At 43.8% G+C, this 264300-nt stretch overlaps 6 protein-coding genes across 9 annotated transcripts; 4 read left to right on the forward strand and 2 right to left on the reverse strand.

The window, feature by feature from the left end:
* Positions 1–12072: 12072 nt before the first annotated feature.
* LEMD2 (LEM domain nuclear envelope protein 2) lies at positions 12073–29592 on the forward strand. Its single transcript, XM_083444665.1, has 9 exons — positions 12073–13272; positions 14750–14790; positions 15890–15965; positions 18319–18395; positions 19031–19110; positions 25493–25638; positions 26844–26945; positions 27040–27142; positions 27698–29592. The coding sequence occupies exons 1-9, from the start codon at positions 12144–12146 to the stop codon at positions 27846–27848; spliced, it is 1905 nt and encodes a 634-aa protein (XP_083300791.1). The 5' UTR covers positions 12073–12143; the 3' UTR covers positions 27849–29592.
* Positions 29593–54437: 24845 nt separating this feature from the next.
* On the forward strand, positions 54438–77159 carry IP6K3 (inositol hexakisphosphate kinase 3). Of its 2 annotated transcripts, XM_083445839.1 has the most exons (6): positions 54438–54628; positions 60667–61075; positions 72144–72354; positions 73262–73440; positions 74500–74675; positions 75170–77159. In XM_083445839.1, the coding sequence occupies exons 2-6, from the start codon at positions 60877–60879 to the stop codon at positions 75635–75637; spliced, it is 1233 nt and encodes a 410-aa protein (XP_083301965.1). In that variant the 5' UTR covers positions 54438–54628; positions 60667–60876; the 3' UTR covers positions 75638–77159. The 2 variants fall into 2 exon arrangements, with proteins under 2 accessions (XP_083301965.1, XP_083301966.1); XM_083445840.1 differs by lacking the exons at positions 54438–54628; positions 60667–61075 and adding an exon at positions 70730–70839.
* Positions 77160–79464: 2305 nt separating this feature from the next.
* On the forward strand, positions 79465–88967 carry UQCC2 (ubiquinol-cytochrome c reductase complex assembly factor 2). The gene is made up of 4 exons (XM_083445983.1): positions 79465–79657; positions 86409–86483; positions 87140–87209; positions 88472–88967. Exons 1-4 carry the CDS (start codon positions 79520–79522, stop codon positions 88564–88566), a joined length of 378 nt encoding a protein of 125 aa, XP_083302109.1. The 5' UTR covers positions 79465–79519; the 3' UTR covers positions 88567–88967.
* Positions 88968–89717: 750 nt separating this feature from the next.
* Positions 89718–188458, reverse strand: ITPR3 (inositol 1,4,5-trisphosphate receptor type 3). 2 transcript variants are annotated; one of them, XR_014512555.1, is made up of 58 exons: positions 187195–188458; positions 160727–160797; positions 148719–148840; positions 143844–143930; positions 142793–142951; positions 141416–141514; positions 140776–140859; positions 140145–140291; positions 138618–138713; positions 136806–136850; positions 135642–135784; positions 134305–134404; positions 132663–132823; positions 132085–132226; positions 131022–131183; positions 130679–130851; positions 129579–129698; positions 128079–128261; positions 127015–127266; positions 126185–126329; positions 124510–124657; positions 123565–123761; positions 123264–123393; positions 122362–122419; positions 121967–122132; positions 121362–121526; positions 120805–120873; positions 120394–120519; positions 119943–120065; positions 119154–119354; positions 117732–117983; positions 116880–117005; positions 115498–115623; positions 114214–114334; positions 113692–113876; positions 112904–113052; positions 112470–112578; positions 111641–111731; positions 110759–110928; positions 109322–109496; positions 108343–108527; positions 108022–108222; positions 107714–107824; positions 107231–107326; positions 105932–106033; positions 105046–105132; positions 102989–103099; positions 101752–101960; positions 100254–100379; positions 98844–99016; positions 98098–98262; positions 97487–97679; positions 95442–95546; positions 94621–94745; positions 93963–94128; positions 92954–93114; positions 92294–92455; positions 89718–91215 (listed from the first exon to the last, which is right to left on the reverse strand). XR_014512555.1 is itself a non-coding variant. In XM_083445609.1 (58 exons), the coding sequence occupies exons 1-58, from the start codon at positions 187281–187283 to the stop codon at positions 91147–91149; spliced, it is 7998 nt and encodes a 2665-aa protein (XP_083301735.1). In that variant the 5' UTR covers positions 187284–188458; the 3' UTR covers positions 89718–91146. The 2 variants fall into 2 exon arrangements, 1 of the variants encoding a protein (XP_083301735.1); XM_083445609.1 differs by having other exon boundaries at positions 101768–101960.
* A 22080-nt stretch (positions 188459–210538) lies between these two features.
* LOC310679932 (uncharacterized protein) lies at positions 210539–220882 on the reverse strand. Its single transcript, XM_083445913.1, has 6 exons — positions 220309–220882; positions 218758–218870; positions 217505–217605; positions 213659–213768; positions 211393–211489; positions 210539–210862 (listed from the first exon to the last, which is right to left on the reverse strand). The coding sequence occupies exons 1-6, from the start codon at positions 220782–220784 to the stop codon at positions 210851–210853; spliced, it is 909 nt and encodes a 302-aa protein (XP_083302039.1). The 5' UTR covers positions 220785–220882; the 3' UTR covers positions 210539–210850.
* A 2456-nt stretch (positions 220883–223338) lies between these two features.
* Positions 223339–259674, forward strand: BAK1 (BCL2 antagonist/killer 1). Of its 2 annotated transcripts, XM_083445937.1 has the most exons (7): positions 223339–223593; positions 238897–239011; positions 251675–251810; positions 251908–252051; positions 255387–255567; positions 256350–259004; positions 259333–259674. In XM_083445937.1, exons 2-6 carry the CDS (start codon positions 238930–238932, stop codon positions 256455–256457), a joined length of 651 nt encoding a protein of 216 aa, XP_083302063.1. In that variant the 5' UTR covers positions 223339–223593; positions 238897–238929; the 3' UTR covers positions 256458–259004; positions 259333–259674. The 2 variants fall into 2 exon arrangements, with proteins under 2 accessions (XP_083302063.1, XP_083302064.1); XM_083445938.1 differs by lacking the exons at positions 255387–255567; positions 256350–259004; positions 259333–259674 and adding an exon at positions 253123–253367 and having other exon boundaries at positions 223409–223593.
* The last annotated feature ends 4626 nt before the right edge of the window (positions 259675–264300 follow it).

Consider the following 264300-nt stretch of genomic DNA (forward strand, 5'->3'; position numbering starts at 1 on the left):
AAGAATTGAGGTGTTATGTTAACCACGTGTGACTTTCCATGAACATGCAAATCACCAGATTATCAACTCTATATCTTTATTACAAGCTCTCAGCTTTCTAGTCTTCCCCCATGTCTTCCCCTGGTGTTATAGGATCCAGGAATGTACTCGGTGCTTCCCCCATGGTTTGCCTGGTGTTATAGGATCCAGGAATGTACTCAGTGCTTATGCACACTGGTGCTTATTTCAACCCTGTAAACAAATCTGCTGGGGGAAAACTTAGATATGCTTCAATTTTACATTAATTGCTAGCCACTTAAAGGCCTGACATTTGATGAAGAGCTGTCACTCTCTAGGTGGCACATGCTCTTAACAGCAGCAAGGTTTGAAAGGTGGGGGGAGGGAGAGAAGCACCGTGACAAATGATATGTGTGACACAGATTCAATTCCAATCCAATTTTGTACTTCCAAGTTAATGTGAATTCTTCTGTCACTCTGAATCATTGAGCGAGCTCAAGTATTGCTGCCAAAATGGCATACATGCCATTCGATCAGCTCTGCACTTTGCTATGGATGCCAGTCTCAATGAGAACCCTCCGAGGGTCTAATTGATTCCTATGGTCACCAATGGTGGACACCATTTCCATATTAACTGAACAGCATTCACATATATTTTCACTCTTCATTGTTAAGGTAATATGCATACAAGGATTGCTTTGGCAAGGGGGGAACCAATGCAGAGAGAATTTGAGCAGATAGAACATTTCTGGATTCTTTCCTATTGATATGGCATCACCCAGAATCTGCTTTTCTAGAGCACTTTTTCCTGGAAGTGAGTTGTTTTGAAGGATGCAACATGCATTGCAATAATGTATGCACACAATTACAATGGGTCAGTGTCTCTGGCTGTTAACCAGAAGGTTGGTGGTTTGAGCCCCTGCAGGGATGGCTGTAGGCAGGATTCCAGCATTGGACTACATGACTCTTGGGATCCCTTCCAAATCTACAGTTCTATGGTTGTTGTTTAGTCGTTCAGTCGTGTCCGACTGTTCGTGACCCCATGGACCAGAGCACGCCAGGCACTCCTGTCTTCCACTGCCACCCGCAGTTTGGTCAGATTCATGTTTGTAGCTTCGAGAACACTGTCTAACCATCTCGTCCTCTGTCGTCCCCTTCTCCTTGTGCCCTCCATCTTTCCCAACATCAAGGTCTTTTCCAGTGAGTCTTCTCTTCTCATGAGGTGGCCAAAGTACAGTTCTATGGTACCTGCAAATAAGTCCCACTGAGCTTCAAGAGCCTTGTTTCAGACCAGACATGTGTGGGATTCTGCTGTTATAAATGCAGCCTAATTTGAAAAACAAAACAATATAATTTTCACAGTGTCCTTACCAGTCAACATAAATCTGAAATTATGGCATAGAAGAGCCTAATTTTTGCAAACATTTGGCTACAGTCAGTTCCTGCCACCTATTTTCCATTTCTGTATATAAACACAAATTTTGTCTTCCATTCCCTGCCATTGCTTGTCTCTGATGCCTTCCTCTCTAATGAGCCAGAGCAGGAATCAGGTTGTATTCTCCATCTGTATGCAGAGCAGCCCATCTCACTGCTTAGAAGCCTTTCTTCCCACAGTCACCCCAATCATCAGCATTCAATTGTTCTCCATCGGCTCTAATCATTTATTTTTACCAGCAGCAGCTCATCCAGTTTCTGGGACGGCAAACTCCATTTGCTGTTCCAAGAATGCATGGCTAGCTGCAAACAGGCCTCCAAAGAGATTTATCACAATCCTGCCCCCTCCTTAGATGAGACTGGGACAAAAAGAGAGGGAAATGCCACTAAAATAAACTTTGGGCGGACCACAAGACTAGTAATGAGGCGGAAATAAAAACAGAATCCCAGTTAATGCCAGCCTTTAAAATGTCATCAGCTGGAGCAAAAAAAATCTAAATTATGACCCCATTATTTCTTAAAGAAAAAAAGTTACTTAGAACAGATTAATAATAATGCACCAACTCAATAGTTTTGTTGATCAAATGCTAGTGCCTTAAAGGATGCTTCGTAACTGGCACCCAAGCATCTCTAAAATCCTGATTCCACACACACCCCATGACATATGATTCTTATTATTCAAAAAGTGAACTCCTAGGCACATGGAGGAAGGCCAATAACTGTTAATAACTCATTCTCAAATTGCCCCCCTTAAAAATCAAATTGCCCCACGTTGGGAACCACAGTTCTAGCCATCAAAACCTTTGAATAAGCCTCTTTCGGTAACTCTGGAAACATCAACGTACCATCAATGCCTATTATGTCAATGATGGCATTGTTTCACTTCAAACTACATAATAGCATTTGTATTATTATTATTATGCGAGAAGTAAGGTTACAGGGAACCAGACAGAGGGCCTTCTCGGTAGTGGCGCCCACCCTGTGGAACACCCTCCCTTCAGATGTGAAGGAAATAAGTAGCTATCCTATCTTCAAAAGACATCTGAAGGCAGCCCTGTTCAGGGAAGCTTTTAACATTTAACACTGTATTGTTTTTAATACTTGATTGGGAGCCGCCCAGAGTGGCTGGGGAAACTCAGCCAGATGGGCGGGGTATAAATAATAAATTGTTGTTGTTGTTATTGTTATTGTTATTGTTATTGTTATGGCATTGAAATGGTAAATGTATGAAGAGTAATCCCAGGCCAATGAGGGGCAAAAGTGAAATGATACTCAAAATGGCAATCAGTAAAGGTCCTGTCTAGAAGAAAACACTTTTAACAGAGAAGGGAGAGTTTATTTGGGGCCCTTCCAGATTAACTTTTAAATATATATATATACTGATTTGTCCGCAGGGAGATTAGATGATGTTGGCTATTTAATGAGCATTCATTCTGCTACATCTGCAGGGAGGTTAGATGACAATGAACCCAAGCAAGTGATGTCTGGCACTTTTCATTGCAGTTTCCTATCATTTCCCTAAACACAAAAATTCTAGTCGTTTGGGAACACGGATAAGTTGTGCAAGAGTTTGAATACTTTGTATTCATTTTAATGTGTTTTTTCTTGGTTTTAATGTTTGTTTGTTGTTTTGTTTTTGCTAAAAGTCGCCTTGAGTTGCCTGTGGCAAGAAAAAGCATTTAATAAAATTAATTAAATAGTAATAATAAAATATAGTTGTACAAGCAAAATTGGCTGAATCCTGCCAGAAAATAGCATCCGTCTGGAAGCCTGCCTGGTTACATTGATCAGATTTGTCTGCTTAACCCACACAATTTGAAGGCCCGGAGACTAAATACTGAGTTAAGAATCTCTGTGAAAGAAGGAGGTAGCACTTTAATTCCATATTTATATTAGTTCCTGCTCCATCCTATTAGCTACTATTTGTGCTTTCCAGTTAAGACAAGACACAACTTTACCCTCACGCTCCCGGGCTTTTCCCCTCAGACCAGACGCTATCCTTTGTTAAACATACACTTGCAGCTGCTAAATGGATTAAGAAATTGCGCTATAATTTGCAGGCGCCTCCTTTGATAAAGAAAGAAAGTTGAGCATGGCTTGATCCTGATGCCCCAAATTAGAGTAAGTGATGAGAGCAGAGTGGCTTTGAAAGGAAGGCACCAGGAGGCAGAAGCATCACAACCAACTCCCCCCCCCCCCATACTTTAATGCATTCATTAAAATCAAAGGCACAATTGCTCACTGAAATAGCACCAAAATGCATCTTCTAATCAGCTGACACAACTCTATAAAAGGCTGCATGTTCTCCCCTTACGACTGCACCCAGTAGAATCCAGATGAAATTTCTCAACTTCAAAGGTCTTCATACATCTTAAAAGGGAATATAAACTGCATAAATGAGAGGAGGAGGATTTCTCCGCTGATGGGACCAACCACACGAGGCTTTTTTATGTATGAGCAGTCTAGCAACACCCTGTCAGCTTATACTCTGCGTTGCTCTAATGACTCAAAGGGGTGCTACAGAAAGCTAAATAATACATACACCACATACAATTCCATTTTCCCCCTCAAGCAGCGCTAGTAATTATTACAATTTACATAACTTGGAAGAACTTGGGACGAAGGGTGTTTAAAATGAATAACCAGAGAGGGACATGTGAAATGAGGCAATATGTCCCACTGGCATGCCTCTGAAAAAGAAAAGTTGACTCTCCAAAATGCAAGGTTTTCATTTCTTACAGAGCTTGAGGGCTAAATGCTAAACTTCTGTAGTTGCATAGATCAGGTCTGGGGAGCTTTTTTCAGCCCAAGGACCACATTTCCTTCTGGAATCCTCCAAGGACTGCACACCACATATTTTGTACAGTAGGCTAGCTCCTACACATCCCTCACATGCACTCTCTCTTTCATCTGTTCAGACAAGCAATGTGTATTGTTATTTATTGATAAAAGTGTTTGTATACTGCTGCTCACTTAAAAAAAATCCAAGAGGTTTACAACCACAATAAAAACCATATAAAAACTGAAAGCCAGAATTCAAGGGCGCATTCCAGCCAAGCAAAAGAAGCTGGGCTGCAAAGCGAGACTAGTGAGGGTATGGTCTGAAAAGCGTTTTGAGGGCAAAATAGAGATCTGGAGCGCTACATTTGGTTCCCAGGCCTGAGGTTTCACACTGCTGGCATAAATAATCTCAGTAATATATATTCCAACACGGACGAAGGTGGCGCTGTGGGTTAAACCACAGAGCCTAGGACTTGCCGATCAGAAGGTCGGCAGTTCAAATCCCCATGGCGGGGTGAGCTCCTGTTGCTCGGTCCTTGCTCCTGCCAACCTAGCAGTTCGAATGCATGTCAAAGTGCAAGTAGATAAATAGGTACCACTCCGGCGGGAAGGTAAACGGTGTTTCCGTGTGCTGCTCTGGTTCGCCAGAAGCAGCTTAGTCATGCTGGCCGCATGACCCGGAAGCTGTATGCCGGCTCCCTCAGCCAATAAAGCGAAATGAGCGCCGCAACCCCAGAGTCGGCCATGACTGGACCTAATGGTCAGGGGTCCCTTTACCTTTAATATATATTCCAACTACCTCAGAAGGTGGTGGACTCACCTTTGTTGGAGATTTTTAAACAGAGGTTGGATGCCCATCTTTTCCTGTTGTGATTCTAGCATTGCAGAGCGTTAGGCTAGAAGAACCTTGTGGCCCCTTTCAACTCTACATGGTTCTTATCTTTACAATATGTGAACCATTAGCTCCCCTCTTTCAGTGACACACACAGGCCCCCAAGCACTTATCTCCCCTCACAGGCCCTCGTGTGTACATGAAGGTAGAGAGAACTTTCAGTCAGAGCAGGCTGCACACACACAAGGATTGATTGCACAAGCAGGGATACTCATAAAATGCACAAATATTATCCTCGTTGTGCAAGCGGAACCTGATAAACTGTTTTATTTGGGGTCAATTATTATTTCAAATACATCCATACACAAACCAATATATACTTCTCCAGGAGTTCCCTTGCTTACCAGAAGTTATAGTCAGGCAAAGTAATGAATAGTACCTATTAACATATCTGCCTAATACAAAATAGGTAAGAAAAGAAAATGCAATTTGATGGTTTAAGGTTATGTATTTTGTACGTTTTGTCATGCAGGGTTGACAATTTGTGTTTTACAGCTCAGACCACAAAAAAAAATGACTCATGGTTCAGAGCTTTAACGGTTTTTATGAAGACTAAGGCTCTACCAATCTCAGCATCTCCTATAATCAAATAATTATTATCCAAGTCCATAATTTTCAGCAACTGTAAACATCTAAATTTATAGAAATAAAACAAAGTACAAAAAACTCTCATAAATAAATGCAAATAAAAACCTGGCAGTTAAAACTCTCTTTCCCAATTTTATAAATAAATAAATAAAGGGAAGGGAGAGAGCTCCAACCATAATTTCTCCATTTAGGCACTCGTGATGCATACAAATGAAAAAGATGCTTAAAGCTGATCATTTATCAGAGCTCCGAAGAAGTAAATCTATAAAAACAAAAAGCTTAAAAATAAAAATTGATTTATATTATTGGCTGAAATTACATAAAACAAGCATTATGTTGATTGTTACTGCCACTGTTGAACATTTATTTAGAACAGAGGTAGGGAACTACCAGCCCAAAGGCCAAATGTGGCCCTTGAGGCTTACCCTGTTTGGCCCTTAGCATCTCCTCCTCCACTACAATTGGGCTTGGTAAAAGCCATCTGCTAGAGCCAATAGAATACTTTTTCAGCTCTAGTTGCTGAGGGGGTTGTTTCAGGGGTTCACAGCTAGGGAGAGGGGTTAGAAGCACAGGGCACAACACTGATCATAGAAGTGCCAACGACGCTGATTGCTCGGGTGGCAACTTAATGGCCCACTCCTATGAAAGGCAGCAGAAAGTCCTGGACATCATTCTCTGGAATGATGGGTGGTATTCAACTAACTGTAACACATCTCATCAATGCAAGGATTGTGCAACAAGACCTTCCCCACCATCTCCTCCCTCCTTGTGCACACCCTGAAAAATGCTACAATTCCCAGAGTTCCCTGTAAAGAAGGGTTGATTGTTAAACCACTCTGGGAATCATAGCTCTGGGAGAGGAATCAGAGATCCCTAACAACTCTCAGCACCCTTAACAAACTGCAGGTCCCAGAATTCTTTGAGGGAAACCATGACTGTTTAAAGAGTCATCGTTTAAATATATGGCCTGAATGTGTCCTTCATCTGAACAGAACAGAGGACAAGAGACCCTGGGCAATCTCTGAAAGTAGCATAAAGGGGAAGGGGTGGAGCTATGCCGCCATTTTCACTGAGTCCAACAGGACTGGTGCTCCGCTACTAACCATGTTAAGTACTACTGTCAGGAGCCACTCTTAGTGCTGCCACCACTGAAACACTGTGGAGTCTGAAGACTGGACAATCGGTTTCTTTACTGTGTGATATGTGAGCTTGGCCACAATTCACTTGTCCCATGCCTAGAAAATACGAGTCCAAGCGGTTTTCCGTTTGCCCTGCCAGTTTTCCTGGCAAAACCTGCTCATTACCTCTGAATCAGAGCAAACATCAATCTACAGAAAACCCAATTGATGTTTGCTCCAGTTCAGCGGTCAGGTTCTCCTGAAGAAAAGCAAGAGGCCCTAATAGAGGACCACATCATAATGAAGCAACCTGGGCTTCCTTTTTCACCAGACACCAACTAGGGTAAACCATATAAATATTAGACAGGGAGCCATGATGTCTGCCTCACTGCAATGAAGGGAGCTGTGCTTTGGTCACAATCCAACCTAGGCTGTTGCCCATGCACAGCATCAGCAGCCACCACTGTCTGCTGAAGCGCAGTGGAAGTCCCCAAAACTGTTATGTAGCACAGAAAGGACTGGAAGAAAAGCTATGCCAGGGGCAGGAATGGAGACAGTTCAGTTAAACACTATCCGACCTAAAGGGCATTTGATACCTCACACAGCTTGCCATTTGACCTGATTCATAAGCCTGACTAGTAGTAAGCGCCTATAATAGGATTACAGTCAAAAGACCACACAGAAGACAAGGCATGTGCCCCTTGTCTCACGTGGGCCTGCACACACTGAAGTGCTCCAGGCAGGTGGACTTACCACCAACACTGGCTCCTTCTCCATTGGCTCCTTCTTCCCCCAGTTTTTGCTCCCACATTAATAGCAGCAGCACAGGTGTTCGGAGACCATCTCATCACACAATATCTCCATGGGGAAGAGTCGTTCTTCAGAGGTACCATGGGTGAGGTCGCCCCAGGCAGTGCCAGCTCTGCCACCATTTTGCAGCAGCGGCAAATGCTGCTGTGAAATCTTAAACAATATTTGTTGCAGCAAAAGCAAGTAAGTGTATGCACACACCAGGGTATTCGAGCATATATGGGCTGCTATTTCCATGTGTCCATTTAAGCACCTTTGTCCAGTTTTACGCCTCTGAAATCCATCTCAATGTTTCCCATAGATGATAGATAGATAGATGATAGATAGCTAGATAGATGATAGATGATAGATAGATAGATAGATAGATGATAGATGATAGATGATAGATGATAGATAGATAGATGATATAGAGATATATTGATATATTTGCACTGTGTGTTGTTGAACCCTTCCTCCATTAGTACTCAACACCATCACCATATGTTCTGCAAAGCTTTTTTTGAAATTCAGGTTTTCCAAAATACCAGATTTGCACACAGGAGCAATACTTCTTTAAAAAATAAAGAAAAATATTATTTCAAAACAGGGTACCTGAGGTCCATTGTGGCATGTGTTTAGGTATGTGTTTTCCAATATACCAGATTTGCACAAATGAGCAATCAATTTGTTATTTGTTTTTTTTAAGGATGTGTGTTGCTCCAAGGCAGGCAAGGATTTGGAGTTGCTCGCATTAAAGGCTACTGCTTCCTTTCCTTCTTTTTCTTTTCCAGCCTCCTATACCTGCAAGGGAAATTTTTATTTGTAATACAGCTGTTTTGTGCAATAGATGTTCTGCACCAAAGAGATGTTTTAAAAATAAAAACACCACAAATGTGCCTTCAGCAACCACCAGTGGAAAAGGGCAGGCTCCATCCTTTCTTTTGGGTTGGTGGAAAGGAAACGCCTGGGGGTGCTATAGAAAGCACCCAATTAAACATTATTACATATGTTGAAAGGCCTACCCATACAATGCACTACAGCTCATTCACAGTCAGGTAGCATTCAATTTTATATTGAATTTTCTTCCTTTATCAGGTTATTCACAGATCAGGAAAATCTGAAATTAGTGGAAGGGAAGTAGGAACTACTACTTGGATAAGAACATTTTGTGGATGCCACAAAATGGAAGAGACACAACCTACTTCAGGTGGTTGTTGCGAGGGTAATATGTGGAGGAGAAATATAGACCACCTTGGGCTCTTTGGGGGAAATATGGGATATGAATGTAATAATAAATAAAAACAAGCAAGCAATTAGCTTCAAATCCATATTCAACTCCAGGGTGAACAAGCTCTATGTTTCACAGTAGTCAACATTAAACTTTAAAGAGGTCCTGCCTGGGCCACCTTGCCCACATGCCTCACTCTGAGGAACAACCCTTCCTCAGATCAAGGCGTAGGTGTCAGGCTTCGGGGAATCGGATCCCTTCCCTGGTGGCAGTAAATAAGCAGATCAAATGAAAGGAGCAGTCTTACCAGATAAGTTCTTTAATAATCACAGCAAGAGACAAAGGAATGCATCTCTCTCTAAAAAATGGCGTTGCTCCCAGTAAAGGTTTGCCCCCTCCGTCCCCATTAATCTACGTCACGCCTATGCCGGGTAATCTGAGCTTGTTACTGCTGTGCTTTCTGTTCTATCACTTTCCAAGCCCATCTAGTTTTAGCCAAGGGGGACGGGGTCAGGAATGCTGTCCAAGGACACTGAATCTGCCAGCTGTCTCTCTCATGACATTTCCTCTTCTAGCTCTTCCTCACCCAGTATTTCCCAGCTTTCCCCCTCTGGACTATGCCCTTCTGCAAACCACTGTTCTAAATCAATACTGTCCTCCTGCCCTTGGGAAGGTTTGGGAAAAGCAGGTAGGGGCTCCCACCATTCCTGCTCAGTCCAGTCCCTGACAGTAGTTACCATTCCAGAAAGCACTTTAGGGATGCCACCACCACAGCAATGCTCCTAGAGGTCATGCCACAATGGACCAGGTTGAGTGGGGACAGCAGTAGCAAGCAAGAAGCAGTGGCTGGCAGCCCAGCAGGTGTAGAGGCAGAGGCAGCTGCAGAAGGGCAAATAGGCAGAGGGCCCTCGATACTCTCCCTAAGTCAAATCCTGTGTAGAAACCTCTGGGTTTCGTGTGGCAGGATGTAGTCTATTGTACACAAACAGGTCCCTTCCATTGTTCTATCGACGTTTGCGCCTGGCCCGGCTCTTCGCTGGCACGTACCTCCCAGAATGAGGCTTTTTGTCTTGGGAAGGTTGTTCAACATCCTAGCCCAATCAAATCACAAAATGAAAAGTTTGGCATGGTGAAAGAGTAAAGAGTAGTTCAATCTTTCCCTCACATTACTTCTGTCAGAAAGTCTGCCTCTTATTTTCAGAACTCTGAAAGTGGGTATCACTACTCAAAGACACCCCCCCCCATAGGACATGAAGAGCTCAATGAGTGCCCAAGGTACGTTTAAAGATCCTTATATTGTTGCTGTTATGAGGAACATTAGTCACTATTTCTGCATTATCTTTAATTAAATTCAAATATTAAGCAGCAATATTTCAGCTGTTTTCATTTATTTTTTATATAGAGCAGCGGGGAAAGCAATTACTCCACATCTCTGATGTGCTAAATTTAATTTTCAAATCACGCCTTTTTTTCTTATTTAATTATGAGCACCAAGTCTCTTTCCCCCCCTTAATTCAGTCCTATTCCTGCTCCTGTAAACTTCTGTGTTAGATGATCAAGTGCAGTAAATTGTAAAGGGGAGCAAGGTGACATTGCTTAAGAATTCTACACGGAGGGGGTCCAGAGATTTGTAAACTGACAATAGAAGTGGCATATCTGTGTTCCCCTTGACAAATGCCCCTTACATTAGTGCTGAAATGAATCCTGCTCCCTAAATCCTTATCAAAAAATTTCTACTGCAGCTTCGGAGACTGAGGGTTGGATCCTAACTAATAGCACAGTCCTAGACATGCCTACTCAGAAGTAAGTCCTACTGAATGCAATGGAGCTTACTCACAGATAAGTGTGGTTAGGGTTCCAGCCTTGATCATACCTTTAATGAATCTACTCTAATACAGCCCTGGATGTCGGCTGAATACTTAGTACTATATCATACCAGTATTTGACATCAAGTACATAATAGCCAATGTTAAATTTGTTATAGCCCATCATGCAAATAGGAAAAATGTGCCCAGAAAGTAATTTTCTCCTTTGGAACCAAAGGGGATCCAGTAATGTTTTGCCTAACTAGAAATGCATTCGATGGTTACACTATATTTGATGCAAGTTAAAAAGGGAATTTTTCTAAGGTATAATAATACTAGTACATAGCAGCCTGGGAAAAATGTTAAGCTCATTAACTGAGGAGCAAGGTTTTCTCCATACACAGGATATACACACTTTGAATTGTCTATTCTGAATTTATTTCCTCAGTTTATTTCATTACATTCTTGACCTTTTCCAGGCCAGTTTAAACCCTCTTGGCCCCAGATCAGGTAAAAAACAGAAAGTTATAGCCGCAAATTCTTGAGCTGGCAGGATACAAAATTCTGTTTTACAATTACAGTATTTCTTTAGATAAAGTTTTAGATGAAGGTGAACAGTTCTATTGGCTACCCAATTTCCAGCTGGTGGAATGAAACGCAACAATAAAGGGTCGTTTTAGTTTTATTTGTATCCAAGTTTGCTGCAACTCCTCTAAAACACGTCCTCCTAACGAACGAAGGCTGAGATCGCCAAGGCACGGGAATGAACAAAGAAAAGGGATCGTTCTCATCGGCTCTTCATTAATATCGTTATTCCTTGCCCCAGTGGCCCACTGGGTGCATTGCGCCGCCTGCGAGCCTTTTCCCACGAAGCTGAAAACCAATAAAAGCAATCTTGCGCCACAATCCGATATGAGCTTACATGGAAGTAAGCCCCGCTGCGTTCAGTTACCCTTACAGGCAGAAACACATGCACCGGAATGCATCCCTAAGGCATATTTAAGGAAGGAAGGAAGGCAAGAGGCCAGACAGAAGTCAGGCTGTACTAAAATAAAGAAATAATCATCTTTCCACATTTCAGAATTAAAGATGGGAGGACTTTAAACAATAACAATATTTAAGGTGCAACAGAGATTGGGGGGTGGGGGGCAAGTCCGCGGTGTACTCTGCCACTGATATGTGTAGGTGCTTTTTGCTTTCTTGATTATTTATCTCGCTACAAGGGCCTGGCCGGTTTGCAGTACAATCCTAGTATAGACGTCTACTCGGAAGCAAGCCCTCCTGAGCTCAAAGGCACTTTCTCCCAGGCAAGCGTATAAAAAGGAAAGCAGCCTCTCGGAGCGCCATAAGCGACCCTCTCAAGATGGCGGCCGCGTCGGAGGCGGCCCTGACCTCCACATGATGGCAGCTGGAAGAGAGACGCCTGCTTGCCCCTACCAAGATGGCGGTAAGCCCTTCCTCGCCGGAGAAGGTATCACTTCCGGCTGGCGCTCCTCCGCTCCTCTCTGGCTATGGCCGCAGCGGGTCTGTCAGACGCAGAGCTGCGGGCGGAGCTGCTGGCCCTCGGCTACCAGCCGGGGCCCATTACCGATTCCACCCGCAAGCTCTACGCCAAGAAACTCACTCGGCTGAGGGCCGAGGTGGCCGCTGGGCTGAGGAGCCGCGGCAGCACCGCCCGGACACACCCTCAGGGCCCGAGCGGCCCCGCGAGGCCCAAGGCCGCGGCCGGGCCCAAGGCGGCTCCCCGAGGGCCCCGCGTCCCGGTTAGGAGGGAGGAGAGCGAGGAGGAGGAAGAGGAGGATGAGGAGGAGGAAGAAGAAGAGAACGACTACGAGCTGCCTCGTCGGGAGGCGACGAGCGGGAGTCGAGGGCTGCTGCCTCAGAGCAATGACTGGCGGGCAGACAGCGGGCTCGCCGCCGCCCGGAGGCCCCAGTTGACAGCTCGGGAGGGAGCGACGCCGAGCAGCCGCTGGGAGGAGGGCAGGAGCGGGTTGGCTTCGAGGAGAGTCCGGCTGGAGGCGGGAGAAGGCTTCGAGGCCCCTTACCAAAGGGAGGCGGCGGCGCCCAGGTTCACCTCCAGCCCTTCGTGGGGAGCAGCATCCCCAGGAGGTGGAATAGGGTTAAGTCCCAGCAAGTGGTGGGAAAACGAGCAGCGCGTGAGCCCCAGCCTTTCCTGGAAGCCCCCCGTGGTGGGGGGCAGTGCTGCAGGCTTCAGTAACAGGGCCCAGCTAGAGGCAGAAAGGGGGGTCACCCCAAGCTCCTTCAGTAACAGGGCCCACCTAGAGGCCGAAAGGAGGGTCACCCCAAGCTCCTATTTGGGGTCGCTGACCCAAAGGAGCGAAGAGGGGCTGACCTACAGGTCCCCGTGGAGAGCGCAGAAGGAGGTTGGGCTCGCGCCCAGGAGTTTGAAAACACCGTCATGGGGGGCAAGAGAGTTGAGTAGGGAGACACGCTGGGATGGGACGCGCCAGCATGTAGGCTTGAAACCCCAAGCTCAGGGCATAAGGAGGAAAGGCAGAGGCCTAGAATTTTATCTCTCCTGGTTCCTGTGGCTGGCAACCATAGGGCTGCTGGTCATTTTCCTGGGCATCCTTTGGGTGAAGATGATGGGACCTCCCCGACTGGAAGGGCCTGAGAATTGTACGTGTGCAGGGTGTAACGCTGCTTTTCCTATTCAACCCCGCTTCCATCTCTTCTTCCTCTTACAGATAGCCTCATTTAGAGTTTTGTTGTTCCAGTCCCTTTTCTTTTCAGCTTGTTGCTTACAGAAACACAACTTGTAGAACTTTTTGTGGTGAAAGTTAGCATCCGTTCCTTCAAAAGCTCATAATCAACGTACAAAAATGACTGAGGCTGCATGTGCACTATGTCTTCAAAGCACATTTCCACCTTCAATGAATTCTAGGCACTGTAGTTTGTTAAGGGTTGCTAGGAATTGTAACTCAATGATGGGTTAACTGCAGTACCCAGAATTCTTTGAGGGAAAGAATGTAGTTGCAATGTGCTTTAAAGTTATAGTGTGTGCATAGCCTAAGGATGAATACCTTTTCAAATAACCATTACAGGAAGTTTGTCCTGGCCCAGGTTCTAAGGATATGTTGTCAAAAGAAAGCTTTATGATATCTTTCAGATTGGCTGCCTAGCAACTACTGATCTTGAAATGTTAAATAGTTGCACACACCAAAGAGATTAAGCAGATGAAAGGGTTCTTTCTATCTTTTTGAAAAGGATAGACTGAATTCTCCTGATGTATCAAATAATAATTCTCTTGAATGACTTTAGAATGACAAGTGGGAGGTGGACATGGTTGTTACTAATAGGATGTTTCCTTCACTGTCTTAGACTACCACTCCAAAAGTCATAACGGTTACTTCAGTAACTACAAATTCATGATCAATTGGACAGTTTTTCTGGTCACTTTGTTTTTGCAAAGCATTGTGGGAAAATGTGTAAAAAGATTCTTCCCACCCACTTGTATTTTAAAATCTGGTGAACTTTTATGTGACAATATATATTGGCTGTTACCCTTATGTTACAGATTTATGATGAGGTAGTGGGATGTTCTTACTCATTCCAGAAATCAGTCTCGCATCCTTTCACCAGCATTACAAAGTAACTTTTCCTACAGTATGATAGCAAAATACTGTCTCAGTCAAGATTTGTCTGCACTATGTTTTAATCCATAAGTGTTCAAGAAGCTAAATCACATTTTCTGTCTATAGTTATATTCAGAATCAAAACCCCAGATACTCTGCAAAGTAAACAAATGTGCTTATTTTGACATGAATGCAGAATAGTTATTTCTCTTGTCTTGTTACTATGTTATGTAAATCATTTCCTTTTGATGGGAAATCTATGGGTGCTTAACTTTGCAGTAAGTCCCATTGAACAAAATGGGGCACTTCCAAGGAACATTATTAGCTTCGTATTTCAGGTTTAACAAAATAAAATGCTTAGAGAATAAATTCCAGAAGGGTAGCCATGTCCATCTTCTGTTACAAAACGAAGTGGGATTTAATCCGCAAAAGTTTATGCCACAATGAATCTGTTAGTTTTGAAGATGCTACAAGACTCATGGTTTTTTTAAAAAAATAAATCCTTATTTCTTCTCGTTCAGTTAACCTATTGCCCATGGATTGTGAAAGAACTAAAGAAGGTGTAAGTGTGAATCTTCTTACTATCTCCAATGTTAAATTTTGTTAATAAGTACAATGTACAGCTTACCTGTGACTGCTATCAGCCCCAGTCAGTTTGGCCAAAGGCTAGAGATGATGAGGAGTTTGGTCCAACAATATCTGGAGGGCCACAGGCAGTGCTTTTTTTTCTGGGGGGGATGCAGAACCCTAAACACTTTGTGAGTCTAAGTTTGGCCTCATTGAGGGACAGTATTTCATTAAGAGTAGGAAAATGAGAGTATTCCTAAACATTTTTTTTAGAAAAAAGCACTGGCCACAGATCACTTAGTATCTGTGTTGCTACAGAACTAAGCTTCTGCTATTTTCCAAGAGAAATCTAATGATTTATTGATGTGCAATTAACAGACAGCTTCTTATAGATTAGTAATTCAGACCATGTAAATCTAAGCTCCTGCAAATCTAAATCCTTCTTATCTTACAGAAATATTCGTTAGTCAGTTGTAACAAAAGTGAGACTGATTTGTGACAAGGATTTCATCTGTAAAGCTACTTTTCAATAACAAGCTTAATAGAGCTAACAGCCTTTAATCTCTCCTGATGTGCGCATGTAGTTGTAACTTTTCCTATAACATGTAGCTGTATAAGACAAACCTTGTTATACAATATAGTTCATATAATTAAAATGAAAGCCCTTGATTTGTTTTTTGTAAATACGTAGATTTAAGATTATTTATCATCAAACTTACTTAGAATATAAGAATTTGAGATCTGAGGGCTGTATAGTTTTTGTACCCCCAACCCCAGAATCCAATGTTTTACAGTGCACATAATCCACAGGATGTGATGGGTTTTATTCTGATAGCGACTGCAGTGAAGGGAACTGATATATATTGAGTCCTCTCATTCTCCCCATCATCATACAAAATGATATACCTTAGCAATGACATTTGCAGAAAGAGAGAATTAAACTTCTGGCAAGAAATGAGGTCTTATGAGTCCATCCTTATTTTTCAGTAGCTAAATTAGAGCGCATGAGAAATGTTCTATTAATAGTTAGTTGTAATTTTTGTAGTTGGTTGAATTAAAGATCTGTTGAATAATTTTCTCTCTTAATTTTTCAGTACTGTCAGGAAAAACATGAAGAAATGGTAATGACCATTCTGTATGAACTATACAATTATCTTGCAGTTCAAGCTGGTGAGTTCTTATTTATCTTTTTACCAATCACTTTGTTCAAAGAAAATAGGTGTATACTAGCTAGGTATTTTCAACCTTAATTTGAATTTAAAAGAGCAAGGACTGTTTTGTTTCCCTTCAAAGGCTGCAGAGGAATGTAGGAAAAACAGCCTTTCTAAATATGAGCTGCATTATTATTAAAACAATGACCCCCTAGTATGGCACTGATGTTTTCACATAGATAAAATGAGATTTAGGGTCATATTCAACTAATCCATTGTGCTAGTGTGAGACCATGCAAGGATTCCCACTAGCGCAATGGGAATTCTCTCCTTTCCTCCCCCTGCACATATGCTGTGCCATTCCCTAATCAGCTCTGGGAGGATGGGGGAAAGCACAGTACAGATTTGATGAGAAGAGAGGGGGACAAGGTTCCATTAAGTAAGGAAAATCCTTATGCTAACATAACCTTAGCCTTTGCGCTATGTCGAGCATTTCAGTTTTCAGGTGTGCTTTCCTGATGTGACCCCCACTCCATGTCCAAAATAAAGATGCAGTTCACAAGTTAAGTTCAAGACCACCTTCTAGCTTTCACAGATACAAAGCGAAATTTTAAAGGGCTGGCCAGCACGATCCAACAATTTCCAGAACACTGTTACATTTAGCAGCTGACTAATCAAAATATCCCAAAGGATATTGATACGCTTTTCCCTGTGAAAGCCATGGTTGTGTGCTGATGGTGAGCTCATCCTTCACCTATCTCATCCTGGATATATGGAATGTTTCCAGGAATGAGTTCCCTGATCACAGCAATGTATATGCCCCCTTTCCACCAGGCTGGCCCATTTTATATCATTAACCGTTACGTTTCTCTGTATGTATCCCCGTCTGCATTGCAGAACTGAACTGTGTCTGGAAAAACCTTTGGAGGTCACTACTAGGCAGCATTTATTTAACGCCAACAGGGTCCTAGATGCAGTAGGCTGTAATCCTCTGCACACATTGGACACAGTGGGACTTTCAAATCGGAATGCAAATGATTGCAGTGTTAAATAACTTCTTGCGTAGTTTTCAAGGTAGTTTGTATCTTGAACGTTTATTTTTTTTGCAGCTGTCAGCACAACAGACATTTTAATAGCTGGCCAAAACTACTATGTGGGCAGTGGATGGTAGGGGTTTTATGCCACTGTTTCATATAGTAGGCTTGTTTCCTGAATTTCAGTGGTTCTTAAGCTTTGTTGAAATTAATTTGTTTGTTCTTTGTACATCACATTTTCTTACCTTGTGGCCACCCTGCAGGGAAGGATACTTAAAAGTCTTTTGAACTAAAAATCAATGGCTGGTTATGTTCTTTATAACCACAGTGCTGTACATTCACAGTGGGGGGCAGTGCATAAACTGCTTGCACTCCTGAAGAATTCGGCTGCTTTTCAGTTCAGATTTTGAAGTTTAAGTTTAAAATTGGGTTGTGTCATCAGCATGTGGCGGAAATATCAAAGCGTTCTTGATGGCTTCATGGCCTTGCAGATGAGAAACCAGTTTTCAAAAGAAAACTGGCACTGGACAACTGCTTAAGTGTCAGGCTGTATCTTAGAGTGTCCATTACAATAGACAGCAATCCCGTCTCGCTCCCCTCTTGTGTTTATTGTGAAAGTTGTAGTAGTAGTATGCCACCCTTCTTTCAAAGATCACAGGGCAGTCACAACAAAATGGCAACAACAAAATGAGAAAACAAAATGCATAATAAAAACAAGAACAAAGCATTTTAAGGGTCATAGAATGTTAATCAGCCAAAGGCCTGGTTATAGAGAAATGTTTTCACCTGGCACCTAAAGATTTGTAATGAAGGCATCAGGTGAACCACAGAACATAACCTAACCAGAAGCTAAGTGGCAGGCCCACCCTAAAACTTTTTCAGCATTGGAAGCCGGTCAGCGTGTAACATCTCTGATCCCATCCCGAATGTGAATCATAATGAAAGCATTTTTTAAAGGGGCATGTGGGGGTGTCCTCAGACATGTTATAAATCTTTGTATAATTCAGTAAATTTTTCAGGCACTGTTTAATAGTATCCTATTAGCCCAAAGCATTAGGCCAGGTACAGTTACACAAAGGAGGGACACATACATGCATTTCTTCAAAGGTATGAGTTGCTCTCATGGAATAAATGTGAGGTTTGATTGCCTTATGCTAGCGTGTATACAGCACTGCAAATTTTATTAAGTCATAAAACTAAACCAGGTCCAGATTCTGTAAAAACATTTTGGCTAGCATTAAAATTGCTTTAAAAAGGAACTTAGCTCAGTGCTTCTGTTCTATTTGGCAAGTTTCATGATTTCCATGTCAATAATTTTTTCTGTCCCACCACCACCAGGCAACTTTGAGTGTGGAAACCCTGATAACCTAGAAAGTAAATGCATTCCAGTTAGTGTGGCAAAGGAATATATAGAGGTAAGGAAGGTCCTGACATTTTTCTATTATGGTATATATTTGTATCTGCTATTTAGTGCATTAAAACTACCTTCTATTTTATTTTTTCCCTTCAGTAATTCTGTTATTATTATTTTGGCTGTTACTTGGTTGGCATTTTTTTATTTTGGGTTGTTGTGTTGGAAAACCTAAATAATATGACTGCTGAAACTTGCAGTTTCTTTTTCCATTTGAGAAACCAAAATCTTCCAGCATTTTAAAGTTGTTGCTTACAAAGCAGTAGTAAACACATTGCTTTCCTCTTTTCTTTTTTGTACCTCTCTATAGAAAAGGATTGTTAGTATACTATAGTTATGCACACCTATGGAGTGTGTTCCTGCATCAAATATGATCATAAAATTATAGTCTTAGCTACTTGGAAAACTGAATAGAATCCTAACACTCATTTTAATGTATTTAAAGCGTTGCTAAACTAATTGTGCTATAAATAGGAGACTGCCTGGGTGGGTGCCCTATGTATATTTTCTCAAATTCCATGGAAAAGCAGGTGGAATATAAATATAATAAATTAAATAATATGGAAAGAATGTATTTACAGAAAAGTCTCACTGCTAGCTGAATGCAGAATTTAAATCTTGGGGCCCACTTCCTTACAGAATGTGACTGCCTACAGTGCACAGAGGTTTGAGGATGCTTTGCAGCGGTTACTGGACAATCACAGAGACTCGGGCATATGGTAAGTTCATTGGAATGACCTGTGTTAAATTTATCTCCATATCTGTTCACTATCCCATGAGATTCAGTGGAGATGTGACTCAGGGAACCATAAGCGACTGTTTAAAAAACAAGCAGTGTAAGACTTTCCCTAGGAAGACCCCCAGGCTTCTAGAACCAGCTAACTACAAGTGTTCTTCTAAGCCTGGCACTGTAAGATGTTTTTATTTAGATTTGCATTTGATCTGCAGAATTTGATACCCACCAAGTTGCCCACCTGTGGTTTGGTAATTCACCTCCTTATGCTTTCTGCCTGAGATTGCCAAAACATGGGTTGACGGGCATCTGGAAGGTCATAGTTGCTAGCTGTGCAGCTCCATAACGCTCAAAGAAATGAAAGGCTGGATTTATAAAGGTGCAGTTGTACCAGGGCCCAATGCCTGCAAGGGAGCTTGGACTGAGCTTCCTTTCTCTCCTCCTCCTCTTCAGTGTCCCCCTACATCTTATAAAGCAAAATGTGCAAACACCCTTTTAAGCAATTTCTGAGAGATAAGCCAGCCTGGCTACTCCCAATTTTCAGTGTTTGTAGTCTGTGAATGAAGCAGAACTGTGATGGGTGAGTTATTTGGACAACATAGTACAGGAATCCCTGCAGTTCTAAAGAGCTGCTTTTCTCCTCTCCCCGTTAGAGTGTGCTTTCCTTTCCTGCTTCTGTCCTTGGGATTTCTATAGTTTCTTTCCATTCCATTCTGTTCCTTTTTAAAATGAAAGAAAACCGATCTGCTCTCCACAATCCCCCACCCCCAGTGGCTATAAGTAGTGTTCGAAACTCCCATTGTTCTAGGCGCATTTTGCGACAAGCAGTTTCATTGGTGCAAGCAGTTTCTGAGCTCTGGGCGCAGTACTGCACCTAAAATTTCTGATTAAAACTGCAGAGTGGAAGGAGGACTTTTTCTGCCTCCCCACTTTGAGCTACTCTGAAGGCTGGAGATGAGACCCTCTTAAAAATATTGGGATGGGCAGGGAAAGGACTAGACCATCTTAAAAATGAACATAATATTTTAGCAGCAGTTAATTCATTTTCAGCTTTGTATTCTTGTTCTAAAAGAAGTGTGCCTAGACATAACCTAGGTTTAAGATGCCATTTAGCTCCTAGCTTTCATCTCTCAGTTTCTAACACTGGCTATAGGTCTAAAATAACTCCTTAGGAATAAATCTATTGTGCACTCTAACCTGGGAGCAATAACAGCTGAACACGAGTGGAATAGTGCATCTAAAGCTTCCAACCATCTGCCCAGGTTACCATTGGTTGAAGCCTTGGAGGTACCAGTATATTTAAGTGGGAGTGGGCAGAAAAATCTGGCCCTTTGTAGTACAAAGGTGCATCGCTCTGGTTAAAGGAACCAAAAGTTGATACCCATGATAAAAGCACCACGTCCCCTTTTGTAGCCATTTAATGCCTCCTCCACAACAGGCATGCGAAACAGGTTTCACTGACTGACCCAGGTTAGGAAGTGAGCAAAACCTATGAGATTTGAGTATAAAATATGAAAACGTGTGTGTATTCATTTTGTTGGTTATCAAAATTTTCGAGTTTTGCTGAGAGCTGTAAAACTGCACATGCTCAGAGTATTTATTTGATAGTCCATGAAAGTAATAATAAATTTGCGAGTCTTTAAGAAATATCTTGACATATTTTCTGGTGCTCTATTTCATGCATTCCTTTTGGGAGGAGTGGGGGGGGGGGGCTCTTTGGTGAACTTCACCAGCCCTCCAACTGCCTTAATGTGGCCTTGATGATGTGTGCAGGCCTGACTTGTAATGCTTGGCTGTTACACTTTATTTCTTTTTTATTTGTGGAAACTAGTGTTGTGTAATGAAGGGGACTTCCTGGTTCAAATCTCACATCTCCTTAGGACAGTTGCTCTCACATTCATACCTGTAATATGGAGATGATAACAGCCTACCCTACAGGGGGAAGGTAGGCGAAGTCCCACTGCACACTCAGAAATCCTTGTGCTGACAGGACGCTTATTTAGCGCTGCTCTGGATATAACCCAGTACATAGACTGGCTGTCATTTCTCAATCTGAAACCTCATATGAGGTAAGCAATATTTTGGCACATCATAACTGAGAAACCTGAGACTCTCTCCCTGCTAATACCAGGGTGTTGCTTGAAATACCAACAGTTCAGAATGCAGTGATCTCTCAGTTATGGAACAAGGGTACACCGTGCCTTTTCTGGTCTTTCAGGCGGACTGTAAAACTGATTCCAGTCCTCTGAAATTTATTAATTTTATTTTGTTTTAAGAGATTGATACTGAATACCATGTACTTTATGCAGGTGGTTGAAATATGAGCTTGGTTGTGCTGGCCTAGCTTTCATGTGGTTTAAACTCAGGAGATTCACGGAGCATTTGTTCTCGTTCTCTTGTGCTCAAAGTAAATGTAGTTATATTAAAGGGAAGTTTTATGCTCTTTAAGGCACCTATAACACACAAAATTTGGATGATCTTGGTCACATCTTCAGAGTAGCTAACTTGCTCACTGGCATAAAGGGCAATATCCTTGCTGTCTTCAGTTGGTTCTGGAAGAACAGAATAAGCTTTTTTCCAGCAGATGAGTTTGTTTATTTGTAAATGGTGGCTGCAGACTGTGTCTGGAGAGCAAACATCACCCTGTGCAAATCATTTCAGCTCTTTGAAAAATCATGCCATCTCTCTGAGTGCCTATTATATATTTATAAGGACTTCCTTGCCTGTCTCGTCCCGATATTATAGATTACTCTCTTGAACTGTGAGGGAGATATCAAGAGCCACTTGCTGCCGGCAGGGAGCCCATATAAATATATTTTCAAACTCTCTAATACAGATGTGCTATTTGAAAACACAATTATTTTGGTGAGCAGGAAAGGATGGATAATAGCAATTTGAAATGCATTCCTTTGCAGTTACCAGGGATTCACGCCAGCTAGTGTGCTAAGATTATTCCGTCTCCACTCATCTTAGTTATTTCTGTGTGGTGTAGAATTCTTTATTTGAGATTCTCCATTTGAAATCCTGCCTACAAAAGTTACTGTTGAAATTCCCATAGGCCTCAAATGCCTTACTGTTTCTCATGAAGCTTTTAGTCATGTCTCAGTTCAGTTTTTTTGGTAGGGTTAGCCTGTTAGGACCCTGTTTTCACAACAGATTTTAAATCTGTTCAGCCACTGTGGCTTCAGTCTAACCAAAGATATTGGGAAAGATTGTTTTAAATTAGCCCTTTCAGCCTTTCACAGAAGTCCCAACACACTTATAAGCATGATGTAGTGGTTAGAGTGTTGGGCTCAGACTTGGGGTATCAGGGTTCAAATCACCAATAGGCCGTGAAACTTGCTGGGTGACCTTGGGCTGGTCACTGCTTCTCAACCTCACAGAGTTGTTGTGAGGATGAAATGGGTAGGGGGAGAATCAAGTATTCTATTTTGAGTTCCTTGGAGGAAAGGTAGGATATAAAAATAATAAGAAAATAAATAAATAACTATAATTCCTCAAGTTCATTGGGGGGTGCCATTGTTAAAATTGTATCAGATTCAATCTTTTATCAAGGCAGAATGATAGAAGAGTAAAACAATTTGCCTGTATATGTGTCCCTTTTGAAGCCAGTGATATTAGTGCACAAATTTGCATAGAATGCCAGGTACCAAATTTTAATCATTTTAGTATGGAATACAGTTCTGAGTAATGCTTTGAAGGTGATCCCAAAAGTACAGTCTTGCTGTGTTTTCATGTAAGTTGGTAGATGCCAATGCCTCAGTTCAGTAGTGTTTATTAGATTTCAGACATAATTTTGAGGCCTTCTTAACTCTCTCACTGCTGTAGAATAATTCAACAAGCCCGAGGCTGTGAGCAACAACAAAATACTCTCCTCCCCTAATCTCATTATCTAAAACTCTGCTGTAACCTAATGTTCGAAAACGTGTTCCATTTTTCCATTCTTTGTATAGGAAGACTCCACACTGCTAAACACTGTTCCCTTAGGGACATGCTTAGAATTGCTGGTGGGATGGAATTCAGTGCTTTCTAATTAAGATTTTCTTCACTGTTACAAGTCATAGCCTGGAAGCGTAAAATACACTCCCCAGTTTTGTATTCACCATAATTAAGAGTTTCATCAACACTTGAGCAAATGGATCCTGTTCTGGCAGCTCAATATGAAACTCAATAAGAATGTACAGCATACTAAAGACCTGCTGCAGGCTTTCCAACAAATGTTGTGCGAACTTATTTGACACTGTTCTGTTAAGAGCAGAACCAAATAAGACAGCTGTGCTTGGAAACCCTGCTGCATATTTTAAGATCTTTCAGAAACTTGGGATCCAAATAATCCATGGGGATGGGTAAAAAGTTGAGTGTGATGCAGCATGTCAGGAGCTTATGTGCACTGCTCAGCAGTGTTTCTTGGCCAACTGATTTGGACTATCTGTATGATGAGCTATTAATTGCAACCCTGGTGTGACATCAGTTAGCTGCCAAAAATGTGATCACCTGGATTTTTTTTATATACACTGACTGAAAAGGCCTGGAGACTGGGAATTCTACAGCAGGGCTCTTCCAGATTTCCTTTAGTGAGCCTGCAGAGACTAGAGTCAGAGTGCGGTAATTGCTGTACTTCTTCCATCTTTCTGTTTTGCGGTAATTCCTTTATCTGCCTTCAACTGCTGAAAGAGGTTTTCACAGGCATTTTACCAGCATGTACTAGGGCTGGGCAATATCAGCTTTTCAACATTGTAGTGTATCACCAGCCAAACACTGTGGTTTGGTGATATACCATAGTGTTGAAAAAACAAGATGCATTGGTCTCTGCGTGCAAGACACCAGGTGAAACTGCTCCAGCTCTCACCTCGAGTTGCACCCAGGCTCACAGGGTGGGACAATTTAGCTTGTTTGCGCCACTCAGCTGGGAGGATGAAAGGTTCCCCTCCCAGCTGAGACAGACCCAGTGCTCTTGCCACTCGCACACAAGCAACAGAAGCATCGGGGCTGCTTTGCGCAGCTCAGCTGGGGGGAGGGAACGTCACCTCCCCCAGCTGAGATTGCCCTGTGCTCTTGCACAGGCAGAGCATTGGGGCTCCTTTAACTGCAGCAAGCACACTCCCCTCAGCTGAACATTCACAGAACCCCCACCCTGTTGCAGGCTTTTGTGAGCCATGGCTGGGCTAGGGGCTTCTTTAACTGTGGCAAGGGCAGCTGCACACTCCTCAGTCAAACAGTTTAAAGATGCAGAGGGAGGAGTAAGCTGTATCGGGACCCGTCGGCAGAGTAGAATGGCAATTTCACTCAGTGATATATCATTGAGGAAACCACCACCGCTCCTGAGTTCCTCTGCTAGTGGATGCTGCTAGCAGTGGGACTCAGGAGCGGTGGCGGTTTCACCCGTGATATATCGCTGAGTGAAACTGATGTCACGGTCTGCTCCACATACCGGTCCTGGATGATAAATTGGTATATCACCCAGGCCTAGCATGTACAGACTCTTAAATTCTATATTCACACATTCTGCTGTCATGCAAGTCCATTTACTCAACTGCATGGTTTGAATGCACTCCATGCCCAGTTACCAAATATCCTGAGTCAATCATCTCTTGCATTGAGACTCTCTTATCACTGTTTACTCTGCTGGGTCCATGGGAAGCCAAGTTCCTGTAAAGCCCCTCTGGTATCTGAATGGTGTGCATTCACACGAAACCTCATACCAATAACTAAGTTGGTCTCTAAGGTGCTACTGGAAAGAATTTTTTTTGTTTGTTTCGTTTTGTTTCTCCTCTGGCACAGTTAGCCAAACTATCTTTTTGTGGGGATTAGGAGCTGGAATTATCCTAGTGGCCATTTCCAGGGTTTTCTCATTTTGCAGGATGAGCTTTTTCCTTATTGCAGATTTTGCACAGAATAAATTTGGTGTGCATATAATTGTAGGCTTTCCCCTCATCCTTTTCCAAAGATGCACCAACATTTAATGCAGGTGAACTTAACATTTTTCCCAACAAAATTAACTGCTGGAATTTGTTTCAAGGAAAATAGACTCAACATTCATGCACACTTTCACTTGATCTCTGTGCAGTCACTGGAGGAGGGAATCCAGTTTAAAAGTTTAATCTCCTGTATACTGTACTAAGAGCTGCTGTCAGAAGAAACAAAAATACTATAGAAGAGGACTACTTTGCTAGTGTGCTATCTTTGTTTGCTCTCCTCTCATATCCTCATCAATCTGCTGTTAATGAGCCACTGCTAGAATAGTCTGAGAAGGTTGGGAGCAAGAAACTAAGGAGTGTGATGGAGAGGATAGCATGTTTATAATAAATATGGACCATCAACTTCTTTGCATTGTTCAGTCAAGGAATCTTTCTGCTTCATCCTTTCAGGTTACAAGGCGATGAGAGTTCCGAAACAGTTACCGCAGTGAGCCAAGTGGTTTGTCTCGAATCCACCCGTCCCCGAATGGGCTTAGGCTGCCGTTTCCGCCGGGCACTGAATACAGCAATTACTAACCTATTTATATTCTTTTGGAGTAAGTTTTCCCCTACTTTATCTGTGACAGCCAAGATCTCCCAACAGTCTTATACAGTGTGAGATTCTGGAAGGTTGAGGGAATAATGAATGAAATTGCTGAATATTTAATCTTGGGCCTAACAGCAAGAAGCAGTCTTGAGACTGGCTCATGCACTGTGGGTGTTTGCCATTTCATGAAAATCATCCCGTAGAGGTCTCTCTGTGTGCACCACAACTTCATGCATTTGTGCTCTGGCATTTACCCCAGTGAATTCTGCCCTCCTCCTCACAAGGCACTATTAATACCCTGCTTCCTTAACAGTCGCAGTATTATTCTTAGTCATGCATTGCTGACTAAACACAGATCATGCACACACATTAGGTGAGATCCAAAGTAGTGTGGTTAGGCGTACATTCGAGCAGCAGGGTTTCTGCTTCCTCTTTTTCTCCTGCAGCCATCTGTTCTCCCCCTCAAACCTCCAGAAGGTTCCCCCTCCCCCCGGAAATTTTGGAAGCTGCATGAAGAAGAAGCAAAACCTGGGACCCCACTGTGCAAGAGGATTTTCGTTGCACAAATGGGCAGACCTCATTGGGTGTCTCCTGTTGTGTGGGGAATACCCTGCAAAGAATGTGCATGTGAATAATATAAATGGGAACAGGATTTAAGAGGAAAATACCAGTAGTCAGCCTTTACGCAGCTAGTGTGTTATAGTGGATGTTGTTTGGATTTAGACTTGGGAAGGGGAGACACGGTTTCAAATTCCCACTCAGTCATAAAGTTTGCTTGGGCCAGTCACTATGAATTGTCAGGATAAAATGGGATAGCTCTGAATTTCTTTGCTGAAAAAGTGAAATACTGTGATGATCTGCCACGCTGGTGAAAACAACGTGTTATTTTGCCATATTTGTAGCTCAATCCTTCACTGAAGTCTTAATAGTCATTTAACTTTGTTTGCCTAAGCATAGAGATACCTCGGGAACTAGCAAAGCTAGTCTGATTTTATTTTGTTTTTAATCTACAAAGATTGCAAATGGTGTTCAGGCTTTATTGGGTCTCCAAGTGAAGAAAGTCTCATAGCTGTGTAGCACCTTCCAAACAAACACGTCTCTACATAATGGCTATATGCTGGGTGCATGGATGGGATCTTAAGGATTGCAATGAAATATTTCAGGCTAGCTCGTGTGTATTCGGAAGATTTCATCTCTGTGCTTCCTTCCTCACAGGTTTAGCTTTCCTTTGGGGGATTCTGATTCTTCTAAAGTATTACTGGCGGAAAAGGGAAGAGGAGGAACGGGACATGTATAAAATGGTGCAGAAAATCATAGGTAGCATTCACCTGCTAGTCAAATTATAGGTAAAATTCTCTCAATTTCATCAGTTTGCTTATTTGCCTGACTGCATGCATTGTTCTCTCAACAGCTGCCGTCCAAGGTCACTACAAAGAATGGGAGCAGAATCTGGAACGGTACCCATATGTAGGTATCCTTCACATCAGAGACACACTCATTCCACCGCAAGACAGGTGAGTTTTTCTTTGACTTTATTAATGGTCCTGATTAAGTTACTGTGTAGATGTGGGATCATTCTTCCAAAAAGGTGGCTAACCAGTTGTCCCTGAGAAGCAGGCTGAGGAAGCAAGTATCCCCTCATATTTGTCACCAATATTTGGAATGCCTAAGAACTATTTTCCTTCAAATATACATAATAGCCACTGCTAGGACCAGTCTTTCAGGGATGTTCCTGATCATTTCAAGCCATCTACGCTCGGGAACACGATAACCTGCAGCAATGAGTTCTATAAGTTGATTGTTCATGGGTCAAATGAATATTTCCTTCTGCTTGGCCTGATGCTTTTGCAGATGATGTCTTTTGAGTTTCAGTATTTAGAGAGAGAGACAGATGGACAATGACGTGGAAAGTTGGAAAGGGGCCTTTCCCCCCCTTTTGTACCTTCAAATGTTGGCTGCTACAGAAATGATCCTTGGTTGATCGTGCTCTAAGCATTAGATTAGACCACCATTTTCCTGCATTGCACAAATGCTCAGCTTTGGTTACAGTGCTCTTTTTTTATCCCCAGGAAAAAAATGAAGCGGGTTTGGGACCGAGCAGTGGACTTCCTCGCTTCAAATGAGTCACGTATTCAGACCGAGTCGCACAGGGTGGCAGGAGAGGATATGCTGGTGTGGCGTTGGACGCAGCCTTCTTACCTCTCTGATTCAGATCATTAGCTCTGACCAGAGGCCAAGCCATTGGTTTAACACTGTGCAGGGCAATGTGCCCTCTTCTAGCTAGGGAATGTCCTGTTGCCCATACTCAGGTGAACCCCTGATACTACTGTACATGTGTGTGAGAGCTGTAGAATGACTCCTTGGGGGTGATCATTTTCTGTACGGAATATAAATGTTGAAATGCAGGTGCACACCAAAGTTACTCTCATGGCATATATTTGGCTTCCGTAACATAACAATTAGAAAACAAGAAAAAGGATTCCTTCCCTAATTGAAAGATGCCATTGATAGTTTTGCTTTGGTATTAGAGAAGCCTGTATCTGACCATCTACTCAGAATGTCGGTGCTAAGACCACTAAAAGATGCTTTGTAAAGGTGTTCATTACAGAAGCACTGTGGATAAGAGTGGACAACAAATATGCGAGGTATATTTGTTCTTAGAAACTGATCAGGAATAATCTGCTGGCATTGTTTATTGGGTGATGGGTGGGACTGAGAGGGCCAGGTCTTGAACCTTTGGAGGCAAGGTGGGAGGGGCTTAAAGCTTTTTTCCTTAGGCAGTGGTAGGTGAGCACATTTTCTTACGAGAGTGGTAGAAAGCATTCAGTCTTAAAATGGCTTGGTGGGGAGCACCGGAAAGCAACAGCTGTGCTTTTGGGTCGTGTGCCATACTAGAGAGCAGATGGGGCACCAACAGTCTTTGGTACAGAATCAACTCCTCACAAATCAAATGTTTACAGGATTGCCCAAGGAGTGGAAATCTTTTATTCAGCCAATATAGTAACATGTTTTGTGCATATAGCACCTTAGTTGGTCCAAGTTCATGCTGGTTTGTTTGCGAGGGGGAGAAACGCACCAAAATTGCCATGCACCTCTTCAGTGACGTCATAAAGTCCGAGGCTCTGGCATGATGGCACGTCATTCCATTATTGGTTCAGGGCATCCACTTAACTCATTATGAACTTCACCTCTGTCTGGTGGATATAGCAAGTTGCATATGAATTTGAAATAAAGTGTGCACATTTGAGCCTCCCTAAGTAAAATGAGCTGAGCCTTTATGGTACCTTTTATGACATGTTTTGTTTCAACTGGCATATTTATTTGCAAGTGAGTGGTAGCCTGAACTTGGAAGTTTGCCCTTTTACTCCCCCTGCTGGCAGAGCTGAAAAACTGACGGATTGGAATTTTCACCTAGGTGCCCTTCGAGGCTGTTTTAGCAGCATGCAGCAATTCATTATGTGCCTCCTGCTGATTCATCAGTGCTGAAATCAGTGCAAAGAAAAGCAGCCTCCAAAAACAAAGCACCAGGAGGTCTTATTGGTTAAGTAGAAGAAAATCTTGCATTCATTTGAATTTTATCCCCACATGTTGCCATCTGTAGCGTAGGCGGTGTCTTAGAGCAAAAGAAGAGATGTAACAGATGTCTCCGTGACATTAGCCATCCTTTTTTTTTTACACACAAACACTCCCCTTATACTGTTAAAGCAGATAATCAAATTATTGCTTTTAATGTATTCTTAATTTCTGCTGATGTTTGCAAAAAATTCCACAGTGCCTGCATTCTTAGGGCTTTAAAAGAAACATTTGTGGGTATTTTTTACCATCAGACTATCAAGAGGAAATGCCAAACAATATTATGTACAGTTGACCAAGCTGTTCATTTATTTTTATGTAGGTGCTATTTATTATACATTTTGTCTCTGTCCATTTTATCTTGCAAAATAAAAATTTGCTACAAATGGGACTGACTGGTATTGGTAACTAGTACCATCTCCTGACAAGGCAGATGTAGGCAGTTTGATTCCCTGGATATTTAATGCTGAAAGCACTCCTGAACTGAACTTCAACTGATTATATTGGGTTGCAAAGAGTTATAGACAGCACTGGACAAGCACAGTGGTACTTGTAAAAACTAAGGCCTTAGGGTGAGGTCCCGTCATCCCTGACCATTGGCCATGCTGGCTAGGGCCAATGAGAGCCTGATTTCAACCACATCTGGAGGGTACTACACTGGCCTGCAAATAACCAAAGCTGAACTCCAGCCTTCAGAAACAATGTACAAACATCCACAATGTCTGAGGATTTTAAAAGTTGAAGGGAAATGATAGGTTTCCATAATGGATTTGGAAGAGAGATCATCCTACTTTTGCCCCTGGTAAACACTTGTTAAGCCTGTTTGACCAAGAAGTGATAGTGGAATAAAAATCTCTCAAACTGCTTTAAACTCTTAAGACGTTTCCCGCAACACCCTAACTCACTAAGCTGGGCTTTAGCTTGGTGAGAGAGCATGTGAACATGCTGGCTCCTGGGGAAGAACTTGCAGCCACTTTGCTCTTTTTTGGTCCTCCTAGCTAAGGTTTGGCTTAGCATGCCAACCAGACAAGTTTGTTGTTAAGCACTCTCTTCACTAGCCACAAGCTGTAACAGATTCTCATCTACAGTTCACGGTTAGTCAAGAGAGAGCTTTAACCACAAGTGTCAGGTTGGATGGCACACTATCATCAATGTTACGAATTTTTTGTATGCCAGGTTTCCATGGTAGAACCATGCTCAAAGTAGCTCACGACAACATACAGAATAAAATATAACCACAATTAAATATAATTCATTAACAGTTACAAAATAACACAATTTAAGCAAAACATCACACTAATAATCACTAGGGCAAACAAACATCTCATGTTAATAAATGCTGAAACAATGCCTAACAATAAAATACAAAACATCCAAATAGCACCAAGCCCTGGCCTTGCTTAGTGCAGCTGCAAAAAATGACGAGAAGCAAAACAGATGCAAGCTTCTACCCAGGGGCCCTTACATCACACAGTCATGTTTGGCTTAGGGGTCTTATGCAAACAAGGCCATGGTTCGTTTCCAGCTTAAAAGACCTGGTTTTCAGAATGTACTGAAATAACTTGTAAGACAAAATGGATCCCTTGCAAAATGAAAATACAAGCAATGAGCTATGCCCTGAGAAATGGTAACTTCTAAACAAAGCTGGGGATCTGAACCCAAGGCCAAGTCTAATCCTTCACTGTACAGAAAATGTCACCCAAGCCACTAGTGAGGGGCTCAAAGAGAAAACAAACTGAATGCAGCCAGCACTGAATTTTTCTTTTTGTCCTCCTTCGCCATTAATGAAATATTGGGGTAGCCCCTGCTTCTACATTGCCCCATCCTGATCTGTGATGTAGCAGACAAAGTTTTACAGATCGTAGTTTAAAATGGTTTGTGCTTCAAAGGTACTGTCTGCAGCTGCTCTGTTGAAAGTTATTTCAGGGTATCGGATGCATGCCCTGTTTTTATGCCTTTTTAAAAGTACTGAGATGCTGATGTGCTTTGTCTATTTTTCCCCTGTGGCAGAGGCAGGCCCATGTATTGGTTAGCCTGTTCATCCAAATGCACCTTTTCAGCAAGAGTTGCCTTGTGTTGGGGCAGTTTCCACTTTCCATTGACTGTTTTCTTCTGTCATTGTGACACACGTTAGGGAGACTATTTATAAATCTCAGAAATCTGGGTTGATAATGCCATTGCGTCCTCTTACTGTCAAAAAGAAAGAAAAAATATGCACCAACTAAGCATCTAAAATAAAATTTGCCCTTTATCTTTTTTATTTTCCATTTCCATTAAAGGCTTTTCATATTAAATGTTTTGTCTCCCACTGACATGACAGCTGATGCTGTTTTCTATTTATGGGAGCCTAGTTTGGGAACAGTGCCAGTTCTACTGGGAAAATCAGCATGAAGTAAATAATAAAAAGGAACAGGCGGTGAAATGTGCCCAAAGCATCTCATTTCCCAAAGGCCTGGACTGTAACCTTCAAACACTTAGGCCAAATTAGATGGTATGCAAAATGCATAAATGGACTTTACATTTTTACACTTTTGCTTTATATAATGGGGCAGGGGGAGTCAGAACCATGACATCCAAAGGGGAATGTTCACTTGCTTGCTGTCAGCAGCGGTATCTTCCATGACATTGTCTAATCTTTTAAAGCCTTCCAGGGTGGAAACCAGCACCACATCTTGTTTGGAGTGAAGTGCAGAAGGTAAAGGTAAAGAGTCGCGGACGACTCTGGGGTTGCGGCGCTCATCTCGCTTTATTGGCCGAGGGAGCCGGCATACAGCTTCCGGGTCATGTGGCCAGCATGACTAAGCCGTTTCTGGCAAACCAGAGCAGCACACGGAAATGCCGCTTACCTTCCCTCCAGAGTGGTACCTATTTATCTACTGGCACTTCGGCATGCTTTTGAACTGCAAGGTGTGCAGAAGGTACCTTCCAGCAAAATGTCAAATAAGCAGAGTGAGCTTAAGGTTTGTCCCCTGAATGACAATGGTAGGTCCATTGTTCCCTTTCAGATAATCAGTCTTCAGTGTGATGGCTGTGAATTTATTGCATGGGATGCAGCTCTTTCCCAGTGGTAGTCCTTTTAATCTGGGGATAGCTCACATTCTCCCACTGGCATTTTATTGTTGGGAAAATGCTGTTCTTTCCTCAGGAATGTCTCCATTGTTGCAAGTGCACATGTTTTCTGCTGTTATAGACATGTATTGGGTAGTGCCTACTTTATACCCATCTCTCTAGAAAGACTATTGGGGTAGCCAATGTGGTACCTTCCCACAAACCCCAGCCAGCATAAATTGTAGCCAAAACATCTGGAAAGTGCCGTATTGGCTACACTTGCTATACCTCTCCTGTTCTTTTATAGGGGATAGAATAGCTAGTGCCCCAGGTAGCAGCCATCACAAGTATAACATTGTGTATATAATCTAATCATACACATAAAAGGTAAAGGACCCCTGACAGTTAAGTCCAGTCACGAACGACTGGGGTTGTGGTGCTCATCTCGCTTTACTGATGGACAGTTTTTCCAGGTCATGTTTACCTTCTCGCTGGAGCAGTACCTATTTATCTGCTTGCACTTTGATGTGCTTTCGAACTGCTAGGTTGGCAGGAGCTGAGACTAAGCAACAGGAGCTCACCCCATCACGGGGACTCGAACCACTAACCTTCCGATTAGCAAGCCCTAGGCTCAGTGGTTTAGACCACAGCGCCACCCACATCCCTATCATACACATACACAAATATAAATAATCTGGAAATGCTATCATTCAGGGCATTGACCATTGGAGTTTTTGGGTAGATATGATAACTCAGATGATTTTTAAAACTAGTGTTAGATCATAAAGACAACCCTTGTTCTCTACAGCTGTAGATAAGTCCATTTTAAAATGGCAACGTCCCCCCCTTCCCCCACCAGCCTTTTGTCCTGAGTTTTCTTCCTGAACTCCAGCAGTTTGGGTTTTTTTCTGCTCCTTTATAGATTTCTTAAAAGCTGTTTTAAGAGAACTGTGGAGAATTTGCACAGCAGAATATACAGTTGTACAAAGAACCTCAAAGACGTACATTTATATTACAAACCTAGCTAGCTGATCCTTTTAATTGGCAGCAGGCTTAGCAGTTCTACAAGGTTTATTTCCCCCCAATAACAATCAAACTGGTAGGGAGGCAATGCAAACCTACTGCAATAAAAGAACACAAACCCATTAACACAAATTCTAAAACCCCGTCCACAACCCCAATGCAAGCAAAATATAGCTATAGGCAAGCACGGAAGGACTTGCTTGCCGTTCAGTGTTTGATCAGACAAGAGGCGGCAGATGCCCCACGTTTCCGTCACTGAAGAGGAGCTTCTTCATGCGCTTCTTACTGGAGCTACTGTAGAGTATGAGCCGTCCTTCCACTTGCTTCTGCCAAGGCTGGTGACAATTATTCTTCCTGATCAAAAATTGAGGCTCTTCCTCAAACCTCTTGAGTGATGCTGGAAACCAAGCTTCAGACTCTGCACAGGAGAGATAAAAAGACTCAGCATCAACGCCAAGGATTTCCACATAATGAATCACCGCCCACCTTGTCCCTACTGCTCTGTGTGTACAATCAAAACTCATTCATTCTGGTGGGCAGAGAGAGAGAGCTGAAGGTGGCTTGTTAGATATTAGAAGCAACGTTGCCCATGGTGAACATTCATCCCACACTTTTCTCTGTTTGCAGGGAAGGTTTTTCTAGGTGGTATATATATCACAAGACAGGATGCCCCTATGGTAGCACTTTCCATCCTCCTTAAAAAGATTGTCTCTGCTCTCTAGGCAAAAAAAAAAAGCACTGTCATCCTTGGACCTGTGGCATTTTTTTCATATGGTTGCATATAGTTAACCCTAACAGAACTGTCTTACTGTGTGAGCAATGCTCATCCTATAAATGCTCAAGCTGTAACAGGGTTAGAAGCCCAAGCCAAGCCTCAGTAAGTTTTCTACAAGCTTCTAGTAAATTTGCAGGCTAATAATTTTTGCTCCTTGCACATACAGGAGCATAGGTCTCTGCTGTGGTGTCTGAGAATAGTACATGGGTCAATCATAGAATATTTGCAGCTGCTCTGAAGAAAATGAGTGGATCTTTGGGTATGGAAGGAAAATTCTCTACACAAAAGAGAAAAACTGGCCAGGACTCCAAGCAGTAGGTCAGCATGTTGGGTGCAAAAATAATATATTAGTTCCATTAGCTGGCAGATCTTCATGGAGAGGCTACTACATATGTGCATAGATGCATTAAGCAGCACTGGACATGGCAGCATACAGTAGCAACATACAAAACAGGTGTTAGGTAAGTCATGCTAGGAGTCTACACATGAATTTGAGCCTTAAGTCACTTTCCCTAGTAAATTATTGCCATTGCACAAGGCCACGTGTCAGTCTCATTTCACTTGCCCAGCCATGAGGAGGACCTGACTATACAATTACACAGGCTTGGCAGCTCACTGGCAGCCAACACCATCTGCAAAAGGCATCCCTGCTGCAAAAGGAAGGAGACTGATCTGGCTCTGATTTCCTCTGTCTAGAAAGCTCTGTAAAAAGGTAGTGATATTGGTTGTGTGCTCTGCTCAGATGAGGGATTAATGAATCGGTCAAGGTAGTAAAATATGATTCTTGGTGTTCTACATAAGTTGCAGAAGGAATGGCAAAGTATGGCTCTGGCTTGTCACCTGTTATCTCCAGAGCGTGCTTTCATTCCTGATTGTATCACATTCTTCCCCACCAAAGCTGACACTTTCTTGCACCTTAACATTCCTTAACATACAGTACCAGATCCAACAGCTGTTCTGCTAAGCAATAGTTCATCATATGCCTCAAGTTTCTTGCTTCTTTTAATGCATATCTAATGCATATCTCGTGGACATCTGAAAGGCATGAGGTTGGCGAATGATGCACTAAATCGTGTCCTTTTGAAAAGCAAAGCAAATAAAATCTGTCTGAAGGGCTGTGAAACTCAGAAAACACTTTTTTAAAACATGGCCATTCTTCTTGCTTATTTCAATGTCTGTCTGGATTATCTCTCAGCTCAGAACAAACGAGAGGAAAACCGTTAGAGACAAATGCTTGGGCAAATCAAGAAATGCTCATTCCCTTTAGCGATGAGTCAGTACACAGCCCAGAACGAATGTGTTTTGATTCTGTGGTAAATCACAGCAGTCGTCCTGATTCAGAGATGCTCAAATGCTCAGGAAGTTGTTCGCAGCTAGCTGAGTGGGAAAGCTGTGTCCACATAGACATCAGACGCAGAGCTGGCAGCTCTACATCCACGTTGACAGACAGATGCATAAGCATGTTCCCAGCCATCCTGTATGCAAGGGAGGACAGAACTGCACTGCCTAAATTGCATTGGCCTTCACATCCGTATGTCCACACCAGCAGTAACCAACAACAGCCTGTATGTGTGGAGTGCAACTACCGATACTTGGAACTGCCTCCTTCATCATGTGAAGGAGGGTTTTGCATTGTGCATTTCCAGGCATCAAAAAGCCTCACCTGCACACACACACGATGATCATCACTGGGCAAACAGGCATAACTAACCTGATGGTTTTTTTAAAAAGGGCTAATTAAAGTGCCAAATAACAGCCATTTATTATAAGTAGTTCAGATTATGATGATGATTTTATCATTTTTACAGCTGGTCAGGTGTGTTTAAGGTCCAAGGTTGGTCTGTAAAACAACACATACACACCGTAACACAACACAGTCGTACCTTGGATCCCGAACACCTTGTGAGTTGAACGTTTTGGCTCCTGAATGCCGCAAACCCAGAAGTGAGTGTTCTGGTTTGTGAACCTTCTTTGGAACCCGAACATCCAATGGGGCTTCCGCAGCTTACGATTGGCTGCAGGAGCTTCCTGCAGCCAATCAGAAGCCACACTTTGGTTTCCAAACGTTTTGGAAGTCGAACGGAACGGAACAGATTGAGTTTGACTTCCAAGGTACGACTGTACTTGCTTTCAGGTAATATCTGTCCAAGTGTGTTTTAAGTTTCCAGAAGGTACTCATCCTTTGTTTTGGAAAGTATTGGAGCCAAGTTGCACCATCTAAACATATTTCTACAAATGCCAGACTCCTGGCCATGATGGCACCCAGCATAAGATATGGTGGCTGACAAACCTTAGAAGTTAAGCAAATGGATGCAAGCATCGTTCCACTAAACTAGCCTTACCCAACTTTGAGTTTTGGAGTACAGCTTCTATCAGGCCCAACCAGGTGGATCAAGGATGAACTAAATCATGTCCTTTTGAAAAGCAGAGCAAATAAAACTGAGAAGGGCTGTGACACTCAATTAACTTGCCTAAAAAAACCCAAAAAGTCAGTAGACATGTCCACCGTCCCCTTTACACTAACTAAATTCTCCTTGCAGAACAGAAGTTTGAACATGGTTCTTGCAACGTGCTTTGTCAGAGATAGCACATGGCAAATAGGTCTGTATAAACAATTCCTAGAAGGCATTAATCCATGACATTCTCATCACCCAAGGGAACGAGAGCTTACAAGGCAGATGGATAGCATTGCTGCAGATAATGGTTTCATTCCCATGTGGAAGTGACTCATGTGTAAGACTTCAATGCTAAGGGCTCCTTCACACATTAGATACTGTATACATCTGGGATTTTGTTTTAAAATGTTCAGCTAAATAAGGAAAGTGTGCTTGCATCAAACAGGTGTTTGGAAATGCATTGGCTCAGGCATGTCTCTGCAGAATGTCTGAACTAATACTTAGCAGTCCAATATACTTAGGAAAAGTTTAGTCCCATTCTGAACGTTTAGAATATACAGCTGAAATTTGCAGGGGATGTTTATTTTACAGCTGTAGCAAGCATATGAAAGATCCAAAATATCCAGGGTAAGGGAAAGCTGCCATATTGGGAAACAGTCAATTTCTCACCCTTCAGCTAAAAGCACCCATATATCTGAAAATAACAAGATATGCCTGAATTGAACAAACTTCACTGAAGGCTCTTACAGTCCAAATGATAAGGATTGCTGAGAGAATGATTTTGCAGAGGATTTTAAAACTGAGGGTTTGAGGAGATTTATCAGGGCTATCCAAGCAACGTGCCTTGCAGATTTCAGCTTTTCATTCCAAATGTCCAGGTCAAATGCTAATGTCACTGGAGCTTCAGTTACATGTGTTTGTCTATATATGAGTTTTATAGCACATATAACATTGCAAAGGCAGCCAAACATAGATTGCACCCATTTTTGTCATACAAATATAACCCTTCTTCAGACATTAGCTATGGCAGCCACATGCCTAGCTACATACCTGGGCCACAGTCCAACACAATGTTAAGCACGCTGAAGCACACTGAAATCAATGGGCTTCAATACACTGAACAATGTGTTAGCCTGGGTCTCTAAATTTGCCCTTTCAGATGGTGCCTTGGTTTGGGCTGCTATTATTACAATCACTTTAAAAATAAAAGTTTTATAGTCCAAATTGTGGGACATATTTTCAGCCACTCTTCTGCCACACAACTAAAATTAGCATTCCAGCAAAACAGGATAGCCACATGGGTCAGATAAGGACGAGCAGACCTGCTTATGAAGCCTAGAAACAGGATTACACAACCCACGCACAGCTCCAAACAGACATCCTGGGTAAGGTTTCCGGGGCGACACTTGATTGTTATTAATAAATGTCCTGAGATCATGCAGACTGAAACCTGGGAAATTAATTTCCCCATCAATGTGGGATGGAATAAAATTTCTGATGGGTATGTAAACAGATTCCTATTCTAATGGCTAGCTTATACTTGTCTACTCAGAAGTAAGCCTCACTGCATTTAATAAGACTTGCTCCCAGGTAGTTGTGTCTGCAAATATCTGTTTAAAGGGCTGAAGTCAACCCAGGTCTTCTCCACACTTGTTCTTTCCAGGAAGAGGTCTGCACTTCAATGCTCCATACCCAAGCATTTATTTTTATTTATTTATTGCCCAGAGTTTCCCCCATGAAAACCAGCTCTTTAAAGCGGAATCAGAGCAAACGTCAATTCAGGTTTCCCATGGATTGAAATTTGCTCCAATATAGCTTTAAAGAATGGGTTTTCACAGAGAATGCTCAGGGCAAAAAAGAAAAGGGCTCTCAAACATGGAGATTTAAGTAGTGGGCCATGCCTGGGGAAAGTGAGGGAAAGGTTAAGTGTGTCTAAGCGGCCAGTTGGAAGAAGGGTATGCTTTAGTGTGGCTTAACAGGGATGTGAGAAAGGTTCACATTTTAAGGCAAACTTACCTAATTTGCATTTTCCAAAATGATACACAAACTGAAACACAGCAACCCTGTGAAATTTGCACTTCTCTGAATTTTGCAGTGTAGTTCTTCAGCAAAGCGATGTGAACAAGCATGCAGATACTAAGGTAAAGTTCCCATAAAATGCATATATTTCCAAAAATAGCTTACAGAAATGCATTACATTATGGGAAATTGCTTTTCAGAAGTGTGTGCATCAGGTAAAGTTGCATATAAAGATGTGCACATTAGGAGAAATTCACACTAAAATGCTGCTGAATTTTCTTGAGGACTTATTTTCTTTTTTAAAAAAATTCACAAGCTGATGTGGAAATGGGGAGAAAAGAACTTTAGAGAGTAAAAATGAGAAACTGAAACTGACAGATTCACCTGTCCCTAGTTTTCAGCGTACAATAGTTTAGTCTGCATGATTTCACAATGACAGTGATGCTTCGATAGTCAAAGTTCCAGTTGACAGCACAAGGGTAGTTTGGATATAATTGGTCATTACTCTGAGCACCAGTTCAAACTGCCATAACAAGCCAGTGCATATTTTGCTTGCCAGCTTTTGGTTTTGTTTTTTAATTGTGGCACATGGGCAAGGCCTGGGGTCCGAGGCCAGATTTCACTGAGTCCAGAATCATTAGGTGTTTGTACAAGTAGAGGCCAAGTTTCTTACATAACTTGTCTTCAGATGAAATCTGGTAACTAAAAACTCTGACTGAAAGTCTCAGCCCCAAATAAGACATTGTTGCTGCAAACACAGCTAGGATGCTCTAGCCAAATAGGCTGCACAGCAACAGAGCACAAGCTACAGATCTAGAGCCTCCTACCTTAGCAGCTCCAAGTGCCAAGAACATAATGCAGACTACTCTGGGCTGCCAATGGCCAAGAGTAATAATATCTTTGTGCCTATAATTAGTGCTTATTAGCATACTTTGAATCAAAAGCAGGCCTGGTCTCCCCTTAGAGTGCTGTGCTTTTGACAAGTGGCTGAGTAATTGGCTCTGGTGCTTTGCGACTCCTTCAGCTGTGGTACTCTGCATGGCCAGCTGCCCCAGGGACCTTGCAAAGGCCACAACCTCCCCATATTTCATAGACTTCTTGTTCAGCAATCCTCAGCTCTGCATGTCTTAATGATATAATAACTTGCAAAGGACACGTCTCTTGGCACCACAATGTACTCGACATGAAAATTTAATCTCTTCAAATAATCATACATTATAAAATGCACACAATGTTACATTCATTTGGCTTGGCACAGGAGCTGCCCCACAAGTGTCTGACCAAGTTCTAACAAAAGGAATCGGAGTTCCATGCTCTTAGGATTGCTGCTAAATGGAAATAAGGGGAAAGTCTCCACTAGCGCCAATCTATGGGTGGTTTTTTTTGTAACAGATCCATGCAGAATACCCGAGTAGCCAGTGCCACAGATGAGTGTGGTTGCTAGTGTAATGTCTATATTATGTGATGTGATTATCTAACACCACATCTCACTGATGTAAGAGATACACTATGTACCGTAATCTTAGGATCATTGGAAGCTAGACACTATTGGAGACACAGCAATATAATTCCTTACCAAGTATAGCAGGAATGCCTCTTCAGACATTGTGTGTAGGGAATTGTGTGAAATCACATTTAGATTATCATGTTATGATTGCACACATGTCTCTTTTGCGGCAGCGAGAGATTCCTTCTGAGAAAAGATGATTAGTCAGCGCTTTCCAGTGCAAACTGTAGCTTGTGCCACACAAACTAGGACTTTTCTGCATACACACTGAACCACCAGTGCTGCCACTCTGTAGCCTCCATGTGAGATGGAGTCTGCACCAAAGCCTTTAGGCAGTGGCACATACTGATGTCATTGGTGCTTAAAGGCCTTTGTCTGTGTGTAGTCAGGCCTCAGCCAATGGAAATCTAACAAAACCTGGTGTGGCTTCTGACAAGTCCTTTGAAAACTCTAGCAGGTTCTGGCTGGACAAAAGAATGCCCAGATCCAGTTGGAATTCTGTCTTGACTCATAAATGGGCTGTTGTGGTTTGAGAGAAGAACCTGCTCCATCTTGGGTGGGTGTTGCTTTTGAAACTCAGCACCATCCATCCTGCTGTGAGTTCAGCCCTGCACTTGCTGAGGGGCCTTTTTAAAGGGCAAGGGCCAGCGCAGGATTAATTTCAAACCTGAATAAATCCCAGGCTGGGATGCTGTGTTGGAGTAGAAAGGTTGGATGGGGAACAGAAAATATTCTGGACTCCTGCCCTGGCTGGTTACAGAGCCAGAGAGGGGACTCCATGGGGCTCAGTAGCATTGCATGAAATTGCACAAGCACAAGGCGGGGTTGTGCCCTCAGATATGAATGGGGCCAATGGAAAGCTCTCAATTTTGAGGGGGTTTTTAAGCCTAACTTGATAAGAGAAGTGAAATCTCAATGGGGGGGGGTGTCTAGTTGTCCCTGTGATGTCTGCCACCTGTCTGTCTGCCTGTTTAAGGGTATGGACTAGGATTTTCACAAGGAATAAAAAGCATTGTGAAAAAATGGGACCTGGACTAACTGAAAACTCCTGTGATAGGTGCTGCTAAGGAATGGGAAGTGGACTCTTGCAGGGGAGAGAGGGCTCACGAAGTCTACATGTCCTCTCTCACACACCACAGCGTTTGAGCTAGACAAGTCGACAGACCACATATCTGCACATTGGCAGTTCGTGCCACTGAAACCACAGAGGTTCTGCTGATTTCAATTGGCTGAAGAGAGCCAGCTCATGGCACACGGAGAAAGAGATGCAGAGTTTGGCAAAGAGGGACTAACAATTACAAGGAAGAAACAGGAGGAGCTGTCCAGCTCCGCTGCACTACAGTAGCTCACCTCAGCTTGCATCTTGTAGCTCTTTAAGAAGAGCTAATTTCAAGGTGTGTTTTTTCCACTCCTCAAATGTAGGAGTCTGCAAATAATACTGGCTGAACGGGGCTCTCATGCAGGTGCATGTTTGGTCTATAAAAAAGCCAGCTTATCACTCATAAAAGCAGAGGGTTTCTGAGGCAACCATTCTGGAACAGCACTAGGTGTGCTTAACAAGCTAGACTCAGATCTAATGAGGTGTGCTTGAGCCGTACTTGGCACAACTGTGCCAAAGACACTATATTTTATCTGGGGTTCATTTACAGCCTCTGGGGGTGATGTTCCCTTTTCCTTTGTATTTCTTTTGAAACTTTGTACAGGGGATTGTAGGCATGGACAAGCTCACATAAGAGTGTTGTTTCATTGCATGGATTCAGAGCATGGAACCCCTGAGGTGCCACAACATTCCCTGTGCAATACCTCTTAGTGCATAATTAAGCCAACATTTCTTTATACAGTGTGCTTATTCATTATTTCCAACTATACACCACATTTCAAGTCTTTGGTCTCCAAAGTAGCAAATAATGGGCTCAAACAATAAAGCATCTCTATGATCCTTTTAAAAAGGAAAAAAAAAACAGTAATACACACACACACACACACACACAATGTACCTGCTAAAAACAACAAAGACTCTTGTGACAGCTAACGAGAAAAGGAGAGGCAGGGCAGGATGCATAGGTGCCAACTCCCTGGGGCCCTGGGTGCCAGAGCACCCAAAAAAATTCCTATGAAGGGGCTGGGTACCCACAAATTTTGGTGCCAGGGCCATGCATGCTCAAAATCACCAGTGTGGCAAGTATTCTACTGTGTGACTTAATGCATTGGATACAGCCCAGTGAAAACAAGAAGTCTGGACTCTCCCCATTCAAAGCAACCGAATCAAGTTGGCATGGGCACTTTTGCTGTAAAGCATTGCTTCCACATTATCTGTTTCTCAAAGGGAAATGTTAGAACCGCCTGTCACCGCTATAGCAGGCAGAAGGAATATTTAAAAAATAATAATCTCATCCACTCACATGGTGATGCGTCTATGCTTGTTCTTCCATGGTGTGGAGGGAGTAGGAGAACAATCAGTGAAAAAATGTGTGCTTATATCAGTGCAAACATGAGATGATGGCAATGCCACAAGCTCATCTCAGACTCCTTTCCAGGGTGCTTATTTGATGTAACAAAGAGCTAATGACACTCTGGCAGCCAGAGCACAGAAGCTCATCATCATCTCTCTTTACCAGTTTATGTGAGATTGACTGAAGCAAGTTAGAGTTTTACAGCTATTAATTTATCACTTGCAGAGCCAGGGACTATGGTTATTCTGAAGCCCACAGCACGCAGCAGAATCTGAAGTGGCGGCAGAATGAAAGTTATCTCGTGACCTTTTCCCCCCCTAGATGTGCAGCTGTTTTACCCAGGAGGCTATGGTAGGGAGTGTTAGTCTGTCAAGTTAATCTATAATTACATTCAGGCAGCTTGCTGGGCTGAGGGAGGCTCTGATGAGGTGACAGTTACATGTGGGGTGAAAATGAACCTCTGGCGTTCATAATTCTGAGCCCAGGGCACCTGCAGCCACCATAATGAGCCTTGTTAAGGAACTTTTTCAGATTCCAACTGCAGCAAAATTCCTTCCATGGCACGTTGGCATGAATCAAGTGGTTCTGAATCCAGAGCCACTGTTTTATTTTATTTTGAGGCCGTAAGTAAAGCTCATTATTACAGGTTTTGCCACTGAGGTGGCTGTTCTGGCAATGTGAAACTTCTCAGCAGCAAAGCCACATCAATGACGTGAACAGGAAGATACTGGAAAATTATGGTTGTTTCCCCACCACATGTTCACATTGTAGAGTGCCATGGTCAAATTAAGGACATGACAAAACTCAAGGGACAACAGCGGGCTGGCTGAAGCCTGTGTTTTACCATAAAGCTCTGGATATTGGAATATGTGCAGTTGGCTCAGGACATGATAAGGCGTGTGGAGGACGGGTCCTACACTCCCCTGCCATTTAGCTGTTCAAGCACCATGGGAAAATGGAGGTAAATGGCTGGCAAGGGTATCTGCCTTTTCCCTTGATGCATGGCAAGGGCAGACCTTGGTAATATGCCACCCTGTGCAAGGCCATTAGACAACTTCCTCCAGCCTTGTGGCACCAGTTTAAGCTGTGCTTTGGGAAGGAGGCGTGAGGCTCTGTCAGGGTCCTGTAAGTGCTTGGCTGGCTTTGGAAAGGAGGAGTCTAGGACCTTGGCAGAACCCTCACACCTCCTCCTTGAAGCTGGGCAAGCGTTAACTGGGCTTTGAGAAGGCCTCCTCCTCTACTGTGTACCCAGTACAATCGCAGTGCTCGCATTTCCCCAAATTCACATCTGTGCATGCTCATTTGGCTTGCCGTCCCTCCTGCCTCCTCCTGCATCTGTGGGAATCTCTAATGGCTGGGTGACATGAAAGTGCTGGCAGGTTTCTTCCAGATGAGCAACTCTGCCGCAATAGTCTTTAAAGTGAAGCTGGTCCCATTGTCTTATTTTCCGAGACTAGACTTGCTGCAAGAGCTCTTTTTGCTGTAATGCAACAAGGTGCTGTTCTATTTCTTTCCATGTCCAACAGGTGGCACAGGTATTACACAGGTCATTCATTTTAGTCTGCAAGAAGCATCCCTCATATTAGGAAGAGAAAGAGAGATCGTAGATTAGAGCTTTTGACTGGACTGGCTAGTCCATAAAGTAATGGAGGCAAGCTTTTGTTTAGAAAGTCATCTTCAGAACTGTTGTTGTTGTTGTATAGTTGTTGTTGCTATTAATAAAAATTAAAATTTTAAAATAATAATAGTTTAAAATGTTTTTATTGCATAACACCATTACAATATGTAAACATTAACATTAAGCTATGAAAGCAGAATAAGGAATCATCTCCATCTAAACCTTAGCATTACTGGTGTGGAAAGGGGACCAGTCTTCAAGTTAGCAATAGCAGTGCATGCACCAGTTATGACGTTTCATGGAGGTACCAGGGTGTTAGGCTGGAGGCAGGAAGGTGGGAAAGCAAATATTTCATTCTGTGGCTGCCTTCTAACTGAACTGCCTTCTAACCGAAGGACCTTCAATTCCATCTGGCAAGACTGCTTTAAAAGCCCAGTGGCTGATATGGGCAAGTCAGGGATTATCACCAGTATTTGGCCTAGTTATGTAGTTGCTTTTTCTTGGCCTGGATAAAGACCAGCTAAAATATCGCTGTAAGCAACACCTCAGCACCGTCTGGTGTGTCACAGTAGCTGCACAAATAAATGGCCCAGAAGCTGTCACTAGGGGACGGTAAGCAAGCTGTTTGGTGCCTGTGATTCTAGTTGCTGTGAGAGAAAATGTCAAATTATAAATTTATAGCCCAGCTAGAATCAAGGAAGCAGTCCTTAAATAGAGTGAGGCAGCCACCTCAGGCAGTTGTTTTTGGATGTCTTGAAAGGGTATCAAGGTGTTAGTTTTTTAATTTGTGAAGTTGTTGTTGTTGTTGTTGTTAAAGTTATTATTGTTTTTTTCTCACTGCCAAGGAAGAAGTGAAGAATTGGTGTGGTTAGCTGCCTCAAAGTAACTTGACCAGCCTTAGGTACATCCTACATCCTGACTTGAGGGGGCAGGGAGAATGATGGGGGGGCATTTGCTGTTCCACAAAAAAAAATGTCTTCAGCCGACTCTGGTAAGATCATGTAACATTGTTATAGCACTGATATACCACCGGTTCTACTGCATTTGGGTGCTGCCCTGAATTCCAGTCGCTGTGAAACAACAGGAAGTTTTCCAGACAGGCATCTGTTTGGCTACTGTGAGAAATAGGACCAGACTGGCCTTTGGTTGGATCCAGAAGGGCTGTTTTTATGTTCCTAAGTTGTCACTATCATCTATCAAAGGCACTCAGGGAGCGCACATATACAGAAACACTTATACCATATCAGAAATGTGAAATAAGATGAAGCCCATGCCCGTTGCTCTTGTGCTAAACCTGTTATTTATATTATCAGTTTCTCCTTGGCTGACAAAATGGCCACCCTCTCTGTCTATAACATCTACCATGCTTCCATTTGTGGGGAATTTCAAAGGCATCCAGCCACATGGTAGGATAGGTAAATCATAAGAATTAATCCAGTCTTAAATAAAGCATGATAGGTAAAATGTGGACTCAAAAGTAGAAGGATGACAGCCATTTTAAGGACACATAGGGTCACAGATTATAGCTTTAGGGGAGCCACAGCACTGTTATTAATAGAAGCATAGAAGCAAGAGGGTACTAAGCATGCTGTAATTTTCACACTTGGTTGAAATAACCATCTAAACACTTCAGATAACTTGGAGCTAACTATTAAAATGAGCCCGTTCTTTGTTGTTGGCATAGAATGTCCCTGTGCAGCATTTATAATTAGATCATAATATCACGACAATTTCATTCCAATTTGCTATTTACTCCCTGGCCAATGACGGATTTATCAAATATTTCCCTGGTATGTTCAGACCAGAATAGGGCAAAACTTCTTTCACCTGAGGAAATGATTATCTTTCTCAAGCGTAAATCTCTTCGCCCATGAACAACTTCTTCCCCATTGCACTTAATTGCGGCACTCTTTTTGTGTACACTTGAATAGTCCTGGCCATCCTTGGACATTACTTGGCATTCGTGTTACTTGGAATAGACAGGCATAGGAATTTTGCACTGCTGCACCATGGGAATTGTTGCAGAGTTAAGTATGAGCTCTGAATTTGCATGCTACATTTGTCCACATGACTTCTTGCCCCAGGATAGCTAAGACTGCTCACACATGGACAGGGAAAGAAAGAAAGGGAAAAACACGCATGATTGAACTGGCCCTGAGAGGAAAGTTGTCAGCCTGGCTCTTTCCACTAGTGTTGGCATTTATAGGGTTGGATCATGACTCAGCATACAGGATGTAAGGCTTGGTGTGATAGAATGAATCAGCCTGTAGCTGGAAACAGGGGCGTGGGTTGGGAGATGATGGGGAATTATTTGTGCAATTTCTAAATGCAGAATGAAGTTTCTTAAAGAAATGAAAACCAGGCTGTTCTATGTAGCAATTATTTGACCATTTAGAAGATTTTTAAGGATAACATTTCCATTCATGCAGTAAATAGGGTTTAGGGCAGAAATCTGGAACAATTGCTTTTTACAAGAGAAGGCAATGTGTGGAGACAATGTTCTGTTATTTAGTTGTAAGTCTGGCAGCTCCAGTACTAATCCAGTACTTACAGTTTTGCAGCTCTGGTACTTATCGTTCACATACCAGACTCTGAATGTGGGTTGAATTCTCCTTAACATAAATATGCAAAGAACTGAGGCACAAATGGTCCTTAACAAAACAAAACAAAAACCACTAGTCAATAAAAAAATTTATTTTAAAAACTAGAGATTTTATTTTATTTTTAGCAACAACATAATTATAATATCTACAAATGTTTCAGTAATCAATCCTTAGCAGGCCAAATCCTTTGCAGTATATTTCAAAAATATGCAGCACAGGATCTGGCCCATTAAGGATTTATTAAAATACTTCTAAAATATACTGTGTAGGATCTGGCCTAGTAAGGCTTTATTATTTTCCTTTTTGTATATATGATGATTGCTTTATTGTAATAGAGAATCCTGTATTTTTAATGCATTTTCCCCCTCAACTCTGATTTTGGTTGCTGAGTTTTCCTCAAGCCTACACATCTGTTGCAGCCCTATGAAGAAAGTATAAAACATGATGGTAATTTTTACACCTATCTTGCATAGTTAACAATGGCTTCATTAGAAAGCAAGATGAACTCTGGTCCTGCCCCAAACCTATAGACATGAGCCTGAAAGGCTTTTTACACCTGTTTGCGCGTTTCAAAGAGACCTTTGTCTCCCTATGGATCCTTCCCTCCCACAGCATGTGGCGAATGTTGAGCCTTGCTGTTTCAATAAGCCACCAGCTGCCAATGTGTCTGCTTCCTTCTATCACAGACATGTGAGTTATGTCACTGCGCAAGTACAGAAGAGGACTGGCATGTGTTAAGTAACAGTTGCAGGCTAACATAGTCAACAGCAGAAATAAAAAGAAACATTGAAGACCCTGATGAAATCTTAAGTGCAACATGACAGATTTTGACGGGATCTTCACTTTCAGGGGTTAATACAAAATACAAACACATGGCTAAATATTGCTGTAGGCTTAGATCTCCACAAAGAGGGAAGCTTCTATGACCAGCAAGCAGAAAATTCCATCCATCGAAGGGTTCCTTTTTCTAACCTGGAGCCCTCAGCCTAATCCAGGCATGGCCAAACTTGGCCCTCCAGCTGTTTGGGGGACTACAATTGCCATCATCCCTGACCACTGGTCCTGTTAGCTAGGGGTGATGGGAGTTGTAGTCCCCAAACAGCTGGAGGGCCAAGTTTGGCCATGCCTGTGTTATGGCATGGAGGGAGGAAATAGAGGGGAAAGGGAGGTGACAGAAAGAGAGAGAAAAGGAGCAGTTGTGTCACTCCCAATATGGGCTCTGGCTCCCCACTACGGGCATAAGACCCGCCAAAAGATTTTCCTCAAGGGTATACAGCCTTCAGTGAAAAAGAAGATTCATCGTATCTGAAACAGACTATGTAAAAAGAAATTTAGGGACAAATTCCAAATAGCTGCATTGTTTGTTTATACCAATGTGGTGGGAGAAAAAAACACCCCACCCCTGTATGGTTCTAGAGATGTTTACTCATTATTTGACATGAGCTTCTTGTAAGCAGCATGCTAGATGTATCTGATACATATATATGGAATTGAGCATTCAGTGTGATGGGTCTTCGGCTGCTTCATAATAATAGTAAGCCAAAGTGTAAGAAAGAACAAAAAGTAATGGGAATACAAAATACCATCCGACAATACATACTCTGTACATTTAGCGGAGTACATAAACCAAGCAATTTATGCTAGACATGAATGCAGTGCATTGCTGAATGGGAGATGGTGACTTTTTAGCATGAGAGAGTCATAATGCTCTTTATTCAGCTCATGAACAGGGCAGTCACATAGCTATGCAATGATGTGGAAATATTGGTTCCCCTGACAGCAACTGCATTCTGAAATATTTCCTTTGAGGTAAAGCAATCCTGAGGTCCAAGATGGAATGTCAACAGTCTGGGTTAGGGGTCCCCCTTTGGCTGCATTTATGAAGAATATGTTTTAAAGATCATTGTAATCTACACATGGATCCCTTCCCTGCCTGTGTAGATTGAATGCTGACCACCCTTTGCACATAGACTCTGCAGAGACCCCTTGAATCGCATGGGACTCCATTGAGTCCTGCTAGTAGTGTATATGTTGTACAGCTAGTCCACACACATCATGGTGTGGCCAGGACACCAGACCAACAAATCCTACAGTCGGCCTTCAGCGAAGCAGGGGTGGTGCTGAAAGAAGAGGTCAGAAACCTTTGTTAGAAACTATTTAGAGACTCGCATTGGGTTTACACAAGTCAATGCCATGGAGAATACCGTGAAGGGCTGTCTGGAATCTCCATTCCTCTATTCTGGTCACTGAGATATAAAAAGAGATGAAATCACTAGGAAAAGTACTGTGGCGCAGGGATGGATGCTCACTTTCCATAGTCAGGCAACATTACCCTTGAGTTGCCAAAGTCTATTAAGGAAAGCAAAAACACTGTCACCTTGACATTAGGGGATGCTTCTGAACAAAGATAAATGAATAGGGGATTAACGATCGTTTTAATTGTATGATATACATTCTTTTTCCTTTTTAAAGAAAAGGCCGGCTTGAATATTTGGACTAAATAAATCACTGCTGGCTGCATTTCAGGGGTTGGATTAGATGACCCTCAGAAATCCTGAAGTTCTATGGTTCTGTGATTCTATGATTCTACTATCTATGCAGGACTGATATGTTTTTTGCAACTTTCAGGTGTGAAGCCTTGTTATACAGTCCAGTAAACTTAATGCCGAGAGCCTCCTGCTGTAAACTTTATTTATTTCTAACTTAAGTTTCTATTGCTTTTCAATAACAAACATAAAACAAATAGTATATAACAGGAAAATCTTATACAATACAGAGTAAAAATATGTGTGTCACAAAGAAATATGTACATAAAGCAAAGCAGTTGATCTTTATAAGCTTTTTGTAACCAAATAACTTGATACACTGCAGGAGTGGGGTGGGGTGGTTGTGTTCAAATTTATTTGTATAGGAAATAAAGGAAAACCAAATTGGAAAAAGTCATACTTTGTCCTCTGTCTTCTTTTAGTTTCTTTTCCAATATGGCTATTTGGCATACTGGAAGTTAAGATTATTCAAACTATTTATTTTTTTTTAAATAGTGTCCAAAAAAGATAGTGATTAGTTCCTGATTTTAATATTAGGGTCCTCTTTGAAAAAAGGTCATGTAGGCTGCATTTAGGTTTCTTCATTGTCCTATCCTAAAGGCTTTGGCAGTGCTGCCTGGCAGTGGGGCCTGGTGGGGCCTAGACCTGGTGGGAAGCCTTAAGGCTCTCCCAAGCTCAACACAGAAAACCACATCCATGGACTACACAGATTGTATTAGCACTGCATTGGACCTCATCAGCCATGACATTAAAGTGGAACATTTTATCCTCAAAGTGAGAGCTCTACCCTTAGATTTAGGCCATACTACAGTGGTGGAACACATGCTTCATACAAACAGGATCCCAAGTTCAAAAGCAGGCTAGTTGGTGATAAACACTGATTCTACTAAACTTTTGCAGAATTGAGCCAGCAGTTTGAGGAGAAACATTTCAGTGAATTTAGCAGCCCTGCCTAACTGTGAAACATCCTGGGGAATTGAGCAGCCCTACTGAATTATAGCAATGATCGAAATGGTTTTGTCACTCACACCCAAGAAAAAAAGAGGGAATGTCAGACAGAATATGTTGAGTTAGGTGAACAATTTCTACTTGCTTCTTGTCATTTCAAGGCAGGCCTTGGACCAGTGATATTTGGCAGTAAAACAGATGCAGACCCCTTGGGTTTGGCCGTGAGTAATTGGCATGCAAATATAAATCAGGATTAAATAAAATTGATTAAATGAATCCCAGTCGCAATGCATTGTAACTTAGGCTGCTCTGTGCAGTAAAATGAAGGAATAGAATGCTGTGGTTGAAGAACAGACTGCGGTACTTCAGCTTCTAGGTAGGAGATTACATTTTTAAATGTTTCTCTAAATCAATTACTCCCTTTAAATAGTAAGCAAGCAAAGCACTACACTAGAACACTTCTCCCTCATATGCTAGTTTGCTATCTGTAGGGAATTTTTTTAAAACTTGGGAAAGCTTTCAAAAGAGGTATCCTCAATCTACCATTTGAAGAGATACTGTCTGTTCCGCCATCTCAGTCTGATGCATGTGGTAGCATCAGAAAATATGTATTAATGTCACCTGGAGTCCTCATCATTCCTTTTCTTTCCAATATTTAGGCTATGAGTGATGCTGTTTATGCAGCCAAATTGCCGCTGCCACCACCCCAAGCAGCAGAGTGAGTCTTTAGAATCATTTAAACCAAGCAAAAACCTTACTCTCCCTCCCTCTGTAGCCTGAGGTAAAGTTATTCAAAGAGAGTTCTCCAGAACCACATAACATAAATGTTTTAAAAGTAATTCATAGGCAAAGCATTAAAGGTAAGGACTGAGGAGTCAGATCAGAAATGACATCTGGATATGAGCAGGGTTCCTCGGGCTATGCAGAGGGGAAGACACGGGTTGGGTTTGATATATTTCCCAGCAAACGAACAAGGCATCCTAGTTCAAAGAACTGTTTAATCTGTCCCTGTGTTCCCAGAGCCTGGCTTATATATGACCTCTCCCTCCCACCACAGAATACTTTTCTTCCCCCTTATGCAAAACTCGATTTGCTTCAGCCACATGAATCACTGTGTGTAGTGCTAATTATTAGCAGTGATCCGTGTGTTATGATAACATCTGGGAGTCCCAAGACGCAATGTGGACTTAATAAAAAGGCAGAATATATGTGGAGGATATTTAGTTCAAAGAATTGAAGGCTAGTAGAGCCCTACCCAGGGAAACTAACCGGAAGGGGATGTAACTGGCAATGAAGACCAGGATTGTGGAATTCTGCTCCAGCAATTTGTTCTCTTGTTCATCCATGCGTCCTAGGCTGGATGCAACATCTTTCTTTAATAGACTCTTGACTGCAGCACCCAGCTGAAACTGGGATTTAATTTTGGTGCAATCTCTCTCTGGGCTCATCCACACTTCCTCTTGTCCTGTGCCTCATATGCATGGATCTGGGCAGTTTTCTCTTTGTCCCACCACTTTCTCTGAGAAAATGAACTCTTTATTGCTGAATTGGAGACAGGGCTGGCCCACCCATGTGGCAAGGTGAGGCAACCACCTCAGGTGGCAGGATCCAGAGGAGCAGCAAATCCCAGCGTAGATCTTTATTTCCCCCCCCACACACACACACACACTTGTTCCTGATGTAGCACTTCACTCACCCCTTCTTCCCTGATGGGGAGTGGGCACACCATTTTGTGGTTCGCCTCAGGCGCCAAAATGACTTGGATCGGCCCTGATCAGAGCAAATATCAATCTGCAAATATCAAACTCAGCTGATGTTTGCTCCGATTCAACATTAAGGAGTGGGTTTTCTGGGGAGAAAGTGGCGGTACAAGCAGAAGTGTGGATGAGCTCTCTGTCTCTCTCAATACTTGCGATACACCAGGATTATATATCTATAGTCCTACCTTTCTATCATCACAACAGCAGCAAGAAAATCTCAGGCCAAAATTCCTATTGAAGTCACTCCATTAAACCTGGATACTTTTGCTTCTCAGAATTTTTATGTAGTATTCTATTCCTAATTATTGGACTAAGAGCCCTCACCTACTTGAAATGTGTTCACTGGAGACTGAGAAGGACTAAGAAATATCCACGCCATACATTTGAAGCACATGGTTTCCTCCAAATAAGCATGGGAACTGTAGATTATCCTCATGGAGCTACAATTCCCAGGATTCTATGAGGGAAGCAATGTGCTTTAATGTTGCAGATGCATCCTTATATTGTTTTGCATTCCTCAAACTACCTCTAAAAACCATTTTACCATCCTGTCGTAGGATCAGTCAAAGTTGTGAAGAAGTATGATGTTTTCCCCATCCTTTCAATGTATGTTTATGGGTGAAATGGATATGCTAATTCACTTTAGTGACAGAAAGTGCAGCATTTAGAGGGCGCTAATTCAACTACATGAGTGTGATAATGTGAAGTCTGGTTTTTGTTTTTACTTTGGATTTGTTTGTTAAAGGTAGGTTTTGAGCACCACCAAACTTGTGGGCAGTATCCACCATTTGCAGCCACCTGGAATGCACAGAATGTTCTTGAAAGCCATGCCTGGCTGGAAGAGTGGTAGGGAGGACAAGTATCAGGATTCAAGTTTGCAATGACTCCTGAATTTGGAATCTGAGGGGTGTCAGGCAGATTCAATCTGCGTGCCAGCACCAGCTCTGTCCAAAGAAGAAAAGTTCAGGGTAACCAGCAAGACGAGCAGAGAAGACTCTTGAAAGGCAATGGGCCACAGCAAGTCATCTGACAAGGCCTGACCCTTATAAAAGCATGCAGATCACACTTGCTGTCTGGTGTAAGCTACTGCTTTCATTCTACTTGCTACTACACACTACACTTCTGTGGCTGCGGCAAGGAAGGGAAGTTCTGGGAGATGCCAACTGTGAAACTGAGCAAGAACCTTCATTCTGACTGTGCTATTTTAATCAAGCCTATCCATCCATCTGCCTAACATGGTATCAGCAACTTTCAGCAGTTATTACATTAACCAGCTCTGAGCTGCATCAGATGCTTCGCTTTCCCCCCAAAGGCAAGCTGTTCTAGGTAACAATGGCAGTCTATTTCTTCTCCAAACCTTTATTAGGCATTACAAATAAAGGCCATCATAAAAATACCCATATATAAAATTTTAAAATATATACAAATAAACAGCCATGTAAAAATATGTAATAGCGAGGATTTTCATTGGTGTTTCTTCCCGCTAAATAGTGCCATTCACCACTCTAAGAGATACTATTGATAAAAACTCAGCCACCCTTGCAGTTACTTCTGGGTTAATGTAAGACAGATAGACTCATACAGTATTTTCATTGCGCCGTAATCTTAGACTACCCAGAAAAGGTGATGGCATGTGTTTGCGTAGCTGGATATACAATGGACAGTAGAAGAGAATATGTTTTACTGTGTCCAGCACATTCAAAAAACATCTGCAATGTCTATCGTTTCTGGGGATGTTTAAATATCTGCCCTTGACAAAAGCTATGGGGTAACATAAAGGCCCTGCATTGGACTGGAATTATTCATTTTGCAATTTAAGTGACCTTGTTATCTGTTGGATTTAAACCATAAAACTTGGGGGAGCAAATTTTATTTACAGCTGACTCGATGTTTCATTTTTCCATGTCCCTTAATCTGATTCGAATACAGTATTACGATAAATATATTGCTCACTTGAATTATAGAAGAGTTCCAGGTAACAATGACAGTCAGTGGGGGACCTGCGGGTCATTATGTTTGACCATAATGCCCATGTCTTTATGTTATTTCATACACATGAGCTGTGCACATGTTAAGAAGCTGTGGCAAATGCCAACTACATGCGAGCACATGTATATGGCGATCTGCATGCAGTGTTCATTTTGTCACAAAGATCAGTGCTTCTCAAGCTGTCTGATGTCGTAAACTGGCAATGCCCCCCCCCCGCCAAAAAAAAATGTGCCAGGGACAAGTATCATATTTGGTCCCTGAAGTGTCCCACCCAGCTTGGGCTGTGGTGCAGTCGCCATAGACCAGCAGCCGATGGCTCACAGACTGGCAACAGGCCATGGACAACCACTTTGAGTAGCACTGACTTAGACAGAGCAGTGTCCTTTGTAGGAAATGCAAAATATTAAAAGCAGCCCACAGTCACAGGTTTTTCCCTATCAATGTCACAAGTGTTTTTCTTCCTTCTCCTTGTCGCCATTTAACCCCCTCCAAGCCTAGTTGCGTCAGCTGTCGGCTGCACATAACAGATGCTTGTCAAGAATTTCCAAGAAGATCAGGTGACACCTTGTGTTCCAATTCGCTTCCCTCCCTTACAGCCCAGCTCACATACTGAGGCTGGACTTCCAAGCCAGGCTGCATTAGAGCAAGCAAACCAAGCGGATCAACATCTCGGATGAATCTGGGATAGTTGTGAACCACCATATCCTTTGCATATACTGGTGATTATCAAAGGAACAGCTGGGTGAGTAACTATTTTGTGCATTCACCAAGGTCGTCTTTTAGCTCTAGAGAGGGAAGGTTCTGATTTTGCTCTGAAATTGTAGACTGTTGGGGTTGATCTTTAAACTTGGGTATACCTCCTTCATTTGGATCAGAAAGGGTCAGACTTAGACAATGAGGATGGAATATGAATCAAGGGAGTTGAATAAGTGAAACCTACTAAGTTCAGTTCTACAAAACGTCACTGCATTGCTGTTCATGTTAGAGAGAATTTAGGGCGTTCTGAATATTCTTCTCTAGTTCCCACTGCGTAAGTGTTTCTACAACATCCCCATATTGCTCCTGAGTGGGGGAAAGGCTGCCAAATATTTGCTGACCTGCAGGTGTATTTCAATCTTAAGTGCACAGAATTTAGAATATTAGACCTTGTCTTCTATACATATATTATAACATGCACAAAAAGGGTATTATTCCCATTGAAAATTATAGAAGGGTCTCTAACTAGCAGGCCTTTGAGATCCATGTCCAAGGCCATGAGATCTGCTCACACAGCTGAGTAGATTGTATGATAGCAGTCTTTGGCTGAAACACTAAACTCTTAGGGTTGAGGGGTATGTTCCTCAAATCTTAACCTTAATGTTGCTGTGGTGGTGAAGAGGGAGTATTTGTTATGATGTGACCAGTTCATTCCATTAAAAAACTCTCTTGGTGATGGAACATTTTGACCAATCCGCTACTCTCTGGTTAAAAAAATCACTGCCTTTGAGATTAAATTTGTTTTGCGGTATAACAGGAGAGGTAGCTAGCTTAATAAATCTGTATTGACTGTCAATAAACCCATGATGTAACCTCCAGTTCATAGCAGAATATTTCAGACCTAGCTGATGCTGGAGGAGGAGGAGGAGGAGGAGGGAAGAGGAGAAGCACACACCCACACACCGGACAAGTAACTTAATCTCCGCTACTTGTTCTCCACGGACCGCTACTTGAAGGAAAGTCACTTTTCACATACTAATTACACTGGGAATTAAAATAAAGCTGCAGTTGTAAGCATGTTTACTTGAAAGTTGGCTTCTTCAAAATCAATATGATTGACTACAGAGGAAAATGTGTTAACACCAGAGTGTTGAAGTGAAATATATTTTTCTCTTTCAGAAATCTGTCACTGGGGACAAACTTCTTGCCCTTTCTATGCCCCCATTAAAAAGTGATTTTCCCACCCTGGTGCTGCCACCAAATTCAGATCACAATTTGGTCTGATTGCAAGCGTTATTAAAGTAAGGTTACCAGACGTCCCTGTTTCCTGGTGACAGTCCCCAGATTTACATATCAGTCCCCTGTCAAAATCCTATCATTCCTACTGAAGTTGAAAAGTGTCCCTGGATTCATTGGAAAAAAATCTGGTAACCTTATATTAAAGTCAATTAAGACTAAGGCACAGAAAAGCCTTGCAATTGGAGATCAGCTTCACAGTACCTTTTGAGTTCATTCCAGGCCATATGCTCAGCCCCCTAAAGGTTAGAGCAAGGGAGATTCCTATTTGTAGTTCTGTACCATATGCATATTTGCAAAATACCCTCCCTTTGCCTAAATTAGCAAAGCGTAATCACAGAACTTAGTGCCAAACTGGCCTAGATCGATATTGAAATGAAAAAAGCTCAAAGCCAGAGGCATTTTTATTAAGGTAGCTAGAAGTGTCTGCCAACTATGGTGCAGGGAGTGGGGGGAAGCTTTTATAGCCACACACCCCAAAATATTGGCACTTATTCAGATATATCTTATGGCAGGGGGGAGACCGAGGGACAGCTACAGAAAATTTACTAAAGGTACACAAACCACCTGCCAAAGCAACAGCAGTTCCTCCATTATCCCAAATGCCCATGCAATCACAGGCAAAGAGATGCAGCATTTTAGCAGCATATCAATCCTGGCTAATGCCTCTCCCATCCTTGCTGTCTGCAATCCTCCAGCTTTGCAGAGCAACCATATAAATCCTTCAGTGAAGCAAACTGTATCTTTGCTTCTTGTACATGAGGGATGCTGGGACCAGACATAAACTTTATGAACATCATATTCTTTCAGGAAAGGAAATACAAGATTAAAAGGGCTCAGAGTCTGTGCACACAAGGATTTATGGCCTTGGTGCTGGAACTTGACTCCTCACAGAGAATGAAGCTTTTCATTTTCAGCACTCTGTCACCCAAGACAGTTATTCTTTCAGATGAAGGAAAAGGAGCCAAAGTAGATTTAGAAATACACTGAGGACTAATGCTACACATCCCGTCTTTGTGCATGAAATGTCTGTATGGAAATAAGCAAAGAGCTAGCTGAAGTCAACCAAATCTTTCCCCAGTATCTGCAGGGGGCTTTCGATCGGATACTAGGGCAATCTTTCAACAAAGCAACAGAGAGACCTGTCTGTCTGTCTGTCTGTCTGTCTGAAATGTCTCAGGCTGCAATGAGAGACTGAATTACACAATGGGAGAAGCAGATTTAATTCAGTTGGCTATTTTTAGGACTACCAAAGGGGCTCCATTTACTCTGCACTCTCAACTCTGCTGCAGATCTGGCCTTTGGGAATAGGCTAACTAACGTTTGCTTTCAAGTCTTAATATACATATATGACTGCAAAGTTGGATGTGTGACTATTTGTGCCACCTAGCAGCAACGGAGACCACTGCTTTAACACCCTGCTGTTCACCAAAAAATAACCCTGCATTTGCCACGGTACTCATTGGCAACTTACTTTGCCCATTACAGTCCTCCTTGCTTCGTTCTGAAATGGCTTCCTTTGTTTGCAGTTTTTTTGTTTGGAATAAGCGCCTTGCTACAATGTGTGGCTAGTGGCTCGCTTAGTTCATCAGCTAGGAGCAAATTTGCCTAATGGGCTGTAATGGTACAAGTGGGAAGGGCCATCATCAATGTGTTAAGAACATTACAAAGCCCTGCTGAATCAGACCAAAGCCCATCTAGCCTAGCATCCTGTTCATCCAGTGGGAAAGTCTGCAAACAGGACCTAAGTCCTCTCTCCACTCATGACTCCTATAACTGGTATTCAGAGGCAATGGAGGATGCAGCTCTTATGGGCTGGGAAAAGATGGTGCCATTCATTAAGGGCTGATCTGGACTTCCTTTTCTGCTGCATTTCTCTTTCCTTTGTTCTCTTAATGGTCCATCACCCAAGCAATCTCCTCAACATAGCCTGGCTTATGTTTTAACACTTGCTGGATCCAGGCGTTAGAAGGATCTTGCATACAGCCTAGTCCCTCCCACCCAAACTCGTAACAGTACAATAGGCTAAGCTGGCTGATTAGCTTACTGCCTCTTGGTGAAGCTGCCCATGGTGTCCCATCCAATTAATTGTGGAACTCAGTAAGAACAGAAGAAGAGCCCCACTGGATCAGAGCAAAGGTCTCTCTAGTCTAGCATCCTCTTTCCCACAGTAGCCAGCCAGGTGCCCACAAGTAGTCCACAAAAGTCCTGCTGTGGAGCCCCAGTGACTGGCATTCAGAGGCCTGCTACTTCTGACAGCAGAGAATGATATATAGGCATCCTAACTAGCCATGGATTGCTTTATCCTCAATGGATTTGTGTCATCTTCATTTAAAGCCATTGTCTAAATTGCTGGCCATCACCACATTCTGTGGTGGTAAATTCCATATTTTAGGTGCATGGAAAAGTAGAACTGGATCTGAGGAGTCCCAGAGGCACTATTTTGTTGTATAAAGTGATTTTGTAAGTCTTGTGGAAGCCCAACTCTCAATGCTTTTAAGATAAGCATATTGACATCTTGACATCTTTAGGGACTATGTGTGGATTATAAAAGTAGATATTTTAGCCACTTAAATTATTTCAAACTTTAACCATTTTGTGTGTGATTAATAGCTTTGGGCGATTGTTTGCATTTTGATTGAATATGCCAAATTTCTATTCTATCTGTGTCTGCAACCTCTGGGAGGATAGAAACCGTGTCTACTTAATGGCCAAGTCTAAAAAGGATCAGGCGGTGATATTTTAAATCAGCATATCTACCCTAATTGGAAAAAAAACTCTTCTTTATTTCAGTGGGACTTTCTTTCAGTTTGTCAGGCTCAAATTCATTTATTTAGAAAATGTCTATACAGCATAATATTTTGCACAAGTGATTTGCAGACATTTTAAAGTACAAATACAAATAAAGATCAGGATGCAATAAATATATTATAATACATTTAAAAATGGCAGTATTGTGCCCCAACCCTCATCCTGTTTTCTTAGATGCCCCAGTGTATTTTACTAGATTGCACTGTGTGGATCTGCCCCTGTGCCTGATATTTAAGGCCGATTGTGCAGAACCAGTTGCGTACATCCTTGCCCTCTACTGGCTAAAGTTAGTATATATATTTTTCCATTACTGTTTGGGTGACACATTTGCTACTTGCTTGACTTTAAAACAGAACACTTTATAACATCTGATGGATCTAAACATATAGACATGTGTAGGGTAGTTAATGTTTTCAAGAAGCAGGTAAATATTAAATCTGCAAAAAAATAAATCAAAATTGTTCCCAAAGTGGGAGGATGTTTTATGACATGAGCAAAGTATTCCTATACACCATTTTTTGGTGCTGGTGGAACAATGCCAAGAGAACTTCTACCTGAGCCAGTGGACAGTGGAGGTGCCACTAGCCCTGAATCCAGCAAGCTCCTTGCCTGCACCGCTCCAAGTCCCACCCTAAGGCCAGGTGTAGCCAGATCATATTGGTTGTCAGTACAGGATTCTGATAAATCCCAAACAATGAAGAAACAACACATGAGACAAAGTCAAAGCTGTTGAGCAGCATCCAACATGAACCAGATCTCAAATGGAAAAGATACATGGGTGGGTTGCCAACTAGTCAACCCAGCAGGGCTCTTTCACCTTTGACAGTGGCTCAATGGACAGCAAGGATAGTGGGTTCAGTGCCTCTTGTGGCACCAGCTCCACCTTCACCTGTTGCATAACTGTCTGTCCTGGAGCTTGCATAGAATAAGTTGGTGAGCAATCTCATGGAAGAACAGCCAAGAACATCCTCTAGTCACTGCAGCTGGTCATGGGGTGGGCCTTCCTTGTGGTCAGGGGTGAATGCTGCATCTTGGGAGGGTGCCTTGAGGAGAGCAAGGGAAGACAGACAGTCCACCTCTCTCTCTGTGTGCCCTCCTCGGTTTTTCTATTAAAAAAACTCAGATCAGGACATACCACACCAGTCAATAAAAAGACATCAGCAAACATTTTCCTTTCCCCCTTGCCTCACGAAGTCACATCAGGGCATATATAAATATATTGTCCTTGCAGGAGGAGGTTAAAAATAAAGAAAAGTACTGTCCTGTGACTTTACAAGGAAAAAGGAAACCTTTCCCTGTGTCGTAGTGTTAGGAGATGTGGAACATCCTGATCTGAGGTTTCTTTCGGGAAGATGTGGGTGTGGGGAGGTGAAGTGATTCCATGAGGGAAAGGCAAAAACCACTTTTGTTGACGCCAAGATGTTAATGGGTGAGGAATGTCCTGTGTGGGTTCCCCAATGTGTCACTTTATTGACAGGGGACGTCCTGATCCTGGCGTCCCAGAGACAAAGTAGAAAAGCTCATTAGCAGCTCCCCGGTAAGCAAGTGGAGATTGTTCTCCAAACCAGGAGTCTCCATAAGGAGCGAGAAGGTGCTTATTAATAACTTTATGTTAGCTGGCAGTAGGAATGCCCTGATCTAGCTGCTTTCAGGGGAGCCACATTAACCTGATAGCTCTCCTAGGTCATGTTTCCTTACCTTTCTGCTCTGCCAACCTTATCCATGCAATCTAAATTGGGTCCACCTTGGATACATACCTCAGGCCTTGGAACGCAGCCCGTAACTATGTCTCTAAAAGTGTGTTATGTGGAATATGCATTCATTTCCTGGCTATATAGCCTTCCCTTAGCCCAGAAATCAGCACATATAATGCTTGTGAAGTGTCTGACCTTTATGGGAATTGCATTGGACGATGGAGAATAGGGAGCGAGGAAGCAATTTGTTCCTGTTTTCTGACCTGCTTAATTTATGCTTTAGGTTACAGAAAAGTTCTCAGAGGATTACTCAGCAGCCAGAAGGCACAGGCGCTTTAGAACTGAGCTCACTTGCTGGCGCGAAGAGCCTCAAGCCATCTTCTATTCCCAGCTAGAGAGAACGAAAGTCGGGTTGTTTCTCCATTCGTGGCTTAGCATCTAAGAGAGACGGACACAGACACACAGAGAGGTGCTCCAGTGCCTCTGCTGCACCATGGTGGTGCAGAATAATCTGGACCTTGGGGATTCTAGAAAATGGATTGTGCTGGAGCCATTTATCCACCAGGTTGGAGGCCACATGAGCATGATGAAGTATGATGACTACACCGTCTGCAAACCCCTCGTCTCCCAGGAGCAATGGTTCTACGAGACTCTCCCTGCAGCAATGAAACGATTCACACCTCAGTACAAAGGTAGGCTCAAGACCCCAGCATCTACTGGAAAGTAGGTCCCGTTGAATGTTGAGTAAACATAATTGAAATCAGGCCGCAAGATTCAATGTTAATGCAAGAAAGAGGGTTTGCCAAAGCTGAAAGAAAAGAGTGTGGTGGGGGGAACAGCAACAGTGGTGATGGACTTTGCCAATAATGCATTTTGGTGAGGAAGGCTTGCCATCCCCTTCTTCCCCATGCAGATCAGACCACTAATAATTTTTAATTTCCGTCTGATCAGGGTTACAGGATTGTCAGTGCTCAGTACTCCACTGCCAGTGCTGTGCCTGCGTCAATCTCACAGTCACAGCCTGTAGCCGAAGACATTGTGCAAGCAGAACTAGAAACTGCTTGGTCTACAATTACACGATTGCTTTCTGCAGTACAAAAACACCTGTGCCATGGAGAAATTATTTGCTGCTGAAAAGTAGCCAAAATATGTAGGCCAGTTGTTGTTTGCTGCTTGTGAAGGAAAATGAAATTTGATACACAAGTGAAAACATGGGGCTAGATCTAACATTCATCATGCTAAGGTTGTGTACGCATTACTGTTTACTGTGACTCCAATGGGCTCCCGCTGCTGGTGTTTGAAGCCGTGTATGTGTGACATTAGCCACCATCCAACTATATCCTGTAGTTTACTGAGAAGTACTGCTGATTGGTGCACTTTCTCTCAAACCAGTTTCCATTTGATTTGAAAACAAAAACCATGATTAAGCTGTGAAGGTGAAAGCAAGAAGAGGTGACTTCACCATTATAAAATGTTGCCAGCTTTTTGTACAGCAGGGATGGGAACTTGTAGCCCTCTGACCAATGGTCAAGGATAATGGGCGTTGTAGTCCAGCAGCATTTGGAGGGACACAGTTTTCCCATTGCTGTTTTATCAGGTCAGGATACAACCCATACAGTGGTACCTCGGGTTAAGAACTTAATTCGTTCCGGAGGTCCGTTCTTAACCTGAAACTGTTCTTATCCTGAAGCACCACTTTAGCTAATGGGGCCTCCTGCTGCCACCGCGCCACTGCTGTGTGATTTCTGTTCTAATCCTGAAGCAAAGTTCTTAACCCGAGGTACTATTTCTGGGTTAGCAGAGTCTGTAACCTGAAGCATCTGTAACCCGAAGTACAGTGGTACTTGCAAATCATTACTTTCATGCTAGCTGTGCCTTTGTATGAACAAACATCTGCAAGCCCCCAAAAAGGTTGTTGTGAGGACTGCAATCTCAGATGGTCAGGAAACTTCACAGGTACATCTGGGAACGAGACATGAAAAAACAGGAGGGAAAGAGGATGGAAGACAAGAGGGGTGGATCAAGCTCCTTTCAAAGATACAGAAACAGGAAGAGAAGGGTAAACCCATTTACAACTGAGAGGCGAGGCCTCTGGTGTCCTCCTCATTTAGAATTTCCCTGTTGACACTGCAAATATCTCACTTGTTGCAATGTCTGTTTGTAAGTAATACTGCCTGGGATTCATGGTGTTTATTTCCATTTGAGGAGGCCATCTGTGCACATTTCACCTCCCATAATGAGACTGCATCTGAGAATGAGACAAACAGGCCTATAGCTGAGCATTAATAGACACACTTTTTGTTGATAAAAACGGCAACGGCAACAGCTACTGTTACAAGCCACCCCAACCCTTCAGTATACATGCACTTTTAGTTTTAATTCTGACAATGAGTGCTACTTGTTGACAATGGTGGGTTGGTTTGCTCTTAAGGTTGCAATTTTAATTGTCCATCCCTTTCTTCTGAATACAGTGATACTTCGGTTTAAGAACAGCCCGGTTTAAGAACTATTTGGTTTACAAACTCCGCAAAACCGGAAATAGGGTCTTGCTTTGAGAACTTTACCTGGGTCTAAGAACGGAATCCGAACGGTGGAAGGGCACCAGCGGCGGGAGGCCACATTAGGGAAAGTGCCTCAGTTTAAGAACGGTTTTGATTTAAGAACGGACTTCTGGAACGGATTAAGTTCATAAACCAAGGTACCACTGTAGTGTTCTTATGCAGTTACACTGTTACATTGCCATTTCTTTGTAATCTGGCACAGACCTTTCATCAAGCACACTGAGACCATTCCAGAAGCACTTCCATCCCCTTACTCAGCAATAATTTGATCTTTTTCTTTAAGGAGACCCCAAGGATTCCCCTACAGAGCTAGGCTGCCACCTTGAATTGGTTTAGAGAGAAACAGGTGCTTGTTTGACAATCCCTCTTCTTGGCAGGAACCCCTCAAATCAGTGAAGTCTTCTTGCATAAGGTTAATATATTAATGTTGCTGTACTTGAGTAAGCTGGTGCACTTCTGTGACTAAGAAGAGCATGACCTGGGAAGGCCAAATGACGCCTCTTCTATTAACTCACTAGGTGGTCTTAGGCAGGTCAACCACAGTCAGCTTCAGCTACTACTCCTCCCAGCCTGCAACATGGGGTTGTTGTCAGGATTACTGATAATAATGGATTGCATCCAACTAAGGTCTGCTCTGAGTAGGACTAGCATTGGATACAGCCCTATGTATGTGATCTAAAGCTTTACAATACTCCATTAAGTGTTATATACAGTGGTACCTCGGGTTACAGACGCTTCAGGTTACAGACGCTTCAGGTTACAGACTCCGCTAACCCAGAAATAGTACCTCAGGTTAAGAACTTTGCTTCAGGATGAGAACAGAAATCGTGCAGCAGCAGTGGGAGGCCCCATTAGCTAAAGTGGTACCTCAGATTAAGAACAGTTTCAGGTTAAGAATGGACCTCCAGAACGAATTAAGTTCTTAACCTGAGGTACCACTGTACATGCTATTTATCATTAACCAAAGGTGAATGTGAGATCTCTCTCCCCCCCCCTCTCCATTAGCAACTTGCTGGAAGGCTGTGCTTGTTTAGATGTGAAACCCACGGTCTTAGAAAGCAAAGTCATGGGGGCAGGGCAGGCAGATGGAATCATCATCAGTCTAAACAACATTAACACTCAGCATTGATCTTTGCCCATTTCCTGCTCTCCTAAGTCACATTGTAAGGTGAGCCAAGATACAGGACACCAGGCATCTTGTCTGAATCTAACTGGCACTGGGGATCATGTGTCTAGAGCTGACGTCATCTCCTCTCTCCCAGAGAGGTAGCGCATGCTCCAGAAGGCAAATTCCACTATCTCTCAGCTCACCAAACAGTAATGCTTGCTCTAAAGTGCCAGGCGGGGGAAGTTCTGACTTCTTTTTTAAGCCTGGGAGAAGGAAAAGTTATTCATCTGATGCTGAAAAGACTTTTTAAAAGGTACCAGGCTAACCTCTCAGGGGAGGCGATTCCATAGCTAGGAGTTCATGCCTGGAAAGACCCTCTCCCTCACTTCACTGGTTGGGGGCGCTCAGAACTGGGCCTCTGAAGAGAACCTCAAATATATTGGCATAGCCAATACTTAACTGAGGTTCTGCCCTCTCTAAGATGAAGCCTGCCCCCTCCCAACATAAATCCTGGCTACGCCCATGTATACAGGAAAAAGTGTATATGAGCATATCACACCCGTGCTTCCCTGTCCTCACTAGCTCCCAAACTGTTTCGGAGACCAATTAAAAATGGCAGTGTTGAACTTTGAAAGAATTACAGTTTGGGACCAGGGTACCTGAAGAATTGTCCATCACCACTTGAAGCTACCCAAACCTTAAAATTCTCTTTGAAGGGCCTTCTCCAGATACCCCTGCTGAGTGAGGTACAGTGGGTTTCTACTGGGGAAAGTGCTTTTCCAATGGTTGTACCCTAGCTGTGAAATGCCAGCCTTGGTATCTTTTCTGATTTTTAGCTGTGACCTGGTTTTCGGTGTTCATCCTTACATGGGCTTCATGGCTGATTTTATGTTCTTTGTTTTCTGTGGATGAACATGTTTAGTGTGTTTGTTTTGCTTTAAAGGATTTTATAGGGTTGTTGTTGTAAATTGCTTTGGGACTTTTTCTGTGTGAAGCAATTCATAAACTGGATGAGTTGAACCGCACTGAATTTTTGGTGCCAAGCAAAGACCTTTTCCTGGGATTTTTAATCAGCTAGTTTCTGAGTCCCCACATGTTTTATTCAAATGTATGAAATTTTAGCTTGTTTTTAATTCTATTACAAGCTGCCCCGAGAACCAGGCTATTGGGAGGCCTATAAGTACTTAGGAAAGCATAGAGACGCTTATACATAGTTAAGAGATTAAAAAGAAACAAATTAGGAATCTAGAAGCATGCTTCTTAAAATCTAAAAACAAAATTTTGTTACTCTAATCTACACAGACCCACGATAAAATGTGTTTCGAATGAAACATCTGTGAAAGAAGAGAGAGCCTTAAAGATCTAAAAGAGCTTGTAATCAATACATTTTCAAAATAGGATCAGGGAAGTGAACTATCAATATGTATTATGGGATAAGAGGCTCTTAAACTGATATTCTTCTATCAAACACTTTGCTGCCTGCCTTAACCAAAAAGTTATTATTTCGCTCACTCCCATTATTTTTTCTAAAGCGCGTTAAAAGCAGTTCAGCTCACACACTTCCTCCACTGTTGTTAATTAACTTCCCCCTAGTGACTGTAAGTAAAGCAACAGAAGACAACGCTGCCCCAGCCCAAACTCCTTATGCCTCCACCTCTCTCTCTCTCTCTCTGTGAGGCAAGATAAAAAGCATTTCCCTTATGTCCTGGGCTGGCAGATTTCCATGGAAGCATAACATATAGAGGTTTTAGAGACAGCACCTGCATTTTAAGGCTTCTCTTTTAGCTCAGCCTCTTGCCAATATTTTGTCTTGGATATGCGAGGTGTTCCCTATTCATGACCCAGTAAAGGCAACTAATGCTCCCTCAATGGCCATTTGAGAAAGAGCCTCAGGATGTATCTCTTTACTTTAAAAACATTTTTACATCTCCACAATTCCAGTGATGAAGCCATGAACCTCGTCTGAGGATCAAGACCCCTCTGCAGATTTTTGTCTTGTCTCCTGCCTCTTTCTTTAGTTTGTCTTGTGCTGCTGTCTGCATGCTGACATTCCCCATTTCTAGAGTTGGGGGAGGAAAGGAAGGGAGAGGAATTTCCATAGCGCAGGTCTGCTCCCAGGGTGGGTTGCACCCAGCCTGCTGCCTCAAATGGCCACAGGATTGTTTACTCATGAGTAGGTCTGGCATCAGTTAGATGCTTCAGATATAAATATTTTGGTCAATGCCCAGTAGAGAAGATAAAAAGGAAACAAAGCACATAAAACACAATAATATTTGTTAAGTATAATATTAAATGTGTAGTTTAAAACAATGTTGATACTTTTAAAAAAAACCAATGAAAAATATAAAATAATTATTTTTAAATGGTATAAAACAAGGTAAGGCACTAATAATTCTAAAAGTAATACAAGATACTGTGCAGCAAATTTTTAAATTTTAATTGTATATTTTACTCCCAGAGAGAGGCGCTTTTGGGATTTCCTGCCTCAGCTGCCAAAAACACTTGGCCAGCCTTCATTATTATTTACCTTAACATGGAGGGAGGGGGTGCCTTTAGCTGTTCAGCCTCAGACAGCAAAATATCTTGGGCTAGCTCTGCTCTTTTCCATTAGGCAAAATGGTAGCCTAAATGTCAAAAGGAATACCTGTCCACTCTCTGGCTTGGATTCACCAGTGTGGCTGGACCTTGGTTCTATTTTTATACACCCTGAAGGCTTCACAGAGGCCTAGGCACCATTGCGTAAGAAAGCCATTTTGCAAAACTTTGCTTGACTATTGCTACAATCTAGGCTGCAACCATATGTACTTGGGAGTTCAGTGGAACTTACTTCAGAGTAAACATGCATAGAATTGCAGTGCCTGTTTACAGAGACGACAGCTCCTTTTATGCATTTCCAACAGGAAAAAATGACCTTGAAACAAGTTTGCTTCTCTCTCTCTTTCCCAAAGCTGCCTACTGAGAACTACTGTGAAATTACAGATTTGTTTTTCAGGCCAGGTTCTGCCCAGATTCATATTGCACATGGCAGTAAATAAATGTGCCTATTAATTTAAAAATATACACACAAGAATGGAGCTAGGGAGCTACATAGCAAAACAGCTTCTGAGAATTGCTGAGATGCCTCTAGCATGCTGATACCTTCTATAAATACTCTCTGCCTGACTAATTTGCTATACACATACCCCAACTGAATCACCGGGGTACCAAAATGAAGGCTAAACGAAGCCTTCAGGATGTAGAAATCTGGTAACAGCTTTTGCCCCTTCGGTGATACATTCTAAAGTGTAGCAAAGCCCATCGCAGAAGCTCATGCACTGAAACCAAGTTGCATGTGCTGGTGGGTTTTTTGATCATATGTTGCACATACCAGTGAATTGAAGTGCCATGAAACTCTTGGCTAGTTTTGTTGCAAAAGATTAACACGTGCATGCCCCTCCCCCCTTCTCCGGAATATGTGACAATTAATTCTCTAGCCCATTCTTCGACTGAGCTTTGCCATAAAAATACTGGTTGGCCATTCCAATTAGTATACACCAATTGCATCAGGTCAAGAGAAATAGGTCGTATTTGCAAAAAGTGTGGGTCCCTACCAATTGGTCCCAAACCTCCAAATGTAACTGTTGAGACATGGAAATAAAGTATAGGGAAGTGGCTCCCTCATTGCTGCTTTAATCTATGAAAGGTTTGGATATGTCAGGGTTTTGCCACTAGCTTATTGATCATTGGGAACAAAGTTTAACAAGTATAGTTAGGGTACAGAACCTCTCCTTCAGAGGTTTTCAAGAAGAATTGAGCTGGCATTCATTACAGATGCCTACAGAATAGGATGCTTTGCCTCAGATTAGACTGCATGGTCCTTCAGATCCCTTCCAAAATTTCTGATTCTGTTCCAGTGCACGAGTTTTAGGTTATGTTTAAGACTTCTTGGTCTTGGACAAAATAAGTGTTATGTTATGCAGCCATTCAGTGTCTATTCCCTCCTCCTTGTTTGGCAAACACACACACACACAAAACACTAATTGATTCATGAACAAAAATAGATCTGGTGTTTCTCCCACCCCCACCTCTTAGGGTATATAGCCAGAGTCAGGACCAAGAATTTCTGCATGTTGAGAGCATGTTAGTTCAGCATTCCCAACACCCCATAATCAAGAGATGGAAATAATACTGATCTCAGATTGTCCAACACTGGCCAATTCTGCTGAAAATAAGAGACCTTTCAGTACTTCTGTCTCTGCTTTTGGTTTAACTCTGCAGCACAGAAGCTATCTGCTATGGGAGCAACCATTCAAGCACAGCCATATATCTGTGCTGGTCTTATATTTTGAGCAGCTGTGAAAAAGAGGAGGGCCCCAAGAGTCTTCATGCTGATCACCAAGAGACAACAGCTGCTTAGGATATCTGAGTCAAGCTAGGGAAGCATCTTGAATGTGAAATACATGCAGAACTAGGTTAGTAGAGTAAGAAGATGCTGTGCTTTATGAGCATTTTTCCCCCTGTAAGACAGTGGACAGATAACAGCTCCTGGAGTTAACGGTGCAGGAGATTGCCTACAAAAATACATTTAGGGTGCAATCCAAACCCTTAATCTGCCCTGCTGGAGGGGGATATTGGATGGGGTAGAAGTCTCCATCCACCCAGCCCACAATAGCTCTGCCAGCATGTGCAAAGAGAGCTCTGTCTGCTGAAGCTGCAGGTAGGTGGAAGTTCTGCTGGTGGGCTTCCAGCTTCTGGCAGCTTAGGGAAAGCCCCAAAATGGGGCATTGAGGGGCAGGTGAGCTACTGAGCAGGCTCAGGATCTGCTGCCTCCTTAGCCAGATGCCATTTGATGGCGTCAGGCACCATCCAGGCTCTGTTCCTCCATCATATCTCACCACTGCTTGGCCGTGGTTTGGATTCCTCTGCCACTCATCAAGTATTGACAAAATCGGGGGTGTTGGCTATCTCCAGGTTTTGGAATAGAGAAGAAAACCAGGTCCTCGTGCTTCATCAAATCTCCTGCACCCGGTATCTGTGGAAGGGGCTAATATGTGGAGCAACTTCTGTAAAATGGCTGCCAACACACAGCCGCAGGCCAGAAGGGTATCAGTTGGCAACCCTGCTCTGTCCCGAGTTCCCACCAGAAGATTTGGAAGCCTCTGGGCACTGCTGTGAGCAGCTCACATGGCCCAGAGGAGTCCTGACTAATCCTCAAAGGGCAGTCGCTATGCAAAAGTCTCTTCAGCTGGCCCTGCAGTGCGGAAGTCGGAGCTGGGGATGAAAAGCGCAGTGTGGCTGTGCCTGAAGGAAGAGGGACAACTGCCGCTGGCCTTTCTTCCAAAGGTCAAAGCTGCCTCCTCTGCAAGCCATGCCCGAAAGCAATCTGTCATTTGAGATGTTCTGGGCTGCAAGTGTGATCACTCAGGCTTTATTGGGAGTGGAGTAAATATATAAAAGGTTACCCATCTGGCACTTCAGCCATGTGAGTCCCATTAAAGTCAGCAGGAAGGAACTTCGCTGAAATACAGGGTGCAAGTTTGGCGCAGTAGATTAGGGACTCTCTCTTTGGGGCTGCCTTGTCACAACCCATGGCTTAATCCCTAGTCCTGATTTTCACAGTATGGAAGGGCTGTCCAGGTGGTTGCCTCGCAGCCCCAATTTGGATGTAGGATATTGAAGGTTTATCCATTCATACAGGCCACAATTCTTCTGGTATAGCACCACTTGCAAACCTGAGGTTCTGCCCTCCAAGGGGGGAGAGGGGGAGAAAGGGCATTTGGGCTGGAATTTATCTCTACAACCAGCCCTTCTTAGATGAGTCTCCTGTCTTTCTTCCCTCTTTCTCTCGCTTTATCACCTTTGTTCTTCCTTGGGGAAAGGACATGCCATTTTGGCTTATGTTGTTTCTCAATGGCCTATATAAAACAAAAAGAAAATGTGGATGCAGGGGGGGGGGTTGGGGGGCGACCGCAAAGTATTCTGCATTTAGTGCAAGGCAGCTTTTAAATTGTGCAAGCATGCGTTTCTAAAACCACATCGATACAGCATCTGTTTGTTTCTTTTTACAACAACAAAAACCTCAGCTGAAGCATCACAGGTGCAGCAGACAACTAATTTGGAACTACTGCCCTCCCAAACTATTATTACTGTTATTATTATTATTGCATTTATATGCCATCTTTTATCCAAGGAGCTCCAGGTGGCATACATGGTTCTACCCCCTCCTCATTTAATCCTTGCAACAACCCTGTGAGGAAGCCTAGGTTTAAAGGCAGCGACTGGCCAGGGAACTTCATGGCCAAGTGAGGAATTGAACTCTGGTCTCCAGCACTCTAACCACTGAACCACAATGGGTCTCACGGGTTTAAGGATCAGGGATAAGAACAGGCTTTCTGCCCATGGACTATTCTGAGCTTTTAGCCTTTGGGACATGGCAAGTTAAAACCCAAATAAACAAATAATGAGGGCTATTTTGGTACGATACCGTCACACTTGTTCCTGCTTGGAATATCCTGCTCTAAAATATTCCAACAAGAAGATCCGCTGTCTTAAGTATGCCAGACCTTGCTTTCGTTTTCCATGGTGTTTTATTTTAGGGCAATACCTATTGCCACACATGTGAAATCTGAGCAATGTGGGTAGGGCCTGTGCTATTCTAGAACATGCAAAGTAGCAGATCTCATATATAAAGGAAAGGCTAAAGGGTAGATAATAAGACCACTTACCACTGCTTTCGTCCCAGTTACAGATGAGAGGGCAGCCAAGGTTGGGGGGGACAGGACAACACAATCAAGCTTTAAGAACGCTTGTAAGATTTCAGGAACTTGTTTTCTATCTGATTGCCTTATTTGAAGGTTCGGGTTCTGCACAGGAACAGTTACTAACAGTGAAGTAAAGTTGTGTATGGCAGGAGAGCCATGCCTTAAAATCAAACTGTTGCTGAATTCCTGTAAACCAGGAGTTGGGATCAATTTGAAGTGCAGGAAAAGACCACTGAACTCATACTTTATTCTCTTAAACCACTTCCCCTAGCCATTTCCCCCAGTGGAAATGCTGAATGTAACTTCCACTGAGAGAGACAGAGATAAGAAAAGCAGATTCAGGTTAAGGGAGGGTTCAGCACCCACATCTCTCACACACACCCCCATGCTGCACTTTAGGTCATTTGCCCCACGTTCCAGTTTATAGGATAGATTTCATATGAAGTACAGTGTTGGAATGGAGATGAAAGGAAAAGGCATTTCAGAGAGGTCAAGTACTGTTTTCTGACGCATGCCAGGGAACATGCTTGACTCCTGAAAGTCAAAGATCTAAATAGAACTAGCTTAGAACTGTCTGTAGCTTCCTATGCAACTACAAATGCTTTCGTAAGCTCTCTTCACACAATATAGCCACACTCCCCACAAAGAGCGGGTTCATAGTCTGAGGGTGCTTCTGGGTCCATCTTTGTTGCTAGAGGCCCAGGTGACCTCCAAAGCTAAGTGTGCTTCACGCAGTACTGCTGGGACAGCTCAGCTGGTACAGCATGAGATTCTTAATCTCAGTGTCCTGAGTTTGAGTCCCACATTGGGCAAAAGATTCCTGCATTTTTCGACCCTTGTGGTCCCTTCCAACTCTACAATTCTGTGATTGTATGATAGCATCCCAAGAAGCCACAGTCATTTCATTTTTGCCCTAATCAAACGTAGGTAATGGCTTCTATGGCATACTAACCAAATTCACAAACAAAGGGTGGGATCCAACATTGCATTGTGATGAATGCTCCATCTGCACAAGCATTTCAGCTTGCCAGGTGGAACAACCCCCCCCTCACCCCACCTCAAGTGCTATTCTTAGGGGTTCCCCTGATTTCCCCAGAGCTAATTTGGGGGGGGGGTCCATTGGGGGAGGCGAATCCCTGTTGTGCAAATGGGGTTTATTAGGTGAATTCCACCCTAAGTAATTTGGAGGAAACCAATATTTGCAGAGGTTCTCAGTGGACGTAAATTGCAAGGGTAACTGACTGTCTTGTTAAAAGTACTTGTGAACTTATTTGCTCCTCCCAGCACCAATATACTGTACTGGAGGAGAACTTACATCTCTCACATTTTCATTTTTGTCGTTCCTTTAAAGGTATTGTTTCTGTACACCTCAAGAAAGACAGCATGGGCAATTTGAGCCTCATAGCCTGCCCGCAAACGGATAACCGCAGTTCCCTGGACAATGCCTCCAAGGAGTCTTCAATGACAATTTGGCAGAAGCTCAACCACGCAAACACCAGCAGTGGTGACCACACGTTTGTCAAATGGAATCATGGCCCACTCACAAACACCGCCAAAGACAGGTAAGGAGCCCACCTCCAGCAAAACATGCACCTGTGCAATGCCCCTGCTTCACAAAGCAGCAGTGAACACACCTGGGTTGAACTCAGGTTGTCCTCATCCTTGAGGGTAGCTCAAGAAATGGGAATTCCACATGGAAATAGGAACCGCACATAACATTATTCTATCCCAAGGGATGCAAAAGCACTGAGAGCAATTGGAAACACATTCAGCTTTCACACTGAGGGACGTAACTCTTTTCAGTGGCAAAGTCCTTGTTTAAAGCATCACATGTTGAACAGAAATTAGTGCACTTGGCTTCAGTAAGGGGGCATATCTCTTTCCATCATAAACTAAACCAGGAATGAAGAAGTTTTACCTTTGTTGGGTAGTTTCTGCACACACCTTTCTATTCTCAAGGCAGACATGCAAGAGGCACCATCAGAGTTCAAGGACACATCCTAGCCAGGCTTAGAAATATGCACTAAGTTTTACTGGTGTCACTGGGGCTTAGGCATGTTTAACTTACACAATTTCAACTTTGCACGATTGCAAACAAACCGGTCGAAATCACACAAATCAAATGCATGGAACACAGAGAGCTTCAGAGCTCTTTCTGTGCAGGGTTTCCCCAGTGCATATAAAAATCCACTTGAGAGCCTCTGGGGCAAGGTGGAGACCTTAAAAGCCTTTCTGGGAGGGTGGGAGGTAAGACCAGCATGCCATCTCCATAAGGTAAGATTGCCCATGTGGCAGTTCCAAAGGGTTGCTTGGACTATACATGCTTTTGTGTATACATGCCATCTCCAGAACGTAACCCCTGTGAGTTACCTGCAAGCATGTTTAGGGTCAGATGATAGGCTATTACTTCTAGATAGTAGGCTAATCATATCCCCCCTCCTTTTTCTTTTTCTTTTGCATTGTGCGTAGCTGCCAGGGGAAAGCGGTATTACAGACAGACCTTCAGTACCACAGAGACGTGTCTTCAATTATGGAGGATGCCAATGGGAACCAGCCAGAAAAGAACAGCTATAATCCCTGGGGACTGTACTGCCATAAACAGCATCTAAACCGCATGTCTTCGAAGTATAATGAGAACAAACTTCATCGTATCTTTTTCCTAGCTGTTTTTCTACAGTTTATTTTATTTTTATAATCCCAAGGTTGCAATGCAGAACTCCCAGTATCCCTTTCACTTTTAATAATAGATGAGCATTTCAACATACATATATATATTGTGGATAACTTGTTCTAATTTTAGGCTCTAGCAGTACTCGATAAAATAGAAATACATAAGGAACAATCCCGTACAGTTTAGTCATAATAAGTAATGGTATTTGTTTCAGTGGGACTAGGGCTGGAACACTTACTTGGGAGTAAGTGCATGGAACTCAATGAGACATACTTACAAGCAGGCAAGTATCACAGTGTTAGTCACAACTAATATATGCTGGATTTTGCCCACATTCCCAAGCAGTGTATGAACCTTGTCTCAAAAATACTGAAACAATAAATCGAAAAAATGCAAATAAATGTTTATTTATATTATTTCTAGTCCACCTTATAACAGAAGTTCTCTGTCACAATGTGCCATGTTCACAATATGGGAGGGAGGAGAATTTCATCTCATAGATTTTTAGCTTCACTGTTTTATTTCATGTCTAGGAAGCTGAGTTTCAAAATATGAAAAGCTGAGTTTTGCACTCCTCTAATATCACTTCGACAATTTTTAAAAGCTATGCATTCAAATGTAAAAGTTTCAAAGGGAAGTTTTAAGCAGTCTGGATTTGCTCTGATTTTCCTTTCAGCTCTACTTTATGTCACTCAGTGGGGGGAAAGGGGGGGGGAGTCTACATGCACAAAAATCTGTCTGAAGTCATGTAAGACCCAGCTCCTGATACACATCTCAAAACCCAATCATGTAATAAGAACTTCCTATCAACCTTTATGCATTGGTTGGTGTCCTTTATACCTGGAAAGCCTCCACCAGCCTTTAGCAGTGACTGTAAATGATGGACAGCTCAGAGGCAGTAGAACACCCCCAGGATAAATGAGTTGAGATGGAAACAAAAAGCTGGTCAGGGGAGCTAGGGCAGGTGGACTGCAAAGTTTTGCTACAGTTGTAAACCTAAGTAAAAAAAATTGATTTCCTTAACTCATGTGTCCAGAATTTTTGTTGCTTGAAAATGTGGTATCCAAATACAAATGCCCTTGCATTCTGGACTTAAAGATGGGAACCAGACAGCATGGTGATGATGCATCAGAAGAGAAGAAAGCACGCCAAATAAAGAAGTGTGAACAGAGCACATCAGCATCCCTTGGAGCCCGTATTTGTGGGATGCAGGTAAGAGCAGCTCATTCTAGTGTTTCGGAATAAGAAAAGAAGCACACAGGTGTGTCATCAGAGAGTACATTCTTCAACAAAGAAATAGGGCTTGGAATGAAACTATAATATATACCAACTGAGAATGTAGCATTAGGAAAAATAACATTATTGATTTTACAGCTCAGCTTTAGCCTGACTATTTCCTTTGTAAAAAAAAAAGAATCGAGATAATAAACCTGAAATATTTGCTGATTTGTGAAGTTTGTCTAGCATAGAAAGGTGAAAGATACCTCCTAAATATTATAGCTTTTTTAGAAAAAACACTTCCTACTTCTTTATGCAAAAACAGAGTACAGTCCTCATGTTGCTGAAAATCAGTAACAAAATCCCCTCAGAGTAGCTGTTGTTGCTACAACAATTAAGATTCCTGTAACGCCCTAAAAATAAGAACAGCCTATAGAAAATAACTTCTCAAATGGCTAATGTGTTGTCCTTTGTTCTTTTTTCCCAAGGTCTACCAGGCAGACACCGTTCAATATCTCTGCAAAGATAAGTACTATGGGCGGAAACTCTCACCAGACGGCTTCAGGCAAGCCCTCTTGCAGTTCCTTCATAATGGGAATCGCCTCCGAACGGATCTTGTGGAACCCATTGTGTCTCAGTTGAAGGCTCTGCTGTCGGTCATCAAAAAGCAGAACTCTTACCGGTTCTACTCCAGCTCACTTCTCATAAACTATGAGGGACTGGACAAAGCAATGCCTTCAGACAATCACCCTCAGGGACACTGTCAGCATAGTAGCTGCTCTGTTCCACATGGAAACAGCCACCCCAAAGTGGATGTCCGTATGATCGACTTTGCTCATACAACCAACAAAGGCTCTAGGTTTAATCACACCGTCTATGAGGGACCAGATCATGGCTACATTTTCGGTCTAGAAAACCTAATAAAAACTTTTCAGAGTATCTCTGTGGGAGAATGACAACGACTGAACTAACAAGAGACCTTGTGGTTGTAAAAGGCACACCCCGTACTTCAGAGCAATGGCTCTTCCAGCAACTATGTCACAGCCAGAGTTTTCAGGGGGTGAACTGATGGCATATTAGGAAAAACTCTGAAGATACTAAATGCGACTGTGGATTACACAGAATCCATCATACCTGCGATCCATAAGAAGGTTATTGGCCTTCCTTGTTTTAATGTTGTCCATTCATATCATTTCTCAGCTAGAAGGAAATGTTACTTGAAAATCATTTTAGGACTTGTTCATAAAGCACCATTTAGACTTGCAAGGCCGACAGAGGCCAAATACATGCTGTGCTCCTGAAAAGGGTGGTATAGATAGTTTAGCAAGTCCTTAAAAACCTCCAGCTTTACATTTTAATACACTGTTTGGTGGGCCAAGGACTTTCAATAAAGCAATCAGATGACAACCATGCTCCACAAGTTCAGCCGCCACCAAACTCTGGCACTTTAAAAATGGACTGTAGATCAATTCCTTGATTCTTTATATTCCATACCAGAGTGTGTGGGGGAAAGTATTCTCCAAGGAATCCATGTGTCAGCCGAAAGGAGTGAGTGAGTAAAGCAATAAAAAGCAGGCGCAGAAGCAGGCAGGGGCGAGATAGCCCCTCCTGGAATAAGACAGTGCTTTCCAAGGTTCTCTGATGGAAGAGCTAGAAGGGCTGTTACGGAGAGGGTGCAAAATCTGTGGAATAACAGCCATAAATGAATTCATGTCATATTGGAGAGACGCCACCTGAGGAATTAGACAGGCCTTGAAGACATGTGTGCACAGACATCAGGGTTAGGGCCCAGAGGCGAAGCTAGCTGCTCTGGCACCCGGAGCGGTGCACATGCTGTGCACTGGGGGCAGGGCCATGGGGCGGGGCAAGCATCTCAAGAGGAGAGACGCCCATGGGAGCAGAGTGAGCTGCCCATGGGGGGTGGAGCGAGCTGCCCATAGCGGGCTGCTTTCAGGGGGAGAAGGGAGCCACACCGCTTTGCCAGGAGCCTTCCTCCCTTCCCTCTTCCTTTTGCCAGCTCGGGGGAGGCTCCCCCCCCCCCCAGGAAGCAGCCTGGGAGCAGGGGGCATTAGCGCACCGCCTGCCCGCGACTCCCAAGCTGTCAAAACAAAGGGGGAAGGCTGCCAGCAAGGCTTGGGGTAGGCTTAGGAGTCACGGGTGGGCAGCACACCGAATGTCACCCCCTCAGTGATGACACCTGTGGCGGTCCGCCCCCAGCCCCCTTCCTCTGCCCCTGTTAGGGCCCAAGTGTCATCTAGACATTTTGTGTTGCATTTCTGTGCATGTGTGTGCGCGCCAACAAAACTTGACAAAATGTTTACAGACTTTGTTAATCTTTGTGAATATGGAACCACCAAATAATCGATTCCTTCCTGTGTCCTATGTGACATGGGGAAACTGTTAGAATATGTTTAAATAGAGAGAAGCCCAAAATGGGAATGTCAAACTGTAAATAAATTGCATAGGCCGTGTAACAAACTGGTTAAGTCTGTGTTTCCTTTCTGCTGTTTCTTAAAGATCTGTTGGCATTTGCATAATTGCTGTAAAAATCATCATTTCCCCTCGTTTAAATTTCAGGCCTCCAGGGAAATCCTTTTGCTGCCTATGTGTTGCCTGTGGCTTGCGAATAGCCGCAGATTGTGACAGGAAGATTAAATCATTAGGCCCAGTACATGCTCCGCTTAGACTGCTACCCAGGTGCAGGAAATTGCTAAAAGAAGTAGTTCTCAATACCAAATATTGCTAACATGCAACTGACAGCGAGCATCCGGAGTAGAACCATTTGAGCTATCAAAGTCTCCAGGCACAAATAGCTGTTGTCTTCATTTGCACTGCTCATAGAATTCAAATCCTTGTTACACGTAAAAAGAAAAAAGAATCACTCTTCCCCACCCCTTCAAAAAGTAATTAATGCAAATCGAAGTTTCCAGAGGGATAGCCATTTTTGTTGCTGCAAAAATAACCAAGCGTATTGTGGAGACTTAAAAGCTACAGGTGCCAACTGGCAAAGTAGTACTCAGAGCAGTCATATAGAATCTGCATACATATTTTTTAAAAACGCTGTGAAAATGCTTTTTTTAAAAAAAGTTTTGAAAAATAAATTGAATTTTGCATAGCTCAGCGTCGCCATCTAGTGTCACACTTGTATATTGCACTTTACAACACATTTTAAATGTTTTATTTGCAGAGTAAACCCACTGAAATCCATGGATTTAAGTTAACCAAGTTATATCTATTGATCTTAATGGGTCCACTATGACCACCAGATACCATCCTAGCACATTTTATTATGGCATGAAGTTTCATGGACTTGAGCCCACATCATCAGATGCAAATGTAGTTCATTTTCTGCCAAGAGTCAGACAACAACTGTGCATTTTACATATTGTGGGCTATCCAACTAGCCCTTCTGTGTTAACCATATGGTTGCATCTTGGAAAGGAGAGCCTTATAATTTGTGTGGCTGTGCAGATTAAGACTGCAATTCTGTCAACATTTACTCTGCAGTAAATCGCAATGACTTCTTACTTTGGAGTAACTTGCTTCCGAAATACTAAGTCCCACTGCTTTAAATGAGACTCACTTCTGAATTAACCCCTAAAAGGTACTATGCATCACATACAGGGGAGTAAGAAAAAGATCGCATCCAACTAGCCATGTAAAGCACGTGGCTTCCCCCAAAGAATACTGTGAATTTGAGTTTTATAAGGCTACTGGGAATTGCTGCTCAGTGAATGATAAACTACAATTCCCAGAATTCTTTGGGAGAAATCATGTGCGAATCAAACTCAAACTCTCCTTTGCTGCTTTGCATAAGCCGACGCCCCTACCAATCCCTCTCCACTCCCAATACGGGCGCACCGGCAAATACCGAAGAATGAGCGCCATCCCTAAAGTCTTCCCAATCCAACGAATCTTCATAGAGATAGGAAAAAATAACGATGTAACATGTTCCCAGATTTCTGGATTCTATAACTCCGTTCCCGCACCCCTTGCGCAAACCCACAGAAACCTATAGAGAAATTCTGGATTTTACAGTAGCTGTCATTGGGCGGCCAAAGAAATTTCAAAAGATAGCAGCAAAGACAGGAGTCATGCTCTTTGTAATTCGGGACTTGTTTCTTACTGTGACAAACGAATGCAGTTAGTTTCTGAACATTTATAAATGCAAAGTGTCTACAGGCAAGCTTCTGTATGCTACTGGAGGAATTTAGGGAGATCGACTTTGGCTGCAATATGGGGGGTGTTTGGCGTGAATCTTTCTCTTTTCTTTTCCTCCCCACCCCACCCCCCAAAAAATAATCCAAGCAAGTCTCAGACTGAACCCCAAAGTGCAACTCTGCAGAGCTGTCATAAAGCGCTGGTCTCAACCGCACAGTTTCCAACTTCGGGAAATGATGGTCGGCATTTGGAATTTGCTTTGTCAGGGCTACTTTTCAAATGCTCAGTTAGTCCCGAGTCAGGAGGAGGAGCATGAAGTCCCTTTGCCGCTAACTCTTAGTTTTCGGTGGGCACGACCCAGCTGCTCAATCACAGCGACCGTATCCCAGATTTCATTTCATTTCCATGAACGCCAATGTAAACCCGGAATGCTGTCATCCTGAAGAAGAGAGGCACCTCTCTAATTTTTCTTATCTCTGTGGCCCCGCGGGTCTGGGAGGCTCTCCCTCTTTCCATCTGCGCAGGTACCAATCCGCTCTCTCCGCTGTAACTAGAGAGGAACTAGAGAGTCGGAGGAGCCAATCGCCGCGCCTCTGGTGGGAATACAAATGACGAGATTAGCATAGCCCACACCACGTGAGCCACGCTCCAATGGTGTCACGCAGGCGTCTGCCAAGATGGCGGTGACGCGGTACCGGCGCTTCTTGAAGCTCTGCGAGGAATGGCCCGTGGAGGAGACCAAGCGCGGGCGGGACTTGGGCACTTTCCTTCGGCAGAGGGTGGCGCAGGCCTTCCGCGAGGGAGAGAACACGCAGGTGGGGCGGGAGCGACGCCCGGAGGGGGACGGGGAGGGGGAAGGTCGGCGCCCTGGGCAGCTGGTGGTCCCCGTAGTATTTAATCCACATTTATGTGGCGTGTTTAGGGTGGCCACCCTTGTTATGGCAAAATACAGGGCGGCTTGATCTGGTGCTGAAGTGACTTCAAACCAATACAATCTATTTCAGACGAATAGGATGGCCCCCTCTGAAACTTTTCACACGTGCATACACACACGTGAATTTGTAAACCTGGCTGTGCTTAAGCACATGACCTTTCGCACGCCCTTTCCAACACGTGCATTTGTAGAGGATCCGTAATTTAGAGGAGAGCGAGCTCAAATACAGGGCGTAGCATTTTGCATGAAATATGGGACAGAGGGGTGGCAACCTGTGTGTGTTTGTGCCTCTGTGTGATGCTTGCAGGGCCGGATTTAGGTTTGATGAGGCCCTAAGCTACTGAAGGTAATGGGGCCCTTTATATGTTCAACCATCCTTTGTCAACAACAAATTGTCACTGTTTTTTGTGTTGAACATATGCTATATGGTAATTTATGGACCTAATAGGTATCTAAAGCCACTTGCACATAACAAAATATGTATTTTATGTATTTTATTAAAGTAATTGTTGAACTGAAATACAATGAAGAAGTATATTAATAGTGAAACAATTATTAAGCTCTCACTGTATGTAGGTTTTATTTTATTTTTTATCTTATATTTTGGAAATGTACATCCAAATTTTTTTCTTTAAATTTTTTTGGGGCTCCCAAGAGGGTGGGGCCCTAAGCTATAGCTTGTTTAGCTTATACGTAAATCCGGCACTTCTAAGGTACAACTGTATTTCTGTGTCTTCAGTGAGGCGTACTCCCCAGGTAAGCGTGCACAGTATTTTAGCCTGAATCAAGCAGGCCCTAGGGTGAGTCATGCCTGTGCTCAGGGCCAGCTGAAGACATTTAAGTACCTGAGGCGAACTATTAAGATGATGCTCCCACTTTCCAGGCCAGGCAAGAAGGGGACGTGAAGATCTACATCAGGGACAACAGGAGAAGAAAGTTCTTCATTGGTATATGCTACCCTGTGGATCCTGCTGCCTGAGGTGATTGCCTCATGCTTGAGGCCGGCCCTGCTAGAGTAGCCAGATTTGAACACAGTGTGGGGTCCCTGCAACTTTAATAGTTGTTCAGAAGAGGGGTGCTTCTGGCAGGTGTCCCTGCCATGCAAGCAATTTTTAAGGTGCAGAAAACCTGCCTTTTATATCTATGGGCCTCATCCAAGACATTCTGCTGCCTGAGGTGAATCCTTCCCTCCCCAAGTCAAGAGGTGGAGTACGCCAAAGCCAGTCATGTTATTATTTGGGCAACTGACGCAGAAAATCATACAAGCATCTCTCCCCTGTTCTGGCAGTAAAATACAATAATAAATGCATCACAGTTTGGTACCCTTTCAGCTGCCTCTTGTGCTGCCTAATATTAGAGCCGGCACTGTGCATCTGACCACTCTGCTATCAGGTTTCCAGGAGAATTAATGAACTCCTTTTAGAGCTCAAGTCACTATCTAAATGCTTTTAATATATATGTATATATCTTATTTGAGACCTCACTCTTTGTTTAATGGGACTTGGTGCCAAGGGGCAGAACAATCTGTACCCCACTTGCAATGGGCTGAGAAGGCTAAGCTAAATGGGCAGGAGTGCCATTGATGGGATATCCAGTAACAGTGTGGAAGGTCCCCAAATGGGGTATTGCTGGGCTTGAGCCAATCTCACTGCTGCTGTGCAACAGCATGAGGCCCAATCCAATTGTATGTTGCAATTGTACTGCCCCCTCTACCTCAGTCACTGTTTGCACCAGGGCTCTGAATGCAGTATTAGCTGTAGTGATCAGGTGGGATTGCTATGAGGAATTATAACAAATATAGAGTAAGCCATCTGTGTCAGCAATGAAAGCATTGCGTTGACTGGATTTAAACTATTTTGCTATGATTCTTGATCAATCTACACCCCTGAATCCCTGTTTCATTTCTCTCTCTTCACAAGTCACGTACACAGCCCACTTGCTTCGCCAGGCAGGCTCCTGGGTCATCAAAGATAATGGGCAGTTTCGTCGATGTAGCTTTCTTATATATTAATCTTAGGATGTTAATCTTAGGGCCGGGAAACAGGTTTCACATTAAGGTGATAACGGTCACTGTCCTCCTGGCCATCTTTCTTATCATGTGTACTGATTGTTTATGACCTCCGGGGTTGCTGTATTTGCTCCTTTGTAGTTTTTCATTCATTTACTCCAGAGTATGCATGCCTGAAGGGACGCGGGGGGCGCTGTGGGTAAAACCTCAGTGCCTAGGACTTGCCGATCGTATGGTCGGTGGTTCAAATCCCCGCGGCGGGGTGAGCTCCCGTCGTTCGGTCCCAGCTCCTGCCCGCCTAGCAGTTCGAAAGCACTCTTAAGTGCAAGTAGATAAATAGGGACCGCTTTATAGCGGGAAGGTAAACGGCGTTTCCGTGTGCTGCGCTGGTGCTGGCTCACCAGCTGCAGCTTCGTCATGCTGGCCACGTGACCCGGAAGTGTCTTCGGATGGCGCAGGCTCACGGCCTCTTAAGCGAGTTGAGCACGCAACCCCAGAGTCGGACACGACTGGCCCGTACGGGCAGGGGTACCTTTATTTTTATGCATGCCTAACTAGTGTTTGTAGTTTAACTTTGTCCCCACTTGAGGTTTGTTTGAATGCTCTGATTGGTTCTTACGAGCACTGTGTAAAGGATTCTTTTGCTAATAAAATAGCCTGGTGAGGGGTGTGGTGGACGGACGCCCTCCGAGAGCCTTGCTGATCAAAGCCTCGTGTCTTATTTTAATCAGGGTCCAATCCTTCCTTTGGCCTCAGAACGCAACAATTAGCCATGCAAGCAGCAGGAGTGAGGGTTGAGTTACAACTTTAATATGCAGGTTGTTTCACTGTGGGTTTTTGACACTTCAAAATGAAAAGATTCCATTGGAAGTGGGGTGACAAGTTAGAAAGTTCTTCAGTTTTTTCCTGTGTAAGGTGGGGTTGCCCTCCACTGCAGCATGTGGCAAGGAAGGATATAAATGTAATTATGATATCAGTTGCATGAAATTCTCTGATAAACTGCTCTTGGCAGGAGTAAATGATTGAAGTGCTGTATAAAAATACTTAGATAAATTCACTTCTCCCCAAGCCACTTACCATGACTGCTGTGTAGTGTCCCTAGCCTCTGTTTTTCTCTAGATTATAGCACAATTTTTGAGAAGACCCAATCACAGGAACACACCTCTTGTTCCAGGTGGCTTAAGAGGTTAAGGCTGTGGCTTTAATAGCATATACAGTGGTACCTCGGGTTAAGAACTTAATTCGTTCCGGAGGTCCGTTCTTAACCTGAAACTGTTCTTAACCTGAAGCACTACTTTAGCTAATGGGGCCTCCCGCTGCTGCCGTGCCACCGGAGCCCGATTTCTGTTCTTATCCTGAAGCAAAGTTCTTAACCCGGGGTACTATTTCTGGGTTAGCGGAGTCTGTAACCTGAAGCGTCTGTAACCCAAGGTACCACTGTATAGAGACTTTTGGCAAGTACATTTGACGTGCAGTGGTGAAAAGCACATGCACATGTTGAAATTCCCTCTTTTGACTGACTCCAGTAAAATATACTCTTATGTGTATTATCATCACAGTGCTCTACAAATGGGTGTCATATTAATTCTTACATGGAAGTTCCTTTTCAGAAATTTAGTATATGATGTGAACCTTGGTGCAGTGGGGAAATTGAAGTTAGGGCCAGATGAAATGAATAGTAGGTATCTGGGTCTGACTTAGAGTTTCCTAGTTTCTCATTGAAGTCTTTTGTCTCTGATTTCCAGGCAGAGCTAGGTTTTCTGCTGGCTCTGATGCTTTCAAAAATTATTCTTTTTCATTTTTGAAGTACCTAAAAGTATCCAAAGGCTATACACAGAGTAAAGCAAAGACAGTCTGAGCCCACAAGCTCAAAAACAAACACAAAAACAAAAAAGACACAACACAAAAACAAAAAAGGGGGAAACAGTTCAGGGGAAGAACATGCCAAATGGCAGCTGGTCTCTTAGCTGAACTGATAGCCCTCTTTCTGTGCTGCAGTCAAGTGCCAAAAATTGTTAGGTTCCCTTGTCCCCCAGGTTGATGCCGGTTTCAAACCAGGTTCATTTCGTTTGCGGGATGTATCGGCTTTTGCTGGATTATTTCCAGGTTACTTAACTGATAGAGACCATTTCTATGGCCTTGAGCTTTTCTTGATTTCAAGTCATGATTTGTTCAGCACTGAAAATGTTTTGGAGTCAGGTCTTAATGCCTGGGACATCAGTGTATGTATTCATTGTGGTAGTACATCACCACATAATTGTCTCCATAGAAGAAGAATGCACACTTTGCAAAAATTAATGAAATAAATCTATGGCAGGCACTCATTTTTAAGAGAGTCACTATCTTCTGAGCATCCTCAGAGCAGGGCTGTTCTGTTACTTTTGTCTGTGCCATCCATTTCAGAACGTGCTTTTCCTTTCTTTTTGTGCTCAGAGCAGCTGATTCCTACCTTAATTTTCCAAAACTGTCATCGGTTTTGAAAAATTTAAATTGATGCTTGCAGCGCTGATATCAATTTGTATGTATAAAGTACTTTATATAGTAAAGAGATTATTATTTTTTGCCAAATAGCAGGAGGGATGCATAAAGAGCAGAGTCAGAGATATAAAGGTACTTTGTAAGTCTAATGTCTGTTTTATCCATGTGTAATGAGATGTGCTGGGGCATTTTTTCTTTTCTGAAAAGCTATTTCTGCTTTCTACATGATAGCTGCAACACTATCAGGGTTTTTCAGTGTGAATACAAAAATATGTAAAACTCGGTATTATACAAGCGGCCTGCCCCATTTTCTCTGATTTGAACACCGGCCAATATCTTGGGCTGTGGAAGAAAAGACACGTCATATTATTCTGACTTGCATAAGTCATGCAGCCGATTATTGCTTTCCAAGATGCCGTTTGGTCATTACATGACTAGATATCATTCTTGTAGTTTATGTCACATTCTCTCCCCCCCCCCCACAAATCTCTCATTAAAAACATATGTTTATGCATCATTTTTTCTGTCTGAGAAGACCAAGTATAATAAAACTTAGAAATGAATATGATAGCTAGATGACACACCTTCCACATGACCTTGAAGTGTGCTTTGTCCTCTTATCTAGTGCATCTGGGCCACAGCTATTGACAGTATCTTGGATTAAATGCATTTTCCCCCCTCTGTGAAGAGGTTTGCTCATGTTTGTTGATCTGTTTGGCATATTTTGGAGCTGTTTATTCTGCAAACACTTCTTTGCAGCACATCAGTGTAACGCAGTGTGAAGAAATTCTGTTTATTTGAATTAAGTTGTAATGGGTATTGTGTAATGTGTTCTGACATTTGTATCGTATTGTGCATTGTAATGTATTCGATGTAGGAAGTTTTCTGTCTGGTCTGGTGAAAACTAGTTTTAACTTTTGCATGGGGCCTTAACTGACAGCCGAGAGAGAATCCTTAGTATTCTGGAGGGAGGGAGGGAGAGTATGCATATTTTGTTTGCTGGGTGCAAGCTTGGAATTTTCAGTTAGACAGTGGAATTGGATGGAGCTGGACTTGAGTGGCCAGAATAAATGTTTACAATGCTTTGTGCGTGTGTATATATAAATGGCTGGGTGCTGGTCAGCAGTTAGTTAATTGAAAATTGGGGTGGGCTGGAGACTTGGAGTTAAGGGTGGTCTGTGACAGCAGAGGAAGGGGGTCAGGGAAGAAGACATGAGGGACAGGTGGAATGCCTTGTTGGCTGATAACTTGCTGTGGGTAGCTGAATCACTTGGCTTAGGCTGAGGAGGAAAAGGGAGAACCTGAATGTTGGTGACTGGCAGGAGAGGGCAGATTTCCAGGGCAATGCAGCAAAACAAATCTCTTCAATAGGTCAGTAAAGGGTTGGATGAAGAGGCTTCCAACAGTCCTCAGTTATAGTGTTAACTGGGGTGGAGAGAGTACAAAAACAATTCGGCTAAAGGGCTTTAATCATAAACTCTAGAGATAGAAGGGACCATGAGGGTCATCTATTCCAACCCCCTGCAATGCAAGAGTCTCTTTTGCCCAATGTGGGGCTTGAACCCACAACCCTGAGATTAAGAGTCTCTTACTAAGTATAATCTAAAGATAAAGGGCTATTTTTGAAGTAACCAGAAAAACTTTTGCACTTAATAATCGTATAATAAATAAATGTAATTATCTCTGTTAATTATCTGTATCTGACTGGCTTTGTACCATGCCTGTACCCCACAGTTATGGAATATTGGTAAGCTAAGGGTTCAAAGGAAATAAATGAGACTGAATGGTGGCAGGGCCTGGGTTTAGAATTTGCCATTGACATGGGATTTAGGTTTTGTCATTTTTGAGTAAGTAAGAAAATGCCCCCTTCCCTCAACAGACAGCTTCATCTGTTCACAGTATATACTCAGGACTTTTGGGTTGATATGTGAAAGAGCTGGAGCTTAGACATGTTTTTGCTCAGGGATAGGTTTCTGATTGTATCTTAACTCAGTGACTCTGTTGGAATGGATATGAAGAACAAAAAGAGTTTGCATTTTAAAATGTAATGTCTTCCTCTACAACACTGGTAATAAAAAATGTCTGTTCAATGGAAGTGTTGTTTACACTCTAGGAATAATTTCACTGTACTTCTGTACTCTTGCAGATTTCTGATCCAGTGACCTGCGATGAAATGTTTGAGAGTTTAGCCAAAATCCATACCAATTACTATAAAAACAAGGTAAGTCCTATCACTGTGACCAGGTACCCAGTGTTAGAATCTGACAGCTGCCTCTGGGATGTGTTTTGTAATCCTGATACTAAGATTTATCTATACTAAGATTTATCTGATTTATCTTTAGCAGGGGAAGCCAACATGGCACCTTCTAGATGTTGTTTGACTCCAGCTCCCATCAGCCCTAGCCAGCATGTCCAATAAAATCATAGAATTGTAAAGTTGGAAGGGACCACAAGGGTCATCTAGTCCAACCCCCTAATAATTATCCCATTATCAGGGTTAATGGGAGTTGAAGTCCAATAACATCCAGAGGGCACCATATTATCTACCACAGTGTCTTTGCTTTTTCTTGAGCAAGCCAGTTCACCTTTTACTGTGTAAATTGGAGTGGCAAACCTGTGGCTCTCCTAGTGTTAAGCCTACAATTGCCCCAATCAGTTGCTACTGGCTATGCTTGCTGGGGTTGATGGGAGTTGTAGTCATTCATTCATATATATATGAATGAAACAGCAGTGAGCATGTTCATGCTATAGCATTTAGGAAATTTACTTCAGCATACAATTTTGATGCCATATGAGAAGAAAGATTAAGAGAACATTGTTCTCAGGGGAAGCAGGAGGCTGCTATATTTATATATATATTTCTTTTTGTTTGCATAGTATCCACGTTTGAAAGATACAAGCTTTACTGGCGTGACAGTTGAAGAATGCAAGCTAGTCCTTGCAACAGGTATTTGAGCAAACTATACTTTATCCATTTACTGTTCTGTTTCTGGTTGGCTAAAACGATTCAGCTGCCCTTCACATCCCCCCCTGCTTTGTGCACAGGAGTTTCCTCCCTCCATCCATCCCATAAATAGCCTTCCCATGAGCAAAACATTATGCAAAAGCTGTTTGTAATGCATCAATTGTATTCAGTCTTTAATGTTAGTGCTAAGAGTAACACGTTACTTGAGGAATGTGGCACACTATGATAAATGGATTTTGTGTCCCAAAAAGTTGAGCTTAGTCTAGAAAATAGATGCAAGTGGGACCTGCAATTTCCCGCTCCCTAACAGCTGTTCAAGGCGCCAGCCATTCCTTCTCTTGGAAGCTGCATGGGCTGCCAAGGAGGGGTGCTGCCTCTTGGTTTTTATACAATAAAAATTTGTACTATTGAATACTTCAGGGTCCACCTGACCATGCTAATACTGCTCTCTTGCTGCTCATCAGCCCTGTTTTGCCTCCAATCCTTTCAGTACAGAATTAGGGTTTTCACTGTTTAATTGCCCTGCATTTGAGACACACAAGTCTGAAGAAGGGAGTCTGTGTTCCCAGAGCTTATGAGCCTCAAATTAAGACTCCCGGTCACTCCCACAATAGACATCAGTAATCAACTGATTTTGTTGCTTTCTATTCATCCTGCATTTGTGGTTTCTGCTTGGGAACAAGAAATACGATAGTCTAAATTAACCTGTGTAGAAGCTGCTTTCTCTGCTTGGTTTCACTTTTTACAGTTCAAGAGTTTTCTATTATACTATGATTTATCTAAGCTAACTGTATCGAGACAAACAGCCTTTATAGAAACAGTAAATTTAAACATTCCTGAAGTGTCCTGAAGCTAAATAGCAGTCTTATGTTCTGGCTGCAGTGCATAGAAAATGCTAGTCTTTGCTGGCTCCACATGTACTGTTCTAAGGAGAGCAGGTCTGCCCCGGGCAGCAAAACATAAACTTATTGAGATGGAAACGAATGATTGTTTCACACCTTATGGTTTTTAGAGTGTACTTTAAATGGAGTGGTTGGACATGATTAATGTGAGTGTTCAGGCATGTGAACTGCACAGGCACATGCGCCAGGGAACTAGGACTGGCTGTGGCTTTCTGTCACATGTATACATGATGGCAAACATGCATCTATCACCATGTTACTGTTTAAGCAGCCTCTTATCAAGAAAATTGTTTTTATAATGAAAACCCTATTATTATTTTTTGTCTTTTCCTCTTAATGCAGCTAGCTTGAAGCAGATGGAAGAAGCAAAGAAAGGAAAATGGACAAAGTTACGTGAGAAATTTTCTGCCAAGAATCCTGAAGAAGATTCCAAATGATAACTTTGTGACACTAGCCAATTTTCCTAAAGCTCTATATTTTGCCTCCTTGAAACTGAGGTTTGTTTGTTTCATTTGCTTACCTAGGATGATGTCGGACTTTTTAAAGCAAAGAGATCTGGTTTTGACATCTCATCTCAGAACCATTTCTATCTCAGGGAACAATGCTTCAGTATTGGGTGAAGCTATTGATTTATAGGAAGATGTTAGAAAGCCTTTAAATATATTGATGTGGTTGCCACTCTTTGGCATATCTAGGTGTTTGCATGGTCTTTAGGGAAAGGCGATATGCTGTTGAACACAGCTGGTATGCAGTTGATATGCTGGGACATCACTGAATTGTATTTCATGGCTTTTTAGAATTCAGAATATTCCCAAACAAATACAGGCACTATAGCATACAGATGTGTGGTCTTGTGTGTTTTACTGGAATGCCACCACTTATTCAAGGAAGGCACAACTGCCATATGTTGGTGCAGCAGAGCACTCATTTTCAAGCTATTTGTTCTGTAGAATACCAGTTTTTGCTGTTAAAAAATGGGCAATAGTAGACAAGTTTCTAAAAACAAATGGTTCACCATAATCTCCCCCTGCAGTACAAGCAGCTTCTGTTCTCATCTAGAATGAGAAAACAGTTAGGGCCAGTAGATATTCCAGCATTCTGTGCAAACATGGAATTCACCCTAGAATGAGCCTAGGAACACCCTGGAATCTTGTGGCAAGATTAGTCGGGCTAGTCAGAGCATTTCATGAAAACCTACCGAAAAGGATATGTATGAAATATTTGCTTAAATAGCTTCAGTATCAAGCAGAATCCAACTACAGTGGTACCTTGGGTTTCATACGCTTCAGGTTACATACGCTTCAGGTTACAGACTCCGCTAACCCAGAAATAGTGCTTCAGGTTAAGAGCTTTGCTTCAGGATGAGAACAGAAATCGTGCTCCAGCTGCACGGCAGCAGCAGGAGGCCCCATTAGCTAAAGTGGTGCTTCAGGTTAAGAACAGTTTCAGGTTAAGTACGGACCTCCGGAACGAATTAAGTACTTAACCCGAGGTACCACTGTAATCCAACAGATCTTTAAAAAATCTGCTCAGTCATATTAATGTCCGACAAGTTTGTAGCTTTACCAACAAGCATATCAAGAGGTGATTCCTTCTCCCTTCCATTTTATTGTATTTGGTTCTGTTTGTGTTAACTTAAGGAAGTTACCACATTAAAACTTAAAACAATATTTGTAAAATATTCCAGAGCAAGACAAATTGCAAAGCTGCACTCTTGATTAATGAAATCTTTTCCCCGCCCTTCAACCTGCACTGTAATATGTACCCTCAAGGAACACCTTGCTTGGGTCAGAAAGGAATGGAAAAGCATATGGAGGCTGGAACAAGGAACTGTCATCATCTCTCCCTAATCATCTCCCTCTAGCGGCCACTCTCAGAGTTAGACAAACCTGTACCTAATGTCCTTTGTTTTATTTACAGTTGAGTTGTAGCCTGGCTGTTGAAGTTGAACTTGCAATGCTTCTAAATGGTTGGGGAAATACTCTGGGGCAGTGTATGTTGATTAGGGAAATTCTAAAACAGTCTTTTGCAGTGTGGTGCCCTCCAGTTCACACCAGCCCCAGCCAGCATAGCAGGGCTGATAGAGGTGTAGTTAATTTACATCTCAGGACTTTTATAATGCACTCTTTTTTCCTCTCCATCTTTCTCCCCAAACCTGCTTTCTTACACTAACTAACTAATGACCCTTCAATGTCCATTCTGATGATAGTTGAAATATTACTGCTACCTTGCATTAGTCAACTGAAATAATCCAGTTCTACCACCTTTTAACCTTCCCAGAAGCAGGCTAATGCCCAAGTCCCTAACCTATTGTGTGGGCAAGAGGGAGAAGAGATTGCTCTTTCACAGTGCAGCACAAACATGCAATCTTCCGCTAACGCTGATAAAAGTCTCTCCATGGAACAAAATGCCATTGCATTTCTCAACAATGGAATCTGCCGCTCATCTTCAGTCGAAGTGTTAAGCTAATAGTAGATTTTCTTAGTTTCTTCTTGGGTTAGATAGGATTCTAGAGATGAAGAAAAATGCCAGTGACTCCAGGAAAACTGAGATGACAAGCTTGTAAAGAGAGATCCATGTATGTTGAATTTCATGGACTCTGTTAAAATAAGTTAAAATATAGCAACTACTACTTGCTAGTAACAGTGTCAATCCTATTTGCACCTGGCTGCGAAGCCATCAAAATGTAGTGCATGGAGACAGATAACCCATGTTATAGCAACAGAGCTATCATAAGGAGCAGCAAAGCTCCCAAATGTATGGTAAACTATGAATCCGCACAAAGCGACAAATCATACTAGTTGTCAGCTTCAGGTCTCTCTCTTGAATAAAATGCAATCAGCCCTACTGGAGATGAACAGAAGGTGGTGCCGGAATGCCAAAATATGAATCATCATGACATGAATCGGCTTTCTTTGATGGATGAGATCTGTGCTGGCAACCTAGTACCAAATATCCTTCTCAGGAAGTGCATATGTAAAGTAGAGTTTTAGCTTGGTGAAGTTGATTCTGCTGTCTCAGTGGTTCAGACTGTTCTGGACATCCACAAAGCCCATCCGCTGCCTTCGCTTCCTTTGCTCTGTCATCTGGAATATAAAAACAGGGGATTTAAAAGATGGTTTTCATTTCTTCAGTTGAATTCACAACACCATTCTTTTATCAAATTTAAAAGTGTTCTCTGCCACAAACCCCTGCATGTTGAAGCTTATGAGGTCTTTCGTTGGGTGTACTCAGCTAACTGGCATTACTTGTGTAGAAATGTACCCACACTTCCCTGACCTACATGTTGTAGAGCAGGGAGTGGGGTAACCTTCAGCCACAGGCCAGGGGTGCCAAATTGAATAAAATATGGGGGGGGGGTGCCAGTAAGCCCCACCCCAATTAATTACAAGACGCTGCAGACACACACTATTTGAATGGCAATGCGTATCAACTGGGGGCGGGTTGCTTAAAAATGGCAGGGGGGATTAAGCTGCCCATTCATCAGCTGATGCACAGAGAATTCAATCCATAGTTGCTCTCTCCCGCTTTGCCTGTGGGCCAACTATGACAGATGGGCGGTCCTGTTGGGTGGGGGAGATGAAGATGTGGCCCATAAAGGTTTTCCACCCCCATTGTAGAAAGAGATCAGTTAAGGCAGATGGTATCTTTGGGACAGTGCATCCTCTACTGCTAATCTTTTTGGGGCAACCTGCTATTCGCTTTCACCAAATAAAAGTTCTTTGCAGAACAGCATTTGAAAAGACTTGAACGGTGGCAATAGCTACGAGTTGGATTGTGTGCTTGGAATATACGAAAGGAATAGTTTGAATCTCAGGGCTGGCAAAGGCTAGCTGTTTGCCACATTGTGAATTGTAATCCTAACGTTTTATTTATTTATTTTGACAGTTATTAGCCATGCCCTCTGGACAGCCCGCACAAAATTCAAAGCAATAAGATACCTTTGCATTTCTATGAATGTTGCCAGGGCTGCTCTGTGCTTCATCTAAAAGCAATTGCATTCAGACAACAGGATTTTTTCCCCCCAGAGAGCATTATTTAGTTGAAGGGTTAGCAAATGTGGTCTAATTCTATGATCACCCAAAGTTCCGAAAAGGCACTGCTTCTCTTAGTTCATTCCCTTAGTCCCTCCCCAAAGCACCCCGTTCTTAAAGTTTCTCATACCTGCTCCTTCAGCTCATTCAGCTGTGATGTGAGATGGGATACCAATTTCATGGTGGAATTCAGTTTATCCTGTAGACACCGGATCTCGTTCTGCTCCCCTTCACCTTCGTTGCTGACCAGTGACATGGCTCGCATCCGAGGGAACCAGTCCAGGTTCTTGTTCTGGAACAGCCATTGCAGGAAACAAGTGTTTTAAGGGAAGGAATAACTATCAGAACAAAAGTAGCCTGGCACTGCAAAACAGGTAGGGCAGAACCTAAGAGAGGACAGTCAACTGAACTGTCAAGAACAAAGACTCTGTTGCTAAGTCCTGCCTGTTGGAGCAAGAGAGAGGAGTTATCCTTCCACTGATGGAGAAGCGATTCTGCAATAAAGCTAGAGCACCCAGTGTATTAATAGCATCCCTTCAAAAGCACTATACAGAAATTAAAAACCAAGCCGGTCCTTGCTTACAAGCCAGTACAGGTACCAATTCTTGAAGTTACATCCTCTCATACATCTGGCCACTGGCAGAGGCCAGATTGCAAAACTGAAGGGAAGTAGACCCAGGGCAGCTGATTTTATTTGAGATTATATACATCACACACAGGCTGCCCACTAAAACTGCCTTTTTCCAAAGTGAAACTCTTCCCACCATGCAAGAGTATTGATCGCCTTTACCTTTATCATTTGTGCTACGTAGCTCTCAGGCCCTGTGTAGTCAGTCTTGTTTTTGACTCGCACCAGCACTATGAAATACAGGTAATTCCACATGTTGTGTTCAAATTTAATGTGCTCCTCAAAGGATACAGTCTTGTTGTCAAACTTGTCCCTTTCGAGTCCTAAGGAAGTAATGAAGAAAAGGAGAGTGCTATGTTATCTAGCAACTGCTGCACCCACCCATAAGTCCCATTAAAGAGACTGATTCTGCACACATTTTTCTCTACTTGACCTCTACTTGTAGCATACAGAAATATGAACAGCCTAAGTTGGTCACTGGGGGGCTAATGGATGGGTGGTCATGTTCACAGCAGGGAATTGGAAGAGAAAGCTTTTGGGGTTCTTCCAATCTAATTTTAGCATGTCTTGAGCAGAAAATGGCTAGTGCCTAATGTTCACAGCTGAGCAGTTAAATTTCAAATTAGTGTACCTGTTTTGGACACTTAAAGAAATCTCTGTAAAATTGAAAACATGCCTTAAAAAAAAAGATGGACGGAGTAGTTTATAACCATTTCAAGAGACCTCTTGAAATCTAAACACCAACGTTAATTGTGTAAAATAGGAAAGCTGAGATATTATGCATATTATCTCAAGTGATAACTGCACTTTTGCACCCACTGACAGACCAGAAACCAATAAAAATTTGCTTTGAAAGTGAAATTGTGAAAACTTAAATTTGAATGCACTAAGATGGGATACATTTCTGCTGTGTTTTGGATCCTGCATGCAGGCCAATGAATATCTGAAATACAACATATGTTTGTATTGTGGGCAGTTTCAGCTGCTGCAGTCAAATGAACACCCAAATCCTAATTGTCCTTTCTGTAGGGGCCTGAAGAACACCCCCTGAATACTTAGTTCACTTTTGGAGAAGGGGATAGTTCCTCCACCAGATAGGCAATGATCTTGTTGGATGCTTGCTGAATATATGGGGGTATTTCCCGGATAAATAGTTTCCCTGGGCAATTACCACATATAAAACACGTTGTCTTCAGGATTTCTTCTTTTTTCTGCTTCTCGCTCCTCAGATCTGCAAAGGTGTCGATGATTACACCAAATATGAGGTTGAGGACTATGATTATGACAATGAAGAAGAACAGGAGGTCGTAGATCACTCGAGCAGGGAAAAGAGACTCCTTTAGGACAGAAAGACAAGGACAGCCATTAAAAGAAAGCATGGCTTCTCTTATCCAGTGCTTTGCTGAAAAATGCCAAACATTTCCCTCTAGAAATTGGCAGACAAGTTGCCAACATGCCAGTGGCTACAAGATGAATAGATTTGTTTTGTAAACAATGAAGAAAATATTTGGAAGTATTGATTGTGTTAGGTGTGCATAATGTTGGAATTGTAAAATGTGAGAAGGGAAGGTAGCAAACCAATGTGACAAGATCTGTCACACCCCTCAGGTTGGGGACCCCATTTGCCCCATACAATGTGGTGTTCGGCATTTGGTATTTAGCATAGGTGCCCCTGCGCTATGTCACAATAGACAAACTGTTGGAAAAATCCAAATATGCACACCACGCTGGTATGCACTGATTTTATTAGGGCACAGGCACCCTTTGTTGTGCTGGTTTAGACCCCTAGCCAGCGTTGCCTAACATGGGTTGCCCCCAAATTAACTCACATCTTTGGACGGCTTCCTGAGAATGTCACCCACACCACCTCCGTTTCTGAGGCCATGATTCAGGACAGTGACTATGCACATGAGCAGTGTGTCGCAGGCACGCTCTGAATTATCTTCCTCCGCTTCTGGAATGCAAGCAAAAGTGCACTCAGCAGGAACACAAACAGAGCACCTATGATTAGCTTTCAGTATTGTGAAATCCGTATTTCTTAGCTTCATTAACTATATGCAGAAAATACCTGGCTGTTCTGCCTCATCCTCCCTTTTTAGAAGATGGAAAAAAAATAGCAGAGACATTTCCAATAGCCACGGGCAACGGCTCTGCTTGTTTCTAAAATTCATCCTGCATTATATTGTTAGGGCACTATCCAACTCTTTCCATCAGTGCAAGGATCTCCACTTGCGAAACGAAATTTCCCCTACTCCTCTCCTTCCGTGTTTGCCCCAAAAATCTTTTCTGGGAGTTCTCATGGTCCTCTGAAGCAGACCTGAGGAGGGCACAGGGGGATAAGAGAGGAGAAGAGTTCCATTGTGCAAGCAGAAATCCTTGCAGTGGCAGAAATAAGTTAGTTGGCTGCCATCCTTACTTACTTACATAGAGTGGCCCCTAGTCCCAGTAAGATGCTGTGGATAAGTACCAACAAAGTAATTTTGCATCTTAACTTGGACATTAGATCTTACAGCATCTTGGGCTGACTTCCAAGACACAGATCAATTTCATCCTAGTTGCCCTCTCAAGGTGCCGGATAAAATATGCAAAGTTTCTCTTCACTCCCACAAGCATCTGAATTAGAGAAAGTTGCTTCAGCCACCCCACCTACCTTCTATCACTTTGGGCTTGGCAACACCAGAAGAGCAGCTCATTTTGTCACTACTGCATGTCTCCATAAAAGCGTCCATGTCTGCTTGCATCCCCAAAGGAGTACCTGGAAGGACAGGAGGCAGCAGAATTGTCAAAACATCAACTTTCAATTCATAACAATGACAAAGTCCAGAAAAGTTGTTCCTCTGACTGAAGCCATGCCAAAAAGTACCTCCCGTCATGTTCTTGTTGTTCTAGGTTGCTATCTACCCAGTGTCACATAGCCTCACCACCACAAGCATCCTGTCCACATCCTTGAACTGTAACCGATCCCACAAGCTGTACTTAAATGATGCTCCAAGGACCTCCAACAAGCATGAACTAATGGTGACACTGTTCAGCACAAAGCCAAGTAATGGTACCCTCAGACTAATTCACAAATCTCTCACAGGAGACTATTGAGTGGTCTGTTAATGATGCCATACTGATCTCTGGGCCAACCGCTTTGAATAGCTCTGCTGCACAATTCACTGAGTACATAATAGAGGCTAAGAGATACACTATCTTTGCTCCCATCACTGCCATGTGGTACGAACAGCTATGTACTTGTACCTCAATTCAGTCAGATTCATGCCAGGACTTGCACTCCCTGCACTAGCTGACATCTGGCCTGCTTCATCACTCAGGGCTCCTCAGTAAACCAAGGAGCCTTCCAGATACCCCATGGCTGTAGAGAGCACTTAGAAGTGATTGTGTCAATAGAAGAGGGGGAAATGCATCTACATCAGCCAGCATCGAATGCACACACCAATAGAAGCTCTTTGAATCTCTTCAGAATAGAAGGGAGGTCCAGTCCAAGCACTCAATGAAACGTGGACATGTTTAAGGGTTGTCAGGGATCATGCTGAGGAGGAATGGTGCTGAGGAGGAATGGTGGGAGTGACCCCCTGACCCTAAATCTTCCCAGGAGCAGGAGGACAGTATAGATTTGGAACAGTGGTTTGCAGAAGGGCCTAGATCAGAAGGCAGAAGCTGGGAATTACTGGGTGGGGAACAGCTAGGAGAAGAAACACTGGAAGAGAGAGGGTTAACAGTTTCACAGTCTTTGGACAGCATTCCAAAGTCACAAAGAGCTCAGAAAGTCTCAGAACAGAAAGCACAGAGGGTACAAACTCAGATTACAAGACGGAGGAGTGACATAGATTAATAGGGATGGAGGAGTGTGTGATCCTTAATTGGGAGCACCACCATTTCTAGGAGATGTGTTCTTTGTTCTCTCACTGTGATTATTAAAGTATCTAACTGGTAAGACGCCCCTTTCTTTTATCTTTTTATCTCCTGACACGAGGGGAGGAAGCCGATTCTCCGAAGCCTGACAGGGGGGCATGTTCAGTCTAGGAGGAGTTGATCAGGTGAAAACATGAATGAAGGAGGAAGAGCAAAGTCTCAAGCATTGAAGGTTTTGAGGAGATGATTTACAGAGACCTTCTGCAGGTGCCATGGGAGGTACACTGATGCCCAAAGATGCCATGTTGGCAACCCCTGAAGTGAAGCATATGAACCCACTGAAATCTACACACTTGAACAGAAGAGTCTTTATATGTTGTATTTTGAATGGGGGGGGGGAGAGAGACTGCCATGCAAAACACATACAAGCCAGTTCTTTCACAGTTGCAGTACTTTGCTGGTAAAAGCTGCTATTTATACACTCATAAAAGGTGCCCAATCCAGGAGTCTCAAATTGCACTTCCCTTAAGTGCAGCGCTGAATGTCAAAGCCTCCAAATTGCAAGCCTTAAGGACATAAACACGCTGGAGTGGATTTAGCTTGCCCATTACCAGTTATTCATTCTTGGTTGAAAGGTCTAGTACAAAATCAAGGTGAAAACCAATCCTTAAATAAACGCAGGAGGGAACATACAGGTTTCCAGTGTAATTGGACGAACCCCGGTGAAGACAAATGGGTTGCTTCAGAAGTCAGCAAATCTTAAAATCCTTTCTGTTTAAAACACTATTGTTAAATATCAAACTTGAGAGATAGCGGGGTGGGGTGGGGGAAGCAAACCTTTCGATTTAATGTTGGGCAATGGGTCTACTTCAAGGATGAAGTCATCTTTCAGAAAGAGAAAGCCTACAATGGAGAAGAGGTAGACGAGGATGAGAGCCAGAAGGGCTGTCAGAAGAATGGAGCGTCCGTTGCGTGTCACACTTTTGATGACATTAAATAAGGTCTCCTCCCGGTAGATCAAGTCAAACAGCTGAAACAGAAAAATAAAAATAACTTGCTTATATAGAATCAGTCTGAAGAGAACAGGCATTCTGTGGTAGTCCTTCAGGCACATAGTATTTATTAGCAGGTGAATGATTGCCATTCATTAATCACCAACATCCCCACTTTTCTCACAGATAAATGTGGACGTTCTTTTCCATAAAGGAACAAGAAGCCCTTTGGACTCTTGCTTCAAGAGCCTAGCAACTTCTCGGAACAGGAATTGGTTTGGTGTTGTTTGACAGTACCAAACCATCCCATCTAGTCAATGATTTGTATTTCTTTCTTGCCCACTTCATAAAATGAATAATTGCAATCCTAGCCAGCTAGGGAGAACAAAGCAGGCATAAAAAGAGGTGAAATGTTACGCATACAACAGGTAGATAATACAGAAGAAATTAGCATACCAAGATGCTGTAGAATAGTTCGTGCACAAAGAGTCCCAAGACGCTGGTCAAGATATAGGCAACATGATAGAGAAATTCCATATCCATGATCATGGCCTTATATCCTCGGATGAATGTTCCGCGGTTTCCAACAAAGCTCACCACAAACACAATCTTATTTGTCAGCTGTGGAACAAGCACAAAGCAGAGGGGGAAAGAGGCAAGCAGTTACTTTCCGGAGTGAGTTTATGCTGTTTATTATGCTACTTTAGCTTTATTGACAGCAATCTTCTGCTTTCAGTTAACACTGATATAAATCCATTGCCATTAGATTTGCAAAGACAAAGTGGTCTTAGCTCTAGGCATGGTGCCAGTACCTAAAACCCCTTGCTTCTTTGTTTGTTTGTTGGTTTGTCTCCTTAATAAAATTTATACACTGCTTGATTGTGTAAAAAAAAAAAAAAAACCTCAGCATTTTACAAAAGATACAACAGTAAAATCAAGAAAATTTCACAACCAAACCTAAAAGCACACAAAAGTTAAAATACTAAACTAGATTAAAATTACTTCGATTTTCTAAGCATCTAGATAGGCATATTTAAACAAGAATGTTTTTAACAGGTGTCAAAGAGTACAGCGAAGGCGCCTACTTGATCTCAATAGGCAAGGGGTTGCAGAGTTTATGGTAGTTCAGTGGAACTCATTCCCAGTTAAATATGTACAAGACTGCAGCCAGAGTTTGGCCTGAGGTTAGCCAAGTGACTTACATTGAGAGCTCCCAGTATGTTCAGAGTGAGTCCAATGCCCAGGTGGTAGATGGATCGCAGGATCAATGCCACAAGGAGCGGTCGGATCCCGTAGCGTCGTGTAAAGAGAGCCATGATGGAGAAGCAGATTAAAAGCCAGGAGAGCAGGGGGATCAGTGGAGAATCCAACAGCCCTGGAAATTCACAAATTAATTCATTAAGTAGCCAAGACGTTTGTTTGTAACATAACCTTCAGCAGCAGCTGCTGTGATGGAGCAGAACTGCTCTCCTGACACTGGCATCGCTGAGACTTACCTGGAAGGTGCAGGGGTGGGGAAGGGTGAGGTTTGGATGCACACCCCCACCAGCCCTGACCTTGCCACAGTCCTGTCCCACCCAACACCTTCCAAGTGACAGAAGTGGAGCTCTGCATGCCCCGTTACTGATCACGTCGCACAGCATTAGGTGAGAAGAAACAAGCTTCGAGAGAACACAGCATTAAAGCACTTGCATAGCAACAGCCATCGATGCAAAGCAGAAGGCAGTGAATGCCATTACTGTTCATCCACACTTTCGTTTGTGATTTCTAAGCCTGGGTCTCGTCGGAAAATCTGCAGTTTACTGCTGAACTGGAACAAACGTCAGTCAGATTTTCTGCAAAGAACTGCAGCTGACAGGGAGGAGGACTGGAGATGCCTCCTTGCCCAGGATGGTGCAGATGTGCTACTAATGCACAACCAGCAATGCCTAGTGGGAACCAAAGATGCCATCACCCTGTACCCACCCAGGCACTGCTAGCCATTCCCCAACAGCACAGCTGCTCAGTGGACCACATCCTGCCTCATCAACCCCAGATCTGAGCACCCAGATTTAAAGGGATGCATTTCTTTTAGGAGACCACATCAGGGTATGTACAGTCTACCATGAGTGTCATCTACATCAGAGGCTTTCAGCCTTTTTGAGTCCATGGCTCCCTTGACAAATGACATTATAGAGTCCAGTGTTGCCCGTGGCACCCCTGACCATCATTCAAGGCACCCCAGGGTGCCACGGCACACTGGTTGAAAACCACTGATCTGCATGCTTGTTTGTTTCCAAAAACACTCATAATATTCAAACAGAACACAACTTCTTACTGGGAACTGGTTTACCAAAGGTTTTGCAGAAAGGTTCTTTCCAAAGGGGGTTTAATTTTAATGTTCACAAAAAGATAAGTGATTAGGGTTTTTGAAATGATAGCTTATTTGAGGTAAAGAACTGCTAGCAGTTGGCTGCAAAGGCCTAGCTGGCAAAATTGACTGAAGAACCACAGGGCCTCAGATAGCATTTTCTTTGCATGAATACCAAGTGGACAGAGTACCCCTGCAAAGGGATCCATGAATGCTGGCAATGGTTGTATAAAAATCAAAGTGTGCCTGATGGAACATATACCCATTGAGGATGCCTCGACATAAGGATAGAATAAAGCAATGATGATGTTTATGAAGACAGCCAGGTTGAAGGAAATGCTTCCCCAGAGTGTCATTCTGCGGGAGAACCAGTACATCAGTGGATTGCCTATGAGAAGAAAGAAAGGCAAAGCTGAGTATATCTTGTATGCTTTTGGAAAGTAGCACAGAAATCTCCAAAGACCCAGCAATCTCAGTGCAATTATTTATAGAGCCAGGGATCAATGCTCTTGTTTCCCCAACCCAGTTGCAAACACTATCAATTGCCAGAAACTGGGACATAATTTTCAAATGATACCTCATATTTGTGCTCACCACATTTCAGTGGACTGCAGCACATAAAATTGGTCCGGGATCATGTCCTGATTTCATTCTTTCTACCCCTGTTTTCTGTAGAAAAACCCACTAAGATTTTCAATGTTAAGCAGGGAGGGTGAAACAGCAGCCCTCCATATCTTATTGGACTCCAACTCCCATCAGCCCCAGCCAGCATGGCCAATGGCAAGGATGATGGGAGTTGTAGTCTGGGCAGCTACGGGTTAGCCACTGTTGATTTAAAGGGACATCCAGTCAGCTCTCTCAGAGCTAAGAGAGGGGAATAGGGATGCTGCAGATATGCCACCCACCCAGCAGCCTCCCTGACTGGTAGTCTCTGAGAATCCCCACACAGCAGCGTTGGGATATGTCAATGTCCATGCAGAGGCTGCCTCTACAGATTCAGCTCATTGTGGCCTTCATGACTACTATGGGGCTACCTCAGTTCATCACAGGCCCCAAACAAGTGGAAGGGCACACTCTTGAACTGGTCTTTGCTATAGAGCGAGTGGCTGCAGAGAGAGTTTGCAATGAGCTCGTTGTCATGGGTAGATCATTTCTTGATGTCACTAGGACTGGAAACAGTAATATCCTGCTGCAGGGGTGTGGAACTACTGAATATTACACAGGCACCATCTCTTGTCTTTTCGGCAACAGCTGAAGACCTTCCACTTTCAACAAGACATTTGCATTGAAATCTTTCCCAGTCTGCACCTGTACTGTCAATATTTCCTTTGTTGTTTTACTACTTGTTGACTGCCCCTGGGTTGCTTTGGGAGGAAGGGCAAGATACAAATTTAAAGGAAAAAAATAAAATAAGATGGTCTGCCCCAGAGGCTTATAGAATTCAGTGGATTATTGAATCATCTAGGGGTTTCCTGATTGACTTGGTCGGCACTCCTGAAAAAGCTGTGGTCTCACTGTGAAACAGAAACAATTATTGAAATGATTGCACCCAAGTGCCCTCTCCAGGGCTATGGAGTCTGCATGGCCCCATGATTCTCTGGGGAGCTGCAGGGAATGAATTGGGTGCCACCTTCAGGACAGGGTCAGTGGAGCCCGTGAACATCACTTGACTATCCACACTCCTGAACAGTTGCTGCAGGGGCTTGAGCTGACATACAATTTGGCATTCTAAATTATTATCTGTACAAACAGCCTCCTGCCTTGTTCTAGTCTTACTGCGCAGTTTCTTCTGCCATTCCATCTCGTTGTGGAGGAAGGATGACTGCTCAAAGAAGTCACTGACTTTGCTGCCCTGGTCATCCTGCTCTGTTGTGGTGAACAGGCGGTATTTCGTCTCTTTGGTCACAAACTCGCAGATGCTGGGCACCGGGAAGATGATCTGTTCCATGCTGCGGTCCAGGCGCACAATCTGGGAGAAAGCAGAGAATTGAGGAGTCTTTGGTTCATATCCTGGAAGGGACCTAGGTCTTTCTCCCACTTTATCCTGGTAGCTTAAATATGGGTCAAAGCAGTTCAAAACCATATGTATAAAATATACAGTTAAAACCAGTGCATCTGTATATGTGACAGTCACCCCCAGCAGCAAAACCAAGGAAATAAGCATCTGGGTTGGGGCACAATGTCTGCTAGAGTTGCAGCTAATCCAGGATGCTGCACCAGCAAACAGCATGGGCCAGTGCTTCAACATTGGCAGGCAAGAGTTAGCATCACCAGATGCGGCATCATAAAGGTTTTTATATGGCTCAGGATAAGGTAGAGAAAGGACATGACTAGGTGGAATCTTGAGTGAGTCAACCACAGGGCATTTTTCAAAGAGATTTGCTAGTCACAAGGGAGGAGGCTACATTAGTGTATTCTGGCACGATTCCTTACATTCAAGCAGAACTAATGGGATGACAGCTGACAGGCACGAGCCTGAGCTCTTGAAAAATTGGTTACGCAACTTACAAGCTGCAAAAGCAGCAGCTCTGGTGGCTAATAGAGCCATCCTAAAGTTGAGGATGAGGAGAGAAATTCTGTAGAGAAGAAACCACCATTTCCTAAAGCCTACTGGCTCACACCAACCAGAGCTGGAGGTTTTCTATTGTGTACTGCCTTCATTCAGCTTTCAAGAAAAGTAGTTTTCCCACTATTGACACTAATGGAAGAGAAAACAATTATGCTAACTTCAGAACTGGTGTACATTTTTGCCATTTGTGAGGGCAAATCAGAGGAGGCCTGGGAATCACAGTAACCAAGGCCCCCTCATTAAGTCTCTTATGGAGATTTCGGAGCAGGTCATCCACATGCTGTTAGATAATGAAATGCAGAACTGTATATTACACCGTTTAGGTCATCTGATAGAGAAATCCGGATTCCAGACATGACCGCCAAAAATTCTAATTACACACAAATTTGAAAACGTGTAGAGATAGCTATGAAAAAAGTCAACCCCACCTCTATCTGGGATGTGTGCTTCTCATAATACGCTAGTGGATCTTCCTCTTCCTCTTGGACAGGAGTTGTTGATTTCAGCATCTGGGTCAGCTGTTTGTTGTGTAGAATGAGCTGTGAGAAAGAGAAGGGGAAAAGACTATAACCTCAGCTTGTAAAGGCCCAGGGGGGATCTCTTTCAGCTATGTATTAGCAATACATTTCCTTGTATTTACTAGGTATGACAAGCTCTGGGGGGGTGAGGGGAGCATATATAGTCAGGGTAGACAGGGCCTGCGCTTCCCCTGGGAGACAGCCATTCAATTCAGCACACTAATTAACAGCCAAAGACCACTAATCTGTAAATTACAAATCACTGCCCATAAATCCCCACACAGAAATTGAATTATAACTGGGTAATGATTGTGGTCTTAGACTGTGCAATGTGAGCAAACAAGCTCACAGCCAAGCAGTCAATGTGGCTATCTCTGAAAAATAAAAGGAATGTTGGTTGTACCACAGGGAAAACTCACCTGCACTGCTGTATAAAGAGCTACCGGGAGGTGAGGGAAGGTGTGTACAGAGACCACTATGCCTTCAGGAAAGCAACACAAAGCTGTACAATCTTCCAGTAGATTTCCTACTTTGGTGTATGGGGTTCTTTTTTCCTCTTCTGGTGTAACATACTATCGCTCAAAAGCTTTCCCCCCTGTTCTTGATCTGAAGGCCAAGAAGTAAGGCCATTTCATTGTTCCATTCTGTGCCTCTGTGACCTATTATGAACCCAGGGATGCAGGTGGCGCTGTGGTCTAAACCACCGAGCCTCTTGGGCTTGCCAATCAGAAGGTCAGCGGTTTGAATCCCCATGATGGGGTGAGCTCCCATTGCTTTGCCGCAACTCCTGCCAACCTAGCAGTTTGAAAGCATAGCAGCACAAGTAAATAAATAGGTACCACTGCAGCGAAAAGGTAAACGGCGTTTCCATGCGCTCTGGTTTCCGTCATGGTGTTCCGTTGCACCGGAAGCAGTTTAGTCATGCTGGCCACATGACCCAGAAAGCTGGACAAGTGCCAGCTCCCTCGGCCTGAAGCAAGATGAGCTCCATACCCTATAGTCTCCTTTGGCTGGACTTAACCATCCAGTGGTCCTTCACCTTTTTTCTTTTCTTTTTTTTACCTTTTATTGTTAAGCCATTGCCTATTCCTCCCTGTACCCTCTGGCTAACCTGACTTTTAACCATGCACACTGGGTCATTCTGAGAAGCTAACAAATTCAACAGGGTCAAACAGCAAAAACAAATAGTAAAATCAAACAGTAAAAACACCATATAAATCATAATATATACAACAAAAATAGCCACTAATATAAGGCATATGTCCACAAACCTGTTCTGATGTGTGTGTACCTCCACAACAGTGAGTAAAGTTTCTTAAGTAGAGCCAACTGCCATACTCTAGCCATCCAGCCACTCAGTAATGTTTGAAGTCTGCCTGCAACCCACAGCTCTGTTTCATATCTGCTTCTCTTCTTCGACCACCTTTCCCCAAAGCCTCTGTCTCTTCTACCTATCTTTAAGTTTCTGTTTTTTGGTCCACTGCCAACTCTGCCTCCTTCCCTTAGCCACATTGCCCTTGGGCCTGTGCATAATTTTAATCCTTGAAACTATTTGATTTCCCTCACAAATAGACTCTTTGCCAAAATGCTGATGTAGACAGCTTCACTACCTCCGCAGTTAAAAAAAATAAAATGCTTGTGAACTTTCCATGGCATAAATGTTTCTCAATCACAGCCTTTGGTTTCACTAGCACAAAACATCTCAAAAGCATTACAACAGTGTTTTAATAAAATCCTTTATAAACTGACAAAGTAGCAATGTCCTTAGTTAACATCCTTATGGATTTGGATCATTGAAGGCTTGTGTAGCTTCACCATCTCCACATTTCACCTCATGGGAAAATGTAAACAGATGAAAAATTAAATTATGGGAAACAGCTGCAGAACTGTCCCTTACCAGGACTGACGCAATATGTCAGCAGTATTTCCTAAGCACCTTCCTGTTTCAATGGGGAGCATACACATACCATAGAAGAGATCCCTTCCTCCTCCTCCTCCTGAATTCGTTTCACAGGTTTTAAGAGATGCTGGAGCTGCTTGTTGTGCCGAGACAGCTGAAAACGTAAAGAAAACAAACAATGAATTGTCAGAGCCTAACAGCTGACTACAAAGTCATTTGTGGATAGGTGAAAGCTTGTTTGCTTTGAAGCCTCATGTCACTCAGTTACAATCATTTTTTTAAAAAAGTCTTTGCATCAGTGCATCCTTTCAGAATGCACATCACCAGTTCAACCAAAAGTAGCGCTGGTGCCCATCATTTGGACAGGAACATTGGGATGCTCCTTGCTGGCAGGCCTTTCCCACCAATGATGGAGCAACCTCCACAGCAAAGGTTAGGAGAGCCAAGCCGGGCTGGGTGGAGGGATACCTCCATCACATCTAAACTCCCTCCAGCACAGCAGATTGGGTTTTTTAATTGCTCTGCCCATCAGTTGTACCATTGCTTCCTCCTCCCCATTTAAAGGTTTATATGGAGCTGTGGGATGAGAGTATGGTACACACACACAAAAACCAATGTACTTCCTTGATCTGGGTTTGTGTGGAGAAAGAAGGAATAAAAACTGAAGGGTAAAGCAGATTTGGGCTTGAAGAGAGAACAAAACCCCAGATGTCTATTTCTTTCTGTTGGAAGTGTGTTGTATTGCATGTGGGTCAAGACTGCAGCTCCATCCACCTATCAACTGAGGCTGAAATCTTCCAATGTTGTGCTTGAGAAACTATTTTAATTGGTCTGGGGGGAGAATGTGGGAAGAGTAACCCTTTCTAATCCACCCTTCATCCTCAAGGGCACCAGTGCCTAGGAAAAGGGAAAGGAATCTTTATCAAGCAGTAAAGCATTCATACAAAGGATACCTGTAGGGCTAAAATGTAGATGTTGTGTCCAACTTCCCGAGGAGAAACATCAGAGTTCTCACACTCTTCTTCTTGAACATAGGCTTTCTTAATGACATCAACCTGTGAAATATTTCACACATAAGTCCTGGTCACTAAAGCAGGAATCTGCTATAGGCAAGGCTATAGCAATAGCATAGTAAACAGGTAGGCTTGCTGTATGAGCAAAGAATCTGCTATTCTGTGAAGAATTGGCGTCCTGAGAATCACAGCTTTCATTTTTAATAAGAAAACGGACAGCCTTACTGTTACTAGCTCTTGTAGAGAAATGGACTAAAAATCTCAGAATCCAGAAGGGTTGAAAATAATGCCCTGAGTCTTTTTCCCTCCCACATAGCTGCCCCATCTTAGAGCCCACAAATTCCAACCCACCTCACCAACCCCTTATTCCATTCTAGTCTTTGCCAAATGTTTCCAAGTAGTATGGAAACCAAAGGGCAGCAAGGCAAATGCTCGTCAACTGACCAGCTAGTGTCTCAATTTTGACCCTACTGTATTATGGTCTCTGGGCAAACCTCAGGCTTGTGAGCTGATGAAGACCCTTCCAGGCCTATTTACTGGGTGTGAGGGATCTCCCAAGGCCATGTCCACTCTCCTCAGGTCACTTCCCCTGTTTCCATGCCATGTCCCTCACAGACCCTGCTTCACACCCTCTTTGAGGGCTTTTGCCTGGCTGGAATGTGTTCTTGGAACTGGGACAGAGTGTGCGGCTTGTCTTGTTGGAAGATGGAGATAAGTGGGTACAGAAACCTTGGGCTTTTGCAGAGTCACATCCATTGCTCTGCCTACTCCTGCCTCAAACTCTACCCACCATTGGCATGAGGCTTCCAAAATGTTGCCAGCAAGGAAATGCAGTCCTCAGCCTGAAAAATGTTCCACACCCCTGCTATAATCTATTATTCTCTTGGTCCCTCTGCTGAATTTGCCAAGGAGCAAGGTAGCTGGCATATTGTCTGAAGAGTGCTCAGAGATGCTACCCATCTAACATGGTGCAGACTGAGACCAGTTATTTAGGAGCAAATGGATTCCACGTACGTGAAGTAAAACAGGTTATATTTCTACAAGGCTCTGTCAAGAGGGAACTGCAAAGCTGATAAAGAGGAGGATGAGAAGCTGCTTAAAGGATGGATGTCCTATATCCCAATTGTGCTCCACACAATTCCAGGTCCCCTTTATTTCAATAATGATTTGAAGTGCAAGAGATCTCTCAAAAGCAGGAAAGACCACACAGAGCTATCCCAGCCCCCTCAACCTTCTTACCAATTCCTGAGGCCGAAGGCTGATGAGAATCCGCTCGGCATTCTCACTGTCATGCCTGCTCTCCATCAGGGCCAGCAAAAGCTTGGAGGCATTGTCCTAATAACAAACAAAAGATACTGCAGTAAAGATAGATGGTTTCAACACACCATGTAGCCAGAGCGCACTCACTCTGCAGAAGATCAATCCTCCATCAAAGCTACAAGAGAAGTCAGGACTCCAAAGGGATGAGGGAGAGCAAGGAGGAACCAACACACACTATGATTGGGTGGGCAGTATTTGAGAGGCAGGAAGTGGACGAAATTTGGTGCATGCAAAACCCTGTTTTGGCACAAAGAGCTAGAATGATCACATTCAAATGCGTTCTAGTCTGACCATGAAATAATTGCATGCAGGAAGTCAACCCCCAACATGAAGCATCTCTTGCCATCCCATATCTCCCATCTCTCCCTGTCCCATCACCACATTTCCAGCCAAGCCATCTACCTTTAGCTGAAGAACCAAGTCCATTCGGTACTTGCAGAGGGGGCTGATGTCATTGAGGATCAGGGCTGTGATGATGTCTATGCCGTTTGACTCATGGGTCACAATGCAGCTCTGTGGGTTAATACAAGGGAGTTACTCAACTGGCTCACAGCCGACTCAAAATCTCTGCTCCTATTCAAATGCTGAGACATAAAAATTGATGCTCTATCCAGCATCTCCATATTCTGAGTGTGTGAATCAAGGTGAACTCACGATTTCACTGGATGATGGAAGCAATGTGATTTTATCCACAAGTCAGTTGGGGTTACCTGGTTCTCATGACAGGGTCCCTGGCAATATTCTGTCAGTGTCTCCAGAGTCTGGGTGATGAGGGCCACGTTGTATTCATTGATGTAGAGGCCCAACAAGCCCAGCCGTCCTGTGGTACTACCACACATAATATCCAGAAACTGCAGGGTTTCACACACCAGATTGTAGTTGGTTTTATTGTTCTGACAGCGGAGGAAGTTCTGTGAAACCAAGAGCAGAGTTTAAGAGGCATCTCAGTGGCAGGCATCTTTTCAACAGCAGGCATCACTTGGATATGAGATATGCAGCAGAAGGGACCCATTTCAGTGCAAGATGCTCACCTGAAGATCCCGGTTGTGATTCTCACACAGCAGCTGCAGGAAGCGAAGAATTGGCTCCATGATCAAGACGGACACACCCATTTCATTGCTTTGGCTTCTATCCCTTGCATCATGGCCAGTCCGGAGCCCTACACCCATTGGATAACGGGATGGGGCGCTGGGCAGCATGAAAGATGTGACTCGTTCTGCAAGGAAATCAACACTTGGTTACTGGCTTAGCGTATGAGCTGTGGCAACCTGTCTGGAAGGCCTAAAGCCAGTCTGTCTGACTCTTCAGAAAAAGGACCCCCAACAGGCATCCCCCTTTGTTCCACTGAGCCTCTCCCTTCCTGTAAGCATCACCCAGCAGCTCAAGTGATGTCCCCTTTTTGACACTCTGGAAGACTCGGCCACTGAAGACTTTGTTATGTGCTGACAGAAAGCTCACCCATTTGCTATTCTGGAGCATGGCTTCTACCAGGAAGCTGAAATACCATGTGGTTTAGGCTGGCAACAGTGACACACACCAAGGATCCCTGCCCCCAGTAATTAGGTGTTTCCCTAATATAGTTATTGCCAGCCTGGATGACAGACAGCCTTTCACCTAAGCTGGGTGTTTCCTGGAGCTTTAGTTTATTAAGGACCAAGTTAACCCTACACTTGCAGAATGCTGAGGGAGCTGGTTTAAAGATCGATGGAGATAAAAAATTAGCACCCATACTGTTTCTCAGTGCAAGGAACCTTTATTTTCCCATGGAGGGCTGCATTCCTTCAGGAGTAATCTATGGGGGAATGCTTGCTGGTGATGGGCAGGGCCAAAGTCAGCGTGTGGGGGAGCGGGGTAGAGCAAAAAGTGGTTGGGGCACTTCTATCTCTATCTCTCTCTCTCTCTCCTCTTCATCCACATGAGGTTGAGGGTTACATGTGACCCATAAACCACAGGCTCCTCTCTGCTGTCACAGGCTCTGGTGAGCCCAGAATAAACTGGGTTTCCACATACCTTTGCTGGTATGGTCTGGGGAGTCTTTGTCCTCACGAGGTTTGTTGCCAATATCGCTCATGTTCACAGTCACTGTAGACTTGACTTCCTGCTGAGCTTTCTTCATCCGGTCATGCAGAACTTTAAAGAACTTTTCTGACTTCTTGTCACCCGTCATCAAGTTATAGAATGATTTCTTCAGAAAGGGTGGGAGGAACAGGGAAGGGGTTAGACACTTAGTCCTCCTTTCAGGCTTCCAATAAGCATTTGGGAAGCCGTTGCAAAAGAGCAGGGTGTTGGATTAATGGGCCTTTGGCCTGATCCAGTGGGGCTCCTGTTAGGTTCTTATCCTGCTAGGACCGACCATTTCTTCCAAGGCCATCTGAATTACCTTTAGCAATCACAAGGTCTTCTGACAGGCAGTTCAGGTTTCATATTACAATTGGGATCTGATGGTCACAACACAAAATTCCTATCCTGTAGATTTCCACAAGCCAGACTCATACTAAATTAACATTTTCCAGATTGTATCAAGAAGGGGGAAAAATAATGACCACAAAGAAAGGAAGGATACTCGGCAGAGGAAGTCCATGGCTTGGTCTGCACCATCAGATTTATAATATGACATCACGCTTCATCAACAATTTCCCTGAGAGGTAGGGAAGTTAAAATCTTACAAGATTTATGGTTCATGTTATAGTGGAGGAAAATTATACTCCCATCGGCTTTTCAAAAACTTTTAGAAAAGCTTAAATTAGAACAAAGTTGGATATGCGCATTTCAAAGTTAGTTATGCCCAGATTAGGTTTCTAAAATAAAGGAATGTTAACGGTAAAGTCAAATGTTGTCACAACATGCTATTTTAAAGATGCACAGTAGAGGGAGCAAAAGTTGTTTTAGAAAAACTATTACAGTCATACCTCTAGTTGCATACTGCTCTGGTTACGTAACTTTCAGGTTACGAACACAGCAAACCCGGAAGTGTTTACTTCTGGGTTCGCCGCACGCGCAGAAACGATCTGCACACTACGCGCAGTAGCGGCGCTCTACTTATGGACTTTTCAGGGTGTGAACAGCACCCCGAATGGATGGCGTTCATAAGTAGAGGTACCACTGTACTACAGTTAGGCATCTCAAGGGTACGATTTTAAAGAAATCTGGCTAGATGTCTTACAACTCATATAGTCAACCAACTGATGTAATATTATTATTTTTTAAGGGTTAATTCCACCAAACATGTTTTGTGCTCGCTTGCTGGGGCACCCAAAGTCGTTGCTGCAGGATCACATTACACCATGGGACAGTCAAATTTGGTAGCTCTGTCCCTGCCACGGTTGAGATATGTACCCCACAGTCACAGTATGGCATTAGAAGTTAAACTGAATTTACACTAGGCAAAAAGTGAGCACTTGGGTAGTTATCTGAACTTAAGTGGAAGCTGTCGCAGCAGACACAAACCTGTATCTCTGTGTTGCCCCCGTCCAGCAGCCGTATGGCCAGGCGGATGCTTTCCTGAAAAATCTTCTCATTCTTGGTGTTCATGATGAGGTCAGACACCAGCTTGGTGGCCCCTTCTCTGTCCAGCCGGCACTGAATGGCAGCAATGACTGACCAATCCTGATCTTGGCCTATAGGCAAAAAGAACATTAGGGGAAGAGGGAGATGGAGGCAGCCGAACAGCTTAAAAATCATAACTTAACAAATACAGGGAGGAAGGCTAATTCAATAGTTAATGTGTCACCCTCAGACATGGAAAAATACGGTGCTCCATTTAATTACTACCCTCGGGCGGTTTATGTGACTTTGGCCCAATCAAGCACAAAAAGATGCAAAAACCATTGATGCGATTAAACTGTATGAAGGGCTACATATCAGCTTAAGTAGCTGGTGATGGTGAATAATTTGTATTTGCAAATAGTATTTGCTACCTTGGCTCCTCTATCCATCAGTTTTCTCTCTGCTTGGCCAGGGATAATAAACAGCCCCCTGGTTCACAGTGATAGCTTTGAAGAGCGGAAGGTAAGGCCCAAGGCTCAGTGGTAGAGCACATCTCCTGCACATAGAAAGCCCCAGATCCAAGCTATGGCAGGGCTGAAACCACGAGAGGGCCACTGCTAATCTGCACCAGGAAACCCTGATCTAGATAGACCAGGAGTCTGGTCCACAGTAAGCTGTATGCAACCAACATGTGCACCTTCAAGAACATCTGAAATGCCCATCCTATATCTGTGTCCTGCACATCTGAGTGGCAGAAGATGGATTTAAGGGATTCAGAGAAGGGATAGAGAGAAAATGACACAAGAATGAGGAAGATGAAAGCCAGAACTGCAGGCCACTTACCAGTTCCAGAAGGGTCAACAATCTCCCCTTTGGAGCCAGACCTCTTGGTTTGCAGATAATTAGACAAAAGCATTTTCCTCAATGTGTTGCCCTGGCATGAGAAAGAAGTATTTTGTATTTCAAACCATAACACAAAGTTATCTGGGTGGTTTACAGTAAAAAAAGGGGGGGGGGGAGAGAAAGGAAAGAAATATAAAACATAAAAGCACAAAGTCAAAATTAAACAAATGTTGAAAATACACAGATTAAAAACATGGATTAAAAAACTGAGAGGCCCAATAACTGGTTTAGGAGGCTTAGGTAAATAGAAAGGTATCCACCTGGCACTCAGAAGTTAACAAAGATGATGCCAAGCAACCTCATTTGAAAAGCTGATCCATTAACAGTGGTGCCACTACCAAAAAGGCCCCTTCCCTGAGAATTACTCCCTTCATTTAGTGGAAGCACCTGGAGCAGGGCCTCCAAAGAGGATCCTAAGGTTCCAGTAGGTAAGTATGAAAGAAAGCTGACCACTGTAAGGAACAAGATGCTGGACTGCACAGACCTTTGGTCTAAGCCAGCAGAACTCCTCCTAAGTCTTTAATATTAATGATCCATTTCATTCAGGCTCTCAATGAATGAGTTAAACTCTGTGAAAAAGCAGTGACTGGACAGTTTTTGTGTAGTTAAGAGATGCAATGTCTTGTTACCAAGAAGGGGGATCCTCTCAGAACGTGGTAAAACAGGTCTGGCTCTTTGCCCAGAAAGCCTACCAGGGAAAACAGACTGAAAAAGTGAGTTTGCTGTGGAGGTACCTTATATGTGAGCCCAAACCTCCTCAGCCACTCACCCTCTCTCCATATTTGTTCCTCTTCATCAGCATCTGCTGCAGTGTCCTCAGCACCTTAATGCAAAGCTTCTCCTCACTTTCCATCAGGTCTTTGGTGTGCTGGACCAATCTAGCAACACAAGAAGAATTCCTCTCATTTCCACTACCAGTATGCACACCCACCCACAAGGAATGTTACAAAATACCTGTTCCTAAATAGACAAGTCCACAGGCCACATCCATCTTGCTAACCAAGTCTCAAAGCCTTTAATTCTTTCATGCCAACACTTTTTATCTCCTCCTTCCAGGAGCAAAAAGTAAAATAGGTAAGGGTGGTTAAGTCCAGTCAAATGGGGTTGCGGCACTCATCTCGCTTTCAGACCAAGGGAGCCAGCGTTTGTCCACAGACAGCTTTCTAAGCCATGTGGCTAGCATGACTTCCAAGACCCACTTACTTGGAAAGGAAACCGCCACTTTCGCAACGCTGGTAGGCTTCCGTGCCTTCCATGAAAAGCAGTTCTGGGCGGTGCAAGACGTCCACCAGGACTGAAAGTTCAGCTTCTACCAGGGGCTGCAAGCGCTCCTCTAAGGAATTGATGATGTCCTGGAAAAGCACAGTGTCGTCAAGGCAAAGCTAGATGCAGCTAGATGAGATTAGGCTGCAGCAGCGTGACATTTGTTACTGAGCGCAGAATTCAGCATCCTGAATATCTTGGCTTTTGTAGGAAAAGGAAGATGCAAGTTTCTAGTTCTGAAGCCTGCAAAGAGAAACCTGAAAATGTGTGGGCACAGCCAGAGGGTAGGATATCAAGTACAGTGGTACCTCGGGTTAAGTACATTCATTCCGGAGTTCTGTTCTTAACCTGAATCTGTTCCTAACCTGAAGCACCATTTTAGCTAATGGGGCCTCCTGCTGCCGCCGTGCCACCGGAGCACAATTTCTGTTCTCATCCTGAAGCAATGTTCTTAACCCGAGGTAATATTTCTGGTCTAGCAGAGTCTGTAACCTGAAGCGTTTGTAACCTGAAGCATCTGTAACCCAAGGTACCACTGTATACGAAAGATCAGAGCTCCCATTTATGCAGGCTTCAGAAAGGCTGTCACCTTTTGGGCACACAAAATTGGGAGTTTCCTCAGAGTAGCGTTCAGATTTTTATTTCTGACAGAAGCGCACCCTAAGCCCTTCCTTAGGGAGAAGCACAACCTGGATATCTTCCAAACAAGATCTCTTCTCAGTCCCTACCTGCAGCTTCTCAATGATGTTTTTATAGTCCCACTGGTTGGTTGTTGCAGAGACCCGAGGGAAAGTGCGTGAGGCTGTCTTGTAGTTGGAGGCATTCCTCTGTGCATTGCTGATGGAGGCACTGTTCAGCAGGGAGCTGACGTGGGCATCAAGGTCCATGGGTAACGCAATGGAGCGGCTCTTGGCTGAAAGGAGAGAAGGCTTACAAACAAGGAAGGTGCTCCAAGGTACACCCAGGGAACCTGTGTGATACCCCACAGCCCTGGTTCTGGCAGATCACCCATGCCAAGCCTTCTTTGAAGAACTAGTAGACCCCATGTTGGAGACCACAGTTGGCCACCACTGATAGGAATTTCAGCCATGCAAGATCTCAGGTGCCTAAACTGCAAGGAGAGAAGATTTGTAGTCCATCCAAACCAGATCACTGAAGGATGTAGGTCTGATGGCTTTTCCTCATGTTGACCACAGGGGACAAAGCCCAGACAGTCCCCCTGACTCACTCAGCCCAAGACAGTTCCTTACCAACCATAGCCAGCGTGCGGATGCAAGCTTCCACTGAGCCCTTGTGTTGCTGCTGCAGCCAAGGACACTCCAAGAGCCTCATGGTAGACTGGAGGAGCTGCACCACAATAGTCTGGTGGGTCTGCAAGAGAGGTGAGGCATTTAAGGGGACTGTTTCAGCGCATTGCTTACACTGCTGTATCAGCTTCTATTTGGATACAATGAGACAAGGGGACCATGAGATCAGACTATAGGTGATCCATAGATCCTGGAGTTTTTAAAAGAATGTAACAGCAGCTGGGGAGGCCTGAACAGGATCAGGGCTGTGGTACTAGGGAAGGGTTAACCCTTTCCCTCCATACCATTTTCCCAAATCAAAATTGCAAAGTAGCAGTTTAACTCACAGAGGGAAAGATAAAAAGTATATTTTCCCCATGAAGCTAGCAGCAGCAGGTGGGGGATGCACAAATTGGATTAGGGAAAAGGTCAGGTGAAAAGGGAAATTAATAATAATAATAATAATAATAATAATAATAATAATAATAATAATAATAATAATAAATTATTTATACCCCGCCCATCTGGCTGGGTTTCCCCAGCCACTCTGGGCAGCTCCCAACAGAATATTAAAAACACGATAAAACATCAAACATTAAAAACTTCCCTAAACAGGGCTGCCTTCAAATGTCTTCTAAAACTCATATAGTTTTATATTTCCTTGACATCTGATGGGAGGGCGTTGCACAGGGTGGGCGCCACTACCGACCCTCCACAGACCTGATCTGATTTTGCTGTATTTACATTTAAAAAACTAAGCAAGGTACCCAATCATGGATCTCCCACTGACTCGTCTAGTTACCCTTAGAACAGCAGCTTATCAAACCAACCTCTTACAGTGGTTTTGTTTTTCGATTCTAAACTTGAGTTGAGGATCCACTCAATTGCTGATTGCTATCCTGATTCAAGTGGGAGTGAAAGAAAGAATGATAATATAAAGTGTGCAAACTGAATCCTAATTTTTAGCTATGGAGAATATTCTACTTCTGCTTCAGCAGGTGACACTGAGCTTCTCAAATACCTTTTTAGCTGACAAAGTATAGGCCAAGCCAAATGGCATTCACCTTATGAATGCATCTGTCCTTCAGAAGAGAAGGGAAAGGCATGCTACAGCTGGCCTATGTAGACACAGAATTATACTGCAAATCTTGTTCCTTAGAAGTACTGGGACCAGTGACATCCTTCCCAGTTCACAATTATGGTCCTACGCTGGAACAGATTTGAGAACCTGAAGCCACCCATTTGTACCTGTAGCGAGGTGCTGTTTTCAGAAAAAGGAGAGCTGAAGAAAGCATGGATTGTGTCCAGCACCACAGTGAGTACATACTTCTCCAAAGAGGGATCCGCCAGGCGCTTCTCACGCTTCTTGCACACCTGTGGAGATGGAGATGAAAAAACAGGACCTTTCAAAGCACTCCTTCAACATTATCTTAGCAATCCTAACCACAACCCTATAAGGTAGGTCAATATTATCATCCTCCCATTGCAGATAAGAGGCTGTGGCTGAGTGGCCTCCTTCAGGCCACCTAATGAGTTTGCGGCTGAGACAAGTTCTCAGTTTGAGACTCCTCAGCTCATGATTTAGTGCCACCATTCCACCAGAACTGTTGAGGCAGTGGATTATAGCTCATGGGACCAGAAAACAGAGCATGGAGATAATATTTCCAGAGTCCAGGTGGCATCTGTGAGTCAGAAGACTGGCATCTCCTTCCCTAACCCCAAAGTCAGGGAACTGTGCAAAGTTTGCCTCTACCATGAATTACCAGTATTCTGTAATAGTAGGCCCTGGCTTGGGAGTTCCTAGCCTTGGGGCATACTGCCAAGCAGGAACAAATGTGCATTGCCTACAGTCATAATGGCACAGTATAATTTGAGGAAGCAATTTCTCGTCAGACGAAACACAAGGACAATAAAACAGCGTCCTGCTTGGAGGACGGCATACCAGCTCCAGCACAGTGAACAGTAATGAAGAGCCAAGACCATCTAGCTCAGCATTCTACCTTCCAGCTGGCCACAAGCCAAAGGGAAGTTCACAAGCAGGGCATATCAGGGATATCTATTCCCTCCTGACAGCCTCCGGCATTTGGTAGCCAGAGGTTTACCGTCTTCAAACTCTGAAGTCATGCTGGCTATTACAGCTAATCCATTTGCAACTGAGCACCAAGAAAATACAGAGCACTGTTTTGTTTTACAGCGCCCCAAATGAAAACTGTAATCAAAAACACATTGGGTTCCATAAATTATATTTAGTGCCCCTCTGAGGTTCTTTCTGCTCATTCCTACATTAATGCCACCCTGCCTTTTCATCATGGCTAAGCGCCACTAATAGACCCATCCGTCACATGTGGTCACTAAATCCCATCAGGGTCTTTTTTGTTTTAATAAAACAGCTATTTTTGCTAATGGCCAACAAAGCACCTTCAGCAATGAATTCTACAGATGGATGAGGTGTTGTGTGACACTTCCTCCTTCCGCCAATTCTTCAGCTGACTAGCTGTTCATATAACTGCCGTCAGCGAAACATCAGGCTTATGCTATGAGCAAAAGGACTTCCTTTTCACAAAGGGCAGTGGGAACCTCTCTCCCTAGTCCCATTATCCCAGCCATGCTATTTAGGTACCAACACTTGCCCTGGCCATGTCAAGAGTGAAGTTTTCAAACAGCGTCCAGATGTGGTTGCTAGTGTAGATCTCCTTCATCTCCACCTCTGTGTCCACGTAGCAATGGTTGACAAAGTTGACGTAAGCAATCTTCACCTGAAAGAGAAGAAGGGATGGGTCAGAAGCCCCTGCCTGGAGTGGGATGAGAAGAGGCAAGGCAAGAAGCCTCCACACTTATCCCTTCAGACTTCATAGGAGCATCTCTGTTTATATTGGTACCCCCATATGCTTCCCTGAACCCCAATCCACATCTGTACACGAAAACGGAAAAGGGGGATTTGAGCCAAAAAAGGGGGCTACTTCAGCATCTAAACACTGCTGCAAAGAGCAAAGGGTGCCCAAGATGCATTCTTACAACTCCGTGATGAAGATTAGACTTCTTGATGGCCAAATGAAGCTTCCATAATCAGAGGAATTATGCCACTGCATAGCAGTTACTGGAGACCAATAGCAAGAGACAAATATTGCCTTCATGTTCTGCTTGCTGGCTCTTCAGAGGCAACTGGCTGGCCAGTAGGAAGCAAAGCGCTGGTTTGATGGACCCCTGGCCTGATCCAGAGGGATGCTGCTTATTCTTACAGTGACTGGCTATAAGGTCGCCCAGTGGGTATCATGGCCAAGCAGGGAATGGTTCATGTCTGACACTATCCACCACATCACACTGGGGAATAACCATCTCACATGCATTTGAAAAGCAGATTTTCCTTTGTTTGGAATCGTGACTCTCCCTAGAAGGGCAGCAACCTGGAATACAGGAACAACCACAAAGCCACAGCCTTTCAGCACCTGCACCTCAAGCAGCTGCCCACATCCTGCCCTCACCTCCGTGATGCAGTCTTCGTGAGTGACCACTCGCACCACGTCCTCCAAGGGGAGGAGAGAGGTGCACTTGATTTCTGTGTAGACGTTTTTGCCTTCAGCACAGGCTGCCAGCAGATCCACCAGGGAGATGTGGTACATGAGGGGGCTGTTCTCCTCTACTCCATCCCGGGCTGCTGTCATCATCTCCAACATGTTGGCTAGGGAGGCCTTATCGTTGTAAAACACCACCACGTCATCCCCAGCATTGGTCAGCTGTGGGAAAAGGACAAGGAGGCTAAGCAACACAGCCCAGAAACAAAAGTGGCTAATCTGTGGTTCTCTAGGTGTTGCAGGACTTCAACTCCCAACACCCCTGAACATTGATTGGCCGTGATGATCGGGAGCAATGGAGGCTGAAGCCCACAGGTTCCTCATCCCTGCTCCAAAAGGTTGGCAAATATCTGCAAAAAAATAGTACTTCTGAGCCCCTCTCCATCCCCACTGCACCTGTATATAGGCTGTGGTAGAGCTAAAGAGGAATGCCTCATCCAAAAGAGAATATAATTCTAAGGACCTGAGATACAATGAGAGAATGGCAATTTTACAGCACAGTAGTCACTGTGATTGCATCTCCTGGATGGGAAAGTCCCTCTTCCTCATTGCTTATACACTAAGTGTTCTGTTTTTCTCTCTCGTATAATTTCACAATCAGTCTGAAAAATGAAGCCCAAGCTGGAATGCTCATAGTCTCAGGCTCAATAGGGATCAAGCCATATACTTGGCTCTGAGGTACCTGAGAGGTAGGGGCAGCACTATAGCTAGAGGTGGAGCTCAAGATCCTGGGCCCCCAAATGATCACCCAGAAAGCAGTAGGTGATGGTGGCAGCTAAACAGTCCCTGCATCAGCACTTGGGCTGCACAAGCAAACATGCAACCCACCAAGGCTGATGCTGGCATTGATGCTGGTCGTCACAGCGTCTTCCTTACTTCTTTTTTAAAAAGCCGTTATAGTCAGACAGCAGCTATTCAGGCCTGTGCATTGTTACGGACGCTGATGTTGTTGTTATTACCTTCCTACCACAAAATGGCACTTCTTCCCTTCCCCCCAAGCCAAGTCAGGTTTTTCCCTTCTATGAGATTGTAACTGCGTGTGCCACAGGCCTGGCACTCCATTAACCCAGCCAGAAACATGCAGCTTGACGCTTTCCCCCTCCAATTACAGGAGAACTGCAGGCAGGCGATTCAGTTAGGGACTGAAGGAAGCCTACACTTGAGGCTGCCTGATTTACCCTACCAGCTTTAAACCCCAATTTCCTTACTGCTAGAACAGGACTTCCCATCAGCATCTTGTGTCATGATCTGTACCTCACCTCCTCCCTCCTTTTCCTCAGCAAGACAGAGAGGGAGAGAGAGCGAGAGTGAGAGAGAGAGATGGAGCCTCACCTCAGTCATGATCATGTCCTGGCACTTCTTGATGTACTTGCCCTCAGCCTTGATGATGGTGTGCAGGAAGTCCAGGTACGGCACGTGGCGTCCGTGGGTGGCCAGGCAGTGGATGAAGTGCTGCAGCACCGTCTCGTTGATCTCGGAACACAGCTGATAGTTGTTCAGGAAGATGTGCTGCATTGTCTCTGCTTCCAGAAGCTGGAAGGAAAGAAGGAAAGGTGAGGCCTCAGGAGGCACAGCAGGTGTCGCTCATACTTATATCTGGCCTGGATCGTTGGCTTCTTGGAACATCTTCCAGTCTATTTCTTTCTTCTGTCTGCTCAGTGTCAGATTAGGACTGGGAAGACCGAGGCTCCTATCCTCATTAAGCCTTCTGAGGGATGTTAGGACAGTGACAGCCTCAGCTAACTTACCTCGCAGGGTTGAAAACAGGGGAGGGGTAGAGAACCATGTAACCCACCTTGAGCTCCTTGGAGTAAAGAAATAGCATAAAATAAACAAGATCCCATTTTTCACCCATAGCTTTTAGGAAAGGCCTAGACAGGGTTTTCCAACTGTATCCTCACAGCAACCCTGTGAGATTAGACTGGGATAGTTTGGGCTCCATGGAGACATGGCCTCACAACTGAAGTGGGGCAGTGAAGCTACAAGCCTCTGTTGTAAAGTCTGTATTGGCTGAATCTGAACAGAAACAGGAGATCTACAGGAAATTATATCTTGCATGGTGCCTGCACACAACATTTCTTAGCCCCTCCCCCCATTTATTTCACTTGCTCCTTCTCTTACCCCAGGGGTGAGGAACAAGCTGAGCTGCTTATGGAGGAGGGCCTGGTTTTCTTGGTTGCCAGCACAAAACTTCTGCAGGAACTGGTGGGTTAACTTCAGGATCTCCAACATCTTGGTGTCACCCTGTTCACGGAGAATAAAAGGTAGGTCCCTGGAGCTTAATTTGAGTAGACCATGATGAAGTGGGATGAGGTGGCATCAAGATCAGGGGACACCTGTGTGGGACACCATCACCACCAGCCTGGAGCTCCCCCCTTCTCACCTTCTTGCCACACCCCACTCTACCCCAGTGAATGCACCACTACCAAGTGGGCAGCACTGCTGGCTCCCCCATGCCGCTGCTGACAACCCCACAGATTTAGAACAGCATTATCCCCATGAGAACTCCAGCAGCCCAGCACGTTCTGCTCTCCTAATCCCGACTGCCACTCATTCATCTCCTCCTCCTCACCTTCTCATAGGGGATCTGCAGGAGGTCCAGCATCACTTTGTGGGCATCCATATTCTTCAGCAAGCGCTGTTGCTTCTTTCGCATCTGCTCACCGACCCCACACATTTTATTGAGCCGCTCCAGAATCTGAAGGAAAGCAAGTTGAAACAAAACATAATCATAAACCACCGCCCAACAGGAGATGAATTAGTGGTAGAAAGCAACTAGCAATCTTACCCCTGATTCTAGAGAAGCAAAATGAGAAGTGTCCTCACATGCCTCTGCAGAATCAAGGGATGCTGCTTAGCCCAAGGCATATTGTGTCTGTATGGATTAATTGCCACCCCAAGCTTCCTCCAGCAAGCTCAGGGCAGGGTTCTCCCCTCTTTCCTCACAACTTTCCGAGAAGGAATGTCAGGTGCAAACACTTACCCCTTTAACCAGCTGGTAGTTCTCACTGCTTTTTTCTCCAGGGGTCCCAGGCTCCTCATCTGTGGTACGCTGGGGAGGGGAAGGAAATAAAACTATTCAGGCATCCTTGCAGCAGCTAATGAAGAAGAAATCCACCCTCGGGTTTTCTGCGAAGCCTGCTCTCCCTTCATAGCAGTCAAAAACCAGGCTAGCCTATATTGTACACAAACTAATCTTTTAGGTACATATTATGCTATAGTGTAATAAGCGAAGCCAAACCTAATTCAAAGTGACTACCTTGTGCCGTTGTTTCACACACACACACCCATTCCTAATCGAGTGTTCTCCTTTTCCCATCCACTTTTTGTCATAGATACTCACAAGAGATCCAGGATAAGCAAAAGCTCCCTGTCAAGGGATCACTCAGTGGCAAAGCAAACGTTACTGCTGAAATAATGTGTGGAATGTTCTCAACCCAGGCTTTCGATTCTCATTCATTCATCGTTCAAAGCACACCCAGACTTCGAACCAGCAATGCAGAGGTCTCCCTGCCTGCCCCAGAGCTGCTCAAGCTCTACCTCTTTCTTCTCCTTTTTTTCTCCTTCTTGTCCGTCTTCTCCCTTGGAGCTGCCCTTCTTTTCCACCCAGAGCTCAGACTTCTCCACCATCATGCGTAGTTTATCCAGCTCTGACTTGATCACTTTGTAGTTCTCAACATCCTGAGCCGAGATCAGCAGCTGAACCTGCATTGAGATACCGTGAAGAAGATCTGCTGATGCTGCTGGCTGTCAAAAAAAGAACCAGGACAACGGCCTAGCTCTGTTAAAAGATAGCATGTGAGACAAGTATCTCTCTCAGGGTTCCTCAGATGGCTACGATGCCTCTAATCATGAAATTTGTGCGTAACAAAGAATGTGTGGAGGCATACACTGGACCCACACTGATCTCAGACGGGTGGGAATCTTAGTGGATCAAGCACCACCTGATGCACACAGTACCAAGGCAATGCTTGTTCCCTTCACAGCTAGGTCCAAATGAAGTGAAGCAAAGGGAAGGCATAGATAAGCACAACACGCCAGCCAAGTGGCCTGTTCCATCGAGGAAGAATTGTAAGACAACTCTGAAAGGAAGCAGATGTAGATGACTTGCTGGCTGGCAGAAGTCCCATGTCATAGAGAGTTACCTGCTTAAAGGTATGCAGGACCTCCTGCCTCTGGCTGAAATGTTTGAAGAGGAGCTGAAGGGAACCTGAGACAAGTGGGGGGTAGTCATGCATGGTCAAATGGATCAGCACCCGAAGGAACATCCGGCCTCCTTCGTCATCGACTTCTAACATGCTGCTTGTTTTCCTGCCGCCAAGTTAAAAAAAGGACATCATATCCAACACTGGTTTTGCAGCTTCAATAATGATTTGCATGCAATAATCCTGATGTGTTGCATTATCTAAAAAAACATATTTTTATGGTAGCTCCTAGTGATTCATTATCTCCTGTGCCTACACTTTTGGCTGTGAACAAAGAGATGCTCTTTGAAAAGGGCAATTGGGAGCACTAAGAGCTGGAAGTGACAAGAACTTACCCAACCCCAAACATGGCTTCGGCCTGCTCGCCTATCCGGTCCAGGTTCATTGCTGCAGCTGCAGGAAAAGGAAATGCATAGGAAGTGAGCAATGCTGTGCACCATTAGGAGACAACTCAGAGATTATAATGGGGAATGTAAATAAGAAAGGAAGGGAAAACTAATCATGTGAACAGCTCCACATTTCTGACCCTGTCATCTGTCTCTGTCTCAAAGGTGGGGAGCCACTTTTGGCAGGATCCAAAAGTGGCCAACACTCCATGGACAACTTTGACAGGCAGGTGCCCCACCTTTCAATCATCTGATTTCATATGACATCAGATGCATCCTGTGAGGTCAAGCATTTCCTGTGAGGTCAGGCAGAAAACCTCAAGCTACAGAGGAAGAATAGGGATTCCTCCTTCACAGCTGCAGCTTGAATCTGATACTTTTAAAATCCAATGTCCCTTTCTGTTGCCATGCAAAGGAAGATATTTGCAGCTGTGGCTTGAATTCAAAAAGCATCAAATGCAAGCTAGGGTTGCAGATGGAAAATCAGAAATGCACCCAGGCATGTGAAAGACGGGCATGATTCGCCCTAAATGGCTAATAATAATAATAATAGTAATAGTAATAGTAATAGTTCCCCACCATTGCTTTCCTGTTTAGAATGCAGATGGGGAATCTGTAGCTCTCCAGATGTTGCTGGATTCTTATCAATCACAGTCAGCATGATCAATGGTAATGTATGATGGGTGTTGTAATCCAACACCATCTGCAGTGTTACGGGTTCCATTGATCTGCAGGTAAAGGTCTAACACCTGCCAGCTTTTGTATTGTCTATTAAAGCAATATGAAGTTAGAAAGGAATCAATGACACAGTTCAAGTAGGTAGAAAATACAAGGGAGGTGTAGGAGATTACTTGTGGAGTCAAAGGCTGGAGCTGTTCCATCAGCTCCACTGTCCTGCATGGGATAGACCTCTACAAATTCTTTCTTGAAGACAGAGAGCAAATAGGAGATCCTGTAATCCAGACGTACATTCAGGATGAACTGAGGAAGAACAGAGAGTACAGAGAGATAATCAATTAATCCAATTTGCACACCTTTCCAACCTTTCATCATCATTTTCCCTTCTTAAGCCCCAAGTCACTGTTAAGGAAAGGTCCATCATAAGCAACTATTGGTGTCACAAGGTCTCAAGAACTTCAGACTTGCCCTAACCTGCAAAATCTCTAGAATTTTCAGCTTCGTTTCCATCACCACAATGTTCTCATTTTCTATGCTCCTTCCCCTATCAGCAGGTTCAGGAACTACCACAGCGTTCATATTCGAGGGACCAAAGATGGACTGCTTCCTGCTCAGCACCATAGTTGACATCATCTGGCCGACACCATGGATGGACCTCCGGACATTTTTCCCTGGAAGAGCAACCACAAAAATCATGGTCAAAGCTGGTCCTACTTACATAGACCTCTTGCAATGGCTATTTGCTGAGCTTTTGCTGAAGATCAGCAGAAAATGCACCTCACAAGCAAACCAAAGGAAAGTACTATGAAACTGAAAAATATCTGGTCTGAGTCCTTGGCGGGTAAGCAGAGCACATTTTTATTTCTGTGCTAATTTCAAGTTATTTCCCCTCATTATTCTGTCGACATCTTTATTTCTTCTGAATTGTCGTCCAGTGTTTGAATATTCTGTGCAGGTCATTATATGATCCTTCTCAAATTACACCCCCGGCCATGAAGAGCGAGTCATGGTCATTAAGTGAATCAATGTGATGTACAAACCAAAAAAAGAGAAATGTATAAGGTGAATTGTGGGGTTTTACTTTAACCATTTCTGGCCTATCAAGGGTCATGGAATGAATTATGCTTCTTCCGTAATTCGTAAAACAGAGATGGGGAATCTGTGGCCCTTCAGATGTTGGAGGACCACCAACTCCCTCCAGCCCCAGCCAGCAAAGGCAATGGTCAGGGATGATGGGAATTGAAGTTTAGCCACATCTGAGAGCCACACGTCTGTCCTACCTAAGACAAACAACCCCTATCTAACATCATACCCTTGCAGTGCTTTATTAGACTGCAGTATTTAAATATATATGTTATTTTTTATTTAAATGATGGCATTCACCCTTGGCTCAATAAGACGAAGACTCAGTAGACATACCAGTCATATCATCATTGTACATGGCCTGCATCATCAGCTGAGGGTTCTGGACACAGTCTATGATGCCAAGCAGAGTTCGTGTCAAACGCAGCAGCTCACTAAAGCTATAGAAGCCAAAGTAGATGAGATTGTGGGCAAGACTGACAACCTGGGGGGGGGGGGGGAGAGAGAGAGAGAGAGAAAGAGAGAGAGAAAGGTTTTATCAAACTAGTGAAGATGAAATCACCCTAAATTTCAAAATGCTCTTGAAAAATGCCCCAAACTACCAATGAGGTCAATAAGAGCTGGTGGTGTCAAAAGCCATCCAGTGGTAACTTATTTTCCTGATAGTGCCATCTGACACTGGCAGCAATGAGAACTAGTTCTTCCTCAGTCTTGGGGCCAAATTACATGTAACATGAAAGAACTTGTGGACCAGATCTCCCTGTGCCTTTTACTTTTGTTAAAAACAGCCACTGGAGCCCAAATCTGAATTGAGCTTGCAACATTGGGGAAGGTGGATTATATGTTTTTGAAGCTGCTATTAACTGGGGGGGGGGGCATACAGGTATTCATTTTACCTGTATATTCTCCCCCCCCCCCCCCCGGTTAATAACAACTTCACATAAGGGGAATACAGTGGTACCTCGGGTTACGAACTTAATTCGTTTCCGAGGTCTGTTCTTAATCAAAACAGTTCTTAACCTGAGGTGTGCTTTCGCTAATGGGGCCTCCCGCTGCCGCGCAATTTCTGTTCGCATCCTGGGGCAAAGTTCTCAACCTGAGGTACTACTTCTAGGTTAGCAGAGTTTGTAACCCAAAGTATTTGTAACCCAAAGCGTTTGTAACCTGAGGTACCACTGTAACTTCACACTGTGTAAATGGCATGAGAGGAAATTTTGTTTTGTTTTGTTTTAACTACCACTGGTGCCATGGAGGCTGTTTTTAGCAAAACTTTGAAACATCTGACCATGACACATGGATTTTTTTCTTTTCTATTATGGCTCAAGCCATGAAGAAGCCTTGAACCCAGTGCTGGAGGAAGTGGTATGTATGGCAGGGGGTGGGGACGGGAATCTGGAAAATGGGGCTTGGCTAATGGTGTTTAACGGCTTTTAAAAGACACTGGTTTCCATATTTCAGTTTGACACACAACAAAACACTGTGTGAATGGAAATACACCGAATCCCACAGAAGGGATACACATTGTTATTGACAAATTGTACCAGAACTGATTGTGTACCTAAAAACTCACACACCCAGTTCATGAGGGCTGTGGGGAAAAGACAGTCACACACAGTTATATTATCTCAGTGTTATGTGAGATATTAAATAGTAATAACAATATAGACTCAAAAGGAACCCAAAAACGCTTGTCTAGAATATAGGAAAGAACCCAAATGTTCAGCCTGCCATTTTATGACGGGAAACAAAGGCAATCCCCAAAGCCACAAAATATAACCTGGATTTCTTCCCAGTGTAGACAGAACCTATGGAAAAACAGAAGATAGGACATCCAAGTGCAACTATTTTATTAATTTGTTTTCTTACATTTATATCCCATCTTTTTTCCATCACAGAATCCAAGGCAATGTACATGGGGTTCCCATCCAGGCACTGATCAGACCCAGAACTGCTTACATTCAGCAAGGTATGCCAGGGCCAAACTCCCAGAATATGGCAAAGGCAGACTGACCTCAAAAGTGAGCTTGTTCTTCTCTTCATTAGCAAAGGGCACCGCCTCACTGACAACATTGTTGAGATAGTCCTCCACAAACTCCATGGTGCTGGCAAACTTATTCTTTTTGTCCTCCCTTGAGCTATTCACATTGGCATCATAGCTGCAAAGGAGATTGAATGAACGAATGAGGTACCTAATCTCCAGCACAGATCAACTCCAGGCTTTCTGAATACATTGAATTACAGGTAATTTACGGGGAGGTTGACTTCCTGGCCATTGCACATATAAGCAAACCTGCATAAAGCCAGAACCACCACCCCTAGAAAACCATTTAAAAAAAACCTAGAAAACCATTTAAAAACCCATTTTAAAAACTGCTGCAAACCCCTCAAGTCTCTCTAGCCTCCTTCGATCATCCTCTCCAACTGCTTCTTCCACACCCAAACATTCTCACAAAGGTTGCTGGCCATTTTTTCCTGCTCTCCCACCCTCTTTTTCCCCATGCACACTATTTTCAAACTATTTCTTATTTCCCCCCTATATACACCATTTTTGCATCATTTAAAATTATTATTATTATTATTATTATTATTACTACTACTACTGCATCCAGTGAAGAGGGTGGGATATGCACCTAGAACCTCCTTGATTAGAGTTATTCTATTTTGGTTTCCAAATGTTGCCGGACTACAAATCCCATCATCCCCTGCCAGCTTAGCCAATGATTAGAGATGGTGGGAGTTGCAGTCCAACAACACCAGAGATCTATTGTTGAAGAACACTGTCCTAGTTGCTATGGTTCCCCCCTCATACATGCATCCCCTTGTCCTCCAGATATTCCTTACTCTTTGATGGTGATGGCTGTAGGAATCTCAGTCCACAGACGTGCAAACTTCACGGGCATCACCTTCTCCTGTGGATCCCTATCCACATGTACATGCAGCATAAGATGACAGAAGGAAGCCCGGAGGTCAAAGGGCAACATTTCATCCGCCATGCAGAGGAAGATGAGCTCCACTCCCAGTTGCTTGGAGATTTCCTTAATGGCCAAGTATTGCCTATCCATGCACATGCGAGCAAACAACTTCAGCTGGTATCTGTAAAGGGCAAAAGCAGGGATGGAGAGGAGTGAAAAAAGAAAAAGTCACGTAAGTATAAGCATGTGTGGAAAGTTAAAAAAAGAAGAGCAGATTAAGAATTAGTAAAGTCGAAGACTCTTCCAAGGCAGTTCCCTGTCAGTTCAGTTGGTCTTGTTTAACAAAAAGACTTACAAATGCAAAAGTTTGAAACAAACGTCAAAAGAATAAAACAGCAACATTTACTAAAAGTGATCATTCTGCAGTATTATAAACAGGAAGACTCCTACCCAGTGCTTTTTTTCTTTAAAAATGTTTAGGGGCACTCTCATTTTGACTCAAGAAAATAACCATTTTATAGTTCAAATCAGAAAAAATAAATACAGTAAATGGACAAAAGTACAAAGATGGACAAAATGTTTAGGGTGTGCATACCCCTGAGTACCCCCAGAAAAAAGCACTGCTCCTACCCCACTAAAAGATTAACACTACAACATGATGCAGCCAATATGTATACAACAGAGGGGAAGTCAAATTATGCCTACAAATACCACCATCACAACACAGTGACTAAAGTTCTATTTAAAAACAAACAAGCTACCCTAAGTCAGGCTTCTTCAAACTCGGCCCTCCAGGTGTTTTGAGACTACAGTTCCCATCATCCCTGACCACTGGTCCTGCTAACTAGGGATCATATGAGTTGTAGGCCAAAAACATCTGGAGAAACGAGTTTGAGGAAGCCTGACTTAGAGTAACAGGCAGTAATTGCTAAAGAGGGAAAGGGTGGGTCGAGGACCAGGTGGAACCAATACCAATGGAGAACCACTTGTTACCTATAGTAGCTCAAGACATTCTCGTCATGGGCATTGCCTGCTCGTGCTTCCTGGGCGAGCTGCCGGATGCTCTTTTCATGGTTATCGTTGTTTCGATCACTCCAAGTCAGCCATACCTCCTCCTCCGAAAATTCAATACTCAAGTACTCATGAGTCTGGGACATCTCCTTCACAGGTCTCAACCTGGAAAAGCAGAATGGGACACTGAACCAACTCATAAGATTGTTTCCCCCACTTTACAGCTAGAATGGCAACAAAGAGGAAGAAAGGAACCTTCCAAATGCCATTTAACCCCTAGGCCAGTTCAAAGCTGGTAAGGGACTCCTCTCCACCCATAAGAACTTACAAAGAGTCTGCATCCTGTTCTCACAGTGGCAAACCTGATGACTTTGGGAAACCCGCAAAGAGGATCAGAATGCAACAGTGCTTGTGATTTCCAGCAACTGACTTTGCAGCTGGCAGACAATGATAGCCTGTCTCTCCCTCTTCCTGTCTTTCTATTAATCTGTCCATTATTTTTCTAATTTGCTTTCCGACTACAGAACGAGGCTCCAATAATGGCCACATTATGATGTGGTAATTTAATCTTCAGGATACACTGACTCCTTCAAGGAGGCTATAATATAATGCCTCCTTCATAATCAGCACCATTTGTCTGTAATTCTCCTCATTCATGCTGGAGAAATAACTAAATCTGGAAGAAACAGAATTTTGTTGATCGTCCGCTCACAGTACAGAGAAATGTTTTGGAAGGCAACCCTCAGACTTGAGTTGGACATAACATCATAACCTACAGTTGGAATTTGCTGAAATGAACTGTTTCTGAATTATTACAGGTTTGTATTGAACTGTGTCCTTTTTTACTGAATTGCTGGATTTTGCTTACTGAAATGCTCTTGTGTTTGTTTATATCATTAGACTGATGAAGTGTTGTTTTTATCTGCTATTGCTGTGTGTATTTGTTACTGTTGGCAGCCACTCAGAGCTCAGCTTAGGACACTTTCAGACTGTTGCGATTTTCAGATAGGATTCAATTACATCTGGCAAATTCAGGCTGCACAGTCAAAGTTAATTGGGCAACAAATCCACTTCCTCAAAGGATCAGACTTTTTGAAATAAGGAAAGTGATGGGGAAATGCACTAGAAAGTATGGGATGAAACTTCCCTTGATGCCACATCCTCTAACCTCCCTGCAAACAAATCAGCACAAATGCTCAATAAACAGGTTTCCCGGAAGCTCCCTTTTGTTGTTCAAAAGCAGCATACAAATATTAAATCAAGTATATAGTAAGATCAAAGATTAGAACTCTTCTCAATACCTCCTTCATTAACTTGTTTTACTCATTGACCCAAGGTGCTCATTTTCTTATTTATATGGGGTGCTCTTCCCATTTTTAACTGATCTGGGCTGAAAGTGACCCTTCCCAGAGAAGGTAATTTCTAAGCGGAAGACTAAGGCAACCCCAGCGTTCAAAGGAACAGGGCTCTCTAGATACTCACTCAGTTTGGATCAGGATGTCAGTGTTCTTGGGGTCCAGCACACACTTGCAGATCAGTTCCTGAGTGACGGGAATGGCCACATGGTTCGACACACACAAATCGGACAGATAGTCTAAAAACCTGGGAGACATAGGAGAGGTTTTATCATATCATCTTCCAACCTACAAGGACTACCTTCCACCCAGGTGTATCTGAGCTGCTTTTGGCTGGATTACGGGCAGGAAATCCATCATATTCCTGACCCCACATTGACACATAGCAATCAAACATCAAGAATGTCATTCCTAACATCATAGAAATGGGCACATAGGAGTAAATCCTACTGCAACATTTTATATTTAAGGACAACCCGATGCATCTGTTATGTCAGCTATCAACACACACTGTGTAAGTTTTTTCCCCACCTTGTCTGTTTCAGACCATCCTTTTGAAAAGTTTTCCTGCGCGTTTACTGCCACAGTTCCTTCAGCTCCTCCACCTACATGACTAACACAGCTGCCCTCCAGCAATCGGCTGTCAACCCCACTATATCCACAGCACTTCAGTTCCCTTTAGTCAAACAAACCTAGAAGACTGACTGGCTTGTGGTTTTTCACACTGACAAAAGGACAGAGTTCACATACAGCAGGAGAAGGGAACCTTTTTCAGCCACATTCTCTCGGGGGAAACTTTCCAGGGGCCCGCAGGGCAGTGATGGCGGGGGCAGAGGCAAAAGGGGAGCAAAAGGTGTGGGACCCTTTGTACGGCAACTTTCAGAGGTTCTCACATATACCCACGCCCAACTCTCCAGCCTCCATCCAAGCATGCAAGAGGCATTGCCACAACATACAGATGCCATAGAAGGCACCACATGGAAGGAAAAAGTAAAAGCATTGGGAAATACGTTTCCCTCTGTATTAGTACCTTGAACTGTATCTAGGATCACCAGCTAGCCAAAAAAGGCAGCCTCATTTTTCAGTCTTTAGCAACAGCTTGATTTAGCAGCTAAAGCTCTTTACCATGGAGATAAATATTATCACCCGCTAACTGCTGCGGATTAAAAGGCCTGGTTCTAAAGCTGGCAGCTCTGGCTGCCTCCCTGCCAGTGGGGCAACACACACCTGGGTTCCCGGTTCTTTCGCACCAAGCTCACAAATGTCTCCACCTCCGTCTTGGTGATGTGTTTCTCAAGCAGCTTGCGGTTGTTGTGCAAGAGGGCAGTGATGGTGTCCTCGGCCAAGATGTCGTAGCCAATCTGGGACTGCATCATGCCGAACTGCTTGGCAATATGTTCCTACGGGACGAAGACAACGCACCCGAGTTAGAACTGCAAGTCTTAATTCCTCACTGTCTGAATGCTTTGTTTCCAACATGCATTATCATTATGCCTAAAGGTCTCAGAAAAATAGAACCCCCAAATTCTATCTCCCACAGACTTACGTCCTCATGTCAGTGAAGGCCTACCTGGTTCTTGCGATAGTCTTCCTGGGAGTGCCGCAACACCCTGTAGCAGAGCCGGAACATGTACTGGTAGGGAGCATTCTTCTGGTCAGACAGCTCTTCCAGTCGTACGAGTGGGCCTTCCCCACCCTTGTCCTTGAATGGAGCCTTCAGGATCCCAAAGATCTACCCAATGGAAATGGAAGTTACCAGTCAAACTGAAAAGGACCTGCAGGACCAGTTCTGGAGAGTGGCCCTGGAGGACTTCTGTTAGGCCCCATGATGGCTGTGCTGTGGGATCCCATTGGGTCCCATGCTCTTTAACATCCATGGAAATGGACCAGGACTAGGAGATGGTGAGGAAGATACCTCATGATAATGGCTATCTTGCACCCACCTCTGGCATGCTCCACCTTGGCCTCTGTGTCTTTATTAAGGACCTTTCTGATCCACTGGGCTACATTCCCTTCAGTTATTAGGGGTACATATACAAGGGAGTTAAAACATCTCACGGTTTACAGAGGCACTTCCAGAAAGGCCCTGTTCTAAAGTGGTCATTCTTCCCCTTCCCTCTTTAAACTGAGGCAACAGACAAAGTAGAATAAACTTTTCATTCTGAGGAATTTGTAATGGCAGGCTCCCTTCACCTTACTATGATTACCTAATCTAGGTCCAGGTGCAGAGAAAAAGGTTCCTGCCTGTTGCTCAGAAAAATACAAAATAATGTTGAAAATGGAGGCTGAGCTCCTCAGATGCCCTATCACAGTGGAACGAGCAGTCAGAAGCTACAAGAGGGCAGTTGCTCCTCCAACTGTCAAGGACAAAGCTTCTAAAGCTAAGTTGCAATGTTATAAAGCAAAGCCTTTCCTTGGAAGAAAAATAAATTCCAGGATAACCACATACTCCAATGTTGGAGAAAGACCTATAATGTGCAGGACGTGTCTGTACATGTTTACTCAGAAGTAAGGTGCTTTACTCCCTTGTAGCCTCAGAAAAGAATTGTGGCTGGAGAAGTAGTAAAAACACTCCACTTAATACCGCAATGATCTTGTCTCCATCTTAAGTCTTTCTCTCTAGACCCAATCACCTGTTTCAGAATGTTCTGCTCCCTCATGAGCTTCTGCCTCTCCCGGTTAGGCTTGGTAACAACGATATCCAAAACATTCTGCCCATTGTTGGGCACATCACTGACAAAGAAAACCAGGTCTTCCAGCAGCTGGATCACAAACCTGCCAGACAAGTTATAGTGAGCGTCATCAATAAATGACCCCCACTCCCTCAAACCAGGGTCATTAACACCATAAATACACACCCTACATATGAAGTTAACAAGAAACCAAATCAACATAGATGTGAACTACGAACTTAATAATTTGTCTTATTTCCTTACAATTCAAAGCTACACCAAATTCTACATCCAAACATTTTCAAATTCTGCAGCAAGAAACATCAAATTATGTGTCCAAGACAAATTATACAAATCAAAATAAAATGCTCAGGCTACCTCATGGACATGAAACTTGTTTCCCTGCAAAATGCAACCTGCTATTGGTTCTTCAAGTTGATGGACCTAAAACCACACGTGTTGATTACATCTGTCGGTGAATCCCATTCCACCATTGCCTTCCCATACACAGTGAATCAAAATACTTGGGGTATTTTTACCTCCGGTCATTCTGGCTGAGGAATCCTTCATTCATCTTCTCCACTACATTGGCTAACATGTAGCTGGCATCATTGGCAAAGTCCAGATCACGGATTTCTGACACTGGCACAGAGACAATGGCAAATGCCTCTTTGTCCTCCTTGGTGGGGCATGTGCCAAGCTGAAAAAGAGAACCTGGTCATCCAATACCAAAGTTTGCTTTGTCTCTCAAATAAGCAAGTCTGTGCTTCTTGGCAATTTACATCTCCTAGAACAGGCATGTCCAAACTTGGCCCTCCAGCTGTTTTGGGACTGCAATTCCCATCATCCCTGACCACTGGTCCTGTTAGCTAGGGAGTTGTAGTCCCAAAACAGCTGGAGGGTCAAGTTTGGCCATGCCTGTCCTAGAATAGGTTGGTCCAAGTGGCACATGCCACCCACCCCAGCCTTTCTTTTCAGTGCCAGATCAAAAAGTGCCCAGGTCAAGTGAGTGTTTGATTTGGGTGAGAGACATAAGTTCTGGACTCTTTTTTTGTATGATATACAATATGATATACAATATCTTTATTGTCATTGTCCCATACAGAACAATGAAATTGAAAAACTACATAAAACATTCAAAAACCCCTAAAAACTCTGAACCCCCATTTTAAAATACACTATGCTAACTATAAAAACCCCTAAAACTCTGAAACCCCATTTTAAAATACACTATACTATAAAATACACTATACTATAAAATATAGAGACCCCTTATGCTGTGTTTAGAACCAGAATTGTGAGCAGGGGGAGGGGTTAGCTGATGATTCTGCTCATGGGTTGGCTTGTTTTTAAATCATTTTTATTCTTCTGATTCTTATAGTTGTTGTTGCATAGCGTGCCACTGTATTTTTATATGTATGAGAGCCCCATGGACTGCAAGAAGATCAAACCTATCCATTCTTAAGGAAATCAGCCCTGAGTGCTCACTGGAAGGACAGATCGTGAAGCTGAGGCTCCAATACTTTGGCCACCTCATGAGAAGAGAAGACTCCCTGGAAAAGACCCTGATGTTGGGAAAGATGGAGGGCACAAGGAGAAGGGGATGACAGAGGACGAGATGGTTGGACAGTGTTCTCAAAACTACAAACATGAGTCTGACCAAACTGCGGGAGGCAGTGGAAGGCAGGAGTGCCTGGCGTGCTCTGGTCCATGGGGTCACGAAGAGTCGGACACGACTAAATGACTAAACAACAACATTTTTCGTATTCCTTGTATTGTGAGCTACCTTGCATGTCCAATTTTTTTTAGAGAAAGGCAAGAAAGAAATGTCTTAATACATAAAATCAAGCATGACGTTATACTGCCACAATAATATGACCAACCGATCCATCTAGCTCATAACTCTGTCGCTTAGCTGCAATCAGTATTGGATGCTTCCAAGATAGCTTACAAGAAACAGAACTGTGGAACTGCCCATACACTATCAGTCACCAAAGGCTTCTAGCAGCCAGAAGCAGTAGCAGCCTTTGTGGTGGGACAGAGCCACAGGGCCACCTTCCTGATACCAACAGGGCTGGTGGAAATGCCAGATTAGTTCCTGTCACAAGCTGGCACTCCCTTCACCAAGGACCAGTTCTCTGTTAATAGCAGAATCAGCCACCGACCCAGAAATAAACTTACCATAAGGCGAATGGGTCGCTCTTCATCCACATCAATGGGTACATTGGTACTTTGGATCCAAGTGTTGGTGCAGAGATGACGCAGTCGCACATAGGAGTTCCTGAAACCACAAGAAGGTAAGAATGAAGAAGATATTACCCTCCTTCTATTTCAACTTTTAAACACCTGCTGAGAACTTTTCTATTCTGCCACGCTTTTAGCTTAATACATCTTTCCATGATTATTAGTTTATGTTCTTTGTTTTTAAATTTGCATCTGTTTTTATTATAAATAGATATTATTGCAAACTGCTTTGATATTTTTAATGATATAGTGGTATATAAATACTGACTTAAATGAGACCGAAGCAGTTAAAGCCGTAAATTCCATTGATTTCAATGGGATTACACTTCCTCTCTGAACTGCACTCATTGGACTGACACCCTTTTGAACACTTGCACCCGTTTTGCTCTCCATCACACCCTGGGCTATGAGAAGAGCCTTTTACCCCAACTCTGTAATGGGGAGGAAAGCCCTTCCAAAAACCATGTGTCCTTCCTCCCCTTTGAAAAGCATTGCTTTTTCCTTCTGGCACAGGATCATTGTTAGGTTTTAGAGAGGAAACACTTTCCTGAGCTTCTCTACAACTTTACAACAATGGTGCTATGCCCCATTTTGGAAATCAGTGGTAGGCCGCTAAAAACAGCTTCCTGGGCTGTGGCCAGACCATGGGCCACAGTCTCATCACTTCTGAATCCTATTTCATACTTGCATTTACTCTGTTGTGTGCATTCTCTGCCTGCTCCACTCCTGTTCTGCCTGATGCGTAAGATTATGCCCCATGTAGAGAAAGTGGATAGAGAAACATTTTCCTCCCTCTCTCATAATGCAAGAACTCAGAAGTTTCAGGACAGACAAAATAAAGTACACAGCCTATAGCTGAACTATGGAATTCGCTCCCACAAGATATAGATTGATGGTCACCAACCTGGATGGTTTTCAAAGAGAATGAGACAAATTTCATGGTGATAAGGCTCTCTCAGTGACTACCTGCAGGAGTGATGTTCTACCTCAACTAAGGCTGTATGCCTCTTAATACCAATTGCTGGGGATTACAAGTGGGAAGAATTCTGCTGCATTTAAGTCATGCTTGTGAACTTTCCATAGGCACTGAGTTGGCCCCTATGAGAACAAGATGCTGAATTAGCTGGGCCTTTGGTCTCATCCAGCAGGGACCTTCTTAACCTTTCTTTTCTTATGCCTCCTTTTTGCACACAGCAATGCCTTTCTCTCTGGATTATGTCCTATATCTCCATTTTGGCTTGGATTCTTTGGACGTCCTGGATAAAGCAACTTACCGTGGGACAAAAGAGTCGGTCTTCTGCAGTGTGGTGGGATCCAGTTCAAAAAGGGAAGCGATGTCATTGCCGTGAGGCACAGCCACCAGTCGATATTTGATCTTTTCCCCTGTGTATCTCCGACTGGAGCGACTTGTTCCGGCCTGTCCCAAAATAAGGCATTTTTTTTCAGTTATGTGTGAGCAAAAACCACCAAAGTTCATGCAACAAAAATAGTCATGAACTTGCTATGGAATCTTCAGGGAGTTCCAGGGCACCAACCTACAGCAAGCCAATCCAGGTATGAAAATTTATTTAGTCAATTTTGCTTTTGTTATTGCAGTAATTGCTGCTGTTCTCTGTGTTGTGGTTTTTCTTGTAATTTCAGTGAACTGTTGATTATTTAGTCCTAATTTTAAAATTCCGCCATTTTTACATGCCCCTTCAATACACACACACGACCTAAAAGTCTAAAATGAAAGAACAAAGCAAACAAAATGTAGTTTTAGTATTCCACAGCTGCTGGCCATGAGTTTGGGATACAAAATTCTAAAGCAATTTAAGCCAGATGAGAGGGAGAGAAGAGGAGCGTGGGAGAGGGAAAAATCTTAACGACTGGCACCTGTCCAGGCCAATTCATCGTGGCATACACTGGCATAGAAATTTCATTGATAATGTCATAACCTGGGAACCCAGTTAGAGGCACTGAGGTAAGAGTGCTGTGAAAACTATTACTAAGAGGAATGCTTCATGCTCCCCATGGTTTTGTTTTTAGTATTGTTTTTAATGCTGTAAGTTTTAAAAAGATTTAGGTAGGTAGCCATGTTGGGTCTGACACAATAGAAATATATAGAAAAAATAAGAACACAAAATCTCATACCAAGAACAAACTTAGTTGGCCTCTAAGGTGCTACTGGACAATTTTTTTATATAGTTTAAAAAAGGAAAGTGAACTTTTTAAAAGCCCAAACTAAAACGTTGCCTCCTACATACTGCTAAGCCCAGGCATAGGCAAACTCAGCCCTCCAGATGTTTTGGGACTACAATTCCCATCATCCCTGACCACTGGTCCTGTTAGCTAGGGATGACAGGAGTTGTAGTCCCAAAACATCTGGAGGGCCGAGTTTGCCTATGCCTGGCTAAGCCAAACTATCACAAGCAAGCCAAATGCAACAGACAACTGACCGTGGACTTTGGTTCTCCTGTGTCTCCTTTGTAACTGGGGTTTTCCTGGAAAGTTGAAGAAATAAAAATATCAGCATATTTTTTTATCCGTGATATGACACAAAAAGTCCAGAGGTTGAATAACACAGTTTATAATGCTACACATTCAGACACCTGTGCAGCTGCCTCAGCTGCTTTGGCCAGGTCACCATACTATCCAAAGGCACAAGGAAACAGGATTTGGACGAGAGATGTTTGAGTGAGCTGCAACCTGCCAGGCCACATTTTTTGGAGCTACTAAACACTGAGCATAATCCACTAAAAGGGAAAGCAGATATTGGCTCAAAGTGAACAAACAAAGAGAATCCTTCCTCTGTAGCCACTAATCAAGCCGAGAAAGGGAAACGGCTATAAAGTGATGAAAGGCTTCATAACAGAAGAGGCCGTACCAGTAGGCTTGAGTTGCTGGGAAGTGCCTGGCATGAGCAGCAGAGACCAGCAATAATATTGTTTATGGCCCTGGTCCATCACTGTAAGCAAGAAAGAGCTATGAGAGCGGCCTAGAGTCACCCAAGAACCATTTATAACAGTGAAGGCAAGATCAGTTCAAAGAAGATGGCTCCCCTTAAGCTGTTTTCACATAAAGAGTGGCTTCAGCACAGTAAACCTCACAATGCACCATAACTTCCCTACTGACAGAGGAATTTGAGCAAGGAGGAAATAGGAGTGTGGACCCCGCTTTGGAGTACAGTCACACACTCCTACTTCTGAATGGCTGTTCGTGTAAACAGCATCAGAGAAGAGTCTGGAGAGTCTCTGTCCACCATAAGAAAAATGGCAGGCCCCTCTATAGAGAGTGCAGGAGAGCCCTGGGGTATTCTCCATAGGATGTCACTTATATGGAACATATACTGTTAAGAATGCATTCACTTAAGAAGTACGGCATAGTCAGATCATGGGAGTATACCTAGTTCGATTTGCATGTGCTTATATGAAAGCACGAACTAAAATCTGCCTAGTTTGTGATCTTGAAAATATGAAGTACACTCTGCAGAATTTGGGTGCAATGCTAACACCCCACCCAGTACAGTGGTACCTTGGGTTACATATGCTTCAGGTTACATACGCTTCAGGTTACAGACTCCGCTAACCCAGAAATAGTACCTCGGGTTAAGAACTTTGCTTCAGGATGAGAACGGCGGCAGCGGGAGGCCCCATTAGCTAAAGTGGTGCTTCAGGTTAAGAACAGTTTCAGGTTAAGAACGGACCTCTGGAACAAATTAAGTACTTAACCTGAGGTACCACTGTACAACACTGTTTTATGAAGTGGCAGAACAATCACCACGTCGGCAACCCTACACTCACAGCAACCAGGGCAAAAGTTGGGGGTGAGGTAGGCAGGTGTGGCATGAGCCTGGATCTGGCATGGCAATTAGGCCTGGATAACAAGGAAGCAAGTACAGGTCACCGGGCAGCATTGTGGACACCAGGTAATTGACAGGTGAGAGTCACCTGTCAAACTTAGACTGCAGGGGCGGGGAGATGTGCAGAGGAGATAGTGATGAAGCCTGCAATTCTGGAATGTTATAATGCTTTAGGGTCTGTCTGCAACACTTTGCTAAAGAAAGAGGAAAGGTCAAACTGATGCTACATCAAAAGGCATGGCTCTAGAGTTTGCCCTATATGGAGCCAGTAAGATGACTCATCCTAACATATTCCCAAATTTTAGCTTGAAGTTCAGCTTTAACGTAGTGCTGATTAGTGAAGGGAACCCAAACCACAACCTACTAGAGCCTACACAGAACCTGCTAGAGTCTACTCAGTTCCTCTTACCTCTGCTGCCAAATAGTTCCCTGTGGCAAGGTGCTTGAAGCGGTATAAGCCATTCCAATGCCCAGCTCCACCACGGCAGGGATCATGATGGACCACCTGGAAAGCAAAATCAGTGTGTTGTAAGTCACAGGTCTGATACTTGCCTTTTTGCAAGTGCTGGCAAAAGCACAGGAAAGCTTCAATCCTCTGGCTCTTCAAGGCCACCTGGCTACCTGAGCTGTCCATGCCACTTGACTAAAGCATTAGTCACCAATGCTGCACAGAAGCCCTCCTTGTGATTGGCTCTGGTCATGGAATTTATAGATTTAAACAAAGGACACATCAACATTTGGTAACACCTTCAGATTTATTTTGCTGAGAAGCGAAGCAAGAGATGCTTTTAAAAGCATCTGAGAATCCTCCAGAAAAATCATCTTTCAAAGGACCTGTTGATGGCATTTTACCATTGTACTGTTGAGAGTGTATTAACTTATGGTCTCTGTGTGTGGTTTGGGAGCTGCACGGTCAGGGAAAAAAGAATGCTGTCCAGGGTTGTAAAAACTGTGGAGAGAATAATTGGGTGCACTCTTCCCACCTTGGATCAAACCTACGCTTCCAGGTGTCACAGGAAAGCTGCAGAGATAGTGCAGGATAGTGCACACCCCAGAAATGATCTCTTTCAGCTTCTGCCTTCTGGAAGAAGGTACAGGGTTATTAAGACTAGGACTAGCCACCTGAGAAACAATTTCTATCCAAATGTGATTTTGGTTTTAAACTCAGTGTAAGGTAGTCTCTATGGGAGTATACTGTATTTAATTATGGGGTATCAGAGTTTTTAGGGGGCTAAACAGCTGGGAAAGCAGGCTTGTTGGTTTTGAATGTCTGATGTAGATTTTTTCAATTTCGTTGTTCTCTATGGGACAATGACAATAAAGATTATCGTATCGTAAAATGTTAGGCAAACTCTGACAATGAGTAATAACAAAGCATTATCTGATGACACTATTGTTATACATTTACCCCGGATACACTCTTCTTTTCTAGCCTAGCTTTGGCTCTTGTGATGAGGCTATTCTTTGTCACCAAAGAGGCATCAATAGCAAGGAGACCTGGTCTCTCTAGCTCCCCAAAGGCTTCAGTAGGAGTTATGTGCCATCTCCTAGTGTGCAGAGTAATCCAATAGGAATCTTTAGACCACTTTATTTTAGCTGAGAATTCGAAACTTGAGAAATTTCACCTTATCCCAGTGCTTAATTTCTAAAAATTCTTTGTTCCAAGGTTGGTCTAAAGCTTTGAAAGTAAATGCCAAGGCTAAGCCCGTGTGAGCACAATTAATCCTTCATTGTCCCTAATTAAAACAACCCAGAATGCAATGCTGTCTCCCATGGACATTCCTGTTGTTGATCATCAAGGAGACACAGAATTGGGACACCAAAACACATAGACCTGCCATGTAAGCTAAGGTAACAATGCATTCAGATTAAATAAACAATATAAGGAAAGGTAACTTTTTGCAAGCAAAAACCTGCAAATAGGCCTGGCACTCACCTCAACTTCCCAGAGTGCATTGGAGCTTGTGGCTGATGTGGCCGATTGCCGCAAGGTAGTTCGAAGAAAAACATGCAGCTTGGCTTTGTATTCATCACAGGTGAGAAATTTCTCCTGCTCTGCATGGAATAACCTGACCACGTCCCCCTGTCAGTCAAATACAAAAAAGATATGCAAAAATAGTTCCTTGCTATCTAGGGAAACCACAACGCAAGGGAATAACAGTACACTCTGCAAGTAACACCAAAGCATAGTTTGGAGCTCTGTGGATGAGCTTCAACAAGGACAAGTAAAACACCAAGCTTGAACACTTCCCGCTTCCTTCTCCTCCTCCCACAAGACTAGGAGGAATACTTCTGTCAAGCTGAGTTTCCCTTTTAAACAATTTCCAGTTACCATTATGTGCAAACCAGGGTTCCTGGTTCAAAACAATGATAAGTTAAACCAACCAGCTTCATGGCCTATGTTTTGAAATTAGCTTGTTTAGTGACAAACCATATTTTGTTTTAAACCAGGAGCCCCGCTATGTATGTAGCAAACACTAAAGCAAGGTTCTTTGAAAGCCAAACTAAACTCAGCAGATATCCTCAGCAGAGCGACTCAAGGCTGACGGACACACGCTCATTATTACCCCTTTAAGCACTTCTTCCATGTGGTCCCGGAACTGCATAAACAAGTTGATCTTCCAGCTGGTGTTGCAATTGACAGAATTCACCTAGGAAAACAATGAGTTATTAGAAGATCCACATGCTACACATGACTAAGGTAAAAGGTAAAAGACCCCTGGACGGTTAAGTCCAATCAAAGACGACTAGGGGGCTGCGGTGCTCATCTCACTTTCAGGCTGAGGAAGCCGGCATTTGTCCACAAACAGCTTTCCAGGCCATGTGGCCAGCATAACTAAACCGCTACTGGCACAATAGAACACCGTGATGGAAACCAGAGCGCACAGAAGTGCCATTTACCTTCCCGCCACAGCGGTACCTATTTATCTACTTGCACTGGCATGCTTTTGAACTGCTAGGTTGGCAGGAGCTGGGACAGAGCAACGGGAGCTCACTCCGTTGCGGGGATTCAAACTGCCAGCCTTCTGATCGGCAAGCCCAACAGTTGTTTAGACCACAGCACCGCCCCCCCCCGCACCACACACGACTAGCCCCAAATTAAATCCTGTAAGCGGGGGGGGGGGGGACTAAAATAGCAATCTAGCTCAGGCCACTGTCATTAACACCTCATATTCACACCACTTCCCTTCTCCCAATTCCTGGTACCTCTTTGCATCCTGGGTTATCAGCAAGTTCATAGTTGCTGGCATGTAGTGGCTGCCCAGCATTCACAGGATTCAGAATCACTTTGTCTCCAACAACTACCTGAGGAAGGATGTCATAATAGTTAGGACAGCAGTTCCAAAGCCTCTCCCCCCCCCCCCCCCGGACCACTTAAATGTTGCTGAGGACTTTGGCAGATCACTTAATGATTCTTTCCTGCCTGCTATAGCAGCTGTAATGCGCTGTGCTAGATCTTGTAGGATTTTTAATTGTATTTTTACCACTTCTTTGATGTCTTATATTGTATGTAGGTTACGGTCTTACAATTGGAACGCTGTAGAATTCAACATGCAAGTGTTCTTCAGACACACCATGGACAACCTGAATGAAGCAGACCACTGGTAGTCTGTGGACCACAGTCTGAGAACCTCAGGGTTAGTGAGTGTTGGGCTGAAGTATGGAAGGTCCCCTAAAATATCTCCAGTGAACATGAATAAAATGTGGTAATTGAGGAACTGGCAGCACAAGTCTATGCATGTCTACTCAAAGATAAGTCCCAAGGAGCACAATGCGGCTTACTTCCAGGTAACTAAGTGTAAGATTGCAGCCAACAAACCCCACATTTCCTGCCAAATCTTTAGTTATCTGTTTGAATTGCAAATACATTTCCAATGGCGGGGGCAGGAGGGGGAAAGCTGAATCGCATATGCATGCATATCGCCCATTAGCTCTTAAGTTGATACCTTACCATTCAATTACTTGCAACAATGTGAACTGCCTCTATCAAAAAGCACTTTGTGCGAGCTGATATGAAAACTCAGTCTGCAGCTGTTGCCACGCACACATAAATCATCATTTGACACTGCAGCCACGGAGTAATAAAGAAGCATCTGTGAACTTGGCCCGATTATGTACTCCTTTCCGTGACACAGTACCCCAAAATCAATCTCTCCTTTAATAAATTTCAGGACAGAAAATGTGCAAATATCTTTCCGGAAAATTAGGTTTGGGGCTGAGAATCCACCCTGGGAGCTCAGTCGCCAAATTCCTTGCATGTTTCAAGTCAAGTTGCTGCCCCTCTCAGAGATTTCTTCTCCTTAAAAGTGGCACCTGCTCCACCGGGAAGTTGACAGTCCTAAAACCATCTCAGCTTGTAAAGCCTTTGGAGATCTATAGCTTACAGCAGGGATAGAAAACAAGGTGACCTCTAGATGTTGTTGGACTATCAACTCCCATCAACCCCAGAAAGCATGGCCATGGATAGGGATGATGGGAGTTGTAGTCCAGCCACATCTGGGGGGCACCACATAGCCTAAAGCTTATAGCAGTATTACTGGGAAGAGTCACATATTATTTTCTGCCTCCCCATAACACACTCACGTTATCTCCATTGCTCCTCAGTTTCCAGAAGGGTTGAATGAAGAGCCAGGAGCCTTCATTGCCTGTGGCATCGAGCGTCACCCTCATGGCATTCTTCTCCAATAAGGCAGGGAGGCGCTTGTTAACGGTCAGGTATTTATTACTCTTCATGTGGAGAAGCTGGAAAACCAAACACAAAGCAGAACAGTTCCTACCTGGAACCTTGTGCGGTACTCAGTTACACAGAGTGCTTGAGAAGAACTTAGGCCACACTCACAACATATGTTAAAAGCACTATGATAACACTTTAACTCATCATGGCTCCTCCCTACCCAATATTTCTGGGAACTGTAGTTCATTATGGGTGCTGAGAGTTGATAGGAGACCCCCTACACCCCTCCCAGAGCTACAATTCCCAGGCTGGCTTAACAATCAATTGCTCTTGTCAGGGAATTCAGAACAAAAATGTAAGATCAGATATATAAGAGCCCTGTTGAATCAGACCACTCCAATTCTGCTTCCCACAGTAGGCAACCCAATGCCAATGGGAAGTCCAAAGGCAGGAGATGAGGGCAATTGCTCTCTCTCCGTGTTGTTGTTCACCAATAAATAAAATAGTATTCAGACGGATGCCGCCTCATAACCAGCTATCATATCTCGTAGCCATTGATAGCCTTACCCTCTAGGAAGTAATCTAATCTCCTTCCCAAGCCTTCTAAATTGGTGGTCATAACCACATATTGTGGAAGTCAATGTCATCATTTCACTATGCACTGTGTGAGGGAATTTTCTTTCTTTCTTTCTTTCTTTCTTTCTTTCTTTCTTTCTTTCTTTCCTGACTCTCCCAAGATTCAGCTTCCTTGGGTAGCCTATGAGACTGGGAAAAAAACCTCTCTCTGCCCACATTTTCCCACACCATACATGCTTTTCCACATCCCTCCTCAATCACCCTTTTTCTCTAAACCTTTCTTTTCCTCGTAGGCCAGTTGCTCTGCCCGCCCCACTCCCAACAGCTTTGGGTTGCCTTTCCTTCACCTTTTCCAGTGCTCAGGAGAAAGACAACCTTCCATACCTGTATGACGCTTCCATACTTCACCACGTCCCCATGCACCTTCTTATTCTCGGTTTCATTCTGCTTCTGCTCCATCTGCGCAGCATGCTGTACGGAAACACAGACCATAGCAGAATGAATCCAAACCAGGAATGACAAAAAGAATGAAGGGAATACTTCAAATCAAGAGGCATAGCAAGAGGCAGGTGAACAAGCAGGCAGCTTGCAGTGACGAAGAGGAAGAGCAGGACCAGGGAGCTCTTGTCAGTAGGACCTCCCCTGGGATGTAGGCCTCTGGCAGATGCCCGTCCATGTCAACCCTTCACACCAGCTCTGATGTCCATGACAACTCCACTCTTCATCCCGCATGCTAGGTTCCTGCCACTTTGCATACAACTGAACTGTTGAAATGAAATCAGTTCAGGGGAAATGTTCAAGGAAACTTCCCTTCAGCCTGTTAAGCTCTTTGCTACTTCTCAGTTCACTTCAGGATGATTGGGGATATAACTGTAAGGACATTGCTGGTCAGATGAGTATCTGATAAAGGAGCGGTGAGGGTGGATTTCTGAGGTTGCCCTGCAGGAAAGAGAATTGCTTCTGCGGTGCAAGAGAACAGCCATTAGCCATGAGTCAACCACTTCAAGCCATGGAATAAAACCATCTTCCAAGTAGGTGGTGCCCTGACCACAAATCCACCTTGGCAGAGGCTGGCTCTTCTCGGATGCTTCACTGGCAATCCAAAGCCCTCAGAAACGCTGCTGCCCTTTTTATTTAATTAAACCCTAATCTCTCCAAAACACGGGATTAATAGTTGACTCGGTTTCCAGTCTGGTAGCAAAGGGGAGGAAAGCAGAGCACGCACAGTTTGGGACAAGCCTGCTGCTCAGGAGAAATACCGGCAGCAAAAGGAACTGAAAGAAAAATAAGCAAATAACCCCTGAGGCTCCTGGGCTGGGTCAGAGTACAGGAAGTATGGGATGGAGCAGATAGTGAAACGGATCTAGGTATGCAAGGCGAAGAAAAGTGTGCCTGACTGAACCTTCTGATCCTAGGAAGAAATCAGAAACAACAGCAAATGAAGGCACCATTTGAAATTCTCTCTGTGCTTCAGTGAAGTCCTTGCTCTTCCTGTGTAGCCCATAAAGGTTAAATGGTCTGCATTCAGGGCTGTGCATATTCCCAATTCCACATAAGGGTAGAATTAGATACTAGATGCAAAATTCAGTTTTGTGAGACTTCTTGCTTGCTTGCTTTTTTTAAAAAAAATATTTGTGGATACTTATTCGGAGATATACAAAAATACATACCAATTGCAAAGTATCTTTTTATAATATACCAATATAAAACAGCTATTTGGTCTAAAATAGAACAAAGGAAGAAATAAGAAAAGGCAAGAAAAGGGGAAACCTAACGAAAGAGGAGAGGAGAGAGGAGAAAGAGGCATCTCCATTCTTTTTTAGTTTGCTTGCTTTTTGAATGCCTTAACAGCCGTACAAAAAATGTTTGGAAGCATGTCTTGTAGTCTCAGAAACTAAAAACGTGACAGATTATTTCCAGTGTTTGTGGAGAGAACTCAGTGACCTGTAGCTTCTTTCTCTACACCATGACTGGAGAAAGTATAGTACAGCCTAGTTTGCATGTAACGGAAGCCAGAGTTAAAACAAACTATGGCTCACCAGGAACAATGAAGTGCCACAGCACAGGTGCAAATTGAGCCCATCCACCCATCTCCACTCCAAACAAACAAAAAACACAGGAGCCCCTGGCTAGCATTATTGGAAGCCAGCCCTTAGCATCTGCCTAGGGTAGAGCTTTTAAAAAGACACAATTATATTTTTGAACCAATAGGGCTATTTGCAGTTCCATTTCAATCTGGCTTCCAGCCTAAATTCTGTGTCCAGATTGAATTTGTGTCTGAATTTTACTCTGCATCCAATGCAGTTGGGAAGTGGTGTACATACAATGTCAGCTACAATCTAGATCTGTCCTGTTGTTTCTTAGGAATTACTGTGTTTTGATGAATTTTTCCCCAAGCCAGCTTCGATCCAAATTGAGAATAAGAATGACCTTAGCTGCATTTTAAGCTTAAAATGTGTACATAGTTTGGAACAGCTTTGGTTTCCCTGCTTGATCACCTCTGTTGGAAACAAGACGGGGGGAGTGTGACCTGGTTCCTCAACCTGGCAGATTTTGTTACCATGGGTCATGGTGTCCTTTTACATCCGCTCTAAGGGTTGGACATATGGGAACTCTGCTTTGCTATGGTTCCTAGAACCCTTGAGAGCCCTTCCCAGAGTTGGGTCAGCAAAGCAGAGGACTCAAAAAGCTCTTTCAGTGGCACTGTTTCCCCACTTTCCATTCATTCATTCATCCATCCATCCATCCATCCATCCATCCATCCATCCATTGGGTATGTGCCTAAGGTTGCAATCATGTAAGTAAATTATGAGTAAGTGGTGGACCCACCTTAAATAACTTTACTGGTTCTTAGACAGAGCACAGCTGGAGGAATAACCTTCGTGGCAAGGAATTGCAAATCAACAAGTAAGCAGGTAAGGGATCCCATTTTCGAGTGGAGCTTGAACTGAGCAAGTACAGTGCATAGGGGAACCCGCAGCCCACATGGGAACAGATCTTCCCATGTGGAAGCCTGCAAACCACATTGATTGGTAAAGGAGGAGGATTTTGTGCATTTATTTACTTTTAATGTGAATCAATGTTATTTCTAAAAAACCTCACCCACCGAAAAACCTGCGCCCACAATAAAAAATCACAGTGCCATTTAATTGTTTGTTAATCTCTCGTCTTAATTTTGAAATGACCGGTATTGAATGTTAAGATTATTTGTTACTTTAGTATTTTATCTGCTCCTGACTTGTAGCTGTATTTGTTGTTTTAGTGATTGTTGTATACCTCGCCTTGAAATGGTTGGACAGAGAGCAAGATATAAATATTTCCCAAAATAAATAAATTAGCAAACAATGGCATAACCAGCAGGGATCAGGAAATAGCCAAGGACTGAATAAAAGCAGCCTCTATCTCTATCCCACCTACCGCACCAGCCAAACAAGTCAAAGAGCCTTCATAAATAATAATTTAAAACAAAACAAAAAAAAGTCTTCTAAGGCTCAGAAGGGAGTTGGTCAGCTAAGGTGTTCCATATGAAAGGCCCAAAATCAGAAGGGGGGCGCTCTAAAGGATGTTGCTCTTCCTGCCTGAACATCAGATAACAAGGGCTCAGAACGCAGGGTCTCACCTAGGCTCAACATGGGAAGGAGGACAGGAATTCCTTCTGGTCACCCTAATGGAGCATAACAGAGTCAATCAGGATGCTTAAAGATGGGTTACTATTTCACCAAAGCCACCAAATTGAATTTAGACTGCAACCCAATACACAGTTTAATGGGATTTGTGTACTGAACTCACTGAGACTTGATACAGAGTACACACGTGCAAAACTTTGCTGCAAGGTTGGCTCTGATGGTGCCATTCAACTTCAAATATTTGGGAGAATTGCCCCAGATTGTTCTTTAAAAAAAAGTGAGACTGGATTTCCGTTCTTTCTGTTTCTATTTTAGAAAATCATTTCCTCTGATTGAAATACAGTTATAAGCCTAACCTGGTCAGTGGGGGAGGGGGGGAAAGGATGTCCTTGAAAAATGAAAACAGGCCTCGTTTTTTAAAAGTTGTCTGCAACAAGGCTGCATTGTAGCCTCAAAACACACAAGCACTTTTGAAGAATCAGGAATGTTGGAGCCGCTTTTTCTGCCTCTGTTTTAAAATCTTTTTTTCTGTTGTGGGTTATTTTGTTTGGGTGTTGGACTTGCATTTTTGCTTTGCTCTTTTTATTTATTGTTTTGCTGGGGACACTCCTCAGAAATTATGGCTGAGCGGCAGCATATCAATGCATTACATAAATGCCTCAGCTGGGAGAGGTGAGGAACAATGGAGCCAAGCTACGCCTCTCCTTGCACAGAAAATCTACTTCCATTATATCTCAAATATTAATTTTCTCATTTGTCTCCATGTAGGCTAACCACAATTGTTGATGGTGTGAATCACTCTGAGAATCTCATTAACCAAGGTGGGGGGGGGGGAGAGGCACTGGACGTGATCCAGGGAAGGAGAAGAACAGCTGGGTCTCATTATACGGGGGGGCTAAAATAAGGCAGTGCAAATACAAGCCCTTCTATAGTCAGGCCGGTGTGCATTTCCCAGCTGCACAATGCACACATGCAGGAATGGTTCTGAGCACAGAATTCAGCATCCTGAGAATCTCAGCTTTCTTTCTTTTTTAAAGAAAGTTTTTATGCCATAAAGCAGTGAAGATAAATTTGGAGGATTGCTACTATTATTATTTTTACTATTATTATTTTTTTCTTCCCAGGGTGGGTTATAGCAATTTAAAAACACAATATTAAAAACAATTTACTATCACAAGAATAGAGTGTATCTCATATACATATATATATATATATATATATATATATATATATATACACACACACACACACACACACACATACATACACACACACAAAGAGAGAGAGAGACCAGGATATGATAAAAGTTGCTAAATGAACCTCTGCGGCAAGGGAATTCCGCAACTTGGGCTTTGTCACAAAGAATCCCTTACCGCTGAGCTTCTGAGGGTGGCAGAAGAACCAAGACGGTCCCCTCTTGAATTGTCTCTGCCTGTCATTGGCTCTGGCTCCCCCTATTGTTGGTCTGCCTGCCTTCCACCCTACCAATTCCAGGGGGCAGCAGCCACCACTGCACTTCCTGCCCAGGGTAGACAATACAGCAAGGTCTCAAGCAGGAAGCAATGGAAAGGTCCTCCAGCCTTGCCATATCAGAAAGAAATGTGGTTAATACCTTTTTTGGAGCTTGTCATACCTGAAGTTTCTGCAGCAGTACCACATCGGCTATTTTGTCCTTGTCCTGTTTGGTTTGTTTGGCTTTCCAGTATTGTTTCTGGGCGGAGTAGCGGTTCATGGGACATACTCTAAAGAGGCAATCTGTAACGAGAAGAAGTTAGCAAGCGTTAGCATGCTAAAACCACAATTCATAAGAACATAAGATGAGCCTGCTAGATCAAGCCCATGGCCCATCTAGCACATCCTGTTCTCACAGTAGCCAACCAATTGCCTGTGGGAAGCCTGAAAGCATTACATTCCTCTAACGCTCACCACTGATTATTAAGAGCTGCTGCTCACCAAATTATTCTCTTTCTACTAATGTTAACTTTCAGGTTAAATACGATGTAAATGTTACATATCTGAAAAGTCTGGAAAAGACAAGACTCGTAGCTGTGGGAGTCCACCTTCCCTTGTGTCACTACTAGTGTCTAAGAGCTATGTGATAATGCAAATCCTTCTACAGCTTTTAGATGCTAGAAAAAGAGGGCCGTTTTTCATTATCGCCATCTCTCCTGTAGCTCTCAAATGCTAGGAAAAGAGATTCTCATACATCTTTTAGGAAGCAATAGCAATTCCTGCAAATGTAATGGCATGTACAGCTTTTAGGCAAGGATGGAAAAGTTCTATTAAGCAGTAAGAATAATTCTTCTTCACATTTGACCCTGAACAAAATGCATTATCAAAATAAAGGAGGGTTGAGAAAGAATTAAATCAGCCTTGCAATGTGTGAGCATTGGGCATTGGGGGCAGGGGGGAGAGTTGTACTGTGACCATTTTTTAAAAGGGGGAACTAGCAACCTTGTGTTTAAAGGTAGATCTACCCTAGAAAGTTCTTTAAATTCCCTTGCTTTAAGATTAATCCAATCCTTGAGTGATATTTTTGCCCCACCCTGGCAAAACATGTGAAAATTGCTTTGAAAATTGGCCTAGCAGTGATTTCAATTGTTTGTTAGAAAGACAGTCCCAGGTGGATGGAACCAAAGTCCTTGATGGCTCTTAATTGCTCCTAAAATAGCACCACAGAAACTTCAGACACTAGAAGAAAATAATTTCCATTCTTGGATCCCGTCCCAAGTTGCTGGCAAACCTGCTGTCAATTATTCATCAGAGAGTGATGAATAAGCAGGCGCAAAACATTATTCTCACCAGTTCTGGAAGCAAGCCATTTTTGGTTGTCTCATCCCACACGGCTGCTTCTGCTATTGGCAAGTCCCACACAAAGGACACCTCACCTCCCATGCCAGGGGAATTCCTTAGCACAGGGTTAATGCATGTGGTGACGCCCTTTCCCCCTCCCCCAGTTTTGCTGGACTCCCAACTCTCATTGTCCCCACACAGCATGGCTAACCATCAGGAATGCTGGGAGTTGCAATCCAATAGCATCTAGAGAGCATCATATTGGAAAACCCCCCACTTTAGCAGGTCCTGTCTCCTCCTCATGAATTAGGACCAGCTTCTCACAAACAGCAGACTGAGTGGTCAACCTCTGCCTGGTCTGTACTGTTCTACAGCTGGTAGGTGCTCATAGATGGACAAATGCCCAGATTCAATATTCACAAACAGACAAACCTCACACACAAATGCTTCTACATAGAAAACTAGAGGGAGCTTCACACAAAACAACCTCTCATGTACTGAACATCTGTGTGAAGGGCCTGTGGGTTCTTACTGTCTCTCAGTACAAGAACTGATGTGCCCCAATGCATCATCAATTGCCTGTGCTGGAGATTAATGGTACAATTTCTTGTTTTTCATACATTTTCTCCTCCATGTAACAAGCTGGGAGCCCATATATAGTTGCTATTGTCGATTTGGCGTCTGAGGAAGGCCAGACAAGAGTAAGGACTGCATCAAAAAGTTTCAAAATTCCTACCTGGAAATCAACCCTGCACCCTCACCAAAGACCATCACTTAAATAACGAAGGGCTAACCCAGAGAATAAATGGAGCTTGAGGGTACAGCAATGCACTGGCGTCACCAGGGATACAGCAAAAGGAATGGATGTAGCTGAGTGGTAGAGCATCTGCTCTGTGTGCAGGTCTCTGGTTCAATCCCTGCCATCTCTGGGTAGGACTGGTAAAGGTAGGTAAAGGGACCCCTGACCATTAGGTCCAGTCGCGGACGACTCTGGGGTTGCGACACTCATCTCGCTTTATTGGCCGAGAGAGCCGGCGTACAGCTTCTGGGTCATGTGGCCAGCATGACTAAGCCGATTCTGGTGAACCAGAGCAGCGCACAGAAACGCCGTTTACCTTCCCGCCGGAGTGGTACCTATTTATCTACTTGCACTTTGACATGCTTTCAAACTGCTAGGGGAACAGGGACCGAGCAATGGGAGCTACTCCGTCGTGGGGATTCGAACCGCCTACCTTCTGATTGGCAAGCCCTAGGCTCTGTGGTTTAACCCACAGCACCACCCGCGTCCCTGGGTAGGACTGGTAAAGAACCCTAACTTAAACCCTGGCGAGCCACCGGCAGTCAGTGTAGACAATGCATCCCACATCATTTAGTGCAGGGTCCCCGTCCCCCCGTCCCCCACTCCTTGCCTCTGCCATTATCACCAAAGGAATATGCATGTGCTTGCAAGTGGGTTGTGTCAAGGTTAAACTGCACCAGCAGTTCAGTGACTTAGCTGGAAGTGTCCCTGAGGACTGAACACCAGAGTTAGAGCAGAGGTGTGAATCCATTACTGGAATGGCTCTGCTTCCTTCTGATCCTGCTGGACACCGAGCTGCATCTGACCAGAGGATATGAATGGAATCAGCTGTCCTGCTGCTGTGTCCTCAATGGGTGGGGATTATGTGCAATTATGTTGTCTGTTACACCCAGCCAGCCACCCACAGTGTGCTTAAAAAATAAAATAAATCTTAAAGCATTTATTGTCATCTCTCTGACAAAGTACAAGATTTGAACGCCTTCATTTTTTCCCCCCTAACGTGTTCAAACATGGGGATCTGCCTTGCTGAAAGAGCCTCAGGGGAAAGCATGGAAAGGGGGCGGGGAGCAGGAACTGCCAAGCTGTGATCAGACATTTCTGTTGGCCCAGCCAAGTCCAGACACTTCATAGCTGAACTATGTGATTTTAGCTGGATTCTAAGGGCTGCCGCCAACATGACTTTTTGAACATGTGCAGCTTAAAACCTGTTTCCGAAGAGGTGTGCAAATGCCATTGAAGAAGTCTGCTTCTCTAGAAACGTACAGATTCAGTAAATTTCCATTTGCATGGATGTATGTCATTTGCAATCAAACAGAGGCACATAGGGAGGCCTTAATTGACATTTGCATGGGTCCGGGGGGGGCGTGTTTAAAAGGGAATATCAGGGCAGTTTCACTATGAAGTGAAATATCATCAGTAATATTTGAAGAACAATCCACAAAAGAGACTTAAGGAGGATCAGAGGAATACAGTCAGCGAAATGCCAAGGTCCAAACCAAGGCAGGAAAGAAATCCATGCCTCAGAATTATATACTTCATTCAATTTAGTTTAGTTTAATTTGGAGGTTTCATAAGTAGTCTGGTACAGGTCACCACTAGAGCTATGTCTGCTGCTTGGCAAACAGATTGTCTCTTGTTTTTCGACAAAACCATGGGAGGAATTCAATTTCACACTATTATTATTGTTCTGCCAGTTCAACCATTTTTTGCTCTCCTGCTCCCATGTGCTGGTTCTAGGGATTCTCCCAACCCTCTGGGGTTGATTGGGGGTGTGCATGGGCACATGGAGAGAGAAGATGAGGGGAAGCCACATTGCACTAGCCAGACTCATTGCTGATACAACTGTTTTGTTGAATCTAGGCCCATGTGTTTTTGTCTCAAAAACTGAACCTGAAATGGGGGAGTTCTATTTCTAGAAATTGCCCAGTCAGTCCCTACACAGTCCTAGGACCAAAAAAGCTCAAAGACCCACAAGGATGTGATAGCATTTTAATCTTGTGCTGTAAATAATTACCGTATATCACAGAATATCAAAAGTGCTGAACCACTGTCTGAGCAGTTAATAGAAATTCATTGAGAGTGAATTTTCCTGAAAGCTGGAACTCTGCACCAAAGGTGTGTCAGCTCCAGCAGTCTTCAAGAGAAGAGTGTGATTTTTCTGAGTGTTTGGACCAGTCAATATTATTTGCAGTGGTTTCCTTGCAGTAACCTTAAGCTGCTCCTGTTGAAATCCTATGACGTCAAGAGAAGAAACAGCCCTGGAGTGGCACATGCCCTGCTGGCATTGAATTCAGGGTGAAATTTGCTGAATCCCAGGATGGCAAAGTATAAACACCTGAGGATTCACGCTAGGTTTGTTGCATATCCTTGTGAGAATATGAGATCCATTCTGCTTCAAAAACCCACTGCATAGCCAATGCGGCAAGATGCAGAAAGCCCCAGAAAAGAAATGTGTGTCTGCAGATCTGAAAACATTCTACCCCAAATACAGTGTATTTCTGTTTTGTTTTCCTGTGTGTTTCCATTCTGAGCTGTGGCAAAGGAAACAAGACAAGGACAAGTGACAGCAGAGCAAGGGGGGATTTTTCACTTCCAGAAGCACAAATATCATAGCACACATGCATATATACACAGAAAACCATGAGCTAGTCAAACCTAATGAATAGGATGGGTTTTATTATTTTTTATTTAAATGATATAGTTCTTCTATTGCTATAAACCATTTCGGATGGGCTTTGCATAGAAATGTAGCATAGATATATTTTGAAATAAACAAATGCACAAATGTTTAAAAGCCAATACTTCTGACAATGGCATAGCTGTACCCCTTTACATCTCAAATAGAGGAAACATTATCACTACCACATACAATTATATCTATAGAGTTGCCTTGTACAGGATACTCCTGGAAACAAAAGGGCAAGGATTAAAAGATTAGATAAAATGGTGGTGGAAGAGCAACAAGCAATTCAATAGCCACAGTAAAACTGACACAAGCTGCCAATTACTCTGTTTAAACTTGCAAATAGCTGGAGGATATTTTCAACCCATGACCATTATACAATGCTGCAAAACGCATAGGCAGCTTGGAATGTGTGCCATTGCTTGAGCAACAGGTCAAAAGTCTGCGTCTCAAAAGAATTCAGGTTCTGGTTTTGCTTTCCTCATTTGTTCGTTGTGGGCTGCCTTCCCCCTGAAATGTAGCCTTCTCTTTAATATGGAGACAGAAGAATGGGGATGAATTTTGTAATGGTTTTTCTAGAACGACTGGTTTTAAATACTGTTCTTACGAGTTTTCTCTATACCCGTCCTCCGCTCCTACTTCCTTTTTAAAAATCATACTTTTTGTATTTTTAATATGTTTGTACTCATTTCTGTATATTTGTGTAATGTATTGATAAATAAATTGTTTCAAAAGGAAGGAAGAAGGCAGCTGGCTAGCTTAGGGAACACCGGGGGGGGGGGGCGGGCACACACAGCTCTGTCCCTGAGAGCAGAAGGAGCAGCTGAGAGAGATGCTGCCACCAACAACCCACGTACACCAGAATCTGCCACCTGAAGTGGCTTCCTCACTCTGCTTAATGGTAGAGCCGGCCCTGATGGCTGTCCCTGCTGCATAGGGGCAGCTGGAGCATATGAATTCCATCCCAAATTGTGTGGTTAGGAGGATTCTTATGCCAGAGTGTGGTGACAAGGCAAGTCAGAAGAGAAATGGTTGAGAAGGGAAATGAGCCTCTATACTTATAGAGAAAGTGGAGTTGTTGCAATAGACAAGGACTAAGAGAAGGGATGGTTTTAGCAAAGAAACCCAGTGCTTTGGCCCTGACATCCTGTTTCACAGGCCAAGAGTTGCCCTGCCCTTTCCCTGACTCATCACCTTTTCCCTTTGGAACAGGACACCAGGCAGCCAACACACCACAAAGACATGCTTGAGAATCCATGGCTCTCGCATGCATAGGAAACAATTAGCAAAAATTGAGTCACGGAAGGCATGGCTGAAGTGTGCCAAACGGGAGTGGCTCAGGTTAGTTCTCTGGCCACTGTGTCCACATCATCAAAGAGATTACCACAGCGCAGTTCTCTAAAGTTCTACTCAGAAGTAAGTCCACCCAGTTCAATGGGGCTTACTCATACGCAAGTGTATACAGCATTTTAATCAAAGGCACAGGAGCACAAAAAAGCCTCAATAGCATTTTGCCCATTTCCACAGGTGCTGGAATTGCATATTGTGGGTGTGTCCAGGGAGAAAATCACCAGGTATCAGGTCTAAAAGGAGAGCGGCAAAGAAAGAAAAATGGATGGGGAGAAAGAAGAGAAGAGAGAAGGGTTGACCTACCCACTTTGGGCCCTAGCCACTGCTGATATACAGGTCCCCACCACCGATGATGTCCTCAACTGGGTTGGGGGACCTCCCCACTTCTGATATAACACATAAAGGTTGCAAACCAAGGACTCTGGTGGCAGCCCCAATGCCACTATGGTAGTGCACAAGCGGAACACCACAGGAGATGGCCAGAAAGTGGTACCAAAGGTACTGAAGATACACACCCTTACCCTAGTATTTGACACCCAGGATATATAGAGATACCTGGAGATACAGAGGTACCACTGGATGCAAACAGGATCCATTCTGGAGCCCCATTCGCATCCTGAAGCGAACGCAACCCGAGTCTGCGCATACGCAAGTCGCGAGTCGCCGCATCTGCGCATGCGTGTGACTTCATTTTGAGCGTATGCGCATGCACAAGCGGCGAAACCCAGAAGTAACGTGTTCCATTACTTCCGGGTCGCTATGGAACGTAACCTGAAAATGCTCAACCTGAAGCATATTTAACCCGAGGTATGACTATATAGATATACATACAGTATTTTAGTTTCCAGTCTAGCCTCATAACTGTAATTGGTTATAAACTGTTTTTAATATTGTATTTTTAAATTGCTGTAACCTGCCATAGGACTTTATGGTGAAGGGCTGGTAAGAAATATTAATGATGATGATGATGATGATGCAGCTGCCAGCCCAGCCCAGATATAATAAGTCAGTCATCTGGCCCTTAAAAGCTACTGACTGCTGCCTGAGCCCTCGCTTTGATTCCTTCTCCCAGCTTGACTTTCTGTGGAACTGCCTGCATCCCTCCAGGCCACTAGCTCTGACTGTTTCCTGATTAAACTCTGGCAAAACACAACTCACCAATCCTAAATATTTGCAGTGACATATCTGTTCACAACGTTCACGTGATACTATGGTTTGTGACAATTCGTACTCCTTTAGCAGATAATCCATCTTGAATGCCTATTGGGCTTCAAGTGTTGGTAGGCTTCTGTTTCATAAGGCTCTTTTCTGTTTATTTTTTTTATTTCAGATTATCTAAGAACATCAGAGTCCTACTACATCAAACCAAAGGCCCATCTAGTCCAGCAGCCTGTACTCTCAACCAGACAGATGCCAAGGGGAAGCCCAAAAGTAAGACCTGAGCACGGCAGCACTCTAACCACTGTACTCCTGAGCAACTGGAATTCAGAGGAACACCTCTTGTGATACTGGAGGTAGGACATAGTCATCATCACAGCCAATGGCCATTGGTAGACTTATTGTCCATGGATTTATCAAAGCCTCTTTTAAAGTTGGTGATGGGAACCATTGCTTCATCTTATGGCTGTGAATTCCATAGTTTAACTATGCACAGTGGGAAGAGAGTTCTTCCCTTTGTCTGTCCTCTTCCTGTGGGATGTAGCATAAGCAGTCAAGTACAACACTTTCTGTTTGCCCAGAGTGGACACACAGGGGGATGTTACTCCAGCCAGGAGGACTTCCTGTTACACCTGTCTGGAGCATCCTCCCCCTGCATGTGACCAGGTAGATGGGTGTGACCCTGTGAGACCCTGTGAGAGGGCCAGTCACGCAGCCATCTTCCTCTTTGACTCTCTTCTGATATTGATGTTATTTTGCTGTCTGCTGGCTCTCAGCCAGCAGCACATGGGCTCATTCCCATATGGGATTAACTCAAACCCTTTTCTGTAACTACAAGCTAAAGCCTGCCTTCAGGGAATCTATTGTGAACTGAACGTAAGTAAACTTTTCATCATTACTTTTAAAAGAAGACTTTTGTGTCTTTATTCTTTTCAAGAGGGAACAAAGGGAATTTACCAGGAACAAACCCAATCTGGACAAGCCAGATGAGATTGTTTAAGTAAAAAGATTCAACGGAATCTACCAACTAGCTTCCTGCTATACACTGGGGACTGTACTCTGCTACTGACTTACTAGCATGAATGGGGAAGGATAATATTTAATCAATATATCCTCTCCTACTATCCCACAACATTTCCACACTACCAGCATTCAGCATCATGGGGGACCTTAGGTTATCCCAAGAAACCACTGGTTCATCTACCTCTGTACTATTTATGCTTACTGGTAGTGGTTCTCCAGGATTTCAAACAAAGGTCCTGCCCAGCCTTCTTTGGAAATGCCAGGGATTGAAACTGAACTGGGGGCTTTTTGCATGCCAAGCAGATGCTCTCCTGCTCAGCTAAGGACCTACCTTCCTATATTACGAGAGAGAGAGAGAGAGAGAGAGAGAGAGAGAGAGAGAAACCTCCAATATTCTTGGATGGGCCTGCCTCTCACTGTGTGTTCTAGCAACTAGCACGAGGTGGCTCTGATCTTGTTGGCAGCCTGCCGAATTATCTTCTTGGGTGGGGGGCAGCATGGCTACCTATCAACAGTAGCTGTCAAAGAAATCAAGATGGAGGAAACATTGGCTAGATAACCCTGACCCAAAGTTTCCCTCAGATCACTAGAAAAACAGACTAGGTAATTCTGCACCATGTTTATTTAGCCACACCTGCAATTTTGTTTTCATCAGTGCTCAGATGGAAACATCCCTGAACGAGGTGAGAAAGAGGCACTCCACCAATAGCCTTGGGGGAATGTTCCTTGAACTGAAATATAATAAGATTGATTTCACCTTCCTAGGTATACATCCTACATTCATCTTTACATTTCCAACAATGTTTAATGTTTGATTGACAGAACACCACTGACTCCTGTTACCAATAAATAACAGAGCTCAAGAAGCACCACAGAGACGACTAAAAGATAATCTAAGGTAACATACACAAAGCTTAGCAAATTAACCGTATTCCTGAAGTGCCCTTCCTTCCTGTGCCCTTCCTTAGTTGACATACCTCCAAGTATCTTACACTGCCGGAACAGAGTGAATGAAACAAATTGCAGAGAAGACAACTCGCATTGCGTGGTGGTTAAGAAACCGAGCTGTGGATCAGGACATCCCAGGTTCATATCTCACAACTCCATGAGCTCAGTGGGCAGCACTGGGAGATCCACTTTCTCAGCCTGAGTCTCCCAACTGCTAAATGGAGGTTAATAATAATACTGACTTACCTAAAGGTAAGGATTGCATCCAGATAATAGATGCCCCCCAAAAAAACTTTGAACACCAATAAAACTTTGAAAGCACAATAAAAAGTTAAGTATTATTCTCCCTTTAACGATAGCATTTGGCAGGGGGAATCTTGAGAACCAAGATTTATATTTTATATGATACAAAAAAAATATTCTACCCCTGTATCAGTTTTAAGTTTCAGATTTTGCTTTGTCTTTAAATCATGTTCCTCTACCCCAGCTTGGTCTAACTTCAAAAAAATTTTTTAACCAAGTCAATGCATCAGCCAGAGAGATCAGAGAATGCATTCAGTTAAAAAAGAAAATCCCAACTGACTTGAATGTGCTTGGGAGCCCAGCCATCTAACCGGCATTAGAGAGCCAATGCAAGCTCCCAATAAAATTTATTGCTTTGGCATTGGCTTGAGTGGCTTCTTGGCTGCTCAGCGTTTGGCTGAAACACACAAGCTGCAACCCTACACCATGTACAAGGGGAGCAGGCACAGAAAGGCCTTTCATAAGAAGCCAAGGTAGCCTCCCCTTCCGTACCTGGGCATTCATACCAGCCAATGCCACGTTGAGTGTGCTGGATGTCAGAAGGCCCATCCCTCTCCATCCTTCTAAACCAGGTATGGGGAAACTTTGGTCCTTCAGATGTTGCTATGCTGCAACTCCCATCATCCCTGGCCTTTAGACATGCTTGCTGGGGCAGATGGGAGTTGTAGTTCAGCAGCTCCTGCAGTGCCAGATATTCTAAATGGAGGTCCCTTCATGCCCTCACCTTAGAACCTGTTCTTGTTCTGCTCCTGCTTTTCATGGGGAAGCAGCTGTGTACTAGGGAGCAGTGGGTGGAGTGGGGTATTGGATGCAAGATGCAGGGGGAGCTCCATTTAAAAAGTTTGGCCTGTGGGGTATTTGACACAACAGCAGAGCACCAAGCACGGAGATTGCCTGGGGATGGGGAGGAAATGGCCGCAGTGGCTTAGGAGAGCCCACTGTGACTCTTGCTCCTTTCACAGGGTTGCGGGGTGAAGAAATGCAGTCATTGTCTGCTTGCTGCCTCCCATCCTTTCATCCAATTCTCCATTTGGTTCAATACAGCATAAATAGATTATACTTCCATTTGTTACAATCCCAATCAGCTCCAATCCAAAACTTAAAAGCAAGATTAGAATTACAATACACTGTGAGCCAGGGGTGCGAACTTGGATAGAATATTGCAGGAGGAAAACCCTGTCCCACATAATTGATCACATGGCAATGCCCATCAACTGGGGGGGGGGCATGAAGGGACCTTGGCCCCTAGGAGTTGGCTTCTATGCTGTGAACCCTTGTCAAGATTTATTGTTATTCACTTCTATTTATTAGCTTTTTTAATAATATTTTTATTGACCTTTTACGAAAACAAAAACATTTCATTCACTTCTATTTGTTTATACTGTACTCTACAATTCAGCCCTCCATGCTCTGGTAATTTCCAGACTGGATTATTGCCATGTGCTCAGCATGGGACTGCCCTTGAACTCAGAAACAATTAACAACAGTACAGTGATTTCCCTTCTGTCTCAGTCACAGCAGTCACTATGGAGAAATTATCGTAACACTCTAGATTGAAGTATACCCTGTGGACATGAACTTAATCTCCAAAGTAAAAGATTTTCTAAGTCTGTTTCAATATCTGTACCTGCATTTGTCCTGGAAGACAACACTTTGTGCTTGGTAATTGTTTTTAAAATTGTCAATGAAGTTTGGAAGAAGAAGAAGAAGTCATCCAAAAATGCAATCGTCAGGTTACTGGCTGGGATTTGGTTTAGAACCCACACAACCCTTGTTATAGAACAACTACACTGGTTGTTGGTTTGTTTCCTGGTCCAATTCAGGATGCTCACACTAACTTTTAATGCCTTAAAGACCTGGCTCCAAATACTTACAAGGCAGTTTCATTCCCTACAAACCATATTGGATGTCATCAGCAGATATGGTCTTCTTGGTAGTTCCGCCACCCTCAGAAAAACTCAAGGAGTAGTGGCCCAGGAGAGGGATCCTAGGTTGTGGAGCTCCCTCCCTACAAAAATATATCTGCAACCTTTTTGTCTGTGTTGAAGATACACCTCTTTACCCCGGCTTTTGACACTTAAGTTATATGTTTTTGGGACCCACCCTGTTCTTGTGATTTGTTTAAACTGTTTTGAATGTTGTATTTTAAATTGTTGGGACCTATCCAGCGACCTTAATGTGAAGACTGTAATAAACCAAAATAAAATAATGATAATAAAAATATAAAATAATAATAGGGTTCCCTGGGGGGCTAAAAAATTAAAGATATCAATAAAAAGATATCTCAAAGAGTGCAAAACTGAAGGCACCGAAATATAAAAAGCTTGAAATGTGTTTTGTCTTTGACAGAGCTGACAAGGAAAGGATTTTTAAGTTTAGTGGTTATCCCAACAAACTGTCTTTCTGTGAGAGGGCTGTGGATAACAACCAAATTACTACCCATGATGTTAGACTTGTGACAGCTGTGCCACTCACTGCTAAAGCCAACTGCAAATCAGTACCTAAACAGAGAATTGTTTTGGGGGAATCTCAAAGCAGTTGATCCAGCAAAAGTGTTGACTTTACTGCTTCATTAGTCTCTTACCTCGAAATTTCTTGGGTGGGTTATCCAAATCACCAGCTGTTGGTTCCACCACACACCGGTCATCCACCAGCCTGAAAAACAAGCAAGAAAATATTCAGTTATGGCATTTGACTTTGAACTCAGTGATTTCAATAGTCTAAAAAGTTATCTGTTCAACTGTCTCCTTGCTCTGCCAGCTCCCTCAGCCTTAAGCAAGATGAGTGCTGCACCCTATATTCAAGTTTGACTCAACTGAACCATCCAGGGGTCCTTTACCTTTGCCTTTACCTTTATCACAGAGAACAGGAGACACAGGGTGACGTCCTGCTTTGTGTTTGCTAAAGTTGCAAAAATAATTCAAAGCAATAACACAGATTCCTAGACCTAGTCAAAAATTTTGGGGATACAGCATCATTATTTTATGGTACACCAGCAGCACGTTGGGGTGGGATATCCAAAGAATCAGGCATCTGGTTTGTTTGTTTTTGTTTGCGCACACACACCAGAGACCAAATGTGCTTTCAAAAATAAATTACAGACGGCTAATGCAAAAGCTTCAAAATGTATTATGTGTTGAAATTGCAGAATAATTTAAGTCTAATCTTGTGACTTTGAGGAAGCCAATTGATGATTTTGAACATCTAGGGTTACTCATACCAGACTACTGAGTTACTCAAAAGACATAATTTGGTACATCTTTCTGACAGCCCATATATTTGAGAACAATTGCTTTCATTCTAAGTGTCAACTAACGTCTCTATTAAGCATAATCATTTCCACAATAACCTAAGAATTACAATTCCTTTTTGTTTCATTTTGGAAATAACGCAACATCAGCAGTGATAACCTTTCATGTTTTTGAACGCTTTTCAATATGATCTTAAATGTTGAAGAAGCTTTTTGTCTCTCTACATACTCTTCCTCCACATTGGAGACTTTATTCACATTGGCTTATATAAGAACTCAGTGAGTGCTTGGATATGAAACATATGAGACAGTCTTAGAAGAGAAGAAGAAGAGTTTGCATTTGATATCCCGCCTTTCACTCCCTTTAAGGAGTCTCAAAGTGGCTAACATTCTCCTTTCCCTTCCTCCCCCACAACAAACACTCTGTGAGGTGAGTGGGGCTGAGAGACTTCAAAGAAGTGTGACTAACCCAAGGTCACCCAGCAGCTGTATGTGGAGGAGCAGGGAAGCGAACCCAGTTCACCAGATTATGAGACTACCGCTCTTAACCACTACACCACACTGGTTCTCACACTGGCTCTTAACCTGAAACTGTTCTTAACCTGAAGCACCACTTTAGCTAATGGGGCCTCCCGCTGCCGCTGCACCGCCAGAGCACGATTTCTGTTCTCATCCTGAAGCAAAGTTCTTAACCCGAGGTACTATTTCTGGGTTAGCGGAGTCTGTAACCTGAAGCATATGTAACCCGAGGTACCACTATAATTCATTCAGCCTGCTTAGGCAACAGTACCTAATACATAAACATTCTGTGCAATTAAAAAGTTATTTCCTATTTGTCAACAGAAACCCCTCTGCACTATGCTAATGAGGAAGGTGGTTTGGTAACTTGCCATCATCCCTCTCAGTATATAAAATAACATAACTCCTCCGTGTATTTTGGCATTTATGCTTCCAGTTGCAACATAGTGCAGAACACTGTCATCATAAATCAATAGCGGCCAGTAGTATAACACAGATGCTGGGGTTGTACCTCCTCAAACCTAGGACTCCCACCCCCCTCATTTCAGGAGCCAAAATAGCCCTGATGCATCTTTTTTGAAGTTTATTTCTATCTTGACTATGGCTGCAAGCTTTAAACGATAAAACATGTAATTGAATGTTTAATCATTCGAATGTGTCACTGTTTAAACAGTGGAACTAAGAAGGAAGGGCACAAGATATGGAGACCATATAAGCATGCCCAGCATTGAGTGTGTTACAGTGTTACAGGCTTGAGATTATTACCAGCTCATGGATCACTGCAGGCAAATTATTCTGATCCAGGAACAGTTGCAGCTGCTGCACCAGCCCCAGTGGCGTAGCGTGGGTTGTCAGCACCCGGGGCAAGGCAAGTAATTTCCCCCCCCCCCGCTGCACTGTCCCTCCCCCAGATAGTCCCTCGCTCTCTCTCCGCACCGCACCGCACGCCTGGCACCCTCCCCTCCACAGTGGGCGGCGACCCGGCGGCTCGGATCGGATTCGCACAGCCAGCACTGCAGTGTGAGAGAGCGAGCGAGCCAGGTAGGGGCAGAGAGCTGCGAGTGCGAGCGCGCCCCCCCCCCCCAGATGTTGCGCCCGGTGCGGCCGGCCCCCCCTGCACCCCCCACGCTATGCCACTGACCAGCCCAAGCTGGGGAAATGCCCTCATAACTTCTGAGGCAACTTAGTTTCGAGTGACAGTGACTGGACAGCTCCATGAAGTGCCCAGGCTGGAAAATCCATATGAACAGAGTCCACATGTTCCAGCAGCAGTCAACCTCAGACTAAGAAGCTGCAGGTCTAACTAGCTCCCTCTGCCTTCTATGAGAAAGGAGACCACCTTGGTTGAGCAGTCATAAACTTCAACAGAGTGGAAGGGCCTGTGGTTCCACTTGAACGGGGGGGGGGGACGGGACCCTTGTGGCCCCCTGGATGTTGTGAACTGCAATTCCCATCAGGGACAGCAAGAATGGTCAATGGCCCAGGATGATGGGAGCTGTAGTTCAGCAACCTGGAGGACCAAGGGTTCCCCGTCCTTGCATGAGGGTTTCTGAGCTACAGTCCTCAGAGCCAGAGGCAAGGGAGGCGGGTCCATTAGGGCAAAGGGGGCACTGGCTGACCAATCTCAGTCTGACTCAGCCAAACCCCCACCAGCTTGCCTTCTTATTGACAAAACTCAGGGATCATTCTGTGCATCATTGGCTCAGCTTCCCTGACTTGCCACCCTACCAATTGGCACCAGCCACCACACCTTGGGCCAGAGAGATGCAGGTTAGTCGTGCCATGTAAGTCAGAGCCAGAGCAGCAGACACAACAGTGTACAAGTGAAAACATGACCAGGGTGTAGGTGATAAGCTTATTTTAGGCCTCCCCAGATTACTAATAAAGCACATTTTCCAGTTGGATGAATACGACTGTGCCACAGGTGTCTATTTTGCATTGTTTTTAAACTCAACTTCTGTTAATTGTGTACTGTTCTTTAGCTTTTATTTTTAGATTTGTTACATCACCTTGGGGCATATGTGGAAGGTGATTAAACAACAATAATCCCCCCATTGCCTTCACAGAAACAATACGGTGCCATATTACAGGCTGTCAATACATTATGCTGGGAGAAGAATGTTGCAAAAGAAGGCGAGGGGGATTCCAGCAGGATCTGAGAACAGCTGCGTGTTGAACAACCTGTTGCTTATATATCGGGGGACCCTGTTGCTCCAGAGAATCAGGCTCTGCCTGCTAGAGCACTTCATTCCATCTGTCTCCTTTCCAGCTCTTCCTATGGTAGTGAAACAAACAGCTAGCTGCTCCTGGCACTTAGGGAAGCACATTAACCAGGCAGCCAAAATTTCAAACGTACACCAGTTTTTACTCAATGCATTCAAACATTGCCAAGGTGTCCTCAGCAGGAAGGCTCAGGGTGAAGGTTGGGTCCCACAGCGGTAATCCTTTCTCTTTGTGACTGGAGATGGTCTTCAACAAGCAATTCTAATATGACTGATCAAGATCCATTACTAGGTTATGGTAGATACCGAGGCTACTGGCACTACCAGTACTAACTCAACATTTTTGTGTGTGCCAGCTAACCATAAAAAATGTATATTGGCTCACCAGATTCATGTTGACATTAGCATTCCGTGAAATGATACTGCACACTTATCCAAATTTAAGGGTTCTTTTCTTCCATTTCAAAAAGTAATTCTTTTTGTTTGCTGAACTATTATCTAACAGTGGACGCTTCAGCAGTGAACCTTGGTGAATAAGGAGTAGAATAATCCAGAGAAGGGTTTTCACTACTGACACTGTGACCCCAACTACATGTGATGCTCATTCACAAACATCTCTCCTCCCCAACTTTCTTTTTTTAAAACATAAGCAGACAAAATGACTACAGAAGGAGGGGGGTTCACTTAACCTTTTCACCTCTGGCTGTTTCACTACTCAAAAGCATTTCCTGCCATCACTAGCACCCAAAAGCACAAGTGAAAAAGTATGGGGCATTTTCACAAGTGACACTGAGAAGAGCTTTTAATCTTGTGGAGGGGAGTGTCTGTTAATGCAGGAAAGAAAAGGGCAGGCAGCAACTTGTGAAAACACCCTAAAAGGTAAGGCTGTAAACATCCCTAGTTAGATAGGATGAGCTGTATCTCAAGTTGTACTCAGAGTAAATTGAACAGACCTCAGTTTGTCATGTCCTGAAATTTTAATGGGTTTACTCTGAAAAGGACTAACATGATTGGATACAACCCTATGTCCCAAACAAAGGCAAAGTGATTTTATGGAGTGGTGGGGAACTCTCTTATTAAAGAAATTAGGAAACCAAGTTCAGCAGATTCCAGCCAAAAACCCCTATGTCAATTAAGAGCTTTCAGAAATATGAAGTTCATCTGCCACCTGAAAGCCAGTAGAAAGCAAACCATGGGAATATACATCAACTTGGGTAAAGGCTCAGAGGCAGAGCATTTGCCTTGCTTACAGAAGGTACCAGGCTCAATTCCCAGCATCTCCAGGTTGAAATGTCCCCTCCTTGAAGCCCTGGAAGGCTCCTCCCAGTTAGTGTAGACCATAATGAAATAGATGGACCAATGGCCTGACTCCATAGAAGGCAGGTTCCCGGGTTCCTTGGGCAGGGATTACTGGAGCCAAGGTACCAGCATCCAGAAAGCTATAGCTCAGTGGCAGAGCATCTCCTCTGCATGCAGAAAGTCACTGGTTCAGCTGTCGACACGTGTCCCCAGTCTGACACGTGTTCAGATGTCCCCAGTCTGAAATCCTGGAGAAGTGCTACCAGCCAATGGAGACAATAGTGAGCTAGATGGAGCAAAGATCTGACTCCAAAGGCTCAAGAATAGATCTCATAGTGAGCAACAGTACTTCAAATACCTTTTCTGACAATCTCAATATAATCTAGGGCAAGACCTAGGATGCATTGCACTTTAAAGATTAAAAAACAAAACAGTAATACCATGTTGAAGGCGAAACAAAGAATTAACCAGCGTTCTGTAGATCTTCTAGGAGTGGTGTTATATGGTCCTGGCAGTTGCACAATTGAATATTTTTGCTGTTGAACTTTGCACCAGCTGAAGTTTCTAAACCGTCTTCAAAGGCAACCCTGCATCTACCACCTTGAGTTCCCTAAAAGATATGTGTAATTGACTGACTAACTGAAAATCTGCTCACCTCCCTGACATGCAAAGGACCAGCCAGTCTTTTATCCCAAGGGCTTTGAGAACAACGAAGAGCTGGGAAATAGATGCAAGCACTTAAGCAGCAAGAGGCCTCTTGAGTACTTTGGAACAAACCCAGAAACCAAACATTGTTTGCCTCTGTTCTTAAGCGAGAGAAATAGACGGCCTAACGTCTCTCAGTTCAGTGTTTTCAAGCTACTTCAAATTATGAAGATTGTACAAGAAGCCTTTTCCATCCCCTGAACTGTTCTCACAATCTGAGAAGAGCGTTCTCTTTTGTTGCTCTGCCAACTGGAATTCGTATTTAGATTCTCTAATTCATTTGGATCCCCAAAACCTGGATGTAACAAAAAAAAATTAGGCAACCATCCTGGAAATCAGAGGTGCAAGGAAGCAAAGAATCATAGAACTGTAGAGTTGGAAGGGACCACAAGGGCCATCTAGTCCAACCCCCTGCAATGCAGGAATCTTTTTGCCCAATGTGGGGCTCAAACTCGCAACCTTGACAAGAAGCACTTCACGTTCTTCTGACTGAGTTACAGATATGATGTAGCAAAAGGTGACATATTCTCATTTCTGGCACCTAGTGTAATCTCTGTGAAGCTAACATAGCAGCTTTGATCTGACATCAAGGTTGCTGAAATCAGAATCTGCTTCAGCATCATTACTAAGCACTTAATTGATGTGCCCTTGGTCTTTTCTTGATGAGACAAATTTCCATTCAGCTGAGACAGTGAGCAAGCAATATTATACAGTAGGCACTGGTTATCTTAAGACCTAAAAGTTGTTTTCAAGCATTCCATAAAAGCTTTTGGGTGCGTGGACTACCACTTGTATTAGGAGTGATATGTTTAAAACCATCAGAATTAAAGCACTGATTTGCATGAGATTATAAATGTCAGACCAGTTGGTGCTGGTTACTGAGAGGGAGAGGGGCAAGGCGGCAGGGAGGTTGTTGAGATGCAGGTGCAGCCAATGTGATGATGCTCGCAATATTCCTACACCAACCTCCCTGCTGCCTCACCTGTCTCCCTCTTGGTAACCATAGTGAGCCTGGCATTGGGAAACCAGGTAAGCAACACTTCCCCCATCAACCACTATTGGAGGGAGCAGTTTGCCGTTTGGACTCTGCTTCAAGGCATCAAAATGGTTTGGGCCAGGACTACTGAAAGGGGCATTTCATGGGACGTGTTTGTATGGTTTGATTTAGGTGCCTAACTGGTAAAATCCGTGATTGTAATGTTCACGGTTAGAAAGTAAAACTTGTTGTAAAAATAAGACAGGTTGGGCCTCTGCAAAAAAAAAGAAGTTGTTCCAAAAAGGCAGATGTTATATTTATTTGAGCATTTGGCAGCTTTGCCACTAATTGCCACACTGTAACCCTGTGAAAGTATGGTATCAAGTAGAAAGTCAGAAGAAGGAGGGACAGATAGAATTACAGAAAGAAAACTCAAAAAGTAAAGGTAGCTGCATCGTTCCATCAGGGGGAGATGGATCCCAAAATCCATATTCGGACCACATCTTTATTAGTTAAAACATAATAAAGCACCTTGATGAGCATATAAAGTTGTCATCAACTCCAGCCCAAATTCTTAGGAAAGTAAATGAAATAATGTCTGGAAATATAAATAACCAACAATTATCAATCATAATTAAAATGGCAGCCTTGGGGGGCAGCAGGAGGTCCTGATGAAGGCGGGGAACAGCTGTTCTGAAACTCAGCTCCAAAGACTTCTGAAAAGCTCCTTGTCCCTGGACTATATAGTAAACAGCAATCAAAGGTGTGGAGGATAAGTAGGACTGGAATAACACTTGTAGTTTAATGTTGAATTTTGGACATAACGGAGATGTAAAAGATTTGGATTATTACAAAAAGATGCAAGAGGAAATGGTTAACAAAGGGGAGGAGGGAAGTCCAGGAGATTCTTTGGAATCTTGTTTTTATGTTGTATGTTGGATAATTGGCTGTAAAACTTTAATCTGAAAAACCAAATAAATAAATAAATAAATAAATAAATAGAAAACAAGTGTAGAGGATGAGAAGAGTTGGCTATGGAGTCTGCCTCTGGCCACAGTCCTGCAATGGAATGGGGAAGGATGCAGCAAACTTTCAAATGATGCTGCTTACACAGGTGTCAGGTTGCAGCAAGGCCTCTTCCAATATTATCCTGCCTGGGTGTTAAGATCTGCAAGAGAGACCCTTCTTCGGATGCTACCAAGGGGTGGGGTGGTGACCCCAAAATAGGGCCACTTCTCTGTCATAGCATCCTGGCTGTGGAACTCCCTCCCTTCCAAACGAGACTCAGGGTTGTCTCTGAGCATTTCTCAACACCAATTAAAAACATATTTATTCTCCCAGGCTTTTGGTAGGGGCTAATGAGAGATACTTTGATGGATGTGCCTGCTGCTGTAATGCAGCTGGAGAAGATCTGATATATTTGCTGCTGCGCTTTGTTGGGATAAGTTGCTGTTGGCTGCTGATTTACAATTGTGCTTTACACAGCAAACGGCTTGTTTTAATTTTGGTGCAGATTTTAAATCGCTTCAATCCTCTCTGGGATCACGAAAGTGATGAAGGGCAGGATGTAAACCTAAAGAATAAGGAAAAGAACAAAAATATACTTTTGTAGGAAGAAGATGAGAGAGTAACGGGGTGTGTTCAGCAGCCTGGCTTTGAAGACGTCTGACTTGTGAATGAGGGCAATGGGGAGATTATGAAACTCTGTCTACAATGTGAAGAGAAGGATTAAGTTCCTAAGGTTCAATCAGGGAAGAGATTGCTATCCCAGGATCCACTTTTGGAATGAGAAAATAGAGGCAGGAGATGGATTAGAAAGGAGGAAATATGGAGTGGAAAAGAGACACAGAGAAGCAGACCAACTAGAACAACAATAGTCTTCCCCAGGTATTACTATCAGTCACATGCTTAACCCTGAAACTATTTGTTATTTCTATTTATCAGGCTTCCATCCAATCAGTTTTTTGCTGACATGCACAACTTCCTTGCTGTCAGTTCACCTTTCCATTCACTCTTCCTGGTCCTTCCACATTGTTCCACCTCCTCTTCCCACCCTGGTTACACAGCTTATCACATTCTTTCACAGCCACATAATGGGACCTGGAATGACTAGTGGGGTTTCATTTCCCAACTGGGCTAATGGATCCGTTCCTTTCGAATGGGCATCCTGCAGCATTCATTTCAATGTGTGACCTTATTAACACAACAAAAAGGTAGCAGATGCTCTGGAAACACAGCCTGGGTTTACATGACACCGGACCTCCATAGCTTGTGCTGGGTCTGTTCATATATCAAGAACCAGGACCTGCTTCTGAGAGTCCGCAGTGCATGCCCTTAAGTTAGGGTTGCCACGTGGCCAGTTGTTAACCCACCCAGCCATAAGTTTAACATCCAGGCTCTATTTGCATATTTATTCATTGATTTGTGGTTTATTTGATTCTTATTTATTAAAAGGCAGTATCTCTAATCTTATCTGTTTTAAGAGATAGGATGGCATAAACGCTCCATGAAAATGAAACTAAATGGACTACACGGGGCGTGTCCCCTCCCAACCTTATCAGCTATTCCCCAGGTTTCTAATGCACAAACATTTCCTTCAACCCCTTCTTTCTGCTGCCCATCTGTAGCAGGGGAAGGAAGAGGAAATAATCAGATATGGGGCAGGGAAGGATAAATGCAAATGTGCTGTGCTTGCTCTTAACCTACATCAAAACTCCAACTGTGTACACATTAACACTTACTCTGGCTCTAGTATGCTCCTACCACCAGAGTATGGATGGATGGACTGAATGATTGATTGAATTCATATACCGCCCTATACCCGGAGCTCTCAGGACGGTTCACAGAAAATATCACAGTATATAAGACAAAAATAAAAGCAACCACCCAATACTACTCCCCAAAAAGAGCCACATTTTAAAAGGGTATGGGATGTTGATCAGCTCAACCAAAGGCCTAATTAAAAAGGAACCTTTTTGCCGGGTGCATAAAGGTGTATAATGAAGAACCAAACAAACTTCCTTGGGGATAACATTCCACAAGCAGGGAACCACCACAGAAAAGGCTCATTTTTGTGTTGACGCCCTCTGGACCTCTCGAGGAGAAGACACATGAAGGAGGACGTCAGAAGATCTCAGGGTCCAAGTAGGTTCATATGGAGGAGTTTGGATTGGATTTGATATCCCGTTTTATCACTACCCGAAGGAGTCTCAAAGTGGCTAACATTCTCCTTTCCCTTCCTCCCCCACAACAAACACTCTGTGAGGTGAGTGAGGCTGAGAGACTTCAGAGAAGTGTGATTAGCCCAAGGTCACCCAGCAGCTGCATGTGGAGGAGCGGAGACGCGAACCCGGCTCACTAGATTATGGAAAGAGACAGTCCTTGAGGTATTGCAGTCCTGGGCCGTTTAAGGCTTTATAGGTCAAAACCAGCACTTTAAATTGGGCCCAGAAACTAAATCAGTAGCCAGTGCAGTCGGACCAGGATTGGTGTAATATGCTCAAACCATCTTTCTCCAGTGAGCAACCTGGCCGCTGAATTCTGCACCAGCTGACGTTTCCAAACCGTCTTCCGAGGCAGCCCTACATATAACACATTGCAGTAATCAATGCAGAGTTTGAAGCCCCAAGTACACAAGGCTATATGACCCTTTGGTTCCCTTCCGAGTCTATAGTCCTATGATTCTATGACTCCATAAGCGTCCTGTTGATTCTTGAGAAACACTCCTGCCTGGTGCTCTTTCTCTCACGCCAGTTTCCATCGGATTAGAAAACAGAAGCCACCGTTAAATCCAGGTGAGTACATTTCAGGCAGCTGTTGTGCCTGCACAGATCACAGTGTATGCACCTATGACAGCTTCCGTGATTTGGAGTTTGGGGCAGGGGAAACAAATCAGGTAACAGAGACTGGGTGAAGACACCTCCACTCCTTCTCTGGTATGAACAGCAATATTAAAAAGCGTCTTGAAACACAGCGGCCAGGAGTGGACTTTGCTGCGTTTCAAGCTGCTAATGTGTGCCGAGCCTCAAAGTCCTGCTTGTCCTGAAACCATCACACACTTCTCCTGTGGCGCAATGGGCTAGTGTGTCTGGCTGTTAACCAGAAGGCTGGTGGTTTGAGTCCATCCAGGGATGGCTGTGGGCAAACTTCCTGCACTGCAGGGGGTTGGACTAGATGACCCTCAGGGTCCCTTCCAACTCTGTGATTCTACGTTTCTTCATATTTGGGCATAAATCCTATTGATTTCATAGAGGGGTGGGTGAATGTTGGGAGTTGCCTCCAACAAACAGAGAATCTTAATTGCCCTTCAGAAGTGCACAGTGAGTAACCGTGAATGCTAGCACACAGAGGCTGGATCTAGACAAATCAAAGAAGCATTTCAGTTAAATGCGTTGTAAATTTAAACAGGGAAAACAGGTAGAGACAAATGGGACTCCACAGCACCATCTGGTGTCACAATGATATATCGTATATACAACGCATATAAATCACTTTTTCTTTCCCAATCTATCTGAGTCCTCTAGAGAGAAAGATAAAGACTAAGAAATGAAGCTTGCATTCTAGAAACTTCTGAATTTCCACCCTCTCCCAAATCCCAGTCTGACTCAGAAGCAACAAAACTCTTTGCTCATCGTTTATTAGATCTACCTTACTGGGTTTGTCATCAAGACATTGTAATAATGCATGCAAAAGACTTTAAAGATTTCAAAGTGCTGTAGAATAATTGTCATGTCTTATTATCTCACTTATACCATGCCCACCTCCAAAGAGTACGCACAATTATTTAGGAATTGAGGGCTAGTGCCAGACACTTCCCCCCTCTGGAAAAAGGCAAACATGGTCGGTTTTATTTTCTTATTTTATGATAATGACAGAAGAGAACAATCTTCAATGATACAAGCGTACGAAACAAAGACATATTTGATGCCAGGGATATTAGTCATCAATATTCACTTTGCAAAGACAAAAACAGTGATGACTAAGGTGTGCCTGACACATTGTTTATAGTCTATTTCCTCTCCTGATATTTAATTCCCCAGGGGGCAACTTCATAATAATGATTTCCACACCATGGTCATCCTCATGGGGAAGGCAAGCAAGAGAAGGGCAGCTGCTTTCACTGGATGAACCATAATCCCCAGATTGCCAGCTTTCATTATTTTAAAAAAAGAATAAATATCTAGCATTTGTAGAATCTGAGATATGGGATAAAATTTATCGTTTTTTTCTGGTAAAAAACTAGCCTGCTCTCTCTCCTTTCCATGTTTGGCTTGCCTTTCACTTCCCAGAGTTCACTGGAAAGAAGGATTTATTGTTCAGCCACTCTTGGAATTGTAGCTCTGTGAGGGGAATAGGAGTCTCCTAAAAACACCCAGCACCCTTAACAAGCTACCATGAGACTCTTTATCTCAGGGTCATGAATTCATGCCACACGTTGGGTAAAAGATTCCTGCTTCGCAGGGGGTTGGAATAGATGGCCCATGTGGTCCCTTCTCACTCTACAATTCTATGATTTACATTATTCTTTTTGGGGGGAGAGAGCCATGGCTTGCTTAAAGTGGTATGGTATTGTTTTAAACGTACCGCAGACCCTCCAAGTGTCCCTATTTTCCAGGGATGTCCCTGATTTAGAGAAGCCGTCCCGGTTTCTGATTTGATCCTGGAATGTCCCGCTTTTCCTTAGGATGTCCTTATTTTCATTGGAGAAATGTTGGAAGGTATGGAGTTATCCAACCACAAGCCATCTGAAGGCAATTCTGTATAGGGAAGGGGTTTTTTATGTTTAATGTTTTATTATGTTTTTATATATGTTGGAAGCCGCCCAGAGTGACTGGGGCAACTCAGTAAGATGTGTGGGGTATAAATCGTAAAATTAGCATTATGGAATGGGACGACCCTATTTTCATCAGAGAAATGTTGGAGCGTATGTGTCCAGTGCAAATGGGGGCTATGTTGGGGAAAACAGGCCATAAAACACTCTAGTAGAGAGGAGGTAAATCTGAAATTTGAGATTCAAATGACTGCAACCATATTCTTAATTATGTAGTATATTATCTTGCATTTACTTATTGCATTTCTAAACCACTTTTCCTCCAAAGATTATACCTGGTTCTCTCACTCACTCATTCTACAAGCATTTTCTCCTCACAACAACCCTGTGAGGTAGGTTAGGTTGAGAGATACTGACTGGTAGTCCAATGTCGCCTAGTAAGCTTCACGGCCAAGTGCAGATTGGAACCCAGGTCTTCTAACTCAAGAGTGACACTCTACATTGGCTCTCACTTGCCTTTGCAGACTCTCGTTGCCTTTGCAAATCAAAGGTGAGCGAATCAAAGCAGCATCGCAAGCACATTAGAAAATTTAATTTAATAACCTTTTACAGTAATTTCAATGAAAGGTTTTCAAGAGGTTATTGTTAAACAAAAGCTAAAGGGTGCATTTCACATGGTATCTGACATTTTTGTGGATATTTAAAATTACTGAGCATAAATATCTGTTACTAAAAGTTGCTGATCTTTGAATACCATAAATAAGCAATAAAGAAAATCAATATACTGTACACTGAGACTGCCGTTCTATACCAAATTACCTAGGAATAAACCCACTGAACTCAATAGGACCAACTCTAAGGAGACATGTAGATGATTGCACCATTAAGAAAGTTTGGATCTACACATTGCTCAAAGAGAAGTTGTGTAACTTCTGTTTGCGCAGTATGTATCTGTCCAATTTTCTGGCACCTGCTGTGCTGTTTAAGCCCATTGAGTGACAAGAATTCATGGATACTCAAAGCCTCATGAAGACAAAGGGAGGCTGTGTCAATGATTGCTTTTAAAGTGGACAACTGTTTTATTTCCTTGGGTACTTTTTTACTTTGTAATGAATTTGGTGATCCCCAATTCTATGTATGTAGTTCATTGATTTCATTATCTTGTTATGTCATTGCTGTGGTCAGCACAATGACTAAATAGAACAAAATACATGTCAATTTGCAGTTGTTTTAAGGCATCCAGAAATGAAAAGGCAGCAGGGTCAGAAGAGAACCAAACACATTTTCTGCTTTCCCTTGAAATGTCCTTCAAGGATTAGCTGCAGCAAATTGCATGCGCAAGTGTGGCTGACGTGAAACAGTTAACACATGAAATTTAATACAAGAGTAGATTCAGCAAGGAGGTGAGGCACACAGAACCGTATTGTAATTAGGGCATTCAGGGTTCCTTATCTAGATGTTAGAATCAGGCAATTAGTGCACCATGATCTAAGGAAGCTGAACCAGTGTTTAATTAGCACAGGTCCAGGCTGGGCCGTTGCTGCACTTGCATTCACACTGCATTGTCCCAGTAGGGAACTCGCCAAAATAGAAATCCTGCATTTGTTGTACAGTTACAGAGCAGAGGGCTGGGATGAATCTACAGGATGTTAATCTAGGACAATCCAGATAGCAAGGTACTGTTCTTAGGATACAAAATGCAAGCGTTATTCCATACCCTTCAGCATTTCTCCGATGAAAATAGCGACATGCTAAGGAAAAGCGGGATACTCCAGGATCAAATCAGAAACCGGGACAGCTTCTCTAAATCAGGGACGTCCCTGGAAAATAGGGTCACTTGAAGTGTCTGTCATTCTATTTATTTATTTCATATATTTATATCCTACTTAATACTAGAACACTATCTAAACCAGGGGTAGGCAACCTAAGGTCGGGGGGCCAGATGCGGCCCAATCGCCTTCTCAATTCGGCCCATGGATGGTCCAGGAATCAGTGTGTTTTTACATGAGTAGAAAGTGTCCTTTTATTTAAAATGCATCTCTGGGTTATTTGTGGGGCATAGGAATTTGTTCATTTTTATTTTTTCCCCAAAATATAGTCCGGCCCCCCACAAGGTCTGAGAGACAGTGGACCGGCCCCCTGCTGAAAAAGTTTGCTGACCTCTGCTCTAAGCAGTTTACGAAAAAATAACAAGTGTGTGTGAGAGAGGGGGGGGGGACAGATGACAGATAGATAGACAGACAGAGACAGACAAAATAAAAATAACAATATACAACTAAGTCTGCAATAACAGATGAAACAACTTTTTTAAAAAAAAAAACAACCCAAAATGTAGCAACATTCTTAGAAAACTTTTTAGGAATCGGGGAAATGGCTCAGTAGCCTGGCCATCAAGTGTCATAGAATCATAGAAGAGTTGGAAGAGACCACAAGGGCCATCGAGTCCAACCCCCTGCCAAGCAGGAAACACCATCAGACCACTCCTGACATATGGTTGTCAAGCCTCTGCTTAAAGACCTCCAAAGAAGGAGACTCCACCACACTCCTTGGCAGCAAATTCCACTGTCGAACAGCTCTTACTGTCAGGAAGTTCTTCCTAATGTTTAGGTGGAATCTTCTTTCTTGTAGTTTAGATCCATTGCTCCGTGTCCACTTCTCTGGAGCAGCAGAAAACAACCTTTCTCCCTCCTCTATGTGACATCCTTTTATATATTTGAACATGGCTATCATATTACCCCTTAACCTCCTCTTCTCCAGGCTAAACATGCCCAGCTCCCTTAGCCATTCCTCATAAGGCATCATTTCCAGGCCTTTGACCATTTTGGTTGCCCTCCTCTGGACACGTTCCAGTTTGTCAATGTCCTCTTGAACTGTGGTGCCCAGAACTAGACACAGTACTCCAGGTGAGGTCTGACCAGAGCAGAATACAGTGGCACTATTACTTCCCTTGATCTAGATGCTATACTCCTATTGATGCAGCCCAGAATTGCATTGGCTTTTTTAGCTGCTGCGTCACACTGTTGGCTCATGTCAAGTTTGTGGTCAACCAAGACTCCTAGATCCTTTTCACATGTACTGCTCTCAAGCCAGGTGTCACCCATCTTGTATTTGTGCCTCTCATTTTTTTTGCCCAAGTGCAATACTTTACATTTCTCCCTGTTAAAATTCATCTTGTTTGTTTTGGCCCAGTTCTCTAATCTGTCAAGGTCGTTTTGAAGTGTGATCCTGTCCTCTGGGGTGTTAGCCACCCCTCCCAGTTTGGTGTCATCTTCAAATTTGATCAGGATGCCCTTGAGTCCATCATCCAAGTCGTTGATAAAGATGTTGAATAAGACCGGGCCCAAGACAGAACCCTGTGGCACCCCACTAGTCACTCTTCTCCAGGATGAAGAGGAACCATTGATGAGCACCCTTTGGGTTCGGTCAGTCAGCCAGTTACAAATCCACTGAGTGGTAGCATAGTCAAGACCGCATTTTACCAGCTTCTTTACAAGAATATCATGGGGCACCTTGTCAAATGCCTTGCTGTCAGTAAGGTGAATGGAGAACAGGAGAGAGGTATTGTCTGCAGGTATTCTGACCCTGCCCTCAAGCCCTCCAATCTTATCCACCTCCTTGCTCACCATACTCTCCATCTTGCCAAAGCACAGTCAGACTCGCAGTTTGCAGTATTCGCCCCACTAACACACACACATCACACCCAGTTCTGTCTTCCACCTACTCCCAAGAGATCTCCTTACTCAGACCATTCACACTGCATAAACACAAATCACAAAGCATCCCCCCTCATCCATTATCACTCATGCCATATTACTCCCACACCTCCACCAATACTCACAAATGCACCATCCACCCAATCTCTCCAACACTTCCTTCTTAATCACCAATCTCTCAATCTAGTCTGCAGCAAAACATCAAGGCAACAGTAAAAGCATTGGCAGAAGCGTATAAAATATTTAAGATCTTGCCACCCATCAATCACACTCATGTGTTGTTCTGGGCAGCTTTCTGGCTCTCACCCAGCTTGCTATTTCCCACCCAAGACTCTCAGCCAAGGATGGTTCTGGGACTGCACTCCACTCCCTGGTACTCCTTTCTCTCATCAATGATGCCCTCAGACATTTCTAGTCCACAAAACAGGGACTTCACAAAAAATAGTAGTTCAGTTTGAAGGCAGGCACCCTTGCCCTCATCACAACACTAAAGTGTGGCCCTACCCTTTGATTTTGCCCCTTCAAGCTATCCATATGTGGCAGACATTGGACTTCAGTGGTGCTGACTTTGTAGAGTAGACCTATAACTGCTGAAGTGCCTTATTCTACACAACTACTCAAGGTAGAGCAGACCTCTCCTCTTCACCATCTGGCCACTCTAGGTGTCTAAGGCAGCTAGCTAAAGAGCTTTCACTTGAATGGAACTGTGACATGAAAATTGCAAATGCAGCCTCGCAACACACCATGAACCACACAGTCCTGGGGGAAAAAATCCCTAAAGGAAAACATAGAAGCTGTGGTTTTAGCACTTTTCCTACTGGCACATCTGCCACCAGAATTCCTGCTTCTCCACCATTTGGTCAACATCCATCTATAATCTGTTTTATTTTGCCCCAGCCTAAGACACACTTCAGAAACAAATGCAACATGAAGCTCCATTCAAATCATTTTTCGGTGCTGGAAGCATAAAGTGATGGGAATGCATTTGTGATCTCAGCCCTTAAAAAAACAAAACACCACTGAGGTGTCAGACTTAGTCCTAGTTGTCCTGGTGTCCTCCAGATACTGTTGAACTACAACTCCCATCATACCTAACTGCTGGCCATGCTGGCTGGAACTGATGGGAGTTGTAATCCAATAACGTCTAGGGGGCACCGTATTGGAGAAAGCAGGTCTAGTCCTTTGAAACTAGAGGCTCAACCAGCCAGCATCACATTCTGCAGCAGTGCATACCAAAAAAACAAAAAAACCAGGTGCTGAAGGCAAACACAGACCATCATTTCTGTACACCCTGCTTGTGAATAGCCAAAGACACTCAACCAACCACTGCTGTAAACAGATCACTGACTGAGATCCTGAAAGGCACCTCTCACCATGGTTGTTGGGTTTTCAATGGATGATTCAGTCTAATCCAGTCTCAGGCAAGCTGTGAGAAAACCCAGGACACACTTATTTTCCTTTCAATGTTGCTCCTTCCTAGATGTTTTCATGCATTCTCTGAAGACAGGGGTGGGATTGTACCCTCTGCCCCCACTTCCAACCTGTGAGTGTTCCTTGAATAGGGCCTGCAGCATCTAAACAAGCACAGGCTCCCTCCATGCAACTGTGAATTCTGCAAAAGGCAAGGTCCCTGTACATGTACACAGCCTGTGTGTGTCTATTTGTACACACAGATGCTCTAACCGCACCTTTGACCAAGTGCACAGAGCAATGACAGCAAGCCTGATTCCATCTTCCCTTCCCATGAGTATTTGGTGAAGGCAGATATGGGGAGAGGGAAGGGTCCCCTGTTGAATAATTGCCTGAGGCGGTAAGAACAAATGAACCATCATCATCACTCATCAGGAGATGGCAATTTTGCACATGCAAATTAGCAAGCCATTGCCGCAATTAGGTGTGCAGATTCGCTTTAAATTGCTATGAGCAATTTTCAAGGACTGTTTCTGTTCCATTAAGTACACGGTGATGTTCTATGGCTTTTCTTACGCTTTCAAATAAGACACCATCAGAAAAAACAGAGCTATGGAACTGGATCTGGCCCGTGGGCAAAGTCAGTCATTCCTCCTTGCCCAGTGGGCTGACTTGGTCTGCCTGGCCACACCCCTGTCCAAGTTCAAAGGGGCTAAATGTGCTGAATAGCAGTTACTGAAGTCCATATGCAAGCAAGGTTCAGATTCAAATGGACATTCTTCCTCTGCAGACAGTGTCCAAATGAAGAAAGGACCCTGACCTGGTAAAGACTATTTCAATGATCTTATGAGAAGTACTGATTGCAACAAATATTGTTTTATGAAGAAGATCACGCATTGGTGCCAAAAATGTGAACTTACCCAAACAATGTGGGTAGCTATCGGTGCCTTCTTTAACTATCTGCATATATAAAACTTTCTTTCACAGAACACACATAGTCCAAAAAGCATATGTGTACATTTTTTAAGCCTGGAAAGAATTTGATTAGATTCTAACACATCAGCTTGGGATGGGTGGGTAAGGAGGAGTTAACTTTAAAATTAAATGATGTGCATAGAGGACTGGAATGAAACCTGTTCCTCCCTCTCTCTTAATTTCCCATGCTCCACAGCTGTAAGGTGGTTTCCCTTGGCTCACATCGGGTATCTGCAAAGGTGGGAGAAACCATTTTAGATTAGGAGAGGGGTGAGAGGAAGGATGTGGGTTTTGTTTCTATCATTCATGCACTATGTTTAATGTTAGAAGCTAACCTCCAATTCCTACTTTACAGCCAAACCAGCCAACATATGCTTAATAAACATGTGTACCTCAAGAAGCTGGCACCAGAGAACATTGGCTATCTGCCCTGACTGCCACCCTGACACACCCAAGCAGAGGCTCTTGCTTGTAAGTAAGAAAGAGATATTTATCCAGGCAAACAATGGTCCAGGTTCAGCAGCAGGCACAAGAAACAGGAGTCATGGCTCAGGAGCTGAAGAGCAGGACAAGAAGTTCAGAACTGGATGAAAGCAATGAAGATGCCCTAACAAGTTTCCACGCCTCACCCACCAAGCTTTGAAAGACAAGGTGTGGCACTCTCCTTTGCAAAACACCTTTGCCTTGCAGGAATGTTGGACCCACCCACCTTTCGGGTGGCTGGGTCTGTTACTCCCACCTGTGAAGGTAGCACCTGATTCAAGACTGCACTCTTCGGCTCGGGTTCGTGTTCAGTTGCTACCTCCAGTTCTGCCTCCCCACTTGGCTGCTCCAAGCCCTCCCCAGCCTCCACTGAAACTCTCCACTCTACAGGAAAATGAGAAGCTAGCATCCCTGCTCCCTCTTCCCTAAGACCACTGGTCCTGTTAGCTAGGGATGATGGGAGTTGTAGTCCCAAAACATCTGGAGGGCCAAGTTTGCCTATACCTGAGTCAGAGCCTGCCAATCCAACCAAATTCTGACTGCACACTACAGGGCTCGTGACAATATTGACTACTCATAAGAAGGAAATCTTTGCATTATAAAAAAGTCTTCTGTGCCCTCTGAGCATTTACCTCCCTACTAGCCAATTGAAATGGATCCCATTCTTCCTTAACACTGGAAGAGCATGAGACAATAACTGCCAAAGCCATGTTATTGTGCCTGTTTAATTGTTGCAGACAGAATGATATTTCACACCATGTAGATTTGCTGCTGCTGTTTTCCTGTGTACTAAATCCTGTTCCATGGAGCCCCACCCTGCAAATCCACATGCAGCCACAATAATAGTTATCTGAAGGTGTGATTGAAAACTAAATAGCAGTCACTTATACAGCCATGTTTACTCAAAGCCCTTCCTCTTCAACCAGGTCAGAGTGCAATTCCAGCACATAGTCATACTCTCTTTTCTGACATACTGTTTGCATGCTCCATTCTTCACAATAAGCAGAAGTAGTTCTACATTGATGGAATGCAAGTTTGCGGTTTGTGGTGTAAAGAATTATTAATTCAAATAATTGCATTTGTGTCTACAATATTGGCTGAAACTACGTGTGTGTTGCCCCAAACACATTTTAACAGGTGTTGGTTTAATTTCCTATGGTCCACACTGACTTTCCCTCCTTTTTCTTCTTCTAACATTTACTAACACTAGCTGCCTGTTCAAAGTGAGAGGATAGTGAAGAATATATGTACCAATTTACTGTGAAAGCATAAATTATTTATTTATTTAAGTTCAAGTTCTCTCAACTTTTAAGGCATCGTGTTAGAGAATTATGACTAAGAACTCTTGCTAAAAGACATAAGTAGTGTCCTGTGGATCCAATCAAGGTTCACATAGTCCAGCACTTTTTGCAACCTGCAACCAGAAGGGATTTAGGAGTGCTGAGTTCAGAGGCCTGGGACCCTTAGAAATCAGAACATGGACTGAGACTATGGTTGCTAAATGAAGAGGTTTCTTTCGGAGTATTTTCCTTGTTCACAGTTACATGCGGACTGGTGTTGTTCCTCCCAGAATTATCTGCAAGTCCTGGGATAGACTACCGGTAGTCTATATTCTGGAATCCTGGTCTAGATCAAGGAATAGATCCACCACAGACATTACAAAATGGTTCACCAGAAACAGGGTAATAGGTCACAATTTAGCTTCTGCCCACCCTTCTGCCATAATTATCCCGGTCAGCTTTGGGGTGTCTTGACACTGCAGGTTTAACAGTAATTTGCTTTCCCCAAGGTACTCTGGGAACTGTAACAGTAGGGAAGATCTAGCTCAGTTCCCTCACCAAATTCTCATTATTCACTGGATACCCATCCAGAGTTATAGGACTAAATCCAGGTTTATCATATCCAGAGCAAATTTAAATCCCATTGATTTTAATGGGTCTATGCTAAGTATGAGTAGTTGGGATCCAAGCCATGGTTGGCATCATTACAGCACTAGCAATGCATGTCAGGGATGATGGGAGTTGTAGTCCCAAAACATCTGGAGGGCCAAGTTTGCCTATGCCTGGTATAGATCCCTTTGACCAATTCCACACTGGAGAGCAGGGCTGCCTTTTGCTGCTGGCAGAGGGTCCCCAGATTCAGTCCTGGCATCATTAGTTAAAAAGGACCTCAGGTAGTACATTTAGGAAGTAAGTCACCTTGGAGAGCCACTGCCAATGGACAGCACTGGCTTTAATGGGACAAAGGCCAGATTCAATATAAGGTAGCTTTGTATGTTTAGCTCACGGCTAAGCAGCAAGGAAGGAAGCAACAATTAGGACAAAGGACTAAGAACTGAAAGCCAAATCTGCTGTCCAGTCACACTCTGAAAATAAGTCAATCTTTCCATGCCCTAGTTGACCATCTGTACAGGGCAATGATTAGAATGTGCCTTTATCTGAAAATGGCTGAAAATTATTACAATGTGCATGACTCATTGACAGAGCCCACTCCTAGCATGCAGAACGTCTTAGGGTCCATCACCATCAGGAGGGTTCGCAAAGACCTGCATCCTAAGAGGAGTTGCCAATCAGGGCAGACAGAAGTGGACTGCACAGACCACTGTCCTAATTTAGTAAAGAGCAAACACAGAAGCAGTTCCTAGGTCCACCTTACCCATCTTCCCTTCTTATAGAAAGTTAAAAGGCACAGGTATATTCACTGGTGAAGGAAGAGGAGTGTGGGGGGAGCGCACTGCCCCTGGCAGCGCGATCCTGGTGGGGTGCCATTGTGGCTGTCCTCCCCTGCCCACGCTGGGCACCATGCCCCTACGGGCAGCGTGCCACGCTCCCGGGACACACGCCAGCCCCCGCCCGCTCTCCGTCCCCCGGTGCTGGAGCATGAAGCTCCGCCACTGGGTATATTGATCCTTGCAGATTTCATTCTCCACATTCCTCCATTGGGAGAACTATCCAGTTATTCCTTCTTTCTGCTTCATTTTTGTTAATCAGTTACTAATCCGCAATATGACTTTTCTCACTCCATCACTGCTAAACATTCTTTTTTGAAGTCTAAGTACACCGTGGCAAGAGGAACCTCTCTATCAATATGCTTGTTGACACTCTTCTAGTACTTGGGTAGGCTAGTGAGACAGGTCCTACACATGCAGAAGCCATGCTAGTTCTGCTTCAGCAAGACTTGTCCTTCTATATGCTCAGTAACTCTGTCTTTAACAATGATTTCCATCAGTTTTTTCTGGAACAGACATTAAGCTAATCAGCCTGTATTTCCAGGCTCTACCCCGCTCCTAACCCCTTACTGTTGTTGGTATAGTTATTATGCCAATATGGATGTTTGAACTGAACATAGAAAAAAAATATCAGGAGCATTTCCTAAATAAAGATTCTGTTAGATAAGCAAATTAAAAGCCACATTATTGCAAGACCTTTCATGGCAAGGCACATGAGATGTAGAATTGTAACCTCCATGGCTACTGAGTGTCTTTTCCTTAGCCATGGCAACAGCCAAGCTACTGTCACTGTATTTATACAATAATGGTTCGCTATCTGGGCAGACATAACTCCTCAGTGAGACACAGGAATGAGCAAAATAAGGGCTTGCATCTGCTAATAGAAATAAGCCCCCCTTTAATAACTGTCCTTGTGATCACAGTTGTGCTCATGTTTGCTGCCTTAATCCCGCATCATTGGTAGATTCCCCAACCCCCTCCACCTTTGATGAGATTAACGCAAAGCCTTCAGAACTAAGTATGCAATGGGAAGGGTGTAACTGGCAACTTTATTTAGCCTTAGGGTAATTTGACATGTTTGGTCACCAACGGGTTCTTCTGTTACAGGCAGGAGAGCAAGCCTTTCATTTCTGCAAGAAGTCTTTAATTGTCTCCTGCATTCATTCCAACCTTGTCATTTCATGCAATTTTAGTGTTTTGGCAGGCTTTCAATACCAACCTTAGCAAAGAGCTTGAGCTGCGATTGAAATTTATGCACAAAGGGCACACACACAGTCCAACTACACTTAAACAATGAGTTCAATGAGAGAAAGTAACTACGGTATTTCAAAAAATGAGCAACTGAAAGTTCATTCCATTTCTCACTGATCTGCATTACTGCAATGGCAAAGGCAGTGAACCATTCCTTTCCAATAGGGCAGGGGTCAGCAAACTGTTTCAGCAGGGGGCCGGTCCACTGTCACTCAGACCTTGTGGGGGGCTGGACTATATTGTGGGGGGGAATATGAACAAATTCTTATGCCCCACAAATAACCCAGAGATACATTTTAAATAAAAGGACACATTCTATTCATGTAAAAACACACTGATTCCCGAACCGTCCGCAGGACGGATTTAGAAGGTGATTGGGCCAGATCCGGCCCCCGGGCCTTAGTTTGCCTACCCATGCAATAGGGCTAGGGTGGTCATGTGTCCTATTTTAAAGAGGACAGTCCTCTATTTGAAGGGTTGTCTGATTTAAAGCCTAAGAACCTTTAGAAGGGAAAGCAGGAGGGGCCCTGAAGATGCCTATCAGTTAGCGCCTAGATACCATACTTGCAGGCACACAAGTTACCTAACCACAACGGTCTGGGGTACTGTATTAATGCATCAATAAAAGCAAGCATTTCTAAATCTCCATGCATGCTTTGTGCAAATCTGTGTCCTGATTTGTTTTCTTGAGGGTGAGTAAGTTGCCACCCTACATGGGACCATCAAAGCAATTCACATTTGCAAATTTTATTTTTTTCATTTTAATAATTTGTATGCTGCTTAATATTGCAGTGTCTAAGTGGTAACTCTTTACATCAAATGACAATAGATATATAAGAACAACCACCACATTTCCTGGTGAGGTATGGGCCGAATGCCTTTATTTGACACTGCTGGGATGGGGGACCAATTGAGATGGATCTCTGAGACTTATGGAATCTGATGAATTCCTGAATGATCTGGGAGCGGTCATAATGAGTTGCTGAGTGAAATGAAACCAATAAGCAGGTGACACCTCGCTCTATCTCTCTGTTTCATCTGAATTGGGAGAGGCAGTTGAGGTGCCAGAAAAGGTGCTTGGAGTAGGGTTGCCATATTTTGAAAAAGAAAAAACACTATGACAGCCATTCAAAGCAAATAAATGCCATTTGTCTCAAATTTTACCCCTGAAAAAGAGGACGTGTCCTGGAAAAAGAGACACATGACAACCCAAGTTTGGAGGCAGAGACAAAGGTATCAGCTGATTTCATCCTGTGCTGTCCCACAGAGACCACAATGGCTGTTGTATAGGTAACGTAATGCTCAGTTATACAGGACCCAAGTAGCTGCTTCCTTAAAGTTGGTCCTAACTTCCTGGGTTACAGTGCTACAGGCCCTTAAAGGAATTCTATAGTCCGTTCTTCGAACCAAGTGAAGATCAATAACAGAACCCCCCTGCCTATTTCCAGAGGAGGATAAAGTGACTTTTGTCATTCACCTTCTGTTTCCACCAGTCCAAATGCATCTAATGGGCATTTTCTCTGAAGTGTATCCAACTTGCATAGTCTTCGTTGGGCCCTCTGCTGCACCTCCTCCCAACTACGGAAGATTGCAAGAAGCACAACGCAGTTTACAGCCTGCATGGCAGCTGCTGTGATGTTAACACAGTGCTCCCCTTCAATACTTCCATTTCAGACAGGAAGGGAATTCTTCTTGTCCTCAGCCACTGACTACATAGCACCCATGTATAAATCCCCATATAGAGCAATCAACATAGGACTCTGCCATCTAGGCACAAGCAGACTGCTAGGCCCATTAAAAAAAGTACGCCTGGGTCTGCCGGTTGTGGGGGCAGCGCCATCGCTGTTGACTCCTACTCTGGATTTGCAGGCATCCTGCATGGTTTTTACAAACAGCACAACTCTAAGCAAGATCCTTGGCTGGCAGACAGCAAGCAAGAACCTACCCACATCCAGCCACTAACATTACTTTGTTCCCTTTCTTCTCCAGGGGAAGGCTTACAGGGTCTGCTGAGGATACAAACGGCCCACCAGAGCAAAGAATAAATTAGCACAGCTGGACTGCACAGTCTTAGCAGCTACTGAGTACTGTGCACTGACAAGCTACTTGGCAGGTTATGTCACAGTTTACAGGCACTGATTCATGGCTGTTAATTAGCGGCTATGGAGCGCCAGCCCTGCACTAGGTGCTGCACACAAGGCAGAAGTGACAAAGTCCCTGCCCAGCAGGCTCACAGTATTAAGCAGAAGACAGGACAAAAGTGAAGGGAGAGATTTGGGGAGAGGAGGAACAAGGGTGGGAGGGTGAGCTGGGAGCAGACAGCGCTAGCGAGGCCAGGCCAGGGTGATTCAGGAAAAGGCGTCTACAGTTCGTGATAGAGTTTGTTTTTCTAAAATAAAGGCAAAAGCAGGAATTTTGTTTGCTGCAGATTAGTACAACACTGACAGTATTACCGGTAATTGCATTAATGGTATTGGGTCATGCTTTTTTCTTGGAGGGGGTGTTGTTGATCACAAGTGAGAACCAAAGTAACAGGATTTGTCAACATCACTGGTGAAAACTTTAGGAGGGGCAGGGATGAGCAGGAGAAAATAAATCCCTGCCACTTCATGGATCAAAATGCCAGTTAGGGCTAGTTCATTCAGTACATCTTACGTCCTAGCAAATAGTTCTGGATAAATGGGGCTCTCAAGCACGAGCATAGCCAGGATTTTTGTTAGGGGAGGCAGGTTTTTGTTAGTGGGGGCAGAACCTCAGATTTGTATTGATTTGGAGGGCTGCTGCCTCCCTGCCTCCTCCTTGGCTATGCCCACAGTTTCAAGCATACACTTGATGTGTTGATCAGGCAATCACATATATGGGGGCGGCAACAATCCCCAGGATTGTTCAGATACTCCCCCCCCCCCATTGCCACAGTCATGGTGCTCTCTGGAGACAATGTGCATGATAACTTATTACCAATTACATCCGCCAAGTGCAAACCCAAGAAGAACTGGGTGGCTTAAAAATATATTGTGTAAATTGGCCCAGAGGCCAGAGCAATTTTATTCCTGGTGTTCTCGTTGACAGAGCAGGCACTGACTTTTATGGCCAAAGCAACTGTCTTTCCCAAAAACTCAAGAGGCTCAAGGAAGCCCACTGTCAGCTCAGTCCGTAGAGCATGAGACTCAGGTACTTTGGGTAAAAGATTCCTGTAATGTCGGGGAGGGGGTTGAACTGGAGGATGACTCTCGTGGTACCTTCCCACTCTGCGATTCTGAGGCTGAGTTGCCCTTGTCATCGAGCCCGGACCCCTGCTGGCTAGGGACTAAATTACAACCCAAACCAGGAAGACATCTCGAGCTCCACACCAGCCGAGCTTTTGACCACGCTCGGTAAGCAGATCCTTGCAGGACAAAACAAGCGAACAACAAACCACTTCACCCTCGATCCAGGCCCTACAGAAAGACATCCCCGCTGCCATTCAGCAATGCTTGCATGCCCGCGTCTGTGCTCCAACCACTCTCAAAAAAAAAAACCACGGGCCGTGGGGGGGGGTGTGCAACTCAGGCGCTCTCCGGAACTTCAGCTCAACTTCAGGCTAACGAAAGACTCGCGCATCGCCCTCGATGAGACCAGTGAAGCCATCGCAGCCCTTAGAAACAGCTCCGCTTCCTTCTCAGCGCCGCCGCCGAGCTCCTTTCCCCGCAAGGACTGGCTCTCTCTCTTCCCACCCTCCTCAACCCCGCAGGAAAGGGCGCTGCAAACTCACCCCAAAGTGCTGATGAAGCCATTGACCGACCCTTCGGCGTACAAGGAGACGATGTCCCCAATGTGCAAGAAGCTGGACATCTCATTCATGATTCCAACTCGGCTGGTGTCCCGACGCCTTTCCCGCCTCCCCCTCCTCCTCTCTCGAGCTGTTCACCTCCCACCCAGGCGATCCACCATGTGGCCGGCGGGGCACCAGGATGCAATGGTCCAAAGGCTCCTCCGCCAGAGAGGGGCGTCCGGGCAAGGGATCGCCCTCCGTTCACACGTGCTTGGGCTTATCCGCCGGGACGCGGCTCGGCTCGGCTCGGCAGCAAACGAGGAGGGAAAGAAGCGCGGCTGTGTAGTTGGGACTGGCGCGCGGTGGAGGGGGGGGAGCGGCGGAGATCGGCCAGAGATTTGCATGAGTTCCCAGCGAGACACTCTCTCTTTTTCGTCCAGCTCTCTACCTGCAGCCAATAGAAAGCGATCAGGAAGTCCTGATGAAACATTCGATGCAAATTAGGACTGCGAGCTGTGGGGGGGGGGGGCGGCGGCGGAAAAGCCACACCCCTGCTGGCCACGCCCCCTCCCACCCACGGAAGAAACTTTTCCAGCATTGAGAAAGCAAGAAAAAAAGTCCTTTGCTTCTGAAGAAGCGCCTCTCTTGCATGTGGAGGGAACAAGAAACTTGGGGAGGTGGGTGGGGAGGGAAATGAATTGTTTCCTCTGCTCCACCTCCCCGCCCTCGCCCGAAGTATGTGTGCGTTTGGTGAGCTTCAAAAAGGAGCATTATCTGATTGTTCTTGCCGGAACAGCCCACGATTACGGCGCGAGGCTCCTGCCAAAGACAATGAAGAATGAAAACAAACAGACACACACACGCCCCTCTTTTTTCCTCCTTACACCAATCTTCTCCATTCACAATCCTACCACGCTCTCTCTTGGGCTTTTGAATCCGATCCGAGGAGAAATGCTCTTAATTCGCGCATCAGTGAGCGCACGTGTGCATATACGCACGCGTGTATAGACGCACAAGCCCACTCCACACCCGTGCTTCGTATACTTTCGTTGCCGCTGATTCACGTGGGGACAAACTTGGTGGCGCTGAAGCCAGGAGTTGCGCGCGAGAGTGCTCTCGCCGCGGTCCGGGCAAGCGGCCGCGCGGGCTTCCTGTCGAGGTAGGCGCTGCAGCTCAGCCTCCGGCGACACGCTGAAAGCCAGAGAGAGAGAGAGAGAGAGAGCAGAAAGCCAAGACTCGCTCGGGCTAACTCTCCCTTTTGTTTCGCTTGGCTGTAGAGTAGCTACGGTAGTTGTTTTTAAAGCGGCCGCGGCCCTTTATTCTCAGAATCTGCTCGACCCAGGATAGAAGGAGGGGCGGAGATAAAAGGGGAACCTGACATCAGTTTAACCCTGTAAAAAAAAAAAAAGCTAACAGATTCCCGTATTTGACACACGCTTTGAAACTACAGTATTTACCACTTTCAGAAAGAGAGGGAGTTGTACCAAAACATCTAGGTAGTGCCAGGAGTTCTGGCTTCCTTTCAAAGTTTATTTATTTATTACATTTATATCTCGCCTTTCCTCCAGGGAGCTCAAAGTGGCCTACAGACTTCTCCGCCTCCCCATTTTATCCTCACAGCAACCCTGTGAGGTAGGTTAGGCTGAGAGTGTGGGACCACCAGTCCAAGGTCCCCCAGTGAGCTTCATGGCTGAGTCGGAATTTGAACCCTGCTCTCCCAGGTCCTAGTCAGGCACTCTAATCGATATACCACACTGGTGCTCCTGTTGCTTGCTAGATGCTGTTGCACACCACAACAATCTTCCCAAGCGGTGTGAGATTCCAGGTGTTTCAGGTGCACCTACCAGAGACTGTGATCCCTTTTGGGACAACAAGGCACAACAGAGACTGTAGTGCCTTTATGATACAGTCGCACCTTGGTTTTCAAACGCATTGGGAGTCAAAGGTTTTGGCTCCTAAACAATCGAAAACTGGGAGTGATTGTTCCGGTTATCAAACATTCTCTGGAACCCAAACATCCAATGTGATTTCCACGGCTTCTGATCGGCTGCAGGAGCTTCCTACAGCCAATCGGAAGCCGCACGTTGGTTTCCGAATGTCTTGGAAGTCAAACAGACTTCCAGAAAGGATTCCGTTCAGCTTCCAAGGTACTACTCTATATGGTTTATTTACACATATATACAAACCTGAACTTAGATGAAAGGTTTGCAGATCATTCACATCCCAAGCAGGCCTGGCTTCCTCCATAAGCGCAGCTTTGGATTTAAAGAACACCAAAAGGCCATCCTCTGTGTCTCTTTGTTACAGCTTCTCCCAGACAGCCCACATCAAGTTGCCCCCCACCACTAACCCACCCACCCGCTTGCCAAGCCATTTGCAAAAACTGACACCTTTTCCCTGTTCACTTACATCATCCACCCTGAAATCCTACACCCCTTTGGTCTCTGCCCACCAACACACAGCTTGTCTGACAGTGTTTGCTTGATGGTTTCCTTGATGAGCTGTCACTAGTCTTTGTGTCTTAATGGCTTACACCAATGGTTCTGAAAGGGTGTGGCAGGAGAGAGGGCAAGTGGGGTGGGAAGACTAAAGGACAATCAAAGAAACAAACATTTCAGCGTGGTGTAGTGTAGTATCAAAATTACATATTTATATATACACAGACACAACTAGAAACAGTATGATTCGTGCTCTTCTGTAGCTACATTGTTTTTATACTTTCCCATGAGCATATTATAAAGTAGTTGTGTTCTGTTATGCATCAAACATTGCTAGGAGTTCTTTCTTTTTGTTTTGCAATTTATTTCCTACCAATAAAAAAAATTGGTGTGACGTGAGCAAATTTTTATTCTGAAAGTGTGGCCCAAAGAAAAAAAGTTTGAGACCCACTTAGCAAGACCTGTCAAGCTAGCCTGGCTTGTTAGAATGAGCTAAACCCAGGAAAGTCCATGTCTGGCAGTTTAATCACACCTTGATTAATTCTAACTTTTGACAGTTCTAAGAATTATGGGTGACCTGCACCCACAAACCCCAGCATATAAAAATACGTTTTGGCTCCGGTGTCTTTAACAGCTATAAACTCCTCCTGCGCAGCTTTACCCAGTGTGGAGATACAATGATGAAGAAAGCTTCACCATCGAAGTTTTTGCCTGCCTTGCAACCAATAAAGGCACCTGAACCCCACCAGGCAAAATACAGCACACCTGCTTGCATAGAAGCCAGCTTCTAAGGGCCGAGAGGTCTTTGGCCCTGCCTCAATAAAATAGTTTAGAGGGCTGCCCCACCCCTCAAAAAAGTTTTATGGTCATTGCAGTGGCGTAGCATGGGGGGTGCAGGGGGGCCAGCCGCACCAGGCGCAACATCTGGGGGGGCGCTCGCACTCGCAGCTCTCTGCCCGAGTGCTAAAATCCATGGGTTAGGGGGCGCAAATTACTTGCCTTGCCCCGGGTACTGACAACCCACGCTACGCCACTGGGTCATTGCCATTCAATGTAGGGATTGTAGAAAAAAATAAAACAAGTTTTGCAGAATGGTAGGGGCTTTACAAAAATCCCAAGTGGCAACAAAACTTAAAACAGCCCAATGAGGACTGAATACGCTCAGTAAGACATAGTATTTAGAGTGATCTAGAAAAAGAAAAGGGGAAAGTGGGGTGGGGATGGGATGGAATGACTGGCTGGCTTCCTTCCTGCCTGAAAAGGATTACTCATTTTAGGAGGGAGGAGGCACTGCAACATTTTGTTGCAAGTCCTCTTGTTATAGCCAATTAGAAAACTGTTGGCTATGGTTATTCCTGTGTCTGGAATTTTGGAGGTATAAGGATGCCCTGAGCATAACACTGAACCTATCTAAAAATCCCTACATAGGAAGCTTATAAAAAAATAAGGAATTACCTCTTGACAGTACACAGAGGCAGTTATTGCCAGATTGGCTCAGCCCTGTGAATTGCTGATTTGTATAGTCCACAGTGTTGATCAACAGTGGATCTTTCGAAGGAGACTGCACACACCATAAAATCATTGAGTTGGTGTGTTGGAAAGTATCTCCAGAGTCATCTAGTCCAACCCAATACATGCAGGAATCACCACTAAAGAGTTCTTGACAGATGGTCATCCAGCCTCTGTCACTGAACCTCTAAGCAGATTCCAGGCCTTAAAATTAGTGGTTCCAGGCATTAAAATCAGCACCAGGTGGATGTGGAAGGCACAATATCTTCAGCAGATGGCTCTGCATTTCCATGTGCTGCCTTTTAAATTTACCTATTTGCTTCTGTTGTAATAACAAATACGTTTAAAAATAGAAATCTATTTCCTTCTGTTCTCTTCCAGAATGCAAACAATTTTTAGACTTCGATATAATTCAGGGATCTATTACACACCAACACATATGGCAGAGCTAGGAGACCATGTAATGCTGATTTTGCAGGGGTACTGCAAATTCAGGTCTGTCAGGAAATGCTGCATTTTTAGAGCAGGGCAAATTTAGAAACTTTTATCCCAGATGGAGAATAATCAGAAATTAACTCACTGCTTTTTTAGCTGCCGCACTGCTCTTGAAACTAGGTCTCACTTTTAAGAGCTGCACTGAACTCTCTCTTCTCCCCAGCTACTCAAGAACTGTCACATTTATCTCCTAACCTTTTGACAAGGACTTCAGGGCCTTTGCCCCTTATCCCCTTTTTTATTCTACTTTTTAAAATGTTGCTTACATGGTGACTTTCCTCCTAAAGTCACCCTAAATTTGCATGTGGGTTTTTATGCAAATTTATGGTCCAGGCCTGAAGATTTGTAAGGATCTGGGGGGGGGGTGGGGGAACCCTGATGGAGTGAGTAGACATGTTTCCATTTCGTACACCACAGCCAACTCCGACGTTTTATCTCACAAGCTCTGCGTGCAGAAGGCAGAGCCATGGGGGCTCTGCTCTGCTTCCACAGCTGAAGGCAGTCATGCTTCTGAATACCAGTTGCTGGAAGCCTACCCACCTGGTAGGAAAAGTTGAACCTCCCTGTTCTAGATAGTGTGCCAAGAGGGGTTGTGCCTCTCTTGCACAAAGGCAGATATTACATCAGTTGTTATGCCCGCTTTTCCCCTTTTGCATGTGGCCCTTGAAAGCCTGTCCAGAATGAAAGATGGCCCTTGGTCTGAAAAACATTGCTCTCTGTTGAATTAGCACTTCAACGCTAGGAATACAGTGTTGTTACCAACTACCACTGCATTGATTGTAACTGTGCTTACCTTGTGCATATTTGAGTTTTGCTTAGACATGAGACAGATTTCTTGCATTTCGTGTTTTTTGGTGCCAATATTTTCTCCCTCCCTACCATCGTGTGTGTGTCTTCCAACAGAATAAGACTTCATCCCTCTGCCAGCATGGCATCTAGTCCACAAAAGGTGATGCCACAATCAATCTGTGAGCATTGAAGGTGCCACAAGACTTTTTGCTTTTTTCTGCTACAGCAGTAGATTATCCCCTCTGGAATTTGATACCTCATCTTGCTTCAGAAATCATTGATTCAGGTTTGTTATGCTGAATTAGCAACTCTCATTAACATGGACAAGAAATCCCACGATATTTCAACCATGAATCACTTCTCTTTGCCTTTGGTCGTTTGCACTATGCCTGCACTGAAGTTTTAAATCCATGCCCCTTGGAATGCATAACATAATGGTCATTTACAAAGAGACCTTTGAGGACACAGTTATGAATTTGTGGAGGGAGTTCTAATACTGAGGAGCTACTCATTAACCAGGACCACTCTCCTTGCCATTTAATCCACATCACCTCCGGTTAGCCCATTGAATCTTGGAAGTTTACCAGCCAGAAATTAAAGAGACTAAGAGCTATAGCTTCAGGATAACTTAAACTGGTGGGCTAATTTGTTTTAAAATACCTGTTTTGGGTTATAAAACCCAATAATAATAGGAAGAAGAAGAAGAAGAAGAAGAAGAAGAAGAAGAAGAAGAAGAAGAAGAAGACGACAACGACCTGGGGTTTTTTTGGGGGGGGACCTTAGTGAATCCTCAAGTCAAGTGGGTTATTAATGAGAGTATATGGAGATTACAGAAGAACCAATGTCAGAGGAAGGAGAGAAAGGAGAAGCCACAGCATGATATGCCTTATTGGTGTCTTGAAAACAATGCACACCACATTTGCAGAAAGGCTTGGTGACCCAAAGAGAACTTGGGGGAGGCTGAGACATCATCTCAGAAAAGTTGTGCATGGAAGGGCGTTGCTGGGAGGTGATTCCTCAAGTTAGTCATCATTACGCTACCTTTCTGATCCCATCCGTCTGCTCTTTTCCCCATGCATTCTGCTATCTCTGCCTCCAGTCCCACCATTCAAGGGAAAAGGTTGAAGAAGAAGAAGAAGAAGACGACAACGACCTGGGGTTTTTTGGGGGGGGGACCTTAGTGAATCCTCAAGTCAAGTGGGTTATTAATGAGAGTATATGGAGATTACAGAAGAACCAATGTCAGAGGAAGGAGAGAAAGGAGAAGCCACAGCATGATATGCCTTATTGGTGTCTTGAAAACAATGCACACCACATTTGCAGAAAGGCTTGGTGACCCAAAGAGAACTTGGGGGAGGCTGAGACATCATCTCAGAAAAGTTGTGCATGGAAGGGCGTTGCTGGGAGGTGATTCCTCAAGTTAGTCATCATTACGCTACCTTTCTGATCCCATCCGTCTGCTCTTTTCCCCATGCATTCTGCTATCTCTGCCTCCAGTCCCACCATTCAAGGGAAAAGGGTCTAACTATAAATGTGCATCCTTTCTCAGTGTATATTAACCAGGGGATCCAGGAAAACTTTGAAAGGGAAGTGATTGCAAGAGGCTTTTGGGTGTGACTCAGTGTGGTTAAGGCAGCAGAGTCATCTGTCTCCATGGCACAGTCTCTCTTCTTGGCTAGCTTGCCTTCTTTTTCCATGCTGCAGTTCATCAACGGGAAGCTTTTCAAGCTGCGGATTCCCCATCCCAGCCCATTGGAGTTTCCTCTGGCACCAGAGCCTCTCCACCCACTCCTATTGCGCGCACACCCTTCCTTGGATCAGTTTTGGTTTCGGCATGTTTTTCACACCGTTGCATTTAAACAGATGTCCTCCCTCAACTTCACAGACCACCAATATGCTCAGGCACAGATGCCCTCCCTCTGGCAGGATGATGTCACATAGGAAGGAATGATGCCCACCATGGCTGTCATGCGGGACCACATCAAAGCAAGGCTCCTTTCACAGCCGCTGGAAACTGGGTTAGACTCCAAATAACAACTAGGGTAGAAGTGTGGGCGGATGTCAACAGAGGCAGTGACAAAAGAGAGCAGTTTCTTGGGGATGGAACAAATGACAGGTGGAAAAGAAAATGGGGTGCAAATTGTTCTAAACATGTGAGTGGAACAGACCTACCCTGGATTTCTCTTGAACAAGCATCAAACCACATTGCAAAACATGCTTGAGAAAGGCATAGGAGAGGTCAAACAAACACCCCAGAGAGGCACTACATTCTTGGAAGGTGAGTCCTAGAAATACAAGATGGGCTTTTTGAAGGCCATAATATCAGCACCTGCATGTGGGGGTGCTGTGTTATACTGAATTACCGTATACCTTTAATCCATCTAGCTGAGCTCAGCATTGTCTATTCTAACTGGCCGCAGTTCTCCACCTTTTCAGAAAGAAGTCTTTCTTCCCAGTTCATGCTGGTGATTTGATTTCTCCTCCTGTCTCCCTGCCCCCCAGCTACTCTGTGTCCCTCCCTTGCTTCCCATTCTCTCAAATCATTTGTCTTTCCCTCCTATCCCCAGTTGCTCTGCTTTCCTGATCAGCTGCTGATACGAGCCTTGTAAAAGCTCATGGAATTGGAAGATCTTCCAAATGACAAACTTTTCAAGTGGGGGAAATGGAACCAGCCTTGCCACCTCCTAACGAAAGGGTGCAGTGAGTGGAGGGTTGGTGGCAGTCAGAGACTTCATGGGCACCAGGGAGGTCATAGAGGATGCAGCTGCACCCATGGGTGCCACAACTGCAACCACACAGCCTAGCCAGTCATGTGAGTGTGAGTGTGTGCAGCCAAGTATTTCTGCACTGCAATGTTATCTGGCCATCAGTAAGCCAGCCACTGCCCAGCAAGCATTTGAGGAAGAAGTAGCTGGCAATGTGAAAGTGAAAATGACTCTAACTGCCTTTGTGTTAGAAGGAGCAGAAGAGACACTGGACGCTTTGTTTTCACAGCCAAGTCAGGGAGAGAAGGAATTCTCCAGGGAGAGAAAATATAAAAGGAGGAATTCTTGGCCTGTGAGACAAATCTTCTCCCACCCCAATGCCCTCAGCTGTTAACCCAGAAGTACAATGCCGTCTCAGAAGGATGAGCTCTCTGTAGCATCTCTCATGCCATACACAACCTCCCCCTAAAAGTCGTACAGCGCGATAATCTATCATCCGACAAAAAAAGAGAGAGAAGGGAAATAGCCACCAGACGAGATCCGCACTTTGTGACATTTGTAGTTCCCAAATAAAGTTTGGAATGGCGATAAAAAAAGTGCAGGTAACAGGGGATATTGTGCTGCATAGGAGGAGATGCAAAGGAGAAGGTTCTCATGCAGGGATGAAGGCAGTCAATCGAAGAGGGAGGGGTGCAGCAAGTCCTTGAAAGCAGAGAGAAAGGACTACCTGCCCAATGGATTTTGCCACCAATTTGACACGTGTTACAGAATTCCTTGTAAGGTCAGCAGAGATTATGAGGCTTCACTCTCAGGCACTCATAGCTGCGGTGAAAGCTGTTCCGTTAAGACAAATGGGGCCCTGCCCCACCAATCTTAGTTTGTCCTCAGCCAACCCCCAGTGACCTGCCTCCTTTCTTTCTTACAGCCAGTCTGTGGGGTGTCATATAACATCAATCTTGGTGCTGTCCTTGTAGAACACGGGACAAAACTCTAATTGAGTTGCCCTGCCTGCCATTGGTTGGGGTGCCACCTGCTGTCAGTGGCGGACCTACATTTCAGGGGCCCTGAAGTTTGAACTGTCATGGGGGCCCCTTTGCTAATAAATCCCCCACAGCCCTGCATAAGGGGCATTGGGGTTGGCCTGCGGTGTTGCTACCCTCTTCAGCACTCAGGGGTTCTGTGACAGAGAAGTCAATGTGTCAAGCATTCCATGGAACTAGGTGGTTTTTAAATCACCGGCCTAAGGGAGAGGTGCCTGTAGACCAGTGGCGTAGCGTGGGTTGACAGCACCCAGGGCAAGGCAAGTAATTTGCGCCCCCTAACCCGTGGATTTGTGCCCCCTAACCCCCAGATGTTGTGCCCAGTGCGGCCGGCTGCCCCCCTGTACCCCCCACGCTACGCCACTGCTGTAGACATTTCACCTGCATGCTGATAGGCAGGTAGCAGAACTGGCCTGCCCATTATGCCTGGTTAAGTGAACACCTCAGGCAGTGGAAGTGCAAAAAGAGGCACTTCGCCCACCTGCCCCACCGCTTCCACCACTGACAGAGAGCGGTTCTAGTACGCGACATTGCCGCTTGTCTTCCCTGCCTCCAGGAGGAGAAGCCAAGCCAGTAGCAACAATTTGTGGGGTGCCTCAGCTCCACTGAGTTCAGTGAGACCTGGAGCATTCCTGCCTGCCACATTGTTGGTCAGCCCCCCATCCCGAGGTAAGACAATTGGCAACACTTGGAGGAGTGCCCTGGCTGCCACTGAGTTTGGTGAGAGATGGGGGCCTGCCATGGCTGAAGTGGAATGTGGGGCAAGGAGGCAGCACTTCCTGTTTCGTCTCAGGTGGCAAAACAGGACAGCCCATTCCTGTCAGGTAGTGAGAGAATCAGGCACAAAGCACACGGAGATACAGAGGGACAACCTTGTGCATTATCAAGGCCCGGTGGTGTAGGAAGGGGTGTGTGGTGGGTGTGGGTCACCCCAGGTGTCATCTCTGAGGGGGGTGACAAAATAGCAAAAATATGTGTTTTTAAAATTAAAAAAAATTGGGTGGGGCTCACGACACTTTAAAAAAAATTATATCAAAAACAAGTTTAATAACATCATCTGACAATTAATTAACCTCAACAAGTCAACATAATATGTATTGAATCTTTTTAGTTCAGTCAACAAACGCAACAAAACATGGCTGAACTCAATGCTATGTAGTGGAGAGCGCATGGATAAGGAACGGTGTGTGTGTTTCTTTCCGCCGAAGTCTGTCTCTGCAGTTTGTACTCGAGCGAGGGGTGGGAGGTGAGAAGAAATTTTCCACACCGGGTACCACCTGACCTTGCTACACCACTGTCAAGGCCTGGTATTTTTCACTGAAGTTCTTTCTTTTCAGCAAGGCCAACAGTTCTTTCTTTTCAGCAAGGCTGCACTTGACCTAACTTTCATTGCAACCACTCGCTAATCTTTAGGAAACAGGGCAGCTATTGAGGAGGTTACCAGACAAAAGGATGTTGTGCAGGAACCTCCCATTCCCCAGAGGTTTTCCTGCCCCAGTCTTCCACGCTGGCTGGTCTGAATTTATATCTGCTCACTCTTCAATGGAGAACAATCCTTATCAGGGGTTGGCAGCCTAGCCCACTTGCAAGCGTAGCACAGCCGTTGGCAACTTGATTCCTTTGGGAGGCAGCAATAGCAGCGCATTGTCTCCCACAGACAATATAAAATGTGCATGTTGCTACAAATGCAGGGCACATGCAAGGGAACCCGACTGCTATTGACAGCCACAAGTCCAGTAAATGGTGGGTTGAGAGCAGGGAGGGGGGAGAAATTCAGTTCATTCCACATTTAAAGGCAAATTTACCCAATTCATTCTTCCAAAACAAGATGCAAACCAAAACATCCATCGAAATTTGCAACGCAGTTTTCTAGGCAAGTAATGCGTACAAAAATGAACATGCTAAAGTGTGCATAAAAAGCATCTGTTATTTAAAATAGCAGACACAAATGCTGTAGGAAGTATTGCTCTCCCAAAATGTATAAGGACAAATTGCTTACAAATATCTGTCTATTGCGAGAAATTCACACTCAAATGCTGCTGAATTTTCAGAAGGACTTGTTAAATTCATAAACTGATATAAATTCATAAACTGTTTTCTAACCTCAAGGCTGCTTGGTGTGTGAGAAGCTCTGGTTTTCATTCTGATTGTGGTGGGAAAGAAAGGGATAAACCTCCCTCTCCTCATGCCACAATCTTGATAACAATCGTGTGTGTGTGTGTGTGTGTGTACACATCCCACCAGTAATTAATTAACGGGAGGAAAAGAGGCGTACCTGCATACATATAGTTTCGCCCTCAGAAAAATAGCTGTGAGCCCCAGGCACAATAATCCCAGACACTGTGAAGAAATAAGGCAAAAGAAACTCTGAGCATGTAAGGAGTTTTATTTCTCATGTCACTGAGCAAACAGCCACATGTAAACACATTTGGGATTAGAGTCTGTCTTCAGGATAAAATGAATCCTAACCGCGTGGCTTTTTAGAAATTAGACGATTGTCAGTGGAGGTGGGGCAGGCTGGATATGGTACCAAATCCTCCTTTTCTATTTTGATAAAGAGTTAAACGAATTCAGAAATGAAGTCACTTTGAGTTCTGGTTTTAAAATACATTCAATCCCCTCTTGGCATAACTCTGTGTGACTTGCAGGTAAATTTCCATAGTTGAGGCAATAACCTTCCCTCAGGAAATTCTGTTTTTTTAATACGATTAAGGAGGGTAAAAATTAGTGAGGAATTAAATATAGCACGGAACAGAAGAACAATTAACAGCTGCCATTAGCAGCCACTGGACCGACCAGCAGTGGGACGGAGGCCGCAGCCGGATGGAAAGGGAGGCTGGCCGGGGAAGCAGACAGGCATTATCCGGTAGTGATTGGAAATCCTAACCAGCTTCGTCTGGCATAGAAGTTTCAGCAACTAGACTCTGAATGCCTAGCGACTCCATTGGCAGCGTGGTCAGGTCCACACTAAGCACGCAAGTCTCTTGCCTTCATTTAATCAGAAGTAAACATACACCCTTAATAGTTTCCTTGTGCTTCCTACTTCCTTGAAAGATGAATTGATTGTAGGGCGAAGGTCACACCAGCTCCATATACATGGCTAAACACCATCACTATCGGGGGAATAATGTTAAGTAGCAGGGTGTTGTGGTTTTATTTCTTTATTTCATAAAATTTATACGCCTCTTGATCAGGGCTGTCTTAAGCATATCGGGCACCATGGTGCAAGCTCCCTCCGGTGCCCCCCCCCCATTTCCCAGAGTTGTCGACACTTTTTTAGGGAGGGTGACACTGCTGGGGGGGCTGGAGGAGGCGGACAGCGGCTGGAGGGCAGCTCCTCCAGCGGGGAAGAGGCGGAGGCTGGACGCAGCACCTCCTGGCTCAGCTGGCCATTTCATGCCACCGTGGCCATGGCAGACAGAGGCTCCGGGTGCAGCGCTGCTGCGGCACGGCATGGCGGAGGCAGGCGAGGGTGGCAAGCTGATGCCAGGAGGCGCCACATCCAGCCTCCACCTATTTCCTGCCCTCCAGAACTTGGTGCCCTGGTGCCCCACGCCACTAGCCTCTATGGGTAAGACACCCCTGTTCTTGATTGTAAAACAATAAAACTGAGGGGGAAATTGCAACCTTACTTTTACAAAATTTAAAATACTAAAGCAGATTAAAATGACCTCAACTTTCTCAACATCTGGGTAGACTTGTCTAAACAAGAATGTTTTCAGCAGGGGCCAAAAACAGTACTATTGATCTCAGTAGGCAGAGAATTGCAAAGTGCAGGTGCTGCCACACTCAGTGATCGAGTTCTTAGAAATGCAGAATGGGTATTATGTGGCACACTTCACTGGTTTCATATGCATTTCCAAAATAAATTATAACTACATCTCCTAATATGCAATTATAAGATTGCAACTTTCAATACAGGCTCCCTTGCAGAGGTGGTATAATGCCAACCTCCGCCCTGAAACTCTGTTAGCAACTTTGCAAAATAACCTCAAACTCCTGTTATCCAGCCCCCATACCCCTCTCATATATATTGGACTGTCCCCCACAGCACAATCATTCAGGCAGCAGCTTAAGACCGCTTTGTTCCTGCTGGCTTTGGGGGCATAACAAGAGTGACGCCATTTGTACAGTGAAAGTTGGTGATTATTTACATTTAATTCTGTAAGGTGGTTCTACTTTTGCTTTTAGTTCTGGAACTACTGCTGTAGTTCTGTTGGTAGTTGTCCTGGCCTCTCGTAAGAGGAGTGGAGGGATAAAAGGAATAGTAACAGTGGTAGAAAAGAAAGAGGGAGGGAAGTTCCTATGTGAAATGTAATGGGATCGCTAACCACCCCATGTTCAGTATTTATATTATTACCAATCTCTTTCCCAGTGATATAACTCCAGGCTGTGACCCTCCAAGCTTCTTTCTCTTGCCCTTGGAATTCTCCCCAGGCCATACACTCCCTGCCACTGTTTCACACCTGAAGTCTTTTGCCTGCCTGGAAGGTGCCCTGGACCTCTGACAATACCTGTTCCTTGTCTGGATGGAGGACAGAGATGGGTGTGTATAGAAACTAGCCTACTGTGCAAAGATAAAATTCATACCGTTCAACTGTCCTGATTCAAGCAGGACATCCCAGAATTACAGAAGCCATCTCAGCTTCCGATTGCATCCTGGTATGTCCCAGTTTTTGGCCCAGCACAATGGCATTTGAGTCAGTTGGCTTGTAGCAGAGCGCAGGACCAAAAGGTGCTTGTTTTTTGGTCTCACTCTTGCATGAATCAGCTGGTTCCCAAAAGACGCTGGTTTTGGGCCACACACTCTGACATGAATCAGCTGGCTCATAACAGAGCACCGGACCAAAAAATGAACATCCCAATTTTGACATTGGTACGAAAATCTGCATGCATCCACTTTTGCCTCTTGGCCCTCAGAAAGCTGATCAGAAGGGAATGTGGCCCTGAAAAAGATTTCCCACCCCTATTATAACCTCTACTAAAGGTAAAGGGACCCCTGACCGTTAGTTCCAGTCGCAGACGACTCCAGGGTTGCGGTGCTCATCTCGCTTTATTGGCCGAGGGAGCCGGCATACAACTTCCAGGTCATGTGGTCAGCATGACTAAGCCGCTTCTGGCGAACCAGAGCAGCGCACAGAAACGCCGTTTACCTTCCCGCTGGAGCGGTACCTATTGATCTACTTGCACTTGATGTGCTTTTGAACTGCTAGGTTGGTAGGAGCAGGGACCGAGCAATGGGAGCTCACCTCGTTGCGGGGATTTGAACCACCAACCTTCTGATCGGCAAGCCCTAGGCTCTGTGGTTTAACCCACAGCACCACCCGCGTCCCTTATAACCTCTACTAGAAGATGTGAATAAAACCATCTTCTTCACAGCCGGAAGCCCTACTAAGCTTCATTCATCCACTACATATACTTCAAAAGAAGAGGGACCTTGGAGATTAAGGGTTTGTTTTTCTGCTGATGTTACTACTAGCTGGACAAGGTCTGGAAAATGCAACCTTCCTAGCTGCTAAGTAATCAGGGAACCGTATCTCCACTTGGCTCCCACAGGAAATCAATTTCCTTCCCTCCGGGCAAAACAATAGACAGACTGGTTTTAAAAGCATTAGATTTGGGGGACGCTATTCCTTCATCACTTGTTCTGCCGAATCACGGCACCATCACATTCCGCTCTTTAGAAAGTGGCTAGATCAAAAGAGGTTATTTACATGTAAGGAAATAGAGAACGTCCGTAATGTGGATTGGGGGCTGTTTCCTCTGTTATGAAGTTGTGGCCTGGAAAATGTGATGTACAATTTACTATGAAACTTATGCACACATAATAAATACTCGTTTCGGCCTATTTGTCCATGTGCATGCTCTAGGAAGTTGTAATTGCGCTACTTGGTGTAGTTTTATGAATCTGGACAACTGCTTGGCATAATTTAGTGCAAGACAGCCATACTATTCTGTGATGCAGAAAGGCTACATTTCTAGGTTTCTCATATATCAAGAAGTTCATGACAGTATGAGCTGTTCAGCAATGGAACATCCTCAGAAGGCGTTGGGTCCTCCTTCACTGGAGGTCTAAAAGTAGAGGCTAAGTGGCCAAATGTCAAGGATGCTGCAGTTGTGGACTTCCTACATTAGCAAGGGGCTGGACCACATAGGCGGAGCAAGGTGGGGGTGGTGGGGGCGGCACACCCTGGGTGCTATCCCTGGGGGGGGGGGTGATAAAATCCTGGCTGGGCCTGATTGTGGCTGCGCCGGATTACATCCCCTGGCCTGGCCGCTGGGCTGGATTGCCCCCCTGACCGGGCACGATCACCCCGCCCCCTGGGTCGGGAGTCGTGGGGGGCAGTGTGCCCTTTCCCGCACTCCCACCTGGAGGAGGCAGGCTGGGGAGAGGACGGAAAGGAGGCAGGCGGACAGAAATGGAGGGGAGCAGGAATGGGTTCCGCGCGCCCCATCCCATTCCTCCCTATGGGCGGTTCGTACCACCCCAGGTCCTGGGCCAAAAGACCTTTAGATCCCATCCAATGCTTAGTCAGCAGTGATGGGCATTTGCTGTTCCAAATATTTGACTGTGTGCAACCTTTGCCTGTTATGGCTGGGGATGGAAAACTAGTTTTATTTGAGTCCAATATATATGACAGGGGTAGGGTGGGCTAAATAGCAGTAGTTTGAGGTTAATTTGCAACTTTGCTAAGAGATTGCAAACCCACCTATTTTTCTGACTATGAGAAATACTTCCTCCAGGTGAGTCAACTAGGTTTGGTCTGAAATTTGACCCTACTATAAAAGCCTGTTGTTGACAAAGCCCATTTGAGTAACTGGACAATGCCGCACCTGAACATCCGCTGACTCATTCAGCCTCCATAATTGCTTGAGTGGAATTATACATTATGATGAAGCCTTCAAACTCTGCTTGCTTGCTTGTCAGTAAATCAATCAGAAAGTTCTGAAAAAGCTGTAAACTATAAGAGAGAACTGAAGAATGAGTAGCACTTCGCAGTTTATCGCCTATAAAAATGAGGATTTCGTTAATTTTGTTTACAGGATCATGACACTTCCTTTTAACAAAATGCCTTGAAGGTAACATATATTTCATACGGCACCTTTAATCCCAGAGGATGTAAAAGTCCTTGGTATCATTCTTCAATCATCACTGAAATGCAATTTGATTAGAATGTTCGAAGAGATTTCCATATATATATATGTCAAATGGGACTATGAAGACCCTGGGAAGGCTCACATCACACTGCAAAAAAAGCCACAAACATGAATCCTGAGAACATTCAACAAATATCCTGCTGTGGGATTCAATTCATTACGGCAATTGCAGCTGCTTCCAGAAGCTTCTTCAGACATGTAAACCATTGTTTAGTATATTACTTGGGGCTGAGCTCCTTGGAAACCAGACATCAGTTGCAGATGGACAACACTAAACCACCTAAACGTTTCTGATTCCAACATGTATGGTACTCTCAGGACCACAACTTGAAGTAAACCCACAAAACAAACACACATGTATGGAAAGGATACATCAGAATGAGCTGTGACCATGCTAAGTTTTTTGGAGTCACTTCTGTAAGATGCACTCAATGGGGATCTAGGAAACAGATTACAATACCCACAGGTAGTAAGTAATCCATTTTTTCTTGTAACTCTTAGAAGGGAGACTGCACACTGTTTAAAATCTAATTCTGGATTTGAAGCACCTGAGTATTTGCAAATTTCCATAGATCTCTAAGACACATGGAAACGGAGGAGGCATGGCAAAGTGCATGAGTCCCACATGTATTTGAAACTTACCAAGGGAGAGACATGCAAGTTCCCTTTTGCACACAATTCTGTGAAATAGTGCTTTTCGTTGCTCATCAGAATGTGTGAAACAGCTCTGAAGGTTCCTTAAATCTAAGCAGCAGAAAGTGTCACTGAGACTTTAAGGTGCTTCCAGACAGTACTTCATTTGGCTGAATCAGGCACACTGAATACTGAATCAGTGCACCTGAATCCCACAAGCCACATGTGGCAGGGAGGAACCCTCCCCCATCCTGGTTGACTGGTTAAGTCCAGATAAACCAGGAGGATCAGTACAACTGGCACTGTGCAAACCAGGCATAGACAAACTCAGCCCTCCAGATGTGTTAGGACGACAACTTCCATCATCCCTTACCAATGGTCCTGTTAGCTAGGGGTGATGGGAGATGTAGTCCCAAAACATCTGAAGGGCCGAGTTTGCCTATGCCTGGTGCAGACTATCAACTCTAAAACCCTACATTTTAAAGACTATAGTTGCTGGGGAATGATGTTCTTTGGATGCAGCCTTAGGTATGAATGGATGCTGAAATATGGAGTCATGTAGTGATTTCATGCTCTTTATTGCAGCTCGTAAAACAGTGAGTGAATTTCCCCCCAAACCTCAGGCTTTATATACATTTACACAATGAGTCCCATCTGATTGGTTGATTCTGCTTCCCTCCTGGAGCCTGATTGGGCTGCTACTGCAGGCCAATCAGTTGTTGCATTCTAGGATCCTACCTGCCTATTCTTCTTGGATCCAAGCTTAGTACATAACAGATGCTTAGAGAAAATCAAGAACTGGCAACTCCTTTACTTGAATTCTGTTGATTGTGTCTACAGTCACATCTGTACTACAAAGTTAAAGCAGTCTGGAAAATGGCAAGTGTCATGGCTTCTCCCAAGGAACTCTGGGAATTATGGTTGTATCAGTGTGATTTCTCTAGCACAGATCCCTAGTCCACCTCTGGGAGAAATACCATTCTCAGGGTTCTTTGAGGGGAAGTGAAAGTTAAATTGTCTACTGCTTCTGATAAAGTGGTTGCTCCAACAGCAACAAGCAGCACAAAAAGGTTATTATCACCTTTCAGCTACTAGAACAAAACAGACAGCTTGCCTATTTACATTATAGTTCAGCTAAGCTGTTCCTGAAGAGTGGCTAATCCATTTTGTAGCTCATTTCTTAAATCTGTTTTATGGTTTGTTCCAAACACAATATGAGAAATGTGCCCATGAATCACCAAAGAACCTGGCACCTTTTCCTCAGATTAAATTTTAAGCCTTTTCTCTGGATCATGTTAAATGATAGTTAGTGCTTCCATCAGTTTATGATGTACCAGTCAAGGACAGAGATATTAAAAGCAAGGCTGAAAGCTATATCATGATCACAAAGTCCTAGAGCAAAGGAAGGATTTTAAAAAATGTCCATTAGGAACAGAAATGTGTTCTCAGCCAGTTAAAACCATCTTATGAGAATTTCCAATAATTTCATTAACATCTCCTCATGTTCGGGACAGGATCAGAAGAAATTCCCACTCTGCAAAAATGATGGGTACGAGTCACCTGTCAATGGTTCTATCATATCTAAAAAGAACTTGGTAATCCAGTCTCACTCCCAAGGAAATGTGTTTGAGACTGGCATTGTGGTTGCCCATACATATATCTGGCCAGTAAATATATGGCTTCCTAGGATCATTCCACCCCCCTACCAGCTAGAGTACTGTGCTCACAAGTGATCACCAAAGTCATGGTGAAGCATTCATCTGCTTGCTTCAACATAACCACAAATTAGGGCTTGCAACATTCCTTTGCTCAGTTCACTTTCTAAAGGCTTGCAATGACATGGCACAGGCATGGTGAATCAGCATGGTGAGCCATACTTGTGGTGAATCAGGCAGGCAACTGCTTCACCACAAATTTGGGAAATATCTCAAGCGCCGCAAATGTAGTTTTGAACAAGGCAGAAGTGCTGAATGAATTGCTCCTGATTCCACACCTGGGTCTACTGCCGGATTTACGTATAAGCTAAACAAGCTATAGCTTAGGGCACCACTCTCTTGGGGGCCCCCAGAAAATTAAAGGGGGAAAAAACCTGGATGTACATTTCCAAAGCATAAAATAAAAAAACAAATAAAACCTGCATACAGCAAGTGTTTTGTGTTGTGTAGGCTCCTATTTGTTATGTGCAAATGGCTTTAGATACCTATTAGGTCCATAAATTACCATATAGCATGTATTCAACATAAAAAACCAGCGACAATTTGTTGTTGACAAAGGACAGCTGGACATATAAAGGGCCCCATTACCTCCAGTAGCTTAGGGGCTCATCAAACCTAAATCCGGCCCCATCTGGCTCTCACAATGTTTTAGTACTTGGGGAATAAGGCATGCAAGAATTGCATCTCTTCACAAAAGTAATACGGACCTCTGTGTGATGAACTTTCTTGACCTGAGTACAGTCATTTCGTGCAATGCCAAGAAGAAACACCAGTGGTTTCAGTGACTAAAGTCTAATTATTGCCAGAATATTGGGAGGTTGATGACGATGAGAGCCGGTTCTCCACTATCCTGAGTGGAGCGGGAACCACCTATGCTGAAACCAAGTAAACTCATTACAATACATAATTTTTTAACTATGAAGTATTGTAAGGCGTCTCCTTGGTTTCAACATATTTGTTGATAATCATAGGGTTCCTGCTCCACTCAAAATAGTAGACACTGACTCACCTATAGCTTAAATAGAAACAGAAATAGAATATTTCAGGCTGAGAAATTTTGCTAGCATCCGTCTGTCTCAAGAGAAAATGGAGTGTGCTTCTGGGGGTAAAGTCCAACCACTGTGTTAGCAGCACTGAAGGTACTTCCTTGGGGCACAAGCCTGGGCAGTGTGTATGGAGGTCCTGGGCTGCCCAGATGGTACCTCGGGTTAAGAACTTAATTTGTTCTGGAGGTCTGTCCTTAACCTGAAACTGTTCTTAACCTGAAGCACTACTTTAGCTAATGGGGCCTCCTGCAGCTGCCGCGCCGCCACGGCACGATTTCTGTTCCCATCCTGAAGCAAAGTTCTTAACCCAAGGTAATATTTCTGGGTTAGTGGAGTATGTAACCTGAAGCATATGTAACCTGAAGCGTATGTAACCCGAGGTACCACTGTAGTTCAAAGGAAAGCAGAGCAATATATTTGGCACCAGCTTGGCTGCATTAGTTGCCAGAAGGAGGCATACCAGGCATACAAGACTCCATCCAACCATCTTAGGGACCCCACTTCAGATTTATGTAGGATGTCCCACGAGGCAGCAGAGGTGTAGGATCAGAGTTTTCCTTCTCCTAGATGGGCTACTTTCCCAGGTTGACAAGCCCCATCTGCCCCTCACTTCCCTCTATAGCTTGTGCAGAAACCACCTTCTTGACCCTAGGGTTGCCTTATTTCAAAAAGTGAAAATCCAGACATTTTGGCAAAGTTTTTTGAGCTTTTTTTCTACACTTCTGACATTTAAGCAATTTCCGCCCGGGCACTGTTTTCAACGGCCAAATCCTGGCTATGTCTGGGAAATTCTGGACATATGGCAACCCTATGTTAGACCCATTATTGGTCTCATCTGCACCATCTGTCTTTGCATGTAGGGGAAGTCCCTGTTTGAGACTCATCCGCTACCCTCACCTGGTTTAGCTGGCCAGTCGAAACTGTTCCCAGGGTGTGGCTGCTGTTGCATGCTGATGGCTTCTAGGAGGCACAGCAGAGAGCTGAGTGCAGGGTGTGATGAAAAAGTTGGTTTTGCTGGACCGGTTGGATCAAAAAGTGTTTGTTTTGTTTTGTTTTTCCCTGCCAGCAAATGGTTAATGAACAGCAGCCTCCGAGTGGCCATTGTTCCAGGAGGGAGAGTTTAAAAGGAGAGGATTTGAGAGATGGTTAGGTAGAGTAAGGTTGGGTGAGTGGGTTGGAATAGAGGTTGGAGAGGTCGAGAGATAGGTAGGGAGACAGGTTGAGGTAGAAAGAGTGAATTCGAGAGTTGGTTCTGGGGGAAAACAACTTCCATTCTGAGTGTACTGTGAAGGACGGCATGCGGTGTCCTGTAGGAGGAATAGACTGGAATTTTACTGGGAGGCAGAGGTTGAGCCAGGAGAAGTAAGAGCTGGAAAGGAACAGCCTACTTGGAACTGAAATCTAGTCTGGAGGGGAGATTCTGCTAAGGAAAAGAAGAAACTCCCAAACCCAGTGAAGGGAGGGGGTGTGGAGAGCCCTTGAGTCTATTGCTTAAGGTACCTCAGGAGCAGGATTGTTAAAGGGAGAGGATAACTGAAAGAAAGTCTCACCGTATAAAGGAACCAAACCTATAACGCAAAAACAGCTGAGGAAGAATTAAAGTGTAATTGTACTGTATGCCTGAAGTAACCTAAGTTTAATCCATTTGTGTTACATGCTATCTTGCCTTAAATAAATCTTTATTGTTTATTTAACGAAAACCTGTCTGAGACTCCAACTTACTAAATATCCCCTCACAAAGGTCCCCTGCAGGATACTCTGGGTTAGAATTTTAAGAGGAAAGGAAAAGAAATCTTCGGGTTAAGGGTTCTTCAGTGAGGTGGGGGCAAATTCTCTAAGTGAGAGTGGGCCCAATGGCGAGAGAGGAAAAAGTGCCTTTGCGCTCATCACATATGGTGGAGACCAAAGGTAGACAAACTACACAAGAAGGAGCACAACAGATCCCTCAGCAGAGGTACTACTCAGTTTAGTCATGATCCGTAAACTTGTCTGCGGACAAACACCAGCTCCCTCAGCCTGAAAGGGGAGATGAGCACAGCACCCCATAGTCAAATTTGACTGGACTTAACCATCTAGGGGTCCTTTATCTTTACCTTACCTCTCCTAACACCCCATATATAACAAATATAGAAAAGAATATTCCATAACTCCTTAAATTCTTATTATTGAGCCTGGTGTCTAACTAAAGAAACCATGTACAATATTGAGGAGAGTCTTCTGAGACACAATAATCAAAATAGGTAGCAGCAGTAGTCAGATGCTTTTGCATATATCTTGGAGACAAGTGATGGCACCTAAGATGATTAGCCCACAAACTAAGTGCTTTTGTGGAATAGACACATTAGCCGTATTCTGGGTGCCAGCCATATTTACGCTGCAAAGCTAAGGACAAAGCAACTGCAGATCCTGAAAAGTAATCAATAAAACCTGTACAAAAATAGTAACTGCTCTATTTTGCAATCCCCTGGGAGTCAACATGTATGAAGAAGGCTTTGTCGTCTGGCAGGTTTGCAGGGTGTGGGTTTCCTCTCATAGAATTCCCAGATTAGCAGGGGCCTTGGGCTGCCAGAACTATTCCGGCTCAATTCTCACAGCCTGTGGTTAAAAATGCCAAGGGCTAGCCTACAGTTCACCTCTTACAAGAGGCTGAAGGTATAAAGAGAGCAGCAAGACCCATTTCCTAGTCCAAATCCACACTCTGAAACAGAGGCAGGAACAAAGGTTTTCAGGTTTTAGAACTAGAAAAGATCTCTTTCTGTGACTCTGGAGCGTAGCTGCCAATCAAGAGTTGAATAATAGAAAGCCCCTCCAGACTAGTGTTTTATTGTTTTTTCTGCAATCTGTTCTTGACTCAATAATAGTGCATTTATGGTGAATTTGTTCTTTGTTCCATGTTGCATCTCTAATGCTGCCACGTTATTGCTGTCTGGAGGGGCTATCGTCAAACAAAAATGGGGAAAAGATAAACCAGAACATTTGTGGTATATATAATTACGGGATTTCACCAGGAAGTTATGGGATATGCGTGTGACCATCCAACATTTTTGCACACACAAACAGTATTGAATTTGGGATTGTGTATGACCACCTTGATATCCTCATGAGCAGGAATCATCATGAATGCATAATGAAAAGGTCTGGAGGGACCCAGAGTACATTGAAGTACAAGACCTCAGTTGCCTGACCCAAAAAGTTAAAATACTAGAAAAGATGGAATAAGTGGAGCTGAAGAGAATTTGCCCTTTCCCTAATGATCCTCAAAAGTTTTTCTCTGCACATGTGAGTGCCAAATATTTGGTAGATATTCAGCTTAGCATCAGTATTTTATATATTCCAATATTTGATCTTAATATTTGTTTCCAATCATTTATTTGAATGCTTTATGTTTGTCAGTATCTATCACTGATAGTCAACAACAGCTTATGGCATTTGATGTTTTACACCTCGAAGAAACAGTGAGCAAGAGAATGCATAGGTCTAAAAACTCAGATTTTGTTGGATATTGAGGTCAATATCTATGTTGATTTCCCATACATAGTTCACCCTTCAGCTTGTCCTGTGCCTAGAAAGCACAGATCCAAGTGGTTTTCTGTTTGCCCCACTGATTTCCCTGGGAAAACCAGCTCTGTATCAGAGTAAACATCAGTCCACGGACAACCCGATTGACATTTGTTCTGATTCAGCACTTAGTATTGGGTTTTCCAAGGGGAAAGTGGTGAGACAAGCAGAAGTCTGAATGAGCCTTCTGTGTTTCATGAAGCCTCAAGAGATGTCTTGCTTTGTCATGTGTGACATTAAAAGCACACAAAAAAGATATGAATTCACAGGAAAACTTTAATGAGGAGGTGGAAGAGCAGTTCATCAACCTGAAATATATACTACGAACACATCTGGTGGATTTGTAAGGGGAGCACAGGGGAAAGTGGGCAACAGCTATACGAAAGAAAGAAAGAAAGAAAGAAAGAAAGAAAGAAAGAAAGAAAGAAAGAAAGAAAGAAAGAAAGAAAGAAATTTTAAACAGTCCTGGTGGGTTACAAATAACAATCCTTAGTAGACCTTCTTCCTCCCAGCAAGCAAAGTGGAGAAGGGTGAAGTTGGCAGACTCAAAGCGACTCCGACAGTGTTTCCTCAGTGCACATTCTAACAAGGGTGGAAAGAAAGAAAAATGTTACAAAGGCATACCAGTGATCACTCTGAAGTTCCATTGTCACTGATATCCTACATTTGAATCCTGCTTTCTCCTTCAAAGTGGTGTTGTGAGCTCACAGTCATCCTGAAGAATATTTGAGAATACTTATCAAAAGCAGAGCCAGCTCTAAGCTTGAAAGACCCCTTGGTAAAGGGCTCCTTGGTGGTCCCTTCCTCTGTAAGTGGTAGGTCTCCTTCAATGTTGGTGAGCTCTGGAAACAACAGCCATGGTGGATAGCAGTAACAGCTTCAATCAGTGCTGTGCGGTTGGAAGCTGCCATTTTGATTTCCAAAATATACCCAATTGTTGTGGGGCATTGTGGGAAATTTAAATGGTGGCTCTCAATCCCAGCCACCTGGTGTTGATCAGAGCACCAGACAAAAAAGACAATCCTATACCACTTTAAAGACAAAAAGTTAGGAATGTTGGAAAGTGCTATGAGCCTCCATTCCCTCCCAGACTATATTAGCATCTACAACACCTTAGGGTGCTCCAGACTTCCAGCATCATTTCTTCCTGGACCTCTGAGTGCCGTCTCACAGTCACCAGCCCCTTCTCCATCTTCATTCTCAGGAAGCCTAGATTGCATTGGGGCAGGGAGAGACAGAGTTAGATTAGAAGCGTTGCTAGCACTGATGGAACCTAGTAAAATCTTGACTGTTCTCATTTTACCAGTTAGGCCTTAAGTAGAGAGAGCTGGGGAAATTCTACAAGCTACAGAATAGCCAATGGCAGTGACCTCAAAATTGATATTGCAACTATCAGTTGCTTTAAATGTCTCATAAAGACATCTTCCTGCCTAGGTTTTCCTGGACCCTTAAGACTGGATCCTGTTTCTATTTGCTTCAATCTCCAAAATTCCTGCTTTTATACATTTTTTTATTGGGTTTGTGTTCTATTTTTGTTTTCATGATATTGTTTATTGTTTTTATGTTGTACACCACTCAGGGATTTTTAAAAAATATTAAGCTGTTTATAAATGCTCTTATTTAAATAAACAAATGTGACTGCCCTAAGGTCATAGCTTGGTTCAATGTCAGAATCTGAATAGCCATTCTCATTCCTTTCTCTAAAATCTGAATGCTATAAATAAAATAGCTTCTACAAAGTACAACAAGCAAAAGTCAGTCTCAGGGCTCCAACTATCACCGGCTTTATTTTAAAAACAACAAGAAGTTTATAACAGATTAAACTTCATGTGCAGCTTTCAAATTAATTTACTGCACTGCTCTCTAAAGGACAACTGTTATACTATTATGCATTGCCCTCAAAAGGATCCAGCACAGTACCTTATCAGTAGGTACTTCAATGCTCATTAAAACAGAGATGTAATGAGAGTTCAAGGTAATCATCTGTTCATCACATCTGTAGCACTTCTAGAGGCCAATTAAACACAGATTAAAGTTTATCCGGGTGATCAGTGATCAGTTGTTGTTCCTGTTAAATTTCTGTACCACTATTTATCCAATGATCGCAGTGATCCAACCGTATTTTTTTAATTGCACAAAAGGTGGACCCCAAGTTTGTGAGACGACCATCTGTTTGCTTTTTAACAGAAATAGAGCATTTATGAATTCTACTGTTGGTGTAGATCAATGTTATACTTAAAAGGAAATAGTTTTTTAAGATTTACAAAATGGTAAGTCATTGCTATGGGTAAGAGGAGGGTGGTGATGCCTTTAATTTCAATACACGTGGGATAGTTTTAATTTATATTATGGGGGGGGGGAGCTGAATTCCCACAGCAGTGCTTTTGAATAGGTCAACTGGATCCTCAGCAATAACTGTGCATATTCTGTGTAAGAAAAATTTTTTAGGAAGGCCTGAGGATGTCCTATTAAGTCCTTTACTTTTTCTGTGGGTCTATAATATATCATGGATAGCCAGCCTTTGGCAGCACAAATAAGAGAGGCTTAGGACTATAGCATATTAATTATGAGCCCCCCTGCTACACAGCCAACTGCTCCCTGTTCCCCAGCTCAGCAGACTCACACAAAGGCACAGGATGATGAATATGGAATGTGTACATACTAGGGTGGCACTCTCTAAGACTTTGGACTTCACCTATGGCATATTTGTCAAAAAGATTTGCCACCACCAGGGTTGGTTTTTACTAAGATTTCTTTCACGTTCATACACATTTGCACTTATATATTCAACACCAACAAATTGCAGATTTAAAATGTACAATCGTATATATCTAATTATAATCCTTACAGCAGATTAAGAAAGAGTAAGTATTTTAATACATCCGTAAATTAAAGACTCTGTACCAGGGTGACTCACTATAAATTCCCCATTCCAAATTATTGCCCCTTAAACCAGGGTGTTTTCTTTTAATCCAAGTACTGTAATGCATTTTAATGCCTTTACAGCCACTATTGGATACAGTACACACTTTAGCCCGGTTAATTTGTTCTAAATTGGACAGTGACATCTAGTGGTCATATGTGGTGCTATCCAAAGTTGTTCCCAGCACTCCACCTGACAATTCATTTTCATTTATCAACTCCAGTTGGCTTAGTGAAGAGCTGAAGAACCCTCTTTAGAATACAAATCTGGTGGTCCATCATTGTCCTAGCTGGAACCTCTGCTTAGGGGCCAGAGGCACCCCACAATCTTTAGTTGCTCATTCTCATTGGTTACATTTAACATTTCAACATCACATTGCACAATTTTTGGTATTTGGGGACCATCTACTCAATGTTTCAGAATTTGGGGGATGAAGAGCACCACAAAAAACTTACCCACAAGCACTGCAAACTGCAGAGGAATTTGATAGGCTGACATGAGGTCTGGGTGTTGCAATTCCATATACCATTAGATCATCTTCAACAACTGGTTGTACTGGGATATCCTGAAGATGGTGCATATATATATATTTTTAAAAAAATATTCAGAAGATGTGGCCAGATAAAATGGAATTTAGTTTTAATTATCCAATTATAGCAAGGTTTCTGAAATTGCATAAATACCTGTATTATATTATTTCACAAGTGGACCAAGAATGTAATTTTGATTTTGAACAATTATGGATGTTTGAAATCAGATTCTATTGGGACTGCATGAGTGCAGTTCAATTTTATTGATATTAGTCATGGACTGTTGCAAAAATGAAATGACCAAAAACTTACAAGATTAAAACAGAAAGAAACAAGCATCTGACAGAAAGACATGCCTGCATAAGAAGGAAATCCTTCTTGTGGGAAGAAGCTCCATCGAAATTGGTGAGAATTATTTCTGAATAAACATGCTTAGGACTGTTCTGTACGTTACTGTGGAAGACCACTGTGTTTAGTATGTATGTTTAGTATGTATGTTTAGGATTGCAGCCTAACACAGCAACCCTATGCACCTATTACAATGGTACCTCAGGTTAAGAACTTAATTCATTCTGGAGGTCCGTTCTTAACCTGAAACTGTTCTGAACCTGAGCTACCACTTTAGTAATGGGGCCTCCCGCTGCTGCCGCACGATTTCTGTTCTCATCCTGAAGCAAAGTTCTTAACCTGAGGTACTATTTCTGGGTTAGCAGAGTCTGTAACCTGAAGCGTATGTAACTCGAGGTACCACTGTATGCTGAGGAAGAAGATGTGCCACTGCTCTGCCAGAAGAATGGCCACCAATATATTCTACATGTGTTCAACCCAGAAGGGGAGGGGGAAGTAAACAGCCGGAAAATATAAAACAGGATAAAAAGAGCAGACACACACCCTGTGTGGGTGCCCTGGTGGGAGTACCAGATTGGCTCCACCAATGTGCTGGCATAACACAGCCCCCCCCCCTTTCACCTTGCCCCTTCCCCTTCCAGTAAGTTTCAACAACTTCACTACCAGAAGGCCAGGTTTGTGGTGGGAATCTGAGGTGAGAGACCCATGTACTGGTTGTTCCCAGTTCCATTCACCCCACAGGGGCATGTTAAGGTGCAAAAATAGTTTACTGCTGTAGAAGATTAGACTTCAGTAATACAGTCCTTGGTGGCAATACACTTGGTGGCGATACAGATACAGATACAGTGGTACCTCGGGTTACAGACGCTTCAGGTTACAGACTCCACTAACCCAGAAATAGTACCTCAGGTTAAGAACTTTGCTTCAAGATGAGAACAGAAATTGTGCTCCGTCGGGAGGCCCCATTAGCTAAAGTGGTGCTTCAGGTAAAGAACAGTTTTAGGTTAAGAACAGACCTCCAGAACGAATTAAGTTCTTAACCTGGGGTACCAATGTACAGATACAGATACAGATACAGATACAGATACAGATACAGATACAGATACAGATACAGATACAGATAGACAAGGACAAAGTATCTCTGTTGCTCCAGCTTTAAGACATAACACAGACTCCAACTCACAGAAAGGCTCACTGACTGACTAATGAGCTGACGTGCCTTGCTCATAGACAGCACTGGGTCACAGCCATAACAACCGGCTTTGCTGACCTTGCACCTGCTTGCTTATCTCATACACAAGGTGATTTGTGCCCATGAAGGAAATTAACCCTTTCCTCCATGCCCAGTTCCTCTGAGTAGACCTGGTTAGGCTTGTGCTAAGTCTTGTGGGCTGTTATATGAAACTTCCCCTTTCCCTCTGATTGGAAAGCCAATGCGCCAAGCAACAGAATAGTTAAAATTACGACTAATTATGGTAACTGACTACTACTTGCTGTAATTCTGCTGCAATACCCAGCTATGTAAGCACTCCCAATCATTAGGCTCTAACGGTGTTGAGGGCAATGTATATGGTGCAAAAAGATGCTTATGAAGCCATTTCCATGTGGCTGCAAAACATGTTACTAAAAATAGGCATGATTAAGCCCTTTGCACAAGCGCTTGCTTATCTGTGTGGTAAGGACTGAAAGAGAAACATGTGCAAAAGCCATTGCTTTGGCTGGAGCTACTTGCTGTTTTTATGGGCAGAGGCGTTGTGCTGGTACAGTGGTTAAGAAAACAGGCAGTTGGGAAATTCCCCCGTCTTCACCTCAGCTCTGAGGTGGCCTTAGGCATGCTACTGTCTTTCAGATCTTGCCCTCCACACCCATAATATGAGGGCATAAAGGTTGCCCTACTTTTCAGCGTTATTGTAAGCTTACTGAGATAATGTATACAAAGCTATTTGAATGCTTAAAAGTGCTATTTAGCTTTATTGTCATGTGACTCTGGCATGTAACAGCTGACTCACAGGCAGAAACTGACAGAATAGATTTTCCAAGCATGGTGATGGGAGCAATGAGAAATAGTTTCCACTCTTGATTTTTGCTTGCTTGGACTGAAACATGTCCAGGGCATTGTGGGAAAAGTAATATAAGGGATGTCACCAGTGGCGGACTTTGGGCTTTCAAATTTCAGTGCCTCCCAGTGCAACACCAAAATTTGGCACATGCACCTCATTGCCTCTCACCTTCTGTTCTAAGTCATTGTTGTGGTGCCCCCTCCAGTGCCCTCTCAGTTCAGTGCCCAGTGTGGGCAAACCAGTTGCGCTCCTAAACCCACCACTGATGGCAACCAAATTGCAGTTACCAGAGCACTGCTCTTGAGGGGGCCCAAGGAAGACAGACATTAGCATGCAGCTACCCAAGGAAGTCAGATGCTGGTGTTAGGTCTCTATCTTAGTTTTTAGGACCCTCGGCTGCTGATATGTCAACAACAACAACAACTTTAAAACGAGTTTCCAGTGTGAAACTAGAATTTAAATTAATGCGGAGCTAATCAGCGTATTTGATTGCATTTGTTTAGGACTCAGTCTGAATCAAGGTCTCCCTTCCAATATGGGTGTTAAATTAGCACTGCTAATATGAGGTCGCTGGGATTACATCCATACATTTGAGCTCTGCATAGAAATGTCACATGCTGTACATCTCTTGCATTTCATGGTCTTTTATTCCACTGTTGATCGGTTGTCATCCCCCCACACCCGGGTATATATCTGCCAACAAATAATAGCACTTAATGCAGCTGATGAAGTGGGCTATAGCTGAAGGGCTATGACTGCTGGCCCTGAATTATTTTGCCATACCCTATTTCAAGGGTTTCTTAAGTATCTCTAAGACGTCTGCTGTTATAATTTAACATTTATTGAGCACCACAAGATCACAGGCATGACAACTGTCCCTGTCTGGACACAGTTGTAATATCAACCACTTGTAATATCAAGACTCCTTGATATTTTCCATTTGCAAGTCAAGTATTGTTGCTTGCCATTTCGCTGATTATTGTCTTGATCTACTGATTCCTACTGCTGTGTTGTTCCTTTTTCATTCTTAACATTTTCACTGGATGATAATAGGTATTGTGAGCTAGTTTGTGGGCTGATAGATGAAAAGGTGGGGTGTTATATTTAAACAAATAATAAAAATAAATAGGTGGCACTGGCAGCTAGCATAGATATTCTCAAATCCCACCTATCTTTTGATTTTTAAGCAAAGCAAATTTACATTGCATTCTAGAGGGCATTCTAGAGGCCAGCTCACAATGTAATCTTGTTACCTTCACTCTTCTGAGGGAAATCACATATTTATCCGTGCTTACGATATAAAAATGCCACTTGCAGAGAGGGAGGGGGGAAACCCCAATACAACTCCCTGTCGAATATTTACCCCTTTAGAAGCAGGAAGCCACCGGCGCTGCTTGTACATATTGAGGAGTCTGTTCCATGGAGAGAGGTCTGCTTTTGGAGGTTCCCCTTCTTGTACATCTTCTGTTTAAAAGAAAAGCGATGTCACCAACTCAGGAAGTCTCTCCATATAACCAGGGTGGGTTGTAATGCCCTCTAAATCCAGCAGCAATTCAGCCACAGAGCTTGAGGCTGCACAGGCACCAGCTAAGGAATCGGGTCAAGGAGCAGGGCTCTGAACTAGCTGCTGCAGATCAGGAGACCACTATGCTTGAGGCTGTGAGACAGGAGTCTCCAGAAGAATCTCTTAGTCTACTAAAGCCTGTAGGGTCAGGGCCCAAATCCTCACAGCCAACTTCCCGTGAGTCTGAGAAAACAAATGCCTCCCATAGTACCTCTCCAGATCAGTGGTGTAAGATAAGATACAGTACACTGGGGTGGAGGGGGGGTTGTTGTGGGGGATTCTTACTGTTGTTGAAGTTAATTTTTTGTATCTTTATTTCGGATCTTTATGATTACTTTTGTTATACTTGTAGTTATTTAACTTTTGATGTGTTGTAAGCCACCCTGGGCACTGTTTTAACTTAGGAAAGGCGGCCTACATATAGAATGATTGACTGACTGAATTTCCCCACAAGTGAGGAGAGCCTGGAGGAGGTAGTTTGGAGACATAAAACCAGGCATAGGCCAACCTGGCCCTCCAGATGTTTTGGGACTACAATTCCCATCATCCATGACCACTGGTCCTGTTAGCTAGGGATCATGGGAGTTGTAGTCCCAAAACATCTGGAGAGCCGAGTTTGCCTATACCTGCATAAAAGGCTTCAGCCTGCTCTCAACCTTTGTCAGTGAAATCTTCTCACTCAGAGTTATCTGGACACCTGCAATGTTTGACTCACTTAGTCACCTTGCTGCTTTCACTGTGGGATCTGGCACTGGACCAGCATCTACTGGTGTGAATACAGCCTCTGCGCAATATAATTCAATGGAATCACCTAATAAGAACTGCAGCTGTAGTTCTTACCCATCTTTAATGGGCCATCTGACATAATACTGGGTGTTCTTGATTATAAGGTTTGCCTCCTGCTTGCTTGAAATACATGTCTCAAACCTCAGACATCTGGTATTGAATAGGATGAAAACAATTAAGTCATAGCAGCTTGGGGGGGAGGGGTAAAGGTACTGTTGGACAGCAGCTGTCATATGGGTGAGTGGGGATCTTCTTCCAGCCCTCACCTTTCAGTAGATGCTCTCTTTCCTCTTCAGCGCTACAGCCTTTAACATCAGTCATGGATCCAGCAGACATGGCAACTTCATCATCTGCACATAGGACCTGGGGAAATTCATCCCTAAAGTCAAACACACAATTATTGCATAGAAGAAGGGGACGTCCAGATCGGTGCTTCATTCATCATTTTTTTTCTTCCCACCCTAATATCTACACCCAAATGCCACATCTTTATCAGCAATGATAATTGCTACATTGCCACAGACAGGTGGATTTACTGTAGTGAATAAAAGCAATGATGTTGATGGGGATTAAAATTTTAAGAGAGAATTTCCTGGGATGAGGCCTGTCTCTAAGTCAAGCCCTTTAGTTGACTGCATGAACAAAGCCTTCAGTCTGTATCTAAAAGACCCAGGTAGTTAGTCTCCATGATAATCTGTGGTTTGTAATAACAGATTATGGAACCTCTTCACATGGAAATCTTACATTAAGAATTATTCATGGCAGCATTGCTTATGCAAATTCCTCTACTTAAAATTGAATTATTAACCGTTAATGATTATTCATTATACACAGATGGGAGGTTTTAAGTGCAACTCTAGGATTGCAAATTTTGTTCTCAAAAATCCAGACACCTCCAGCCAAGCGCTTCTGAGCATGTCCAGATCTCCATTTTCCTCTTAAGATGATGAAAGGGCTTTCCCCTTGAAAAATAACTTCAGGGTAAAATGTGTTGGAGGCGGAGCATGTGCAAAGTGGGTTTTTTTGTAACAGGGATGTTCCTTTTTCGGTCCAAAGGCCTTACTTTCAGTCTGTCTCCATAGGATTTGAACAACCTGGAAGAAGGTAGCAGACAATCGCTCAGCTGAGAGGAAGAGTATTGAGTTCATCTGCAAGGCAGCAAAAACAGATCTCCATCTAACAACAGAGTGCACATGCATTCATATTATTGTGCCTGCAGACACACAGATGTGCTAAATCAAGTTCTGCTGCATTTTTTCTGACTTTGCATCCTCTGCTGTTGGCAGCCAGTCTAAATGATAACAAGTCAGGCTTGTGAAATTCTGGTTGGCTGCCAACTGTAGTAACCCTTCCTTCCACATGCATTTTTATGGTTAACATCTCATACAGTGAACTTCAGTTAGAAAGGCAAAACCCCACGTATCTCAACTCAGTGTGTGATAATCAACCTCATGGAAAGTTTAGCACAAAATTAAGTGTTCAGCCTTTTGAAGCCAAGAACAGCCGGAACAGTCAATCAGCAATTCCATTCCTAATTAGTACCCGTGTAATACAGCCAGAAGCCAATTAACACAAGTGGTTTTTGTGAAGGGCTTTGCAATATTTGCCCATCTATTTTCACACATTCCTGTATGGGAAGCAATCTGAACGGATGTTAATCCTATTAGAAATAACCGAGTTTTACTCGAAGCAGATTTTTGTCATGTTCATTAATTTCAATGGGTCTACTCTGAGAAAAACTTAGCTGAATTCCACCTTGAGAGTTTTAAACACTGTTCTGTGTGCTGAGACTTGGTCTCAACGTTGGTGACACTCACTTTCCCACTGCCTCCCTGTCATCAGATTCTTCTTCCTTCTCTCCTGTAACAGGAACTTTCTCACATGGGTCCTTGGCCATGCCACTTATCATGGGGTTAGCAAAGCCATCTGAGTCTCCCATCTCCATCCTAGCCGAGTGAAATGAAGCGGGCAGTTTGTTCTCATTCGTAGGGGTAGTGTCTCCCAGACTTAATTCCTTCAGCAACGATAGCTCTTCAGGGCAGCTGCCCATCAACCCCCCACAGATCTCACTGGGAGAAGTCTTGGTGGCATCAGGCTCTTGGCCTGGCAAGGTTGCTTCAAGCCCATTTTCGGGCAGAGGAGAGTCCAGGAGTTCACTCTTGGCGTTATCTTCGTCTTTCGCCTTGGGTCTCTGCCCCTCCTGTGTGACATGCCTGCCACTCCCAAAGAGGTTTCTGAAGAACTGGAGCACCCAGGGCCTGCTGGAAACAGAAGAAGCTGTGAGAGTATCCATCGGTTTTTGGTCTTTTGCAGACTAACTCTGCTCTGGCACCCAAAGGTGGCTGCTCGTCTCAACAGATTGGAATCAGAGCTTCAAATTGAAAAACCAACTGCTCAGAATCTTCTGAGGATTCTAGAATTCTTGGAGGGGGTGGAGCCACAAGAGAGATCACCCAGTGGTTTTGCAATCCAGAGTTCACCGTTTGCTCTTCTGGCTCAGCTAACAACAACAAATTAACAGATTAAAAGATGGCCAGGAATGGAATAAGAGCTCTTTGGGGATATCTGTGCAGGTCTACAGCTCCAAATATCTTTATTATCTGTAAAAAAGTCTCAGGGCACTGGGCCCAAGTTATAACTCTCAGAGCAAACCAGTAACATTTGAACAATGCTACAATCAGGGAAATTTGGTTCAATTGAAACAGAGGAACCTGCCTTATACCAGATGAGGCTGTTTGTCCATCTAGCCTAATAGCGTCCGTTCTTACTGGCAGTGGCTCACGCTGACTGCGAGTACACATGCTATGCATGTTAAATTATGCTGAGCGTGTGCGTGTTTTGCAAAGATCAATGTGCTTCGATCCATTTCCAGTGTTCAAACATGGTTAAAACAGAATTTAATTTTGTAGCCAAGACCAAACAGTGCTGGGTACAAAACATTTTGTCTCCTATGCAAAACAATAACACGACTCACACTTTCAACTAGGACAGGAATAATTTATAATTGTGTTTTCTGGAAAAGGTGCATTAGAACATAGAAAACTGCCCTATAACAAGTCAGACCAATAGTCCACCTGGCTCAGTATTGTCTACACAGACTGGCAGCAGTTCTCCAGAATTTCAGAGAGGAGTGTCTCCCAACCCTACTAGGAAATTTCAGGGATTGAACCCAGGACCTTCTGCTTACATCCTGCAGATGAAAAATGGCAGTTCTTTTTAACCTGTACATTTTGCTCTAGGAGGCTTAGTTGGGTCAGAATCGAGTATACACTTCCAGAGTTAATACTATGCTAAATACCGTACATTACTACTGTTAAATTAGCCATCATAGCTCCTAGAGGGCTGTGAAAATTTGTGTCCCGGGCTTTTTAGATTCACCTATACAGTGGTACCTCAGTTTTTGAACAGCTTAGTTCACAAACAACATGGAATTTAAATGCTGCAAACCCGGAAGTAGGTGTTCTGGTTTGTGAACTTTGCCTCGGAAGTCGAACATGCTCTGTTTTGTGTCCTGAGCTTCCATTTTTACTGTTGTGCTGCTAATTTGCATCCTCCCATTGTAATTGCAGTGTTCTGAGGAGAGCTCCGCAGCCTAGCTGGTTTGAGGAGAGCGAGCTGCTTTGGGGGGGGGGGCGGGGAGAAAGGTCTGGCGGGGGGGGGGGGAGGAAAGAGAGCTGTGTGCCCACCCACCCTGGCCCCTTCCCTGCCCCCTCGGGGGAAGCAGCCTACTTGAAGTTGAACAGGCCTGATCTACAATACTGTTTTATGTTATAGTACAGTACAGTGGTACCTCTGGTTACGTACTTGATTCGTTCTGGAGGTCCGTTCTTAACCTGAAACTGTTCTTAACCTGAAGCACCACTTTAGCTAATGGGGCCTCCTGCTGCCGCCGCGCCACCAGAACGCGATTTCTGTTCTTATCCTGAAGCAAAGTTCTTAACCCAAGGTAATGTTTCTGGGTTAGCTGAGTCTGTAACCTGAAGCGTATGTAACCTGAGGTACCACTGTGCATTGATTATTGCTTTTGTTTTATCGGTCAGTGGTCTCATTAGGTAGTAAAATTCATGTTAAATTGCTGTTTTAGGGGTTTCAGGTGGTGAGTGCGTATAGGGTCCAAATCACAGGGCATCCATTTAGCTCACTGGGTGACCTTGGACCAGTCACTCCCTCTTAGCCTAACCTACCTCACAAGCTTGTTGTGAGGAGGGGGAGACTCACGTGTGCAAGCTTCAGCTCTTTGAAGGAAAGGTAAAGGGACCCCTGACCATTAGGTCCAGTCATGACCGACGCTGGGGTTGCGCCGCTCATCTCGCTTTATTGGCCGAGGGAGCCGGCATACAGCTTCCAGGTCATGTGGCCAGCATGACTAAGCCGCTTCTGGCGAACCAGAGCAGCGCACGGAAACACAGTTTACCTTCCCGCCAGAGCGGTACCTATTTATCTACTTGCACTTTGATGTGCTTTCGAACTGCTAGGTTGGCAGGAGCAGGGACCGAGCAACGGGAGCTCACTCCTTCGCGGGGATTCAAACCGCCGACCTTCTGATCGGCAAGTCATAGGTTCTGTGGTTTAACCCACAGCACCACCCGCATCCCTTTTTGAAGGAAAAGTGGACTATAAATGAAATGAATGAATGACTGCTAAACGGCATAATGAGGATGAGGATGTCAAATGTTGGAATCCTGTGTCAGATCAAATTGCAACTCCCGTTGCGTAACATCTGACGCACCTATAACAAACATTTCACATCATCCTTCGCAGAGTTAGTTTTGCAGGAAATCTGGCGGAGGGGGGGGAATAAACTCTTTCCGGACCTTTCTACCTCTCTCTCTCTCTTTTAATAATACTGTACATGTTACATCTCGCGGCTACCAGGCTGCAACCCTAGAGGGAGCTGCGTATCGGCCGCTTTGCCGGCTGCCTGCCGCCTTCCTTTCGCCTTCTCTCCTCTCGCCTCGCCCCTCCTCGCAGCGGAGGAAGCGGCCGAGAAGCAGCAGGAAGGCGGCCAGAGAAGGATGCGCTAGCAGCGGCGCCGCATCCCGAGCTCGCCGCGCAACCCCAAGGACAGCTCGCCGGAGGGAAGGGGCGCGGCGGGAAGGCGGGTGAGTGGAAGCGAGTCCGGGGCGGCGGGGGACACATCGGGGGCTGCAGGATGGACGGGGCGGCAAAAGGGTCCGGCGGGTGCTGCTGGCGCTGGGCGCCTGCTCCTCCTCGGAGCCGGAGGCGTTTATTCGCCGCGCCTCAGCCCAGCGGAAGGACATAATTCTCCAAAGGAGAGGCGGGAGAGCGAGGGACGAGGCCGCCGCCCACGCCATGCCAGGGGACCCGGCAGTGGCGAGGGGCCGCGAGGGGAAAGGGACCCCGCGCTCCCCAGCCAGCCAGGTCGCTTCTCGGGAGCCGCGCTGCTGGGCGCGCCACGCCGACGCGAGGAAGCGACCGGCGGGCTCGGCTGCGGCCGGCTAGCGGGGCGCGCGTGCGCGCATGGAGCTGAGCGGAAAATGCGGAGTCAGCAGCGCCTCGGGGAGCTGCTGCTGCAACTACAGGGAAATGGAGCTGGCTTCTCTGCCAGGACGCGGCTACTTGAGATCTGGCAAGGTTTAAACATCCGGAATACGATCTCGCGCGCGGGTGGGTGTGGGTGTTCATCCACCGCATGCATGTGGGCTATCATTATTATACTAGTACTATTTGGAGTTAAACAAGCTGTAGCTTAGGGCCCCACTCTTTTGGCGGCCCCCAAAAAATTTAAAGGAAAAAAACAACTGGATGTACATTTCCAAAATAGAAGATAAAAAACAAATAAAATAAAACCTACATACAGCAACAGTGTTTCGTGTTGTGTAGGCTCCTGTGATGTAAGTAATGGGCCCCCAATCATTTTAAGTTAAGAGCTTCATAATTATTTCACTATTAATATACTTCTTCTTAATTGTATTGCTGTTCAACAATTACTTTGAGATGTGCATATGGGTTTGGATTAAGGTTACCAGATTTTTTCCGAATGAATCTGGGGACACTTTTCAACTTCTGTAGGAGTCATAGGATTTTGTCAGGTAAGGTAAAGGTAAAGGGACCCCTGACCATTAGGTCCAGTCATGACTGACTCTGGGGTTGCAGCGCTCATCTTGCTTTATTGGCCAAGGGAGCCAACGTACAGCTTCCAGGTCATGTGGCCAGCATGACTAAGCCACTTTTGGCAAACCAGAGCAGCGCACGGAAATGCCGTTTACCTTCCCGCCAGAGCGGTACCTATTTATCTACTTGCACTTTGACGTGCTTTTGAACTGCTAGGTTGGCCAGAGCAGGGACCGAGCAACAGGAGCTCACCCCGTCGCAGGGATTCAAACTGCTGACCTTCTGATCAGCAAGTCCTAGGCTCTGGGGTTTAACCCACAGTGCCACCCGCATCCCTTTTTTTGTCAGGGTACTGATTTGTAAATCCAGGGACTGTCCCTGGGAAATGGGGACGTCTGGTAACCTTACTTTAGATACCTATTAGATCAATTTACTGTATTTATTTCCCCCAATTTGAACTATAAAATGGTGATTTTCTTGAGTCAAAATGAGAGTACCCCTAAATATTTTTTAAAGGAAAAAAGCACTGATTACGGAACAGTTCATGAAGTGGTTCATAGGTGATAAATGTGTTTATAATTGGTCCTTTTGGTTTCAGTGGTACTTGCTTCCTAGACGGTAACAAGGTGACTTCTTTGGAATGTGCATAGCTGCTACTGGATTTTTTAGGAACAACAAAACACAGCCACCCAGAGTGGCTGGGGCAACCCAGTCACATAGGTGGGGTACAAATGATAACCACCTTCTTCTTCTTCTTCCAGTTTAACACACAATTTGCACTTGAGAGGGGTGTTCTGCTCTAGTAGGCATTTTGAGTTATAATGTCAGATAAAGATGCTGTGTTAACTATGGTATAAAGTAGTCCTAACTTTCTGTACAAAAAAAGGTAGTGGGGAAAATCCTATTTGAATTGGGGGAACATTGAAGTTGTTGGAAAAACCAAAGAAGAAATTGACCATTCAAATGAGCAGGAATTCCAAGAGAAGTTGGGATATAGGGAAATGGGATAGGTAGATATACATACAGTGGTACCTCGGGTTAAGTACTTAATTCGTTCTGGAGGTCCGTACTTAACCTGAAACTGTTCTTAACCTGAAGCACCACTTTAGCTAATGGGGCCTCCTGCTGCTGCCACGCCACCGGAGCCCGATTTCTGTTCTCACCCTGAAGCAAAGTTCTTAACCTGAGGTACTATTTCTGGGTTAGCGGAGTCTGTAACCTGAAGCGTATGTAACCTGAAGCGTATGTAACCTGAGGTACCACTGCATTCAAAATATAATATTAGTTCAAAACTAAAATGCAATTTTTTACATAGTGAATTAAGGATGCTTTTATACGACTCTTAATTGTATATAGAGGCTTGCATTTTTCTAAAGGGTTTTTTATGTTTATAGATACATTGTAATTGCATAGTAGCAAATAACACACCCACCCACCCACAACTTTACCAGTGCCTTAGGCTGCATACACACCATCCATTTAAAGCATGCACACACTCCCCAGGAATCCTGGGAACTGTAGTTTATTGAAGGGGTAAACTGCAGTTCCCAGGATTCTTGTGTGGGGTAATGTGTTTTAAATGTATGGTATTTATGCAATCTTAATCTTCCCATGTGGTAACTGCGGTGTCCTCTAGGAGTTAGTGCACTGGTGGGATGGAGAGGATTGACATTCCTCAAATGTTCCTTAATGAACTTTGGTAAGTTACATTTGTTCCCTAAACTTCAGCATGTATCTCTCACAGTGTGTATAGATGCCAAGCCGGTCATTTTTGATGGAAAAATAACACATACAGTGGTACCTCGGGTTACATACTCTTCCGGTTACATACGCTTCAGGTTAAGAATGGACTTCTGGAACAAATTAAGTACTTAACCCGAGGTACCACTGTATTGTCATTTGATAGTGATCACGTCTGATGTTTTTTGTTTACCTTGTTAATGTTATTTATAGTGAAATATTGGGAGGAATTTCCCAGGAACTCAATGGGGTTCACTTCTGAGTAGACCTATATAGGACTGAACCATTATAGGCCTCATCTCTGCAGTTTCTGTTTTGATTTTGCAAGAATCTCAGTCATGTGTATTTGCATAAAACAGAGATGAGATCTCACAGTACTACAGTGTATTATGGCAAAAACTTTCATGGGCTAGAAGATGTGAAAAGAATGTAAACAGTGAGATCAAATGGCAATGAAATGCAAACAGTACTATCTATGACAATTCCACTTCAGAGTAAATGTATGCCAAATAAGAGTAGTGATAATTCACATCAGCAGTAATAATGCAATCATTGATATTCATAGTGGGACAGAAAGCCCCAATCCCTTTTAAAGCAAAATATGATAGAATAGAACTTCTCCATAACTTGTAGTCAGTTTCATGCCAGAGTCTCTCTTTGTTAAAAAACAGCAGCAAAATGCCCTGAGCAGTTGAAATACAGTGGTACCTTGGTTTACAAACTTAATCTGTTCCGGAGGTCCGTTCTTAAACCGAAACCATTCTTAGACCGAGGCATGCTTTACCTAATGAGGCCTCCCACCGCTGGTGCCCTTCCACTGTTGGGATTCCGTTTTTAGACTGGTGGCGCTGTAGGTTAAACCACAGAGCCTAGGACTTGCCAATCAGAAGGTCGGCGGTTCGAATCCCCGCAACGGGGTGAGCTCCCATTGCTTGGCCCTTCTCCTGCCAACCTAGCAGTTCAAAAGCACGTCAAAGTATGGTTAGGGGTCCCTTTACCTTTACCTTTAAAGTTCTCAAACCAGGACACTATTTCCTGTTTTGCGGAGTTTGTAAACCGAATCGTTCTTAAACAGGACTGTTCTCAAACCGAGGTACCACTGTATTCTACTTCTTGCTGAATGTAAGATTTGTGCCAGGGTACTCTTATGTGTAGAGACTGGCCTATTTGTCCATGTAGAATGCAGAAGGGCGGGGATGACATTGTAGCATATATCAAGTTGGAAGATGAGTGTGGTCAATGAATCCTTGATGTGTGCCTTTTATGTAACTTGCATTTAAGCTTTAATATAATTGTCACATGCTTTTTTTGCATTTCATTACCACTTGATCTCACTGTTTACTTTCTTCTTTGTATACCCAAGTACCTGCCAACTGAAGATAACAACTTTATGCATTTGATGAAGCAACAAGGCCTCGTCGTTATGTTTGGCTACAACAGTCTGACATGTCTACCTCACTGGAAACTGTTACAATGAAATAATGCATTTTGCCATCAGGACTGGGTCAAGGGTGGGCAGGTTATTGCAAGGTTCTGAAATAGTTTATCGATTTATGAAAATATTTATATGCCAATGTATCATAAAAATATATCACAGCCATTTACAATAATATAGAAACAGAAAACCAAGCCTTAAAAAGTTAAAAAAGAAAAAGAAATTAAAAACAAACACCATTGTGAGGGATGTAGTCTTAATTGCCTGCATAGGCCTGGTGGAATAGAAAGATTTTCAGCAGGTGTTGACAAATTGGCACAGAAGGCGCCCACTGTTACATCACCTTCTAGGATGCCAGTGTAATGTTTCTTCATAACTCTGAAGTTGACATGTTTTAACAGTTTCCCAGCCCTCTTTTTAGTGGTGCATGGTTTTTCATAATTTAGTCAAAGGTAAGAGCACCTAGCAGAAGTGGCCATGAAAATCAGTGAGAAGGTTCATGTTCTCTTCTATGTATCTCTACATATCACTGTAATTGAAATACATTATCATTACTAAATGTATTACTTGGCGTTCACCAGCAGGCTTCAGGGCAGATTGCAGCAATCTAAAATTCAGTATTGAAATCAGTTGAAGCAAGTCACAGGAATAGGATGATTCCCCAAAACACATATCTCTGGTATCAAAGGCCAGGGCAAAGAGGTACATCTTTAGCATAGCATCAAAGCTGTATAATGAAGGTGCTAGAAGGGGTCAGCAACTGTTTTCAGCCGTGGGCTGGTCCACCATCCCTCAGACTGGACTATATTTTTGGGGGGGAAACACAAACGAATTCCTATGCCCCACAAATAACCCAGAGATGCATTTTAAATAAAAGCACACATTCTACTCATGTAAAAATACGCTGATTCCCGGACCGTCCGCGGGCCGGATTGAGAAGGCAATTGGGCCACACCTGCCCAAAGAGCTGCATTAGCACATGTTACCTACCCCTGTGCTAATGCAGCTCTTTGGGCAGGAATTCCACAACCTATGAGCTCCCACAGAGAATGCCCTCTTTCAGCTTCTGAGGGTGGTGGAACTGCCAAGAGGAGTCCTGCTGATCTTGACACCCAAGAGGGTCCGTAGGGAAGGAGGTGGTCTTTGGGATATTGTGACATGACCTTATTGACGTCGTGTCATCTGTGTGTATGGTGTATGAAGACAATTTTCTGTCCCAAGGGGCTCATCCAAGGCGGGTGAAATAACAGAGAAAGGAAATGGAAGTGAAGGCAGGGCTAAAGGGGTGAAAGCTGTGCACCCCTTTCAAGACTCTGAATGTAAATGTCCTCTGTGTACAGCCACCAAGACTTGTAGCCCTAGGTAAACCAAGCTCACTTAGAAGTAAGCTCTGCTGAATTGAATAGGGTCTGTTCCCTAGTCCTGCAGTCTCTCATGGCCAACCTCCTAGGGGCCACATAGCAGTGATGGGCAGGGCTGGAGCAAGAGGTGTGATTCTTGCCCTCATACAGTAGACCGTTCAACAAGTAGCGTAAGTCCAATCACAGAACGGCAACCCCGTGCCGCCACAATGGCAAGGGTAGCACACTAGAGAATATGAAAAAGTTTTTCAAAGCTGTTTTTCAAAGATTGAACTGGATGAGATGTTCTTCAATAGGTCTTGAGTTGGCCTGTGAATACTTTCTTTATCCTGAGCAAACCGTTTTGTATGACTGGTTTTTCAGACTGATGAAGCGGGTAGCGAAACCTGTAATATATCTGGAGAACAGGTCTCCTTTTGCCCACTTGCGTTATTCTCACCAGGGTGGTGGCTTCTTAGATCTGTCTCCTTCTTAAATTCCCTTCTTAGATCTGTCTCCTAACTCTCAACTGTTTGTTGCTTGGATGGTTACAAGTCTATCTCTAGTCTAGCTATTATTCTAGTAAATTTGGTTTTACACTTATAAGCCAGTTTGTGGTGGTGTTGTTTTGTTGCATGTCAACACTACAGACTAAAAGCCCTAACAGAGCAGAGGGGAAGGACCATGAGATGTGTTCCTCCTGCAGATGAACACACAGGAAAAGGAGACAGATCAAAAAGTACAGTAAACCCAATGCCCCAATGGTGGCGTAACTTTTGACTGCACAGCAGTTCCCAGCATGAGCCACCACTTTGCAAAACTAGACTGTCTGATGTGCCACTTTCCCAAACTAACGTTTTGTTAGGTTTGCGGTGATCTGATAATGCATATGGCAAGCAGTTCAACATGGCACAAGTTGGGACCCACCACGCAGTCACATTTAACCTTTCCCTTGAAGAGATAATGTTCTGGTTATCTGCCTTACTACATTTCATCCACGAGAAATATTACTCCTTTATAAAGGACTGTTTGGGATCGACATTCAGTCCCTTCCATGCAATAAATCACTTTATGTGCGTAGCCAAGACTTGGGACATTCCAAACACACACTTAACTTCTGAGATTGTCTGGCTAGCTGTATGGCCTGAGAAAACTGGAATTCTTTTTTTTTAAAGCAGCATTCAATTTGAGTTCCAAGCTCTTTTGAGAATCCTAGTTGACTTGCTTGTCTTCTCCATATAATTTCCTTGCAATTTGTAGCAAACCATTGATAGAACCTGTGATATACTGTGATAAAGTAGAGGTGGGGGGCAGGATAATACAGAGGCGTAACCAGGATTTTTGTTGGGGTAACAGGCCTTTTGTTGGGGGGGGCAGAGCCTCAGTTAGCTATGTATTTTTATTGATTGGGGGTGGCCCAATGGCCTGCTTGCTTGTTTTAAGGAAGCATATATGCATTTCTTAGAAAAGGATTACCGGTACCCACCAGAGGTGATTTGTCATTCTCTGCAAACACAGACCCCACAGACTGAACTTATGCTTGCAGGAAATGAATTTGAATGTGGCTAACTTGAGGTATTGATGGCATGTCTCTGTGGCTATCTCTTGTCAGGTCAGTAACCTGACAATTGTGAGCCTTCTGCGTATCAGAAAAATGAATCACCCTGAGCTGCTGGAAGTCACATCTGCTCTGGGTTATTATCAACATCACATAGCAGCTTCATATATTACCACTATTATGCTATTGTCGTGCATGTTGCTTCTCAGAGCACAGAAGGTTAGGTCCCTGCTCTGAGGAGCTTACAAGCTAAATTTTAACACAGATGAAATAACAGAGGACTGGAAGAGAAGTGTGGGCAAGGGTAAACAGAGAAGCAATATACAGCTTTTTTCAGTTGCGTATGCTTAGGCTTTGCGCCTCATTTTAAAACAGCTGTACAGGTTGCTGGTTTGTTTCCAGGTCCAATTTAAGGTGCTAACGCTGATCTGTGTTATATTATTTTAGAGATCTATTCTCTTTTTTAAAAAAATACTGGTTATTACAAGGTTTGTTAGATTCCAAATGTGCTCCAAATTTGCTTCTTGTTTCCATATTGCTTTTTTTTTAATGGATCACTTATGTAAGAGCTTACATATTTTGACAAAAGAAAATTTTGCCTAAGTGGTTTGGATGCAGAAGGAAGAGTTTGCAAAGCCGTGCCCCTGTATGTGTGTGTGTGTAATAAATACACACTGTGGGAAATGGAAACATAGATAGGGCAAAGGTCTGTTTTATAGTTGGGACCGAGTAGGCAGAGTGCCTACATGGCACGCACTTTCTGATAAGATCAGAATGTTTGCAATCTCCTGGAATTGCTGCTGCATCCATGTCCATTCTGCCAACTTCTAGTTTCTGGCAATTGACTTGTTTCATTTCCTCTGTGGAAACAAATATCACTGGTGTTCCCTAGATTAACCCATTCCCAGCTGGTTAACATTAGAACTTGTGCTGTCTGAGTGCTTGAGTCCAGTTTGATTGTGGGTTCTTGATATGTAATGTGTTCTTTGGATTATTTTAATTTGATACCAGCTGCCCAGAGTATGGCTTTATGAGGGAGGGGCAGAATATAAAATATTTTAAATGAATATACATAAAATGAGAATGCTCTCAGTCCTCTATTTGCTCTTAGGACTGGCTGCCTTCTGATTCCATACATATAGTTACAACCTTGTGGTCCATTTTAATTAATCTAAAATAACTACGAGGTCTTGTTTTCCAACACACAGTCATTGAGTCATGTTAGAATTCTGGAAAGAGTGGGGAAACCCCACTGCTTCCCATTGCCTAGCCCTCCTCACTGCGTTTGACAGCATGTTAAATCCATGCAAAGTGATCTGAAGTATTATGCAAATAAGGGTCTTATCTTAATTACATAAACCTGAAGAGTTCTTGGTGTGAACATTCTCTCTTCCTATTATTTTCATTTCTGTGTGCCCCTTATTTTATGTCCGTGAATAAGTTTCTGAGTCCTTGAAATTTGATATACAGGTGCTTATTATAATTAGCATTATTCAAAATGATTTACAGAGGGGGCAGGGCCCTGTCCTTGTATACTGTCTAAAGTACAATGCATGGTAATGGCGTTAGGCAAATAATCATCAGTCATAACTGAGCAGGCAACAGTTATGAGTTTACTAATAAAGAAAATCTGTGTATGACCAGTTCCTGTACCGGAAAAGATTTAGTCAGCCGAAGAGAGCTAATTCAGCAGCACAGAATATTGTATTTGGCATATGAAAGATCCATTTGCTAACAAAAATTGCAACACCAAGTTAAAACTTGGATTAACTTCCAGTGATTAAGATTCTGATTAACAGCACAAGTTATAACTAGAATAGTGATGGATTTATTTTAACTACCAGTGTTTTGGAGTGCCAGGGGAAGGGAAAACACAAGTTACAGAAAATCTGTAGCACAAAACTAATGCAGAGGGTATTATTATTATTCCCTTTGTTCCCCCCCCCCCCATATTTCACTCTTAAGGTCCCATGACGGGTTACAACATTTTTTACTATATTAAATATTAAAGGCATTTTAAAAAATGGTCAAAACATGAATAAGAAAATTCCAAAGACATGTTTTCAAGTGTTGCATGGTTTTTTGGTATTTTTTTTTTTTAGGAAGATCAAACAGTACATTTTATGTCTGTCAAAGGAGGTGTTATGCAACATGTAGAATGATTGGTTGCAGACACTATTCCTTGGACACAGTTGTAGAAGTATTAGGAGGGCGACAAAGATAACCAAGGGTCTGGAAACCAAGTCTTATGAGGAATGGCTGATGCAGCTAGGAGGCAGAGGAGATATAATGGCCACCTTCAAATATCTAAAGGGCTGTCACACGGAGGATGGAGCAAGCTTGTTTTCTCCTGCTCCAGAAAGTAGGGCTCAAATCAATGGCTTCAACTTAAAAGGAAGGCAATTCTGACTAAACACCAGGAAGAACTTTCTGACTGTATGAACTGTTAGAAAGTGGAACGGTCTCCCTAGGGAGGTTATGAACTCTCTCCTTCCTTGGAGTTATTTAAGCAGAGGTTGGCTGGCCATCTGTCGTGGATACTTTAGCTGAGATTCCTGCATTGCGGGCGGGGGGGTGGACTAGATGAACCTCAGGATCATCTACCTTATGAGGTAGCCTTTCTGATAACATCCCTCACTAGAATGAAATCTGAAAATGCAAACATACCCCAGGTGTTTCATTGAAATGGTAAGTCTTTAAATGGAAAATATTGATGGTTTTCAATAGCTTTTCAGCCTTTTGCCTAACATCAAGTGTGAAAATCACTGCTTTTCATTTAGTCATAATGCTACAGTAACATAATGTATATTACCCTGAACTGACATTTTTAGCATTAATAATGTGCATTATTTGCATTATTAAGCATGTTGGGAGTCAGAGGTGGGTCTGAACCAGTTGGAGCCCATTGTCCTTTTTGTCATCCCCCTCCCCCCATATCTGAAAGACTGCTTGCCCTCCTTCTTGGTCCTCTTGATAGCTCCCCTGCCTACGGAAGTTTGAAGGTGGTGGCCTAGGCTAGGACATTCTCTGTGGCAGTTCCTAGATTGTGGAATTCTGTCAGCACAGAGATGCATTTTACACCTTCATTATAGTTTCTGATGTATGCTGAAAACATACCTGTTTGCTCCAGCCTTTGACCCCTGAATTATGTATTTTCAGGACCTGTCCTTCTCCTGTGACTGTTATTAGTTTTGACTTTTAAACACTGATTTTTAAAAAATACTGTATCATGTCCTGGGACCTGCTGATGAAGGCCAGGTGGGAATAATAATAACAAAAACAACAAACCTTTCAGAAGTCCGTTATGTCTTTTGCGTGTTGCTGCAGCAGGAGTTTGGTGTGTGATCATTTAATCACACCCAAGTCCATGCTGATTACTCTCCATTTTCCTCTGCAGACTGTTTGCTTGGTGATACGTTTTACAACTTCTCGTGTTTTAAAATCAAGCTAAGAGGTACATAATCCACCAGGTTGTTCTCTTTCCAGCTTAAAATATATTTGCACAGAGATCCTGTCAGAATGAAAGTAACAGTGTTAGATTGTTGAGTGAAAATAAGCTATCACCACTCTATTCTTTGACCTGCTTCTTTCATTGTTGTTTAGTTGTTTAGTCATGTCCGACTTTTCGTGACCCCTTGCCTTGCCTTGTTCTATAGCCGCGCGCAACCCCTCCGGCAGGAAGAGGCTGCATGGGGCTATGGCTTCTTTAGCTCCACGCAGCCTCTCCCAGCAGGGAGGAAGCCAAAGTGGCTAAAGAGGAAGCCAAAACAACCAGCGGGATCCATCCCGCTGGCTGCCTTGGCTTGTGCCATAGCCACGCGCAACCTCTCCGGCAGGGAGAGGTTGTGTGCAGCCTGTACGCTGCTCTTTGGGGCTGGGAGGGGGGGAAAGATTTTTTAAATTGATTTCCCCGTCTAAAAACTAGGTGCGCCCTATGGTGCGAAAAATAAAAAAATACGGTATTTGTTAGAAGCGGAATTAGTACTTTCCAATTGCATGAAATTCAACAGGTCAAGCATTACCCATCATTTCTCCTCTCCTCTGTTGATTTCTGCCTGCCATCCATGAAAACTCTGCCAGAAAGAGAAGGTAGCAGCCTCATGTACCAGGCAGATATAGCATGACCTTTCAGCACAAACACCTTTTGCAATAGTTTTGCCCATAGTGCCTATCCCTGAAAAAAATGCTCATGCTTCTGGCAATCTGAACATTAACACTTCTTATACAAGAGATCATTTCCCTTATTGTATGGCTCCCACCACCACTACTGACCATTGTGAGCTTTTCAAAACATACAGTGGAGTTCACTCTTTCCGCTTTATCATGTAGATAGGCACAATTAGCCATTAAGTGTGTTTTCCCACCCTCACCCACAAAGTGGGTTTTAGTACTGCTGCTTGATGCCTCCACAGGAAAGATGATTCACTGTGGAGCTATTTGATCCCAGACTTAGGCTGGTCAAAGGTTGATCTCAGTATGTCAAACCAAACTGAAGACAACTAGACATTAATGAACATCACCACTTTCATTTGGTTTATGGCTGCTTCACACAAACTGACATTTCCTATGTGGAAGTTGCATATTCACCACGTGTCTATTTTGCTGCCCGTGCACATGGCAAGATTCAATTGTCAGCTGTAGCATTCAAACAAGATGGACGCAGTTTCCTCAACTAAAATGGCTTCCATGAGGGGAGTGCATCTTGTGGGAAGTGGACCTGTTTACAGCCAACTGTTGCATGTTCCCCAGTCCTAGTTCAACCCTAAACCAACAACAATGAACCTATGGCCCTCCTGATGTTGTTGAACTACAACTCCCATCACCCCTGCCCATTGGTCATGCTAACTGGACAGATGGCAATTGGACTCGAGCAGAATCTGGAGGGTTACATTTTTCCTCTCCCCTGCTCCAGCCTTTGTGTCTTTAAAAGCAATCTGAGCCACAAATGTCAGCAGGTGACAATGTTTCTCTCCAGTGCCTTGAAGGGCTGCCCTTGCTGAGTCATCTCTATTAAATTTATGTAAAATTAGCAGGGAGCCTGCAGTTTGTTTGTTTTCTGGCAACCATAAAATGCCTTGCCAAGAGTAGGCGGCTACAGTTTAACCATACTATTCATTAGAGAGGTTTACTCTTGGTAACTGAGGAATGGAATGGCCTCTTTAATGCTAAATATGATGCCGAAATGTGGGTCCTTTGCCTTTCATTGATATTGACAACTTCTATCTATGTTCTAAGGTTCTTGCTGCATAGGAGCTAATGGAAGAAATTCTCATATCTTCTCCCTGCAACATGAGCTGCTGTATTTGAGGTCCTGAAAGCTCCCGGATATGGCAATATTTCTCTGTTTTGCTCCCAAGTGGGTTAGATTTCTCCTTTTCTGAATTTGGCTCACTGATGCTCTTTGGGTCCCCACAATGAACTTATTTTGAGTCAGACAAAGTGAACTCATTTTGAAGATGCTGTTTGCATTCCAAAAATGAACTTACTTTGAGTCAGACAAAACGAACTCATTTTGAGGATTTGGGCACCATCATCAATGAGCCAGCCATCTGAGAAGCATTAGTTATGAGATATGGTCTGCTTCTATTTCTGCTGCAGGTAACTGAATTTTGAAATTATCCCTGAGTGCAATTTCAAGCATTTTAGAAGATTTATTCAGGACACTAGCATCACAGAAAGGAATAGGCTGTCTTCAGTGTCACTTTGCATTCTGATGTATTCAAAGGGTAGTCTTAGAGCTAAACATGTAACATTACATTAGCTGATGCATTTTCCTTACATATCTTGGGGGTGGACTTTTTGCATACACATATATAGTCTCATATACAGTTGCCTTGGAGTACACCCAGGCATTGAAATCAGTGGGATTTACTTCTGACTAGATATGTATGAGATTGTGCTGTAAGTTAGCAAAAGAGGTGGGAGGCAGCTACACTCCCTTTATAAATGCAGCACTTGTCAAGCTCCTTAGTACTGCTTGTTTTCCCACTATGAATACTTCTGGTCTTAAATATTTTTTACTTCACCTTGAAGCATATGCATATAGTATTCGGTGTACTCACTGTTGGTTTCTGCATTGTTGGTTCCCATTTCCCTGGGTTCTTTCTATCTGGACACTCAGACAATGGAAGCTGTTCCACACACATTGATACTTGTGGATAGCAAAGAAACAGTGGCTTTTCTGCTTTGAACTGGGGGTGTGAGAGTAGAAGGTTTTCAAAATGTTGGTGAAAATGCACAGGTTTGTCTGTGACCCCTTCATGATAAGGGGACACATGTCTTGGGTTTTTATTTCATTTAAAGTACTGTATTTTTCAGTGTATAAGACTAGGTTTCCCACCTAAAAAATAACGTCAAAAATTAGGGGGCATCTTATACACAAATACATCTTCCCCATTTTCTTAAATCTGAGACCCCAAAAATAGGGGGCATCTTATAAACCGAAAAATACGGTATATGTGTAAAGCATGTTGTACTATCAAACTAATGATGACAATTAGCTATGTTGGTTGTTATGTACTCTTTCCTTGATACTACACCATCCTAGGGACACAGGTGGCGCTGTGGTCTAAACCACTGAGCCTCTTGGGCTTGCCAATCAGAAGGTTGGTAGTTCGAATCCCCACAACGGAGTGAGCTCCCGTTGCTCTGTCCCAGCTCCTGCCAACCTAGCAGTTCAAAAGCATGCCAGTGCAAGTAGATAAATAGGTACTGCTGTGGCAAGAAGGTAAACGGTGTTTCTGTGCCCTCTGGTTTCTGTCACGGTGTTCTGTTGTGCCAGAAGCGGTTTAGTCATGCTGGCCACATGACCTGGAAAGCTGTCTGTGGACAAACGCCAGCTCCCTCGGCCTGAAAGCGAGATGAGCGCCGCAACCCCATAGCCGCCTTTGACTGGGGTCCTTTACCTTTACTACACCATCCTGTACTGATTTTTTTTAAGGTGATATAATGCAATTTTGAATAGCGGGCATGAAATAACATTCAGACACTTCTGGTTTGCTCAAATGGCTTCAAATCCTTGTTTGGTTAAAATGGCATTGACTTAAATGAGACAATGGGCATGATGAGCAAGGCATAGATTTCAGCAGCATTTTCCAGTAGCTCTGTTATTACTTGACTAGAATCCTGCATCCGATACTTCAGCTCCTGGAGTTGAGGATACTGAGGTTCCTGATTGTTTTCAAGTCGCTGAAGAATACCAGTGTGGCTGAAATGCATCTGACAGTTTGAAATTTTAATCCGCAATCATAGAATTGTAGAGTTGGAAGGGATCTCAAGGATCATCTAGTCCAACCCCATGCAATGAAGGAATACACAGCTGTCCCATATGGGAATCAAACCTGCAACCTTGATGTTATCAGCACCACACCCTAACCAACTGAGCTATCTAGAATGATACTTGTGGACTTTTCTCTGCATGAATGCTTGTTCCAAAATGTCGGCAGTTAGCCATCTGTTTTTAAATTCGTGTATTGCAACTGTAGTTTTTGGCTTCATTACATCCATTTAGATCTTCGGTTAATGTATATTTTCTTCATGCTATTACAACATAGAACTATTTTGTTGTTCTCCTTTGGACACCTGCATTAAAACGAAATCCAGCTTCCCTGCATTTTTTTGTTGCAGGTGTCCATGGGCATCTTGGGTTCCTGATCTGCTTTTCGAAAGCCTTGTTGAGGCACACTTTGAGTGCCTGTCTCAGAATTTATGAATAGTAAGTGGAGGATTCTAATAGCTTACTTGAAGGCAAACAGCTATGATTGAAATAAGCCCAACGTCCTCAATCTATTCACTATTGTCCCAGCAAATTCTCCCATCAGCAGCCAGGTGTTTAGCAATTAGAGTTGAATCTTATAAAGATGCTATTTCTGGCATGTGTGAAATCATCCTGAGTGTATATGAAATGTTTTACAAGTACGTTAGCGGGACCTCAAGTTTTAATTGACAATAGACTTTCCACTGATAAGGTCGTATTGCCAGACAGTTAAGGTTAAGGAACAAGGCTTGGATAGCGACACAGAGAGAGACAGAATGTTTTCTAAGGAGTGGGAGAGGAGACTGAGGGGAGTTGGAGGTGAGTAAGTAAAGCAGAGAGTCAAATTACTGAGAGGTGGAGCTAAAAGACTCTTCAGGGAAGAGGAAGCTGCTGCAATCACACAGTGAGTCACATTACCCAAGGATTCTTTCTAGCATCCAGGTCCAAACTTTTGACTCTCAACACTAACAAATCGGTTTCTCTGACCCTGAATTTTTGCAGATTAACGCTGTTCTCCCAAAGCTCCCCTCCAGTATGGCTTCGAGGAGGAATAGCAGTGACCCAGCAAACAGGAGGAGGACAGAGAGGCGCAGATCATCCCTGGAAGTTGCCTCAGGTAAGAGATGTGACTATCTGGATCTTTTGCTTTGATTACTGTAAAAGGATGAGTGGAACTATATCCTCAACCATTGCTTTCCTTTGCTGATCTTAAGATCTGTTTTGACCTTATAAGAACATAAAACCAGTCTTGCTGGATTAGCCCAAAGAGTTATCTGAAGTCCAGCTTTCTGCTTCCCACAACAGTCAGTCAGATGCCTCTGGAAAGCCCAAAAGCAGTACATGAAATGAGAGCCCTCTCCTGCTGTTGTTCCCAGGCAACCAGTTACCTCTCATCATGAAAGGTAGCTTCATGGCCATCCTGACTAGCTTTCCTTAGATTTGTCTAATTCGATTTCAAAACCACCTAAGATGTTGGCCGTCAGCACATCTTGTAGCAGCAAAGTCTATACAGTGGTATCTCATGTTACAAACACTTCAGGTTACAGACTCCACTAACCCAGAAGTAGCACCTCAGGTTAAGAACTTTACCTCAGGATGAGAACAGAAATTATTTTGGTGACAGCAGGAGGCCCCATTAGCTAAAGTAGTACCTCAGGTTAAGAACGGTTTCAGGTTAAGAACAGACCTCCGGAACGAATTCAGTTCGTAACCAGAGATACCACTGTACTTTAGCTCTGCTCTGTACTTCTGGTTTTTGTCTGTCTTGAATCCCCCATAATTCAGCTTCATTCGATGTCTCCAGATTCTAATATTATGGGGGATAAAAGATTTTATTTCCTTTTGGTGTGTGTGCGGAGTTCACAGGTAACCTTTCCTTAGATACTTACAAGAGAGGCCTGTTTCGTTTTAACTATGTAACAACAGTGCACAGGAAACCACTGATTTATAACAATTATCTAAATACTTAACGCTACACTCAAGTCAGTATGCGACTGTTTATTTATGACATTTGTATGCCATCCCATAACATATAGTTAAGTAAACACAACTGAGATGCAAAGTAAAACATAAAGCTATTAAAAATAAAAATAATCCTAGCATTAAGTACAACAAAACAGAACTTGCTGCAGATTTTAAAAACAGAGGGCTAGATTCCCTACATTATTTGAATGGACTGGGTGAAGGTTTGTAATACAGGCATGGGAACATGTGGTCCTCTGGATGTTTCTGGACTACAACTCCCATCACCTCTGACCAATAGCTATGATGGTAGTAAGTGATGGGAGTTGGAGTCCAGAGGGCCACAGGTTCCCCATCCCTGATTCAGTACATTCAGTGGAAGGTGCAGGCTGCAGCTGTCATCTATTTCCTCTCCAAAATTTCCAATGTCCCTGTTATAAAGGAATCAGTTTGCAAACCCGGAAAACTCACTTCTGGGTTTGTGGTGTTCCGGGAACCAAAACATTTGACTTGCAAGGCGTTCGGAATCCAAGGTACGACTGCATTTGAGTTGGACACACTCCTGATGAGCAAAATACTTTACACAAGATCAGCACTTGGAAGGTGTGTATGTGGAACCTCCCAAAGCTGTGGGGCAGGCAGGGGAAGGAATGTTCAATTGCAAAGACTTTCCTCAGTGGTGAGCCTTCATGCACATTTTAACCTGTTCTACTTGCGGACTTGCAAATGAGTCGTTGTAGCTTTGTCAATAGTATCCTATGTGTAATTCTATGTTGCTTTGCTTTTGTTTTTTTTTTATCTTTTTAAACAGGATTACATTGTATAATTTGTATCACAGCAGTATCCACACTTTTTGTCTGCCCTGGATCTTCCAACATTCAGCATTGTTGAATGTCCCCGAGTTCTAATATTGTAAGAGAGTTTGTGACAGATTTAGTATAGTGGAAGTTAGAGAGAATGAAAGAAACAATCAGGTGGAAGCCAGGCAATTATTTCCTTGGATGGGGCTCCTGCTTCCCGCTAGCAGTTCAGATGTCAATACTTCTTTGCAAGACAGTTGGCACGTCTAATTAAAAATGAAAGCTGGCTTGTGTTAAGCTCAGTGGTTTGTTTTTCTACAAGTTGCATCGTGGCTGAGTTCAACAGTTTACTCCTAGGCAACTGTGCATAAGCCAAATTGCAGCATGCTAACCACTTCACCACCCTTGACAGGCTCTCTTTTCTATGGCTCTTGCATTATATACTGCTGCTCTTTGGAATGTGTTTGTGCACGGACTATTATCTGCAAATTCCTCTTTTAGTGTGTGCAAAATGCCATTTCTCCTTGTGTCTCAACACTGGAGTGAGCTTTAAGTGTGTGCAATGTGGGTCTAGAGAGAGATGTAGCCTCAGGACAGGTACTTTGCTTCCCGATCCAGAGTTTATAGAGTGATGCTGTTATGATTGACTGCTCGAATTGCATCATATCTTCTGGTGTGTTGTGGTGATGTGGGAGGAGTGGTCCTCAGTATGGGAATGGCTATAATTAATTTTTTTCTCTGTGGCCTCCATGTCATACATGTGCCATGTTCAGGGCTGGTATGAAGTCACACCACTGACTGGGGCATGGCTGAGAATTGTGAACTAGAAGAAATGCAATGATGCACTTTGAATTTTGTATTTGAGATTATATTTGTAAGCAGCCTAGAGGTTCCAGTGGAGGCAGTGCACAAATCCAATTTGTAGAAATAAAAAGTACCCCACAAAAGCACAAGTTACTTGTACCTTTTAAAAGTAAAAGGATAGAACAGAATATGCAGATTTGATGCATGTTTTAAAAAGCATTCTATATGAATATATCAAAAGCGTAAACCAGGTTGACAAATACACAAGTTGGCCTTAATGCTCCTGCTTATTAAGGTTGCCAACTTACTCGAGTAATGTTTAAAGGTGCAAAATGCATTTTAATCATGACACTATTTCCCTGTGCCGCACATGTTCTCCCCATGACTCTGCCCCATTTCAGCCCTTTCATGGGTATATCTGTCACGGCAGTAGCATGTCTGAAGTTCTGTTGGCATGATGGTGGTGGTGCTCTGCCGAATCCTGTAGCCCAACCTTTCCCATTCTGGTGCCTACTAGATATTCTGGACTAACTCTCCCATCAGCCTCAGCCAGCAAGGCCAATAGCTGAGATGCTGGAAGCAGCAAAATTTGGTGGGCACCAGGTTGGAAAAGGCTGTTTGTTACAGTATATGGAACTTCAGTACAGGATTGTGTTCTGAAAGAGTGCAGTCTAACAGGAAAACAGTGACATTGCATAACAAGTGTGCTCATGGGCTGCTTTCATTCATTTCAACATAGCATGTGAGCAGGAAGGCATCCTGAGGCATTGTGCCTTTCTATTTAAATCTTATTTTAAACAAAATGAAAATGGAGCAGCAAAACAGGAAAAGTTCGTGATGATTTGAAGATAGAAATATTTTCCGTTTCAAAGGTTTTGCTAACTTCGCATAATAGGTTGCCCCAAACCTTTTATATTTTGACCACGTCCTGTTTATAAAACTGGTGTTTACAAAGCAAGATTTCTGCCTTCTTGTGTGAACCAGGCATGATTTCATCTACTCAGCCAAGCCCAAAGCACATTTGGTCGCTTCTGGTCACTCGAAGGCTGCCACCTCTTCCTTGAAATCCTTTGTTCCTAGGCGTTTTTCAGGTTATGTCCTCTGATGTTTGCTTTCCCCGTGTATGAAAGTTGTTGTTGTTCGGTGCTCAGTTGACTCATCAGTGTTAGTGAGTCAACAGTTACAATTCAGCTAGATTTGTGCAAAGGGAAACAGCCTGGTTTCAACGGAAATACACCAGTAGATTAAATGAAAAAGCTTCTAGCAGATGCATGGAGCAGAAGAAGAGAGTGTATTTCTTAACATAAACCCAGCTCCTAACTCCTTACAGGAATGTTATTGTGTATAGCAAAAAAAGAGAGAAGTGTTTCAGGCATCTACAAAGCACACCTGTGTTTTCTCTCCTCTTTATCTACCATTCATAGCAGGGGTGATGAACCTTTTTGAACTGCTTGGCCAGATCTTTATCTCTTCCCTTCTTGGCAAGCTAACTTTATCTGACATCATATTGATGTCAGGTGATTGACAGGTGGGTGATCCCACCCACCCGTCGAAGTTGGCACTTTGGGAGGAAGGTATTCCATCAGCTGATGCAGAGGCAGAAAGGGGAGTTTAGTCCTGCTTTCTGTAGCCGTGACTCTGCCTGACATCACACGGTGGGTGTAGTTTTCAGGAAATGTGGTGGGCCACGTTTGGCCAGCAGAACAGAGGTTCACCGTCCTTGATGCATAAGAGTTGCAACCTTCTTCTTCTTCTTTGGCAATCACTCATAGCCGAATAAGATTGTTTTCCATAAACACAGTTTTAACAGTGGGTCTATGACTGTGGAGGCCAATTCTGGATCCCCACATCCTTCCACAGTGGGGACATAGGTTTCCATGCGGGAGTTGATCACGGTGAGGGTTTGCCAAACATGCCTTCCTCTTAGCACATTTCTCTCTTTCATCCTGAGTTTGAGCGTCTTCAAAGCCCATTACATCTTTGGTAAAGGCTGTTCTCCAGTTGGAGCACTTGCAGGCCAGTGTTTCCCAGTTGTTGGTGTTTATACTACATTTTTAAAGATTTGCCTTGAGAGTCTTTAAACCTCTTTTGTTGACCACCAGCTCCATGTTGGAGTTGTGTAACATTTATAAGCAGCTTAATTTGTGGTTCAGCCTTACCTTGAGAGCAGTGTGTGCACCAGCCCCAGCAGCTGCCCATAGAATCATAGAATCATAGAGTTGGAAGAGACCACAAGGGCCATCGAGTCCAACCCCCCTGCCAAGCAGGAAACACCATCAGAGCACTCCTGACATATGGTTGTCAAGCCTCTGCTTAAAGACCTCCAAAGAAGGAGACTCCACCACACTCCTTGGCAGCAAATTCCACTGTTGAACAGCTCTTACTGTCAGGAAGTTCTTCCTAATGTTTAGGTGGAATCTTCTTTCTTGTAGTTTGGATCCATTGCTCCGTGTCCGCTTCTCTGGAGCAGCAGAAAACAACCTTTCTCCCTCCTCTATATGTCATCCTTTTATATATTTGAACATGGCTATCATATCACCCCTTAACCTCCTCTTATCCAGGCTAAACATGCCCAGCTCCCTTAGCCGTTCCTCATAAGGCCTCGTTTCCAGGCCTTTGACCATTTTGGTTGCCCTCCTCTGGACACGTTCCAGTTTGTCAGTGTCCTTCTTGAACTGTGGTACCCAGAACTGGACACAGTACTCCAGGTGAGGTCTGACCAGAGCAGAATACAGTGGCACTATTACTTCCCTTGATCTAGATGCTATACTCCTATTGATGCAGCCCAGAATTGCATTGGCTTTTTTAGCTGCCATGTCACACTGTTGGCTCATGTCAAGTTTGTGGTCAACCAAGATTCCTAGATCCTTTTCACATGTACTGCTCTCAAGCCAGGTGTCACCCATCTTGTATTTGTGCCTCTCATTTTTTTTGCCCAAGTGCAATACTTTACATTTCTCCCTGTTAAAGTTCATCTTGTTTGTTTTGGCCCAGTTCTCTAATCTGTCAAGGTCGTTTTGAAGTGTGATCCTGTCCTCCGGGGTGTTAGCCACCCCTCCCAGTTTGGTGTCATCTGCAAATCTGATCAGGATGCCCTTGAGTCCATCATCCAAGTCGTTGATAATATTCCATATTCCAAGCCCAGAATATGCGGAGCTGGGCTGGAAACCACTGTTCACTTAAGGCGAACTCCTCTGTAGGTATACCTTTTGCAACAGTTAAATTTTGGTGTGTGGTCACATCCCACAATGTAATAGCTTGTCACCCTTTGTATAAACAGATCTCGCTCTGGGAATCTTAAAGGTTATCAGTGTTTTGTTTTGTTTTTTAAGTGACTCTAGTATTGGCAAGGTTTGACATCCCTAGAGAGCTTGGCTTGAAAAAGGGCATTATCAGGAACGTAACTTGGCAGATAAGTTCTTCCTCTGGATTTTGCTTCACATAGGATTTTGGGTGTTGCTAGAATCTCCCTTCTCTGTAGCAAATATTCAGTGGCAGGTCCCTGTGAGAAGCTGCAGAGTTCAGGAGATTCAAATAGCAGTTCCCAGAGAGCAGAATTATTATCAGGACTGTGGCGAGGGGTGAAAGGGTTAAACTCTGTGGTCCGAGTGCTTCTTCCTCCCACACATATCCCCCTGCACTCAGCTGTTGCTTTCCTTTTGGCTGTGTTTGCCATGATGTACTGGATGCTTCTTTTTCCAGAAGAGGATGGAGACACAGGAATCCTTTTTTAAAAAAAAAAGAACAATATTTGAAGACATGAGTGTTTTTCGTTCTCGTTGTCTGCAACTTGTGGGTGGTTAGAATATTTGCAACCAAATTGTACCCTGAGATGAGTCAGCAGTATGGTTTCATTTTCACAAGGCCCCACCCAGGACTGGTCTGGTGCAAGGCTTTTATTGTTTGATTTATTGACAGTGCCCGTTTCTGCTTTCAAATGCAGCTTTAACGTTTATATAACCAGATGTCTCTCTTAGGACGCCACAGTATCACTATTCCTTAAAAGGGACCCGGCTGTTTTAAGTGTTGGCATTGCCCTCTGCAAGGATCAGCATTGCCTTATCTAGTCTGGCCTGGTGAGCTGCTTGACCGTTGTCCTGATGGGAGTGAGGTGACACCCATCATGGTTTGCCAGCCATGGGCAATCTTATCTTATTCACAGTAAAGGTAAAGGGACCCCTGACCATTAGGTCCAGTCGTGACCGACTCTGGGGTTGCGGCGCTCATCTCGCTTTATTGGCCGAGGGAGCCGGCATACAGCTTCCAGGTCATGTGGCCAGCATGACTAAGCCGCTTCTGGCGAACCAGAGCAGCACACAGAAACGCCGTTTACCTTCCCGCTGGAGCGGTACCTATTTATCTACTTGCACTTTGACGTGCTTTCGAATTGCTAGGTTGGCAGGAGCAGGGACCAAACAACGGGAGCTCACTCCATTGCAGGGATTCGAACCACCGACCTTCTGATCGGCAAGTCCTAGGCTCTGTGGTTTAACCCACAGTGCCACCCGCGTCAGGGCTGGGCAATATATCAATACATCATCCAAAACCAGTTTCAAGTTCATATCATATTTTTGACATTTCAATATATTGTGAATCATGATTTGTGTGTACTACAAAAAAATCACAATGTGGGAAAATGTGGGAAAAACCTTGGAGCCAGCCATTGCCTCTACATAGCTCCATCCTTATTTCAGATATTGTGATTTATCAGTATATCACAAAGTTTAGCTGGTGATATAGCATGTTGTTGAAAACCAGATGTCGCCCAACCCTAATTCACATAGATAATCTGGTGAAATCTGTGCCTTGGGTCATCAACATCATGGAAAGTGTAGAGCAAGATATACTATGGCTGCCTTTGCATGTTACTGTAAACCATAAGCTGTGGCATACCATAAAGGAATAAATTTCACTCAACTTCCCTCCTCCCTATTACTGTTGGAATGAATCAAGCCACAATCCTTGGCTTAGCATTAAATTGAAAATGGGTCTTGCTTTGTTTCATTCCCCGCAAACCACTGTTGGTAAGCCAAGAGCAAACCTGGACCACAGATCATTGTTAACCACAGTTCTTAGTTCCCGTATAATGCTAAGCCAGGAATCGGGGGTTGTTTCCTCACAATGCTAGTGGCAAGGAATAAATCGGATACATTGCATGCACGGTAAGTCATGGTTTGTGGCTTATTATGATGTGCAAACACGGCTAATATCTTACTGAACAGACAGTTGCTTAGATGTTCACTTTAAACAGCCTAACCTAGTGAATGTACTCTTTGATGAAGCATCTTCCACCCCACCCTGCTCCCTCCATCTCATGAAAGAGTTAGACCATAAAAAGGCCAGGGGAGGGGGAAAGGGCTCTTTCAATGAAAGTTATGCTTAAGAATTCCATGGTACTTTGCATATTCATACTATAATGCAGTTATTGATTAACTGATGCAAATGACTGTTTAACTTCTTGGAAACTTGAACATGGTTTGCAGATAACAGTTCGGGAAATGTAGCATCCAGTCACATCACCTTTCAGTTGCTACTTCATAGCTGCTTCCCTGAAGTTTGGAGATTTGGTGGTAAAAAATACACTTTTCACTCCTTGTTACAAATGACCAGGTTTCCTTTTGTGGTAGCATGTGCACCTCTGTAAAGTTTCCAAGTGGTAAATAAAATCATTTGCAGCCACCTAAAGAGCTTGTTGTGGTCATGTTTTAAGTTGTGCCGGGGAAAGATTTGATAACACTGCATACAGCAAGGAGTTAACTTTTCACCTGATTTGCAGCCTAATATAAACTTCCACTTGGCCACGCTGGAGCCAACAGTGCCAAATGCTCAGCAATGTGTGTAAGATTTCAGGAGCACTGTATAGTTTTACCTCCATTTAATAGATGGCAGATTTAGAAGGGCAATCTGTGCAGGAAACTTGCTTCTGGACCCAAATGGCTCTTGCCCCATCAGAAGGTCATGAGAGGAAGGCAAAGAAGAAGAAGAAGAAGAAGAGAAGAGTTTGGATTTGATATCCCGCCTTTCACTCCCTTTAAGGAGTCTCAAAGCAGCTAACATTCTCCTTTCCCTTCCTCCCCCACAACAAACACTCTGTGAGGTGAGTGGGGCTGAGAGACTCACAGAAGTGTGACTGGCCCGAGGTCACCCAGCAGCTGCATGTGGAGGAGCGGAGACGCGAACCCGGTTCCCCAGATTACGAGACTACCGTTCTTAACCACTACACCGCACTGGCTCTCTAGAAGGCACAGCTCTTCTGTTTTAAGAAGTCTTTTAGCAAGATCTGATGCATGCTTACTAGGAAGTAAGTCCCATATTCACCAAAGCTTACTCCCAAGGAAACATGCCTAGGATTGCTGCCTTCGATGTGCATGGGCTAAGTGGCCTATGAGGTTCACACACTTCAGTAAGGATGCTACATTTTTATGGTGCCCTTCCTGTGATGTCCTCAAGATGGAGCACATGGTCCCCTCTCCCCACATCCTCACAACAGCCTTGTGAGGTAGGTGAGGCTGAGAGTGGCTGGCATAAGGTCATTTAGTGAACTCCATGGTTGAGCTGAGGTTTCAACTGGGGTTTCCTCAGGTCAGTGCTGTATCTACTGTGCCAGGAATGTCCAACTCCCAAGAGACTACGATCTACTCACACTATTAAAAAAATCTGGCAGTGATCTACCCATTGGATTGACCAGGGAAGGCTTCACCTAAGTCAGGGGTCGGCAAGGTTTACCTCGCCTGGGCCGGTTCACACCTTGGCCACAATTTCCTGTAACTGCACAAGCACAATTTCCGCATCGCTGTAGACATGATTTCCGGCATCTGAGCATGCACAGACGCAATTTCTAGCACCGCGGAAGTGAGTCCCCACGCTGTGCCAGTTTAGCGCAGTTCACAGGGACTCTCCAAGTGGCTGGCTCGGCCTACCCCTGACCTAAGTTGTTGAGCTTTTAAATATTTTTTTTAAAATTGTGAGATTGATAAGTATCACACAATCGACCAGGATCGCGATCGACCAGTTGGACATGCCTGTACTATGCTACATGCTGGTTCTAACTTCATGGTGTGATACCTATCCTACTGTTGGAACTGATAATCTTTAAAAATGCGTTCACAAAGTACAAAAAAGTGGTTTGTTGTTGCTTATTTATATTTTGCTTTGGGATCCAAAGATCCCTGTATATTAATACTACCTAGTATAGAATATACTAGAAGGCAGCCCTGTTTAGGGAAGTTTTTAATATTTAATGCTGTATTGTTTTTAACACTTGATTGGGAGCCGCCCAGAGTGGCTGGGGAAACTCAGCCAGATGGGTGGGGTATAAATAATAAATTATTATTAATTATTATTATAGGTTCAATAAATCAATCATCAAGACTACAGAAGGGAGCAAAGTCACTAAATATATAATATTTGGGGGTTGACTGGCCTAAGACCATCTCACTCAACCCAGTCACCGTCTTTAACCTTAGCTTTCAGCCCTGTATTCCCTTTCCCTCTCTCAGGACATTAGGCAAGCAAACAGAGCCAACGATGTCCCCTCCCCCGTTCACCACAGCCCAGTGTAAAAGGAAATGCTTGCTCTTGCTGAAAGATGGGATGGAACGTTTTTCCTTTCTGAACTTCCTAGTTAAAGCTGGGAATGCTAATGTGACTAGTCTAAAAGCTGTCCATTTGACTAAATGAACAGAGGTGTGCACCCTCGTGTTTCCCGATACGGAAAGTCAAACTGAGTGGAGATGGTAAAATCCTTGCTGAGAAGACTCTGCACTTGACTGTACTTGTCCAAAATCCATGGAATGTGCCTTGTCTAATCTCGCTGGTTGTGTCTGCAGTCTGGATGCATAGCCTAACCTAATCATTTGGCAGTAGACCCCGATCTCCATTGAACATCTGGAAAAAAAAAATAGCTGGCAGAAGACTGAATTTCCAGCAGTGGGGAAAGGTTAAGCATCTCTCTCCCTGCCTTCCCACTTCGCTTCACTCCCCTGCCAGCTGTTTGCGCCCCACAAGCTTGGATTCCAAGGCTCCTGCTTGCCTGCTACTAGGAGCTGGAGGGTGAGGGTGAGCACAGGGCAAAGAGTTGACTCCTTCCTCCCACCCCCGCCTTCTCTCTGTGGTCTTCCTTTCCCTTCTACTTTGAGGCATCAGAGGCCTGCATTAAACCCTGATTTCCGGTATGACATGTGCCTAGGGCCTTTCACAGGATTTTTGCAGCTTTAAAGAAAGCCCAATGCTGAGATGAGAATTGAGTAAAGACAGAGCTTTCCAGACTCGTCTCTCTGCTGAATGTCTAGCTTGGGTTCTGATGCAGAGCAAAGAGGGAGCTGTTGCAGGGATCTTCCTATAAATGTTGATGGACTCACAACTCACATCAAACTCAGCCAGCATGGCCAATGGGCAGGGTTGGTGGGAGTTGTAGTTCACCAACATCTGAAGAGCTACAGGTTCCTCATTCCTTATAGAGCTTCATGGATGCACCACCACTAAATTGGCGTTCTCTGTGTTTCTATTACAGTGGTACCTCTGGTTACGTACTTAATTCGTTCCAGAGGTCCGTTCTTAACCTGAAACTGTTCTTAACCTGAAGCACCACTTTAGCTAATGGGGCCTCCCATTGCTGCCGTGCCGCCGGAACACGATTTCTGTTCTCATCCTGAAGCAAAGTTCTTAACCCGAGGTGATATTTCTGGGTTAGCGGAGTCTGTAACCTGAAGCGTATGTAACCTGAAGTGTATGTAACCCGAGGTACCACTGTACTTAGTTGTTCAGTCCTCAGCCACTGCGCTTTCAGCTTCGACCTTCTTCACAACTGTGACAATTCAAGCAGTAGACCTTAGAAAGGTTGGATTTTTCCAAGTCTGTACAGCCACACCTAGCTTTGAGATGGAGTGTCAGAGAACAGTTAGTCTTCCTTATTTTTTTCTTTAAAAAACCACAACAGTATCTTCCCCGCCTCCTTGCTCCATTTGTATCTGTAGACGGAATTCCAGAATGCCACACCTTGTCGGTTTCCCGTCTTTCCTTGTTACCTGTAACAAAAACAGAAGTGAATCTCTGCCAGGGGTGAATCTACACTGAGTCAGGTGGTGCTTAGCTGGAAACAGCCCAGAACCATGAAACCGAAAGAGATTAGAGTAATGAAATCCAAGTGCAAATTTGCTAAACTGATACAAGCCTGAGATTTGGGATTCCTCAAAACGGATGTGAGTCAACCGCTGCCATTGTTCTCCAGTGAAATTTTGCTTTGGTATATGTGCAACAGTTAAGGGTGGCCCTGTGCCAGAGGACAAGGCTCATGCACCTTTAAGTAGTTATGCACAGGAAGAAAATTCAGCAGGTGCAGCTGATCAGGAATCTGATGCCTCAAAGTAGTTCACCTTGGGGCCAACTAGATGCAACTTAGTGTGCAAGTTTTTTGTTATATAAATAAGCAGCCACAAGGAAGCCGGAGCACCTTGGACCCTTGGGGTTAAAGAGTGTTGCTGTTGTTCTAAACCTATTTCTCTTCCTACCAGCGCTCCAAAAATCACTTCTCCAAACCTGCTATTTGCATTCCAAGGGAAATTCCCATTGGGGCAATTGAATGTCATGTCTAGTTCAGTCCTTCACAGAATGGACAAACATGAAGACTAGCATATTACAACGCAGATGAAGCAATTATTAAATTGCAGAAATAATTTTTTTAAGGACCTTAAATACTGTTTATTAAAGTCATTAAAAGCACAAGAGAACAGGATGGGCTTGGGCTGGTACCTAAAAGATAGAAAATGAAGTGCTGGTGAATTTTAGGGAAAGAGCTTGGATGGATGCCATCACATAAAAGGCCCTGTCTCCCACTGCTACTTGCTTAGCCTTCAAAGGGGGAAACCCCGGGAAGGGTCTCGAAAGCAGATCTCAGTTGGTGGCCAGGTTCATGTGGAATAAGGCAGTTGAGTTCAACTCCCATATATAGCAATGATGGGGACTCCATGACCCTCCAGACATTGTTGGACTCCATCTTCCATCAGGCCCAGCCAGTGTGGCCAGTGGTCAGGTATGATGGGAGCTGTAGGAGGGCCACAGGCTCTCTAACTTTGCCCTAATAAATGCAATCCGATCAGAGTAAATATGCAGAAGACCAGACTGCATTTCCTGGGAGCTGGAGCATCTGGAATGCCACATGTTCTGCTCTAGATGGAGGTGCCTGTTTTCTTATCCTCCTTGTTGCCCTTTTGCAGAAGACCAGGTGGCACAGCAGACAGAAGAGGTCTTCCAGAGCTATGTTTTCTATCGATACCAACAGGAGCAGGAGCAGACTGGGCAGGAAATCCCAATAGATCCAGAAATAGCTGTGATGCAGCCGGAGCATAACAAGTAAGAGCACATATTTGAAACCTATACCCAAAATACAAGCCGTATGCCAGTCTCCCTCCACAGGCATGTCTAACACGGTCATTCGTCTCTTGGGCAGCATCAACAACCAAGTGGGCAGGCGCCTGGCTACCATAGGGGATGACATCAATGCACGGTATGACAGCGAGTTCTCTGAGATGCTGAAGTCACTGAAGCCCTCCAGGGACAATGCCTATGAGTACTTCGTCAAAATAGCCTCCAGGTAGGTCAACCAGCCTCTACTTTTCCCTCTCCAAAAAGGGCTAAGTTTTCTGATATGAAGAGTTCTCAGATGTTGCTCTGTTAGGTTCCCTCATAAGAAGAGGGAGAAGGTTGAGACAAATTTTGGGCTTGTTGCTTTAATGCAGTTTGCTTTGATTTTATTGATGTTGTTTTGGTTTTAATTGAGATTATTTCTTTTTTTAAAAATCTATTTAGTTAAATAAAAACATATACATCAATAACCTACAACAATAAAGAAATAAAGGACAACAGTATAACTGAACAAAAATTAAACATACACAAGACGTATAGAGAGAGATTTGGGTCATTGCATTCACATTCTCTGGAAAAAGAAGAATGATAATGACGACGACAATTGGGGTTGGAGGACAGCAACTTTAAAAACGTACTTGTTTCATTTATAAATATCAGGCTATTGTCCTCCGATGTTCTTGCGGCTGAAAAGTTACTAAGAATTGCAAATAGTAGCATATTTCACAAAAGTCATTACAGAAAAGTGGGTGATTAAAACAGGGGAGTAAGTGTGGACTCAATATGTAACTGCAGTTTTTAGGAAGGGACTTCGTACCCATTTTTGGTCCTTATTAAGGAAAAAATGCTGCCACTACAAGGATTCCATCTTGACTGTCATTTTCTGACCCACGCAGCTTTAATTGCATGTTCACGCCACTTGTGTGATCAAGGTAGGAGGTTTTGCAGAAACTCTGCTCAAAGTAGTGAGCCAAATACCTGGACCCTCCCCATGCCATGTTGCAAAGTGAAGGGATCAACCCATTCCCTCTTGCCAAGTTCTTTCTAAACCAGCAGGCAGGTAGGGAAATTACCATAGGTGGTCTGGCGACAAGCAGCTTTGTTGCGGCCCTGAGCTTGTCCATGGTGGTCAGTTGCCAAAAGAAGGATTTGGGTCAGAGGTCTCCCTCATAATTCTCTTTCTGCTCCCTGACCCACAGCGCATACATGCCTATAGACGGGTGCACCCATACTCGTTCCCTGTGAATGTTGTTTAACTGTCTCTTGTGTCCTCTCTTCCTGCTCTCCCCTCCTTGGGAAGCCAAGCAGCGTTGCTCTCACCCCTTTGCCACCTTGAGGTGGTCAGTGTGCTGCAACCAGGTAAATTAACCTACAGTGCTTTCTCTTCCCTCTCTTTCAGTGATGATGTGTGTGTGTGTGAACTCTCTCCATTCCATACTATGCCTGCTGAACTTTTTACAATGGCACACAAATTTTCAAGGTTATGCAACCTAATGAGACATGCTTCCATGTTTAAGTCTCATTTTGTCTTATAATTCTGTTTTTTTATTAAAAAAAAAAACACAACAACCATCACAAAAATAATGATAATCCTGTTGTGATTTTTTTATTATTCTGCGAGTCAGCCAAAGGGGTTCTCTGAGCAGCTAACAATCAAGTTGAAATGCATGTAAAATTCAGTTAAATATTAGCCAAGTTGACTGGCAAACATCTCTGAGCATCCTGCAAAAAGAGGTGGCATAGTTCTGTAGATGGTGCCACCTCAGAAAAGGCCCTACTTCTTCCCCCTAAAGACTGTGGTACCCAGAGCAGAGCTATCCTGAAGATTTAAGTGCCAGAGCAGGCATCATATGGGATGTGTCTTGCTGTTTATGTGGATAGCAATTCTCAGCTTTCACAAGTCTTATTTTTTCCCCTTTTCTTCTTGGATTCCAAAGGCACCCAAGTATGTGCTGCTATGCTTCTAGAGTGAACACTGTTTTCCTTCGACCATGTTGCTGGCAATTGAACACAGGGTCAGATTCATTTGCTGGGTTATTCAACTGCAGATTATCCAGTGTAAATGGCGCCATGGGTTGCAACTGAGGATAGGATTTGCCACAGCCCATCACTTTTTGTGCTTTTCATTGCCACAGACCAGAGCTTGTACTTCGCAGTATGAACATAATGTGGTGTTGCAGCTGTACAAACAGAAGAAAACTTGTTTTCTGTTTAGATGAAATTACGTGACTGAGCCTTAACCCTGTTCCAATATGACTATTGGAAGCAGATCTCATTATATCCTTATTTTTATAATATTTATTACTTACCCTTTGCCAGCAGGTCCCAAGGCAGGTTACAACAATCTAAAATTCAGAATTAAAATAGCTAAGGCAGTACTGGCTTCAAGCAGAATTTAGGGGAGAGAGGTACCACAGGTGGGGAGTACTATATTTGTGCATGTGTGCTTTTAAGTGTAAATTTATTACAAAGTTGTTTCTTCATTTTTATTTGTATGAATAGTGGTGCATTTGTATGAATATTATATATATTTAAAAAGTCATCACCACCTGCAGTCTGAAATGACAGTCCATTCTGCCGTCTTGGGATGCTTCTACCTCTTTTGATTGCATGTTACAGAAGGAGCACCTCTCCCAATATCTCCCACCTCAAGTCTTACAATCTATGGAGGAGGCCCTACTCCTGGTCCCACCTAACATGGTGACTTGGGGTAGGGCCTTCTCTACTGTGGCCTCCCAGCTGTGGATTGGCCACACATTTTTGTAGTCAAGTAAAGACCTTTTCGTTCTGTTAGGCGTTTGGGGAGGAGTGAGCTGAGAATTGTTCTTCATCGTGATTCTTAACTGTAAGATAGATGTTTTCATGGTCTCTGGTGTCCCCCCCCCCCCCCATATATGTGCTGTGTTGTTGTATTTATCATTTGCTGTACACAGCCCGGGGGTCCCTTTATGATGAAGGGTAGATTAGAAAGAGAATGAATGAATGAAGCCTCACTTCCAGACAGTGGTGTAGCATGGGGGGGTGCAGGGGGGGCCGGCCGCACCAGGCGCAACATCTGGGGGTTAGGGTTAGGGGGCGCAAATCCACGGGTTAGGGGGCACAAATTACTTGCCTTGCCCCGGGTGCTGACAACCCACGCTACGCCACTGCTTCCAGAGGAGTTGCAGCCCTTGAGAAGCCCATGTGGCTGGCCTTCCAGGACACACACTTCTCAGCTGTAGAAAAGCACCTGAATAGAAAGTATCTACATTTTAGTAATCTGTGTACATTTGGATTCTTGGTAGGAACAACTTGAACAAGATCCGAGTGACTGAAGGCACATACACAGCCTTTTCCCCCCTCGGCAATATAAAAGTCTTGTTAAATATGCCTTGCACCTTAGCACTGCTCAGGGGAAGACGCTAGCACGCTGTTGAATGGTGAGGGGGCAGGTCAGAAAGTTGCTTTTAATGCTACAGCAGCAGACTGCGAACAAGCTGTGCCTCAGTAGAGGGTAGCAAAGGGCTGGCCATAAAACGTAGCCTGGATTTTCTAAGAATAATGATGATATGGTCTCTTCCGCAGTTTGTTTGAGAGCGGCATCAACTGGGGTCGTGTGATAGCACTGCTGGGCTTCGGCTACAGGATGGCAATCCATGTGTACCAGCAGGGGTTGACCGGCTTCCTAAGCAGGATCGCCCGCTACATGGCTGACTTTGTGCTTAGAAACCGCATTGCCCAGTGGATTGCCCAGCAGGGAGGATGGGTAAGTGAACCAGATGTCAAAGATGAGTGGGTTGGTTTTTTAAAAAGACACAGACACATTTCTTTTACTATGAAAGTATGCTGGCGCTGATCTGGGGTGGGCAGGAGTGGGCGCAGTAGGGCAATGCCAGGCTGCTACCCTCCCAACAGTGGAGTCATTGCTTTCTACTGAGAAGGTGTTGGGGGAGAGATCGGGGCTGTGCAGGGCCTTGGGGTTTTGTGCCAGATCGACACTGTTGGTGCACCTCTGCAACCTCAGGCTTGCCTCCCTTAAGCTGCTGGTGCACCTTCCTGGCATCTAACTTTTATTTCAGGGAATGGGGAAATACCGTATTTTTTGCACCATAACACTCACTTTTTTCCTCCTAGAAAGTAAGGGGAAATGTCTGTGCGTGTTATGGAGCGAATGCCTGCGGGTGGCAGGGGGGATCTGCTGCAGTCGTGAGCAGAGGATCCATAGTTCCCCTTCCTTCCCTCCTCCGTGGTTACAAAGCATGGATCCACATGGATCCTCAGGATTTTTGCATTGGGCTACTCCAAACTCACTGTCAGATCACATGTCTGTGGCCACAGCATGAACCACAAAAATCATATATCCACTATTTCGTTTAGAATATTTTTTTTTTCTTGTTTTCCTCCTCTAAAAACTACGTGCGTGTTATGGTCTGGTGCGTGTTATAGAGCGAAAAATACGGTACATGCCAAGAAACTGCTGTGGTTACCCTGGAATGGGTCCTCCGAACATTTCCGCAGGTAACAGTATTTTTTCCCCTCCTCCTCTAGGCGGCAGCACTGGACTTAAGCAACGTTTACTGGAAGTACATGGTGACAGTGGCCGTCGTGATTTTGCTGGGCCACTTTGTGATGCGGCGCTTCTTCAACAACCAGTGACTCGCTCCTGGGAGGTGACACTTGTCAAGGAGGATTCAGGAAACAACCAAAGGAAGCCAGATGGTTCTTTATCACCTTCCAGTATGACACCAGCTTATTAACCATCCACATGGAGATTTCAAACACAAGAAATCCGCAGCATAGTATTTAAAAAGGTGGAACTGAGTATGAGAGAGGATTTATTACTTCAAGAGACCACCGGGGGGGGAGGGGAGAGTGAGAAAACAACAGGTTGGTTACTTTCACAGTGTTGCCAGAGGAAAATCCTCCCTGAAATCTCTTAAGAAGGACAAGTCCTTTTCCAGAACGTTCTCAGGGCCAGCATAATCTCAGCTTTTGCAATTCCATTCCTAAAGAAAGCAGAAGGTCAAGCAGCATGCACAGCACTGTTGTTTGCTCAGTACAGCTGTCAATTCTTCCACTGCCTTATGCTTTTCTAGTGCTGAAATAATCATGTGGCTGATTGGGAGATCATGTAGATCTGCTCCTGGGTTATCAGCTTGAGTAGCACCTTCTAAGATCTGTAGATGTACACCTAGACAAAGCCTATCCCAGAAGGGGCGGCCGGGTGAGACAATGTCTAAAATATTTCATTACAGAGGAATCTCTGTTTTCGAACATAATCCATTTCAGAAGACCATTTGACTTCTGAAACGTTCAAAAACTGAGGAGCAATGGGCAGTCAGCAAAATCTACTGAGAAAATTGAAAAACACACAGCGGAAGCTGTTCAACTTCTGAGGTGCATTTGAAAATGGAAGCAATTCCGCGTTTTCGGCATTCGAAAACCAAAACGTTCCGTCTTTCGAGATGCTCGAAAACCAAGGTTCCACTGTAGACGCAGACCTATTTGTCATCCACCAGATTATTTCCTTGATCAGGCATAGAGCTCAGTACTCATTAGTTGATCACTCTCATGTCCTCACTTACTTTTAACTTAGTTGCAGTGATTCTTCTCTGTCAGTGGAGAGCGCCAGCCACTGCAGAAGTTATGAATACGCTTCTTTTCATGCAACAGAGATCTCTTGGTTCCTTGTGTGTCAGCATTATTGCTGTTCACCTTGACCAGGTAGTCTGTGTATGCAGTTTGGGAGGGGGGCAAAAAGTTGTTGAAGGAATTGGGGAAGGCATTTTTTTTGTTTGATTCCATTATAATTATTTACCCCTTTGACAGTCACTAGCCCAAAGCTTCAATTCCCTTTGACGCAAATGGCGTCAAAAAGTCAGCACATGAATTGGTACCCCTAAGGTAAGATAGGGATGAGGGATGGGGGACCTGTAGACCTCCAGATGTTATTGGACACAAACTCCCATCAGCCCCATACAGCATGGGCAGTAGTCAGGGATGATGGGAGCTGTAAGGAGGGCCACAGGTTCTCTAACTTTGCTCTAATAAATGCAATCCGATCAGAGTAAATATGCAGAAGATCAGGCTGCATTTCCTACAGGTTTTAGTGTGAAAGTTGAGCATGTGCTTATGTCTCCCACTGAAACTGATGGGATTTGGAAGTGCACGATTGGAGCTGTCCTTGACTCCAAGCAAATGTGCAGAGCTGGAACTTGGCATTTGAACAGGAGTTCTGGTTTTCAAAGTCTTTAGCTGCAAAGTCCTGCTTAGCTATAAAAAATACAAAAAAAAAAAAAATAACAACACCCCACCAACCTGTCCACATTGCTTACTTAACTCTTGTTTTGTATAGCTTTTAAACTAGGATAAAACTGCATTGACTGCAGTGAAGCCAAGATTTTGAGCACAAAGGGTTGCTTTTCCTTGCTTTGCAGTTCCTCCCTTTACAAAGCTATAAGGCAAAAGCTTACTTTGTAGCTTCTTTCATCTCTTTCTTGGTTTCCAAGAGCTCTTAAGACAAATACTTAGAAGCAATGTATGCATTTTCTGTACATTGTTTGTTTGCTTTTTAAAAAAAGTCACACCGCCTAGATTTCTTCTGAATGTGCATGCCAGCAATATTTGTTTTGTTTAAAATGTTTGATTTGGCTAACAATAATTTAACTTTGTCATGGCCTTAAGGTTTGTAATGGTTATGTTTTGATGCATGCTGAACTTCATCCCTGCCCAATGCAATCTTACTTTTCTGAAGTCCCATTTTGTTTCCAGTGAACCTATAGTCTGACGACGAGCTGCACATCTCATCATTCCTTACCGCTGGCTATGCTAAAACTGGGATTTGTCTGAGAACAGATCAGTAGGCTTCTGCTGTGTGTGTTTGTGTATCATACTAAAGTAGGAAAAGAATCTTTTTCAGAACAGCAGTTGTACAAAAAAAAAATCCATCGTACACTTATGTGGATCTAATCTATCAAGCCTATGGTAGCTTACTTCTAGGTAGATCTACAAAAGATTGGGAATCTAAGGTACTACTCATGGTGAAAATTGAAGCAGGGTGGTTTTTATTTGTTTAGTTTATGCCAAACACTTTGATCTTTGGCACCACCCGCCATTGGCTCAGACTCTGCCCACTGCCAGTATATAGGCCCTGGGATATTTCTCCCAAGGAAATGTGGCCCTTGGCAGGGAGGAAAGAAGAAGGTCGACACTGTTGGTGCACCTGTGCACCTGTGCAACCTCAGGCTTGCCTCCCTTAAGCTGCTGGTGCACCTTCCTGGCATCTAACTTTTATTTCAGGGAGTGGGGAAATACCGTATTTTTTGCACCATAACACTCACTTTTTTCCTCCTAGAAAGTAAGGGGAAATGTCTGTGTGTGTTATGGAGCGAATGCCTGCAGGTGGCAGGGGGGATCTGCTGCAGTCGTGAGCAGAGGATCCATGGTTCCCCTTCCTTCCCTCCTCCATGGTTACAAAGCATGGATCCACATGGATCCTCAGGATTTTTGCATTGGGCTACTCCAGAAGAAGGTTGCTTATCCCTGCTGCATAGGTACACATCCTGCCACTGAGCTCAAGGGCTGGGTGGCAAACAATTTGAGTAAAAAAGCAAATCCAGGAGGCAGGGAGGCCCTGGTACTAGCTGATCCACACAGTGGCTGTCAACCACTATGGATTTCACCAGCCAGAGTGTCCATGGAGATACAGAGATGGTAAAAGTTCTAGCAACGAGAACTCGCGTACAGAGATTTGTGGCAGCAATGTATTTTCAACAAATAGCCATTTCTGCCAAAGAAGAGCCAAGTAAAATTGTGGGAGAAAAGGAATCTGTTGGCAACGGGAATTGCTCCAATAAATCTTTGTATCGCTTTAGGAATTTTTGTTTCTACTGATGGAGAAATTATGTGTAGATCAAAAGGTTGCACCATTCTGAGTTGCTTCAAATTTAAACATGTCATGTCATATCTTCTGTCATTTGGGACCAGGTTGCAGGTATGGCGTATGTAAACGACAAAGCTGCAGAAACACAGGCTAGGGTACTGGATGCAGAATTTAATTTCTTGAGAATCTCAGCATTGATCCTTTACAAAGTAAGCAAGAATCTAAGCTCTTTTGACTGTGAAGATACATCTGAAATGATGGGCAATGCTGCTGAAATCTCAGAGGTGGCTAACCAAAATATCTAATGACTAGCAGTGGGGCACCAGTGACCTCCATAGCTTTTTCACCCCATGATTAGGAAAACCAGACTAACAAGACAATCTTAATCATGCCGACTTTGAAGTAAATCCTATTGAATTCAGTGGGTCTCACTCCCCAGTAAATGGGATTAGGAGTGCGGTCTAAATTCTGCAAAATCAGCATTTGTGCAAATTTGCCTAATTTATGCTGGAAAAAGCATTTTAAATTTCAGAGCATAGAGTTCTGGGTAGAAGCAGAGGTCGGGCTCCACCAGCATCTTGGTTCGAGAAATGCTGCTTAAACGTTTGAAGAACGTGTGGCTTCAAAAGAGGATTAGACAAATTCATGAAGAATAAGGCTATCGATGGATAAGTTCTACCTCCAGTTTCAGAGACAGTACGCACCCAGGGAACCACAGGTGCGATGCGTGCTGTTGTAGCTTCCCATAGGCATCTGGTTGGACCACTGACTAAATGGGCCACTGGTCTGATGCAGCAGATGCCTCTTAGGTTCCAAATGAATACCGTTTCTGGGGGCTGGTCAGTAGCATTTGACTGTCTCCTACCTAGCAAAGGCTTTAGCTAATATTCTGCCCAACTCATTTCTTCAAGGGTTTCCATCTTATAGTCTCCATCTGTGCCATAGAATTGGTTGCCCCTCTAGAGCATAGGAAACACTCCTGGTGACACTTGTGGCAGCTCTGGGTTTATAGCCATGAAATAGGTAGAGGCAGTGCTTCTCCAAGTAGACTGCTCAGGAGTCTAAACTACATGAGCCATTGAGGAAATCTTTGGGGATGACAGTTACATTTTTACATACATACTTGAAGCCATAATGTAGCTATGAATCTGCGCCCTTTGTTCTGTATTCTATTCAAGAAGCTGCTTATTATTTTCTGTGCATCACACCCAGCTTTAACAGCCCCCTTGCCCTCAGGGATTCAAAGGGAATGAAGCTAATAATCCAGAGGTACCCAGGACATAAGTGCATCCAGCAGAATTGCTTTTCATTATCTTGCCTCCTTACCTGCAAGGCGATCGCTCAAAAAGTGAATCACTGCTGGACGTGTGAATCGCTAGAGGAAGAAGAAAGAACGTCTTCCGGGGAAATAAATACAAGTAGGGAAAGGGGCTGTCCTCTTCAAATCACATTGCTTAATGGCAATGTGGTGTGCATGGCCAAGAGTTTGAAGAATTCCAGCTCTAAATGCAGATCCTGAATTGAGTGTTTATTGGAGGAAAAGAGTCTACAGCTATATCTCCTGCTGTATACACAGACTGCTTTGGGATTTGGAAAGATGTCCCTCTGTGGTGTTTAATACAACACAGACATCTAGAAGGGATTGTTGTTCTGGTCTCAAAAGGCCAAGAAAGACCTTCTATTGGATCTGGGTATATAAGGTTGCTTGCGTGTATCACATCATGCACCAGGCAAAAAACAATTGTGCCTTTCTACCTCCATCAAGATCTGACCCCTTCGTGGGGGTATGGTGGTGCTACTGCCTTTGGAGATACAGCGAAGGTGCGTCTTATCACACTCCCCAAATGAGCACTCCAGCATTCGTTGCGTGGGGTATTCATGGGGAATGCACTGGGTTGTTTTCCTGGAAAGCTATGCCTTCTATGTACTTCTGAATTGTGAAGTGCCTGGCACACTACTGGCACTAAGTAAATGTTAAATGGTAGTTTCTGTAATATATATGTCAAAATAAAAGTTATATGCAAATACAGATGGTTTTAAGTTTATGTTATTTAAGTGTATGAACATGAGCTCGAAATACAAGGTGTTTCCTTAATGTGTTTCTGTTTGTTTGTTTTTGTTACTGTGGAGAGCTGTTTAGGAAGTGGCTTTGTTTTGATATTTTACATTTTTTAAAAAGTGGATTTATGCTTCCAAAGCTGTGTCATCCCACTTATGGCATGAAGTTGTACAGTTTATAGAAGCCATCTTGGTTTTCCCTATAGTTTACAGCTTATGATTTGTCTGGGAGAGGGTTTGGACAGCATTCTAAGTCAAGAATGTCTTTGCTCAGTGTGGCACAGCAGCAAAAGGAGTGCAATCTCTTTTCCTAGACCCTGCCGTTCACACCAAGCCATGGCTTAGGTTATGCAATGGAAGTGGCTTCTGCACTCTGCACAGCTCACCCCCCCCCCCAAAAAAAATCAGGCTCCTTAGAGTATATAAAGTGACAGGAAAGTGCACTGGAATACATAAGATAACAGTTGTTTGATGTGATATCATATGACCTCTCTGCAAACAAATCAGGATGAATGCAAAATAAATAGGCTGTCAGGAAACAGCCTGGGTATTAAGAACATTACCTGCAGTGTAGGATGAAAGACGGAAGCACGGAGATTCATCTCACCTCCTGCATTTCCCACGCTAGCAATCTAATAAACAAAGACAATAAAAGGAAAGTGGAAGCTAAAAGCAATTAATGAAGACTGGAAAAGGCAACAGTCTTAAATAGCCATAAAAGCAGCATTGCCTACTTGCTGACAAAATCCAAGGCAAAAAAGGTAGGTTTAGGTTACGATTAATTCTAAGCACACTTGCCTGGGAGTAAGCTTCATTGAAATTAATAAGACATACTTCTGAGTAGATATGCATAGGATTGCATTTGTAGGAGTTTTGACTGGAAGCTGCCATGGCCATCCTTGTGAACAGTCAACCCAAATGTGAAAAAAACACAAGGGCTGGTCAATTTCAAAGTAATATTTGTATGTTTTTGTTGCACACTGGGCAAACAGGTCCTGGCAAGACACTATTGTTCTGCCTTACCCAACTATTTTTGTGTGCATGTGGAATCTACTGCCATTCCAAGGTAGGTAAGCTATTGACACAATTTATATACCACCTTCCAGTAAAATATCCAAGGTGGCTTATAGTCTGGATAAAAATACACAAGCTATAATAAAAACAAGCACAACAATATCAAATAACATCACCGAAATCGGTCCTAAAACTAAAAGTCACCTGATTTTCATGCCACAGATGCCAAGTCTGGATGCCAGCTTGTGCCAGTCATTCCCACTAATGCTCTTTGCCTCTAACAGCAGCTGCAGCTGCTCAAAGAGCTCATGGAGGATTCTGGAACCCCCCAAAAATGCATCTCCATGTCATTCCAGACATCAACTAGCCATCCAACTGGATGTAAAGACCTTCATTGCCTCTCCCTCTGGAGTTGTAGGCATCTGTTGTCCTGTACCCTTGACACTCTATCCTCACCAGTAGTTTCCACTTGATTTCACCGCTAATCTTCCACAGGAAATCATTTCCCCAAATGCATAAGTTTTGACCATTTTCAGTCAGGCAATGGAGAAAATTTAGGCATACCCTTTAAAGTAAGGATGGGGAATGTGTGGCCCTCCAGATGTTGAGATTCAGCTTACATCAACCCCAGCCAGCATGACCAATGATCAATGGTGAATGGGGTATTGTAATCCAGAAATACAGAGAGGGGCACAAATTCACCACCCCTGCTATAAAATGAAAGGGTAGTAGAGCTTTGTGGAAGGGCCATCACTCTGGATTGAGCATCTGCTTTGCATGCAGATTCAGTCCCCAGCATCTCCAAGGACGGCTGGGAGAGAACTAGTCTGAAACTCCGGATTGCCAGTTAGGGTAGACAACATTGAGCTAGATGCAAACATTGAGTTTGACTCAATATAAGGCAAATTTCTATGTTCCTACTTGACTTAATAACCAGGCCCCGAGTTTAAAATTCCCAAATAAGTTTTCCATTTATGGATTTATAGAATTGTCATTACTGTTAATGCTCCTTATCTTAATATAAGGTAAAGGGTAAAGGGCCCCTGGACAGTTAAGTCCAGTCAAAGGAGACTATGGGGTGTGGCGCTCATCACACTTTCAGGCTGAGGGAGTCAGTGTTTGTCCACAGACAGCTTTCTGGCTCATGGCTAGCATGACTGAACCGCTTCTGGTGCAACAGAACACCATATCAGAAACCAGAGCTCAGAGAAATGCCGTTTACCTTCCCGCCGCAGTGGTACCTATTTATCTACTTGCACTAGCGTCTTTCAAACTACTAGGTTGGCAGAAGCTGGGACAGAGCAATGGAAGATTACCCTGTTGCAGGATTTGAACTGCTGACCTTCTGATTAGCAAGCCCAAGAGGCTCAGTGGTTTAGACCACAGCGCAATCCTGTATTTTTATATACCACCTGCCTTATCCTGAATGGCTGAGGATAGCTAGATATCTCACTGACCTTACAAAGCAGGTTGTCGCTTTTCTGAAGGAACAACAGGCTGAATGAAAGAGGTCCAAACATGGCAGCGCAGGGCAGAGCTGGAATC

This window comes from Podarcis tiliguerta, assembly GCF_965153285.1.
Source record: "Podarcis tiliguerta genome assembly, chromosome: 6".
NCBI classification, from domain to species: Eukaryota; Metazoa; Chordata; class Lepidosauria; order Squamata; family Lacertidae; genus Podarcis; species Podarcis tiliguerta.

Coding starts and splice junctions, on each gene's coding strand:
- LEMD2 (XM_083444665.1), top strand. CDS start 12,144: ATGGCCGCAGCGGGTCTGTCAGACGCAGAGCTGCGGGCGGAGCTGCTG. Junction 18,396..19,030: donor TGGCAAAGGAATATATAGAG/GTAAGGAAGGTC, acceptor ACTTCCTTACAG/AATGTGACTGCCTACAGTGC. Junction 26,946..27,039: donor AATGGTGCAGAAAATCATAG/GTAGCATTCACC, acceptor TTCTCTCAACAG/CTGCCGTCCAAGGTCACTAC.
- IP6K3 (XM_083445839.1), top strand. CDS start 60,877: ATGGTGGTGCAGAATAATCTGGACCTTGGGGATTCTAGAAAATGGATT. Junction 61,076..72,143: donor ATTCACACCTCAGTACAAAG/GTAGGCTCAAGA, acceptor GTTCCTTTAAAG/GTATTGTTTCTGTACACCTC. Junction 73,441..74,499: donor TAATGAGAACAAACTTCATC/GTATCTTTTTCC, acceptor TCATGTGTCCAG/AATTTTTGTTGCTTGAAAAT.
- UQCC2 (XM_083445983.1), top strand. CDS start 79,520: ATGGCGGTGACGCGGTACCGGCGCTTCTTGAAGCTCTGCGAGGAATGG. Junction 79,658..86,408: donor GCGAGGGAGAGAACACGCAG/GTGGGGCGGGAG, acceptor GTACTCTTGCAG/ATTTCTGATCCAGTGACCTG. Junction 87,210..88,471: donor CAAGCTAGTCCTTGCAACAG/GTATTTGAGCAA, acceptor CTCTTAATGCAG/CTAGCTTGAAGCAGATGGAA.
- ITPR3 (XM_083445609.1), bottom strand. CDS start 187,283: ATGAATGAGATGTCCAGCTTCTTGCACATTGGGGACATCGTCTCCTTG. Junction 115,624..116,879: donor TCACTCTTGACATGGCCAGG/GCAAGTGTTGGT, acceptor CCATCTCCACAG/GTGTGCAAGAAGCGTGAGAA. Junction 113,877..114,213: donor CCGCACGCTGGCTATGGTTG/GTAAGGAACTGT, acceptor CTCTCCTTTCAG/CCAAGAGCCGCTCCATTGCG.
- LOC310679932 (XM_083445913.1), bottom strand. CDS start 220,784: ATGGATACTCTCACAGCTTCTTCTGTTTCCAGCAGGCCCTGGGTGCTC. Junction 213,769..217,504: donor GGCTTCCTGCTTCTAAAGGG/GTAAATATTCGA, acceptor CACCATCTTCAG/GATATCCCAGTACAACCAGT. Junction 211,490..213,658: donor GCAGTTTGCAGTGCTTGTGG/GTAAGTTTTTTG, acceptor AATGCAATCTAG/GCTTCCTGAGAATGAAGATG.
- BAK1 (XM_083445937.1), top strand. CDS start 238,930: ATGGCTTCGAGGAGGAATAGCAGTGACCCAGCAAACAGGAGGAGGACA. Junction 251,811..251,907: donor ATGCAGCCGGAGCATAACAA/GTAAGAGCACAT, acceptor TCTCTTGGGCAG/CATCAACAACCAAGTGGGCA. Junction 252,052..255,386: donor TTCGTCAAAATAGCCTCCAG/GTAGGTCAACCA, acceptor TCTCTTCCGCAG/TTTGTTTGAGAGCGGCATCA.